The 228098-nt window shown below is 31.0% G+C and overlaps 28 protein-coding genes and 5 long non-coding RNA genes across 55 annotated transcripts in view; 16 read left to right on the top strand and 17 right to left on the bottom strand.

Annotated features, from left to right (window-relative positions):
• Window positions 1-9237, top strand: part of LOC111429184 (Thrombospondin) — a 10452-nt gene extending 1215 nt beyond the window's left edge. The window contains exons 3-11 of the mRNA XM_023065031.2: window positions 1-148; window positions 4755-5883; window positions 6547-6647; window positions 6743-6961; window positions 7223-7543; window positions 7595-7941; window positions 7995-8170; window positions 8222-8959; window positions 9018-9237. The exon at window positions 1-148 is cut by the window's left edge and continues 76 nt beyond it. Of these exons, the coding sequence (XP_022920799.2) occupies window positions 1-148; window positions 4755-5883; window positions 6547-6647; window positions 6743-6961; window positions 7223-7543; window positions 7595-7941; window positions 7995-8170; window positions 8222-8959; window positions 9018-9085 (3247 nt within the window). The 3' untranslated portion in view covers window positions 9086-9237. The remainder of the gene's footprint in view (window positions 149-4754; window positions 5884-6546; window positions 6648-6742; window positions 6962-7222; window positions 7544-7594; window positions 7942-7994; window positions 8171-8221; window positions 8960-9017) is intronic.
• Window positions 9238-11824: 2587 nt separating this feature from the next.
• Window positions 11825-22343, bottom strand: LOC111429192 (Excitatory amino acid transporter 1). Its single transcript, XM_023065040.2, has 9 exons — window positions 21960-22343; window positions 16707-17149; window positions 16259-16301; window positions 15495-15534; window positions 13529-13727; window positions 13240-13473; window positions 12988-13179; window positions 12793-12927; window positions 11825-12733 (listed from the first exon to the last, which is right to left on the bottom strand). Exons 2-9 carry the CDS (start codon window positions 17144-17146, stop codon window positions 12571-12573), a joined length of 1446 nt encoding a protein of 481 aa, XP_022920808.2. The 5' UTR covers window positions 17147-17149; window positions 21960-22343; the 3' UTR covers window positions 11825-12570.
• A 5700-nt stretch (window positions 22344-28043) lies between these two features.
• Window positions 28044-28703, top strand: LOC111429135 (uncharacterized). 2 transcript variants are annotated; one of them, XR_011641152.1, is made up of 2 exons: window positions 28044-28251; window positions 28345-28703. It is a non-coding gene; the product is annotated as an uncharacterized lncRNA (long non-coding RNA). The 2 variants fall into 2 exon arrangements; XR_002708158.2 differs by having other exon boundaries at window positions 28044-28284.
• A 291-nt stretch (window positions 28704-28994) lies between these two features.
• On the top strand, window positions 28995-31590 carry LOC111429208 (uncharacterized). Of its 2 annotated transcripts, XM_023065057.2 has the most exons (3): window positions 28995-29112; window positions 30330-31048; window positions 31111-31590. In XM_023065057.2, exons 2-3 carry the CDS (start codon window positions 30479-30481, stop codon window positions 31573-31575), a joined length of 1035 nt encoding a protein of 344 aa, XP_022920825.2. In that variant the 5' UTR covers window positions 28995-29112; window positions 30330-30478; the 3' UTR covers window positions 31576-31590. The 2 variants fall into 2 exon arrangements, with proteins under 2 accessions (XP_022920825.2, XP_022920823.2); XM_023065055.2 differs by lacking the exon at window positions 28995-29112 and having other exon boundaries at window positions 29141-31048.
• Window positions 31591-32372: 782 nt separating this feature from the next.
• Window positions 32373-37394, top strand: LOC111429137 (potassium/sodium hyperpolarization-activated cyclic nucleotide-gated channel 4-like). Its single transcript, XM_071197459.1, has one exon. It carries the CDS (start codon window positions 33649-33651, stop codon window positions 35374-35376), a length of 1728 nt encoding a protein of 575 aa, XP_071053560.1. The 5' UTR covers window positions 32373-33648; the 3' UTR covers window positions 35377-37394.
• On the bottom strand, window positions 35359-36667 carry LOC111429209 (uncharacterized). The gene is made up of 2 exons (XM_023065058.2): window positions 35888-36667; window positions 35359-35836 (listed from the first exon to the last, which is right to left on the bottom strand). Exons 1-2 carry the CDS (start codon window positions 36665-36667, stop codon window positions 35399-35401), a joined length of 1218 nt encoding a protein of 405 aa, XP_022920826.2. The 3' UTR covers window positions 35359-35398.
• A 2682-nt stretch (window positions 37395-40076) lies between the features above and the next one.
• LOC111429219 (uncharacterized) lies at window positions 40077-40803 on the bottom strand. Its single transcript, XM_023065071.2, has 2 exons — window positions 40258-40803; window positions 40077-40208 (listed from the first exon to the last, which is right to left on the bottom strand). Exons 1-2 carry the CDS (start codon window positions 40801-40803, stop codon window positions 40077-40079), a joined length of 678 nt encoding a protein of 225 aa, XP_022920839.2.
• Window positions 40804-41942: 1139 nt separating this feature from the next.
• Window positions 41943-43832, top strand: LOC111429218 (uncharacterized). Its single transcript, XM_023065070.2, has 2 exons — window positions 41943-43109; window positions 43164-43832. Exons 1-2 carry the CDS (start codon window positions 42315-42317, stop codon window positions 43593-43595), a joined length of 1227 nt encoding a protein of 408 aa, XP_022920838.2. The 5' UTR covers window positions 41943-42314; the 3' UTR covers window positions 43596-43832.
• A 599-nt stretch (window positions 43833-44431) lies between these two features.
• On the bottom strand, window positions 44432-47527 carry LOC111429216 (uncharacterized). 4 transcript variants are annotated; one of them, XM_023065066.2, is made up of 3 exons: window positions 46154-47527; window positions 45211-46094; window positions 44432-45157 (listed from the first exon to the last, which is right to left on the bottom strand). In XM_023065066.2, the coding sequence occupies exons 2-3, from the start codon at window positions 45994-45996 to the stop codon at window positions 44732-44734; spliced, it is 1212 nt and encodes a 403-aa protein (XP_022920834.2). In that variant the 5' UTR covers window positions 45997-46094; window positions 46154-47527; the 3' UTR covers window positions 44432-44731. The 4 variants fall into 4 exon arrangements, with proteins under 4 accessions (XP_022920834.2, XP_071053844.1, XP_071053845.1 ...); XM_071197743.1 differs by having other exon boundaries at window positions 46273-47527; XM_071197744.1 differs by having other exon boundaries at window positions 45211-46312; window positions 46372-47527.
• Window positions 47528-48791: 1264 nt separating this feature from the next.
• On the top strand, window positions 48792-53506 carry LOC111429220 (uncharacterized). Of its 2 annotated transcripts, XM_071197745.1 has the most exons (3): window positions 48792-49335; window positions 51425-52985; window positions 53041-53506. In XM_071197745.1, the coding sequence occupies exons 2-3, from the start codon at window positions 52203-52205 to the stop codon at window positions 53464-53466; spliced, it is 1209 nt and encodes a 402-aa protein (XP_071053846.1). In that variant the 5' UTR covers window positions 48792-49335; window positions 51425-52202; the 3' UTR covers window positions 53467-53506. The 2 variants fall into 2 exon arrangements, with proteins under 2 accessions (XP_071053846.1, XP_022920841.2); XM_023065073.2 differs by lacking the exon at window positions 48792-49335 and having other exon boundaries at window positions 51272-52985.
• A 1925-nt stretch (window positions 53507-55431) lies between these two features.
• Window positions 55432-58043, bottom strand: LOC111429212 (uncharacterized). Its single transcript, XM_023065062.2, has 2 exons — window positions 56657-58043; window positions 55432-56605 (listed from the first exon to the last, which is right to left on the bottom strand). The coding sequence occupies exons 1-2, from the start codon at window positions 57437-57439 to the stop codon at window positions 56177-56179; spliced, it is 1212 nt and encodes a 403-aa protein (XP_022920830.2). The 5' UTR covers window positions 57440-58043; the 3' UTR covers window positions 55432-56176.
• Window positions 58044-58136: 93 nt separating this feature from the next.
• On the bottom strand, window positions 58137-64292 carry LOC111429193 (uncharacterized). Its single transcript, XM_023065041.2, has 6 exons — window positions 63841-64292; window positions 62880-63682; window positions 62370-62831; window positions 61930-62087; window positions 58822-59653; window positions 58137-58768 (listed from the first exon to the last, which is right to left on the bottom strand). The coding sequence occupies exons 1-6, from the start codon at window positions 63986-63988 to the stop codon at window positions 58295-58297; spliced, it is 2877 nt and encodes a 958-aa protein (XP_022920809.2). The 5' UTR covers window positions 63989-64292; the 3' UTR covers window positions 58137-58294.
• Window positions 64293-64344: 52 nt separating this feature from the next.
• LOC111429194 (uncharacterized) lies at window positions 64345-65329 on the bottom strand. Its single transcript, XM_023065042.2, has 2 exons — window positions 65224-65329; window positions 64345-64919 (listed from the first exon to the last, which is right to left on the bottom strand). The coding sequence occupies exons 1-2, from the start codon at window positions 65236-65238 to the stop codon at window positions 64494-64496; spliced, it is 441 nt and encodes a 146-aa protein (XP_022920810.2). The 5' UTR covers window positions 65239-65329; the 3' UTR covers window positions 64345-64493.
• A 1003-nt stretch (window positions 65330-66332) lies between these two features.
• On the top strand, window positions 66333-80802 carry LOC111429145 (threonine--tRNA ligase). 3 transcript variants are annotated; one of them, XM_071197998.1, is made up of 8 exons: window positions 66333-66413; window positions 73616-73863; window positions 74461-74710; window positions 74760-75017; window positions 78882-79028; window positions 79083-79277; window positions 79337-79708; window positions 79760-80802. In XM_071197998.1, exons 1-8 carry the CDS (start codon window positions 66405-66407, stop codon window positions 80369-80371), a joined length of 2091 nt encoding a protein of 696 aa, XP_071054099.1. In that variant the 5' UTR covers window positions 66333-66404; the 3' UTR covers window positions 80372-80802. The 3 variants fall into 3 exon arrangements, with proteins under 3 accessions (XP_071054099.1, XP_022920740.2, XP_022920739.2); XM_023064972.2 differs by lacking the exon at window positions 66333-66413 and adding an exon at window positions 73208-73309; XM_023064971.2 differs by lacking the exon at window positions 66333-66413 and adding an exon at window positions 73213-73415.
• Window positions 70465-71343, bottom strand: LOC111429170 (uncharacterized). The gene is made up of 2 exons (XM_023065012.2): window positions 71200-71343; window positions 70465-71140 (listed from the first exon to the last, which is right to left on the bottom strand). The coding sequence occupies exons 1-2, from the start codon at window positions 71212-71214 to the stop codon at window positions 70535-70537; spliced, it is 621 nt and encodes a 206-aa protein (XP_022920780.1). The 5' UTR covers window positions 71215-71343; the 3' UTR covers window positions 70465-70534.
• On the bottom strand, window positions 71758-73020 carry LOC111429176 (uncharacterized). The gene is made up of 3 exons (XM_023065023.2): window positions 72459-73020; window positions 72232-72402; window positions 71758-72172 (listed from the first exon to the last, which is right to left on the bottom strand). The coding sequence occupies exons 1-3, from the start codon at window positions 72951-72953 to the stop codon at window positions 72053-72055; spliced, it is 786 nt and encodes a 261-aa protein (XP_022920791.1). The 5' UTR covers window positions 72954-73020; the 3' UTR covers window positions 71758-72052.
• LOC111429146 (cytosolic iron-sulfur assembly component galla-1) lies at window positions 80688-81751 on the bottom strand. 3 transcript variants are annotated; one of them, XM_023064974.2, is made up of 5 exons: window positions 81601-81751; window positions 81419-81499; window positions 81255-81334; window positions 81022-81205; window positions 80688-80969 (listed from the first exon to the last, which is right to left on the bottom strand). In XM_023064974.2, exons 1-5 carry the CDS (start codon window positions 81617-81619, stop codon window positions 80872-80874), a joined length of 462 nt encoding a protein of 153 aa, XP_022920742.1. In that variant the 5' UTR covers window positions 81620-81751; the 3' UTR covers window positions 80688-80871. The 3 variants fall into 3 exon arrangements, with proteins under 3 accessions (XP_022920742.1, XP_022920741.1, XP_071054100.1); XM_023064973.2 differs by lacking the exon at window positions 81601-81751 and having other exon boundaries at window positions 81419-81533; XM_071197999.1 differs by lacking the exon at window positions 81601-81751 and having other exon boundaries at window positions 81255-81347; window positions 81419-81494.
• LOC111429147 (purine phosphoribosyltransferase family protein Apf) lies at window positions 81306-82689 on the top strand. Of its 4 annotated transcripts, none has more exons than XM_071198000.1 (3): window positions 81306-81396; window positions 82177-82286; window positions 82342-82689. In XM_071198000.1, the coding sequence occupies exons 2-3, from the start codon at window positions 82178-82180 to the stop codon at window positions 82653-82655; spliced, it is 423 nt and encodes a 140-aa protein (XP_071054101.1). In that variant the 5' UTR covers window positions 81306-81396; window position 82177; the 3' UTR covers window positions 82656-82689. The 4 variants fall into 4 exon arrangements, with proteins under 4 accessions (XP_071054101.1, XP_022920743.1, XP_022920746.1 ...); XM_023064975.2 differs by lacking the exon at window positions 81306-81396 and adding an exon at window positions 81490-81581; XM_023064978.2 differs by lacking the exon at window positions 81306-81396 and adding an exon at window positions 81599-81699.
• A 266-nt stretch (window positions 82690-82955) lies between these two features.
• Window positions 82956-84380, top strand: LOC111429195 (charged multivesicular body protein shrub). Of its 2 annotated transcripts, XM_023065043.2 has the most exons (3): window positions 82956-83025; window positions 83083-83721; window positions 83944-84380. In XM_023065043.2, the coding sequence occupies exons 2-3, from the start codon at window positions 83115-83117 to the stop codon at window positions 83997-83999; spliced, it is 663 nt and encodes a 220-aa protein (XP_022920811.2). In that variant the 5' UTR covers window positions 82956-83025; window positions 83083-83114; the 3' UTR covers window positions 84000-84380. The 2 variants fall into 2 exon arrangements, with proteins under 2 accessions (XP_022920811.2, XP_071053492.1); XM_071197391.1 differs by having other exon boundaries at window positions 82963-83721.
• Window positions 84381-84787: 407 nt separating this feature from the next.
• On the top strand, window positions 84788-96752 carry LOC111429148 (protein fem-1 homolog B). 2 transcript variants are annotated; one of them, XM_023064980.2, is made up of 6 exons: window positions 84788-85243; window positions 85366-85549; window positions 85605-85816; window positions 91111-92141; window positions 95568-95791; window positions 95853-96752. In XM_023064980.2, exons 1-6 carry the CDS (start codon window positions 85124-85126, stop codon window positions 96011-96013), a joined length of 1932 nt encoding a protein of 643 aa, XP_022920748.1. In that variant the 5' UTR covers window positions 84788-85123; the 3' UTR covers window positions 96014-96752. The 2 variants fall into 2 exon arrangements, with proteins under 2 accessions (XP_022920748.1, XP_071053900.1); XM_071197799.1 differs by lacking the exon at window positions 95853-96752 and having other exon boundaries at window positions 91111-92137; window positions 95568-95695.
• A 5875-nt stretch (window positions 96753-102627) lies between these two features.
• On the top strand, window positions 102628-108967 carry LOC111429149 (uncharacterized). 2 transcript variants are annotated; one of them, XR_011641016.1, is made up of 4 exons: window positions 102628-102802; window positions 102857-102926; window positions 103009-108250; window positions 108304-108967. XR_011641016.1 is itself a non-coding variant. In XM_023064981.2 (3 exons), exons 1-3 carry the CDS (start codon window positions 102788-102790, stop codon window positions 104277-104279), a joined length of 1356 nt encoding a protein of 451 aa, XP_022920749.2. In that variant the 5' UTR covers window positions 102628-102787; the 3' UTR covers window positions 104280-108967. The 2 variants fall into 2 exon arrangements, 1 of the variants encoding a protein (XP_022920749.2); XM_023064981.2 differs by having other exon boundaries at window positions 103009-108967.
• A 951-nt stretch (window positions 108968-109918) lies between these two features.
• On the bottom strand, window positions 109919-110700 carry LOC139430622 (uncharacterized). The gene is made up of 3 exons (XR_011641014.1): window positions 110424-110700; window positions 110091-110234; window positions 109919-109973 (listed from the first exon to the last, which is right to left on the bottom strand). It is a non-coding gene; the product is annotated as an uncharacterized lncRNA (long non-coding RNA).
• Window positions 110701-112661: 1961 nt separating this feature from the next.
• LOC111429196 (uncharacterized) lies at window positions 112662-115042 on the top strand. Of its 2 annotated transcripts, XR_011641013.1 has the most exons (3): window positions 112662-113109; window positions 113161-114319; window positions 114384-115042. It is a non-coding gene; the product is annotated as an uncharacterized lncRNA (long non-coding RNA). The 2 variants fall into 2 exon arrangements; XR_011641012.1 differs by having other exon boundaries at window positions 112662-114319.
• A 1102-nt stretch (window positions 115043-116144) lies between these two features.
• Window positions 116145-116880, bottom strand: LOC139430639 (uncharacterized). The gene is made up of 2 exons (XR_011641030.1): window positions 116668-116880; window positions 116145-116603 (listed from the first exon to the last, which is right to left on the bottom strand). It is a non-coding gene; the product is annotated as an uncharacterized lncRNA (long non-coding RNA).
• Window positions 116881-117352: 472 nt separating this feature from the next.
• LOC111429183 (leucine-rich repeat-containing protein 49) lies at window positions 117353-123515 on the top strand. Its single transcript, XM_023065029.2, has 5 exons — window positions 117353-117648; window positions 117705-118207; window positions 120976-122683; window positions 122730-122960; window positions 123009-123515. Exons 1-5 carry the CDS (start codon window positions 117619-117621, stop codon window positions 123201-123203), a joined length of 2667 nt encoding a protein of 888 aa, XP_022920797.2. The 5' UTR covers window positions 117353-117618; the 3' UTR covers window positions 123204-123515.
• Window positions 123516-123761: 246 nt separating this feature from the next.
• LOC111429181 (Apoptosis antagonizing transcription factor) lies at window positions 123762-125305 on the top strand. The gene has a single exon (XM_023065027.2). The coding sequence runs from the start codon at window positions 123841-123843 to the stop codon at window positions 125269-125271; it is 1431 nt and encodes a 476-aa protein (XP_022920795.1). The 5' UTR covers window positions 123762-123840; the 3' UTR covers window positions 125272-125305.
• Window positions 125306-129302: 3997 nt separating this feature from the next.
• On the top strand, window positions 129303-194149 carry LOC111429182 (adipokinetic hormone/corazonin-related peptide receptor variant I-like). 3 transcript variants are annotated; one of them, XM_071197585.1, is made up of 8 exons: window positions 129303-129510; window positions 159107-159467; window positions 165402-165550; window positions 177242-177347; window positions 185829-186033; window positions 186256-186379; window positions 186968-187109; window positions 193468-194149. In XM_071197585.1, exons 2-8 carry the CDS (start codon window positions 159207-159209, stop codon window positions 193660-193662), a joined length of 1182 nt encoding a protein of 393 aa, XP_071053686.1. In that variant the 5' UTR covers window positions 129303-129510; window positions 159107-159206; the 3' UTR covers window positions 193663-194149. The 3 variants fall into 3 exon arrangements, with proteins under 3 accessions (XP_071053686.1, XP_022920796.1, XP_071053687.1); XM_071197586.1 differs by lacking the exon at window positions 129303-129510 and adding an exon at window positions 142485-142658; XM_023065028.2 differs by lacking the exon at window positions 193468-194149 and having other exon boundaries at window positions 186968-187477.
• LOC139430388 (uncharacterized) lies at window positions 138362-140535 on the bottom strand. 2 transcript variants are annotated; one of them, XR_011640870.1, is made up of 3 exons: window positions 140459-140535; window positions 139407-139541; window positions 138362-138503 (listed from the first exon to the last, which is right to left on the bottom strand). It is a non-coding gene; the product is annotated as an uncharacterized lncRNA (long non-coding RNA). The 2 variants fall into 2 exon arrangements; XR_011640871.1 differs by having other exon boundaries at window positions 139407-139718; window positions 140459-140529.
• LOC139430508 (general transcription factor II-I repeat domain-containing protein 2-like) lies at window positions 163383-165314 on the bottom strand. The gene is made up of 2 exons (XM_071197584.1): window positions 165137-165314; window positions 163383-165053 (listed from the first exon to the last, which is right to left on the bottom strand). Exon 2 carries the CDS (start codon window positions 165003-165005, stop codon window positions 163437-163439), a length of 1569 nt encoding a protein of 522 aa, XP_071053685.1. The 5' UTR covers window positions 165006-165053; window positions 165137-165314; the 3' UTR covers window positions 163383-163436.
• On the bottom strand, window positions 194146-200484 carry LOC111428703 (uncharacterized). Its single transcript, XM_023064352.2, has 2 exons — window positions 198804-200484; window positions 194146-194729 (listed from the first exon to the last, which is right to left on the bottom strand). The coding sequence occupies exons 1-2, from the start codon at window positions 199563-199565 to the stop codon at window positions 194283-194285; spliced, it is 1209 nt and encodes a 402-aa protein (XP_022920120.2). The 5' UTR covers window positions 199566-200484; the 3' UTR covers window positions 194146-194282.
• A 3088-nt stretch (window positions 200485-203572) lies between these two features.
• On the bottom strand, window positions 203573-214573 carry LOC111428667 (metastasis associated 1-like). 3 transcript variants are annotated; one of them, XM_023064306.2, is made up of 8 exons: window positions 214426-214573; window positions 213955-214116; window positions 209775-210687; window positions 205517-205641; window positions 204673-205452; window positions 204462-204491; window positions 204115-204370; window positions 203573-204055 (listed from the first exon to the last, which is right to left on the bottom strand). In XM_023064306.2, exons 1-8 carry the CDS (start codon window positions 214451-214453, stop codon window positions 203947-203949), a joined length of 2403 nt encoding a protein of 800 aa, XP_022920074.1. In that variant the 5' UTR covers window positions 214454-214573; the 3' UTR covers window positions 203573-203946. The 3 variants fall into 3 exon arrangements, with proteins under 3 accessions (XP_022920074.1, XP_022920075.1, XP_022920076.1); XM_023064307.2 differs by having other exon boundaries at window positions 209775-210684; XM_023064308.2 differs by lacking the exon at window positions 204462-204491.
• Window positions 214574-217938: 3365 nt separating this feature from the next.
• Window positions 217939-224025, top strand: LOC111428680 (wishful thinking). Its single transcript, XM_023064325.2, has 3 exons — window positions 217939-218845; window positions 221465-222262; window positions 222318-224025. The coding sequence occupies exons 1-3, from the start codon at window positions 218593-218595 to the stop codon at window positions 223703-223705; spliced, it is 2439 nt and encodes an 812-aa protein (XP_022920093.1). The 5' UTR covers window positions 217939-218592; the 3' UTR covers window positions 223706-224025.
• On the bottom strand, window positions 219855-227273 carry LOC111428678 (uncharacterized). The gene is made up of 7 exons (XM_071198075.1): window positions 227103-227273; window positions 226923-227046; window positions 226246-226561; window positions 226081-226189; window positions 225915-226034; window positions 225323-225859; window positions 219855-220919 (listed from the first exon to the last, which is right to left on the bottom strand). Exons 1-7 carry the CDS (start codon window positions 227162-227164, stop codon window positions 220892-220894), a joined length of 1296 nt encoding a protein of 431 aa, XP_071054176.1. The 5' UTR covers window positions 227165-227273; the 3' UTR covers window positions 219855-220891.
• Between the last annotated feature and the right edge of the window lie 825 nt (window positions 227274-228098).

The raw sequence follows: 228098 nt of genomic DNA, 5'->3' as shown, positions 1-228098 counted from the left end.
AATCCGTTCGATGATTCTTGCGGTGAACCAGAAGCAGCCAGGAGCGCAAGTGACCTTGTACATCAATTGCGTATCATACGGTATGGTTGCAACGCCGAAAACGATGCGAGAAATGTTTACCAAGATGGACAATCCCCACGTGCAACTGGTAAGTTTATTCTTGGAAGACATTCCGGAAGCGCGATAATTAACCAAATCGTCTTAATCAACTTATAACCGGCGAGTTATTACAATTGCCTCGATTAAAAATTTGAGTGGGATTCGTACTTGAAATTTTTTAATTTTTAATTTCGATTTTCCACTCCTACTCGACCGTATAAATGCATACATTAAAAGACACCTGTTAAATTAGTAACTTTTAAATTATAATTAATTGTAATTAAAGAATTTTTGGAAGCAAAAATGGGAGGAGTTGGAACACTTATTCAAATAGGATATTTTTAATTTTATAATTACTATACCGGGAATTTTAGATAACTCGCAATATATGAATGGTATGAAAGTAATATTGTTATGTATGGTACTAATCAATATTGTCTCTGACATTTCTCTGGATAATCTACAACATCTCTCATTAAATAGCCAAGTAGTTCCTGATATCTTTAATTATAGACAGTAACATTTCTCAATGTCGTCAACCCAACTCAATAAATATGACCACCACTGATAAAAAATTCTGCATAATAATATTGCTCAACATTATTTTCTTCTTTTTATTTAGCAACCCAATATCTTACAATATCGTCCCTGCACGTCTTCCAAATTGTTTTTATAATTCGCGACGGTAATTAAAGCTATAACAGTCAAATGGATGCTGTAATGAGTCTCCTTACAGCATCCGATGCTGTAATGAGATTTTAGTAACATTTTATGGAACCAGTTCAAGTTGTTGACATTGGGTCATTAATTTTTCTAGTTGTCAATGTGACAATTTTTATCTATGGATGTTTAAACAGCTTCTTAGCATCGAATACAAGGTCTACAATGATGAGGACATTGAACTCTGAGCAATTTCTCTTATTTTGGGAGGTGTACATGAAAGATTTTTTTCAGATGAATACATTTTGTGTTTTGACAGTTTCTAATTGTCAATTCAAATTTGTAGTTTCAAGTGTTACCAACTGCTACATATCTATTTCGCTACATTGTCAAAATTTATTTTATTTTTGTTAAAAAAAAAGGATAAAAACACGAATTACAAAAAATAGCATAAAAAACACGTTTCATAAAACGTAAAGCACTCATTCATTAAAATTAAATTGGAAACTTGAAGTTTTTTAATATACTATTACGCCATCCCTCATTATCACTATTTTTGTCTTCTTCATCATTTTCTTCAGCATCTGTCCATATCGTCCTTGATGTCTTTAATTATTATTTTCGACATTTATCAACATCGTCACAAATATTTCCCAATGTTGTCATTGATTTTCTCAAGAACTTCCAACATCTCTTAATACCATTCTTGTATCACTTAACAACGTTTCAAATATAATTGAATCTCATTTTAGTCCTTAACACTATCTTGATCTTCCTCAACATCTTCCCTATCATCATCATTGTTGATATTATTAAACATAGACTTTGCCAAAGTGTTTAATACATGTTTATTACCTACAATTAAACTGAAGTGATTGTCTTCGTCAATGACCCAGAAGAGACATGAACCCCTAATGGTAACACAATGCGCAATTCCTGGATACGAGGATATACAAGAGTAACTGACGTAATCAGGTTTGCTGCAAAGCAAAAATTGATGTTTGTTGGCTATTTAGCTAAGTTTCCACATGCACGGATTACTGGCGCCAGTACGAAGCCAGTTGTTTCCACATAAATGTTATAATTGTGTTATAACTTATTAATTTAATAATAAAAATGGCGTCTAGTGATGTACTTCGCGTTGGCATCAATGTGGTAGTCCAAATGTGCTCCTTGGAACTGCACACGTTATTAACAAAAAAAAGCGGAAGCATAATTGCTGAGTTACATCGTGGATTGCACGTAGAATTAACTTAGGTGCGTCTAGTACTTTAATTAAAGAATTATGCCATGAAGATCAGGAAGCATTTTTTAATCATTTAAGAATGACTGCAGAGAGTTTCATGTTTTTGTTGTGGCAAATATCCTCTAAAATACAAAAACAACATACGCATATGAGAGATGTCCTTCCAGCTCTCGTAAAATTGCAAGCAACTTTAACATTTTTGGCCTCTGGAGATTCTTTTACATCCTTGCAATATATGTATCGTTTGCCAAAAAGCACAATTTTTTGCTAGGTTTCGTCAAAATTAGGAACAGTTTTCTTCATAATTTCAACTATCCTTCTGACAGCTTCATTTCGTGCTTGTTGGTCCTTATATTGAGGAATTTTCTGATTCTACAAACAAGGATTTGTTTCTAAAAATAGTACTGTATCTTCTGATGTCTATTTTTTGGACGGTTTATTACTGGATTTGTTCATTTTAGTTGGACGAACACGTTTTCTTTATAAATACTGTTACTGGCGCCAAAAAGTAGAAGTAGCGTCAACTTTATTGGCGCTATGATTACTGGCACTAATTTTTTGGCGCCAGTGGTTTTTTGCTATTTCCAGATACAAATGAACTGGCGCCAGTAATCCGTGCTTAGCTTTTGGCACGTATGGAAACGGATAGATGGAGATATATCCAGAGATGGATATTAAGTGCAAAATAAAAAGAAGAAGAAAACTTTTGTTACCTCAATATCGTTTCTATTATCATCTAGCATCGTCTCGTTTTTCTCAACATCGTCTTGTATACAGTCTTTGACATCTCATAACATGACATCACGCAATATTACTCTGACCTCTTTCAACATCTTGCTGGAGGAAAACAATATTATGTATCAATATCATTGAAACATTAACTCTGTAACATTATCATTGACATCCTCGAATATCTATCTATGGTATCAAAATTATGACCAACATATTTCAACACTAGTCAGGCTTCAATTAACATTACCAACATCGTCTCTACATCTGCATCATGGCGTCCTTAATACAATTTTTAACATTATTGAGAAATATCATACTACCCCTTTCTCAACATTTTTTTCAACATCTATCTATGCAATTTTTGATATTACTAAATATCCTCCATGATATCTCTCGACATCGTCGATGTTATCCTCGAATACCTTCCTTGATCTTCCTCCACATCGCCTATACCATCAAATTAGTGTTATATCTAGAATTATATCTTCCCCAACATATTTTATATCTCTAAGCATCATCTCTGATATCTCTCAATATTATTTCAGATATTCTCCAACAGCATTATTTATGAAAGTCCTTTCTAATTAATTGATTTAAATTTCTATTTGTTTCATCAACATAAAGGATTAGAAATTGAACAGTTAACAGGTTTGTTTAAAACTTTCTTTCAGTTTTGGAATCATTGAATATAATTGTTATGAACACCATTTATTCCTTATTTTCACCATAATAGAAATTGAAAAAGCGTTAAATTTTATTTCAATAAAATTTATTTATATCATTCTGAACATAATAAATCAAAACAATCTATTCTTATAAGGAAAACGCATTTCCAGGTCAATTATTCGATATCCAAACGAGTACGCACAATATTACGACATAATATTGCATAAAATCTGCGCAGTTGTGAAACATGATACTTTAAATGAAATATGTTTAACCATCCAGATTATGAAAAAAATTGGACCAGATTTTTAACATTTTTTTGTGTCCATTTAAAAAAAAGTAATATGGAAATGTTTACTTGAATAATATAAAACGTTTTCGTATTTACCTTGGCTCTCGGACAGTGACAGAGATTACGGTAGTCTCGAAGCAGTTACATGTGTGTCGTATCCCTTTTATGGGAATGTCCGTAACGCAGTCACGTTGCTTCACTCTCATCGTTTGCTAAAAGAGATAATATCGAAAACATTGTCCAGATAAAATCTAAAACAGTTAAAAAACAGTTTCAAGTCAAAATAATCATTAAAATGTCTATTGTCATTCGTAGACTCAACCTGAAATTTCCACATAAAACTAGAAATAATATTACAATAAATCGATTTTTATTTGGTAAAAAAAGTACTCAAAAAGATTCGACGTGTGTAGTACAAGAAAAGAATTGGGTTTCTTATGGATTTGATAGAAAAAACATTCACGATGATCGAAGAGGTATGCATTCGACATTTTTCTTCGGCGTTAGTTTGTGTCTCGTTGGTGGAATTTTCTTTTACTCCTTTGCTCCGCATCCCACGAGAGATTGGGCGCATAGAGAAGCATTTTTGGAGTTAAAAAGACGAGAAGACAATCAATTACCCCTCGTTGATCCGAACTTAATTAATCCAGATAACATAATCCTCCCAACCGACGAAGAATTAGAAAACGTCGAGATTATTATATAAAATCTTACTAAAATAAAAAGAAAAAACTTTTATGATTTTAGTTTTGAAATTAAATATCTACACGCGAAGATGAAAATCTTAAAATAAAATTTATTTTCGTCTACGAGTGAAAAGTGGCCTAGTTATGATGACGTTTCGCTTCAAATTTGTTACACTTTAATTAGTTTAAAATAAAATGCCATGAAAATAATTACAAAAGCAAGTTGTACGTCAACATCTGTTAGTTGAGTTGTTAATCGTTAAATTATGTATATTTATTCTAATTGAAAAAGTACGCGGTATGCATAAATTATTACAGCAAAGTTGTTGTTTCAATTAAATTTTCATTAATTTCATTTTTTTTTGATTTATAGTTCAGAGAAAAAAAGCATCACCTCTCAATCGAAAAACACACAAACATCCATAAAATTTTCACTGAAAACCACTGCCCACCCAGCATAATCAACACCCACACAAAACGCAATCTCGACTCAATGTTTGATTTGGCACCCACCAAAAACGACTTAGAATTCGATCACAACGTTCAAGCTCAACAACCAATCGTTACTAGTTTTAGAGGCGACATCGATCTAGTCCATAACGAAGATAGTATTTTAAAAGCGTTAAATGAATTGATTATTTCCGTTAATCGAATGAATCATAACATGGAAACTCAAACTAAAACGATTCAACAGCTACAAGATTTCTTTAGGGAATGTGATATTTGTAGCGCCTCTAATATCGAAAGACCAAATTGTAGAACTCACCCGCCTAGATGTGCGCATGGTGTTGAGTGTGTAGACACTAATGATGGTCCAAGATGTGGGCAATGTCCTCATGGAACGATTGGAGATGGTTATACTTGCAAACCTGGGTATACATGTGCCCAAAGACCTTGTTATGAAGGAGTTCGTTGTCATGATACTGCTGAAGGTGCTAGATGTGGACAATGCCCTCCGGGATATACCGGCGATGGGTTCCATTGTCAAGAAGAAAATACTTGTTCGAGAAGAAATCCGTGTTTTAGTGGAGTTGAATGTTACGATACACCTTCAGGACCGAGATGTGGATCATGTCCTTCCGGTTATTCCGGAGACGGTATACATTGTTCAAGAGAAAATGCATGCGATCGAAATCCTTGTTATGCCGGTGTTGAATGTCACGAGACCCCATCTGGTGCTCGATGCGGTCCTTGCCCAAGAGGTTACACTGGAAATGGTTACATGTGTCATCCAGATGGAAGTTGTGCTTGGAATCCTTGTTTTGAAGGTGTGGAGTGTCGAGATACGGGTGCTGGAGCTGAATGCGGCCCATGTCCTCGAGGCTATATAGGAGATGGTCGTCAATGTCGACCTGGAAAGAAATGTTCTGATAGGCCCTGTTTTGAAGGGGTTAGGTGCCACGACACCGATCAAGGAGCTAGATGTGGACCTTGCCCACCCGGTTATGAAGGAAATGGGGAAACTTGTAGAAAGGTTTGCGACCTAGCCAGGTGTCAACAGGGTAAGTGCCGCTTAATATGTCAATAGAAGACACGCAAAAGCTTTTGCTGTGTTACACCCAAAAGAGGTTGCTTGGAAAATCTTATTTGTGTCTCTTTTAGTTTACTTGGGTTTCGTTTTTTATATGTTAGAATTAAGACTCTTCATTTTTCTTCAAAACAAAAAAAATGTATTTATAACAGCATATTGCACAGTGTAATTCTTTTGGTCTATTTTCACATGCACCTACTAATACAAAATGTGGGTCGAGTAGCAGGTCTGTGCTAAAATGCCATGTACAAAGCTAAATAGATAAATTAGTGGAATAGATTTTATTAGTGTAGAATCATTGAGTAAAGTAAATGGTGTTTTATGTTCCACAGTTACCAATAGAAGATGTTATTGGCAATGCAAATAAATCATTTTGGAGAATTTTTTTTAATCATTTTGATAGTGCTACTAAACTTTTTTTAAACTTCACACTGTGTACGCTCTTATTTTAGATTAATGTAAATATAGTTCTTTTCGCCACAGAAAACCTTGTTTTATTTCGAGTCCACCCAACAAAATAAAAAAAAACTTGAAGTGGGAAATAAATTATGGAGATGCATGACATTTTAGGACGGTGTTGCTACCGAATGTATGTGAAAATGGACGTAGATCTAGCGGGGATATCCTTTTATAGGTACCAGATGTGAACCGACAACGACACCTCCTTATTACAAATGTGTGGGATGTCCTCAAGGATTTATCGGAAACACGACTCATTGTAGAGATGTTGATGAAGTAAGTTGATATGTAACGGACGATATCGATCATCGTGATGAATATTCAATTTGTTTACATGATTAGAATTGTTTAAATTTTTTTTATATCTATAGTGTGACCTTTACGAACCTTGCGATCAAATGGTAGAATGTCATAATCTTAGTCCCGGTTACGAATGCGGTCCTTGCCCACCTGGTTACACGGGAAGTTCAGGATTTAGAGGATCCGGACCAGAAGATGCTAGAAGACATAGACAAAGATGTTACGATATAGATGAATGTGCTGATGGTTCTAGAAGATGTCCTCCAAACGCTGTTTGTAGAAATCTCGAAGTAAATATTTGCGTTAATTAAAAAATCATTATTATGCACTTGCACTGTCTTGCATAGTTTTTCAAGTTGACGTTTATGTGTCAAATTAAAGTCTGCTTAGTATAATACATTAACCAGTAGTACTCAAACTTGTAAACCCTTAACTTTATCGTATCACATCTTAAGAAGGTCAAAGAATGGGACATTGAGTTATAAGAATTTTTTATTCAGAAAGAGACAAATTTTTTCTACTCATACCTGATACACCCTGTATATTTATAGGGATCTTATGAATGCGTTGGAAGAGGTGATAATTTCTGCGCGGATGGAACTCAATGTAACGAAAACGCGGTTTGTTCTTACGTTGGATACAACCGCTACGTGTGTAAATGCAGAACTGGTTGGGCTGGAAATGGGCAATACTGCGGAAGAGATTCCGATTTAGACGGATGGCCTGATCACCAACTTCCATGCAATGACGAGCGATGCAAAAAAGATAATTGCCCCGACACTCCTAATTCAGGGCAAGAAAATGCTGATGGTGACGAATGGGGTGATGTTTGTGATGAGGACGCTGACAATGATAACATCATAAATGACCCTGTATTTATTTATTTTATATTATAAATCAAATAATAATATCACATTTTTTAGGATAATTGCCCTTTAGTCCCAAATCCAGATCAAAGTGACACAGATGTGGGTGGAGGTGATAATCAAGGAGACGCCTGCGATAATTGCCCCACAGTTCCAAATCCATTCCAAGAAGATATGGATAACGACGGCATCGGAGATGCTTGTGACGATGATATGGATGGAGATGGTGTTGAAAATTACAGAGATAATTGCCCAAAAAAGCACAATCCCGATCAAGGAGATCGTGATAATGATGGAGTTGGCGATCTTTGCGATAATTGTTTAATGAGACGAAATCCCGATCAAACTGATAGGGATGGAAATTTAGTTGGTGATGCTTGCGATACTGGAAGAGACACCGATTTGTAAATACTTCAAAAATAAAGCCATAACAAAAAAAATTATCAATAATTTTTAGTGATGGAATAATCGATCAAAGAGATAATTGTAAACACATCCCAAATAGTGACCAACAAGATATTGATGGGGATGGAATAGGAGATGCTTGCGATAACGACATCGATGATGATGGAGTACCAAACAACAAAGATAATTGTATCTTAATGCATAATCCAGATCAAAAGGATTCCGATAGTAATTTATTATATTTCGTTACGTACAAATTTAAAAAAAATATATTTTTAGATGACGGAAAAGGTGATGCATGCTCCGGAGACAACGATGGTGATGGTGTTCCAGATTTAATCGACACATGCCCAAACAACACCCACATCCACAGAACCGATTTCAGTACATATCAAACCGTAGTTCTCGACCCCGAAGGTGAAGCTCAAAAAGATCCTAATTGGATCATTTATAACCGAGGTGCCGAAATTGTTCAAACAATTAACAGCGATCCAGGATTAGCTGTTGGATACGATTCGATTGGCTCCGTTGATTTTGAAGGAACCTTTTTTGTTGACACCGAAATAGATGATGACTACGTTGGATTCATCTTTAGTTATCAAAGTTATAAAAGATTTTACGCGGTTATGTGGAAAAAGAATTCACAAACGTATTGGCACGCTTCGCCATTTAGGGCGGTCGCTGAGCCTGGAATTCAAATTAAATTGATCGATTCGAATACTGGACCCGGCGAAATGCTTCGAAATTCTTTGTGGCACTCTGGAAATACAACCGGTCAGGTTAATCTTCTTTGGAAGGATCCGAAAAATATCGGATGGAGTGCTAGAAAATCTTATAGATGGTTTTTGATGCATAGACCAAGAATTGGGTTGATTAGGCTTAGGATTTTCGAAGGTGATAGGATGGTTTCTGATTCCGGAAACATTTTTGATTCAACTTTAAGAGGTGGCCGATTGGGAGTTTTGTGTTTTTCGCAAGAAATGGTTATATGGTCAGATTTAGTGTATAAATGTAACGGTAAGTAATAATCATAAAATAATTAAAAGAATCGTTTTATAAACTTCATTTGTTTTAGATAACGTTCCAGCCAGCGTTTATAACGAATTACCTCACGATTTAAGAAAACACGTTCAATCGGAATGATAAATTTTTAATTAAAACAATCTATACTTAAATTAATAATTTCCTTTGTATTTGATAACATTTGATTTGTAAGTTTTTGTATGCGTTTTTTTAACGATTGGAGATAAATGTAAATAAACATTTTTATTAATTAAACAATTTTCTTATATTAATTAAGTTTTGTGGTAAACACATACAATAATTCCATTTCATTCCAGTCGCACAATTAATTTAATCCACACATTTTAATGCTTCTAACCAAAATGGGCAAGTTAAAAGAAAGAAACTGAAAATGGCAGAAAACGACTGAAGAGAGATTGGAAAGCCATGCAGTGGACTGGGCAGAAAGATGAAAGACTAAAAAGCGAATATTAAGACAAGAAATACACTAAGCGGAGAAGTGGTATGCTCGAAAAAGACTAATAATAGAAGAATGCAACTGAACAGAGACTGGGAATGTAAAAGCAAGAAATATACTACACAGAGAGGACGAATATTGGAAAGAGACTGGTAATAGAAAATAGGGACTCATTAGAGGCTGGAAGGAACGAAACAAAGTAGAGATGAAGGACACGAGAAAGTGGTTGTAAAAGCAAAAGTGATTAGGCAGAAAAGGGGAAGGTAGGAAAAGACTGAAAATGGAACCAAGCAACTAAATAAAAATTGGAAACGCAGGAAGGAGACCAGGCAAAAAGAAGGGAGACTAAAAAAAGGTGGATAAGTAAGCGGGAGGCTAGACAAAGAATAGGAAGCTGCTAATAAAAGATGGAGAGTTACCAGGGACTGGAAAAGCCGGAAGGAGACCGGGCAGAAATGAGGGAGGCTGAGAGGAACTATTAATACTAAGACTATCCTTGGTTAAGGAGACTCCGGAATATATCATCAGGGCAGAAATGAAGGTAGATAAGGTAAGATGAGAGTGAGGGCATGTTTGGAAGAGATTGCAGGAAAGAGTCGTTATGGGCAGCGAGAAAGGGGGGAATACTATAGGAAAGAAGGGTATTCAACGGATGAAGTGAACAGGAAGAAAAAGGAGAAGATTGAGATGTGGAAACAACTGGAGAGCAGGCACAGAGACCAGGTGCAATAAATACTGCTTGCAGAAGACTAAATGGTGTTAATAGAAGACTAGATACTGTTTGCAGAAGATTTGATACTACTGGCAGAAGATCAACTATTATTAATAGAGACGTATGTACCGTTTACAGAATATTAACTAGTGGAGAAGACTTGATGCTGTTAGTAGAAGGTTATTTACAGTAGAACTTAGAACTACTGCTTTTAGTAGATTTTATATTATTTGCAGAAGACTGGGTAGTGTTAATAGAAAATGGGGTGCTATTTACAGAACATTATATACAGTTGGCAGAAGATTTCAGGTAGCATCTCAATGCAGAAGACTAGATATTTTTAATACAACACTAGGTACTGGTTGGAGAAGACTAGGTATTGTTTGCAAAAGATGAGAAAGTGGTTGTAAAAGCAAAAGTGATTAGGCAGAAAAGGGGAAGGTAGGAAAAGACTGAAAATGGAACCAAGCAACCAAATAAAAATTGGAAACGCAGGAAGGAGACTAGGCAAAAAGAAGGGAGACTAAAAAAAGGTGGATAAGTAAGAGGGAGGCTAGACAAAGAATAGGAAGCTGCAAATAAAAGATGGAGAGTTACCAGGGACTGAAAAAGCCGGAAGGAGACCGGGCAGAAATGAGGGAGGCTGAGAGGAACTATTAATACTAAGACTATCCTTGGCTAAGGAGACTCCGGAATAAATCATCAGGGCAGAAATGAAGGTAGATAAGGTAAGATGAGAGTGAGGGCATGTTTGGAAGAGATTGCAGGAAAGAATCGTTATAGGCAGCGAGAAAGGGGGGAATACTATAGGAAAGAAGAGTATTCAACGGATGAAGTGAACAGGAAGAAAAAGGAGAAGATTGAGATGTGGAAACAACTGGAGAGCAGGCACAGAGATGTGGGAATGCAAGAGACTAATGGAAAGTAGGTACAACCCAAAATATGGCGAAATTGTAGCGGAGAGGCTACTAAAGTACCTAATGACGAAGGGTGAGGGGGGAAGAGGTTGGTATAAATTCAGCAATGAAGAAAGGACCAACTGATATTTAAATGGAGGATGAGGAGAGGGGGTGTAGACTATGTGGGGAGGGCTGTGAGTCTTTATACCATCTGCTAATGGAGTGTAGTGAGAGGGTAAAGGGAAGGAGATGAATGAGTGAGCTGGTGGCAGTGAGTGACGTAGGGATACAGGGAGAGGCTGGGGAAAGGAATAGGAATTATATAGGTTATTGTAGTTTTAAATTGTAACCTTCTGGGAAACAATAAATTATTATTAGTATTAATATTAAGACTAGGAAATGTCTGCAAATGTAGGAAAGTTAATAGGCAGAAAAGAGGAATATTAAAAAAAGTATTGGTAATAGAAAAACAACTTTTAATATAGACTGAAAAGGCAGGAAGAAGACTCGACTTGAGACACTTAAAAGAAAAGAATGATACTAGAAGACTGTGTAATTTGTGGCATTGAGTGATGTAGTTTTTCAATTATCCACTCCATAGTACCAAAAACGTCAGTAACAAGTAGTCAGAAAAACATAAAAGCTCAAGAAGCAACTTAAAGAACCTCTAGAGGCACAGATTGCATAATCTTATCTTTTGCTTTTCATTCCCATCATCCATTCCTTTTTCAAATCAACTTCATTAATATTTCTAGTTTTAAATGTAATTGTAATAAATTAAAAAACTCAAAAAATTTCATGCTTATTTATTAACCAGTTATATGTCCCACGCTTTACAAAAAAATATATTAGTAAATTTATAACAAATTTTTTTATAATGTTAATAATTAATTATTAATTTTCGTGTCCGATTTCAAACGTTGTACTAGATAATAGTAATAAAATCAATTATAATTAAACATTAACGGCAGTAATTTTCTTATAAAATACTTTCTTAATTAATTAATTAATTAAAAATATTTTAATTTATAACTTATTAAAAAAAGTAATTGGTCCCAAAAATCTTCTTTATCGCGATTTCATCAAGTTATAGCGTTATTAACTAAATCAAGTTAATCTTTAAAATAATAACATACATTTATTATTTAACATTACGAATATTTGAGTCGATACGATGGATTTATTTACATTGAGGCGACAACTAACGTTTCTACTAAGTTCACAATTGGAATTTCTACACATTCATGGAAAACAAGAAGTTTGATTAAATATTAAACGACGAGTATAATAAATTACTATCAACGTTTTATTATAATTTTTTTTTAATTTCTTATTATTTTCACTGGAACTTTGAATAATACAATCTTGAGTATTGAACGCACTCGTTTAAGTTGATATTAAATTGCTTTTAAAATTGCATTTAACGTGGATAATTACCCTGGCACATTATATTTGGCTGTCTGAACATTTTGAATTACACACGAATTCAGACTAGATTACAATTTTATTTTTGATACACTTGTTTCTTTGTAAAGAACTATACGTGTGAGTCTGCTTTTGCTATTTCAACCAATTCGTGAGGATCCGCGTTTAATCGATCTATATCGTCCATTTTAGACAATTCATTTTTGCTTAAAGAATCCACTATACAGCTTCCAAGACTGTCACCAATTACGTTTATTGTAGTACGGAAACGATCTCTAAAAATTTCAAACAAAAATTAATTTAAAATAAAGAATAATTTTAATAACACCCTTACAAAAGCCAATCTACAGCTAAGATGTAGGAAATATCGCTAGATGGGAGTCCAACAGTATCTAAAACCATCACCATTGTAACTAAACCAGCTTGTGGGATTCCAGCAGCTCCAATACTTGCAAATGTGGCAGTTATACTAAAAAAGATTTTTTCCAAAATTACATATTCATTTTTGTTCAAATTAAATTAAAGTTACCTCACAGCTATGAGTTGCCCAAATGAGTACGGAACCTTTCTAAATTGAGCGATAAATATAGCTGCAACAGCTTCGTATAAAGCCGTTCCATCCATGTTAATAGTTGACCCAACCGGAATCACAAATCTCGTTACTCTAGGATCAATACCCATATCGTCCAATGTTTGGATTGTTAATGGCATTGTTGCTGAACTAAAAAATTATATCGTCTCAAAAACATAAAATTTTCTTTTGCAAAATAAAATTAAATACCTCGATGCTGTTCCAAACGCGGTAACCAAAACCTGACTCAACCCGCCAAGAACTTTGAAAGGAAGTTTTCTTGTAACCAAAAAATAAAGGATTGATAACGTGATGAAGCAGTGGACCAATAAACCGATTAGAACGGTCATGAAGTAAAGTCCTAGTTTTTCTACTAAACCGGCAAAACTTTTTGTTTCGAGTACTTGAGCAGCCACCAAGAAGAAAACACCGACTGGCGAAAACCTAATAATTATTTTTTATTAATTAATAAATTTACCAACTAATACACTTTGTTTACCAAATAACCCATCTTGTAATCACCATCATAGCTTCACTAGTACTTTGGAAGAAATTTAGAAGTGTTTTCCCCTTTTCCTTCATCATTCCCAAAGCGACTCCAAGAATTATCGCGAATACCACTAAACCAAGAACATTCGTGGTGTTTTCGTAACGATTCGTTATTGTATAATCGGTTAAAGGAATTTCTTTTTCTGGATCTTAAAAATTAATATAATCAATTAATATTAATTTAAGTTTATAAAGATATCGTTTCGTTGCATTAGAATAACAATTTCAATTCATGAAATAAAGTATCACACATTATCTAATTATCGCCACCATAGTAGTACCCAAGTATTGTTTGCAGAAAATATTTACATAAGAAATACTATCTTACTACTATCTTGATTAGATACTGCGTGTAAAAGACTAGGTAGAATAAATACTGCTTGCAGAAGACTAAATGGTGTTAATAGAAGACTAGATACTGTTTGTAGAAGATTTGATACTACTGGCAGAAGATCCACTATTATTAATAGAGATGTATGTACCGTTTACAGAATATTAACTAGTGGCAGAAAACTTGATGCTGTTAGTAGAAGGTTATTTACAGTTTATAGAACATCAGATACTGCTTTTAGTAGATTTTATATTACTTGCAGAAGACTGGGTAGTGTTACAGAACATTATATACAGTTGGCAGAAGATTTCAGGTAGCATCTCAATGTGCAGAAGACTAAATATTTTTAATACAACACTAGGTACTGGTTGGAGAAGACTAGGTATTGTTTGCAAAAGATTATGTACTGCTTGCAGAAGACTAAAACATTGTTTGCAGGAGACTAGATACTTGAAAAGGATTAACAGAAGACTAGATGAGACTACTATCCGTGCCAAAAGTCAAGGCCCCTCACTTTAAAGATTGATATCTTCGCAACCGCTCGATAAAAATAATTGCGGTAAAGTGTGTTGTAATTATTGAACATTTCTACGTAAAATATATTAATTTGAAAATTTTCTGATTCTCGGTTTTCTTTTTATCGCGAGTTAAATGAAAAAAGTATCCGATTTTTTACGGTGCCGTCAACTTTGTCAACTTTACGATTTTTTTTCTCAAAAACTATCTAACGAAAAATGAATTGGTGGTAGCCTTGACTTTTGCCACCGATAGTAGTTTAGAACTAGACTGAGAAGCTATCTTAGGCAGAAATAAAAACAGCGTTATCGTCTTGGATCTCCGCATCGTGAAGTAGAATTTTCGGTAATGTTGTAATAGTTTGAAATCACATGGCAGAAGATTACATAGTTCTTCCAAAGCACGAAAATTTGCATGTAGAAAAATAGATACTGGTTGCAGAAGATTAACTACTGCTTGAAAAATCGGTCATCTATCAATCTATGGTTTAACGTTTAGCAATTGATGATGAACTTAATTTAATTCTGAATTCAAGAACGTCTCTTGAGACTCCAAATTGATACCATATTGTTCAAAAGCTAAATAGGTTTTACGAAAAATGTTGTTTTAATTAAGACAAGGTTGCTTGCGGCCGAGGAGCTACAACAAAACTAAATCTATGTAGAAAATAAAAAGTTTTTAAAGAAAATGCATATTTTAGTATGATTAAGTTGACGATGTGCTAGGTTAGTACCAAATTGATGCAAAATTGAAATTTTGAAGGAAAAATACTTGTTTTGGGTTAATTAAATCAAGGTCGATATCGACCGAGACGCTACATTATACTAACGCTGCTTATATTGATACTAATTTAGTAGTTTTAAAAGAAAATAATTACAGTTTTATTAAAGCCATGTCACTTGCGGTAGTTTTTACAGTTTTTTAGGATATTGTGTTTGAAATTTCTCTTCCAATCTTTATCCAGTAGAATACTCCTTACTTAGTTGTGCACATAAATTGACATAAATTTTGTTATTCTAATGCGACGATTCATAAACTGATGGTATTTTAATTATAAATATATTTTTACCTGAATCATCTTTTGGTGGGGCAACGAGAACTGTTTGATACTAAAATTTAACAAAAAGAAATGAATCAATGTATCATGAAACAAATTTACGTTAATATTGTATGATCATAAAACTCGTTCTTGGTACGATTACAAGTATAAATTACCATATTTATGAAGTGTTTAATGAAGTGTACTGCGTACACGTGCTGATTTAAAACTTGGTTAACCCGTTGTCGTAACCTTGCTATTTTAAAATATAAACAGTAATTACGTATTGATTTTTCTGTTTGTTAGTTTCAAAATATCGGAGGCTGAGTTGAACAAAATTCGAGGAATTATTGGAACCCCGTCGAATAATAATCCGCTTAAATAATACTTTGTACATTCAATTTGCATCGAATATTAGAAATAAATACATCGAAATGGATTGAATGGAAATGTACTGGATTTGTAAAAGAGGATTTATTTGTACGAGTAAAAAGTACTAATTATGAATTTATCAAGTTGTTGATTACTAAAGGATCGGATTAAACGTTGACTTAATGATGTTTGTCCTACTTTTTATAAGATCCCAAACCTTGACCTTTCCGAAAAGATTTCAGTAGGAATTACAAATTTCGTTTTGAAAATGGGCAATAAAATTTTTAAAATGATTTTAAATGCCCTACTTTTTATGAGATATTCTTTGACCTTAATACGTTATAATAAAATTAAGTAATTTTGAATAATATGGAAAGTTCCATATAATAAATTTTTTATTATACACGTTTTTGTTTTCTTACCTGAGCAAATGTGGCTTGAATTAAATTCGGTGGAAACAAATTTCTGCAACAAAACGAAAAAGAAAGATGTGAGTGAGATGTTGTGGTAGAATCAAAAAATAGAGATTACGAAGATGTATAATTGCTAATAATCACATTACACGAAGTTATTTTCCGTGCCAAATTGATCTCTACAACTCGGGCCGACGTCGCCGCAAGAGCCGTTCCGAAACCGGATACACCGTGACATGAGATCATTAGCATCAACATCGAAATTTCCTGCCCCAATAAGCTATGTCCTGCTAGCGGTTCCATCGCAGTACAACATTTGCCATTTCAACTCCGACATTGCAAGGTGTCCTGTTGTGAAAGGATCACCTTTTTCCGTACATTAAAATTTATTTTAATCGACTAATTTTTAATTTGATTTATTAAACTGAATTAAAATGACGAATTTTTTTAATCTTACCGTATTAAATCCATTAATGTATCTTGAGTTAAAACATTTCGCACAGATTGAACTTGAGACGTTTCATTCCCAAACTTTTCAGAAAGTCCAGCACCAGGTCGGATGGTAACCACCAAAATAATTCCAAGGGTTACAGCGAGGACTGTAGTTACAGCGTAATAACCAATTGATCGGAAAGCAATTTTCTTGGATAATGATAAATCCAAGGAACCCACAGCGCTAACCACCGAAGATACTAACAACGGGACAATTAACATTTTTAACATTCGCAAGAAAATTTTTCCTGGAAACTCTAGGTACATTATATGACGTTTTGACCAAGGGTCGGTTGAGCTTCTTAAAGAAATCCCGAGAATTACTCCTCCAAAAACACCAACTACCGTGAGGATCGTTAATAAATTATCCTTAAGGAAGGATTTTTTCTTTTGGAATATCTTCATTTTCTGGAAATTAAAAGAAAAAAATTATTTTATTATCAACAACCTCAATAAACATTCTAGTAAATCATAATTTTGCAATAACTGGTCAAGATCAACCAACAGCTGTGCGATAAAATTGATATAATTCATAAACAAAACATTTAAAGAAAAAAAAAGTTCATATTGATAATTTCTTATCACTCTATTTATTAATATTTTAATCGATTTAAAAGAAAACTAATATTTATTGACTCACACATTAATCCGAACGAATTTAATTTGCGATATTGTTATGTGTTACTTACGCCCTAATTAAAGGAAATACTGTGGATGTGGGGGACAGTGAATTATGCCTCCCGTCGACTCGTATTTGAACATGTGCAAAGGATGTTGTATTGTATTTGCACGGAGATTACTTTGTTAAAAAAATATTCTCAAAATATTATAAAACGAGCAATTAATATTTGCTCAAGTTTCATAAGACACCTTTTGTGATAAAAAAATTTAAAAAAAAATATTTTTTATTATACAATCGGAACGAGCCAAAAGTCGTTTCGAAATCGCAAAGGTTTCTTCTCGTTTTATATTTAGAATTGGGCAAAAGTGCCAACTCCGACCGCATACTATTTTTCCTCAAATATAAATCTACCATCATGATGAATTAGAGTCTGTTTTAAAATTTTACACATAACTTAAACAAAAAAATATTTTAAAGTAATTATTCGTTAATTATATAAAATGTATAGTTATGTCCGCTGCTTTGTCGTAGCATTCCTTAAGCTTTCCGTCTTGATGACAAATGAGATTAAATTTAGTTCTGGTGTTTAAGAATTTGGGACACGAACTTTAAAGTTGAGGAGTTTTTTTTAGGCGGAAGGTTAAATGAGGTAATAAAAATAATTTTTGAAATCTCGGAATTTAAACGTAAACTAAGAATAATCGTAAAAAAATGTTCGTATTGGATAACATGAAAATAAATAAATAATAAAATAGACTTCGCACATAATAGCTATCAACACACCAAGGTTATGATGTTTTGTCTGTATTCTTCGCCTATTTTTAATAAGTTTCGATTGTGTCAATATACAAAAGCTGTTGGTACACTAACACCACAACGACTACAAGTTGCAGGCAGATGAGACTCTACAATTGAGATTTGTAGTGTTGAAGTTGTTGGTTACTGAGACCCTGCAATTCAAATCATCTTCTTAGTGTACTCTCATCAGACCTACTATCTTCCTTATTGATCAATAATAAATGTTAATGTCCTGGATATATCATATCTTTGATAACCTTTGGAAATAGGTCCTTTGAAAATAGTTGCCAGTATACTAGAATCATGGTAGTTTTTCTTTTTTGGTGAATAAATTGGAGTCAATGTTGATGGTTACGGAGTTGCTGCAATTGAGATCTTCTATTCAGTATAGTCCAATCAGATCTGTGCTACTATCTCTCTAACCAAAGGTTTAAATCGAATTTAACTTTGCAGGCGGATAAGTGTCAAAAATAGAAACAAATTTATCGTGAAGTAATTTAATTGTAATCGTAAACCAGAAACATGTCCTTGTTATACACTTCACCAATTTCATGGATACGTGCCAATTTTGTGAATCCAAACATATAAAGTCGTTACATATGAAAGTTTTCTAAAAGCCATTACAACAAAATCAAAACAATTATACAAGATAAATCTTAAACGAAAATGTTTGTCCTACTATAACCATTTTGTGTAAATGCGAAACTGATATCTATTATAAAAACACAACAAACTTTTCAGGCGCCGGACATCCTAAATCAACTTAGTCATCAATCACTTAATCATCAAAAGTCTCTTCATTTATTTAGCACGTTGTAAGAGCTAGAAATCACAATATACTCATTTAACGCACTGTAACGTCTACGTCACTGCTTTAATTTATAATCTGAGTATATTTTTGAATTCATTGATGTATTTTGCACAAATAGTTATTCTTATTAAAATACTCTATCAGATTGGGAAATAATAATAATTTTCTGTTAAAGAAAGCGAGAAATTCTCGAATAACAACGTATTCATTTTGCACACTATAACATCTACGCCAATGACTCGATTTGAAATCTGGAAATATTTTTGATTTCCTTGATCTATTTTGTGAAAAAATGTACTGTTAGTAAAATGCTCTATCAGTTATCGTTTAAGACATAAAAAAAGATTTTGTGTTAGAAAAACCCAAAAAAATGTCGAAATCACAATATATTCATTTAAGGCACTGTAACTTCTACGTCACTGTCGTAATTTATAATCTGAGTATATTTTTGAATTCCTTGATGTATTTTGCACAAATAGTTATTCTTATTAAAATACTCTATCAGATTGGGAAATAATAATAATTTTCTGTTAAAGAAAGCGAGAAATTCTCGAATAACAACGTATTCATTTTGCACACTATAACATCTACGCCAATGAGCCGATTTAAAATCTGAAAGTATCGTTGAATTCCTTGATTTATTTAGTGTAAAGGTACTGGTAATAAAATGCTCTATCAGTAACCGGTTAAGACATAAAAAAAGATTTTGTGTTAGAAAAACACAAAAAAATGTCGAAATCACAATATATTCATTTAAGGCACTGTAACTTCTACGTCACTGTCGTAATTTATAATCTGAGTATATTTTTGAATTCCTTGATGTATTTTGCACAAATAGTTATTCTTATTAAAATACTCTATCAGATTGGGAAATAATAATAATTTTCTGTTAAAGAAAGCGAGAAATTCTCGAATAACAACGTATTCATTTTGCACACTATAACATCTACGCCAATGACTCGATTTGAAATCTGAAAGTATTTTTGATTTCCTTGATCTATTTTGTGAAAAAAAGTACTTTTAGTAAAATGCTCTATCAGTTATCGTTTAAGACATAAAAAAAGATTTTGTGTTAGAAAAACCCAAAAAAATGTCGAAATCACAATATATTCATTTAAGGCACTGTAACTTCTACGTCACTGTCGTAATTTATAATCTGAATATATTTTTGAATTCCTTGATGTATTTTGCACAAATAGTTATTCTTATTAAAATACGCTATCAGATAGGGAAATAATAATAATTTTCTGTTAAAGAAAGCAAGAAATACTCGAATAACAACGTATTCATTTTGCGTACTATAACATCTACGCCAATGAGTCGATTTAAAATCTGAAAGTATCTTTGAATTCCTTGATTTATTTAGTGTAAAGGTACTGGTAATAAAATGCTCTATCAGTAACCGGTTGACATAAAAAAAGATTTTGTGTTAGAAAAACACAAAAAATGTCGAAATTACAATACATTCATTTAAGGCACTGTAACTTCTACGTCACTGTCGTAATTTATAATCTGAGTATATTTTTGAATTCCTTGATGTATTTTGCACAAATAGTTATTCTTATTAAAATACTCTATCAGCAAGCGATTGGGAAATAATAATAATTTTCTGTTAAAGAAAACGAGAAATTCTTGAATAACAGCGTATTTATTTTGCACACTATAACATCTACGCCAATGACTCGATTTGAAATCTGAAAGTATTTTTGATTTCCTTGATCTATTTTGTGAAAAAAAGTACTCTTAGTAAAATGCTCTATCAGTAACTAGTTGGATTTAAAAAACTTTGTGTTTAGAAAACAAAAATAATCGTCGACATAACAATATACTCATTCCGCGCATTGTAACATTTACGCCATTGACCCAATTTACAATTTATTGATGTCTTTGTATTCATTGATATAAAACACTATTTAGTAAAAAAAAACAAAGATTTTTGAGAAATAAGAAGAATGTCTAAATTTGCATTCAAAAACTACAAGAATTGAAACATTGAAGTCTTGATTAAGGTTCGATTAAAATTTTTGAAATCTATTTTTAACTTAGTCTGATCTTAACTCAGAGTTTATTTTCGATTAACGTTAGATTAAGTGTTAATTAACATTCGATTTAGGTTTTCCTAGATAGATAACTTTATTATAATTTTAATGTTAAGATGTAAAGTTTATTACAGTAAATAAAATGAATTTGAGAATAATTCCTGTAAGATTAATTTAAAAGCTCAATCAAAAATAGCTCATTATCTCCTTAACAACAATTGATGTTACTTTACGTAGATTTTATTAACAACAGCTTTGTTCTACGACTGTCTCTCGAGATTTATAAACTGAAAAATTATACTTAAGTACTTAATCTAAATTAAAAAATCGTTTTTTATCAATATTTAAATAATCGAAAATTTAACCGTCATAAAATAATCCTAATCATTAAAAAAATCACCATAATTTAAGGGTCAAGGATACAAACCGAGAAAAACATCGATAATTTCCAAGAATACACGATTTTAATATAACAACAAATTGATTATGCTTTGTAATAAAAAGTGTAATTTTAAAGTTGTCAATTTTTCCATGGTACCCGTTGAGATTAGTAAATCTCACGCTAGTTTGTGCACACACGAATCGATTCAATTGCAAATAATGTAACGTCCTTGATACGCCTAAAGTATAGTACTATTACTCATTTGAAACGAGAGAGAGAGAGTAAAGATTGTTGTTATTTTTTTAAACACGGTTCATCTCGTTTAGTGTATTACGCTATGTTATAAAATTCATTAAATTGCCCTGGATTAAATCAAGGAAGTCGCGGATTTAAAATAGATTAATAGACTCGATTAGAAAAGTAGGTACTCTAAAAAGTGTTCCAAGAAACAAATTTGGTGGCGGCGCGACATACCAAAACTTTAAGCTCAATTCATCTCGTTTCAGGCGAATAAATTTCAGTGAAACTTCCTAAAATATTATGTTATCCTGTTACAATACACTCACCGTTCAACAGGTAGTTTTCGATTCCAAACGGTTTGAGCTTTATTATTATAAGTAAGTGAGCTTTCGTTTTCGGTTTTTTGCTTTTTCTTTATTAGGTATCCAGTAATTCAAAGTCGGGTTTAATTGGAATAGACACTAAAACGCGTGTTAAAATAAAAATAAGAGTATATCAGAGGCTCTGTGATACGAAGCACTGTCACCCGCGAACTGATAGACTGATTTTTCAATTGAAACGACAGTGTGGAGAGTATAGAGGGTCTCGACTCTGGTTTGTACCGTTCGCAGGGCCGTATTCAGGGACCAACCACGGCGACGGTTTCGTTTCGTGTTTCAATTCACGAATTTGGCTGGCCGCGCGAAACTCCGTGACAACACTGAAACGCACACGAGAACGAATCGCTGGTTTTATATATAGTTAGTTGTTCGCGGGAATGCACAACGAACCACATTGTTATCAATTAGTAGGGTACCACTCTTTTTTTTATATTATTGCTAATACCGGCTAACCGCCGGTTCAAACTTGAATTAAATTACTTTTGTTTATTAATAACTTGGACAAATACTAATTATAGTTTGTTTTTTTATGAAAAAAGTTGTATTAATGTTTTGTCTAAATACTAGTGATTATTAAACTAATTTAACAAACATTATGATTGAGAGATTGAAGAGTACATTTATTTCATGCAAATTCCAATAAATGATATATTGACTTGCTACTTAGTTGCCTATTACATTATTCATTAGTATTAGATTACTTCCGGGTGACTAATATAAATACGAATCTATTCAGCTTCAGGTACCGAGAGGCATACTTATAATTCTAGGTTGATTATGTCACCGGTTTTACACGGATACGTTCCATATGCGCTACAATCAACATCATTGAAAACAAACATTTAAAAATTAATTCTTAATAAAACATATTTAATAATTTTTGAAATTGATAATATCAACCTATATTGTGCTATTTTTTTAATATAATTTCAAGAACCCCTTATCCATAGTGTGTCGTTATCTATATCATGTCCTTATTAAGTTAACAAATTCCTTCTAGCATCTCGATTTTCCGAAATAAGGAGCTTACACGGAAAACTAATAACTATAAATTACTTATTTCTGTTAATTCTCGTAGTTACAATGTACAGGGTGTCCCAATTTCGATGTCCGCATAGGCTATCTCCGAAACTAAAAGAGATAGAAAAAAAGTAGCTTACTTGTCATGATCTCGTTTTTCGAGAAAATGCTAATGCCGAAAACTCCGAACAGCTATCGTCTTTTGTTTTCGCCCTATCGGCAAAAACTGAAAATTTTGCGAAAACGACATTCGCAAATATCTCACTTATTATCAAAGATGGAGTATTATAAATAAAACATTATATGGGCAACTTTTTACGAAGAATTCAGTGGCGTAGGTAGAATTTTTTTCCCATCTTTTATTTTCGAGATTTTAGACGTAACTTTATTTTTTTAAATGGAAACCATAGTTGGCTATGACTTAAAATAATTTGTTATTTTCTTCTGATAACAAATATATATAGTTTGTGGGGTATATTTCTTATAGTTATTGAATAATTAACAAAAATTCATTTTGTTCCATCTAAATCTAATGTATGTATTTAAAAGTTAACGTTGCTATGGTGATAACCATACATACTATGATGGAATATAATGTATCAATTTTTTTTGTTCTTTCTAAAACTATTGTATGTATTTAAAACTTAATGTTGTTATGGTGATAACCATACCATGAGGGAAAGCATTGTTTCCAATTATTGGCAAAGTTTGTAGCAAGGACAGTAGAATCTAACAGGACTACTACATCCATTGTATTTTTGTAGTCGACTACGGGTTGGTTGCCTGCACTCTACGTCACACTATTTGCCACGCCTGGTAGATAACTGTCTATGTTTTTAGAGGTTATATGATAGACATTAATACCTCTAAAAACATAAAACTTCAAAACTAATATGAATACGTCTAGGATATAACCTTTAAAAACACACAGCAAACGCATAGACCATAACAACAGCTGGGCGTGGAAAATGGTGTGACGTAGTTTGCGGGTAGGCTGTCACAACAATGGATGTAGCAGTCCTGTTAGATTTTATTGTCCTTGAGTTTGTAATAGTATTTAAAAATTCACTAACAACTCTGGCATTATGTGCTGGTGCTCCGTTATATTGAAAATATATCATTTGAGACATATTTAGTGGCAAATTGTCGACTAAAGGCTCAATGTGCTGCCTTAATATATTGAGGTATTTCCCTGAGTTTAAGTTTTTATGGTAGATACTATATGCCAAAACTCTATTATCTAAAAGGGCATACCATACATTGAACCCCAATCTTCTTTGAACACTCAGAGACTTCATCGGTCCAGATTACATTTTGAACAAACCGCAGATTATTTAATTTTTTTAAATATCATCTACAAAATTCTAATCTTCGATTGAGATCTCCGACACGTAAATAATGAGTTAGCCCCGCTTTGTATGGTTTATACTTATTTTTCTTTCATATTCGGGAGCAGCGTCTTTTGGGTCAGACGTCTTGTTGCAATTTCTCTTGCAGGTCATTTTGGTATGTTTTTGTATGTGGTTTGGGGAAGGACCAAATATCTATTAAATTTTCTGCTGACCGGCTGAAGGTTCGTACGTGCGGTTGTCTCCTTTCTGGATATCTTGTGAAATAAAATTCCGCGGCTAACGTCGCATTCTTATCTGATAACATATAGCATTCCATCATGTTACATTTTTCATAATTTTCGAAATTCATTGTAAAGTTTTATTCAGTTTTGTTATACTTTGACACTTAACACGCTGGTGCATAATGCCAGAGTTGATATCGAATTTTTAAATACAAACTTTGGCAATTATTTGATACATTATGTTCCATCATAGTATGTATGGTTATCACCATAGCAACATTAACTTTTAAATACATACATTAGTTTTAGACAGAACAAAATGAATTTTTGTTAATTATTCAATAACCATAAGAAATATACCCTACAAACTATATATATTTGTTATCAGAAGAAAATAACAAATTATTTTAAGTCATAGCCAACTATGGTTTCCATTTAAAAAAATAAAGTTACGTCTAAAATCTCGAAAATAAAAGATGGGAAAAAAATTCTACCTACGCCACTGAATTCTTCGTAAAAAGTAGCCCATATAATGTTTTATTTATAATACTCCATCTTTGATAATAAGTGAGATATTTGCGAATGTCGTTTTCGCAAAATTTTCAGTTTTTGCCGATAGGGCGTAAACAAAAGACGATAGACGATAGACGATAGACGTTCGGAGTTTTCGGCATTAACATTTTCTCGAAAAACGAGATCATGACATGTAAGCTACTTTTTTTCTATCTCTTTTAGTTTCGGAGATAGCCTATGCGGACATCGAAATTGGGACACCCTGTACACATATCAAGAAGAGGGATGAAGAGATTGAAACAGAAGAAATTCCTGTCGGTTTACATAGAAAGAGCGGGATTCTGAGACGGCAGCAATAAATTAGATGAATACCAAGCACTTGCAACCCTTTAGAAAGTTTCATCTGGTAGATACAATTTACAACCTCATGTTATAGATACAGGAATGTATAACCCAACCCAACCCAACCCAACCCAACCCAACATAACCTAATTCCTTACTATTTGAAATGTATAAAACTTTCTACGTACAGGGACAAGTGGGAAAGAATCCCCCCTCTACTCGTTCCTCTTCTTTGTTTTCCATGAAGCCATCGCCCCTGCCTTCAGGTTCGGCGTTCAAGCCTCAAAGTTCTTCCACCTAGTACCTGTTTTCTTCCTTTTCCTATTGTGCTCAGAAAGTCTACCAGTGTCTCCGGACAAGATGTTCTGCATTCTGCTTGTGGCCATGGTATCGCCTACTTTGATGGTTACCTCGTTAAACTTCCTTCTTTCCTTGAGAGTTATTAGGTTATTTCATCTTTACACTCCTTCTATTATAACTTATTTTATCGCCCTACTAACGCTAGATCATCAGTAATACTAAAAATCAGTAACCGACCTTACTTACAATTACTTCTAGTTTTCAATCCCACAGTATCTAGTGTCCTATCAGCAATATAAACTCTTCTGCAAAAGTCTAGTATTTTATAAGTAGGAATTAGTCTTTAATTAGCAGTTCCAGTCTTTTGGCCTCTGTGCCTAGTCCTCTATTAACAATTTCTGATCTTCTATTAGCCGTATCAAGTCTTTTGCCGGCAATATATAGTCTTCTGCCAGCAGTAGTTAGTCTCCTATTAGCCGAATGAAGTCTTCTATAAGGAGCATTTAGTCTTCCACAATGAGTATCTAACTTTGCGAAAGAAGTAAGCAGTCTTCTGTAAGCTGCATCTAGTCTTCGATTAGCAGTATTCAGTTCTTTGCTTTACGTGTCTAGTCTTGTGATTACAGTATCAACTCTGTAAGCAATATATAAGCAATATTTAGTCTTCTGTCTGCAGTATCTACCCTTTTATAAGCAGTATTTTGTACAACCAATACCTATTTTTTGAAGTTTTGAATATGTGTACACCATTTCAATGTTGAATCCAGATTTATTCCAAGGAACTTAATAGTTTTTACCTCACTATTCATGTTGAATAAACTCAAAATCTGTGTTTTGTTCTTATTTATGGTTAATCTTTTTGATAACATTCATTCCTCCGCGCCGTCAACAACAGTGTCGAGCTTCGCACTGACTCGATCGTGGAACCTTCCTCTTGCAACAAACATTGTATTATCCGCGTAGAGAAGCGTTGTGACATCGTCAACACAAAAAGGTAGATAGAATATTTATGTATAGAGCAAACAGTATAGGTCCCAGAATGAAACCCTGCAGTACTCCATATTTACAGGACGAGTAATGTTTAGTGTTCCAATAGCAGTGTCAAGTTTTCTGCCAGACTCTAATCTTTCATTAGTAACATCTAGGCTTTGGAAGGCAGTCCACTTTATGATTAGTCAATCAATGTAGTCCTTTATCACCGGTATTTAGTTGCATAGTGATACGATCTAGTCATCTATAAGAAGGATTTTGTACTACAAGTAGTATCTAATCCTCTGTAAGCACAGCAAATTGTTTTGCAACCAATGTCTAAACTTCTATCAGCATTACCTAGTCTTACGCCAGCACTCACATCTCTTCTACAAGCAATATCTAGTCTTCCTTTAACAGTATCTAATCTTCTGTCAGCATCTTGACTTTGTGTAGTTTTATAAATAGCAGTTAGGTAAAATTCTTTATTTAGTCCTGTTGAATTTGGCATTTATCTTTGTAATAAATCACTTTATTCTCGATTTCCGGATATTGTACTATTTACTTATTCGTTGTAAATATTTGCCGTTAAATTTTTAGTTGGCACGACAAGTTCTATTTACACAGCACGTTTTATTAAGCGCGATTTTTATTCGTTTAGATGATGCAACGTGGTATTTTTCCTTAAGTTTATTGTTAGTTTTTTTATCGCAAAGTTATTTTTTCTTTCCTGAACAACGTAATTTTTTTATACGTCGTTTTAATGTATTTATAATCGATTGAAATGAAAAGTAAAATGCATTATAATAAAGTTATGCATATCAAATTATTATTTGAAATTACCTTTTTTTTGTACGAACCTAGTAATCCAAGTTAATACAGGAAAAAGTTGGTTTAATCCGAGCTTGTATCCAGTTCGTTGGATTCGTCCTATATTAAAAGTGTTTTGTGATAAGTCTTGCAAGATTTGTCTTGGTAATAAGTCGTTATCGTTTTATTTTCGAGATGAGAAATATGCAAAAAAAATTTGGTTCATTCCAAACTTATTATACTAGAAATTAAAAAAGCGTGGAAAATTTTATTGATTACTTCCTTGTTGTTTTGTTCGCTTTTTTTCGCGTCGACGTAAACTCATTTCCCGACAATTTTCTGCATCCTTTTCCGACGTCAATTTCGTTATTTAGATCTTTTTTATTTTTATTATAACTACAAATTTTGAGTTAAATTGAATTTGACGTCATTTATTTTCTGCTTTACGCCACAAAATGTTGATAAAAATGCGTTGATAATTCCAGAAATAACCATTAACATATTCAAGTTCTTCTTATCAGTTAACAAAAATTTGTAGTAAACAGGATAAAATACGATGCACACGTGATTTTGATGTGCAAATACCGTTTCTAATGGATTTCGCTAAAACACATCGTTGGCAGTATTTCTTGCAATTACGATTTGTATTTTCGTGCTTTAAATATCTTCATCTATTTGCAAATGAGATATTAAGATGCACAGTGGGTCAAGGTAAAATTTTTACTTAATTATAAATTTCACATGGTAATTTTGTGGAAGCGCTGGTAAACAATCAGCTACAATTATATAAATTGCTTGTTACAGGATAGATATTTCACTTCATTTTCAGGACGTTTCTCGCGGTCAATTGGTTAAGCCGACGTGTTAATTAATAATGCTGCTCGCAGATACATTAATTAAGCGATTAACTTAAATGATATTTACTTGTTTGTTGCCTGAAACTTTAATGAGTGCATGCCTTTTAATAAAATTTCAAGAAATTTTACAAAATCTTTTATTCATTGAGTTTCCTGCCAAAATAATTGTGAGTTAAATTTCGTTTACCTTATTTGGTTTTCAAACAACTTGATGTAACATTAATTTACATAAATAATTATCCATTAAGACACGATATAAAAATATTTAAAAAAATAATAAAGATGTATCAAGGCCTTATCAATGAATACACATTTATTATTATCCATTTCAAATCCTGTTATTCAAATACATAATGTAAAAAAAATAGATAGGAATTAAGAAATACCAGAAATTAGTTGAAACTAGAATTTTCTAGTACAAATTTTGCTACAAATTTGGATTCACATTATTAAATCCACTTTATACAGTTTTCTATACTACAATAAAACTGTTTTATCCCCTCGCCAAGAGATGGCGTGATATAAAAAATAATAAATTTAGAAAACTTTTGAAATTGCAAATAACGATGTTGAACAGAATTTAGTTCATTTTACACAATAGACACGTATCGCAAAAAGAAAAATATATTAAACAGTTTATTTAAACACTTTTCTTAACTACTTATTAATTAGGATTATGAAGTTGGCACATTTGCATACATCTAAGAGGGATAAAGTAAGGTTATGTTTAAGTTTTCTTTTATATAAAAAAATTATATTATTAAATAACCATGAGATACATTTTAAAACATGATACTTTATCTATATTATGTGAAAATTTGGTTAAAACGTTTCGTATGGTAAGAAAAGTTACAGACGTTTATTCTTGTACACTATGCAAAATAAGTATTCGAACACCCACCGAAAAATTAGAAAATCACGAATTACACAAGAATTTTTAATGATATATTCCACATAGAAGAGTAAAAGCAAAAGTGGATGTCTTAGTTACCTATACAGTTCAACAACTGTGTGAGAAAGAGCATTTTATTAACAGTTGACAGCAAAAATAATTGAGCAATGTGCAGAAAATTTTTATTGTCAACAGGATAATGATTCAAAGCATATCACGCTAGATTCTAGACTTTGGATCGTGTACAACTGTTCAGAGCACCTCAAAACACCATCACAAAGCCCAAATCTTAATCCTATTGTCAATATTTGTTATACATACAAAACATATCGCGATTTGCAATACCAATATTGTGATATTGGTTGCATACTTGCATTGATGACCATACTTAATTAACACACTATATATAGTTTTTGCTATCAATTGTGATTAAAATGTTCTTTACCATTCAGTTATCAAACTGCAGAGGTAACCAACATATCTATTTTTGCTTTTACTCTTCTAAGTGAAATAAATCCAGAGGTGCCCATGCTATTCTTTAAGGTTTTATGCTCCTATATCTGTAATAGTCTGCCAGACACCTTAGGGTTTATGTTCCGTATGTATAAGAATAATATTCTTATACCATAGTTAAGACTTATGCGAGGTTGGCCCCCAATGAGACAGGAATTTACATGTATAGCATTTTGATTACAACAAGAGAACTTCTCAACCAATTTTGATAAATAGTATCTCATTCGAAAGCCTAATCCTTGGCCCATACGTTAGTGGAATGTCCGATTCGAAATCTCTAAAGTTCCGCAAAACGCCAAAACATTGCGAAAGTACACAACAATGATCTTTATTAAAAAAATATATTTTTAATGATTTAAAAAGAACCGATTAGATATTATAAACATGAACTTTAACTTTTTAACGGTTCACGGCTTAATTTAAGATTAATATAATCTGAAAACGAAATATTAAATATTTCAATTTTTCTTCTGGCAAAATGAACAACACTATCTATTTAAAAATCGAAAATTTATTGTATTTATTAGCTGTTGAAAAAGAAATTGATGACGCTCAAATAACTGTGAAATCTGACGTAAACGGTGGTGATGGATTTTTGGGAAACTATTACATCGCTGAAGTTAAAGGAAAAGATAAAAAATTGGATGTTTTCATAAAAACTATAAGAATAGCAGGAATGTATTTACAGAATATAATCAAATACGCGTATTTAAACGAATTTGTTTTTTACGATATAATATATCCTGAATTCGTAAAATATGAAGAGAAAAAAGGAGTCAAGGAAATATTTCGTTCGATACCTAAATGTTATAAAATACACAGAGACGACGGACAGGAAACAATTTTTTTGGAAAACTTAAAAATTCAAGGATTTAAACAACATAATCGAAAAGAACCTATGAACGATGAACATATTAAACTCGTTTTGGAAGAATTGGCTCATTTTCATTCTATTTCTTTCGCGACTAAAAATGAAAATGAAGAGAAATTTAAGGAATTAGTGAAAAATATTTGTTGTGTTAACACTACGTTAAATCTTAACGATTTTAGTGATACGATGGAGTATATATCAAATTATGCATTAGCCAGATTAGATCCAATTCGAGATAATAAATATTACGATATTTTTAAAGATTTCACTTTGAATGTATCGGACTTTTTAAAAAGTTTGGATGATTTAGTTACAAATAACATTGTTGTGACACATGGGGATCTTCATAATAACAATTTAATATTTAAATATCACGTAAGTAACAATATACTTAAATAATATTAATTTAATTCCTTTAATTTCCTTCAATTTATCAGAATGGTTCTCCAAAAGAAGTTCGTATTTTTGATTGGCAATTAATGAGATTAACAACACCGATTGTTGATGTATCGCTATTTTTTTATAGCAGTTGTAATGAAGATCAATTAAAACGGCTCGATAACTTCCTCCAAATTTATCACAACAAATTAACCGATTGCGTACAAAACTTAATAGGTACAAAAGAACCAATTTATTCGTATGAAACGTTTTTAAACGAATGGAAAATTTTTGCCCGATATGGACTCGTGGTGGGATTTTTGCTACAAAAAATTTTGCTTACCGACGCTGACGTAATCAATCAACAGAAGTTAGAAACTGAAAATAATATACCATCTATGAAAGATATAATGGCGAGTTTTGAATTACAAAACTCTAGAGAATGGGAAAGAAGAATTAAAGCGTTAATTTCTCATTTTATAGAATCTGATTTTCTAAAACCTATAAATTTTTGTAAAAAATAAAAAGAATAATTTAAATATTAAAATAGTTATTCGTATAGTCCGAAGCGAACTCTGGAGTGAGGTAACTTCTCCTTGAAGCTCGCACAGACTACATCATTCCTACTTTCTTAAACAGGGTATCACTTTAGCATTGAGAGGTACTGCACGACTGCTCAGGCCGAAATAAAATAATGTGATCATTGACTCTAAAAAAGTTGGCAAAAACATTGTAATCTGCACTGATAGTAGATAAGCTATGCTGGCGCTTAGTAAGCATCGAACTACAAACTTCATCATCGTTAGTGAAGTCCTATCGGTAAATACTTGAGAAGGCTAACTTTTAATACAGCATCAAAGTTGATCAACTCCATCTCAACGACTGCAGTAGGTGTCTTTGCAAAGAAAACTCTGCTCTATCCTGACCGAATGAGATCAACTCAGTTCTTGGGAAAATCAAAAGTGACTTGAGGCTCCTCACTCACTACCTGACCGGATGTTCTACATGAAGCTGGCGATTACATCCCTTTGTAAAGGGTGTGAAATGAAAGACGAGACAGTAAGTCATATTGTTTGTGACTGTCCCAACCTCGCGTACTTAAGGGAATCCATTCTTTGCGTACCATGGCCTCAAATTTCGGATATAAAGAACATACTGTGATAAAAATAACCATTTCATAGTTCATCGAGAAAAACATAACCATAAATTTTTGACAGAGAAATTTTTGTTGGTAGAAATTTTATCTAAAACCGTTTAGTTTGCTTCAAAAGGTATCAATTAAATTAGTTCAGCTCTTAAAGCACATTTTTCATCCACCCTTTGATGTTTTAACGTTATTTTGAAGAGGAAATCGTTGATTTAAAATTAAATTTTTCTAATTTTACTCATTGATGAAATTTGGCGTGTACTCCAATGTATATCTGAAAACAAGAAAAGACAACGATGAATACGAAGTTTTATTACGATTCATAAAGGAATAAGGGAGAAATCAACGAAAAAAGAATTTAATTTTGAAGGTTAGTTCCAAGAAAATCCGAGAGATGACGCTAGTTTCGACGCAAACATTTAAAATTTGAAAAAGGCGCGAGCCTAAGAACCAATCAGAAACAGGAGGGGTGCCGAGTATAAAAGGAAATTGCAAGTAAACAGGAGACAGTCGTCATCTGACCGGCAATACCTTCATGTCGGTTGACAGAAAAAAAAATAACCTCAAAATTATAAAATAATTGAATTATCCTCAAACCTTATCCGAGAACTCCTGAAACATCTTCGAAGTCATCCAAATCCGAAGGACAAGCAGTCCACTCATCCGTCAGAAGAATCCTGTAGACAATCCCGAATAATCCGAAAGAAAGACCTGAAACTACGAGGAATCCAGTAACCAATCCAGAAAAACTAGTTCGAACTCCGAAACCAAGAAACAATCCATTATCCTGTTACCACATTGAATTCCAATCCTTTTATTTCGCAGTGAGTCGGTTGATAATTTATTTTTTTTATTTAACATAACCTACAAAAGAAAAATCAACCAATTAAACTCAAAAGACAACTCACAAGAGTTACCTGTATAATTCATTATCAATACTTACTTGTGGGTAAAGATTTTTCAGTTTTTCTTGTATAACTTTCATTTTCTTTTAACACTATTTTTTCAACGAGTTTGATTTCAATTTAAAGCAAGTGGGACACATACTAAAACATTACAATACATACTCTTCTGTTTTATATTAACGTTCATTAAAATCTTGGGCTGATTTTCTGACCCCTGAATGAACTGTAAATTGTGGGGGTGTATAAAAGGCCCGCTGGGACCTAAGTGCTTTGAAGGAATTCACCTCCAACATTAATACAGTTATTCGTGTATTGATTTTTATTTGACCACTTGCGACTTTGAAAGAATCGAATAAAATGTAGTCATGTCAAAATGTTCACATGCCGGTAACTTAACCTATAAGTTTGTTTAAAGCATCTAATAAGCTTGTTTTAGTTACAAATTTAAATGCCCTAGTTTAAAAACAAGCAGTCAAATATATCATACATAAAAATTGAAATATTGTCATATTTAATTAGTCAAAATCAATTGACTTTTTTATATTATGTACCACATTAGACGTTATGCCGATCATACATGTAGACTTCCACCAAAAGGATCAGAAAGTTGCCTTGCCAAACAATCTCCATTAAGTGGTTACCTAGAACGGCTTCAAAGAATATCTAGAAAATTTATTCTTCTTGACAAACAACACCCGCTGGTGAAATATTATTGTAGAAGTGGAGCCGCCGTTATCCAAGAAAGAAAACGCCACGTTTTTAATTTCCCATGGTTCGTAATTCACCCGTTAAGCAAATTTAGTTTTTACGTCGACATTATTTCGGCTATCTTTTGGAGTTTCTGTTTCATAGCGGACCCATTTTTAGCAGCATTTTGGAGTGGTATAGATAGATTTGTGGTTTTAGACGTGATTACGTCCTTGGTAAATGCGGCTTTATTATTATTGTGTTTCACGCGATATATCATCGGATTTTTCGTCGTAAAAACGAAAGAGATCGTCTTGAATCCGAAGTCGATAGCCTACAGTTATTTGACGAAATATTTTTTCGTCGATTTTGTCGGATCGTTCACTTTTAGACCATTCTTAATAATCTTCAATCCGGAATGTGATGAGATCTATTACAATTTGATGTACGTGATACGACTCGTTAAATTGGCGAGGGTGTATTCGTGTTATAAAAGAAGTAAATTAATAAGTTTGTATTTTAATGTTAGCGAACGAGTACATATCGTTTCGTTTTTGGCGTTATTAACACTGCTTTTGTTGCATTGGTTGACGTGTTTTTTGTTTATTTATTCGAAGATTGCGTATTATTTGATGGGGTATATTATGGAATCGATTTTAAATCATTTTAAAATTTCGGATAATTATTCGTTAACACCTTGGTATCAGCGATATGTTCGGGGGGTGCATTTAATAAGTACTCAACTTTGCGGGTCAAGAGGAAATGTGGACGAAAGTTATCAGGCAAGTGAGCAACTTTATTTATCGTTTATTACGATTTTTGGGCAAATTTATTACATAGTTTGTTTCGTATTGATTTATTTAACTTTTAAATCGAGAGCAAGTACCGATACTTGTTACGAAGAATTTTTGCTGGGAGTTCATGAATTTATGAAATCGAAAAAATTACCTCCGCAATTAAAACAACGAGTTTGCGTCTATTACGAAAATCGATTCCAACGGAAATACTTTCGGGAGGCGAGTTTGATTTCGTTACTTTCCGAACATTTACAACACGAAGTTTGGTTACATTCCTGTCAAAGGTTAATCGACCAAGTTCAATTTTTTAAGGTTTTGCCTAAAACCGTGGTTGGAATTATTTTGGCTCACCTCAAGCAAGAAGTTTATTTGCCGCACGATGTTATTTTGAAAGCCGACGCTCCTTATGTTAACATGTATTTCATTTCTTGGGGCACCGTTGCTGTTTACACGAAAGAACAAAGCGAGGTTGATCATTTGGTGGATGGAATGCATTTTGGTATGCCCCCAATAAATAGATTGCGATTGAGCTCAGCAAATTACACATACGTAGCCGTTGAAGTAACCGAATGCTTCCGATGGGACAAAGAAGGATACAATAAATGCTTTATGATTTATAACGAAATCGCAGATATTTTGGATAAGATACACCTTAAAATTATCGCCGATTTCCAAGAGAAAGAAGATGCTCAAAAGAAACTCCGCACGCATAACATTCTTTCCGATTTACAACAAGGTAAAATCATTGAGACTGGGAAAAAAAGATCGAAATACTTTCCAGAAAAATAGTTTATTTCAAATGTAATCATTTTTAAATAAATTTGTTAACGATAAAATGCCTAAATATATCCTTCATTTTTCTATCGTAAACATCTTGATGTCTCGTTTTGTTATTAAATATATTCGCATCAATTTTATCACCTTCCAAAGATTTCGCTAAATCAGGTGCTTCATCCTTGTCATAAAGCATCGCTTTAACAAGCAAAAACGCCATCCCCAATCCGTATTTCGAGTACTTCCTCCAATGTTCCTTAAGAACCTCAAAAGGGTATAACTCATTTGGGTCACTCCCAAGATTTCTGCAATGCTCACTAAAGTATTTATGATAAATACCCATGTAATTCTCCCAATTTCCCAACATTTTCGAAGTTGCAGCGCTGTAGAAGAAGTAGCTTAAATCAAAAACCGGGTAATTAACCCTTATAATTTGCCAATCGATTAATTTAATCCCTAACGGCTTATTCGAACCCTAAAAAATTTTAATTAATTAATAACAAATTTAACTAATTTAATTTTATACCTTATACAAAAACATCATATTATTTGACCAACAATCGCCTTGCAAAAAAGTACAATATCTTCCTTGAAACTCCGGAATATTTCTTATAAAATCCACAACACTTTCTTGCAAACCATTCGAAGCTCTTAAAATATCTTTATCTTCCTTCGGATCTAAACTTTCAATAAACTGCGTAATACAGCTTCCGATAACTTTATCGAACCCACTCTCAACAATCGTATCGGCTAAAACGTCTTTAACCCCATCGGTTATCTTCAAAAATGTTTCAAAATCTTGATCTTTCAAGGCAAAACCGGTGGCGTGAAGTTTCCCAAACGCTTTCAAAGCTAAACATAAATGTTCCTCGTCTATCAATTCTTGTCGATTACGTAAATCGAATCCTTCAACTTTTAAGTTCTCTAAAACGATCGGTTTTAACCCGCGAGTTTCACCCGGATTAAAATATTTCGGTACGTTATTAAAAGGGGCTTTAACGTTTTTATAAAGTTGAAATTTTTCGAAGATCGGGTAAATTTGATCGTAAAATCGAGTCTCATTGTTAAATAATTTTATAATCACTTCTTTTTGTTGGATGGTGTCGATCGGAAAGTATTTTACGAACAAATCTAATTTTTTTTCATTCGATTTTAATTGGACGGCGCAAGTTTTTGAAGCGTAACCATCACCGGAAGCTGATCCTTCAGACACTTTCACATCGGTATTTTTATCAAACTTTAAATTTATTTTAATATTTTTAATCGCATCTTGAACACTATCATCTAAAGTTATTCCGTTAATCATCTTGTAAGATTATTTTCAAAACTGTAATGATTTGAGATGGTGACGAGGTTTTTAAAGGATGTCGTGTCCTTACTACGTGCATTTTGTCTATTATTTTAAAGAAAATAATTGCGGATGAATCTGCCAATTACCAAGCCCCTTCGTGTTATCTGTACTATTAAGTTTCCATTAAGTAATTATTATTTGATTCCTATATGTGATTTGTGATTACGAAATAAACAAAATTAGTTGTTAAATTTAATTCACTTCACGAATGTTGTAAAATAAACTTGTAATTATCATAACTATTTGAAATTGTACTAAGAACTAAAGTTAAACTCTTCGTAAATAATGTACAGTTGGTGCTATCTCGGAACATGGAATCAATGAAAGTTTCAACTATTAACCCATTGAGGATTTCACTCCTCCATTACGAAGATGACCTCGTTGATCTGGCGGGACTTCTACGAAGCACATAGAGTAAATTTCGAAATATCCAAGCTTCGGCTTCACACTGCCCGAAGACACTTGGGGAACATAGCCATCATCACGGAGAGGTACTCGATGTAGAGATCGTTCCATGCCTTCTGAAGAGCTTCAGACTGTCGAGGTTCTTGTGGGGAATCGAATCGAAAACGGAAAAGGTTAAGGTGGTCGCCGAACCACCTCTAGATATTTCAGATTCATGATTTTTTTGGCAATCGATGTTATGATTTAGAGCTTATAAATAAAAAATGGTAATCATTGAGTTCAATCTTTTTATGGATCTAGTCCTTATGCCCCATTACTAAGGTTTTATGTATAAGAAGTATTTCCCCATCGCTTTTAGTTTATGAGTTATGATTGAGTTAATTTTCGAAAATCAACAATTTTGATGTTTAATCGGTTTAGAGCTTATAAATAAAAAATGGTAATAATTGGGTTCAATCTTTTTATGGATCTAGTCCTTATGGTCTATTACTAAGGTTTTATGTACAAAAAGTATTTCTCCATCGCTTTTAATTTTTGAGATATGATTGAGTTGATTTTCGAAAATCAACAATTTTGATGTTTAAATGATTTAGAGCTTATAGATAAAAAATAGTAATAATTGGGTTCAATCTTGTTATGGATTTAGTCTTTATGGCCCATTACTAAGGTTTTATGTATAAAAAGTATTTCCTCAGCGCTTTTAATTTTTGAGTTATAATTGAGTTAATTTTCGAAAATCAACAATTTTGATGTTTAACCGATTTAGAGCTTATAAATAAAAAATAGTAATAATTGGGTTCAATCTTGTTATGGATTTAGTCTTTATGGCCCATTACTAAGGTTTTATGTATAAAAAGTATTTCCTCATCGCTTTTAGTTTTTGAGTTATAATTGAGTTAATTTTCGAAAATCAACAATTTTGATGTTTAATCGATTTAGAGCTTATAAATAAAAAATGGTAATAATTGGGTTCAATCTTTTTATGGATCTAGTATTTATGGTCCATTACTAAGGTTTTATGTATAAAAAGTATTTCTCCATCGCTTTTAGTTTTTGAGTTATAATTGAGTTAATTTTCGAAAATCAACAATTTTGATGTTTAATCGATTTAGAGCTTATAAATAAAAAATAGTAATAATTGGGTTCAATCTTGTTATGGATCTAGTCTTTATGGCCCATTACTACGGTTTTATGTATAAAAAATTTTTCTCCATCGCTTTTAGTTTTTGAGTTATGATTGAGTTAATTTTCGAAAATCAACAATTTTGATCTTTAATCGATTTAGAGCTTATAAATTAAAAATGGTAATAATTGGGTTCAATCTTGTTATGGATTTAGTCTTTATGGCCCATTACTAAGGTTTTATGTATAAAAAGTATTTCCCCATCGCTTTTAGTTTTTGAGTTATAATTGAGTTAATTTTCGAAAATCAACAATTTTCATGTTTAATCGATTTAGAGCTTATAAATAAAAAATGGTAATAATTGGGTTCAATTTTGTTATGGATTTAGTCTTTATCGCCCATTACTAAGGTTTTATGTATAATAAGTTTTTCTCCATCGCTTTTAGTTTTTGAGTTATGATTGAGTTAATTTTCGAAAATCAACAATTTTGATGTTTAATCGATTTAAAGCTTATAAATAAAAAATAGTAATAATTGGATTCAATCTTGTTATGGATCTAATCTTTATAGCCCATTACTAAGGTTTTATGTATAAAAAGTTTTTCTCCATCGCTTTTAGTTTTTGAGTTATATTTGAGTTAATTTTCGAAAATCAACAATGTTGATGTTTAGTCGATTTAAAGCTACTAAATAAAGAATGATTATAATTGGGTTCAATCTTCTTATAGATCTAGTCTTTATGGTCCATTACTAAGGTTTTATGTATAAAATATATTTCCCCATCGCTTTTAGTTTATGAGTTATGATTGAGTTAATTTTCGAAAATCAACAATTTTAATGTTTAATCGATTTAGAGCTTATAAATAAAAAATGGTAATAATTGGGTTCAATCTTGTTATGGATTTAGTCTTTATGGTCCATTACTAAGGTTTTATGTATAAAAAATATTTCCCCATCGCTTTTAGTTTACGAGTTATGATTGAGTTAATTTTCGAAAATCAACAATTTTGATGTTTAAATGATTTAGAGCTTATAATTAAAAAATAGTAATAATTGGGTTCAATCTTGTTATGGATTTAGTCTTTATGGTCCATTACTAAGGTTTTATGTATAAAAAGTATTTCTCCATCGCTTTTCGTTTTTGAGTTATAATTGAGTCAATTTTCGAAAATCAACAATGTTGATATTTAGTCGATTTAAAGCTACTAAATAAAGAACGGTTATAATTGAGTTCAATCTTTTTATAGATATAGTCTTTATAGTCCATTACTAAGGTTTTATGTATAAAAAGTATTTCTCCATCGTTTTTAGTTTTTCAGTTATGATTGAGTTAATTTTCGAAAATCAACAATTTTGACGTTTAATCGATTTAGAGCAGTAGTGTCCACTAATTTTTGATCAAAATCGACTTTTTATATAAATGTCTTACCAAGATCGACCGAAAGGTTTAAAATAACCTTCCTTTTTTTTTTGCTCTGAGGCTCAGATATTAGATATTTCAGATTCATGATTTTCTTGGCGATCAACTCAAAACTGCTTTGCGATCGACCACTGATCTATATCAACCCTCTATCCATAAAATGTTGAATCAATTCGTTTACTCTCCGATTGTCCTCATCTTGTTGTCGCAAAACTTGATTAAAACAATCTTCAACAGAATCGTTTCTATTAATATAATCAGGAACTTCGTTTTTATCGAATAATTGTGCTTTTATAATACAAAAAGCCATGCACAATCCATACAGACAAAATTTTTTGTGATGTTCCATGCAAATTTCTCGTGGATATACTTTTTCGGGGTCGCTTCCTAAATCCCTTAGCATGTTTGCTAATGTTTCATAATAAGTGTTGAGGTAATCGTCTTTGTTGTCTAAAAGTTCTCTTGTTGCTGATGTATAAGAGTAATGGTGATCCTAATCTTTGACATTGCCAATCAATTAATTTTACGTCGATTGCAACTCCTCCATCCTATAAAATAATAATGAAATTTTTGGTAAAATTAAATAAAAATACTTGCTTTGTAAATAAACATCATGTTACTAGACCAAGAATCGCCTTGCCCCAAAACGTCATATTCATCAACATTCTCTGTAATCTTTGATGCAGAATTAACTAATGTTTCCCCAAGGGTTTTACAACATTCTAACATTTCTTTATCATTATCCGGATCTAAAGTTTCTTTAAATTGTTTAACACAATTTTTAATCGATTCACTTAATCCATATTTAATAAAATTAATTGAAAAATAATCTATAATTCCATCTGTTAAATTTTTAAATGTTTCAGGTTCTTGATCTTTCATAGCAAGCGAAATCGCATGGTCTTTAGCAAATGCTTTAATCGGTAATCTCAAATGATCATCATCAATTGCTTTTTTTCTATCTCTTAACGTATATCCCAAACATCTCAAATTTTCCAAAATAATCGGCGGAACATCAAGCTGCTTTAAATTAACTTTAAAATGTTTTGGTGCGTTATCAAAAGGATCTAACACGTTCCTTTTTTGTTGGAAATTTTCAAAAGCGGGGTAAATTGCATCATAAAATCGGCACTCGGTGGTCATCCGGAGGTGTTGAATAGTTTTCGTTAGAAATTATAACATCAATTGCGTTTTTAACAGTATCCATTAATTTAGTGGTCATTTTGTCTTAAAAAGTTAATATTAATCTTTAAAATTTACTTATGTGTTTTTTTCTTGTTTTTGATTAGCTAAAAAAGAAAGAAATATTTTAGATATGCTTCTTGTTATAGTGAAGTAAAGTTGAGATTTAGGTTGGAAGACATCGATATAGATTGAACGATTGTATAATAATTATTAATAACTATAATTGTGCCAGAAACACAATAAAATGGTCTATGGCAATTTTGTATCGCGTATTGAACATAGCTGCCATAAACGCTTTTTCTGTGTTCAATTCAAAAAATCCTGGTTCAAATATGCTTTGAAGAGTTTTTCTGGAAAAACTTTCATTTAATTGGGTAACAGATTATTTGAAGAAGCGTGTAACAACTCAACAAGTGCCATATTTAACTCGAATGAGCATAAAAGAAATCTGCAAAATGGAACCTGAAACTGTTGCCGAAGAGCAAAACACAGAGTATGGCAGATGTTCCTTATGCAGTGCAAAAATAAATCGCAAAAAAAATATAAATGTACTGGATATAACAAAAATTTTGGGTTAAACATTAATTCGACGAATTGAGTTTATAATCACCATAACCATTATTGTTAGCACTATAATAGTCCTTTTATTGCAAGCTGGTTGAATCGACAAAAAAATTCAAGGATAAAAATATTCTTTATGATGTAATCGACAAAATTATTTCATCTTTAAGAACGAGAAAGATTTTAAATAGTTTTTAAGCATATTCTTAACTAATTAATTAGAGTAATCAATAATTAGAATTATTTAATTAATTGTTATTGATTAACTGTTACCTTTAATTTAATTTTCTCAGTTTTGTTCATTTATTACCAAATTTCTAACTGAAAAGAAATATTTTAGATGTATTTTTCTATCAATAACTATATAAAAACATAAAATCAATATAGTAATGTGTACAATGAACAATTTGATTAATTGTTTGTCTTTAATCTAACTTACTACATAAATATTTTTAAAAAACACAAAAATTTTAATCCTAAAACTACAACATATTTTTCCTCTTCTACTCACTATTTGATACTAAACTTTTTATCTAATAAATCCATCCCTTTTTTGTGTTCTAAAATGTATTTCTATCCTTTGGAGTAACGTTCTGATGACCTTGTATTGAAAATTTTATGAATCACGTTGTTGTAGCGTGTTAAATCTTTCCAGAAGAATACAAAGCAATTTTTTTAAAATGATTTATAAAAAATACAATATTACATAAGAATAAATACTATTTTTAAATACATCCAGACTATTCTAAACACTCTCAAACATTTTAATTTTCAAACGATAAAATTATACAGCTTATCTTAATCGAAATTATCAGATAACAACTATTAAAATAGAGTGTAACACTCCCAAATGATTCAAAACAATTTTATATTTTGATACCAAGTTTTTTTTATAATAATCTAAAAAAATGGCTATCTCAAAAGAAGAATTAGTACCAAATGTAAAACGTGCAATCGAAGAAATTATATCATCCGAAAAAATTATATCACCTCCAATGATTGAAATATCTCCTGGATGCGAGGTTGGTGATGGTTTTGCCTCAAAAACGCTTGCTGTTGATATTAAAGGTTTGGATAAAACGATAAATTTGTTTGTGAAATATTTTCCGGAAGACGACCAAAACCCTTTGATTAAAGTTTTTGCAATGGTTTTTAATACTGAGTTTAGATTTTACGATAAAATTTTTCCCGAAATGATTAAATTTCAACAAGAAAAAGGATTAACGGAACAAGAAATGTTCCAAAACGTTCCTAAACATCTAAAAACTTTAATTGAATATAATGGGATCCCACCGATTATTTTAGAGAATTTGAGACCCATCGGTTATAAATTAAGAAATTTTAAATCTTCAATCGATGAAGATCATTTAACGTTATCGTTGAAAGCTTACGCTCAATATCACGCTATATCTTTCGCGATGAAAGATCAAAGATCTGAGTTATTTAAGAAACTTTCAGTAGATATAAAAGATTTTCATGTTGCTGCTTTTAATGTTATGCGTTTAGCAGATTCTCTTGGTGGAATGATAGATTCATTTTTAAGCAATTTGGATCCAGTGTTAGATAAAAAATTACTTAACGAATGTCGTAATTTAAAAGAAGTTTTAATTCATAATGTTGCTAATCTGAATAAGCTTGTTGATGATTACGCTGTGATATGCCAAGGAGATTGTTGGTCTAATAATATGATGTATCTTTATGATGTAAGTAAATTTTTAAAAAATAATTAATCAAAAATAAAGAATTTTTAATTTAAGGAAACCACCGGAAAACCTATCGATGTAAAATTAGTAGATTGGCAAATTCAACGATATAACTCTCCGGTTTTGGATGTTTCTTATTTCTTTTACTCAGTGGCCACGATAGAAACGTTGAAAAATTTCGATAAATATTTTAATTTTTATTACAACACACTGGCTGAATTCTTGAAGCGATTAGGAAGTGATCCAAGAAAATTGTATCCAAAAGTGGTTTATTTGAATCATTGGAAAAAATTTTCCAAGTTTGGTTTGACCATGTGCTTTGTTGCCTTTATGGTTGAATACGCAAAGAAGGATAATTTACCCGATTTTATCGATGGAAAAGGCCAAGAAATGCCTGAATTTGCTGTTGAACTTGATGAAAAAGATATGTACCAAAAGAGATTGAAGTTGCTGGTTGAACATTTTGTTGAACGCGATTTTTTATAGTTTTAAATTAAAGTTGATATAAAAATTGTGATTATAATAAAAAATTAAATAAGTGCTTTTTCATGTTTATAAAGAAAGTTCGACATCGAGATATTATATAATTTAATCAAATTGTGTAAATTTATCTGATCATGTTTATGACCCAGTTTATTTTAGGGAATTTTTGTTTTTCTTAATTTTGTTAATTGGAAATCTTATATGATTTGGTGGATTATTTATTTATCTTTTGTAACTGGAAGAATTAGCGAAGCCGGAATTTTCCAGACATCTTTCATAAAGTATCTGATGATACTCAAATTACTTACATCTCAGAAATTATTTTACAAAAAACTTTATCCTAAATTATGATCTCTCACTAAACCTTTAGCGTCCATTGCTGAAGATTGGTTGCCCTCATTGCCTTTCACTTTTCTCTGTTTTGAGCTTGTATCCACTTTTTAGCCACTCTTTTCAAACCTTCACCTGCCTTCTTCTACCTATCGTCATTCATTGTGACTACATATCCGGCCCAATTCCAATTTAGTAGTTTTCTGCCTCAGATCCTGGTTTGTATCAAAGTATTTTAAAGTCAGTTCCATGCTGTCGTAAAGTCAAGATTGAACACTTTTCTTTTCTGACAAATTGCTTTCTATAAGCTGCCCATCCGAGTTTGACTTGTGTAACTCACAAGTCTGGTTGCCTCGGGATTTTCGTGTTCTAGGTACACGTATATATTAATCAATTCGATGCGTTTAGCCATTCATCGGAATCCTGCTTTTTTTTGGCTGTTAGATCTCAAGATTATTTACTAGCCTAGATGTTATGATTCCAATTTCAGCTTCTACTGCTTCTACGAGAACTTCATCCAGTCTGGGTGCTTTATTAGGTTGCATATTAAAAAATACTCCTTTAATTTCTTCAATTGCAATATTAGGTTGTTCTTGAATCTAAATAATCTTTATCTAGCAATATCTTAGTGTTCGGAACTAAACACCAAGTCACTTTCTATGTTCAGTATAAGAACAAATAAGTTCTGACCACGATGCTAACGACGATGTTGAAGTAATACGCCTTTGCACAAGATGAAATACGAGGTAATAGTGGGAACAAAATGACATTTTTACTTAAGTGAGAATTTATTTTAAATAAAATTATAATTACAAGAAATCACGTTCAAGAAAATGTTCCACAAGCATTTTCATTCTTTGTTGATAAATACTTCGACCTTCAAAGTCTTCAGTTGGATTAGAAACTTTCAAATCATCCCCATCCAATAAATTCGGTACATTATCTTTTTTGGCTAACATCAAAAAACCACCGAAAGCCATCGTCAAACCAAATTTAGCATACTTTTTCCAATGACTCAAATAAACCACCTTTGGATAAATTTTTCTTGGATCACTTCCTAAGCTTTTTAAGAAATCGGCTAAAGTGTTATAATAGAAGTTGAAGTATTTATCAAAATTTTTTATGATTTCCTCTGTGGCCACGTTATAAAAAAAATAAGAAACATCTAAAATTGGAGAATTAAATCTTTGGATTTGCCAATCAACTAATTTGATATTGACGGGTTTTCCATTATCCTTAAAAATATAAATTAAATTTTACCATTAATGTTTTGATTAAATAAACTTACATCATAAAGGAACATCATGTTGTTTGACCAACAATCTCCTTGGCATATTACAGCGTAATCATCAACAAATTTATGAACATTACAAGCGTGATCAATTAAAATTTTCCGTAAATTTCCACACGAATTAATTAATTTTTTATCTAAATCGGAATCCAAACCATTTAAAAACATATCTATGGCCATACCCATACTTTCACCTAGCATTGTCTCAAAAGCTGTTACAAAATTATCTTTCATATCGAATGTAAGTTGTTTAAATAAATCGGGTTTTTGATCTTTCAAAGCATAAGAAAGTGCATGATATTTAGCAAAAGTCTTCAAAGCTAGTACGAAATGTTCTTCGTCAATAGTAGTTTGAAAATCTCGCAAAGTGTAACCAGAAAGTCGTAGATTTTCCAATATAATAGGGGTATAACCATCAAATTTAATGTTAGTTTTAACATGTTTTGGGACATTATCAAAAATATTTTCTTTTAATCCCTTTTCTTCTTGAATTTTCTTCATTTCTGGATAAATTTCTTGATAGAAACGAAACTCAACGTCAAACGCTGCTTTAAGAGATTCGATGATATCATTTTTCACTTCTGGTAAATATTTTACGAACAAATTGATAGTTTTTTCCGTATCTTTAATTTCTATAGCTAACGTCTTTGATGCATAACCATCACCTATTTGAGATCCAGGCGAAATTTTTATCGTTGGTGGTGAAGCAAAGTTTTCATTTGCTATAATATCATCGATCGCACGTTTTACACATGGCACTAAATCTTCGGTTGTGTTACCCATTATAAAGTTTATATAGAACTTGTTCTTCTTAATATCGAAACGATTTAATTCGTTAACGTGTGTAGGGTTTGATTTAAATAGACCTTATCTGGTTGTTTCTAAAAACGATAAGAAGCTTTAAATTTTTTTAATTTCTTCATTTTCATGTAATAAGTACCTACTCATAGATAAAATTATTATTTATTTTACGTTATAGTATTGATTTTACAATGTATTAAAAGATATTGCTTAATAATTACTTTACCCAACAACTATTTAATACTAATTGTGACTCACTTCATCAGTTAAAAGCCATAATTGCTTTTTTCCCCAATTTCTGTAAAAATGCTTTCGTCAACATTTAGTATCTCGGTATTAAGTTCAAAAAGCACAAACTCTGTTAAGATTTTACTTCCAAAATGTATTACACTCCTCTTCTAGAAACGCCTCTTCTACGTTTCTTAGATATTGAAGAATTGTGTATGAATCTTCACACTTAGTTAGTGTCCTGCTTCTGGATTTTTTATCCAATCACATTTATAAATAATACCAAATCTTGTACTGCACTATCTTTTTTTTTTGCTTTGATACAAATGCTTCTTCCAATAAAGTAAAATTCTTACGATTAATTTTTTATAATTAATATAATTATAATTAATTGAATTGTGCATTATCATGAGTGCAGCGCACTTTATCTTCAAAGCAATAACTTGCTGGGACATTCTTCTGGTACATCCAAACTTTAAATGCACCAGCAACCAACTATTTAGAGCAGCTGAGACGACACCTAAAGAAGAAAATATTTGTTCCACTACGAATAATTCGTATATACGATATAGTAGAAAAGTTAATAAGTAATCAGTAAGGTTTATCATGATTATTACAAACAATACCAAATTATTGTAAACTCATTTTAAGTATAACTACATTGCAAAGCGAATATTATATAAAAAGGTCACAATACTTTTTCTTTATAACACTTCGTGTATACTAACGACTTAATTATGTTTAACCCGTTGATGCCCACAATTCATTAATTCCATTAATAGAATACCTCCGTTTTTCTCCCCTCCACGAATTATTGTGACTTTATGCCTTTAACGTGTAGAAAATGTTAGAAATTTCTTTCGTTAAAAAGTGGCTAGTAAAAGGTAAATGACATTTTCTATTTTTAAACTAATATTATCTATTATTTTACGTTGTGTTTATTGCCCTAACAAATTCTCAACACATTTCCATATATCATCTATATCAGTGGTGTCCATACCGTCGATCGCAAAGCAGTTTAGAGTCGATCGCCAAGAAAATCATGAATCTGAAATATCTAATACCTGAGCCTCAGAGCAAAAAAAAGGAAGGTTACTATAAACCCTTCGGTCGATCTTGCCAAGACATTTATTTAAAAAGTCGATTTTGATCAAAAATTAGTGGACACTACTGCTCTAAATCGATTAAACGTCAAAATTGTTGATTTTCGAAAATTAACTCAATCATAACTCAAAAACTAAAAGCGATGGAGAAATACTTTTTATACATAAAACCTTAGTAATGGACCATAAAGACGAGATCTATAAAAAGATTGAACCCAATTATAACCGTTCTTTATTTAGTAGCTTTAAATCGACTAAACATCAACATTGTTGATTTTCGAAAATTAACTCAATCATAACTCATAAACTAAAAGCGATGGGGAAATATTTTTTATACATAAAACCTTAGTAATGGACCATAAAGACTAGATCTATAAACAGATTGAACCCAATTATTACTATTTTTTTTTATAAGCTCTAAATCGATTAAACATCAAAATTGTTGATTTTCGAAAATTAACTCAATCATAACTCAAATACTAAAAGCGATGGAGAAAAACTTTTTATACATAAAACCTTAGTAATGGGCGATAAAGACTAGTTCCATAACATGATTGAACCCAATTATTACCATTTTTATTTATAAGCTATTTATGAACATTTAAATTGTTGATTTTCGAAAATTAACTCAATCATAACTCAAAAACTAAAAGCGATAGAGAGAACCTTTTTATACATAAAACCTTAGTAATGGGCGATAAAGACTAGATCCATAACAAGATTGAACCCAATTATTACCATTTTTATTTATAAGCTCTACACCGATTAAACATTAAAATTGTTAATTTTCGAAAATTAACTCAATCATAACTCATAAACTAAAAGCGATGGGGAAATATTTTTTATACATAAAACCTTAGTAATGGACCATAAAGACTAAATCCATGACAAGATTGAACCCAATTATTACCATTTTTTATTTATAAGCTCTAAATCGATTAAACATTAAAATTGTTGATTTTCGAAAATTAACTCAGTCATAACTCATAAACTAAAAGCGATGGGGAAATATTTTTTATACATAAAACCTTAGTAATGAACCATAAAGACTAGATCCATAAAAAGATTGAACCCACTTATTACCATTTTTTATTTATAAGCTCTAAATCGATTAAACATTAAAATTGTTGATTTTCGAAAATTAACTCAATCATAACTCATAAACTAAAAGCGATGGGGAAATATTTTTTATACATAAAACCTTAGTAATGGACCATAAAGACTAAATCCATAACAAGATTGGACCCACTTATTACCATTTTTTATTTATAAGCTCTAAATCGATTAAACATCAAAATTGTTGATTTTCGAAAATTAACTCAATTATAACTCAAAAACTAAAAGCGATGGGGAAATACTTTTTATACATAAAACCTTAGTAATGAATCATAAAGACTAGATCCATGAAAAGATTGAACCCACTTATTACCATTTTTTATTTATAAGCTCTAAATCGATTAAACATAAAAATTGTTGATTTTCGAAAATTAACTCAATTATAACTCAAAAACTAAAAGCGATGGGGAAATACTTTTTATACATAAAACCTTAATAATGGACCATAAAAACTAGATCCATAAAAAGATTGAACTCAATTATTACCATTTTTTATTTATAAGCTCTAAATCAGTGGTGATCATAATAACGTCGATTGCAAAAAAAATCATGAATCTGAAATATCTATATCTGGGCCTCAGAGCAAAAAAAAAAAGGAAGGATACTTTAAACCCTTCGGTCGATCTTGCCAAGACATTTATATAAAAAGTCGATCTTGATCCAAAATTAGTGGACAACACTGATCTATATTAGTAAATACGATAAGTACAAAAAAATACACTTTTTCTCAAAAGTTTCAATATTGGAACTATGGGCTAAACTAAATGGTCCTTAACGACTTTTTTAATAATTTCAGATCCCTCACAACTGCAGAACTCATTTAAATAATAGAAGACGAGGATGTTTGGGCCGCTGATATACAGCCTGATTCAGAGTAAGCGCCTGATTTTTTTTAGCCACACTATGGGTACTACTTTCAAAATATTTGGCAGTAATATGTTTTAGGACACTCTCTACACGATGGTGATATCATATTTTCAATTGGACGAATTATTTCAAAATGGCGACTGTCAACTTTTCTTTTTTAAATGGAATGCCAAAATTTTTTTTTTATTATTGAGATCTTAAAAGCATTCTTTTTACGACAGTATTTTGTTTTTCTTAAAAATTCATTTCTTTCCCCATCCAAAAGGAACCTAATATTTTAATCTATACTCTGTTTTTAAACCAGGAGGAGTATTTTAAATTAGTTAGGTAGTTGATAATTCGACAGTTTCGTGTCATTATTGTATATTTTGTGTTCTTAAACCCTTTTTTATTATATTTTGAAATAAATATACTCATAACTTCAATGTTAATTTGTATGTATAGTGTTGACGATAACAAACGAAAATAAATGCAATAATAAGTAAATAAATAAATAATAATTATTAATTTAAATTTACCGCCAAAATATCTAGTGATATTTTCTGGTGATTTTTTCCAGTGTAAATCTGACTTTCGCGTTTACTCCTCCTGGTTTAAAAACAGAGTATAGTTCTAGTGCAAGTGTTAGTTCTAGTTTTAATTGTTATTCAGCGCTAAGTTGTATATTTTTAAGTTTCGGGTTTAGCCCTGTGTCTTCAGACGCTGAATGTTAGGTAAGGTTAGTTTTGTTTACAAACATTAATTATACCATGAAGTATTCTTTGGCAATTTGTAATGGCAATTATAGCGTGAAGTTTTCTTTTGTAATGTCAATTATAGCGTGAAGGAATGTGAGGTAAGGTTAGTTTTGTTTACAAACATTAATTATACCATGAAGTTTTCTTTGGTAATTAGTAATGGCAATTATAGCGTGAAGTTTTCTTTTGTAATGTCAATTATAGCGTGAAGGAATGTTCGGTAAGGTTAGTTTTGTTTACAAACATTAATTATACCTTGAAGTTTTCTTTGGCAATTTGTAATGGCAATTATAGCGTGAAGTTTTCTTTTGTAATGTCAATTATAGCGTGAAGGAATGTGAAGTAAGGTTAGTTTTGTTTACAAACATTAATTATACCATGAAGTTTTCTTTGGCAATTAGTAATGGCAATTATAGCGTGAAGTTTTCTTTTGTAATGTCAATTATAGCGTGAAGGAATGTTAGGTAAGGTTAGTTTTGTTTACAAACATTAATTATACCTTGAAGTTTTCTTTGGCAATTATACTCTGTTTTTAAACCAGGAGGAGTATTTTAAATTTGTCACTAGATTGACCTTGCACGTGATTGGTTGAATGCGAGAAAGGTTCACACACAGGCAATTTTGAATTTGAAGGTTAGGTTATTGACAATTCGACAGTTTTGTGTCATTATTGTGTCCTTCTTTATTATATTTTGAAATAAATACACTCATAACTTCAATGTTAATTTGTATGTTTAGTACCAACGAAAATAAATACAATAATAAGTAAATAAATAAATAATAACAATTATTAATTTAAATTTACCGCCAAAATATCTAGTGATATTTTCTGGTGATATTTCCTAGTGTAAATCTGACTTTCGCGTTTACTCCTCCTGGTTTAAAAACAGAGTATAGTAGCGCATGAATGTTTTACATTCGATGTTATTTTTGTCAAAATAAATAAATAAGTAGATGTTTATTACAAAATAAAGTTTAATTGTTTCTTTTGTGTCTAGCGCTACTTGATATTTGGACAAAAATAACATCGAGTGTAAAACATTCATGCGCTACTAGATTAAAATGTGTGCTTTTTGATGGGGAAAGAAATGAATTTTTAAGAAAAACAAAATACTATCGTATAAAGAATGTTTTTAGGACCTCAATAATAAAAAAAAAAATTTGGCATTCCATTAAAAAAAAAAAGTTGACAGTCGCCAATTTGAAATAATTCTTCCAATTGAAAATGTGGCATCACCATCGTGTAGAGAATGACCCAAAACATATTACTGCCAAATATTTTGAAAGTAGTACCCATAGTGTGGCTAAAAAAAAATAAGGCGCTTACTCTGAATCAGGCTGTATTTATCACTCCTCCAGATGATGGTTCAGCACCATAAGTGCTGAAGATAGCGGCAATGAAGACTTCTGCAACGATATCAATAACTGGATGGTCGACAGCTTCAAGCGGAAGCTATGGCGAAAATTACAAATCTAGGACGGACTTTCACAACTGATGATAACGACACTGCAAACCTTTGTCAGAAATACAAAAGAACTTACCAAAAAAAAGAAACTGGCAAAAATCCGATCTTATTGCTGGGTTTCCGGATCCCTTCTGATCCGGTGGAATGCTTTGAGTTTTTTCTTGATGATAGTATTATATAATTTTAGGCAGAAATGACGACATTATATGCACAACAAAAGGGTGAACTTAAATTCCGACTTTCCAATGAAAAAATAAAGTGCTTTTTTGTCATAGGGCTATTATCGGTCTATTCTGTTGTTCCTAGACCGTCTAATCGTAATCTTACTGCTTACAATTGGTTTCATACCCACATACCTGGGATTAGGAAACATCTATAACCTTACCTAAAGTTCTTCACAGGTCATTGATCCTAAACAGTTAAATAAGTAATCTTGCAAATCATCGTTACAAAAATGAAAAACTTTTATTATGACGATTACAAGCAAGACAATTAAAAAAATAAATATCTATTGGTACAAATCTCTAAACAATACAAAAACTCTTATCGTTGTAGAAATAATCAGATAACGTCTATTAAAATGAAGCACTAAAACATTAATGAATTAGATCGTTTTCATATTGTGAAAAGCAAGTTTTGTTAAGATTTTGATTTCATCTAATTCGTTCATTATGAGTAATACAGTCGAAGATTTAGTGCCAAATGTAAAACGTGCTATCGATGATATTGTAACAACTGAGTTCGCTTCACCACCAACCATAAATATTTCGCCCGGATCTCAATTAGGTGATGGTTACGCTTCAAGAACCTTAGCTGTAGAAATGAAAGATACGGAAAAAACGATCAATTTGTTCATAAAATATTTACCAGAATTGAAAAATGATATGATCGAATCTCTTAAAGCAGCGTTTGACGTTGAGTTTCGCTTTTATCAAGAAATTTATCCTGAAATGAAAAAAATTCAAGAAGAGAAGGGATTAAAAGAAAATATTTTTGATAATGTCCCAAAACATGTTAAAACTAACGTTAAATTTGATGGTTATACCCCTATTATATTGGAAAATCTGCGACTTTCTGGTTACATTTTACGAGATTATCAAACTCCCATTGATGAAGAACACTTAGTGTTGGCTTTGAAGACTTTTGCTAAGTATCACGCATTATCTTATGCGTTAAAAGACAAAAAACCTGGTTTATTTCAAAAACTTACTTTTGATATGAAAGATTCTTTTGCAAAGATTTTTGAATCAATGCTAGCTGAAAGTTTTGGGCAGGCCATAGATATGTTTTTAAATGATTTGGATTCTGATTTGGATAAAAATTTAATTCATTCGTGTGGAAATTTACGGAAAATTTTAATTGATCACGCTTGTACTGTTGATAAATTTGTTGATGATTACGCTGTAATTTGCCAAGGAGATTGTTGGTCAAACAACATGATGTTTCTTTATGATGTAAGTTTATTTAATCAAAACATGACACAAAACAAAATTAATGTTTATTTTTAAGGATAATGGAAAACCCGTCAATATCAAATTACTTGATTGGCAAGTCCAACGATTTAATTCTCCGATTTTAGATGTTTCTTATTTCTTTTACAACGTAGCCACAAAGGATACAATAAAAGATTTTAATAAATACTTCAACCTTTATTACAATACTTTAGCGGATTTCTTAAAAAGATTGGGAAGTGACCCAAAAAAAGTTTTTCCTAAAGCGATTTATTTAAGTCATTGGAAAAAATACGCCAAATTTGGTTTGACGATGGCTTTCGGTGGCTTTTTGATGTTAGCCAATAAAGATAACATGCCAAATTTATTGGAAGGAGATGATTTAAAAATTTCTAATCCATCCGATGACTTTGAAGGCAGAAAAGATTATCAACAACTCATGAAAATGCTTGTGGAACATTTTCTTGAACGCGATTTCTTATAAAACGAATTTATTATAAAAAAATAAATCATTATAAAAATAGCATTACATAACAATTATTATTAACCACTTAAAATTTTTCTAATCATTAAATTACTAAAAAATGACTCATTATATCAGTTTTATCAGCAATCCATTTAATCAGATAAAAACTTTATTATAGAGTAATACACCTAAATCATTCAAAACTCTACAATATTACTATACTATTACACTTTTTTTCTTAATTCTAAATATCTGACATACTTATCATTAATTAAAGGGAACGTGATGAGTAGGGCACGGAACTTTTGTAACAAAACGATACGATTTCGTATACTCGTTCACAGCAGAAAATTTCTTACAAAAGTTGTTCTAAATTAAATTCTAAAACAATTTTCTCAATAAAAAATATATACAAATTTTTTTGACGTTATGTTCTTAATTATTGATCAAATCAAAAATTTTTATTAACAATATTTGTTTAGAATTACTTCAGGAACAGTGTTTGTTAATAAATTTTTTTGCTAACTTGAAATTTTAATTTCCCTCTGAATAGTATGCTATCAAAATTAATTATCTCAATAATTATTGTTTTTATCAAAAAATGTTTTAAATAAAATTTGTTTCAATTTCGATTTTGAATCAATTATCTTAATAAAAATTTTTTACATCTCTATTAATTAAGCATCTAAGTGTGATTATGGATAAAAATGGAAAAATTATTATTTTGAGGTTATCTCCTTAATTATTGATTAAATCAAAAAAAATTGTTGACAAAGTTTGTTTAGAATTGTTTCAGGAACAATTTTTGTTAACATAATTTTTTTCTAACTTGAAATTTTAATTTCCCACTGAACAGTATGCTACAAAAATTAATATTTTTGAGGTTATATACTTATTGTTGATTTAATCAAAAAATGTTGTTAACAAAATTTGTTTAGAATTACTTCAGGAACAGTGTTTGTTAATAAATTTTTTTGCTAACTTGAAATTTTAATTTCCCTCTGAATAGAATGCTATTAAAATTAATTATCTCAATAATTATTGTTTTTATCAAAAAATGTTTTAAATAAAATATGTTTCAATTTCGATTTTGAATCAATTATCTTAATAAAAAATTTTTACATGTCTATTAATTAAGAATCTAAGTGTGATTATGTATAAAAATGGAAAAATTATTATTTTCAGGTTATCTCCTTAATTATTGATCAAATCAAAAAAAATTGTTGACAAAGTTTGTTTAGAATTGTTTCAGGAACAATTTTTGTTAACATAATTTTTTTCTAATTTGAAATTTTAATTTCCCACTGAACAGTATGCTACAAAAATTAATATCTTTGAGGTTATATCCTTATTGTTGATTTAATCAAAAAATGTTGTTAACAAAATTTGTTTAGAATTACTTCAGGAACAGTGTTTGTTAATAAATTTTTTTGCTAACTTGAAATTTTAATTTCCCTCTGAATAGTATGCTATCAAAATTAATTATCTTAATAATTATTGTTTTTATCAAAAAATGTTTTAAATAAAATTTGTTTCAATTTCGATTTTGAATCAATTATCTTAATAAAAATTTTTTACATCTCTATTAATTAAGCATCTAAGTGTGATTATGTATAAAAATGGAAAAATTATTATTTTGAGGTTATCTCCTTAATTATTGATTAAATCAAAAAAAATTGTTGACAAAGTTTGTTTAGAATTGTTTCAGGAACAATTTTTGTTAACATAATTTTTTTCTAACTTGAAATTTTAATTTCCCACTGAACAGTATGCTACAAAAATTAATATTTTTGAGGTTATATACTTATCGTTGATTTAATCAAAAAATGTTGTTAACAAAATTTGTTTAGAATTACTTCAGGAACAGTGTTTGTTAATACAATTTTTTGCTAATTTAAAATTTTAATTTCCCTCTGAATAGTATGCTGTTCTTTTAATCAAGATTTTCTCAGCGGACGCCACTGAGAACGAGGGGGGGGGGGGGAAATCGTATCGTTTTGTTACAAAAGTTCCGTGCCCTGGTGATGAGCAATTTAACTAGCACGCAATATACAGCGTGTTCCATTTAAAAAACTTAAGAAAAAGCCATTTGAAAAACATCAAAAATAACTAAGCTGTATAAACCTCCTGTATAGAGTATGTAATATCTTTGAATACTATCATCTACCTACTGGCTTTGACTATTGTCTGACGTAGTTTCAAGGAAAAAATGTCGATTTTACATCGTTTTTAAAAAGATCCTATAATGGGCACATTTTGGAAGAACAGTTGAATATCTCAGGAACTATGAACGCTGTGAAATAGTAACATATACAGATGTATAAACAAATTTAGTTGTATTCATAATATGATCAAATATACAGGGTGTTCCATTTAAACAAATTTATGTACTCTTTGCTACGCCTAAATGGAACATCCTGTATAAGTGAAAATAATTTTACGTAATAAAAAGTGATGAGTCAAACAACTTTTGTATAAAATATTTTTTTATTTTTCAACTAACAATCTGAGTAACAATTAATCCCCTTTTAACTTATAAAACCGATTTCGGTAAATAAATCATCATCAGATGTATACGAGATTAATAAAATTATAATACTAAAATAATTAATATCACCTTTTTATTTAAAACATTAAAAATCTATACAAAATTTACATTGTAATTTCGTTACAAAATTTAATTCATATATTTACGTCAATCACACATTTTTATACATTTATTTTAAATTTATATTAAATTATTATCAATAAAATGTTGCATAATAACTTTAACTCTATCAATATAATCCTTGTGATTTTTATTAACATGAGTTAACGAATCGGTATCAAACTCTTGCTTCTCAAAAAAGTCAGGGACTTCATCCTTTTCAAACAACTGCAATTTAATCACACAAAATGATAAGGCAAGGCCGAAAGGTGCGAATTTTCTCCAATGATCTATAAAAACTTCACGAGGAAATAACTTTTTTGGATCACTTCCTAACTCAATAATCCTTTCGCATAGGGATTCGTAATAAAAATTTAAGTAAGTTTGAATCTTATCCAAAGTTTCTTTTGTGGATAATGTATAAAAAAAGTAACTAAAATCCAACAGCGGTGAATTATATCTTATACATTGCCAATCAATTAATTTAACATCGATTGGCTGATTTTGATCCTAAAATAAAAAAAAATTAATAAACAATAACATTTAATTTTTGTTACTTACGTTATAAAGGAACATTAAATTGTTTGATCGACAATCTCCTTGGGAAATTACAGCATATTCATCAACTTTTTCTCGGTTATTTTTAATAACACCACTTAAACGGTCTAAAAGATTGTTGCAACGTCCCAATATGATTTTATCCAAAACGGGATCCAAACTATCAATGAATTGATTAACAGAGCTTATTAACATTGTTTGTAACCCAACAGTTTCAAAACTGTCACTAAAAAAGTCTCCTAAATCTTCGGAAAGACGTTTAAAAGTTTCAAAGTCTTGATCTTTTAGGGCATAAGAAATTGCATGGTATCTAGCATAAGCTTTTATTGATATTCTCAAATGAGAATCATCAATAGGAGTTTTGACATCTCTTAAAACGTAATTTAAACATTTTAAATTTTCCATAATAATTAAAGGTGCGTCACCGTTATTAACCTTCGTTTTATAATACTCAGGAATATTATTAAATGGATCATTAATTTTTTTGTTTAATTGAAATTTAGTAAACTCTGGATATATTTCTTCGTAAAATCTACGTTCAGTTTGAAAAGCTTTTACAAAAATGGTTTTAAAGACTCCACTGATTTCTTCTGGCAAATATTTTACGAATAAACTTAATGTTTTATCATCATTACCTTTAATTGAAACTACGTAATTTTTCGATATAAATCCGTCTCCTACATCGGAACCTTTATTTACATCTAATTTTACAGGAGTTTTTATTTTCTCTTTAGCAATTAGTACATCTAAAGCCGTTTTTACACTATTTATCATTTGAACTTCCATTAATAACGTTTGATGATCACTTCTCTTTTGAATTGATCGATATCTTACAAGTGAATAAATACATGTTGTGTTCAAATGAATTTAAAAGAGGGGATAATTGCAGTGAAATTGTACTGATGAAGTTTTTTTATCTATTTTTCTATTCTTCCATAATTAAAAAGTTATTAGAAATATTTGATAACTTGTAGAAATGGATCATGTTTTTTTTACAACTTGATGCTAAAAATTAATTGTAGTTTTATAGAATTTACAGTAAATGATTTTAATACATTTTTGGTATCTAAAGTTGGCAAATATGAGCTATCTGGTAGATTCAATCGTTGATGAGGTCCACCCAGTATCGGATATGGACAAATTCGACATAGAAATCAGTTTTTGCTTTTTCTGACAAGTGGCAATAATTATTATTACTGCTGCCCTCCAAATATTATTGCTTTTAGGGTGGCCTGACTATCCGTGAAAATGTTTATCAATACATCTTTTTGTCCCTTTTCTACGTTCAAAACGAAGCAGAAGTTTATAGCAAGAACTTCTGCTTGAAAAATGGTTATGTCCAAACTGAGGAGCAATTTAATCGGATCCAACTCTCTTTGAAGCATCGGTATGGGCTCTTCTTTTAAGTTGAGGCTCGCCCATCATCCAATCATCCCTGCTTCTAAATATGACCTTATACGGCTTAGTGGCAATAATAGAAATGTTTTAAATATATTAATTTATTCATACATTATGTATTACATCAACCATAAAAGTATACATCAACAAATAGGTACAACAATATTACAAGAATACATTTGTTATTAAAAAAATAAATTTGTACTGTATAAAATCATAACATAAAATACCAAAACGGTGTTATTACAAAATTTGTTTAAAATACCCTTTTTCATAAGCATCAACAATTACACCCCTCACCCTACTAGTATAAGCTTCCATATTTACACCGGCCATAAGCCATTGCTTCTGCGTATCAACAAAAACACTCATATCTTTCACCTCTTCCATATTAACTTCGGGTTTTTCGATTGTATAATTGCGAGTGATAATAAGCAGTAAAGGTATCGCCATAAACATTCCAACTAAAGAATATTTTTTTAGTTGATCTTGCAAATCATCGAATGACAAAAGCTTTTCCGGATCACTACCCATCTCGTTTATCTGGCCACACAACGTGTAATAATAAAGTTTTATCATGTTATCAAAGTGTTCGTCTCTGAATTCTTTTGTGGTGCCGCTAAATAAGAAATATAATAAATCAATTGCTAGGGAACCACAACGAGATTGTTGCCAGTCCAAGACACATACGTTTGTTGGAATTTTCGAATCTGGTATCTAAAAAATAATTTATTTTAAGGGAACGTTTGTAAGTTATTTTTTTAATTTACTTCATATTGCCATAAAAGATTATTAATCCAACAGTCCCCATGTGAGATAACAGCCTTATCGTTTGTACTTTCAAAAAGCTCGACGATCACATCCACATAATTATCAACAAATTTTTTGTACGCAGCCAAAGCGTTCCCGTCCGTTTTAGGATCCAAAGCGCTAAAAGGCAATTGATATCCAATCGCTTGTATTTGACGTATACCTTCATTACTGATAACATCTTTTACGATATCGACAGTGTTTTCAGCCAGCTTTTTGAAAACATCCGGCTTTTGATCTCTCAAAGCAAAAGAAACAGCATGTAATTTAGCATAAGTTTTCATCGCCAATTTAACATGATTCAAATCTAAAGGTTCTTGGCGATTTTTCAATACATATCCTTTTAATTTTATATTTTCCATTACAATACTTTTATGGGTACCCTCCAAATATGATAAAACGAATTCGGGATATTCACGAAAAGGGTGTATAACGCCTTTTTCAGCTTGAAATTGACGAAAAGTTGGTAAAACGTCAGTGTAAATGTAAGATTCTCGTAAATAACTAACGCTTATATTGATTCCGGCGTCGGGCAAATCAAGATTTGGGCATGTTTTTACAACCCAATTAAATACTTTTGGTTGTTCTTTATCATCAAGAGTTGTTATTGTAAGTTTTCCGATGAAACCCATGAAATTGTCTCCGATATTACTTCCTGATTCAACATCCATTGTTATGTTTGTGTACCCTTTTTTTTCTAAGAAGGTGATGATGTGTGTTTTCACATTGTCCGAAAGTGTTAACATGCTTGGGTCAATCATTTTTATAAACGGTCTTATTTTTTTTTTATTGCTATAAGTTAAGATGTTTAAAGGGTGTGTAAATATTTATAATATGTTATATGTATTAATAAAATATATTAAGTTATTGTTTAATTCAAGCTGAAATCAACATTTATTAACAAAATTATTAAAAAAATGTAAAAGAAAATAAAAATTTAATTATTTAATATTACAGGCTGCTTTTTTCTATAATACCTGTAAAATTTGTTGTGAAGTTGGTAACAGTTGGTTTGAATCGACTTGTCAAAATTGACGTTTGAACTTTAAATATTTAAATAGACTTAAATAATTGAAATTTGATATCTAATTGTTTATTTTCTTTATTTTGTAGCTCATTTTTACAGTAATTTGTACTTCGTACTATTTATTGTTATTATTGCTGTCGGGCTGAGGGGAGCGACCCCTCTCGCCTCCTTAACCCTTTGTGTCCCGACGGTACTTTAAAGTACGGGTAATTTTAAACACTCATTTTAAACTGTAGTTATCTATTCGGCGCATTTAGAACTGTCTGTACTTTCTACTATACAAGAAATAATCTGTATAAAAAACGTCGCAATCCGCACTGTAGGATTTTTAGGTACACTTTAAACTTATTCATCCAGATGTGAGGTTAGAAGTTTAGTGAAAAGTGGTGCTGTTGAATTTTGTTGTTCAAGAAGGTATTTCTTTGATAAATGGTTATTAAGTGTGATTATTACAGATCATTTTAAAAAGAAAACATTGAGCTTAAATTTAAAATAAGTCTCATTCCTTAATTTCAATAAACATGGTTTCTAAGAATTTTTAAATTAGCATCTTTTTTGACTCTTTTAAATGTAAGTGTTGTTTCAACATTTTTTTTCTTAATATTTTTCCAATTCAACCCAACAATTATTATACATCATTTTAAAGAGAAAGCTTTGAGCTTTAATTTAGATTAAGCCTCATTCCTTAGTTTCAATAAATATGGCTTCCAGGAATTTTTAAATTAACATCTTTTTTGACACTTTTAGGTTATACAAAAATGTTAGTTTTAAGTCAATACTCTTTTTCTCAATATTTTTCTAATTCAACCCAACGATTATTATACACCGATTTAAACAGAAGGCTTTAAGCTTCAATTTAAAATACGTTTCATTTCTTAATTTCAATAAACAAGGCTTCCAGGAATTTTTAAATTAGGATTTTTTTTGACACTTTTAGGTTATACGAAAATGTAAGTTTTATTTCAACATTTTTTTTCTCAATATTTTTCCAATCCAACCCAACAATTATTATATATCATTTTAAAGAGAAAGATTAGAGCTTTAATTTAGAATAAGTCTCATTCCTTAATTTCAATAAATACGGCTTCCAGGAATTTTTAAATTAGCATCTTTTTTGACATTTTTAGGTTATACGAAAATGTAAGTTTTATTTTAACATTTTTTTTCTTAATATTTTTCCAATTCAACCCAACAATTATTATACATCATTTTAAAGAGAAAACTCTGAGCTTTAATTTAAAATAAGTTTCATTCCTTAACTTCAATAAATACAGCTTCCAGGAATTTTTAAAATAGCATCTTTTTTGATACTCTTAGGTTATACGAAAATGTAAGTTTTATTTCAACTTTCTTTTTCTCTATATTTTTCCAATCCAACCCAACAATTATTGTACATCATTTTAAAGAGAAAACTTTGAGCTTTAATTTAAAATAAGTTTCATTCCTTAACTTCAATAAATACAGCTTCCAGGAATTTTTAAAATAGCATCTTTTTTGATACTCTTAGGTTATACGAAAATGTTAGTTTTAACTCAATACTCTTTTTCTCAATATTTTTTTAATTCAACCCATCGATTGTTATACATCGATTTAAACAGAAAGCTTCAAGCTTCAATTTAAAATAAGTTTTATTTCTTAATTTCAATAAACACGGTTTCCAGGAATTTTTGAATTAGCATCTTTTTTGACACTTAGACTATGCGAAAATAGGGGGATTGCATATTTTGCTAAAATTTCATTCCAAAGGCCTTTACTGAGTGTATTTTAATAGCGTTTTAATTCTGTCTGATTCTGTCACAAAATTTCAAAATGTTTGACTTCTTGGGACACAAAGGGTTAAACCTGCCTCCTTTTGTATGTATCAATGAAGTGGTGTCAGACCCAGCAGTATGTATCAGTATGTACCAAATTGACTTTGACAGGTGTGACAGAAAAAAGCTATGTATGTATTTTGCTTAGCTATATGTAACACCACTTATTTTGATTGATTATAAAATGTTTAAATGAAAGCTCATTTGAATTTAAATTTAATTCAACTTACCTAATAATAAATATAAAATATAAAAATTTGGACACGGATATGTTAACAAAACGGTACACACCCGAATAACATACAGAAGCTTTGAGTGGGCTTAAAATAGATAAAATTAAGCAAATATTGAGTTTGATCTCGTATTTAGTGCTGACATCTATTAATAGTTATCTAAACTTCGAATTAATATTAAGATATCTATAAAATCTACAAAAAATCTATTTCTTAAGTTAATTAGAAATGATTAAGATACTTTAACTCCAGTGTATTTTCAATGTTTCAAAATTGTTGTAATAAATAGTATTGCAAATGCATTGTCAAAATGTTACTTTAATTTTAGGCAACCCAACTTACGCATATTTACTTTAATACACAAAAATCATACAAAACATAGCTTTATTATCAAAATTAATTAACATAATCTTAAACAAACCTTAAAACAATTATATAAATTTATTCAAAATTTTAAAATATCCTTTTTCATATGCATCGATAATAACTCCCCGTACTCTTTGTGCATAAACATCAGCATTTTTTCCAACTACAGCCCACTGTTGTTGTACTTCTTCAGGATTAACATCATCTGATCTCCATTCTGGAATATCACCGGAATCTCTGGTTATAACCCCGAGTAACGGTATTGCCATATTAATTCCAACCAAAGAATACTTCTCAAGTTCCTCTTGCAATTCATCGAAAGATAAAAGTTTTTGTGGATCACTTCCAAGTTCATTTAACTGACCACATAAAGTATAATAATAAAGTTTTATCATGTTATCGTAATGTTGGTCTCGGAATTCTTTTGTTGTAGCGGTAAAAAAGAAGTAAGATAAATCACAAGCTAGGGAACCATATCGGGATAATTGCCAATCTAATAAACATACTTTTGTTGGTATGTTTTGATTTGATAACTAAAAAAAAAATGAAAATTATTACGTTTAATTTAAAATTAAACTTACTTCATATTTCCATAACATATTGTTAACCCAACAATCTCCATGTCCGATAACTGCCCTCTCATTTGTATCTTGCAACAATTTAATAACAACATCTAAATAGTTATCAACAAATTTTTTATAAACATTTAAAATTTTTGCTTCTTTTACTGGATCTAAAACACCCAATGATAATTGTAATCCCAATTTTTGCATTTCTTTAGCGAGCCCGTTCACAATGGAATGTTGTACAATATCCGGGGTATTTTCAACAAATCTTTTAAAAACATCCGGTTTTTGATCTTTCAGTGCAAAAGATAACGCGTGTAATTTACCATAAGCTTTCATCACCAATTTTACATGATTTAAATCTAACGGTTCTTGTCTCGGACGCATAACATAACCATCATTTTTGATATTTTCCATTACAATTGTTTCATGACAATTCTCTAAATATGATAAAACAAATTTGGGGTGATCACAAAACGGGTTTAAAACTTGTTTTTCAAGTTGAAATTGATCGAAAATCCGAAATACTTCGCTGTAGATGTAAGATTCGCGACGATAACATTTTTCAATGTTTAAAGCAGTCCGATAATGTTCTATACTTGGTGCTGTTTTAACGATCCAATTAAAAGTTTTATTTTGATCGGATTGATCTACAGCTGTTATTGTTAATTTACCAATAAAACCCATGAAATTATCGCCCAAATTACTTCCAGGTTCTAATTCTAGTTTAATATCCTTGTAATCTTTTTCAATTAAAAAATTTATAAGGAAATTTTTTGCGTCTTCATGGAACATTTCAATTTGCGGTTCCGTTGTGGCTAAAATTATGTTAATAGGGTGAATAAACTAGCAGAGATTCTTAAATGTTTGAATTTCCATATGTATTGAATTTTTTTATGCAACCACATTTATTTCCAGTTTGCTTATGCAGTTTGAATGAATTTGAATGAATGAATGAATACAAACCTGCTCTTACCTTGAACGATTGTGTTTACATCAATGTCTTGTGTTTGCTCAATGGATTCTTTGTCTTCTTCTTTTATAGAACTGGGTGGACCATCTACAATTTCAGTTTCATTTTCGTGTACAGAATCGTTATTAATGTCATCGCTTTCGTTTTCCATGTTAAAAGTTTTGATTTTAGGTGTTACTTTAAAATGGTTTAAAACATACTTTAAGATATAGTTTATAGTTCATTAAAAAAAATTATTGCTACTTGGTAAAGTTATCTTATCGTATGTTATCAGTATGGGTTATTGTATTTATCAATAAATACAAGTAGCTTTTTTTATTGACATAAGAAAAATAGTAAAAACTGATACCAAACTTGCTTTCTCTTAATTTCAACAGCATAATTGATTATCATTAATCATTCTTATCTTTACAGTTTTCCGAAATCTTCGCAGATCCTCAAAAGATGCTCAATTTTAATTAAAGGATTAATGTTTGAATGTTGAGTTTGAAAAGAAAATTATATATATTTATATTAATTAATTTATTTCTAAGAAGTAAATAGCGATTTGATTAACAAATACATTTTGGTCCGTTTTAAAAGAAAAACATTTATTTAATATCCAAGTCTTTTAAAATTGAATGTGATTTATTTTTGAAATCGAATTAATATTTGTTTCAATAATAATAATTATGCCTCCAACCCCACGGATGATACGACCTTCCATAAAATCCAAAACCGCCACCAAATCCTCCGTAGCCATAGCCTCTCCAACCTCCACCATAACCATAATATGGCCTATAACCACCAAAATACGGTCTGTATCCACCCCAACCTCCGTAACCAAACCCAAAAGTATTGGCAGTATCTAAATCTGATTTTTCTTCATCACTTGGATTGGTAGTTACATCCGAAGGTAATAAATCTTTATTATTGTCGTTTTTGGAAATTTCATCAGAAGTTAAAATTGTAGGATTATCTTCAGGTTCATTTTCAATAGATGGGCTGGTAATTACATCATTTTTTTCTGTTTCTGATGATTGAGGACCCGAAGAATCTAAAGGTAAAGCGATTGTTGCTGCTGCTAAGGTGAAGAATAAAATCTGAAATAAAATATTTATTCAATTTATTTCAAAATCTTTCCTAAAACTAACAGTACTTTTATCTTTAATCTACTCGATTTCATCAATGAAATTTTTATCGATGATTATAAGATTATGAACCGTTAGGTAGTTGCTCAAGATGTAATTTAAATTTAAATATCTTAAAAAAAACTTTAAAAATCGGAAAATAAGAGATGTTTTTCATGTAAGTTTAAAAACATTTATTAACACCCATCAATTTGTTTGTGTTAGTATTGGAAGTTAGTCGTCGATGGTAAATAAGTGGAAAAAGACTGGTACTTACATATTTGATTATCATCTTGTAGTTTCTGTATCACTACTTGTTCTGGATCGTCTTCGCGAGGATTTATCTTCTTTATATAGTGGTGGGACGGTTTCACGGGTGATGACCCTGCTGGGTTCTTTCATGGTGGTCAAGGACAGAGTGCATTATACAGACGGATTTGAGGATTCCCGTAAAAAATAAAATAATATGATTCAGCAACTACAAAGAGACAACATTTATTTAAGAGAAATATAGCAAGTTTTTTATTTACCAACGAAAAAAAAATTAGTGAAGTTTTATTTTCTTTTAAATTAAAAGATTTTTTTGTCCGCTTTCGTATTTTTTACTTTATTTACACATTAAACAATTCTGGAAATAACATTTACGTCTTGCCATCGAACTAATTGAAAAGAAAACTAACAAAAAATTTATGTATGAGTCAACTTGTTGTTAAAAATATTCTTATTTTCTTTATGATTCATATCATATTTTGTGTTAATTTTAAATCGAAAAGTTTGAATCGATAAAAAATATGGTTTTTTTAATAAAAATATGATACATGATAAGTTGAATTTATTGATTAAGGTTTGCTGTAAGGTTCGATATAGAGTTGTTTTTATCAATTACCAAAACTTTATTTTATAACCAAACAGAAATTTCTTGAGCTAACATATAAATTGTAACCCAACCCAAAATTTTCTTGAACAAATACGATAATCCACCATATAGAACATTTCGTCAATAATCTATTTCTTGGATTACTTTTTCATTCCTTTATCTTTTACTTCCAATACTGCCGATTAAGAGGTACTTCCCAGTAAACAAGAAACATCTGTGAAACATTTCAATTTTAACGTACAGTGAATTAAATGAAACATCTTAGAACTACGTTTCATATACGTGACAGATACGATTTTTACGAAAGGTATCTAAAGATATGTATCAAATACATTTCAGTAGAAATATTTATGAAATATCATTAAAATATGTAGCAGAAACATTTCATTTGAAACATTTCGCTACAAATGTGTCTGAAACATGTCTGAAATATCTTCATCAGCGCCTGTGAACGTATGCGCATGTGCCAAGCCGCGGTGACGCGTTAGCGTCTTGTCACATCTTGTTCAATCTTGTTCTAGTGTTCTGTTCTCAGGGTTCTCAGTTCGAATCAATTCGAATCGTTCGAATATTGGTTTAGAATGGCGCAGGTAAGTTTTGTATAAGTTTTTTTATATATCACCACTAGATTTAGTTAATGAAAATACGGCTGGTGAACACTATTTAAAGAAAGAAGTTTACGTTTTCATATATTTTAGTGGCAGTTAGGAAGAGCTTCCATTTAACTGATAAAGAATATGAACTGGTAGTAAGCAAATGGTTACGACAAGCGAATTTACGTTATAATAGGCGAAATAAGGAAACCGCAGATGAGACACGATAATAATAAAGAATATTGTTATTTTCTTTTAGTATTCTTTCTTTCGTCTACTCGTCGCAATACTGAAAACGTAGTGCAAGAATCGCAGCTCAAATATGAAACAAATTTAAAAATTTTGTGATGCCATTTCTCCATATACAGGTGGACCATTTAATGTGAGACAAGCGATTATCTCGAAAACGGTTTATTTTACATAAAAATGAACCAAATGAAAGTTCTGTGCGAAGGGGGAAACCATATGACGATAACATTTTTTGATCTTGACCTTATTTTCAAGGTTATATGAAAGTCACGACCAATTTTTTAAATGACACCCTATATATTTTATTGTAGAATCTGAATCTGTAAATTAAAAAAATGTACTGTTGGGTTTTGTCAGTACAAAGGCAAAACATCTTTTGAAAAAAATTGAAACTTCTTCAGAAACAATTAACTAACGTTTATAATCTAGCAAGAACAAATAAAATTTATGAATTTTTAACATTTTCCAACCTTTCGATACATTGTCTTTAGTTCTTAATTCTTAGAATACTATTTAAGAATGCTCAACAACTTTGGCTCAACACCTTTGGAAAGAGGTCTAAAAGGTTCCGACATTTCTCCGCCTTTGTCAATTTGATAATACATTAACGCATAAAAAACAAGAGTTCGTGGAACTGCTTATGTCGGCATTTTCAGAATATCGCTTTCAGAGACTTAATTGATTGAATTGTTTTAAAATGTAACAGGTAACACTAAATTTGCATAAAAACTACTTGACAACAAATTCTGAATTCTCTCCATCGTTTTACATTAAGGCAAAGTGTGGCAGAAAAATTCGAAGTGATTTTTATTTATGGAGGAAGTGGCAGAAATGTTGCTGATAGTATAGCTTTGTATCAAGAACGTTTTCCTGATCGAAATACGCCTTCGAGAAGTACCTTTTACAGAGTTGTGAACGATTTTACTAACACTGGAAATGTGGTATCAAGAAAAAGAACTCGGCGAGCAACTGTAACTACGGAAGAAAAGAAAATTGCGGTGTTAGCTAGCGTTGAGGTAAATCCTCAAGTTAGCACTCGACGACTTACAATTGACACCGGAATATCGAAGACCAGCATTTTAAGAATATTAGAGCGCAACAAGTATCACCCATACCACATTTCATTGCATCAACAGCTTTATGGAGCTGATTTTGAAAATCGATTAATATTTTGTCAATGGGCACAAGAACGAATGCGGATGGACGTCAATTTCTTAGGTAAACAAAGGACAAGACAACAGACATAACATGCATTATTGGAGCGTTGAAAATCAGAGATGGTTGCGTGAAGTAGAACATCAACGACCTGGGTCGGTTAATGTTTGGTGTGGTATAATTGGTGATAAATTGATCGGTCTATACTTTATTGATGGTATGCTGAATTGGGAGAACTACCGAAATTTTTTAGATGACGTCTTACCAACGTGACTTGTAGATTTGAGCAGGGAAGAAAGACAAAATATGTGGCTGCAAAATGTTGGGTGTCCAGCACATTTTTTCCAACAACTTTCATTTGGTTCATTTTTATGTAAAATGAACCGTTTTCGAGATAATCGCTTGTCTCACTAAATGGACCAGCCTGTATGTATATTTTATGTAGTTTTGTACTTTTATGTAAGTTATCCAAATTTTAGTAAAATTTCTTAATCTTGAACAATCATAAAAAAATTTTCGTCTCAAATTAAAGACTATGTTTCAATTAAAACACATAATAATATGACTACAAGTAAAGAATACCTATTTATTTAAAAAAAATCTTATTGCTATAAGTGAGACCACATGCTGTAATATTAGTTTTATCAATAAAAAAGTGTCAGTATTAGAAAATAAGAAAAACAAAAAAAAAACAATTCCACAATTGTAGTACATCTTTTGTGGTACATTACTTGTTTTATTGTATTATCTGACATACAAATTGTCATGTAACTGTTTTTGGTAAGTTATTTTGTAATACTGATTGTTTTTCATAGTTAAACATCACAAATATATGTGTTTTAATTGAAACAATCTCGTCTGAGAAGAAAAATTTCTTTAGGTTATTCAAACATAAACAGAGATAAAAAAATCAAAAATACCACAAACATGGCTTAAATTTAACTTTATATTTAAATGACCTACATAAATTATTATTAGAATGTTTATGTTTAATTTGTTTACAAATAAGAATTTTATTTTAGTTACCAGTTTAATATATTTTGTATAAATATATACTAACTATATTTAATGCATACCTACTCTTATACTTACTTTATTTGTCCTAATCAATGAGAAAACAGAATCGTAGAAATTATTGATGGATAATTTTGAAATTTGGTACAGTAGGCGTAAGTAACAAGTATAGTACTTCTATTATTAGTTTTTCTACCTTAAGGTATGATTTTGTTGCAGCATCCACTGTCTGCGCCCCGGGTGGTATGGTCAGAAATGCTTCCTCAGCATATGCATATCTTCTGAGGAAGCATGTATGAGCATGTTGTCTGAAATGCAGCTGCTAAACGCCAACAAAATTATGTCTTTAGGTTTTCTGAAACGTCAACGAAACCTTTCAGAAATTACATTTAAATGTTTATGATACATACTAGTACTGTAATGTAAACGTAAACAGAAATAATTCAAAACCGTTAATGAAACATTTTAGTAATGTACCGTAATTGTCAACTGTATGTTGCAGAAACATTTCAATAGAAATGTTTCAATGAAACATAAAAAGGGCCCGACATTAGCAGTTTCAGACACGTTTCAACTATGTTTCAGAAATATGTCGAAGAAACATTTCATGTTTCAATAATATGTATCAGCAATGTTTCTGAAACACAAATTTGTTTACTGGGTTTCTTCCAAGTTCTCATGAGGCATTGTGCGTCCGCCATTATTTAGTCTTTTTAGTCTTTTAGTCTTTGTATTCTGCCACTTAAGAGCCTTTTTGACATTCTATGCTTGCTCATTCATGCCATATGACTAACCCATAGCAGTTTTTGCAGCTTGACGAATTCTGAGATGGAAGCTTCCAATACTGCCGATTAAGAGTTACTCTCTTCCTAGTTCTGATATAGTTCTGATATAATCTTGCCTAGTATTCTGCTGCTTAAGACTCGTTTTGGCATTCTATTCTTGCTCATTCGTGCCATATGACTAGCCCATTGCAGTTTTTGCAGCTTGACGAATTCTGAGATAGAAGCTTCCAATACTGCCGATTAAGAGTTATTCTCTTCCAAGTTCTGATATAGTTCTGATATTCTCTTGCCTTGTATTCTGCTGCTTAACACTCGTTTTGGCATTCTATTCTTGCTCATTCATGCCATATGACTAGCCCATTGCAGTTTTTGCAGCTTGACTAATTCTGAGATAGAAGCTTCCAATACTGCCGATTAAGAGGTACTCTCTTCCAAGTTCTGCCGCTCATGAGTCACTTTGATCACTTTGTCTTTCCATCGTTTTCGCCTCCCTCACGGTCTCTTGTCTTGTATTCTGCTACTTAAGACCCTTTTTTGGCAGTCTATTCTTCCTCATTCATCCCATATAACTAGCCCATTGCAGATTTTGCAACTTAACGAATTCTGATATAGAGGCTTCCTTGAATAGATTTTTCTTTAATGAACCAAAGATTTTCCTCAGTATTTTTCTTTCAAATAGTTATTCACAGTGTAGGTCTAATTATTTATTATTATTATGGTTCTTATTTTATTTTGTATTTCTGGTTCCTCCGATCCTTTTGTATTGAGTTTAACTATCAGGTACGTAAATTGCTTCAAAATATTAATAATTTATCATATTTATGAAAAATGTTATTAACAAACGATTATATTTTAACTCAACTTCATTTATTAAAAAACTTTATACAAAATTATAACTTTAATTACAACTTATTACTATCCCCGAAAGAAATCCTTCATTTTCTTCCATCCCTTGCTCTCCCTCAACTTCCTAATCTTCTCTTTGCCCCACTCAACCGATTTCTTAAAAGCCTTCTTTATTTTCTCTCGGTTTTTAATGCCATAATTTATAGCCTCCCGAACGCAAGAATCCTCAAAAAATGATTGAATACCTTCCACAGATCTCTTTTGTATCACCCCGTCGTTCTTCTCCGCTTCCATAAGTTCGTATTTAACTGACATTTCATCGACAATCACCTTAACATCCAAAACGTTATTATCAAACAACTTTTCAACATCGGTTATTAAATTTAGCAATTGCGAATCGGGGAAAAAAATTTTAACGGTACATTTAATTAAAATCCTAGCCCATTCGGGCAACTCTCTTTTCGCTCTTGATTTAACGATATTCAATGAAAAAATATCGTCGGTGTCATCTTCGTTAAGAAATTTATCTAAATCGGTATCACTTAAAGTTGCTGCATACGACAAAAGATCGATGAATAAATTGTTATCTTCGTAATTTTCGAGCGAATTGTCACTTTCTGGTGAGTAATTTGAGGATGAGTTTGCTGTCGATGTAAGAAATATTAAAAGAAAAACCTGGGTGAATGAAAAAATTAATTAAAATCAAATATTAAACAAAAAAATCTTGTACTTACGTATATAAGCCCCATTTTAATTACTCTTCTTGATGTTAATTACCGAATTGAGTTAAACGAACTGATTAAATCGTTATTGAACGATTCCAATTTATAGCGGCGCTGAATTTTAGATTTTTTGTTGTGGTTTCTGAATCATTTTGAAGTCTGATTCAGGCGGAAATTTGTTTCGCATGTCTCTTTTCTGCTTTCCGGTATCACAATAAAAGATAAAAGGAAAAAAAAACGGGCTTTTTGTAATTTATCTTGATATTCTTTATTACTAAGAGATATTTGGAAATTCCATTTTCAAGAAAATAAAAAAAAATCATTAAATTGATCATTTCCGGAAAATTCTTTTTGTTGTAACAGACAAAGAGATTAAAAGGTCAGCATTTTTTTTCATTGTTTTGTAATAATATTAATTTGATATTTTTAATTATATATGTGTATGCAATTGTGGTTAAAAAAACAACCACATTATTAAATATTTTCAATTGATTAGTAATAAAATGCATATTTTGTCATAGTTTGGACATAAATAGAATTAATGAAGTAAACAACATTGAACTTCTAAAGTAGGTACAAAATTTTTTTATTAATTTACATTAGAAAAAATTGCATAAGTACATCTATAATTCAGAAAAAAACACTACATTTACTAGGAACTCTGAACAAATTAAAAAAAAAATACTACTAAAATCACATTAATATCTTTTCAATAATAATTATTGTTATAACTAGATAAATATTAAGATGCATTCAGTTCTTGATTGCTTTTATATCATCTATGTAAAGATATTATTTTATAATTGAGATCAAAAAAGTAATAAATTTCTTGCAAATCGATGAATTCATAAACAAACATGAACAATCACACAGAGGAATGATGTTTACTTTTAATATAAATTGCAAGGGCTATAATGCCTAAACAACAAAACGTCATGAATGCATACTTTGTTACTGTAGTGACTGAATGATGTAAAACAGCACCCTAAAAAAATCATTATTACAAAATGTTTAAAGTCAGAATACAAAATTATTTATTTTTACCCATCCACCTTGTTCCTCGATCCATAAGGAAAGCCTATTTCCTATGTAAGAAGTAATCCATTGATTAATTCTATGAAAATATTCCAATAATTTCTCACTAAACGCCCGTATTGTTAAATCAGTGCAAAAGAAAAATAAAACAAGAACCCGTTCGTATGTTACACCTCCTTCCTAAAACACAAAAAACAAACTAACATAATCCAAAAGAATAATTTTTTTAATCCAACCTGAAATAACCCATCTAATAAATCTTGAAAACTTTGAAAATTTAAACTCTCCAAATCAACATTTTGTGCCTGATCATGAACCCAAAGCCTTTGTGGAGATGCCCGAAACCGATCAGCCAACTCAATAAGAGCATTCATATGTTCTGGATAACGACCATGAATTACATACTCAGGTACAGAGAAGCCGCTAAGCAAAGCTTCCCTACGTAAATGATATTTATACAATCTATGGCTTTCATCGATAATGTCGTGACTTGCTGAGAACATAATTTCATCGTCGCATATTTCATTGTACATTCCCGTATCATCATAACAATTTTCCATCCTTCTATTTTCCATTATTATATTTTCAAGAACGTTGCTAACCTCAAAATCGCTACGTTTTTCGCTGCTACCGCTTAAACTACTCGTTGAAGAGTAATCATCGAGTACATTATCGAATAACGATCGATTCATATTTAATTTGTTGTTATTGTGGGGGTTTAAAATATTCATTTTTTGATTAAAACGAATTTGAAATATGGGTAATATTTTAACCTATAAAAATCAAATAACTTTTTTTGTTTTGACAGATTATGTCAATATGGATAACGTAAAAATAATAGAATCAAAATTAATTTATTGAATAATCTTAATTTAATTATTAAGATACAAACTTTATTTTAATACGTTTTATAAAATCTTTTTAGAATCATCAGAAGATATTTTTGAAACTTTTACGATCATTTGATCTAATAATTTTTATATCCAATGTCAATTTGTTTCTGTCAACTGTCAGTTATAGTGTGAGTGAAATGGGCGACAACGTGGTTCAAGCGGTAGAAAATATGGACTTGAATAAAGAGGAAAAGGCATGAACACAACATATTCTTAAATCTTATTTTTGCTAAGATGTTAAAAGTTTTAATTTCGCATAGAACTTTTCTTCCGCTGTATCGCCAAACATTCGCCACTTTGGTTTGTAAATTCCGAACACGCGTAACGTGTTATTATTTCAATTTTTGCCATGTTTCGTCAGCAATTTTTACCTTATAGGTGATGTAATTACGCGGTATTTTTACGTAAAAGAAAATCAATAGTTCCCCTTCTCTCAAACTAAAAGTTTCTGTCAGCAATTTTTATTATAAAAAGATTTTAGTATAATCTTATGTTCACAGGCACCCAAAATGAAAGAAAAAGGTAAAGATAAAAAGGGCGGAGGTGATAAAAGCAGTGTTACGGAGTTGAAACCATGGCCTTCGTATATTCAGGAAAGATTAGTTATTTGGGATAAACTCAAGAATCAATATGATGAGGAATTAGCTAAGAAAGATAAAAATCCTATTAAGGTTACTTTACCTGATGGTAAAGTTGTCGAGGCGATGTCTTGGAGTACAACGGCTTATGATGTTGCAAAAGGAATAAGGTTAGTTTTTATTTTAAAATGGATTAAATTAAAATTTTTTAATTTACTTAATTTGAGAGGACAACGTTGTTTTTCTTTATCTAATCTCGAATTTTGTTGGGTTAAATTTTGTAATTTTAAAAAGAGGTTAAGTTATGAAAGTGATGGTCAAAAGATGGCGCTAAAGATGTTTAAAAATTTTAAAATGTTTAAATAAAATTTAAAAACTATTCGAAAGTAATTTAATGTATTGTGTATACAAAGAATATAAACGATCTTTTTGTATAATCATTCAAAAATAAAAATTGTATGAAAGTAGCATAATTAAAAATAATTTTTAACTTAAGTGAAGTATTGGTTAAAAGATGGCGCTAATATTGGATTTCAAAAATAATAAAAGTATTACACAAAAACTCAAAAGGAAATAATACAAAAACAAACAAAGAAATAATTGCATTTAAGTCTTAGTTTATTTAATATTCGTCTAAAGAGGGTTTTGTAATAAAAAATAAATATATTTATTTGGCCGCAGCGCCATCTTTTGCCAGTTTAATTACCCTAATTATAACCCTCTTTTGAAGAGTTTTTATTAATTCTTATACATGATATTTCTTATAGCCAAGGTTTAGCAGATAACACAGTTATAGCAAAAGTAAACGGAGTTGTATGGGATTTGGATCGTCCTCTTGAAAGTGATTGCAAATTAGAATTATTAAAATTTGATGATCCGGAAGCACAAGCTGTATTTTGGCACTCCTCAGCTCATATTTTAGGCGAAGCTGCAGAAAGAATTTATGGTGGTTGTTTGTGTTATGGTCCCCCAATTGAATCAGGGTATTATTACGATATGTACATGAACGAAAAAGGGGTAAAGCATTCATCTTTGAAATAAACGTTTTTAAAAAGTATTTTTTTAGATATCCGCATCGGATTTTCCCGTTATTGAAAAATTAATGAAAGATATTGTTAAAGAAAAACAACCATTTGAACGTCTCGAAATGAAAAAAGAAGATTTGTTGAAGATGTTTGATTATAATCCGTTTAAATTAAGGATTTTGAATGAAAAAGTTAACACTCCAACAACTACTGTTTATCGGTGTGGACCTCTCATTGATTTGTGTAGAGGTCCTCATGTTCGGCATACCGGCAAAATTAAGGCTTTGAAAGTTATTAAGGTAAAATATCAAGTGAAAGATTTTATTTTTTAATTTTGGATATGTGAAATGTGGAATTTACATTTTTTCAATCTTACTGTTAATCCCTCATCTTTTAACACACTGAGGAATATAATCTAAGCTTTTCTATACCTTCATTGATGGTATTACTTGGTATTAAGATGTCATCCATATATGCTAAAGCAATGTCAAGTCCAATTTTCTTTATAACAACATTGCATAATTAGCAAAAAATTGTATTAACAAACACTGTTCCTGAAGTAATTCAAAACAAATTTTGTTAACAACATTTTTTGATTAAATCAACAATAAGGATATAACCTCAAAAATATTAATTTATGTAGCATACTGTTCAGTGGGAAATTAAAATTTCAAATTAGAAAAGAATTATGTTAACAAAAATTGTTCCTGAAACAATTCTAAACAAACTTTGTCAACAATTTTTTTTGATTTAATCAGTAATTAAGGAGATAACCTCAAAATAATTTTTTCATTTTTGTACATAATCACACTTCGTTGCTTAATTAATAGAAATGTAAAAATTTGTTATTAAGATAATTGATTCAAAATCGAAATTGAAACAAATTTTATTTAAAACATTTTTTGATAAAAACAATAATTATTGAGATAATTAATTTTGATAGCATACTATTCAGAGGGAAATTAAAATTTCAAGTTAGCAAAAAAATGTATTAACAAACACTGTTCCTGAAGTAATTCTAAACAAATTTTGTTAACAAAATTTTTTGATTAAATCAACAATAAGGATATAACCTCAAAAATATTAATTTTTATAGCATACTGTTCAGTGGGAAATTAAAATTTCAAGTCAGAAAAATTGTGTTAACAAAAACTGTTCCTGAAACAATTCTAAACAAACTTTGTCAACAATTTTTTTTGATTTAATCAATAATTAAGGAGATAACCTCAAAATAATAATTTTTCCATTTTTATACATAATCACACTTAGATGCTTAATTAATAGAGATGTAAAATTTTTTTATTAAGATAATTGATTCAAAATCGAAATTGAAACAAATTTTATTTAAAACATTTTTTGATAAAAACAATAATTATGGAGATAATTAATTTTGATAGCGTACTATTCAGAGGGAAATTAAAATTTCAAGTTAGCAAAAAATTGCATTAACAAATACTGTTCCTGAAGTAATTCTAAACAAATTTTGTTAACAACATTTTTTGATTAAATCAACAATAAAGGTATAACCTCAAAAATATTAATTTTTGTAGCATACTGTTCAGTGGGAAATTAAAATTTCAAGTTAGAAAAAAATTATGTTAACAAAACTTGTTCCTGAAACAATTCTAAACAAATTTTGTCAATAATTTTTTTTGATTTAATCAATAATTAAGGAGATAACCTCAAAATAATAATTTTTCCATTTTTATACATAATCACACTTAGATGCTTAATTAATAGAGATGTAAACATTTTTTATTAAGATAATTGATTCAAAATCGAAATTGAAACAAATTTTATTTAAAACATTTTTTGATAAAAACTATAATTATTGAGATAATTAATTTTGATAGCATACTATTCAGAGGGAAATTAAAATTTCAAGTTAGCAAAAAATTGTATTAACAAACACTGTTCCTGAAGTAATTCTAAACAAATTTTGTTAACAAAATTTTTTGATTAAATCAACAATAAGGATATAACCTCAAAAATATTAATTTTTGTAGCATACTATTCAGGGGGAAATTAAAATTTCAAATTAGAAAAAAATTATGTTAACAAAAATTGTTCCTGAAACAATTCTAAACAAACTTTGTCAACAATTTTTTTTGATTTAATCAATAATTAAGGAGATAACCTCAAAATAATAATTTTTCCATTTTTATACATAATTATACTTAGATACTTAATTAATAGAGATGTAAAAATTTTTTATTAAGATAATTGATTCAAAATCGAAATTGAAACAAATTTTATTTAAAACATTTTTTGATAAAAACAATAATTATTGAGATAATTAATTTTGATAGCATACTATTCAGAGGGAAATTAAAATTTCAAGTTAACAAAAAATTGTATTAACAAACACTGTTCCTGAAGTAATTCTAAACAAATTTTGTTAACAAAATTTTTTGATTAAATCAACAATAAGGATATAACCTCAAAAATATTAATGTTTGTAGCATACTGTTCAGTGGGAAATTAAAATTTCAAGTTAGAAAAATTGTGTTAACAAAAACTGTTCCTGAAACAATTCTAAACAAATTTTGTCAACAATTTTTTTTGATTTAATCAATAATTACGGAGATAACCTCAAAATAATAATTTTTCCATTTTTATACATAATCACACTTAGATGCTTAATTAATAGAGATGTAAAATTTTTTTATTAAGATAATTGATTCAAAATCGAAATTGAAACAAATTTTATTTAAAACATTTTTTGATAAAAACTATAATTATCGAGATATATAATTAATTTTGATAGCATACTATTCAGAGGGAAATAAAAATTTCAAGTTAGCAAAAAATTTTATTAACAAACACTGTTCCTGAAGTAATTCTAAACAAATATTGTTAATAAATATTTTTGATTTGATCAATAATTAAGAACATAACGCCAAAAAAATTTTTATATATTTATTTTTTATTGTAGAATTTAATTTAGAACAACTTTTGTATGAAATTTTCTGCTGAGAACGAGTGGAGGGGGAAAATCGTATCGTTTTGTTACAAAAGTTCCGTGCCCTACTTATCACAACAATTAATTCTACATCTAATGTTATTCCATCTACCAATAAATTCGATATAACTGTTCCAATCGGTACACAACGTCCTCCGCCAAATCCTGTGAATTAAAACCTACAACCTACAAAAAATTGTAAATCAATTCCAAGTCTTTCGCTTTATGTTCACAAATCGTTCTACCATCACTTCTCAAATCAACGAAACCAATCAATTTTCGTCCATTAATCTCTACAATCTTATGATACTCGCCCACAAGGTCTAATTGTTTTCCAATTCGATTCTTCCCGATTTACAATTTATTGGAAATGTCCATCTTGATTATATTTAAAACATTTTCTCTGTTTAGGTTTTGTACATTTTGTAGCAACTCTGTTCTTCACAAGTATAACATTTGATTTTGCTTATATCTTTTGGTTCGGAATTGTCTTGGTTTGGAACGTTTTTTCAATTATTTCTGGAGAATAATGTTTTACCCAAATCTTTATCATATAACCCTCATTATACTCACAAGTATTTAATAATAGCTCTTTCACTGACTTCCCCTTTATTACCTATTGCTTTCATGTTGAATACGTAATTTTCATATGATTCATTAAATCTCTGTGACTAATCGCCGTTTTAAAAGTCTTCCAATCATGAATTTCACTCTGTGCTCCATCATACCTTAATTTTGCTGCCCCCTCAAGCTTGGAAATAGCATTAAACAACAGATTATCCTCATCCCATCCAAAAATGTTAGCAGTTATTTCCGATTTCGTCACCCATTGTGGTGCTGTTAATGAGTTAACAACATCGGGGTTAAATTTAGGGAGGAAATTCACATTACCTCTATTATCCATTTGTCTTGTACCGTATCTGTTTTTGTTTCTCTCTTTTTCTAATAAAACCCTCTCTCGTTTTATTAGATCCTTCTCTCTTCCTAATAAATCTCGTTCCCATTTTATATATATTATTGTCAAACTCACCACTTTGGTCTATTGTTTTCAATTCATTCAACATACTACGATTATCAGCTCAATCTTTCCTTCATAACTCACTTTTCTGCGCCCTCTTCTCGTCCACAATCCATTTACTGTAAACCTGCAATTCTAGTTACATATTACACATCTTCACAAAGTTTGATGATTATTTTTTAGAACTCTTCAACTTATTGGGAAGGTAAAGCTGATGCGGAAACTCTTCAAAGAATTTACGGAATTAGTTTTCCCGATTCAAAACAATTAAAAGAGTGGGAAAAGATTCAAGAGGAAGCTGCAAAAAGAGATCATCGGAAAATCGGAAGGGTAAATACTATCAAGGTGTCCTCAAACGTTTTTAATACATAATCTTTTACTTAGGAACAAGAATTATTCTTTTTCCATGAGTTATCACCCGGTTCGTGTTTTTTCCAACCCCGCGGTGCTCACATTTACAACACTTTAATTAATTTTATCAAGAAAGAATACAAAAAGCGAGGATTTCAAGAAGTTGTTTCACCTAACATCTACAACGTTAAACTTTGGCAAACTTCAGGGCATTGGGCTCATTACTCAGTAAGTCGAAAATCCCCCCTCGCATAACTTTGAATTATTTTTTAACTAATTTTTTTAAGGATAACATGTTTTCTTTTGACATTGAAAAAGAAAAATTTGCTTTAAAACCAATGAATTGTCCAGGTCATTGTTTGATTTTTGACAATCGTAATCGTTCATGGCGCGAACTTCCTTTACGTTTGGCCGATTTCGGTGTTTTACATCGTAACGAATTATCCGGAGCCCTCACTGGATTAACGAGAGTTAGGCGATTCCAACAAGATGACGCGCATATATTTTGCGCGATTGAGCAAATTAAAGACGAGATTAAAGGAGCCCTAGACTTTTTACAACATGTTTACGGGATATTCGGATTTACGTTTAATCTCGTGTTATCAACGCGACCCGAAAAGTTTTTGGGCGAAGTCGAAGTTTGGAATGAAGCTGAAAAGGTTAAAAATTTTATGTCTTAGAATTTATCAAATTTAATCTTGTTCTTTTAGGCGCTTAGTGAATCTTTAGATGATTTCAAACAACCTTGGAAACTTAACCCTGAAGATGGCGCTTTTTATGGTCCGAAAATTGATATTACAATAATGGACGCTTTACGCAGACAGCATCAATGCGCTACTATTCAATTAGATTTTCAATTACCAATTAGGTTCAATTTAAATTATGTTAGCGAATCTGGAGAGAAGAAACGTCCTGTTATGATCCATCGGGCCATTTTAGGTTCAGTTGAACGAATGATAGCGATTTTAACCGAATCTTACGCTGGGAAATGGCCGTTTTGGTTGTCTCCTCGTCAAGCTATGGTTATTCCGATCGCTCCCGCTTTTGATGATTACGCACAAGAAGTCCGAAAGAAAATTTACGACGCTGGATTTATGTGTGAAGTTGACACCGACGCTGGTGACACCATGAATAAGAAAGTGCGCAACGCTCAATTGGCGCAGTTTAATTTTATTTTGGTCGTTGGTGAAAAGGAACGTAGCAGTAATACTGTTAATGTCCGTACAAGAGATAACGTAGTCCATGGTGAAATTTCTGTTGATGGATTGATTGAGAAATTTAACACGTTGCGTGACAATTACAGTCGAAACGAAGATTTTTAAAGATGGAGATGAGAACATGTAATTTTTCCTTGGCATTTATTACCGAGTAGATGTATTTATTACGTGGCTGTTTAACTTATTTTGCAACACTTTTTTTTGTAATTATTCATTTTTCTTTAAATATATTGTGTCAATTCATTGTCGTACTCGACGTCATCATTGCAAGTATGCAACCAAGTACACAAATCGCGTATTGCATGTGATATTGGTTGCATACTTGCAATGATGATGTGGGGGTATGATAATTAATAACACACTGTAGTTGTAACAAATAGTACCTTTCCCAAATTAAAATTTGGAAGAATAAAAAATTAAGTTCACTAAAAATAAGCCTTTTTATTATCAAAAAGTTCGAATTTCATTGCTTAACCTTATTGATATCAAACCATAACCTCACCTACAAAACGTCAATGTCATTTAAATTTAACAAAGAAATCTTTTAAAAGTCGAAACAAAAATAACATTAATATTAAATAACAAGATTTATTTGCATAAAATAATTAATCCTCTTCCTTAATACAACTTTCCACCATTTCTCGTAAATTAGGATTTTCCATTGCAGCCGCTATCCTCTCCTTATCATTTATTTGCTTATTAACTAAAAAAGAAAGTTATAACATTTCTAATCGACTCAAAATAAAAATTGTTACTTTCATGTTCCGTAGCATGAGCTCCTTCTTTAATATAAATATCTAATTTGATCTGATAAGGAATTGATCGCTCTAATTTAACACGAATGCAAAGTCCGATTAATGTAGCTAATGAGCAGTGGGGAACGGTCGGGTTAAATTCAACTCTAACCACGTTAACATTTGTTGGTGTGTTCTCTAAAATCTAAAAACGTAATTAATTTATATCGGTATATCGTTTAAGATTAACTTACAAATACACCATCTTCATAAACCACATTGAGCTCTTCTAAAGTGTTTGGTTTTTCTGGATCTTTTATGGTTCTAATAAAATCTACGGATAATTTCTTTTCATTTAGAATTACGAACGGGATTACAATTTAATGATTTTTTTAGGTTAGGAAATTGTTTTTATTACCATAAATGGTGAATTTTAATTCATCGTTGCTTTTGATTTCGATCGATTTCTGCCGGGATTTTCCGTCTGCTTTGTCTTGATCTGTAAATTTTTTACGAAAAAACGATAAAAACATTGTTATTAGTATTATCGATGAGTATTTTTTTTTGTATTTAATGTTCAGGTGAGTCTGGTTATCTAACCTTCTTGTATTGTGCTCATTATATCTGGCTCGGGTGATGTTTGTTGAAATACTTGTGCGATTTCGAAAAAACGTATTAAGATTAAATAAACAGTTCGATGTAATTCTGTTTACAAATGATTAGATTTTGTGCTTTGCCATAGATTTTTTTTGACCCTTTCACTTTCATATTGAGATCTAATTTTAAATTATTAATAAATTTAAATATATTTAAACCCAAATTTCAAATATTTTATTAAATAATATTATTGCTTTGCTTATTAACGCTATTGGTGGGTATTTTTGATGCTATTTTTATTCAATTCAACAATTTATTTTGTGGTTATGTTAAGCTGTCACTTTAAATTAATAATCATTAAAATAATTGCTTTTAACTTTTTTATTTAATTATAAATTATGCAATTATAATTATTATTCTATTAATGAAAAGTTTCATAGTCGTGGTATAATTTAAAATCGATTAATCATTAAAAAAAGCAACGTTGAGGTTATATTCCAACTGTCATTCATTAAACAATCTTACTAATTCCATGTTTTATCGTAGATACTTTAATTAAGTGCTAAATTTACGTTCTAGAATGCCAAAGTTAGCAGCTGGTTTTGTAATATTCCGAAGAGTATCATCTTCAATTGAATACCTATTATTGCAGACATCTTATGGTGAACATCATTGGACACCTCCGAAAGGTGAGAGCATATAATCACCACCTTTAAATACAATTTAGTTATTAAATTTGTTTAGGTCATTTAGATCCTGGCGAAACTGATATTATTGCCGCTTATCGTGAAACTGAAGAGGAGGCCGGTTTTAAAAAGACCGATTTGAAGGTGTTTGAGGATTCCAAAAAATGTTTGAATTATGAAGTGAAAGGTCGTCCAAAAACCGTAACTTATTGGTTAGCTGAATTGATCGATTTGTCTTCCAATTTTAAGTTGAGCCATGAGCATCAAGATGGAAAATGGCTTGAGTTGGAGGAAGCATGTCGATATGCAAATTATTCAGATATGCAAGGTTTATTGAAATATTATGATGAATTTATTAAAGCTAAGTTGTAAATTTGTTCAATAATAAAGAATTTATTAAATTTTATTAATTAATTATTTAATTCGACTGACATCTTTTGGTTATTAATGTGAATCATTTAGCGGGGATATGAACCAATTCTAAAATTTAGTTCGGTTACACATAATTTTAAAATATCATTATAAATTGTATAAAATATCGTTTTATCTTCTTAATTTCAAAATTAAACCGTTTTAAGTTAAAACATAAAGCTAAATTAAAAAATTGGGTCATTTAAATAGAACATTTATTACGACATCTATTGTAATAAAACGTAACTAATAATGAGTCATCCAAATTATGTGCAACTGACAATTCGCTGTTTATCTGTCAAAATTTCTCCCTTGGCTGTTTTTCAATAACGTATTACGTTTTATTTCAATCACTTTTAATTTAAGTATTAATTTCATAAAACCTTAGATAGTGTACCGTACAAAAAAGTAATATACAAAATGAGTTTCTTCAAAGATTTGTTTGGTAATAAGAAAAAGGAGCCAACCACTGGGGAGGCCATCCAAAAACTCCGTGAAACTGAAGATATGTTAATGAAAAAACAAGATTTTCTCGAAAAGAAAATCGAAATGGAGGTAACTTTAGCAAAAAAGAATGTGTCGAAAAATAAGCGAGCCGCAATACAAGCACTGAAAAGAAAGAAGCGCTACGAGAAACAATTACAACAAATCGATGGAACTTTAAGTACAATTGAAATGCAACGGGAGGCTTTAGAAGGGGCTAATACTAACACGGCGGTTCTTACAACTATGAGGCAAGCAGCCGATGCTCTTAAACTTGCGAATAATCACTTGGATGTGGATAAAGTGCATGATATGATGGATGATATTGCCGAACAACAAGATGTTGCTAAAGAAATCTCTGAAGCTATTAGTAATCCGGTTGCTTTTGGACAGGATGTTGATGAAGATGAATTAGAAAAGGAATTGGAGGAATTAGAACAAGAAGCTTTGGAAGATGAATTACTTAGAGTTGGTCCATCAGCTACGGATGAATTACCAGCTGTTCCACAAGATGAAGTTGCAGTTAAACCCAAACCAGCTCCAAGTAAATATTTTTTATGTTAATTAATTTGATTCAAAGATAAAAAATTTTCTGACAGATGAAACATAACCTAAAACTATATTTGTCATTTTAGATGTTTAAGATATTTTTAATTTGATGAGTCATATGAAAAGATTAGTCATATTTATTTAGATTGCTCTATGCATTCCAATATAAGATAATTTTTTCATGATAAATTTTATTTATTAATTTTTTTTTTTATAGGAAAAGTTGAAGAGGATAAGGATGATTTGGAAGCACTCCAAGCTTGGGCAAATTAAATTCAGTTTCCGAATAGACACACTTACCTTGTTATATATAGAGAGATTTAACTTATATGATTAAAAGAATCATAATATTCGGGCAATGGCGTTCATCGCATCAGCGTAAGTTAATTTAGGTGCATCGCATATTGTAAAAAATTAAAAACTTATAACAAACAACAATGAAATTACTATTATAAAAATTTAATTTTCTTTTCTAAATATGTTATCACACGCAAGTCTATGCTTAAAACTGAAGAAGGATATGGAAAATAATCATTTCAATTGATGAATAGGTTATGTTAAATATTTAAGACATACTTAGAAATTTTATTATTTCGTAATTTGTATATTGCTATTAATGAATAAAAATAAAGAAAATTATTAATTTTTATAATATTTTATTTTGTATTTAATAAATTTTTGATGTTTGGAATAAGAAGGTTTTGACCTTGAGGTTGGTATGAATTTTTTTGGGCCAACAATCTATCGATTTAATTTATTTTCTTTGTTAATATTAAGTAATATGCCCTTAAATTAGCTATTATTAATAATTTTCATTGATAATAAGATCTCAAAAACGATATTTTAATGATTAAAGAAATGAAAAGTCAGAGTTATTTTATTAAGGTTGGTATTAAATGACAAGAAAATGTGACAATTTAATTTTTAAAAAGTTAATTCTTGAACTATTGTGTATCTAAATCACTTTTAAGATACATTATAATTCTATAATTTAATTAATTATTATAAATTTTATAAATGAAACACAAAGACGCCCAAATTAATTTTTTTAAAAGTGAGGTTATGTCAACTGTTAAAACGTCAATTTTTACATCATCAAATTGTGAAAAAATACGATTTAAAACATTAATTCTTAATAAGTACCAATTTAATTGTTTTTTTAAATGATTCAAATAGATATAATATTTAAATCGTGCGCCAACAACAAGTTATTGTATGACAGACGCGATCCCGATTTATTTTTTATTCAACATATCACACGTTGTGTTCACGAATGAACTACGTCAGGATAAATCGGGAATAAAACGAGCGTGTGTGTGTAAATTCGTTCGTCCGTTCGTTTCCTTCGAGTCAGTGGTTCAAAATAGAATTTTAGGGTACGATGTGCCATTGAAAAAATGAACGAAGAATCATTGAAAAACCGCGTTTATTACGCCGCCAAAGATGGAATGCCCATAGCGCTTTATCAATTATTAAGCGATAAAACCAAAGAGGAAGTTAATAAATTATTAAATGAGGTAAGATTCGGGAATATTTTAGAACATATTTCGTGAAAAACAAAATACCTTTGTTTCAAAACAGAACAATGGACACTGTTTCTTTTGTTTTAACTTAATACAATAAATTTTTTCTTTTAAAGACTGTATTCGAAGAAGATGGACAACAATGTACACCATTAATTGTGGCTTCGAGATGTGGGCACGAAAAAGTGGTGAAAATTTTATTATCAAATTTTCAACCCGATTTAGAAATAGAAGGTATTGTAAAGTTTGATGGTTATGTTATCGAGGGTGCAAGTGCCTTATGGTGTGCAGCAGGAGGAGGTAAAAATAGCTATATATTAAATTTAATTAAATAATAATTTTTAATCATTTTAAGGTCATTTAAATGTTGTAAAATTGCTAGTTAAAGCAGGTGCTGATGTTAACCATCCAACGAGAACTAATTCAACTCCATTGAGAGCTGCTTGTTTCGATGGCTGGCTTGATATTGTTAAATACCTTACTGATCATTATGCAAATATTAATATTGCGAATAAGTATAATAATACTTGCTTGATGATTGCAGCTTATAAGGGGCACTTAGATATTGTAAGTAAATTTGTTTATTATATATTTTTGTTTTGATGGAAATGTGAAAAATTATTCATTGAGAGAATATAATTTAAAAATCTTTTAAAATGAATACAAAAATATGAGAAAAATGTTGGGTTATTGATTGATTTCATTGATTGACATCCGGTTGGGGTTTGGAGTTTGAATTCTTCATTCATATCATGCTCCAGCTTGGTCACCACTGATTTAGAGCTTATAAATAAAAAATGGTAATAATTGAGTCCAATCTTTTTATGGATCTAGTCTTTATGGTCCATTACTAAGGTTTTATGTATAAAAAGTTTTTCTCCATCGCTTTTAGTTTTTGTGTTATGATTGAGTTCATTTTCGAAAATCAACAATTTTGATGTTTAATCAATTTAGAGTTTATAAATAAAAAATGGTAATAATTGGGTTCAATCTTTTTATGGATCTAGTCTTTATGGTCCATTACTAAGGTTTTATGTATAAAAAGTATTTCCCCATCGCCTTTAGTTTTTGAGTTATAATTGAGTTAATTTTCGAAAATCAACAATTTTTATGTTTAATCGGTTTAGAGCTTATAAATAAAAAATGGTAATAATTGGGTTCAATCTTTTTATGGATCTAGTCTTTATGGTCCATTACTAAGGTTTTATGTATAAAAAATATTTCCCCATGGCTTTTAGTTTATGAGTTATGATTGAGTTAATTTTCGAAAATCAATTTTGATGTTTAATCGATTTAGAGCTTATAAATAAAAAATAGTAATAATTGGGTTCAATCTTTTTATGGATCCAGTCTTTATGGTCCATTACTAAGGTTTTATGTATAAAAAATATTTCCCCATGGCTTTTAATTTATGAGCTATAATTGAGTTAATTTTCGAAAATTCAATTTTCATGTTTAATCGGTTTAGAGCTTATAAATAAAAAATGGTAATAATTGGGTTCAATCTTTTTATGGATTTAGTCTTTATGGCCTATTACTAAGGTTTTATGTACAAAAAGTTTTTCTCCATCGCTTTTAGTTTTTGTGTTATGATTGAGTTAATTTTCGAAAATCAACAATTTTGATGTTTAATCGGTTTAGAGCTTATAAATAAAAAATGGTAATAATTGGGTTCAATCTTTTTATGGATCTAGTCTTTATGGTCCATTACTAAGGTTTTATGTATAAAAAGTATTTCCCCATCGCCTTTAGTTTTTGAGTTATAATTGAGTTAATTTTCGAAAATCAACAATTTTTATGTTTAATCGGTTTAGAGCTTATAAATAAAAAATGGTAATAATTGGGTTCAATCTTTTTATGGATCTAGTCTTTATGGTCCATTACTAAGGTTTTATGTATAAAAAATATTTCCCCATGGCTTTTAGTTTATGAGTTATGATTGAGTTAATTTTTGAAAATCAACAATTTTCATGTTTAATCGGTTAGAGCTTATAAATAAAAAATGGTAATAATTGGGTTCAATCTTTTTATGGATCTAGTCTTTATGGTCCATTACTAACGTTTTATGTATAAAAAATATTTCCCCATCGCTTTTAGTTTTTGAGTTATGATTGAGTTAATTTTCGAAAATCAACAATTTTGATGTTTAATCGATTTAGAGCTTATAAATAAAAAATGGTAATAATTGGGTTCAATCTTTTTATGGATCTAGTCTTCATGGTCCATTACTAAGGTTTTATGTATAAAAAATATTTCCCCATCGCTTTTAGTTTATGGGTTATGATTGAGTTAATTTTCGAAAATCAATTTTGATGTTTAATCGATTTAGAGCTTATAAATAAAAAATAGTAATAATTGGGTTCAATCTTTTTATGGATCCAGTCTTTATGGTCCATTACTAAGGTTTTATGTATAAAAAATATTTCCCCATGGCTTTTAGTTTATGAGCTATAATTGAGTTAATTTTCGAAAATTCAATTTTCATGTTTAATCGGTTTAGAGCTTATAAATAAAAAATGGTAATAGTTGGGTTCAATTTTTTTATGGATTTAGTCTTTATGGCCTATTACTAAGGTTTTATGTACAAAAAGTTTTTCTCCATCGCTTTTAGTTTTTGTGTTATGATTGAGTTAATTTTCGAAAATCAACAATTTTGATGTTTAATCGGTTTAGAGCTTATAAATAAAAAATGGTAATAATTGGGTTCAATCTTTTTATGGATCTAGTCTTTATGGTCCATTACTAACGTTTTATGTATAATAGTATATTAAAAAACAAGTTTCGTAAGACACGTTTGAAATGCACGAATTCAAGTTGAAAAACGAGTGGCGAAGCCACGAGTTTTTTAATGAATGAGTGCTTTAAGTCTTATGAAACGTGTTTTTTATACTATTTTTTGTAATTCGCGTTTTTATCCTTTTTTTTTCTAAAAATTAAATAAATTTTGACAATGTAGCGAAATAGGTATATAGCAGTTGGTAACACCGTAACACTTGAAAATAGAAATTTGAATTGACAATTAGAAACTGTCAAAACACAAAATGTATTCACCTAACAAAAATGTTTCATGTACACCTCCCAAAATAAGAGAAATTGCTCAGAGTTCAATGTCCTCATCATTGTGGACCTTGTATTCGATGCTAAGAACGTGTTTAAACATCCATAGACAAAGATTGTGACATTGACATCTAGAAAAATTAATGACCCAATATCACCAACTTGAACTGGTTCCATAAAATGTTACTAAAATCTCATTACAGCATCGGATGCTGTAACGAGTCTCATTACAGCACCCGTTTGAGTGCTGTTATAGCTTTCATTACCGTCGCGAATTACAAAAAAAATATTTCTCCATCGCTTTTAGTTTATGAGTTATGATTGAGTTAATTTTCGAAAATCAACAATTTTAATGTCTAATCGATTTAGAGCTTATAAATAAAAAATAGCAATAATTGGGTTTAATCTGTTTATGGATCTAGTCTTTATCGCCCATTACTAAGGTTTTATGTATAAAAAATATTTCCCCATCGCTTTTAGTTTATGAGTTATGATTGAGTTAATTTTCGAAAATCAACAATTTTGACGTTTAATCGATTTAGAGCAGTAGTGTCCACTAATTTTTGATCAAAAGCTCAGATATTAGATATTTCAGATTCATGACTTTTTATGTAAATGTCTTGCCAAGATCGACCGAATGGTTTAAAGTAACCTTCCTTTTTTTGCTTTGAGGCTCAGATATTAGATATTTCAGATTCATGATTTTCTTGGCGATCGACATGTTGTATACTTTCTTCTTCCTTCAGGTCCTGTTCTTGAAACTTTCTTTCTAACTTTTCACAATAATTCTAAAAACAACAAACAAGTAGAAAGGAGTTTTCTTCTGCAGACCAGGTTTTGGTACCACAAAATAGGTACCATTTTGTGTAATTACAGCTGCACATCTTCTTTGCATACACGACAGAAGCTCTATGTACATATCTCTCGCGATATTCTACCATTCTTGCTTGGATAACATCCTTAATTCTTATAATTTATAACGTCTTTGGTTTTAGCGTCATAAACTCTTCTTTTAATAATTGCTCATAAGTTCTCTATTGGATTTAAATCTAGGCTCTGTGCAGGCCAATCCAGCACTGGTATTGCTTGATTCTGAAACCACTGCTTCATCAATATTCACCTATGGCAGGAGGGCGCATTATCTTGTTGGAAAACCATTTTCGAATAAATTCATAACGCCAAATTTTCCAAATAGGCATTCAGCTTTCCTTTTATTTGAACAATAAGTCCAACACCACGCTCGCTAAAACAACTTTATGTTACATACCAGTACACTTCCGCCGCCGAATTTCACTGTCTGTCTAGTATATTTTGGATGTAACTCTTTATTTGGAGAACGTCGCACATAACATCCACCATCAGGTCCGTATAGATTGAATTTAGATTCGTCGCTCCAAATTACGCAATTCCAGAAAGAGGGAAGAGATTTTTACGGTTACCAAGCGAAACCTTCGGTTTTTTAAACTTTGGCATCCCCAGAGATTGTTTTCCAGAAGTCGTTGTTTAACAGTCCTACTTAGAATGTTGACATCATATTCCTACTGCATTGTGTCCTGCTCTTATCTGTGAAGAAGTAGCGAAAGGATCTTTAAGCGCCTCTCCAACAATTAGGGAGTCATCTCTTTTTGAGGTTTTTCTGCGTCTTTAGATCGGGCAATTTTATTTATTTTTTCTCTTTTTCAAATATCTTCCATATTAGACGTCTTTCTCCCTCCGTAGAACTTTTTTTGCGTCCTATCTCAATGATGTTTAAACAATTTTCGTTGTTTAAATTGACTTAACTGACGTTTATACTGCTTTTAAATCAAATTCAACTGTCAAATATGAACAGACATTGCCAACGTCAGGGTGTGTTAATTAAAATGCCAACTTAAAGTAAACATATTTATAAAAAAAAACTTATAACAATTTTAGCAGTGATAAAATCTTACTACAACGACGCCATTACAAACGATACAGTATAAGCAGTGTATATGTTTCTTAAATTAACAATTTTCATTGATAATAAGATCTTAAAAAGAATATTTTAATGATTAAAGAAATGAAAAGTCAGTTAGGGATTTATTTTATTAAGGTTGGTATTAAATGACAAGAAAATGTGACAATTTAAATTTTAAAAAGTTGAAATTTAATAATTATTTTTGAACTATTATCTATCTAAATCACTTTTAAGATATGTTATAATTCTATAATATAATTAATTATTATTAATTTTGTAAATGAAACACGAAGACGCCCAAATTTATTTTTTTAAAAGTGAGGTTATGTTAACTGCTAAAACGTCAATTTTTACATCATCAAATTATGAAAAAATACGATTTATTATAACAATTTAAAACATTAATTCTTAATAAGTACTAATTTATTCCTTGTTTTAAATGATTCAAATAGATATAATATTTAAATCGTCCGACAAAAACAAGTCTTACTCTAACTTAAATTGATATTTCTGGATCTAAGTATTGCTCTATATGCAGTACTCAATATTATAGGATCATCACCTCCTTACAGGCCTTAACTATTGTATTGTATTAACTTATTCTTTCCAACTATATAGTTAGGTTATCTTTCCAATAACAACTTGACATTTAAATAATTTGGTTGGTCACAATGAAAATGAGATTAAAAAACCCTAAATTTGACATATTCTTAAAAATTTAAAATGTCAAAAATAATTTTGGTGTAAATATATTGAGAAAAACTCGTTTTAAAAGATTTTAAATTTCCTATAATTGAGATTAAATCAAAAAAAAAGTCTTTTAATTTATTAATCATTTCGAAAACTTTAAATATACATATTCTAGGTTAGTTTTTTATTAGAAAACGGTGCAGATCCGAACGAAAAAGCAAATTGCGGTGCAACAGCGCTACATTTTGCTTCGGAATGCGGCCACATAGTCATAGTAATGGAGTTACTATATTATGGGGCACAATTTTTTGCAAACAACGTCGGAATGACCCCCATAAAACTCGCCGCGGAAAGAACGCGTAAACGCATCGTTGAATTTTTCGTTGAACAGCCACAAATATCGAAAGAAGAAAAAATCGAAGCGTTAGAACTTTTAGGAGCTTCGTATGCTAACGACAAAGACAATTACAGCATCGAAAAAGCTTACGAATATTTACATAGAACGATGGAAATGAGATACAGCGATCCGGATAATATAATTAAAAAAAAATTAATGAAACCGATTCCCGCGTATGAAAATTGGGTTGAATGCCAAACTTTAAACGAATTAGAATCAATTCGAAGAAATGCTAACTCAATTCACATGGAGGCTTTAACGATACGCGAAAGAATTTTAGGTAAAAGTAACCCGGAAGTGCCACATCCTGTGATATTTAGAGGTGCCGTTTTTGCTGATAACGCTCGATTTGATCGTTGCATCCAACTCTGGTTGCACGCTTTAAATTTACGCCAAATGAATCAAATCGCCGTCGTTAAAGATCTCCTACGATTCGCACAAGTTTTCTCGCAAATGTTACATTTAGGCGTTGAGGTAACCTACGGGAACGTCATAGAAGTTTTAGCGGCGGCTATCGTCGAATTAGAACGGAATAAAGCGAAATTAACGAAACAACAAGAAGAATCGAAAGAAACTCCGGAAAGTATTTTAGAAGAAATCGAAAGTAACATGATAACCACGCTGTATATATTAACAATTTTAACTAAATTAATTAAAAAATGTAATGATGCTCAAAAATTTAACATGAATCGAATGGTTTTTATGTTAAATCAATTAAACGTTACATTGAGGGATGGACAAACATTTTTACATTTAGCGTGTAACGCTGAAACTCCAGTTGATGATTTTCATACAAACGATGTTTGCAAGTAATTTAATTATTAATTAAATAAATTTTTGGTTTGATTACAGTTTACGAAAATATGCCACTTTTTGCAATTTACAATTATTCATGCGATTATGGCAACAATTTTACAACTACTCTGTTAGCTGATAACAACTAAATGCACCATTTGAAAGCTTGATATTTTCTTTATCTAAAACCGTTTTTTTTTTTTAATTTATACAGGTTGGTCAGAAATGTGCGTCAAATTTTCTTATCTCGAAAAGTCGAAAAATTAATTTTTTTAAATGGCAACCTCACTTTTCTTCCTCACCAGCGTGTTATATGCTGAAAAATAAGGAGACTTTGTAATTACATCCCATCATATAGACTCAGCTCGTCGTGACAGACCGTGTTATAGGGTGGTTCAAATTCGATGTCCGAATAGGCATGATCTCGTTTTTCGAGAAACTGCTAATGCCGAAAACATCAAAGCGCTATCGTCTTTTGTTTTTCCCCTAGAGGCCAAAACAGAAAATATTGTAAAACCAAGAAGTGCAATTATCTTGGTTATTATTATAGGTGACTAACTAAGACATTATATGGACACTTTTTTACAGAGAATTTCATGACAAAGACAAAAAAAAAATTTTCCAAAAATTGAAACAACCGCTGATTACTCGCTTATTAAATTCGTTATTTTTTTCTGATTACAAAAATATAGGGTTTAACAGGTCTGTTTCTTATTGTTTTAGAATAAAGCTAGAAATAAACTTTTTTTTAGTGTCGTTAAAGAAATTAAATTTACAGTTTCCTGTAAATTATAACTAAAAATTAAAAAAAACATTTCTGATATTTGAATCAAATACATTTGTTGAACTATTTAATTTATATTTTTTTTATACAAAAGTTGGAATAGATTGCATCATTTCACATTTTTTATTAATATTTATAGTATATTATTATATGAGCATATAATGAGGGCTATATGAATAATAGCTCGTTATATGCGAGTAGAATACTATACTTTGTCCACGACTATTGAAATTGATTCCAAAATTTATTTTTTAAATAAACTTTTGAATAAAGTTTAAACGTCAATGTGACACTAATTCAATGTTACTAACTGTAACCAACTTCACAACAATTTGTCAAAATTAAATGTCAATTCTATAAAACGTCGTTTTCTTTACGAAAATTAATTAATTTATGCTTAAATTATACGAAAAAGGAATTTGTTTAGGTTTATTATCAAATATTTAGAAACTCCTAAAAAATTGAATTAAATTGACGTTTTTTGAAATTTTAACGTTTCAAATAGTTATTATTAGTCTGTCAAGTTGGTTACCCGTTAATAATGATTATTATTCACCGCTATTATTCACTCCGTGAAAAATGACTACCTTTTTGTTTTAGAAAACTCACTCATAAGGTATATATTATAAGGTAGTCATGGACAAATATTATTAATTATTATTAAATGACTTAATAAATTATTGATAGATGGCGGTCATATATATTTTTTTATAAAGTCCCTAGATTTACAAAGTACCGCGGTTCATGAAGCCTGTTTTCAAACCAAAATGGCGGTTTGACAACTTGTCACTGCATCTCACCACTTATTTACAAAAATATTGCCGTCTTGTTGCCTTTGGAGTTGCAAAAATAGCAGTAAGAAGGGCTTTCGACTCTTAACAGTACCACGAGAAAAAAGAATGGAGTTTTAGCGTAATATTATCAATAGAACGACATAGTTTTAAATTTCCCGCTTGACTTTCGAGCCAAAATGTCGTCAAACCGCGGTACTTTGTAAATCTAGGGATAATATAAATAATAATAACATAATATAAACAATAATTTTCTGAAGTGTCAAATTAAAAATCCTGTTTTTTTAAAGATGGATTACGAAAAGTTTAACATGTTAGAATGTTACATATTAGAAAATAAAGTAAATTTTACATAAATTTGTAGTAGAATAGTTTTTAGTTATGGTAATTTACAGGAAACTGTAAATTTAATTTCTTTGACGACACTAAAAAAAAGTTTATTTTTAGCTTTATTCTAAAACAATAAGAAATAGACCTATCTAACCCCATATTTTTGTAATCAGAAAAAAATAACGAATTTAATAAGCGAATAATCAATCGGTGGTTGTTTCCATTAAAAAAACAAAAATTGTCATATCTCAAAATGTAAAACCGAAAAATTTTTTTTGACTACGTCATTAAATTCTCTGTTAAAAAGCGTCCATATAATGTCTTAGTTATAATACTCCACCTATAATAATAACCAAGATAATTGCACTTGCTGGTTTTACGATATTTTCAATTTTGGCCTCTAGGGGAAAAATAAAAGACGATAGCACTTGGAGACTTTTGACATTAGCAGTTTCATGAAAAACGAGATCATGACATGTAAGCTACTTTTCTTCTAACTCTTATAGTTTCCGAGATAGCCTATTCGGACATCGAATTTGAACCACCCCTGTACAGTCACAAATGGGACTTAACTAGAAACAGAAAAATCTATAACGTTAGTAGTTTTTGGCCAAAAACGTACTTGTGCAAGCCACGCGCTTATACACCACTAGAAAGAGCAGAAAATTTTCGATAAGATACATATCGTTCTAGAGTTTTCTCCTGGTCATATAAAAAAGTTATCGAGCCGAGTAAGGTTTAAAAATGGCTAAAACGTGTTAATTTTGTAGTTTTTGACCAAAAAAGGTATTGTGGAAGCGCGTTATCGCCGCGTATTATACACCACTAGAAAGAGCAGAAAATTTTCGATAAGATAAATCTGGTTCTAAAGTTCTGTCCTGGTCATATAAGAAAGTTATCGAGCCGAATATGGTTTAATAGTGGCTAATATTTTTGTAGTTTTTGACCAAAAACTGATCGCTGCGTGTTATACACCACTAGAAATAGCAGAAAATTTTCGATAATATAGATATGGTTCTAGAGTTTTCCCCCTATCAAATAAAAAAGTTGTTTAGAGGAAGAGCAATTAAGCGTTTCTGCGTGTACGGATGTATATTAAGGATGATTTAAGCATGACGCAGATAGATATTGACCGACAAAAACCCGGATTAAGATAGTTGAAGGAGCGCTCTTTCTGACTGTGATAACAGTTTTTTAAAATTCGGTTTGATAACAATTGCACAAGGGCTTGAAGTTTGGTAATTTTGAGCTATTTTAAGTACAGAGCGGTGTTCGTCATTCTTTTATTGATCTTAATATCAACTTATCGGCAGACAACAAAGTTTTAGATAGAGATCTTTCTCTTTCAAATGGTACATTTAGTTTTTCGCTATCTCTAATAATAAGGAAGATATCACCTAAGAAAGTAGAGGCTTTTTTATAAATAGTGACTGAAAGTTGTGGTTATAATAATCGTAAACTGTTTAATTTAACCAAATTTTTTTATAAAAATAGTCCTCAATAATAATAAATTAAAATCTTACAAATATTATTAGATTTCCTTGTGCGGAAACAACAAGATTATTAATACAATGTGGTGCTAATGTAAACGCAATGGATAACTTTCGTAACACTCCGTTACACGTTATTGTACATTATCATAAACCCATATCGGATTTTACAACATTACATGCTATTATTATGGATTTAACGGAAGCTGGGGCTCACGTGGATTGTGTTAATAATAGAGGAGAAACTCCACTTGATTCTTCAGTAACAGGTAATTACTTTAAAACTTAATTAATTACAATTAAAGTATACATAATATTTTTCTCTTAAAGGTGTTGCCGAAATAATACTTAAAACTCAAGCTAAATTGAGTTTAAAATGTATAGCAGCGATGGCTATAAAAAATTATAATATATTATACAGAGGACAAGTTCCATTGGCTTTAGAGTCGTTTATTGAGATGCATGGTGCAGGGTTAATGAAAAGACCTTAGTTAAATTGTTATTTATAGATAAGAAATATACGTAAATAATGCAAAGAAATGTTTAAATAATTAAAAGTATGTTGTTTTAAAAAAAACTACCTGTTGAATGTTCCAATTTGTAAGTAAGTTTACAGTTTTGGGTTGTGCATAGATTTAAAGAAAGCTATTAATTTATTATTGAAAAATTAAAAAGATATTGGGAAATTCTTGAAATTATTTAAATTAAGGAATTTAACAACGGCACTGTGATATGAGATAAGAAAAGTTTAAAGAAACTGTATATTTCACAAATTGTATAATATTATATGTACATATTACGAGGAAATTTAATGAAGAAAATGCTTCCGGAGATAATATTATTTAATACAATTGTTTCAACGCTTACAATTTAAATTCGGTTGTAAATAAATTAGATTTTTTTATTATATACTAGATCAAATTAGATCAATTTACTAAAGTGATAACTCGATTGCTTACAACAATGTTTTGGAACAAATCTTTTTTATAATTAATTTATTTTATCGAAGCAAATTTCATTTTTTTTTTCTTTTGTATTCTATGAATATCATTTTTATGATGTATTTGAATCATCTTAATTAATTTAATTTTTGTTCTTACCTTTGCTATCTCAACTTATTAAATGTAAAGAAAAATGATCTGATATTTATTTTCTATTAAGAACGGGAATCGAGTAAATTATATTTTTTTGTTCTGTACTTTTGTATTTTAATAAAATGTGTGAATAAAACTACCTGTTTTAATATTTCTTCTCCAAGATCCTTATGCCTGATGGCGTCGGATTTTTCATTCCTCTATCCACTTCTTCCAGTTCTTGGCTAATTCCTTTATATCTGCTAGAGTTTTTATTCTCTTCTTCCTAACTTCTACTATTCTTTCCTCCCACTTCATCCCTTCTTTTTCTTATCCTTATTCTTTGCTTCAATAACATTTTTTACTATTGTATTATGTTCCATTCTAATTATGTGGGCGTACCACTTTAGTTGCTTTCCACTTCCACCCTTATTTCCTCATTCCTTCCTCACCTTCCACTTCGTCTTCCTCACATTTTCCATAAAAATTTAATTTTCATTGCTGTGATCTTTCCTTCTTGTTTATTTTGGAGTGTTCATCATTCACTGGCACATGTTAATATTGAGACTGCCACCGAGTTGTACCCTTTCAATTTTATTTATCTCCTTCTTCCCAAAAATTGTTCTGTTTAGAGTATGTTTTTGATTTTATCTGGTTCGCGCTGGTTAACACGAATTCTTTTAGTTTTTGATTTATTCGATGTTTATTAATTATTTATCTTAGACGATGAATACGGCGTGATGCCAGCGAAACGAATTTTTTGCTACTAACTCATTTTTTTTTATTTGTTTGTATCGACGAACACTAAATTTTCAAAGCATACTAACATTAAAAAATTGAACAAAAATATGAAATAGGCAACCCAAGTTGCAGGTAACAATAATTCTAATTAATCTAAACAGTATGATATACGTTTATTTTCCTTATTCTTGCATTTTCTTAGAACTTCAGATGGAATCCACAAAATATACATTATACTTGCACATTTTATGTTTTCTGGATTATCTTAATTAATAATTTTTAACGATTTTACTTATAATGTTACACAACATTACGTAATCATCAGCTTCAACACTATGTTCGTTTGGGCAATTACGTCAATGACTACACCTATGTATATCAGGGGAAGGACTTCATATCAAAAGATAGCTGGGCAAACACTTAAATAATCCTAAATCCTATCTTTTAATATTAAATTATTTTGAACGAATGTTCTATTTATATGTAGGTACAGGATGGGCAAATTTGGGTGTTATTATAGGCTATCTCAGAAACTATAAGAGATACGAAAAATGTAGGTGCCATGTCCCGGTCTCTTTTTTCGAGACTAATTCAATCCCGCAAACACCAAACCTCTATCTTCTTTTATTTTTAAGTTATAGCCAAAAAGTCAAATTTTCGTGATTTCAAAAAATGCTCATATTTCATTTATTTTTCAAATTAGAGGAATGGGGTTGATACGTTCTTAAGACACTTTTTTAAGTAGAACATACTGCCGTTGAAAAATTTTAAAAATATTTGATGATTTTTGAGATACAACACAAAGTTGTATTTTTTTAAGTACAAACTATACTTGATTATGATGTTAATGAAAAGAGAATATTTTTAGCTCTCCAATGATGTATCGCATGTATGATGTATTTGCGGAAAATAAACGTTAATTTTCAATTCAATACCTAATTACTATATGGTTTTGCACGAATATAACAGAAAGTTGGTCTTGTACCATTATGCAGGATAAAGTTGGTTTTGTACCAACGAATAAAAACTTTGAATAGTTGATTTAAATTTTTCATGTCCGTTAGCACCCTAATACATAAGCATTGCTTAAAGGCTAAGTAATGCTTAAGTAGTGAATTTGCGTTGCATCGTCAAGTAACCCGTTCTCAAAATCAATAAGACGTTCTCAAATATAAGTATTTGAAATCCAGTGCTTAAGTTGTTCTCAAGCGCATACGTCAAATAGACATAACCGCACATAACCTATACGTTAAAAAAGTAATAAAATAAAATAATGGATCTGCAAATTTTCGACGACGATTTAGATGTTTTGGAAATAATTGATTTTGGTTTTCCAAAATTAATATACACAAGATCCAATTATTTCCACGAAATGGACGAATATAATTTTTTTAAAAGATTTCGTCTAACAAAACAAAGTTGTTTGTATGTTCTACGACAAATACAAGAAATTATAGAATTTCCGTCTAATAAGTAAGTAGTATACATTATTTTAGATTATACTTTTATAGGCTGAATTTAGATTATTTTAATACTACTTGTTTTGATGATACGAACAGTAGAAATGTTATTTACATGGTATATGTCAAATGTTAACTGACATTAACTTGACAACACGAAAAACCCTAAAAAATTACTAAAATTTATAAAAATAACTAAATTTTATGGCGTTGTTGCCAAATAACCGATACTTAAACGTTACTTAGTTGAGCATTGTATATGTTGTGTCGGTGCAATAGACATAAAATTTAAGTTCTTCTTAACTATAAGAACTGCTTAACTAAGTTATGCTCAACTATGTAAACGGTGCAACCGGGCATCGTTACTATTGTAACTAAGTGGCATTTAACGTTTTCCTCGCTTACTATAATTAAAATTTTGAATATTAATCTTTAATATTTTAGAATTAAAAAATAACGCTTATTTTCCCCAAATACACCATGCGTGCAATACATCATTGGAAAGCTAAAAATATGCTCTTTTCAGTAACACCATAATCTATTATAGTCTGTATTTTAAAAAATACAACTTTGTGTTGTTTTGAGATACAACTCAAATATTTTTAAAATTTTTCAACGGCAGTATATTCTACTTAAAAAAGTGTCTTAAGAACGTATCAACCCCATTTCTCTAATTTCAAAAATAAACGAAATATCAGCATTTTTTGAAATCATGAAAATTTGACTTTGTGGCTATAATTTAAAAACAAAAGAAGATAGAGATTTGGTGTTTGCGGGATTGGGTCTAAAATCAGTACAACACTTAGGAGACTTAACTTTTGGCAATGGAGTGACTATAGAAATCTTCCAACAGTCAGGGAAAACGGCTTCCAAGAGACATGTATTAATGATACACTTATATGTATATCTTGAGGGGGAAGATACAGTACAAAAAGGTAAAGGCATAAAAATGTCTTGTTAAAAACGAAATCAGTTTCGATGATTACTTAGTATGTCTGCGAGAGGACAAAGAAATGCACGTCGTCCAAAAATTGTTTCAATCGCGAAGCTACCAAGTATCAACTATTGCGTAAACCAAAACTGCACTTAGTTCTCGCGACGACAAAAGATATATTATTCTGGGGAAAGTTGATATTCTACACTAGGGACATTGGTGCATCTCATCATGGTGTTAACAGGTGCAGATCAAATTAAACTTTCGTTATTAGACAATACAGGGTCATCCACGACGACCGTCCATTAAAACTTTACAGAGTTCTGGCCAAAATACAAATTTGAAAATTCAGATTTAAGTATTATCAATTGCGTTCTCTTCGACTAAAATATTTTCAAATATCTAACACTTCCGGTTATACCGGAAATCGCCACCTACTTTATTTTTTTTAAATGGAACACCCTGTATATTTTTACATATTTGGATTTGTCTGTTTTCAAGGTTTATGAATGACTTTACTTTTTGCAATTTGATTCGGCCGTTCTCTAGTTATTCGAATTTTTCTAGAAAAATCTGCTCCAGCAGACATTTGTTCAAAAACTCAGTGAACACTCGATTTTTGGGATATCAATTTAGGATTCAGAACATGCTTAAGCAACATGATGGAGTATGTTTTGGTGCCGAGTATGGCTGTCTAGAATGTTTGGTCACTTTACTATGGAACGTTACCTCGAAACTTGGAAGTACCATAACTTCATTTCTTTAAATGGTACCCCCCATATTTTATTGCTTAGTCGTCTTCGGTGTCTCATTTTACATCTTTTATATCCCATATGTTCTATACCTAACATATTTAGTTTGGGAAATAATTAGGGTTTATTGAAAAATGTACACAAATATCGATATTTAACCTAGTGTGTCATGACTACCTAGTGCGACCTAGTGAATAACCGAATGAAGTGGAGGTTTGAAAATTTGCAGACTTGTGATGTTTGATGCCAGCTTTTTAACTAAAGTATTATCAGGTTCCGGGTACTTGTGGTTACACCGGAAGAGGTGACAATTTTCATATTTTAAATGGAACACCCTGAGTTTTATAACATTTTTCAATCAAAAATGTCAACTACAACGTTACTTTTTATAATGTATAAATCATCTACTTTGACCGCCGGAAAAAAAATTTTGTTTTGGGAATGTTGTTGTGACTGTTCTCAAGAAATGCCACGTTTCGAATTTAGTAATGAGGATTATTGGAATTTGATAATAATTTATGGAGAGTGCAACCAAGTAATTGGGCGTACGTGTCGGCTGCAACATACAGGGGCCTAAAATTGAACAAAAATTTCAAAAATGTAATGAAATACAGGGTGTTCCATTTGAAATATGAAAATTGTCACCTCTTCCAGTGTAACCGCAAGCACCCGGAACCTGAAAATATTTTAGTAAAAAGCTGGCATCAAACACAGAAGTCTGCAAATTTTCAAAAGGCCAGTTCATTGCCATTATTCATGGCACACTAGGTTAAATATCGATATGATATGTGTGCATTTTTCAAAAAACCCTAATTATCTCCCAAACTATAAATGTTAGGTATAGGACATATGGGATATAACAGATGTAAAATGACACACCGAAGGCGACTAAGTAATAAAATATGGGGGGTGCCATTTAAAAAAATGAAGTTATGGTATTTCCAAATTTCGAAAAGTTAACGTGCCATAGTGAAGTGACCAAACGATCTAGACAGCCGTACTCGGCACCAAAACATACTCCATCATGTTGCTTAAGCATGTTCTGAATCCTAAATTGATATCCCAAAAATCGAGTGTTCTCTGATTTTTTTAACAAATGTCTGCTGGAGCAGATTTTTCTAGAAAAATTCGAATAACTCGAGAACGGCCGAATCAAATTGCAAAAAGTAAAGTTATTCATAAACCTTGAAAACAGACAAATCCAAATATGTAAAAATATATAGTGTTCCATTTAAAAAAATAAAGTAGGTGGCGACTTCCGGTATAACCGGAAGTGTTAGATATTTGAAAATATTTTAGTCGAAGAGAACGCAATTGATAATACTTAAATCTGAATCTTCAAATTTTTGTATTGGCCACAACCCTGTAAAGTTCTAATGGACGGTCGTCGTGGATGACCCTGTATAATTGCCCAAGAATTGATAAGGCAACATTATTTTGGAGCCTGTCTACCAACATCTTTAATGTTTTGCGATGAAGCAAGAAAATTGGGGTATCAGCCGGAAACATTGTTTGGTTATATGAGACATAAGGACCTACACGAAAACCTAACGAAACCTACTTCACCTATGAAGAATTTGATGTTAGTCCTATCGATGAAGCAAACACAATTATCCGCCGATTATTTTAAAGAAGCTCCAGAAAATCTGTTGCGGATACGTAAATCGATAAAGCGTAGGGTAAATAATTTGTTTGGTTTTAGCCTCAAGTCTCTCAAGACGGCTAGAACGCACATAGCTATACCACTTCGAAAGTTTTCTGCAGACTTGAGTAAAAATCTCGTATTCGTAGTTTCTTCCGTTGGTGTGTAAATTTGAATTATATTCACCTTTCCGTTTAGGTCAATTCTCAATTCCAGAATTCTTGAATTTACTCTTATATTTAGTTCCTTTGTTATAATTATTTCTACTCCCTCCTTGCTCCATGTATTTTCTTCGACTCCTGAGAAGTATAGACTAATTGTTTGATAATAACTTTAACTAACATTAAAATAAAGTATAATTAAGGAATTAAATTAATTGCAAAATTATTTCAATAACAAAGTTGTTTATTTGAACTTACTTTCAACAATGATATCACAAAAAAAAAGATAAAAACAGTCATTATTACTGGTTCTCTGTTCAAACATTAAATATCATTAACTGCCTTTCTTGCTACATCACAAATTACAATGACCTTCGGTCTGTTTCAGTGAAAATGAGTCGGGAGATGAATATAAAAGTTTAGTTTTAGTTTGGTGGGCAAAAGAATAACGCTAAATCAACAAATTATTACTAAAATTGATTTAAAACTTTAATAATAAATAATGGAGAAAAATAATGTAATTATTCAAATTGTTAAATTGATAAAAATTAATTTTTTTAGTTCCTTTTAGATAACATTGAATGAAAGTTTAAGCAGCGATGATAAGTGTGTCAAGGAAAAAGGAGATTCTTGTAGTCCAAGTAAGTTCACTTGAAATAAAAATGATAAAAGAAACCACTCAAATTGAACTCTATAATTGGTTGCATAACTTATTTTTTAAAGATGATAATAACGAAGAATATCTCATCACAAAAGAGGGTGAACTCCTCCCAAAAATACAAATTAAACTCGAAGAAGTAATAAAATCGAAAGGAATAACAAATTTTACGATTGATGTATCAGCTGGGAGTTCTGTAGGAGATAATTTTTTAGGATTTATAGGCAAATTAGTAATTAAAGGAATCGATAAAAATAATAAACCAATCACTTTTAATTGGATAGTAAAAACAGCACCAACACAAGATATTTTCAGAAAAGTGCTTAAAATCGAAATTTTATATACACGAGAAATCTATGTCTACACGAAAATTTTTCCAATTTTTGAACGCTTTCAAAAAGAAAAATCACTTCTTTCGCCATTTAAACATTATCCAAAGATAATTTTTTCTTACCTCGAACCATATTGTGAATCATTTGCAATGGAGGATATGAAATCGATCGGATATATTATGAGAAATCGCAAACAAACGTTAGATTATAATCATGTTAAATTCGTGTTAAAAACGTACGCTAAATTTCATGCAGTTTCTTATGCGCTAAAAGATCAGAAAATTGAAGTTTTTAATGAATTAAGAGAAAACACTAAAGATTCAATGGTTGAAGCTTACGCCAAAGAACTCGCAGCGGAAAATATTAATAACTCAATGCAGCAAGCTTTAGAAACATTAAATAAAGAAAGTGACATCGAAGTTTATGAAAAGTTTAAGAAATTAAGTGAAAATTTTACTGAAGTTTATTACGATCTCATTTCAAAACCAACGGAGTACGGTGTTATCGGACATGGAGATAGTTGGATCAACAATATGTTGTGGTTATATGATAATGAAAATAACATTAAAGATGTTTGTATTTTAGATTATCAATTGTGTAGATATGGATCACCAGCATGTGATTTATCTTATTTCATATTCGCTACTACGGAAAAAGAATTAAGAGATAAATATTATAACGATATGATAATGTTTTATTATTATCATTTATGCCAGCAAATAATTGAAATGGGAAGTAATCCCGAAAAGTGTTTACCACTTTCACAATTAAATGAAGAGATTAAGCGATTTTCAATCGTTGGAATGCATTATAGTATAATGGTTTTGGGATTTATTACAAAAGATTCCAATGAAATTCCGAATTTAAGAGACGGCAATAAAAAATTGGAAGATTTAGGAGTCGAGTGGAAAAATAAAGGAAAAAATCACGGGGAATATTGTCGAAGAGTTAGAGATTGTTTACTTGATTGTTATGAAAAGGGATATTTTGAATATTATGTGTAAATTAAATTAATTTGATTTATTTTTAATTATCGCCTTAGTAATAATTATAATTAAATGAAAAGATTACAATGAACGATTATGCAACAAAGGGTATAATATTGTAAACAAAATTTGTTGTATAGAAAAACAATATAAAAAAAAAGTGAGATAAGCCGTTGGTCGAATACTAGTATTGTCGCCAAAAAGTAGACGTTCGATCAACTTTACTGGTGTCAATGGATTGTTGTTATTTCCACATGTAACTAAACTGGTTCCAGTAATCCATGCATGTGGAAACTTAACACTAGAAACTTTTGGCTTAAGCCCTGCGTCTCTCAAAATGGCTAAACCCAAATGTTTCTAGTTAAAGATCTAGTGTTACTATCTGGTGCTAACTAGCACTACCTAGCATTACCACTAAAACTAGAACTAAAAACATTTGGGTTTAGCCGTGCGTCTCTAAAGACGGCTAAACCCAAATGTTTTTAGTTCTAGTATTAGTTCTACTTTTAGTTCAATAAAAATATAACAACAAAGCGCTGAATAATAAGTAAAACTAGAACTAACACTAGACCTAGAACTTGAAAGTTTCGGGTTTAGCCGTGCGTCCTCAGACGCACGGCTAAGTCTAGTGTTAGTTCTACTTTTAGTTCAACAAAGCAAGTAAGTCAAGTACCAGTGGAGAAGGCTTATTCGAATTACCTAGCATTTCCAAGTTACACTATCTTTAAAAGTCTTTAACACAACTTTGTTGTAGTATACAATAAGCTCATAATATTACAGCTTCTCATAAATACATATTAGGTGAAGTTATAGATGTTTTGAGAAATTAACCCAAGGTCGTGTGCAGCCGAGTCTCAATGATTATTAATATTATTTTTAATATTATTTGAAGCTGGTCATCATATTGCGGTACCTCAACTGTATCAAATAAAGTTGTAGATCTTTTGACTAATAATCCCATATAAAATACATTCATAGCGGTGTTTAGACATGTGGCTAAACCCGAATGATTCTAGTTCTAGGTCTAATGTTAGTTCTATTTCAGTAAAAATAGACAACAATTTAACTCTTAGTAACAATTAAAACTTTAATGAAAAATAATTTTGTAGTTCTAGGTCTAGTGTTAGTTCTAGTTTTAGTGCGAACTAGAAAAATTCGGGTTTAGCCGTGCGTCTGAAGATAGTGCAATAAAAATATACAACATAGTGATATCTAGCAACATCATGTTTGGACTCATTTTAATGGTTCTTTTTTAATAAAGAATACATCATAAAAGAACACCATGAAGTTGTCCATTTGTCTATTATATGATAACTAACTTCAGATTTAAAATGTCAACCTCAATTTTGACATATTTGTAATCTTCATTAAAAATCCTTTAAAATGAGTACAAACACGACATATTTATCTTCAATATTAATGAAATTATGGTCAACTTCCGGTTAAGTATGTCAACGTCAATTGTGACATATTTGTAATCGTCGTGGCAAATCTTTTAAAATGAGTACAAACATGCAACTTCCGGTTTGAAATGTTAATGTCATTTTGATAAATTCTTAATTTTTATACAATTTGTCACAAAAACAAAAATACAATAAAAAAATTAAAAATTAAGGTTGGTATTAATATTTAATAATGAATTTACTATCTTTGTTATTGTTGCTAACTTCGGGTTTGACGTTTTTTTATTCAAACTTTTTTGTTTTTTGAGATAAGTGCGTCATGTTTGGACTCATTTTAAAGGTTTTTTAATAAAGAATACATCATAAAAGAACACCATGAAGTTGTCCATTTGTCTATTATATGATAACTAATTTCAGATTTAAAATGTCAACCTCAATGGGGTCATACACGATTTTTTTTTTATTATATTTTCTGAAAGTTTGTATAAAAATATAGTTACCGTTATTTTTTTTTTGAATATTTTCGAACAAAATCATTGTTAAAAAAATTGTTGAAAATTTATATACCCATTTGCGCTTTTAAAATTCCCGCGTTGATGACGTACGTATCCACCTTTGCGTCTCCTGCTCCCCGCTCAAATGCGAGAAAGCGATGAACATCATTTAGGTTGTATTGAAAAGAGATAGAGTGTTTGTAGGTTATGTTTATTATGTTTTGTTCATGGATGTAATAGAGACACTCTATTACATCCATGGTTTTGTTTTGACACTGTCACACCGCAAGCGCTATCTAACGGACAAATTAACTTGTTTTAGGCAGTGCGGTTCCTACGTCACAGAAAAGCCGCGAAATTATTTCGTTTGAATATTTGCTATTTTTCACTTCAAATTACGCAAAATATAAAATTGATCAAAATATTTCTTTTACTTTGTGTTCATGCATATACTTGCATATATCGTTTGACGTAAAAATTTTCTCTAAATTTAATAAGTGTGTATGACCCCATTGTCTTTCGGCTTAAGCCGTGCATCTCTCAAAATGGCTAAACCCAAATGTTATTAGTTAAAGATCTATAGTAGACGCCACGAGAGCTGGCAGTAAATCATCATTTTCCGCTCTTACAAATGCCATACGTAGTTCACAAACCGCTAGAGAGTATTGTGTGTTAGAAAGAGATAGCATTAGTTTAATATGTCTGCTGTACAATTCAAATGACCACGTCGAAAAAGTACGTCTGTTCTTCTAAGGGATGTAACTCTATAATTATAACCTCAAATCGAAACGTCTTGTGAGCGTTGTCACGAATCTGTCAGTGTTTTCACAAGCCGAAAATGTTTTCTTTGAAAGGAAAATCATTAAATAATATTTTTGACAATCTTTGACATATAACCTCCATTACTAACATAACCTACATTTAAATGTATGTGGTGAAATAATCTAAGTCGTACGTCCATATCTTGATTCATAACATTTTAAGCGATCTGTCACTGCCAGCTCTCGTGGTTTCTACTATAGTATTACTTCTAGGTATAGCACAATAAAAATATTCAACCTAGCACTATCTGGTGCTAACTAGCACTACTTAGCATTACCACTAGAACTAAAAACATTTGTGTTTAGCCGTGCGTCTCTAAAGACGGCTAAACCAAAATGTTTCTAGTTCTAGTATTAGTTCTACTTTTAGTTCAATAAAAATATACAACAACAAATCGCTGAATAATAAGTAAAACTAGAACTAACACTAGACCTAGAACTTGAAACATTCAGGTTTAGCCGTGCGTCTACAGACGCACGGCTAAACCCGAAACTTTCAAGTTCTAGGTCTAGTGTTAGTTCTAGTTTTAGTTCAACAAGACCAGTAAGTCAAGTACGAGTGGAGAAGGCTTCGTCGAATTACCTAGCATTTCAAGTTACACTATCTTTAAAATGTCTTTAACACAACTTTGTAGTATACAATAAGCTCGTAATATTACAGCTTCTCATAAATAAGGTGAAGTTATAGATGTTTTAGAAATTAAAGCGAGGTCGTGTGCAGCCGAGTCTCAATGATTATTAATATTATACCAATTTGAAGCTGGTCATCATATTGCGGTGCCTCAACTTTAACAAATAAAGTTGTAGATCTTATGACTAATTAAGTCATAATCCCATATAAAATACTTTTGTTGGGCACTGTATACGAACTGAGAAGGGAACTGTTACATATGAAGTATAACAGAAAAATGAGCGCATTTGACCTTTTCTATCCAAGATAGATTTGCCAAGCTGTACATAAAAATTAACACTAATATTATAACAAATTTACTCGTTTCGGAAATTATAAAATAAAAGAAATGATGTTTTTGCAAATCAACCGTAGATTAAGTTTTTTTTCTAAATAACTTTCAATAGGGTCATCTATTCCACTCCAAAATCATTCACTTTAACTCTAATATTTACATAAATATTTAGCATCGATAGAGAACGAATACTAATTAAGCCTTAACCGAGTATATAAAGTGCGCAAAAAATAAATTTACTCATTAATAGACAAACGTTTCATACTAAAATAGTGTTGTGGTGAATAAAATAGAAATTAAAAAATGGTAATCTAAAGTATATAAACATTAATTTTTAATAAATAGAACATATTTTCTAGAATTTTCTCTGCGTAATAATAACAATATACGTAAACATCTTATTTACATTAGTTTTAACAAATCCTTGTTTAAATCTACGAAAGGATAAAAACGACGGTTTAAAAATATTCACATCATCATCTGGAATTCGGTCCGAAGGTGATATTTCTTTACTTGCGAGACGAAAAAGATCGATTAACAACGGTGGTTTTGTAAAACTCGACGATAACCAATTATACTCTGATGACAACGATTTAATTTCAAGTTTAAAGAGGAAAGTTTATCTACCCGTTTACTATTTTAGAACAAAAAGGTTCGCTTTAAAATCTAGAACAACTCGCTCTGCCGTTATTGAATGTCCATGGCAAGAAGGATCTTCGTCAACAAGTACAGATTTTTATCCAAAAAAACCGTCCGATAAGCAATCCGTTGATATTTTAATTGGAGATAACAGCGAAAACAAAAAAATTGATGAAGAAAATACAACTCAAGATTATTATAATTTAAGAGAAGTCGATAAAGAAGATGAGATAAAAAAGGAAAATCTATAATGTTTTTCTTATTTTATGTTTTATTTATTTATGTGAATGATTTTTTTTTAATTGTGTCGTTTATTAAAAAAATTAAGTTAATTTTATTTTTTTAACTTGTTAAATTAACCAAAATAAAAAAAATTAAATAGAAGCCTGTAAAATTTGATTCATTTTTTTGACAATCATGAACTTTCCGAAACTTCCATAAATCAGATAACAGAGCAAAGGGAGATGGCAATTAGGATGGGGAAAAGAGGACACAGAAAGGGTTTTCTGTACATATACAGTATGCAAAATCCGTATTCGAATACCCACCGAAATATTAGAAAATCACGAATTACTCAAGAAGGGTTGTACAAATTTCAAATATTTTTGATGATTTATTTCACTTAAAAGAGTAAAAGCAAAAGAAGATATGTTGGTTATCTCTGCAGTTCGACAACTGAACGATAAAGGACATTTTAATCGCTGTAGATATCAAAAAGCATATTCGAACGTATGTATACGATGTTAGGTAGATGGTAATCTTCATTAAAAATCCTTTAAAATGAGTACAAACACGACATATTTATAAAAATTGCAAAAATGAGACCAAACATGATTCCATTAGTCGAGATATAAGCAACTTCCGGTTTGAACTGTCATTTTGACAAATTCTTAATTTTTATAAAAAGTCTTAAAATTTATCACAAAAACAAAAATACAATAAAAAAAATTAAAAATTAAGGTTGGTATTAATATTTAATAATTAAATTGCTATCTTCATTGTTGCTAACTTCGGGTTTAACGTTTTTTATTCTAACTTTTTTGTTTTTTGAGATAAGTGTGTCATCTTTGGACTCGTTTTAAAGGTTTTTTAATGAAGATGACAAATATGTCAAAATTGACGTTGACATTTTCATTAATATTAAAGTTTAGCGCTACCTACTACTGCCACTAGAACTAACACTAGACCGAAACCTAGAAACGTTCGGATTTACTCCCCCGTGTCTCAAGACGGCTAAACCGAATGATTCTAATTCTAGGTCTTGTGTTAGTTCTAGTGATAGTGCTAGTGTAAAACTAGAACTACCACTAGACCTAGAACTAGAAATATTCGGGTTTAGCCGTGCGTCTTTAGACTTTTCTAAGTTCTTGTCTAAGACGCCCGGCTAAACCTAAAACTTTCTAGTTCTAGGTATAGTGTTAGTTCTAGTTTTAACTGTTATTTAACCCTAAATTCTTATACATTTTAATTGATCTAAAAAAAAATTTTTTTGATTTAGTCCACTTACCTTGCTTATAATTTCATCCATTTACCCATTTTGAATTAAATACAACCTTTAAATCCAATTAATTATGTGTTTTTCATTAAAAAACTTAAACTCAACGTCAATTTGGATCTTAATCACCATGGTAACCGAGTCAAGTTGGATAACCTCAAAGTAATAAAATTTTATTCCGATTTTTTTATCAATTCTAACCTAATTTGTATTAATTTTAAAACATTTCGAATTCATTACTATTATCTCGCATTCATAATAAATTCGTTAATTATAATTAATTTAAATCGATTCTAATTAAGAGTAATAAATTAAAAATTTTTTTTTTTGATTTAATCCACTTACCTTGTTTATAATTCCCTAGATAAACCAATTTTGAGTTAAATACGGCCTTTTAAACCAATTAAATAAGACTTTTTTCTTAAAAAAACTTAAATTCAATTTTAATTTTAACAAGCATCTGCAATATTTGGATCTTAATCACCATGGTAACCGAGTCAAGTTGGATAACCTAAAAATAATAAAATTTTAACCGTTAATATTTCGCTTTATATTTTAATATTTTTTTAATTTTATTTTATATCTTTTTTTTTATATTTTTATATATTGCTTCTTAAGTGAAATACACTGTATAAATCAGTATAAATAAAAACATAGAAATGTCAATTCTTCCAATGACGTCACAGCAAGGCTTTTGCGGGGGGATACGTTCATAAAAACAGTGTTCATATGGAGTTGGATAACCTTATAGAGTATGTTTACTCAACGGACCTTGAGTAAGATCAAGTAAGATGGTTATAAGATGTAACGAACTCTAAATAAAGAGTTGTATAATAGAACTAGTGTTTAATTAGCTAACATAAGACACAGTCTGTTCAACGCTATTTTTAACTCAATTACGTTTCTAATATCGTAATATTTCAATTTCTTCTTGAATGTTGACAATAGGATTAAGATCTGGGCTCTGTGATGGTGTTTTATCCAAAATCTAGAACTAGTCTGGTTTTTCTATTTTGATAATTATAGTGTTAATTTGAATTTTAATACTCTTAAAACATAGATGTGAGGTTAGTAACGTTTACTTTTTGACAGTTAAAAATCTACATAACCTCAGTTATACTAATCGTAGTTTTTGAAATATAAACTAACTTTTTTTATAAAAATCTTTAAACTGCTTTAAAAAAGAATTTGACAAGAAATTTATTAATTCTTTTTAAATTTAAATCTATTAACTCTGTATACAAAGCTGTAAAATTGGTTGCATAATTATGTTTCATTTCTAACAATATTTTCAGTGTTTTCTAAATTTCCAGCATCATCGCCAAATAGCTCAATCCTTTCGCAATCACTTCGAAATCCGGAAAATTGTGAGCTTTCTTCCGGAACTTGAAGAGAATTGTCTTTTATAAATAACAATTTATTTTCCTTGTTCATTCTTTTATTGAGTTTCCTATATACCACGCAACATGATATAAAAAGTCCTGGAAGTGATATTATCACTATCGCACAATACACGAGAGCGCAATAATACCCTGCTGTACGAATCTTCTCGTTTATCAAAATTAAATATCCGCTGGCACCCACAAAACCAAACAGGATAATTATACATGGAAAATAGGGTATTAACAAATATTTCTTTTTATTTACCACGCCGCAAATATAAGAAATCACTAATAAACAGTTTATTGCGAATAAGGAAAGGGCGCAATTAAAATACCATTGGATTTCGATAAGAGTTCCGATAAATGGGACTGGAATTGTTTGTATACAAAAAGCGATGTTACATTTCGTTTCGAATTTTAATTGATTACTTATAGTTGATTTTGGAGGGTGTTTCTTGTAAAGGTTTTTTGATTTTCTTGATTTTTTCATTTATTCTTAGTTTCATTTCAAAATATGTCAGTTTTAAGACAGATATATGTAACCATGTGCGTAAAAGTAAATAGAAAAATCGTTTACCTTATTTGGTCGAACATAACATTAGATAATGGTTATTTGTCACCTTGTTTATCGAATTATGTGCGAAAATGTACAGAAATAATTTTGAAGTTGCTTATTTTCCGTTAACCTTCATATGTACTAGATCAATAAGAATGATTAATACAATGTTTTCTTTTCTATCGTAGGAATTTGAACAGGTAAAATAGAAAACCCGGAAAAATAGGATAAATCACATGAGTCAGTGTTAATTTCTGAGAAGAAAACGTTAAAATCAACACAAATTTAAATGTTTTTGGTGATTCACATCAACATTTTGTTTTAATTTAATATCGGTATTTTTAGTAAAAGACTGAATAAGATATTTTTAGAACTTCATTGTAAATAATCCCTTTTACTACAGACGCACGTTTATTCCTTTGTTGGCACTGTTAATTCGCGCCTTTTCTATTTTTATTTTACTTATATATTTACATTAATTATATTTATAGTTTTATAAGCTTCGATTTAATCTAACTTTTTATTTGAAAGAAAAATGTAGTAAATAACAAATTTTCAAAAATACAATCCTCAAATTTAATACAAAATCTATAAATTATCACCTTTTTGAATGTTATTTGTGAGAGGAAAAATTGTTGAAAGGAGTTTAGGAAGTTTTGGTTTTATCTTTGTTTTCTCTATTAGATTCTATTATCGAATGTAAATGGAACAATGAAAATATTTGTAAAGGTAAATCATCTCCTTAAATTTCCTACACACGTGGTTATTAATTTTAATAACAATATGGGTATAATGAATTGTATGAAGAGTTCAATACGTAAAGTAAATACAAAAAATATATAATCTCTTATACGCCTTATAGCAACAATTAAAAAATAAGATGGTATATACCCCAAACCCAAGTCGTTATCGATATTTAGCGGCTATTTATAACAAGGCAGAAGTTACGAAACCATTTTGATAAAGTGAGACTTCTCGAAGTTATGAGTCACGCAGAGTACCTATACAAACCGACATAACACACTGACTTTCATAATGGATGGAACAATAACAGACTTGAAAAAAGTTGGAAAGAATCTTTTTTTGATATCAGGTTACATAAGAGATATAATATGGCACAACAAGTATAATAAGACAATTACAGAAAATGGTACCACAAAAAAAATCCTCAGAATAGCGGAGATGACGACGCTGAGACCATGAATAGAACACACCTTCTGGAAGAAGTCATATTCGACATAAAAGAAAGACGCCATAAAAGAAGTGAGGACATCAGAGAGACATGCGATATTGAAGACATTGTGAGAGGAGCCCGCAAAAAACGACAGGAATGGAAACGATCTTGCCAACTACTGCTTCTACTTCTTCAAGTATTGAAGTGATTGAATGCAGTGATTTGACAACTTTGCCAGATAAGTCTATATAGTGTATAATAAGTCCTCCATAGTAATTAATCCCATAAATATGAACCTTGCCACGTTACAGTCGTCGGCTATTTAAAAGCTTGTTCTCAGAAAATTCTCAAAATCGAGATTTTTCCATCTCTAGAAAGATCAAAGTCAAGATTGGCCAACAAAAGCCTCCCGGATAACTTCCTATACACTTATACGATATAAAAAATACATAATATATAATAATAACAAATGCGATATAGAAATTTATTGCTCTCTTTGCTCTCAAATATCATTAAAAAGTCGTTTTGTGGAAGTAGAAATAACTAAAACATCGTATAATTTTCTATCTCCGCAACATTTATATTTAGACATAAAGCGCACTATATAATTAAGATCAACCTCTAGTTAACAATATTGTCACATTGTCGCTATTGACGCACAAGATCAACATTAAACAAATTAAGAAATTTCACTTAAAATACAAAAAAAATTACATAGTTTCATGTCTCATACGAATTAACACATTTATAAATATCTCTAACTTTTTAAACTTTAAAATTTTCGTCGAATTTTTACGAATTTTCCTGATTTATATTAAATTAATAATCTAAATAATTTTTTTTTTATTTCGACTCGTCGTAAATCTCGTGTCCATTTATGGATATATTTATACCGTTTTGAAAAGCAAAAAATGTACGCGCTTCTCGAACATTGTTTATACGTGTGATTAACACATCTCGTGAGCGTCAAACCAGAATTAGTGGGTTCTTCTGATTGGCGTAAGTGTTCGCGCAGGTATATAAAAGCTTAAACGTGTAAAATCCTAACATATTCAAATTTACTTCCAAACGATTCACACTGAAGATTCACTTTATTTTTTTTCCGATTCATTTTTAATAATAATTTAAGGTAAGTTAATATTTAATAATTTTATGTTAAGATTTTTTTTCATAATTTTTTTAATTCTTTCCAGATGATTCCCATCACGTCGATATTAATTGGATTAACTTTTATATCATCTGTCTTATCTGGAATAATTAGACAAGATGATTTCCCATTATTAGCAAATGAGAGGATCAGTAAACGTTCGATTCCGGAAATGACGCGAGAAAAAAGATATATCCTTCAGGAACAATTCAGAACTCCTATTTCAGAAGACTTGGATGTAGCTGCTAATACAGTTTTGGGATATCGATTGAGAAGAACAAGATCGGTTGATATCGTACCTTTGTTAAGAGATAACGAGAACGTTTCCGATTTAGACTTGGCGGAAAATGTGGTTTTCTTTCCATTATTTCGCACGAAAAAAATCTTCAAACGAAGATCTCCCAGAAATGTTCAAGAAAATTACAAGAACGACATCGAAATTAAAAAGTTCGTTAATGACGAATTAAAAAGTGAAGAAACTGAGAAAGTTATAGAAGATGGGTCAAAAATGAAAATACAATAGTCTCGTTTAACGAATGTTAAAAAAATTTTCGTCAAAGATGATGGCTGTTGATATTTAATTTTTTTGATCTTGTAAACGTTTCTTGTCTCATTGTTTATTATTATAAGATTTTTTTATGATTAATTTATATTTTATTTATTTGTTAAAAAAGTATTTAAATAAACCAAAGGTTTCTTTTTAAATTGAATTTAATTACCTAAAAATTAAACCGTGTTCATGTCAATAGTAGAATGTCATGTCATATGTCAAAAATTTAATCAAATGTCACAATGTCCAAAAGTGAAATCATGCTTAAGTTAGTGAGATTAAAAGGAATTAATCATTTTTGTTCAATACAGAGTCGACTAAGATTGGAAATTAATAGTTTTCTCGTATATGAGTACACTTTGTGTTTTTCATTCAGTACTTGTCAAATTGGTGTGAAGTTGGTAATAATTGGTTAGATTAGAGGGGAATTTGGTTATATCATGTTTGAAATCAATGTCACACTGACGTTTCAACTTAAATTAATACACAAAAACTAAAAATAGTAACACAGACAAGAGGAAGCCGATTCACGCATGCATTGTAGTAGACAAACATGGAGCTGATTGAGTAATTTATATACTTAGGGACGGAATTAAGCTCGGATGGTGGAAAATAAAGAAATTCTTAGATCAAAAAAATTATATGTAAACTAAACCTGATTGTTTCTAGGTCTAGTATTAATTCTAGTTTTAATTGTTATTCAGCGTTCCTTTCTAGTTTTAGGTCTAGTGTTAGTTCTAGTTTTGGACTAGCACTAGAACTAACACAAGACCTAGAACTAGAATCATTCGAGTTTAGCCATCTTAAGAGACGTGCCGCTAAACCCGAATGTTTTTAGTTTTCGGTCTAGTGTTAGTTCTAGTATTGCACTAGCACTATCACTAGAACTAACACAAGACCTAGATCTAGAATCATTCTGGTTTAGCCGCACGTCTCTCAAGACGGCTAAACCCGAATGTTTCTAGTTCTTGGTCTAGTGTTAGTTCTAGTATTGTACTAGCAGTATCACTAGAACTAACACAAGACCTATAACTAGAATCATTCAGGTTTAGCCGTCTTGAGGGACGTGCGGCTAGACCCGAATGTTTTTAGTTCTAGGTCTAGTGTTAGTTCTAGTTTTAATTGTTGTTCAGCGCTAGACCTAGAATCATTCGGGTTTTGCCGTCTTGAGAGACGTGCGGTTAAATTCGAATGTTTAATAAAATGATAAAAATATCTAGAAACAGCAAGAATTCTCAACGATAGAATGCCAAGATCATGATTCATCGATTATTCATTTTATTAACTCTGCAAGACTACCAGATTTAGTTTTCATCTGGTTAAACTATATAATTTTCATAAAGGTTTAAATTTTGCATTTCTAAAAAATAGTTTTCTTTTTATTTTTAAGCGATAATTAATACATACAATATAAAATTGTTATCTAGCATAACCAAAACAATTATAATAAGAATAAACGGGCCTACTAATTCTTCTCCTTTTATATTTATGACCCTTCGCACTAAAGTAAGGAATATAAACAACAGTTTCCGCAGTATCCATACTTTCATCAAAATCGGATAGGGATCTTTTCGTCCTAATTAACTCGTTATCCTTATAATTATTAGTAAAAATATCCTTTGTTGTTCCAATAATTGACTTAGACGAACTCAAATAAATAAAATTAATGATGATTAATGTGTAAAGAATTAAAGCTGTTTTTGTTGATGACATTTTCTAAATGAATAAATAAAAAAAAAATTAAGAATGGAAATTAATTAAATTATTATTAAAAACTTACGGTGCGTTTTAAATATAATATTTATGAAGGAGTATGAAGGATTTAAAAATTAATGTCTTAAAAATAAAATTTTTCTTGAATTTATACATCAACCGGGTAATAATAATTGAAGGAGGGGTGAGATGTTTAACGAGAAAATGATGTGTTAACAATTTAGTTACGTCTTTGGCAAAATTTCTTTTGTCGAAAGAAAATAATCGTTTCTAAAGAACAAAACGTGCGTATTTCGGTTGACATCATTTGTGAAAGTTCAACTTGAAGGTGCACTGTTATAATAAATTAATCACTATGTAAATATACAAACGAAAAGAATAAAGAATTGGAATTTTACTTGACATTTTTTTTTGTCATCGTAAATGAATCGATACAAATATAAATATTTATTGCAAAATATTGTTTAAGATTAAAAAAATATTTTAGATGGAACAACCATTAATTATCACTTTGATTTGTTAATTTTTTTTTGTGGTAACCGCGCCATGCTGTCTACTAATTTATAAAATATTGTAAAATAAAACCCGAATGTTTCTAGTTCTAGTTATCTTCCTTTTTATATTCGAAGTATAGCTTTGCGGGTTATTATTAATTTAGTGAAAGATTTTAAAGAATTATTTAAAAAATAATATTGATGTTAAATTACAGGAAACTGTATTCATTTCCAACGTCATATTTATAGGTTAAGTTATCTAATTGAAAATTTATTTACTGTCAAATTTTCGTTCTTGGCACTAACATCGTGAAATAAAATGCTAAAAAAACAGTTTATTGCATAATTCGAGTGTACAGTCACGCAACACTTCATATTAATTCTAAAAATAATTATTTAAACTCATTTTTAATACTTAATAAATAAAATCATGAATAAAATCTTACATTCACGTTAAACTTCAAATTTTATTCATAAATGGAATTATTATCTTTAATTCAAATGAGTGTTTTCGACTTATTTAAATGCCAACGAGTAGTAGTGCAGCTACACTTGTAAGTTTATCTAAACCGTAACAATTTTATTTCAAAAATTAAATGATTTGTTTTAGGATAAAAGAAAATTACACATTAATCAAAATAAATCTTCTGCAAGAATCTCAGACAAAACTAGAGCAATCACAGCACAACACAATAAAGAAAAAGATTTCTTAACGATAGGACCAGCTTTACCATTAACAAATACATTGAAATCATCTTCATCTAAAAATAAAAATGTTAATATTCATAAAGTTGAATCTATTGAAAACGTATCGTTACAAGTCCAACAAAGAGGAAGCACTTTTAAGGTATCGAGGGATCAGAAAGAAAAGGAAAAACACCCGGATAGAGTTTGTTTGGACAGAAGGGGATTAACGGTTATTCCTATATTAGAAAATGAGCCTAAATTAAGATTATTTTCGCTACAGCACAATTTAATCAACACTTTAGAAGGCTTTAAAGAGCAAATGTTTCAGTTTTTAGTGTTTTTAGATATTTATGATAATCAACTGGAGAAAATTGGGTTTTTGGAAAATTTGGAAAATCTTAGGGTTCTACTTTTAGGAAAAAATAGGTTAAAAAACGTATTTTTCAAAGTAATTGTATAATTAGAAGCACATATAAACACGAAAAGTTGAAGCCAGCCACCCAAGTATTCCTGAGCAATCTAATCTTTTTTACTGAACCCTAATAAAAGCACAACTCCTCCTAATAGGATCTATATACCTCCAAATAAATTGCGCAACAATCGCTGTATTACGAAAATTGTGTGGTGTATGGTGTTGGTTGATGCTTTGCGCAACTGGTTGCAGAAATTCAAAATTGTTTGAAATTAGTTGCGCAACTAATTGCATTGTATATGGGGTTTGTGCGTCACATTGTGCAATAACGACAGTTTCTGTTCACATGTGTTAGCAGAAGGTGGTGTATAATATTGCTTCTCTCAATATTGTGTCTTGTTTTTGTACCAGGAATTTTATACAGGGTCGCTGATATGTATGGAAACGGTCAGTTATCTCCTAAAGTAAGATAGCTGGCGAAAAATGTTGAAATACAAAAGATTTAATGTTTTTTAACCCTAGGATACTTAACCAATAAAATAACTATAGTAACTATAATCTCGTCGGGCCGTTTATGCATCCTAGGGTTAAAATCTATTACAATAAATAATATGAAAGATCAAAGAACAAATTATACTCTGTGATGACTTTTTTTTTTTTAATCTTTATTTCTCTAAACTAAATCGATTTAGTTTTGTGTTTTCGTTATTGTTCCCGTAAAATCAAATTCAGTCGAATATAATGTTTTTATACTTTGATTTATATACAAATTTGTGTTTAAATGTAACTTAAAAATGTACTACTTGACGTTCTAATTCTACTGAGGAAGGGTTTGTGCCCAAAACTAGTTTAGAAAAATAAACATTTAAAAAAAAAAGTCATCACCAGAGTATAATTTGTTCTTTGATCTTTCATATTATAATCAAAAAGGGTGAAATGGATAAAAACCTAATCTTATTACAATAAAGACAAACTAAGTATACAGGGGCAGTCAAAAAGTTATGACGAATTACGTTTTCTTTAATAACACCCTGTATATTATTCCATATTTCAGTTTATGTCAAAATTCTAAACAAAATTCGTGTTACATGAATCATAGACCTTCACTTAACCGTTTTCCAAATATCGAGCTTTTAAAAATTTACGAATTTATCTAATTAGTGACGTAATTTAAACTATTTTTGACATATGTTATGTCACTACGTTGCTATGGAGATGAAAAACTTCAAAGGTACTTTGATGAATTATGAACATAATCGATAAAACTACTTTTGTGTATGTAATTTATAAGAGTGATTTTCAAAGTTGAATATCTTGAAAATGGTTAAGTTTAGATTTACGATATGTTACATGAATTTTGTTTAGAATTTCGAGATGAACCCAAATATGGAATAATATATAGGATGTTCTATTAAAGAACACACAACTTGGTTTCGTCATAACTTTTTGGCTGACCCTGTATACTTAATTTGTCTTTATTGTAATACCGTATTTTCTCGTATCTTATCCGCACCTCGATTTTAAAATTACAATGATGGTAAAAAAAGTTAGTTTGTGAATGTAATCCACATCCGATTATAATCCGCCTTTGATTTTAGAGCATATAAAATTAGGTGCGAATTAGATTCGAGAAAATACGGTACTTTTGTATCTTGAGATTTTTTGCTAGCTATCTTACTTTAGGAGATAACCGACCGTTTCCATGCATACCAGCGACCTGTATAACTCGCAATATATGAATACAGTAATCATAGCTACGAACCTACTGTGCACTTGCACTGTTCCACATAAAATGCAACATAGCTTAATAGTATACGCTAGGGTAGCTTTGCAAAGAAAAAGTTTTGCTTGGAAAAGGTGAATATTTCCAGTTCTAGTGTTAGTACTGTTACGTTCAACAAAAATATACCACAATCTAACGCTGAATAACAATTAAAACTGGAACTAACAGTAAACCTAGATCTATTCTCTAATTCCACTTAAGTTTTGCACTATCACTAGAGCTAACACAAGACCTAGAACTAGAATCATTCGGATTTAACCGTCTTGAAGACGTGCGAAGTGGGTCTGAAGACGCACGGCTAAACCCGAAACTTTCTAGGTCTAGTGTTAGTTCTAGTTTTAATTCAATAAAAATATACAACACAGTGATATAAAGTGCGTTTCAAAAGTAACGGATAAATTCGATAAAATCATCACAAACCAATTATGAAAAAATCGCTGAAACGGGTCTAAAGATTTAAATTTTTTGCAATTTTTTGGGGTATATTTTAAATTTTTTCCGCCATTTTTAAACGAGTTATGACGTGATGGAAGTTTTTTTTAAATGGAATACCCCATTTTTTATATCGGAATTTGAAAGAGGATTTTTTTCTGAATTATGTACAATAAATATTAATATCAGTTACATAAGAAAATTTTCGAGAAAAATTAATTTAAAGTTTCATTATTTCCCATTCATTTGATATAGAAAATGGCAGTAGCAGTGCGTAACCATGGCAACCAACTGTTTTGATTTGACATTTCCAAGTGTCAAAATTCGATTTGAAACAGTTTATTGTGCGTTAATGAGATTATTTTGAGTAATATTGTGAAGTTTCTTGTGTTAATTGTTGTTATTCATTGTTATTTGTTGCTATTCGCCAATACCAAAACAAACACTCTTGAACGTTGGCTTCAATCTCGCATACAGGCGGAGATAGGCAATGCTGCTTCTAGTTAAACAATTTCTTTGGTATTTCTCAATAAAAATTTTAGTAAACATTTTTTTTTCAAATTTTAGGATTACAAAAATAGAAGGTCTCGAAAATTTATTAAAAATTGAAGTTTTAGATCTCCACGGTAATCAAATCCAAACTGTAACAAACTTATCAACATTATCGGAATTAAAAGTATTAAATTTGGCCGGAAACCAAATTAAAATAATCAACCAATATGATTTGCAAGGTTTAAATTCTTTGCAAGAATTAAATTTGCGACGAAACAAAATTAAAAAATTACTCGGATTTGGATCCACACCAAACTTAATAAAACTTTATTTAAGTAACAACAACGTTACCAACGTTGAAGATATGACAAGTATAATAAAATCAACGAATATAAAAGAAATTTCTATCGACAACAACCCGGTTTTTCTAAACGGAGATTGCGCATCATTTTTAATATCTTTTTTGCCACTTTTAACCAGCTTGAATTCCATGCAAATTACAGAACAAGTTCGGAAAGCTGCAATGATATGGAGGCGTAAAAAGGAATCTTCAAGTGAATCATTCTTGGACTTGTCTTGCAATGCATCACTAAATGGACGTAGAGAAGAAGTTATTTCGAATGCTCGTACAAATTGGGAATTGTTAAGATCGCAAACGAAATGTTTAACGAATTGTTCCGTATCAATTGTTAAAAAATTACAACCGGATGCTGATTTTATTCTAACCAGTTTATCAAAACCGGAAAATCGGAATGTTTTAAAAATTAAATCGAAAGTTGCAACGAAAGTTCCCGCATTAAAAGAAAAAAAGGTGGTGTTAAGAAGTGGTTCTCAAGATACTGATAATTCCCAAAATACTTCGTCGTCAAATACTTCGAATAGCGGTGAATTTTTTCGGTTACCTCCAATTTTAGTTCCTATTATTAACAAAATGGAACAAAAAAATCAAAACGTAATAAAACCATCAAATAGTTTATCTAGTATTGGTCCAAATATCGATAGTAGTGTTAGTTCATTAAATAGTACTCATTCTGACAGCGATTCTGATAGTAATTTAAGTGATTCTAAAAGTATTGAAGAATCAATTAAAAACGATTGTAACGAAAATCCAATCAAACAACCAGAACCCACCCCCAACATAAAAGAAATTAATCTCCCAAAATCATCATCAAACACAGATTCATCAAGTAACATCTCCACAAACACGGCAATATCAAACGTAACGATTCCAAGTAATTCAGATTTAAATCCATCTTCAAAAAGTAGTTCAAAAAGTGTTTCAAGAAGTATAAAAAGTGCTACTAATTCACGTTTAGTTCACAATTCTAAAACGAATGTAAGGGCAGCTACGGCAAAACCAAAAAAGTCATCTCCCGTTAATGCTGCGTCAAAAGAACGAGAACAAGGTGGTGATTATTTGATTGAAATTTGTGGTCGATATTTAAATGTTTACGGACAAGCTGCGTTAAGATTTATTGATAAACCGTGGAGTCCAAGTAAAGCTAATGACGTTACGACAATTAATTTTAATTACGCTAATTTTAACGGGATAACGCCGATTTTGAGTAAAATAAAAATGAGATTTCCAAACGCGGAAAATTTTAATTTTCAAGAAACCAACATTCAATTTATTGGGCAATTAAATGCTTTAGCTGAAATTCAAGGTTTGGTTACTTTAAATATTGGGGAAGAAGGTAATCCGGTTGTTAAAAAACCATCTTGGAGAAGTTACGCGATTTATAGGTTATCTCATTGGGGTTTAAAAATTATTAATGGAGAGAAGGTATTTTGAAATTTTTTTTTTGTTTGGGTTGATGTTTTTTTTTTAGATTGAAGATGAAGAAATAAAATTAGCTAATGAAGAATACAAAAGTTTAAGTGATTTGGTTTTATGGTCTTTACCAGAGCCTTTATTACAGCCCCTTTTAACAAGACTTCACATCGATTTATCCCAAACTAAAGAACAAAGTGCTAAAAAATGGTTGCTTGGAGTTGATCCTGCACTTCGAAGTGTTGTAAGTAAAGAAGCGTTACAATGGAAAAAAGGAAATGTACCACAAGTAAGTTATTTCATCTTGAAATATTTGATTTATAAATATATATTTTAGGAATGTTTGTTATCTCGACAAAAAGCGAAAATATATTGCAGTTCCATAATTGACTTGACTTGTAATGCTATTAAAAAGCTTCGACTTCTCGATCAACAATGGCCAGCTATTTTACAAGAAATGGTTCAAAATACTTTATTGGATTACTCCCAATTAGATATGTATATGAAAAAGAAATTGAAAGAATTAGGATAAATTTTTATAAAAATGAGGTTAAAAAATATTAAGTAATTGGTAGCGCCATCTTTTAGCGAAAAACAAAATTCTATAAAGGGCGCTATTTAAATTTATTACCTTTGCAATTATTACCTTTAATTACCATTTTTTAAGATGTAATTCCTAAAATATCTATTTCATATTTATTTTTTATGATGTAGTAATTCTTTTTCACTGCCATGTAAAAGTAAAGATTACGCACAGTATTACCTAAATACTAAGTACAAATTACTCTTATTATCAATTCCTACCTATTATTACTTCTTTAATAAACTTAATAAATCCAAGGAATTCTCTTTCTATGTTATTAATGATGAAAAATGCTTACCTTTATCAAAAAATTGATTTGGATTTGAAATAAGACCATGACGGCAACTGTAAAACAAAAAAAACCGGGTATTATTTTTTTATTATTTTCAACATTTCTAATATTATTTTTATATTTATGAATAAATTTAAGTAATATCTTAATAGAAATATACTTTAACAATTTCTTAATAAAAAGAATTTTAAAATAATTTAAACATTTTAACATGTCATACTTCACACGTGTTATAAATTGACACAAAGTTTTTTGAGGTTATATTTTCCACGATTTATTTAAAAATCAACGATAATGAATAAAAGCCAATCTTTAGCCGATAGAATATCGACTCTGTTAAGTACTACACCAGCGTCTTTTGACCCGGAAGATGAAATTAACGAAGAAACCGCGAAAGTCACAGAGGGGGCTCTTGAAGATGATGATGATACAGAGGATGTTATTTTAAGTCGCTTTCGTAAGAAAAACGTTGAAATTCTTGAAGATGTAGATGCAAAATATTCCGGGAAGAAAGGAAATCGTAAGAACTTTAAAGAATCTGATGAAGAATTTGATACAGAAAGTGAAATCGGACATGATTCAGGAAGTGGTGATGATGATGTTGATGAAGAAGAAGATAGTGGTGAAAATGATGAAAATGAAGAAGATTATAATAGTGATGATGGTGAGGATGATAAAGATGAAAGTGAGGATGAAGAAGGAATAAGTATTGATGGTGATGATCATAATTTTAAACATATTAAAGAAGAAAATGTTTCGGGGCAATTAAAAAAGGGTTTGTGCATAAGAACTCAATTAAATATTTGGGAAAATTTATTAGAAATGAGAATACAAATGCAAAAATGTCTTGTAGCTTCAAATAAAATGCCACAAAAAGAAACTTATAATCAAATTCTTGAACATACAGATTTTAAGAAAAAAGTAAATGAAACTAAAAACTCATTAAGTAATACTTTAAATAAATTATTAGAGTTACAAAGTTTAGTTTGGAAAAAATATCCTGATACGAAAAATTTATTGAAACCTGCAAAAAGTGCATCAAAATCAGAGGAAAGTGATGAAGAAATTCCAAGTGATTCTGATGTTGAATCAGACACTAATGAAAGTGAAGATGAAATTAAACCCCCTAAAAAACGAGTTAAACTATTAGATTATGAAAAAATTCTTGATGAAAGACATAAAAATTATCAAGATTATCGTAACTCAACAATTCAAAAATGGAATGATAAAACCATAATTGGATCAAAATCGGATTTACAACACTCAGTTTTAAATCAAATTAATCATATTTTAACAGACAGATCAAGATTAATTAAGCGAACTCAAACCAAACGATCTAATTATGAAATAATAGGAGAAAAAGATTCAGAACAAACTGAAAATGAAAAATCTGATGAAGAAAAACAGCAAGAATTGAATCCAGAAATTTTTGATGATGATGATTTTTACCATCAACTTTTAAGGGAACTTATTGAAGTGAAATCAGCTGATTTAACTGATCCCGTACAATTAGGACGACAATGGATTCAATTGCAAAATTTAAGGAGTAAAATGAAACGAAAGATCGATACGAGAGCTACAAAAGGGAGGAAAATAAGATATACAGTTCATTCGAAATTAGTTAATTTTATGGCTCCTATTGATGAAGGAAGTTATACGGAAGAAGCTAAAGTTGAATTATTTAGTTCTATTTGTGGTAAAAATGAAATTGTACATAAAAGTTAAGGTGTTTATGAGAATAAATTAATTCACGAAATGATTTCTATTTTTAATTAAAAAAATTATGTTAATCTTGCTAAAATATCGCGTCAATCGTATTGAAAGGTTAAAAATGTTTTAGTAAATAAAAGTTTAATTGGCAAATTACGTTTGATGTTTAATAAATGTTTGGTTACATTAATAGAAATCGGCTTAAATTAATAGAAAAGTATCTTGGGGAGGGTTTACTTTACCGAGTAAATGTTACTTGAACTAATTTGCATCGCAAATTGCATTTGGTATTGTTAACAGTCCGCAGTAATTCACAATTAGTTCGAACCCACAGTTAAATTTGGATGTTGGTTGATTTTGAAATTGGCTTAAATTCATCTATATCCAGTATGTAATTGTAAATATTACGTTACAATAAAAACCATTAATTCAAATTTAAATCTCCCCAAACATAATTTTTAAAGCTACATAAATTAATTAAATTTTCCTCAAAATTAACAAAATAAATCACTTTTTGACATTTTGAACTGTCAATTTAATCTCTATGAACATCGCGCATAATTCAATTAATTTATTTCATAGATTTACCTTAAAGAATAGTTAAAAAAATGATTTTATTATTTATCTATTTAAAATTTAACTTGATTCCATTTTAAAAATGTTATAAAACGAATTTAATAGTTATTTTATTAAATTTAAATTGACAACAAAAATTAATTTTGACATTTTTAAACGTCAATTATTTTTTATTATACAGGGTGTAACAAAAATATGCAATATAGCTGGTATATACGTCACTTGTAATTTAAATGAAAAATGTTTTAAATAAAAGTTTCCTGGTTACTTTTTTAGGCAATTTTGAGGTTGTCAAGCACAATGAATTTGGTGTCGTCATCTGCGGCTGTTTTAGGCCGTTCACTTTTCTAACGCTTCCGGTGTTAAAGAATTTCTTTAAGATATTGTACCTACCGAGTCCAAAATTGTAAAATTTCTGTACCTTGGTAAATATTATTAAAGAGTACACAAAGTTCACTTTGAGTACGTTTTCTATCGCCGCGCAGTAGCCGTACATCATAAAAACTTCATTTCGTTGTTGTTCGCTTAATTACGCCATAATATGCAGTTGTAACTAACAATTTTTTGACGTTTAATGGTGTCATTTCAGTTTCTACTTTGATTTTAATTTGCTGATTAAATATTTTTAGAAAATTGAATTTTTCTGTAAATATTTTTTCTTATAAAACCTGATGATGTGATATATCTATTGCAGACAAATGGTTATTTCAGGTAGATAGCTTTTTCCTACTCAAATACTGTCTGCCTAGGCAAACAGTAGTTCGTTACAGTTTTCTCATTAAATGTCTAGGCAAATACTATTGGAGAAGACAAATAGTATGTGTCTAAGCTTGTTTTAGGCAAATACAATTTTTTCAATACAATGCAATATAGAGTAGATACCTGTTCACAATAAAATAAAGTAGTTTCTGTCGTTATCCAAATACTTTTCTTAAATTAAAGTCACTAATGAGTGTCAAACGAGTCAAATTATTTGCGTATCATTTTCAAAAAATGCATAACACAGTTTTATATACTTTTATTAAGTTTAATAAAAATACAAATAAACGATTTATTTCTTGAAGACTTAAATACAAAAATGTACTTGTTTTGACAATTGTTGCTGGAATGGCATCTACATTGCACATCATCTTATTTTTTAAACAAGTACATCTTTTTGTACTACACTGAAATTTCGAAGGCTGGCACTGGCATTTTGTCGTCCCTTGTCCAGAAAACAGGGACTGTGATGTGCAGATCTCTTTTAAAGAAATAAAGCATTCCTGGGGTTGGGTTGGGTTGATTTAAAGAGCTATTTGCCTAAAAATATTTTAGCCATATGGTATTTGTCTAGGAAAGTAGAATTTAGACTGAAATAAATGGAATAAAACTGTTTGCCTAGGCAGATAGTATCTGACTTGGAAAAAGCTATTTAACTGAAAGAACCATTTGCCTGCGATATATCCATCGAATAGAATGAAATATTACCTATCAAAATACGCAAAAAAAATCTATGTACATAGGTATCCCAAGGATAGTAGCATCTAACAGGAGTGCTACATCTATTGTTGTTCTGTAGTCCACTATGGGTTGGTTGTCCGCACTCTACGTCACATTAATTGCCACGCCCAGTTAACTGTCATTGCGTTTTATGCGTTGGTATGTTTTTAGAGGTTATATGATAGACGTCTAAAAAAATAAAACGTGCCGAATGGTGTGACGTAGTGTGCCGGCACGTTGTTACAACAATGGATGCAGCAGTCCTGCTTGATTCTGACCTTGTATGTATTCCATTTAGAGATAACAATGTTGGTTACCATAGCAACGAAACTAAGAACAACACAAACAAACAAACATAGCCAGAATATGCGCCATAATTAACCAGGAAACTTTGTCGTGTACCGGGAATTTCATTTAACTTCCACTATAGTGTAGTAACCATAGTTACGAAATTACTATGCACTTGCTCTGTCCCACATAAAATACAACATAGCTTAATAGTACAGACACGTCTCTCAAGACGGCTAAACCCGAATGATTCTAGTTCTAGGTCTTGTGTTAGTTCTAGTGACAGTGCTAGTGTAAAACTAGAACTAACACTAGACCTAGAATTAGAAACATTCTTCAGTCTTCACACGCACGGCTAAACCCGATATTTTCTAGTTCTAGATCTAGTGTTAGTTCTAGTTTTATTTCAATAAAAATATGTAACCTGAAAATATGTAAAAAATGTCTTATAGGATAATTATTATTCTCAGGAAGGATTGTGGGCAATAAAATCGCAATTAATTGATTCACCAATATTTCGCATCTATTTTCGACTGTTACTTGTCAACGGTTAACCGTTAATCTCACTCACTCAGAGTTAACCCACGTGGTAAGTCATGCCACTTAACTCAAATTTTACACGTGGTTTCCTTGACAATGTTTAAAGTTTTCGCTAATTTAGTGCAATTGTAAGTAATTTGTAGCTTTATTTACTTTGTATTTCTTAGTACGAACTCACCCTGAGGAAGCGTCGAAAATAGATGCGAAATATTGGTGAATCAATTAATTGCGATTTTATTGCCCACAGTCCTTCCTGAGAATAATAATTATCCTTCAAAAGTGCTAACGGGATTGAGGAAAAAATCTCCTGCTTATATCTTATGTTAACTAGCGTTACATACCACTGATCTAGAACTAATATTAGACCTAGAACTAGAAACATTCAGACATGTTGCATTTTATGTGGAACAAACTAAGTAGGTACGCCCTGGTTTTTATGGAAATATATTTTTGTATATTGCATTTTAAGTGAAATTCACTGTATACTAGCTATATTCCATATTTACCTGTATAATTAGAAAATCTATATTCGATTTACTATGTATAAGAAATATATATTGGAAAAACAAAATTGGCGACAATTTATCAATTTAATCAATTCTAAGATTACTTTTTGAATAAAACAGCTTACGAGGCTACAATTACAACTGTATAAATTTGGTCAGTTCTGTACATAAATTAACGTGTCTAAATCGTAGTTAATCTGAGGATTGCCCTAATATTTATTCGCTTTCAGCTAAATCCGCAGATTTCGGTGGGTTATATGAACGTAATTTAACATAATTTACACGAATTCAAATCTACAACCACCTCCCCATAATTAATTAATCCGCTTTTTTGCTTCATCATCATTAAGTGATATCTGTACTCGTATAAAAAAGTCACTAATTTATTATGATAAAAGTTGTTGGCTAATTCCAAAACGTTTTTACGATTTTTGATAAAAAAGATAATTTTTTTTCTGTTTTTTATTTATAGTTACCGCCTTCGAGTTCAATTTGGATTTTTAGAGATTATTTGTGTACGATTGCGTGAAAGAGTTCGAGTTCGGTTTGTTTATTTTTTTAAATTTTATTTTCAAAATTAAAACGAAAAAAATATGTAGACTGTGATTAGAGAGAAGGGGTTGACCTATAAGGTCAATCGTCTGATACCTAAACGACAGTTTACTTGTGGTTATTTGAATCTTACGATCACTTTTCGCTACTTTAAACATTTAAAGTGCTAAAGTGTTAATTGAATTATTAAAAAACGTGTAAATGCATTAGAGCATTAATTTCTTAATCGTGGTGATTAATTTATTACATAGGATTTTATTATTTTATCGGTTAATCCAAGGATTTTACTTTATTAACATCAAACTTTTACAACGTAAGTGATTTTCTTTATTACTTTTTACTTAATACGTGATATGTATCATTATTTATTTTGATACATCGCGTATTCCTAAGAGATTGTTGCTTCAAGTTTATTTTATAGAAGCTTTTCTCCGGGGATAATATATCACTTGAAAAAATAGTCAGGTTATAAAAACCATTATTCATCAAGGGAAAAGTTTTAGTTGACTTTCACCGATTAAAGTCGTAAATTATAACGGCACAGAATAAAGGGGATTTTACTGAAATTTTAGTGCGGAGCAACATTTATTTAGCAACATTGGTGGCATCATCTTGAACATTATCTCGCGAATCTTCAGATTAAATTCGGGAATTGACTTTTTTAAAATATGACCCAACTTGAGAGTCACCCATTAAACATTGCATATTGTAATCCAAGATCAATACCCAATAAATAATCGTCGTCTGTTCCTGTATTTAATACCACATCACGTTACGCCCATTGACTCAAATTTGCATAATAAATTACCATTTCGTAAAATTTATTGCTTATCAATATTCAATAACACACAAATATAACATGGAAAATAAAAATTTTTAATTAATGTAAATAAATTTATGGTATTTATTTATTTTGTTTAGATACAAAGTGATGATATATAACAGATTTTGTTTCGTAACCCAACCTCAACAATTTTAGAAAATAATTTTAATAAAAAAGTTTTATTTAAGAATTTAATCTCACATTTTCGAAATTCTGTTGATGGTGTTAAAATAACTGACAGTGATACGGGTTTTATTGGAAATCTGCTCATTTATAAGAGACAATATCGATTTGTTACTGAACATTTAGTTTTCATTTGAAAAATAAATTGAATTGCTACAAATAGAACTTTTTTGCAGAGTTTGTTAAATTAGAACAACACTCGAGCTATGCAGGAAATTTAAATGTGATAAATTTTGTTTAAAAATACCGAATAGTAACAATCTTAATTATTGCACTCTTTAAATAATAAAACTAGAATGTACACCAGGGGAAAATTTCAATTTGACAAAAGGAATCAATTTCAATTTGGCGTCACATGTGCATGAGAATCACGAGATGCACCTTTTGTACGTTCCAATGTAAGCGAGCTTTTGCGAATTGCCCCTTTACACTTTACACGTTCTGATTCACAATGGGACAATAAATCCTCACGTTTATGGACCAAGAACGAAAAGTTCAAGCTCCTGGGTAGTTTTTTAACAGTTTCACAATACTTTTCACAGCCAAAAGTGTTCTATGTCAAAAAAATAAAATAAAACTGATAAGATCTACTAACAAAAATACGTTAGTAAATAATTATAACGACCACGTGCTGATATAATTGAAACTTAAAACTGATGATATAATTGAGTGGAAGTCTACAAAAAAGAAAATTAATCGCATGTAAAGACCTCTTCTGGGATTTGCGGGAGATAACTCCTTACAAAAAAAAATTAGATAACCCTAGGAGACGGAAATTTTTTAAAGCTGAGTAATTATGCGTTGGTGTAAATAATCCGTTTCGTGTTTTGACAAAACCGATCGTTCGCCGAGAATAAAATACAAGATACATGTACTGGAGATTAAGAGAGAGTCGGTCGATCGAGCTACAGTCCGATAAACAGAATTAATGAGCGATAAAGGTCGAGACCCCATGTGTCCCGATTTAATGCAACAGATTGACTCAATATATTAACTATTTTATTGAAAATTAAACACATAAAAATAAATAAATTGAAAAGTGTACTAAGGCTCACTTTTACCACTTCTTGATAAATTTATCCGATAGATAAATCCAGCTCTTAGGTCCATTACTACCATCTTTTAGTTAAATTTATCTTATGGACAAATCCATCTACTAGCCAATCAGAGTGCGTAAAACCGTGGTAATAATCCCTTAGATAGCTTAACCAGAAGATGGTAGTAACGAGCCTTAGCCAATGAGAGCGCTTAAAACCGCCGTAACCATGGCAACTATCCTCTAGATAGTTTATCAGGAGGATGGTAAAAGTGGGCCTAAATTAGTTAGAAAAAGTTATATATTTGCGTGAGTTACGCTCAATTTTTTGTCTATGATAAATCGTTTCTTTCCTATTTCGGGTACGCACATTTTTTACTGCATGTAAGATAAGATACAAGAGATATTATCAGTCAGAGATTAGGTAAATTACCATTATAGTAGAATAGAATAATTTTCGTTCATTGAACTAAAGCTAGAATTATTACTAGGAGTAACACTAGACCTAGAACCAATGTCACCATATGGATTGATTTTGTCATTGTGGTATTACAATATTTAAAACATCTTCAAATCTTAGAACTACAAAGGCTTTCACTGACGGTGTTAATTAAATTAACACTAGACTTAGAACTAGAAACGTTCGGATTTAGCCGCACGTCTCTCAAGACGGCTAAACCCGAATGTTTCTAGTTCTAGTGCTACTGTTAGTTCAAATTTTAGCTGTTATTCAGCACCAGGTTGTTGTATATTTTTATTGAACTAAAACTAGAACTAACACAAGACCAAAAACTAGAATCATTCGGGTTTAGCCGTCTTGAAAGACGTGCGGCTAAATCCGAATGTTTCTAGTTCTTCGGCTAGTGTTAGTTCTAGTATTGCACTAACACTATCACTAGAACTAATACAAGAACTAGAATCATTCGTGTTTAGCCGTCTGGAGAGACATGCGGCTAAATCCCAATGTTTCTAGTTCTTCGTCTAGTGTTAGCTCTAGTATTGCACTAGTACTATCACTAGAACTAATACAAGAACTAGAATTATTCGGGTTTAGCCGTCTGGAGAGACGTGCGGCTAAACCCGAATGCTTCTAGTTCTAAGTCTAGTGTTAACTGTTACTACAACTAACATTAGACCTAGAACTAGAAACATTCGGGTTTAGCCGTCTTGAGAGACGTATTCGTATGAGAGATTTTTTTTGATTTTTGGAGAAATTCTGATTTATTAAATATTTTATTATATGGAACGATGGTAAAATTGTTTTTTGGAAAAGCGTTTGATCTAAAATTAAATAATAGTGGTATTTAAATAATAACAACGAGCAGATATTTAGTATTCTTGATAAATTAATGATGAACAAAGCAAAAGATTTATATGCGTTAAAAAAATATACAGCTAAAGATCAAGTTTCTGTTTTATTTTTTCTTAATTTATGAGTTGAGTTGGTAATAAAAGTAGGGTTATATATATTTCAGTAAAATCATCTTCATTAATCCATTTTAGTACTGGATTCTGAAACAACCCATTAACAAAGTTTATATAACACGATTTTAACTACCCGTTATATGTATGTGTCTATGGTATTAAACACTAATCGCATAAAAACTTTTCCAAAATACTAATAGAATTCCCATTTCACTTTGCTTTTTCGGTTTTTTCGATCAATAGTATTTTTTCTTTGGTGAATAATATTATTCGTTTATCAAGAAAAAGAATAACGAAGCCGGGTATAGTATTTCAACGCGGAGAAAGCAGATGCCGCCGGTAACAAAAACCGGGAAAATAACGTCATTGTGTCACATCTATTATTATAGTATATTGTTGCCAACGGATTTGTCGGAGTATTGGACGAAGGAAAATAAAATAACGAGTTATCGTTATCGTGCCCTTGAAATTAAAGGGCTTCACGTGCGTAACATTCCGTATATCGATAGATCGGAAAGAAAGATTATCGCTTCATCCGTACGATGACCGATGTGTGTATTATTTACTATCGTATATTCAATAAAAAGAATCATCTTAGGTGTCGTGGAAATTTTTAAAAAAATTCGAAGTACTAAATATATTATACAGGGTGTGTCAAATATCTGGAATATTGCCAATAACTTCGCCATTTGTGGTTTCAAAGAAAAATGTTTTAGATATAAAATTCTTTATTAATTGTGACAACCAAAGTTGTTATTTTAAATGGGATGCATATGTTTTTTTTTACATATTTTGATAGAAGGTAACTCCCTCTACGCGATAAACATATCAAATCATATGGTTGTATAAGAAAAAAATCTCGAAAAAATGCGTTCTCTGAAAATGTTAAATCAGCAAATTACAATCAAAGTAGGCGCCGAAATAACGCCGTTGACAGCTTTAAATGTCAAAAAATTGACAGTTTAAACAAATATGGCGCAATTAATCGATCGACCCATACATTATTAATTTTTCAAAATTGTTGAAACTGTTATTCTTTTGACATTTAAAGCTGTCAACGGCGTTATTTCGGCGATTACTTTGATTGTAACTTGCTGATTTAATATTTTCAGAAAACGCATTTTTTTCTTATACAACCGTATGATTTGATATGTTCATCGCATAGAGGGATTTGTCCTATATCAAAGTATGCTAAAAAAACATATGCATCTCATTTAAAATAACAATTTTGGTTGCCATAGCAACGAAACAAAAAACAATACAAACAAGCAAATATCGCTAAAAAATGCGCCACGATTAATGAAGAAACTTGTATTTGAAACATTTTTCTTTAAAACCACAAATGGCGAAGTTATTGGCTATATTCCAGACATTTGACACACCCTGTATATTATGTATGTTGAATATACAGGGTGATTTATAACATACGGAGCAGACTAAAAGGGTACTAGGAGTATAGATATTTTCTTAATAATGTTTTGACCACAACTTAATAATCACAAAGATATAGAACGTTAAAGTTGAATTAATGGCTGAGCATTTCTTACCATATACGGTATTACGCTACGTTTAAATTCAAACTACGAATATTTCGGGGTTACTTAAACAATGCATAATTAACAAAAATAATAAAATCTTTATAATATAGCAGTTACGGCTATTTAAAAATTTGTTAAAACGCTCAAACCGTGGTGTTTGTTTATTGAGAACCTCTGATACCATGTTTTTATTGCTGCCAATCCAGTTGATTTGGTTACTTAACAACGGATAAGTATTTTAATTATTCTTTAATGAATTTCAGCGGTTCTCAAAAAAGGACGTTAAATTATTTAAAAAATTAACATGCGATATCTATGTAACTATTAAGTTTTTAACAAAACATTATTAAAAAAATCTCTTCAGTTTTACCTCTAGTACCTACCCTTTTAGTTTGCACCGTATGTTATAAATCACCCTGTATAGTTTCTTACAAAATTGACTATACAGTTAAGCAAAAGTGATTAATTTTAGGTTGGTATTATATTTTAATACGCTTTTGGCCCTCCATTGGCGTCAATTATCGCCTGCATTCGAAGTGGCATGAACTACACTAATTTTTTGGTGTAGTTTGGCGAAATTCTATCCCAAATTTTACAAATTTCATTTTTCAATTCGCTTTTATTTCGGCACTTGCTACTTTTTAACTGAAACTTAACTTCTCCCCATAGATGTTCAATAAGATTTATATCCGGAGACTGTGGTGGTATTTTTAGTTGTTTTGATGTATTGTATAACAAAAATTCCTTCACAAGGTATGATGTATGTTTAGGATCATTATCTTGTTGGAACCAGAACACAGTCGGAATCCCCACAGCATTACTGAACCACCCCCATGTTTAACTGTACCCACCAAATTCTTGTTTTTGAGCTCACAATTTGGTTTCCTTCAAACTATTTGCCTTCCATCTGAACCACAAAAATTAATTTTAGTCTCATCAGTGAACATTACACTTTCCCAAAAGCTTTGAGGCTTATTTAGATGAGTTTTCGTAAAGTCCAAGCGCTTTCTTCTATTTATTGTAGATATAAATATTTTTCTCTGCGCAATCATTGCATCAAAATAAGTTAATAATTATTTGAAATATTCACAATTATCTTCCATACTAAATTTTGTGAGCAACTGTATAACGATAACAAAAATAGGTTTCTACAACTATAATAATACAGCTCTGGTCTCTGTTGTTTAGATTACGACAATCATTGTTTATCGAACGCGCGAACCGCCCTCCTCCAGAGATTAATCTTATCGAATTACTGTTGTTTGTTTTTGAAAAAATATTTTTAAGCTGACAGAGTTCATAATAATTAATTAGCGCTTATTTAAATAAATTATCAGATTTGTCATCAAATTGTAAGTGTTTTGCATCGTTTATCAACATAAAAATTTATAATTTAATAACATTTTCACAAAGATTTTATTGAAGTCTCTTTGTTTAATAATAAATTTTCGGCTAAAATTTGAGTTCTCCCGAAGCTTTTTGGGTTAACGTTTAACTTCATGATCAAAGCTAAGAATGTAATGGATGTTTTATGGATTACGTTTTATCTCACTGAAGTTTCTTCGCTAGATATGAAGTTTCGGTTATAATTTGATGTTTTTTTAAATTAGTTAGGTTTTCATGAAGTTGCTTGAGATAATATAATTTTTTGGATCAAAAGTATTTTTTTTATAAAAACCAAGCAACTTTTATGGTTAATTCAATTTCTATTTGTTGTATTATTCTTAGATAGATTCACGGCAAGCGATACATTCCAAAACCAATATTTTAAACTTCTTTATTCGCGAGTGACGTTTCCACTATTATTTATCATCATAAATGTCATTCGATCTTGCAGAACTACAGCGAAATATTACCCGTCGTGCAGATAAATGTTTCGTATTATTTTGAACAAAAACCAAATACAAAAAAGAAAAGAAAAGCTAACGGTTTTAAACCGGAAATTCGTAAAGTCAAATAGTTAAAATAAAATGATTCAAAAAAGTTTCCTAAACTTTTTAAATTTTGTTTAAGTACTGTTAACGAAGCTGCAGGGTGCAAAGCTATGCTGGTAGAAATGGCGAACTTTTCCGACAACTTTTCCTACGATTTATTAAAACTGTTCTTTTTTAATATTTTCGGGGAAAATGAAATTTATTCTAAGGAAATTTTCGTTTTAAAATTATTACCCTGCTAAATCTCTACACATATGGTTAGTTAAAATTTGAAATACAAACCGCCTTCGTGACAAATGTTCAACGATGGTAATTTTCCTTAGGATATAAATCTAAAGGAAAAGCAATCGTTCGATATCCTATTTGGGCCTGAAAATTATACGATTAATCTTTGCAAGATGTATGAGAATGGGTAAAAATAACTTTTAGACATTCCGAGAGAAGCATAAGACTATTTCTGTGGGTTCAATTCAATTTCTTAAAGAAGAAGAACACGACGTGTCACAATCTAGGGATCGACCTTCATAATAAAGTCCAGGGAATGGCCGAAAGCGACCATTGGGAGATATCGATTCGAAAGGGATATTTGGAATTAGGGTCGTTTCGAAGGGAAACCATAGAAACGAATATTGAGATTTAAAATTTCCATTTTATTTCATTATTTTTAATTGACCATTATTTCGTTCGATTTATTTTTGACGTCGTTCACGTTATAAGTTACGTCGGAAATAAAATATGATTTTCTCGTAATATAAATGATTTTGAGGAGTAGGTAAAACCATTTGGTGTCAGAACTCTCAGACCGAGAACGATCTCAAAGGAGCAAATTGGCTTGGAAAATGGAAACATTCCGCTCACGTTCGCAGTTATGACAAATGCACGTCATTTTTCGAGCTTTACAATTGAAACGTGATGGTGTTCCTTTTCTAAACGAAAACCATTCACTTAGAAAATAAAAGTTACACTGTTACTTTTTCTCCTCTTTGTCAAACTACACTTCGTTTATAATATAATAAAAGATTTCTTCAGTTAACGGAGTAACAATGGATTTCTAGCGTAATGTATACATATGTTAGGTATACATATACAAGAATCCTGTTAATTAGTAACTACGCTTCTCTGACGTTCAAATAGAGAAGGACATAGAGGATAGAGGTTTACATTTCCGGGTGTTATACGTTATTCACTACTCAACACCGTTATAGTTCAGAATGCGGGAATGGAAATTTTGTGGAAATTAGCGTAAACGGAAATCAACGTCAATTATAAACCAATCTCGGTTGTATTACAAGTTTAACCAATGTTGACACAAATAATTCTAATAATAAGATTTCTCGTTTAACGTTAACCCCAAAATACACGACAAACTCTCAAGGAAATTTCTTCAAGTTAAGGTTAAACTTAGATTTCATTTCGTAAGCGTTTCTCATGAACCGTAATGTTACGGCCCCTCTTTATTAAGATTAAAGAGTTGAAGTAGAAATGAGTTCATGTAAATCCAAACTTTTTTGTCTCGTAGACCACTTATCATGCTTTTTGGTTTTGTATAACTAGCGCTACCCATCACTGTCACTAGAACTAACACAAGACCTAGAACTAGAATCATTCGGATTTAGCCGTCTTAAGAGACGTGCGGCTAAATCCGAATGTTTCTAGATCTAGATCTAGTGTTAGTTCCAGTTTTAATTGTTATCCAGCGTTAGATTGTGGTATATTTTTATTGAACTAAAACTAGAACTAACACTAGATCTAGAATTAGAAACATTCGGGTTTAGCCGTGCGTCTCTTAAGACAGCAAAACCTGAATGATTCTAGTTCTAGGTCTAGTGTTAGTTGTAGTTTTACACTAGCACTATCACTAAAACTAAAACAAGACCTAGAATTAGAATCATTTGTGTTTAGCCGTCTTGAGAGACGCACGGCTAAACCCGAATGTTTCTAGTTCTACGTCTTGTGTTAGTTCTAGTGATAGTGCTAGTGCAAAACTTAAGTGAAATTCACTGTATAGTATTACTCTAAAGCCCTAGTACTACTGTTAGTTCAAAGATTAGTTGTTATTGAACGCTAGATTGTTGTATATTTTTATTGAACAAAAACTAAATCTAGTGTAAGTTCTAGTTTTTGTTGTAAACTAGAAATGTTCGAAATTATTATTAATTTATCATTTCTTTATCAACAAAAATATCCAATTACAAAAATAAAAGAATCTATATTTGTTAATCACCGTTTCATTTTTATTACTCTGAACTTGGAACTAAATTTAGATCTCTAAAACGATTAATCGTGTTTATTTTAGAACGTTTGATTCGGATTTATCCCATCGAATATATGTCATGGATATGGTGTTGAGTTCTCTTTCTCATTGCCCTGGGGAAAATGAAATTTTCTCATATTATATTGGTAACGTGATCATAACAAGATGATGCAATAAATCGTAAATAAATTGAAATTTGAATAAATCAAATTGTAATCTCGACTTTTCGACTGTAAATTAATGCGATTAATGTTGTTATGTTGTAAAAGGTTTTAATTAATATGGGTTAATGATAAGTGGAGATTAGAAATTAAAAAAACGTCGATAAAAAATGGTTTAAAAAGCGGAATTTGAATGATTCATGATTCTATGTAAATTCTTTGTATGAAGATAATGTTTATAAACTTTTTTAAATATTTTGAAATTAAATAATTTATGAGTTTACGAAGAATCAACAAAAAAATTTCTGTTTTGATTTATTTAAATATTTACTGTAAGAGCTTTGAAATATGTTTTTCTTTAAGTTAATTAAATCATAAATCAACTAACACTTCATCCATTAGTAAAAAACTTTCGCAAATTAAATTAAAAGAGAATTTTTAAACTATTTTCTTCAAAGTTGAATTTAAAAAAAAATAGGTTATGGTTTTAATGTTTATTTATAGTAATGTTGCGAGAATCTGTGCCAAAAGAGATTAATTTAAGTAGTTTTGTTATTCTTAAACATTTTTTTAAATTAAAACAAATTTAACAATTTTTGAAAGTAAATTGTCAAAGTACGATTTAATATGGGTTATTACCACTAGATGGAGCGATTATTTGTTTAAATTTAAAAAATAAATATTGTAACGCAATTAATCACGTTAAAAATAGGGAAAAAAATCATAACAAAAATCATCAATCTTCATTCTAAAAATACCTCCGCGTTTAGAATGTGTTTTCAATTAAAAATTTTAAATGTCAAATTTTATAAATTAGATTAACGATTATGAAATTAATAAAATAAAACGATTTACCTCGTCTTTGTTTCCATAAATCACTACAATTTTCAAAATATTCCAATTATTATTAATTAACGAAATAAATTAATTAGGTTATGTTTCCGAAAACTTCACCGATTAATTTGGGGAGGAAAAATCTCTTGGTGGAACCTAAAATCAATTTAAATAGTTAGTTTGCGTTTTTAATAACGTGCCTTGATAGGTTTTTAAGTTCAATTACACTTTTTTTGTGAAATTTAACAATTTTATTAATGAATACAACTGGTGGTCGTTAAATGTCAAAAATATCTTTTAATTCGGTCGGTTACCACTAGATGGGGCGATCATCTGTTGAAAAACGAGGGAAATTTAATAAAAAAAATTAAATAAAACCCATCAATTTTGAATCTAATACAATAAATCCCTTATTTGCAAAAATTTCCAATAAATTGAAATTAACAGAGTAAAAGAAATAGACTCAAAAATTTTACTAATTAAATTGAGGCAGAAAAATCTCTTCGTGGAATTTAAATATGGACTTTACGAGATCAATAACGTACCTTGAAGTTTTTTTGGCTTAATTACACTTTTTTTCTTGTAAAATAACAATCTTAAGAATGAATTTAAGCGGTGGTTCTTAAACGTCAAAAATGGCATTTAATACGGGCGTTTACTACTAGATGGGGTGAGCATCTGTTAAAATATTTTTAAAATTTAAAGAATAATCATCGTTAAAACCGAAATTTTCTAAAAAAATCAGTCTAATTACCCATCGATCTTGATTCTATAAATAAATCGTTGTGTAGAATGCGAGTTTTCGATTAAAATTTTACGATAATAACATTTACGAATTCGAGAAAGTTCATTATTAATAATCAAATTATTTAAAATTAATGAAATGAATCGGCATACTCTGAGTTTGTTTTAATAAACTACCCGTATTTACAAAAATACCGAATTTGAAATTGACAGGATAAAAGAATTAGGTTATGTTTTTAAAAATTTTACCAATTAATTTGAGGGAGAAAAATTTCTTCGTGGGACTTAAAATCAATATAAATGGATACTTTACGAGTTCAATAACGTACCTTAAAATGTTTTTGGTTCAATTACGCCTTTTTTTTGTAAAATTTAACAATTTTAGAAATGAATGTAAACGATGGTTCTTAAACGTCAAAAATACCGTTTAATACGGGTGGTTACCACTAGATGGGGTGAGCATCTGTTGAAATATTTTTAAAGTTTAAAGAATAAATATCTTAAAAACCGAAATTTACAAAAAAAAAGAATCTAATAATTAAAATTAATGAAATGAATCGGCTCACTGTCAGTTTGTATTAATTAAACCACTATTTATAAAAATACCTAATTTGAAATTGACAGGATAAAAGAATTAGGTTATGTTCACAGATGTATTGTACCCCGGTAGAAAATGCTCTTAACGAACATTAATGCCTTTCTTGGTGAAAATTCGTTCAGATCCTTTGGGGAGATAAACTGCGACCCAAAAATCGAGAATCTGGCACGACAGCAGGGCAGTGGCATAAAACATGCTCAACCATCTTCTCGTCCTCCACAACAAAGTCAGCATTCAACTTAAGTTGAAGGTTGAAGTGTATTTTCAATCGGTACACATTAGAACTTGAATGCTGCTACGAGCAAATCCTAAAATATTCCTGGATTTGACAGTGGCGATGTTAATAAACAACTTAGAGTATTTCATTCCAGGAGAAGTGGTCAACAGTGGACGAAGTCTGTCTTCAGCCCACAGTCCAATCCTATGTTTGGCCCTCTCGTGCTAGCTCATCTGCCACTTCATTGCCAGCAACCCCAGAGTGACCTGGGACCCAGATCAGAGAAACTCTGTTATTATAACTCAGTGTGTTTAAAGTTCTTTTAAAGTCATTAACCAGAACCGACACAGTTTTCATGGCCTGCAGCGCTTGGAGAGCGGTTGACTGTCCGAGAAAAATCGTACTGTCATATTTTTGTCTCAAGATGAATTTTAGTTATTTTTTAGAAGGACCAATAATGTGGGGTAATTCAAGAATTTTATAATCGGTGGTTGCTAAATGTTAAAAAACGATTAATATGGGCGAAGATATCTGTTTAAGTCACCTCGCTTATGTTTATTACATTTCTTAAAATAAAAATAGAGGAAATAAATTTACAAGGAAATTTATTACACTTGATCCTTTTTATTCTTTTTTATTTTTGTTTCTGTCGTTTCATTTTGAAAGTTATGTTTCAACTTCTTCTTAAATATTATTGTTGTCACTCACGACCTGATAACAACTCAAATCTTTTTTTATGATTTTCTACTATTTTGTAGCAACATCTTAAGATGTTATAAGTTTTTTCGAAACCGGTAACGATCTGATCTTTAAAATAAAGCAATTTGAGCTTCTAAAAATTTGAAAGCAATAATAATTTTATAGATAATCTCTACAAAACATAAAAAAGAATATTTTTTTAACTTTAATCTCTGTGTTTTTAGTTTTTAGCAAAAATTTTTTTTAGCGATTTAAATCGCCGTTTTCATCTAGAAACTCGAACACCAGGAATTAATCGATTACCAACGTTCTTCAAAAGCTTTTAATATTACCAGGTTTTAAAGGATTTAAAAGCCGGTTGCTTCAAAATCTGTCGCTTTACTTCCGGGGGTATATTTCCTTTTGCACCCGTGGAAAGGTGTAATTAAAAATTCTTTTAAATCCCCAAAATAAAAAATTAATTCAATTTTAAGTAAGTTAATTTCTTTTTTTTTTAGCTCAAAAAATACTACTAATAAAATACGTTAATAAAATAGACAAACAAAAAGATTACAAATAATAGCACGTTTTCGTCCACTTTCAATTAACACAATGAAGGTGTGTTGTTGTTTGAACCATCGCTGATAATATTATGTCATCTGAAAATGATAAATGTTAGCAAGGAAATCAAAAATAATCGGTTGGTGATTTTTTTGGTTGAAATTTTCTGGTTTTGGCGCAAGCGCATTTTATGGACGCTCAACGTTTTCAACAAGTTTCTCACTTGAAAGCCGTCGCGACGCCCGGTACATTCTATTAAACGATATCCGTGTTCGTGTTGAGTGAGAAAACTTACAGTATATTTTAAAAAAATATTTTATTTTCCTAAAAACTATATTTAAAATTTTTTGATAATCAAATAATTTTGACTTGAAACTTTTGAACTTGTATTTTCATAACAGTGTTAATTTTTAGTTATTTTTTTTATTTATTCGAGTGAGATATTCGAGAAATTTTTTTTTAAACACGATTAAAAGTAAGTAAAAACATTTTTTGATAAAACTAAATAATTTGAATAAGAAATAATTTTTGTTATCGCAATGTGTTAACTTTATGTTGTTCATATTTGTTATAACGCAATAATTGTATAAGTTCCCAATTGGTTTCAATTGATTCACAAGAATACAGTCAAGGTTTCATTGCGAGGTAATCTTTTCTTATTGCACTATCCAATCAAAAAAAGGTTTTCAATATCAGTTCAATAAGATTGTTTAATATCAAATTCACACAGATCTAATAATCAATAATGTTTATTTAATTTTAAGAAAGTGTTGTAGAAAATATTAAAAAATATTTTTAGATATTATTCACAAAAATAATTTTAAAAAGCGAGTAAAATAATAGCAGTCAAAAAAAACAAACTTTTATATGAAAACGAAAAAATAATTTCAACTAATTTTAGCTTGTAGCCACCCTCAGAAGTATACATCAAAGAACATAAATGAAAAATAATCTCTTCCCCACTACAGATTTCATCAAAAAATGACGATCGTGTAGTATGGAACATTCTTTATAGCTTGACTGCTGTGTAGACTAAATTAATGTTGTTCCACTCAATTTATCGAAATGGAGGAATCGGTTCTAAGGCTTTACAACGAAGAAGTAATTTAATGTTTGCCTTCAGCTTGTATTATAAAACTTTCAAGATTTTCAGCGGTACACCGCGGACTTCTTGGATGAGATGAAAAGTTTGTTATCTAACCTCGATGATTAAACAAAGGCTTATTACAAGCGTAGTTGTCTTTTCATAGTATTTATGAGAAGGTCGTATTTAAAGTGAAAATGCTGAATAGATTTATCGGTTAGCTCCTCACTCATATAATAAGAAACGGTTGATCAGCATCTCTTCCATCCTCTCCATCAATAGTATGCTTAATTATCTGCCGAGTAATTTTATAATTACGATCTCATTTACTGCAGTGTAGAAATTCGACTCATTGATGATGTCAAGGATCTTATGCGTGATCGAAATAGAACTAAGATACGATTTGAGCGTACTTGGGTTGACATTGATTGGGAAGAATATCGCATATTAACACGTTATGAAAAATTTTAAAATTACTTGGTGTCGTTGATTCGTCTCCCGTGGTAATTATTGGAGATGCAACATATGTAGTGTTTAAAAAATCACCTTAACCAAATCTAAAAAGCCATCGAGGCATTTAATACGAGGCGTGTCCGTAAAATAAGTACGTTATAATTATTATTATTAAACTATTTTTCTACTTAGTTGCCGGAAAACCAACTTTTCTATACCCTCTTCATGAAAAGATGCGGCCAGTGACGACAAAGATATCCTAAATTTTTGTTTTTTCCACTCCATCAACTTTTGTTGGGTGGATTCTAGAATGACATGAAAACCCCAATTTCATCACCGGTTACAATTTTGTTTAAGAATTCATCTCCTTCATCATTGTATCGAGTAAGAAATGTCCAAGTCGCTTCGATTTGTGAACACTAGTGAGTATTTTTGGAGCTCAACGGGAACATAACTTCCGATAATTTAATCGTTTTGTGACAATCTCATGCAATATAGTGGATCAAAACGGTAACTTTTCATTCATTATAATTGATAGGAACGAGGTGCCAAGGCTTTTTAATATTTTAAGAAAATTGCTTATGTTATTTTTCATCCTTAAAAAGCAACGTGTAGTAGATGATAAGCAGTGATCAAGATAATCAGAGTCTTCTTCTTCTGTAGTTTTACACCCCAACTCGGACCTTGACCTCTCGTAATCTTTATCTATAATCTCGCCAGTCCATCGATGCTCACCTCCAACCTAAGTTTTCCCAGTATTTCAGTGCCTTTCCCACTGGTCTCCTTCCTTGCATTCATTACCTACTTTCATTACTGCCATTTTAATGTTTTGCCATTGTTCTTATACTGGTTGTGTATCTGGTTCAAGTTTTGTCAGCTTTCCAGTAATTTCCAGTGTTTCTATTTTCAATTTATTGCTCCCCTTCATGTCTTTACGTCCAATCTATTGCTTGTTACTCTTCTGTCTATCAGAACACCATCTATTTGATTGACTGTACTTCCATCAAGTGAGACCCACGTAGATCAAATTTTGCAAATTTTATCAGAAATACTCCATTTTTATTGGTCTCCTTATGTTGAGTGTCTACCCATGGCGTTCTGTTCTTTACCAATCTTGTAATGTACCTAATATCATTTTCTGGTACCTCTTTCATTTCAATGTCTTGCTCCTCTATAGGGCATTGATTATGGTTAAATTAAAGAATTTTGGCTATTATCATCACTTCTTTTATTTACGCACTGATTTAGGCTTCGCACCTAGTCATGAACAGTGTGTGTATGGAGTAGTGCGTGAGGGAAGTTAGTCTCACTACAAGAGATTATAGCAATGAACTTGGCTTTTACATGTACTTCCACCTCCTATTTCCTCATACTTTAGCAAACCCCGAGCTATTTGGTCGGCATAATCCCGCGCAATACTCGACTCTAACAAGTTTATCACATAATTATACTAAGTTATACCACGTGAATGTGTTTCAACGTACACCTACGTGACCTTATGTAAGTTTGGTTGGCTGTTACTTGGGATTTCAGTTCAATAAGGATTTTTTATGAATTAATACCGTATATTATACCATGAAATTTTTAGATAAAGATTTGATTTATTAACTTCTCACTTTTATTTGTAATAAAAAGAAATCGTAACCTTCACTTAAGTACATAGTTTCATTTAATTACAACTTTGTACTGCGATCGTAATTTTTATACTAATAATATCACCACTTTATTACCTATAAAATTAATAACTGATATCAACAATAAATGTTCACTTTAAGATCATCAAATCATTTTTTTAATTAAAAATTTAATCAATTCTATTCAGTTAGTTTCCACTCAACTTTGAATGTTTTATAAAAATGGTCCTTTTTCTTTTCTATTTTATGGTAACGTCTATGATGGAAGTTCTGAATTTATGCAAACGCGTGACGTGGGTGACTATCTCAGAACCGCATATATTTCCACCAGATTTACCACCAGAAAGAGATAGATTCGGAGACATTTGAATGGTGTAATTTAAATCTTTCACGTCGACTTGGTCCAAATCCGACGTATAAAGTTAGTTATATCAATTTTAAACAGTTAATCCATAAGTTTTGAGAAGTAAAGTTAAACGTGTTCTTAAATTCAAGTTCATGTTGTGATTTTATTTCTTGGAATTAAATTAAACATAACGCGAAGTCTCGATGTATTGATCAGAACATGAATAATGTATTCAGTGAAGACCACTTCTCAATTTCAATAAAGTTATTATTCATCCGAACATTCTCGATGGATAGTTTCGCAGAGTATTTTCTGGGAAAAATGTATCAAAAAAAAAATAAAATTTGACGTTGATACAGGCTTTTAAAGAGATTAATCACCTTCTCTTGGTTGTGGTGGTTGAGGCAAGATGGAAAACTAAACTATTTTCTCCGGTTTACCGAAGTTTCGCTATCAAATTAAATTCCAACCACCCCACTACAATCTTCTATGTTAAAAATTAAAATTTTCGTCTCCAATTATAAAAGACGTTAAAATGAATTATATTTTTAACATAATTCAAGTTATTATAGAATGTTAAGATTTATTATGCCTAAGTTAATATTGGGGTTTAATATTAGATGTTATTGTTAGGTTAATATTCAAAATGTCCTTAAACAATGCGGATCGATTATCAGGATGTTGCAGGAATTTCAAAACTATGTTTCAGGCTAAATTCAATTTGGGGTGCTTTTGTAATTTTTAATAAAACGAATATATTATTTTAAATTTATCAAGGAAATTTCAAATTATGTACTTATTGAACTTGAAATTAACCGATTTCAATGCGGGTCAATAAACCACAAACACTAAAATTCCCACCTACACAATTAATTTTACCCTATACCGTTATCTTTTACCATTTGAAATAAAGGAACTTTTTTCGATTTGTTCTTTTCAATCGAAATTGAAACGGACAGATGGAGACAGCTAGCTGTTTTTAATGTTCTATGTTCTGTATACAGGACAACTAACGCCGTAATGTCTGGTGACGTTTAATCTATTTTTATTTTACTTTTTTGTTTATTTGATACCATGCACTAGCTGCCAATGTGATACAAAAATATTTTTATGACTACGTTTTTATGAGAACAATAAAAAAATCGTTGTTTTTTTATTATGCGATTATTACAAACTGATCGTAAAAGAAATTTATTCATAAAATCATTATTTATTTTCTTAGTGTAAATGTTTTTTTTATCTACTTAGCTTATAATGTTGCTATAGCCAGATATTTCTCCAAATAAGTTCTTGCCACTACCAAGAAATAAGCGTAACACTTTTGCATTCTTTATTCTCTTTATCGAGGTTATTCTCTTTCCTGCAACAACTGGATAATCGATATAAATATAGTTTAAATTCATATTTTATAGTTTTAAATATATATTTTTGCTCAACTCTGTACATTTTATTTTTGAAATAACTTCAACCGTTCAAATGAACTAAATGACATTTAGCCTAATATTAAAAAGTTAAAAATGAATTTGTTTTCATTGAATTAATTAACTTGAACGTGATTAAAAGCACCATACAAAAGTAACTATCATCAACAGAAAGAGATATCGATGAAAATCTATTCCGATCATCGAAACAAACCGCTCTAAAACATCAATTAGTACGCCACTGATAGTGCTTAGTTAGCAATTGAGAATTTATTGAAGTCATTTGTAACTTTTACGATCTCTTTCGTTCTTTTCATTCCATCCTAGTAAAGCTAAAGCTATAAACATTTACAAAAAAACATTTTATATCATACTAATAACTTTAAATTATTTTTCTTGAAATGTCATTAAATGACAATTTTGTTGAAATGTGTCTTAATGCACTTTAAATTGATAAGAATAACTTTATAAAGAATCAAATTTAATTAATTTAGTGATATTGTTTAATATTCTATGAGCACTTCCAAAATAATACTGGTTGATTTACATCTTAGTTTAAGGTTGTCAAAACTTTAAAGGCTGAATGCAAATTTCCCGGTGTGGTTGGGAATACAGGTTTACGGGGAACATACATCTAAAAGAGCTTTTCATAAGAACTTTGAGTTGGTGTATCACGTACTTCACTCTATAAATAGTTTTAAGCCGTGAATTAATAATGTTAGTTTGCATACTAAATTTATAAACTTAAAAATTTACGAAAACTTTTATTTATTTGAGATTAAAATAGCGACTTAGCATCATTTTGACTTCTTCAATAAATATCAAACGTAATTAAAGTCGAATCACGGCGCATTAATTGGTGTCAAATGAACGGAAAGCAATTACTTTCCGATTGAATTCCGTGACGAAATCGAACATCGCCGGATTTGCGAAGAGCTTCGCGGCGAATAACTTTTTAAAAATACTCTTTTAAGAAGTTATAAAAACTTCTTTTCATACCTCCTACATTGTGCACACGCAAATCTTATCAAATTAGTACAAAGTATCTTTCGTTTAACATCCACTACTTTCGCGTAATTTATGGAGATTTACAATGTAAAGGTTCTTGTCGTCAAAATGTCGTGTATAATCTATGTTTAGTGTTTCCTTTGAGAATATCATTTTGAGATATTATTATGGGATTCATTGTGGGTTAAAAAAAACTTACATCAAAACAAATAATATCATCTGAGTGTTTAGTTTTGAGTTTAATGAATTTCACAAAGATGAAAATTATTACTCAGAAGGGTTGCAAAGGGTACGAAAGAGACTTAAAGGATTTAGAAGCTAGATAAACACAGAACGTTATTCCCGAGGGTCGGATATAATGGAAGATTTTTACAGTCGGTTCATTTGCATTTCTCACTCCATTACGAAAACAGTTCGTCTCGCAACGAGAGTTTTCAGGTTATAAAGGGAGTTTTAGTCGTTTAATTTAAAAGGGTTAATGAATATAACCTCTTCCATATTAAGAGTTATGCATTTTCATTTAGCAAATAAATATACTTACGTTTCATTGAGGAAACAAAATGGGCAACGAAATTTCTGAGAAGTTCAAAATTAAAGAAAGAATGAGACAAGAAATCTCGAACGAAGAAGATGTCAGTTACAAATTTCTGGGGTTCAGAAAATTATACGAAATACTAATATCCCTGTCGATCTGTTAATTTTAAAGTCGTTGTTAGAGGTGGACTGCCAACTTTCCTTCATCTTTTTGGTGGTCTTCCTGGTGGATAAGTTCCTGCTGGTTTTTCCTCCATTGCTATACAAGGTACCTCATGCTCGGCCATTTTTTTCTCATAGCCGTACCACCCTCTTCTTCGTTATTTACCCATACCTAGATATTTGAAGTCCTCCTCAATCAGTTTGTACCTGACTGGTTCCTTGGAAAATGTTATGGCTTTTGTTATATTTATAGATATTGTCATATTGTGCTGTCGAGTCAACTGCTAGAACTTAAAGAATTGACTCTGCAGGTCATTTTCAGTCTCTGCATCATCGGCGTGACACGACATACTGATCCTTTTGTTGCTCATTTGATATCCCAAATCCAATTACGCTACCATTCATTGAAGATTTGCACAGCGTAAAGATTGAAGATCAATGGTGATAGAATCTAAGAGTACAATCGCTGTTTGTTTCAGCTTTTGTAATATCTTATTATGTTAAACTTTATCGCAAGCTTTCTCAAAGTTAATTGCGACATCTTTGTACTAATACCTATGTGTAGAAGAGCGCTTCGCGAGTTCCCAAATTCATTTCTGAATCTAGATTGAGTATCTTGGACTTTGCTATAGAGCCTTTTTGTAAATTTTTCGTTTTGATGCTATCTTCACCTATTATTTTTAGTGTTTCTGCGTATCTAATCCTGTCGCCTTACTGTTTTGAAATAATGAACTTGACTTCTTCGTGTCTCATTAAAGGACCACTTTTAACACCCGCTATTTGCAATGGTTTTCTTTCAATGTGATATAATTCAGCCATATATTCTTGCCAGGCTGCTTCTCAATCTCTAGAATCCTGATGCAATTTTTATCTTTCAGACTGTTGGGTGGCCGACACACATACGGGAATCAGTGTTGTTAAATACCCGGGTATTTATTTTCAAGGGAAAATTCCCTGCATATATACCCGGAGGTATTTACCCAAGATGGGTATTTAGAGGTATTTATAAAATTTGATTTAAATTGAGTTGATGGCAGTTTTACAAGTACTTCAAGAATGCAGAGTCCATTATCGATACACCAAACTTATTTATTACATTTACAAAAATGCTACAATGACGGTAAAATTGCATGAAAGTACTGACCGAATACTCATTGGGCGTGGGGTAAGACAAGGCAATATAATGTTGAACCCAAATTGTTCATCACAGTCCTGGAGAGTGCATTTAAACAACTGGATTGGACCCAAAAAGGTATAAACATTGATGGCAATACCTAAGTAATTTGCGCTACGCAGACGATATAGTTCTTATTTCGGATAGTCTTGGAGAGATGAAACTGATGCTGAAGTATGCAACTGAGTCGGGCTAAATATCAATAAAATTTAGGACAAATCTTGTTCCAAGCTCTAACATCAATATTGGTGATAATGAATACTTCTATCTTGAATACTTTCGATGGTATGTCATTAATCCCTGATGCCTTTCCATGTTTTGACGCAGTGATTGTGTTTTGAACCTCACTAATTGATATAGGTTCCATGACACTATCCTTTCTTTGATGTGACGGACTGCTGTCTATTTCCAAATCAGTTTCTATGCTTAACAGGTTTTGGAAATAATTTTTCCAAATGTCATTCATTTCACTATCACATATTATTTTTCCTGTTCCATCTCAGCATAGAGCTACGTGCGATTTGTGCCTTTGTCTTAACTGTCTAACAAATTTATACACATTCCTGGTGTTATTAGCTTTAAGTGTACATATATTTCGGAAAAGTTTATATTTTCACTACCGACCATTCTCCTTTACGTAATACTCTTCGAAAATATTTAACGATTTATTTAATGCTTGAAAAACAACTTTGAATGTCCTGAATTGAGTATCAGTCTAATATTAATGACTAAATTCAGTATCTGTGCTTCATTAATTCTTGTTTGATTCTTTTCTAGTCATATTGCACTTCCATCAAATCCAAGATTCCAAGAGATTGTTGACTTCCAATTGAAAATTAAGTAGTTTGTTTAAGATCTTATTATTCTTCTTCTTTTATTCAGGTTGTAACCTGTTTTTTACGCATCATTCATGGTGTTTCATTAGAGCTGGAAATCCAACTTCCTGGTCTCCCGGGATCTCTTAGCTAATCTTTGGTCTCTTGCTGTCTTAATCAGCTAGGTTTCTTCCATTCTTTGGAAGTACTCATTAAATTTTTTTATTTTTCCCCTAATCTCATGAGATCTCCGAGTCCACACAATTCTTTTATAATTTTGTTCCTTACTCTATCTCTTCTTGTCTTTTCCACTATTGTTCTTAAAATACTCATCTGTGTTGGTTCGCATCGCAGCCATATATCTTGGCCATGAGGTTCGCGTATGGAGAGATAATAATCAAACAAGCGAACTAAACAGAAGGATGATACTCGCATGGGCAGCCTACAGAAAACTTAGAGACATCTTCATGAGCGATACTCCTGTATATTTGAAAAGAAAGGTTTTCAATCAATGGGTGCTTCCTTTGGTTATGACATACGGTTCCGCAACTTTAACATTAACGGTGGCCATTACCAGGAGGCTCAAAGTAACGCAAAGAAAGATGGAGAGGTTGATGCTGGGTGTAACCCTGAGGGACCACATACGAAATGAAGACCTACGAAGAACTGGCGTAAATGATGCGGTCAACATTGTGGCAAAGCTCAAGTGGAACTGGGCGGATCATCGTCGCAAGAATGAAGAATGAGCAGTGGTTATCTGATAATAATACGTCTTCGATCGTTGACAATTCCTCTTCTTCAACGCTCATTTCATCATGTTCCTCTACATTTTTGTCCAAATCTGTTATATTTTTACTTGTATCACTTTTATATGTACTGTTTGGGTATTTACCCTGAGCCGGGGTAAGTACCCAGATAAATACCCATTTTATAAATACCTACCCGCCGGGTATTTACCCAGCGCCCATCACTGACGGGAATAAATAGGATATATTTTGATGCTGATGATCTATTACCTCAACTGTAGATTTAGTAATTTAAAAGTGAAAATATACACGTTAGTAGTTAACTTTTGTTAAAGGTCATACGACCCGTTTGGAATGAAGTTTATTGGGACGAAGGAAAATTTCATAATGGCACGAACCATTTCAGTTTAGCGGAATTTAATAATTTCTGGATTGCAAAGTTGTGCTATTTCTAGTCAGAACGTACAAAGAAAGTTCTTTATGCCTTACGGCTGAAAATCTGAAAACCCGGTTCCTTTTAAAGAGTGGGTCGCTCGTCGCCCCTCTTTGCTAAAGAGGTCGGTCAACTTGACAGTTTAATACGTATTTAATAAGTTGCCCTCACAGTACTTAGTAGGTCGAGTGCGAATTAAAAACCATTTCCTACGCTGGAGATCGTTAAAATCGCACGCGCTGTTGATTTTATAATATTAATTTATTTTATCGTTTCGGTTTATTATTAAAAAGAAAATAAAAAGATAACGAGAAAGAACATAATCGTAAATTATTCCTTTAAAATGTTGTGTTTTAAGGCGGAGGATGTATACTTGTGGGTACCAAAATATTTACTTGCGATTTGTTTATGTATAGCGACGAGTGACCAATGATTATCGCTTAAAGAGTTTTTTGTAACAACAAGGCCAGAATAACCTTAAAATAACTCTTGGTTTAGTAATAGGTTCATTGGCTACTAGGACATTGATTCCTTTTGTATCAACAAACATTTTTTTGCAAAATTTTCTAAATTCAAATTGAAACAGATTCGATTATTAAATTACCTTTAAACAACATAGAGATGCTTTGTTATAATAATCTTTTGAATTCCCTTTACAAAGTACGTGATATTCCAGCTGTTATGATTTTACAATCGAAAATTCACAAACAAACATTTCTATCTCGTTCTAACTCGTTTTGTTGCATTTTCCATGATAGCATCTACCAGGAATTTCATATAACTCGCAATAATGAATGCTGTAACCATAGTTACGAAACAACTATGCACTTGTACTGTACCACATAAAATTAAACAAAGCTTAATAGTACAGGCATTGGGTAGTTTTGCAAAGAAAAAGTTTTGCTTGGAAAATGTGACGTCCTTATGATAACTCTAAGTTTTCGTCTTAAGAGAAGCACGGCTAAACCCGAAACTTTCTAGCTCTAGGTCTAGTGTTAGTTCTAGTTTTAATTGTTATTCAGCGCTAGATTTAGGGTAAAACTAGAACTAACACTATACCTAGCCGCACGTCTCTAAAGACGGCTAAACCCGAATGATTCTAGTTCTAGGTGTAGTGTTAGTTCTACATAGTAACAGTGCTAGTTTAAAACTAGAACTAACACTATACCTAGAACTAGAATCATTTGGGTTTAGCCGCACGTCTAAGACGGCTAAACCCGAATGATTCTAGTTCTAGGTATAGTGTTAGTTCTAGAGAGTAACAGTGCTAGTGTCAAACTAGAACTAACACTAGACCTAGAACTAGAAACATTCGGGATTAGCAGCATAGTAACAGTGCTAGTGTAAAACTAGAACTAACACTATACCTAGCACTAGAATCATTCGGGTTTTGCCGTCTTTAGAGACGTGCGGCTAAACCTAAATGATTCTAGTTCTACGTGTAGTGTTAGTTCTACATAGTAACAGTGCTAGTTTAAAACTAGAACTAACACTATACCTAGAACTAGAATCATTTGGGTTTAGCCGCACGTCTCTAAAGACGGCTAAACCCAAATGATTCTAGTTCTAGGTATAGTGTTAGTTCTAGAAAGTAACAGTGCTAGTGTAAAACTAGAACTAACACTAGACCTAGAACTAGAAACATTCGGGATTAGCTACATAGTAACAGTGTCAGTGTAAAACTAGAACTAACACTATACTTAGTACTAGAATCATTCGGGTTTAGCCGTCTTTAGAGACGTGCGGCTAAACCCAAATGATTCTAATTCTAGGTATAGTGTTAGTTCTAGAGAGTAACAGTGCTAGTGTAAAACTAGAACTAACACTAGACCTAGAACTAGAAACATTCGGGATTAGCTGCATAGTAACAGTGCTAGTGTAAAACTAGAACTAACACTATACCTAGCACTAGAATCATTCGGGTTTTGCCGACTTTAGAGACGTGCGGCTAAACCTAAATGATTCTAGTTCTAGGTGTAGTGTTAGTTCTACATAGTAACAGTGCTAGTTTAAAACTAGAACTAACATTATACCTAGAACTAGAATCATTCGGGTTTAGCCGTCTTTAGAGACGCGCGGCTAAACCCAAATGATTCTAGTTCTAGGTATAGTGTTAGTTCTAGTTTTAAACTAGCACTGTTACTTTCTACGCTAACTAGAAACATTCGGGATTAGCTGCATAGTAACAGTGTTAGTGTAAAACTAGAACTAACACTATTCCTAGTACTAGAATCATTCGGGTTTAGCCGTCTTTAGAGACGTGCGGCTAAACCCAAATGATTCTAGTTCTAGGTATAGTGTTAGTTCTAGAGAGTAACAGTGCTAGTGTAAAACTAGAACTAATACTAGACCTAGAACTAGAAACATTCGGGATTAGCTGCATAGTAACAGTGCTAGTGTAAAACTAGAACTAACACTATACCTAGCACTAGAATCATTCGGGTTTTGCCGTCTTTAGAGACGTGCGGCTAAACCTAAATGATTCTAGTTCTACGTGTAGTGTTAGTTCTACATAGTAACAATGCTAGTTTAAAACTAGAATTAACACTATACCTAGAACTAGAATCATTCGGGTTTACCGTCTTTAGAGACGTGCGGCTAAACCTAAATGATTCTAGTTCTAGGTGTAGTGTTAGTTCTACATAGTAACAGTGCTAGTTTAAAACTAGAACTAACACTATACACGGTAAAAAATGGATGTAAAAATACATTATACTACATTAAACTACAAGATTGACTTATGAAATAATACATGAATTAACAACGTAATTTTCGAAATCCAGTTAATACCAAGTAAAATTACAGGAAATTAGTAAATTTGGAAAATATTACATTTTTTTAATACGAATTACACAAAGCTATGTAAACTACAGGAAAAACCTGTAAATAAATGGAAAATCAAGTAAAACAATGTAAATGTATTTAATTGTAATGTATCTGTAATACAATTGTAATATAACTATAATGTAACAACAATCATTATCTTGTTATAACTTCAAATAATAATCTAATTAAGAAATTTAAGATTGAAATAGAGTAACCATAAGTAGATAACTAAGAAAACATCCGTTAAATGTCATTTAAATATCAAAAACAAACAATTGATCACCAAAAGACGAAAACAATTAAGAACGAACTTTGGTAATTCTCGTTACTTAATGATTATTCTAATCGTTTCGACTTAATATAAAAGATCACGAAATTTGTAAAACCGCATTATTAACAGTATCAAACTACAACCGAAAAGATCACCATACTCTGTACTAACCCCTTCGCCTGGAGAAAATAAAGATAGTCAAGTAAGAAAATTGTGTTTATCTTCCTACTACGACGTTCAACCGGACGACATCTTGAAACTCAGCCGTACATTACATAATAAATTGGGAAATCATGTAATATTGTTAAAAATTACTATTACTAACATGTAAAATACCGGTTGGCCCCACCACCACTTTCTGCGTTCAGTCGGCCGAATAATGTTGCAACTACGCACAACGCGTTGACAACATTGTGCCGAGTACAGTCTAATAACGTATCAATCGTCGAACGTTATACGCGCTCTCTTATAATAATAATAATAATAATAATAAACCACTTTAATCTGTCCATTTAGAGTTTCGTTGTTGGGTGCCCTTTAGTACGTATACCGGTTGTACACAAAGTTTTTCTGTTCCAAGTTTGCCGTCTGTTAAAATTGTAAAAGTTTACACTTTTTCCACTATTCTTTTAATGCTTTTGTACTGTAAAACATTATAACAATGGTGGAAAAACTATTGGCTTTCATAATTTGGACATAAAACGAATTTGGATATCTAGAACTTCCATAATGACATTCGTATTTTTACATTTATTTAAGCTTAAAACTATGTAAATGTACAGGGCTGAATAATGAATTATTACATAGCAGACGAACTACAATATTCATAGCACAAGTAATTTTACATATAAATATAGTCATTTTTACGTGTTAATACGTGTACATTACCTGGGTTAAGAAGTAAAATTATATCAATCACAAACGAAAAGTACAAACATAGAAATGGAAAATGCGCTTGTTTAGATATGTATTTATTTTGCTATTACATACGTGTAACTTTTTACATGAATATCCATGGCAATAAATTACCAGTACTGGACCATGTAATTATTTCTTACTGTGTACCTAGAACTAGAATCATTTGGGTTTAGCCGCACGTCTCTAAAGACGACTAAACCCAAATGATTCTAGTTCTAGGTATAGTGTTAGTTCTAGAGAGTAACAGTGCTAGTGTAAAACTAGAACTAACACTAGACCTAGAACTAGAAACATTCGGGATTAGCTACATAGTAACAGTGCCAGTGTAAAACTAGAACTAACACTATACCTAGTACTAGAATCATTCGGGTTTAGCCGTCTTTAGAGACGTGCGGCTAAACCTAAATGATTCTAGTTCTAGGTGTAGTGTTAGTTCTAGAGAGTAACAGTGCTAGTGTAAAACTAGAACTAACACTAGACCTAGAACTAGAAACATTCGGGATTAGCTGCATAGTAACAGTGCTAGTGTAAAACTAGAACTAACACTATACCTAGCACTAGAATCATTCGGGTTTTGCCGTCTTTAGAGACGTGCGGCTAAACCTAAATGATTCTAGTTCTAGGTGTAGTGTTAGTTCTAGATAGTAACAGTGCTAGTTTAAAACTAGAACTAACACTATACCTAGAACTAGAATCATTCGGGTTTACCGTCTTTAGAGACGTGCGGCTAAACCTAAATGATTCTAGTTCTAGGTGTAGTGTTAGTTCTACATAGTAACAGTGCTAGTTTAAAACTAGAACTAACACTATACCTAGAATTAGAATCATTTGGGTTTAGCCGCACATCTCTAAGACGGCGGAAGTTTAAAACTAGAACTAACACTATACCTAGAACTAGAATCATTCGGGTTTAGCCGTCTTTAGAGATGTGCGGCTAAACCCAAATGATTCTAGTTCTAGGTATAGTGTTAGTTCTAGTTTTAAACTAGCACTGTTACTTTCTACGCTAACTAGAAACATTCGGGATTAGCTGCATAGTAGCAGTGCTAGTGTAAAACTAGAATTAACACTATACCTAGTACTAGAATCATTCGGGTTTAGCCGTCTTTAGAGACGTGCGGCTAAACCCAAATGATTCTAGTTCTAGGTATAGTGTTAGTTCTAGAGAGTAACAGTGCTAGTGTAAAACTAGAACTAACACTAGACCTAGAACTAGAAACATTCGGGATTAGCTACATAGTAACAGTGCCAGTGTAAAACTAGAACTAACACTATACCTAGTACTAGAATCATTCGGGTTTAGCCGTCTTTAGAGACGTGCGGCTAAACCTAAATGATTCTAGTTCTAGGTGTAGTGTTAGTTCTAGAGAGTAACAGTGCTAGTGTAAAACTAGAACTAACACTAGACCTAGAACTAGAAACATTCGGGATTAGCTGCATAGTAACAGTGCTAGTGTAAAACTAGAACTAACACTATACCTAGCACTAGAATCATTCGGGTTTTGCCGTCTTTAGAGACGTGCGGCTAAACCTAAATGATTCTAGTTCTAGGTGTAGTGTTAGTTCTAGATAGTAACAGTGCTAGTTTAAAACTAGAACTAACACTATACCTAGAACTAGAATCATTCGGGTTTACCGTCTTTAGAGACGTGCGGCTAAACCTAAATGATTCTAGTTCTAGGTGTAGTGTTAGTTCTACATAGTAACAGTGCTAGTTTAAAACTAGAACTAACACTATACCTAGAATTAGAATCATTTGGGTTTAGCCGCACATCTCTAAGACGGCGGAAGTTTAAAACTAGAACTAACACTATACCTAGAACTAGAATCATTCGGGTTTAGCCGTCTTTAGAGATGTGCGGCTAAACCCAAATGATTCTAGTTCTAGGTATAGTGTTAGTTCTAGTTTTAAACTAGCACTGTTACTTTCTACGCTAACTAGAAACATTCGGGATTAGCTGCATAGTAGCAGTGCTAGTGTAAAACTAGAATTAACACTATACCTAGTACTAGAATCATTCGGGTTTAGCCGTCTTTAGAGACGTGCGGCTAAACCCAAATGATTCTAGTTCTAGGTATAGTGTTAGTTCTAGAGAGTAACAGTGCTAGTGTAAAACTAGAACTAACACTAGACCTAGAACTAGAAACATTCGGGATTAGCTACATAGTAACAGTGCCAGTGTAAAACTAGAACTAACACTATACCTAGTACTAGAATCATTCGGGTTTAGCCGTCTTTAGAGACGTGCGGCTAAACCCAAATGATTCTAGTTCTAGGTATAGTGTTAGCTCAAGTTTTAAACTAGCACTGTTACTTTCTACGCTAACTAGAAACATTCGGGATTAGCTGCATAGTAGCAGTGCTAGTGTAAAACTAGAATTAACACTATACCTAGTACTAGAATCATTCGGGTTTAGCCGTCTTTAGAGACGTGCGGCTAAACCCAAATGATTCTAGTTCTAGGTATAGTGTTAGTTCTAGTTTTAAACTAGCACTGTTACTTTCTACGCTAACTAGAAACATTCGGGATTAGCTGCATAGTAGCAGTGCTAGTGTAAAACTAGAATTAACACTATACCTAGTACTAGAATCATTCGGATTTAGCCGTCTTTAGAGACGTGCGGCTAAACCTAAATGATTCTAGTTCTAGGTATAGTGTTAGTTCTAGTTTTAATTGTTAGGTACGCCCTGATTTCTATGTAAATATATTTTTGTTTATTGCATCTAAATGAAATTCACTAAAGAATGTAATTAAAATAACCCGGATGAATGATTATATTCACTGGTCAAATATTTTATTCAAACCACAGTGAAATATCAGTTTACGTTACAAATCGATTTTTTTGATAAAATGTCCCATTTAAATAATTTAATAATAAAAACTGGAAATAAAATGTTTAGCCGGTACACACTCTGTTTGAGTTCGAGTGTATGTATAAATTTTTGATGGAAATTTAAAGCTTGGCATGTAGATAAATTAGGATAAAACGAGCTGTTCCCAGTGCAGAGCGATTTTCCAAAATTTCCTTTTACAAGAAACAAATTCAATTATTGACTTAAAATTGGTTATTTTATTAATTGTATCTTTATTTTTCAGAGATGTTGGATTGAAAAAATGATTACGTGGCGAGTTTTCATAATTTATAGTTAAAAAAGAAAAATCAAAACTCACATTGTAGACAAATCTACAATAAAAAATGCGTGTTGGTGAGAATGAAAAGATCACCGATCATCGAAACCTTCTTTATTGGTCAGATACCAACAATGACACCAACGAATTACCTCTCGATATGCAATTCAACGATGGTCACGTACTGTCGATTATAGTCTACAGCATCTTAATGGTTTTCTCGGCCGTCGGAAATATTACCATCTTGGTATTAATCGTTAGAAGACGAAGACAATCTCCATCGAGAATTACAACTACACTGATGCATCTTGCCATTGCAGATTTATTGGTACGTATAAAATTTTTTGTTCTACAATAGAACTAAAATAACATCTTCCTAAAACAAACGTTAAATTTTCTAAGCAAAAGAAAATTCGGTTATGTACGAATGCGTTTCCTCCACTTCACTTCCTATTAGAGATTGGATTGTGAGAGGAATTTAATTTTCCCGAGGAAGCGTTAACAAAAGTATAGGATTAATTGGCGCTGGTATAATGGGATTATCTCCTATTGTGGGGATTTTACGTAAAGAACGGAACATAATTTTCTTGAATACTATTCAATTTCAACGTATTTGTCAAACTCGTGCGATGAAATTCATCCCACACGATTTCTGGTACAAATTTACATCCCCATTACCAAAAGCTTCCGTACATGAACTCGTGTCGTTTCCCGAGCTGTTCTCGTTATTTCCGGTTCTAGAATGCGGAGAATCCAGACCACTTTACTATTGTCTACGTATCACGGAAGATAATAAAAATAAATAAATATATCATTAAAAATATAAGAGGTTTTTGTTGATGTATAACTAAATATGTATACGAAAAGTGGTTTATAATGGATTATGGAAAAAAATGTTTTGTTGGTGTAGGTGTTTGTGCTACTTAAGAGGATGAAAAAAAGTCCAGGGTAAATTAAATGGTGGAATTAAGAACGTTCGATATCAAATTGAATACAATTGAACACAATTGTATTCTTAAAGACGATATTATATGCAGATCTTTCAGATTCGGTTCAGCTCATAAATTTCTTGGGTTTCTCTGGTTACTTTCTAATGGCAGTGATTACTCCTGGATAGTATTTTTGTCGAAACCATTTTACGACATTCAAAGTTCTTTCCAGTTTGCCTCACATGGTATTTTATCACACTTGCATGAGTCTGCTCTTGCCTCCTTTAACAATGGAAATTTATATATGTTACTATGTTACTCCTGAACAAAGGCAAAACAGACAGAACCCATAGGACTATACAGGGTGTTCCGGTGACTCGGGGCATAAAATTAACCTCATATAGTAGAGCAAAAATGATGACGATTCGTGAAAAAAAATTATTATAAAAGTCTTCAAATGGCCAAGATATGTACCATTAAAGTTCAGAAATTTTAACACATTTTTCTAAATATTTTCAATACCATTTATGGTAGAGCGTTGAAATTTGGTAGAGGGTAAACAAATATCAAGCAAAATCATTGAACCAATTTTTTCGGGCTGCGGCAACCATGCTATACAGGCTGTCCCTAAAATTTGTTTGCTCAGAACTTTTTTGTTCACTGGTAACCCTACATTTATTTTTATACTTTTTAATAGAAAATTTATTTTAGAAACTTTTATCACTCTTTGAAAATTTTGATAACATTGACCGTTTTCGAGTTATACGCGAAAATATTAAGCTTCGATTTCAATGGTAACACTAAAAACAAAGTCTTCGAAAAAGTCAAGGTTGGTCATGGCAATTAAAAAAACAACTTGCTTAGTAACGTAAGATCAGCCCGAACACCCGAACTAAAAGAAGATATTCTAGACTACGTAGAAGAAAATACTACAGCTAGTACTTTAGATATGGCGAGGCATTTTTTAACTTCAAAACAACTGTCTGGCGTGTTCTTCACGAGCAACAGCTTTATCCATTTCATTGTTACAAAGTTCAGGAAGTTCGACTGGATGATTACCCACTGCGACTGCAATATGTAATATGCAGTCTGCATATGCAGACTGGCAATTGGCCAGTCTGCGCATTTGGCATATTGCCAAATAATGCAGCATAAAATCCAAATTGATGATCAGTTTTTAGAAAAAGTACTTTTTACAGATGAATCCACTTTTTCTAAAGATAGAATCTTCAATTTGAGAAATTTACATAGTTGGGCGGACGAAAATCCAAGATTTATGAAAACTTGGAAATCACAATGGAGATTTTCTCATAACGTTTGGGCTGGCATTGTGGGCGATGTAATTATTGGACCCGTTTTCTTGCCATCAAGGCTGGATGGACATACATACAGGCGACATTTAGAAGAATTAGATGATTTTTTAGATGACGTTCCTTTAAACACAAGGCAAGCAATGTGGTATATGCATGATGGTGCTCCTGCGCATAGCACACAGGCTGTCCAAGAATTTCTGAGGGAACGTTTTCCGGGACGGTGGATTGGACGAGGAGTAGGTGCACCCATAAGTTGGCCTCCCGATCGCCGGATCTTACACCTGTAGATTTTTATTTATGGGAACGCGTTAAACCACTAGTTTACTGCGTTGAAATAACTTCAGTTGATCAACTGAGGTTGCAAATTGTTGATTCATTTGATCAATTTCGAACTGAGATCAATGTTCTCCGCAGAGTGCGCTTTAATTTAAGACGGCGATATCAGGCAGTGTTTTTGAACATCTGCTTTAGTATTTTTTTCTTCTTTTTTATTTATTACTATTTGTTTATAATTTTATTGTTCTTGTTAAAATTTTTGTTATGTTCTTGTTTGTTGTTACCATGAAAATTAAATTTATCGTTTTGGAGATTACATTCTTTTAGTCAAACACTGGATTTAACTAAATCTACGCTTAGAAATTTATGCAATTAATGGTTATTAGCTCAGTTCGTTTTTCAATTGTCATCGCCAACTCGGATCTTGCGGAATATGTTTCTTTTTTTTGTTTGTTAGGATTGAAATCAAAGCTTAACATTTTCGCGTATAACTCGAAAACCGTCAATATTATAAAAATTTTCAAAGAGTGATAAAAGTTTCTAAAATAAATTTTCTATTAAGGAGTACAAAAATAAATGTAGGGTTACGAGCGAACAAAAAAGTTCTGAGCAAACAAATTTTAGGGACAGCCTGTATAGCATGGTTGCCGCAGCCCGATCAAAGTCAAAATTGATTCAATGATTCTACTTGATATTTGTTTACCCTGTACCAAATTTTAACGCTCTACCATAAATGGTATTGAAAATATTTAGAAAAATGTCTTAAAATTTCTGAACTTTGATGGCCCATATTTTAGCCATTTGAAGACTTTTATAATAATTTTTTTTTCACGAATCGTCATCATTTTTGCTCTAGTATATGAGGTTAATTTTATGCCCCGAGTCACCGGAACACCCTGTATACCAACTATTGTCTTCTCCCTATAAAACTAACACAGCCGTTTTCGTCGCTCGCGGTCATCGCAGACATCAAAACGTTGAGAAACTAGGTTTGGATTTCTACTCAAATTTGTAAAATTCTGATTGGTCCAGGTTTAGAAGAGAGAATTTTCTTGCTATCTCAAGTCTTACTAATAACAATTCTAGCATTTTTCTTCTAAATTACAGTTCAACTAGAGTAATCTCAAAATTTGCTATCTGCCCAATGTAACTCCAAATATTTTCTACAGTTTAGAATTTGGCCTATGCGAGTCCAGAATTTTTCCTGAAACTTGAACATTGATCTATGTTGCTTATTGACCAGTTGAGTGTCCTTCGACGTATAACCATTCTTCCTTACGCACAATCGTCAAATTTTCTCTGTCGCAAAATCTTTTGATTCTTTGGAAAAGGGTGCGAATATCTTCTGTTGTGGGTGGTTTTTTCCGGTACACTCCGAAACTTCCAGTGTTGATTGGTTGTGAGATGATGTGGAGTTGTACCATGAAGGTTTTAGATGAATTCCCAGCACGATGCTGTAGAGCAAAAAGAATGACACTGAGAAATGTCAGAAAGGCTGGTGCTAAATGATGTCAAAAAAATATAAAAAGCTTAGACGTTCTTTTTATATTTTTTTGAATGTAAAAGCTATGTTGAAAAGCGGCAAGCATGGGTTAAGGCAAGGGTCGGCAAGTAGTTTTCAGTGGGGTCCGGATTCGGTGTAAAATTTTTTATGGAGGTCCAGAAAAAATCTAATAATTAAAAGGTACTGTTTTTTATTTTGTTTTCAAATCGAGTTAGTTTCCAAAAGAAGGGTAAACAAAGTAAAACAAGTAATTCTCAGTTAATATTGTAATATATTCAATGTGAGAAATTACAACGACGGTCTTGGGCCAGTTTTTTAAAGTTCGGTGTACGAGGGGTACAGGAAATGCAAAGTATGTCTTCGAGGTGGTCGTGCGTCAACCTTGACCGATATGTGTTCTTCGAAAAATTCATTTTCGAGAACGACGATTCGCATATATATGTCGAACCAAACATAGTGGCCAGATTGATAGCTACTTTCTTACAATTTTCATATTTTTCTGAAACATGTTTACCCCAAAATTCTTCAGTGGATACAGTTTTATAGATTTGCAAAGAAATATCTTCTTGCAAGTCGATTATCTCCACTTGAAGTGAAGACTTTGAAACGCTGAACAACTTAGCAGCCACATCAGTCCATTCTGCCGATGCATCAACTTGATAAGGAAATTTTAGGAATTGAGACAGCTTTTCAATTTCTGCAAAGTCTTGAAATCTTGTAGCAAATTCGTCCCGTAGATCGGACAGAAATCTTACAAACACTGCAACGTCTTCTTCAGAGTTCTCTTTTTTATACTCAAGAATTGTTGGGAAATGAATAAATTCGTGCCTTGCAATATCTTTTTCAAAAATATCTAGCTTACGACGAAAAGCAGACACGCTTTGTATCAGATCACATATTAATTTCCCATTCCCTTGTAACTCTATGTTGACGCATTTAAATATTTCAGAATATCCTTCAGAAAAGCCACAGTTAGCATATTGCGCTGGTTTGTTATGAACTCTAAGTGCTTCTTTGCTCCCTGCGTATCCAAGGTTTGCAAGAAGGTCCTTTATTAGCCAGAAACGTTCAACAACTTGACCTTTAGTTAACCAACGAACATTGTTGTGTTGTAATAAGTCAGAATACACTGCATCACATTCTGAAAGAAACTTCTTGAACTTTCGGTGTTGAAGAGAAGAATGAGATCTCATAAAATTAATTAACTGCACCAAGCTGTCCATTACTTCTTTCAGTGTAGCACTGAGTTTTCCACAAAGGGCAGTCTGATGAATTATACACTGATACGATATTAGACTTGGATTCTTATCCCTGATTTTCTTTACTACACCTTTTTCTTTGCCAATCATCGCTGGGGCACCGTCAGTTGACAGCGACACTATTTTATCATAACGAATGTTGGAATTATTAATGAATTTGTCAATAGCTTTGAATAAATCTTCTCCTCGAGTGTTACCTTTCAAAGGCAATATTGCGAGCAATTCTTCTCTGAATATCTTATTTTCAACGTCGAAAAATCTCACGAAAATAGATATTTGTTCATCATCAACAACATCACATGATTCGTCAAGTGCAATGGCGTAGCATGGTGCCTTTTCCAAGAGTTCAAGCAGAGAGCTTTTAATATCAGTAGCTAAAATTTCCATTCTTCTTGTATTACTTCTTGCCGACATTGGAATACTTTGAATTGCAGCGACTACATCCTTTCTTTCTCCAAAAAGTGCCGAGGCTACTTCCAACATACATTCTTTCATTATTTCTGAATCTGAAAATGGTTTTTGGTGTTTACTAAGTGTCCAACACACACGTAACGCTGCTTCTGCCGATTTTTCTTGCTCACTCATGCAGCGAACAAGCAATTTCGTGCTTTTTTCGTAGGACGTGAGATATTCCTGTAATTTAAATTTTATCGTGATAAGTTTACAAAGCAGTTATACATATCACATTTATACATTATTTAATAGAATTATATTACCTGTAGTTTTTCTTTACGAGCCTCACTGCCAAGAGGAAAGTTTTTGTGGAACTGCTGATGGGTTGTTTCATAGTGTCGCTTTAAATTGCAACTTTTAATAACAGCGACAGTTTTATTACATATTAAGCAAACTGGAACCGCTTGAGGCCTCTCAGGCAGCGTAAAACAATATTGTTCAGTCCATTCAGTCAAAAATCTGCCTTAACCGTTAAGGCATATTTGATACAATATTTTGCACAAATTTTTATTTTCTTTTCTTTTACAGGTAACATTTATAATGATGCCTTTAGAAATCGCTTGGTCATATACCGTACAATGGGAAGCTGGGGACCTCATGTGCAGAATAATGATGTTTTTTAGAATGTTTGGTTTGTGTCTATCCAGCTTCATATTGGTTTGCATAAGTTTAGATCGGTAAGTAATTAAAAATTTCTTCAATTTTCTTACTTTAAATTAATCTAGCTACTTTAATCATTACATACAAAATTGTAAAAACCTTGTAATAATTTTTTTTTAACATATTAATAATAAAATACTCACGTGCCAAATATCTCGCGCAAAATGATAACCTCTCGTTAAGCTATCTTAAGCGCCGGAATATCGAATTACCAAATATAAAGAAAGTCAATATTTATGTATAACAGATTAGTCACTATATTGATACATCCCTTTATATAATTAATATGATATAACGTGATTGACAAGACGTACTTGTATCTATCGATAATGAGAAACGTGTTGTTTGATCTGGAATTAAGACAATTAATGGTGAGTTAGAATTAAATTAATACACTTGTACTGACATTTCGTATACAGGATTAAATTCAACAATAATAACAATTCAATTAAATTTTAGAAGTACAAAGCAATTCACTATACCTCTCGTATATAATTGTTACGCAACGGTTGTACATCAACAATCAAAGCAATAGTTATAATTGCTGAATACGTGGTGGTCACGCAGCATACATTTGCTCAATTTGCATGTGATGAACGAGTTATGTATTACACCGTGCATAAACACAGAAGCTTTCGTATTGTATTACATATTTTACTTTAATCTCGAATTAGTATCCAAATTCCCTAAATCGAATACCTAATCAACGCTGATTATAACGTATTATGGGAACTAGATGTAATTTAATAATTCTTGCATGGCGTTCTCAATATTATTAGCACAGCAATGTGCAGGGAATGGACTGATTTCTCCTAACAGTTCGTGATTGGCTTTAACTGCTTTAAATTAAGTTTCACGAGAACTAAGATCTAAAGAGGTTCCGACCACGTTCGGAAGTATTTCTAAGTTCATTAGTGCTTGTGGTAACTTTGAATCAAATCGAAATATTAGCTCTACTTTATTTCTTTTCGTTTTCAATATGCATACATTATCCGTGTGTGATGATTTATATGTTAAAATAGAACTGTGAAAAGGAAACCGTGAAATTGTTTTGCAAACGAACCAAATTAATTTAACTTCCTCTTATTTCTTTACAAGCTTTTGATGTAAATTTATTCTACCGAGCCTGCAGTCTGCTCGGTACAAATATTTATTTGAATTTAGCAGTCAAACAATTTCGACCGCAATACTATAGTATTGTGTTACTCGAGTTCAAGTTCCCTTTATATTTCAACCCTAAAAACAGCGTTGAACGTTAATTTATAAATTATATAGTGATATAATTAATTAAACACTGTGTAAATTCGAGGAGGGAACAAAAAAATTTCGGTGGTTGGATTTTTTCAATTACACTGCACATAAAGCTTCATAATTTATTATTATAGTAAAATATTATTAGTTTGTTATAGTTTTAGTTCAATAAAAATCTACAACAATCTAGCAACTAAATAACAAGTAAAACTAGAACTAACACTAGACCTAGAACTAGAATCATTTGGGTTTAGCCACACGTCTCTCAAGACGGCTAAACCCGAATGATTCTAGTTCTAGGTATAGTGTTAGTTCTAGTTTTACACTTGCACTGTCACTAGAAGTAACATAAGACCTAGAACTAGAAACATTCGGGTTTAGCCGTGCGTCTCATAAGACGGCTAAAGCCGAATGATTCTTATTCTTGATCTAGGGTTAGTTCTAGATTTAGTTCAATGAAAAATATACAACAATCTAGCACTAAATAACAAGTAAAACTAGTTCTATATTGTTCCAAAGTGGAAAATAGAAAAATTAAACACTCGACGAGAAAAACTAAAAAAACAGATTTTTCGGCTAGCCCCCCATTTTTGGAAATATCAGATTTTCTTTGTTGTTCTGGGTTCTAGTTATTGTTCTAGAAAATGAAAATTATGGGATACAGCATTACGAAGTTATAACTAATAATAGGTTTGGCTGCCAAAATGTCTAGTTGATTGGTGTGACCATAGTTTTTTTATTTTCAATTCCATATTACAAATATATACTTATTACATCTAACGCAATCTGGAACAGCCATTATTTTCACAAGTACAACTCTATAAAGGACACTTTACTCTTTGAAAATTGAAATTTTTGGAGGTTTTTAGTCAGTAATTTTTGCGTCAACGGTTTTAAATTACACAATAACAATTAAAAAACATATAATGATCTAAAATAACTTAAACTTTACTGATTCAAATTGTTCTAGGTGTGTTTTACGTTTAAACTAGGGAAAGGAAGTTTTTTCTGGTTACACGGACATTAATTTTGCAAACTTCCTAAAAACACAGCAAAATGCAAACCTAAAAAGAAAAGTAATAAATCAACAAATGAATAATCCAACTATTCGATCAGCAAACAAAAATACACTATTTTTATTATTATATTATGTATTAAAAACTAAATATCTCTGTGTCCCACCCACACTGAGATATATTTATACAGGGTGTTTCGGTGACTCGGGGAACAAATTTAACCACATATACTAGAGTGAAAATGATGATGATTCATGTAAAAAAAATTAGTAAAAGTCTTCAAATTTCAAAGATACAGGCCATCAAAAATTTAACACATTTTTCCAAATATCTTAAACACTATTTACAGTAAAGCGCTGAAATTTGGTACAGTATAAATCAATGTGATGTAAAATCGTTAGGCGATTTATGAGTTGGATCTTACCGCGGGAACAATACTATACAGGCTGTTCCTAAAGTTTGTTTGCTCAGAACTTTTTTATTCTATCATAACCCTACATTCATTTTTACAGTTTCTAATAGTAAATTTAGTTTAGAAACTTTTATTACTCTTAGATAATATTGATCTCTTATAAACCAGAAAAACAGCCTGCGACGTGAATGGCAAATGACGAGAAACCCTGCAACCAAGTCAATTGTAAATCGATTAACAAGACAAATAAGAAAGGAACTTGATGCGTATCGCATAAAATCTTTTCAACAATATTTAAACAACATACAACCCAATAGTCACGAAATATGGAAAGCAACAAGAAGAATCACGAGAAATTCTAATGAAATATCAACTTTAAATATTGATAATGGACACTTAGTAACTGTTCAACAGAAAAGTACTGGTTTTGCAGAATATCTGGAGAAAATATTCAGACCCCACTTCTTCAGCACCCCAAATTTCACAACTTCTGTGATATCATATAACGAAAACCATAATCCGGTATTGAACAGTAACTTCCAAAAAGTCACAATAAATGAAATTCGACAGATTATTAAAAATCTGAAAACTAAGCTGATCAACTAACTAACCTGATCAAATTCCTAACTTGACCATAAAAAATCTACCGGAAAAAGTAGTGCAATTTTTGAAGAGATTACTCAATGCCTGTCTGGAACAAGGTTATTTTCCAAACTGTTGGAAACACGCCCATGTACTTATGTTTCTAAAGCCAGGGAAGCCCAAGAGCAACATCACCAGCTACCGACCGATTAGTCTATTATCTACATTGTCCAAAATCTTAGAAAAAGTAATTAATTACCGCCTATGTGAAGCATTAAACGAAATGAATGTGATTCCACACTTCCAATTTGGTTTTACAAACCAGTTCTCGACCAGTCATCAATTACAACGATTATCGAACATAATTGAAAACGGATTTGAAATGAAGCAATACTCGACCGCCTTATTTCTCGATATTGCCCAAGCTTTCGACCGTGTATGGATCAACGGATTAATTTATAAAATATTACACCTGGATCTTGACAGCAATATCAAGCAAATACTAATATCCTTCCTTAAAAACCGATCCTTCTCTGTTAAAATTCATGAATCCCTCTCCGAAACAAAAAATATACTCGCTGGTGTACCTCAAGGCAGCGTCCTCTCTCCCACCCTGTTCAACATCTACATGAGTGATATGCCACAACCAAATGTTCACATGCTGGCATATGCGGACAATACAGCCTTAATAGCGCAAAGCTTTGAACTCGAGGATGCGACTAAAAATCTGCAAATAGCTATAAACACCCTAGTTAAATGGTTCAAGTCTTGGAATATAGCAATAAATACATCCAAATGCATCGCTAAAATTTTTACACTCAAACGAATTAAAAGCTCACCGGAATTAACAATTAACGGAGAAACTATTAGATGGAACGTCTCGGACGAACCGGTTAAATATCTTGGCATATTCCTTGACGCAAGATTAACTTGGAAATACCATATACTCCAAAAAGTTAATCAAGGTTACGGAAAGTTGAAACAACTGTATCCCTTGATAAACAGGAGAACAAGACTTAAATGCGAAAACACTATTCTAATTTATAAAACACTCATTCGACCACTCATTACCTATGCCTGCGTTGTCTGGGGAAACTCGGCTAAAACAAATCTTAATAAGGTTCAGGTTTTATAAAACAAAATACTACGCATAGCAGTAGACTCCGAGTGGTATATCTCTAATGATCAACTACACAACGAATTAAAAATTGGAAACATGAACGCATACAATACACAGAAGTACTACAGCCATACAACCTCAGCAAAAAGAACATCCACTGTCGTCTTAAAAGGAAACTACCACAAGACATCTACTTGATTTAAAATACGTTAAATGTTACCATCCAATTTGACTTATGTTTATTATTTTGTAAGTGACGAGGTCCTTTTAGTTATGTAATGTGACATTTATTTAGTATAAGAAAAAGCCTTGTATAGTAATGTTAATTTACTGGTCTGGCAATAAAAGTACTTAAAAAAAAAAGATAATATTGATAAAAATCACCGGTTTTGTGTTAAATGCAAAAATGTTGGGTTCCGATTTCAATAATAGTACTAAAAAAAAATAAATCTAGGTTTTTGAACATTTCCTTTAGTATTTTTTATTACTTGTCTTGTTATTTTATGTATGTTTTTATTATTCCTGTTAGTGTTGTGGTTTTTTTGTTTATTTTTTGTTGATTTTTAATTTATTGTTTTCGAATTCTTTTATTAAACCATCTAAAACAAATTAAAAATGTGATTTAGCAAAATCTACACTTGGACATGTTGCATACATAATAGTTATGACAGCTCAGTTCGATTTTCACTTGTCATTGCCAATTCAGATTATTTATTTATTTCTTTTTTTTAATGTTATTGAATTCGGAGCCTAACATTTTTGCATTTAATACGAAAACGGTAGTTTTTATCAATATTCTCTAAGAGTGATAAAAGATTCTAAACTAAATTTACTATCAGAAACTGCAAAAATAAATGTAGGGTTATGATAGAATAAAAAAGTTCTGAGCAAACAAAGTTTAGGAACAGCCTGTATAGCACTGTTCCCGTGTACCGATCCAACTCAACAATTGCCTAATGATTTTACGTGATATTAGTTTACACTGTACCAAATTTCAACGCTTTACCATAAATAGCGTTTAAGATATTTAGAAAAATGTGTTAAAATTTCATAACTTTGATGGCCTGTATCTTTGAAATTTGAAGACTTTTACTAATTTTTTTTTTACATGCTTCGTCATCATTTTCACTCTAGTATACTAGGTTACATTTGTTCCCCGAGTCACCGAAACACCCTGTACAGGGTGGTTCAAATTCGATGTCCGAATAGACTAACTCGGAAACTATAAGATTTAGAAAAAAAGTAGCTTACATGTCATGATCTCGTTTTTCGAGAAACTGCTAATGCCGAAAACCTCATAGCGCTATCGTCTTTTGTTTTTCCCCTAGAGGCCAAAATTGAAAATATCGTAAAACCAATAAGTGCAATTATCTTGGTTATTATTATAGGTGGAGTATTATAACTACGACATTATATGGAAATTTTTTTACAGAGAATTTGATGACATAGTCGAAACAAATTTTTCGGTTTTAGATTTTGAGATATCATGAGAATTTTCGTTTTTTTAAATGGAAACAACCACTGATTATTCGCTTATTAAATTCGTTATTTTTTTCTGATTACAAAAATATAGGGTTCGACAGGTCTATTTCTTATTGTTTTAGAATAAAGCTAAAAATAAACTTTTTTTATAAAATTTCCATCTAGTGTCGTCGACGAAATTAAATTTACAGTTTCCTGTAAGTTACGGGGCGGTAGGTAAAATCTAAGAAGTTAACAACTAAATAAGAAAATAACTTCTGGTATTTAAAAACAAAACATTTTTTAATGTGTAACATTCTAACATGTCAAACTTTTCAAAATTTTCGCAATTCATCTTAAAACAGGATTTTTAAAGTGACACTTCAGAAAATTTTTGAATACAAACAAATGTTGCTATGTTTATTTGAATTCAAAAAAAAACATGAGCGCCATCTATCGATAATTTATTAAGTCATTTAAAAATAATATTAAATCGTAATAAACAATGTGAAATAATGCAATCTATTCCAACTTTTGTGTAAAACATATATAAATTAAACAGTTCAACAAATATATGTGTTTCAAATATCAGAAATATGTTTTTTTTTAATTTTTAGTTATAGAACCGTAATTTACAGGAAACTGTAAATTTAATTTCTTTGACGACACTAAAAGAAAAGTTTATTTTTAGTTTTATTCTAAAACAATAAGAAATAGACCTGTCAAACCCTATGTTTTTGTAATCAAAAAAAAATAACGAATTTATTAAGCAAATAATCAGTGGTTGTTTCCATTAAAAAAAACGAAAATTGTGATAATGTTACAAAATCTAAAACCGACAAAACTTTTTTGACTACGTCATCAAATTCTCTGTAAAAAAGTGTCCATATAATGTCTTAGTTATAATACTCCACCTATAATAATAACCAAGATAATTACATTTGCGGGTTTTACGATATTTTCAATTTTGGCCTCTAGCGGAAAAACAAAAGGCGGTAGCGCTATGAGGTTTTCGGCATTAGCAGTTTCTCGAAAAACGAGATCATGACATGTCAGTTACTTTTCTTCTAACTCTTATAGTTTTCGAGTTAGCCTATTCGGACATCGAATTTGAACCACCCTGTACATACTATATTTGTTCCCATATATTAATAAAATAAAATATTGAAATTCGGATGAAGAATTATACAGGGGTTTCCCAAAAGTAACGGATAAATTCGTTAAAACAACTAATGGAAAATTCGCTGAGAACTTACATTTTTTACAATTTTTTGGTATAGATTTCAAAATTTTTCCGCCATTTTTAAACAAATTATGACGTCATCGCTATTTTTTTCAAATAGCAATTCCCCATTTTAATTATGGGGATTGCTATTTGGATCCCCCTCTATTTGGATTGCTAGAGGATTTTTTTCTGAATTTGATACCGCCAAAATTAATATTAGCTATATAACAAAATGTTCGAGAAATATTGCAGGTAGAAAAATAGCAGTAGCCATACGTAACCATGGCAACCAGTTGTTTCAAATACTTTATTAAGACAATGATTAATTTTTGATATCTCAAACTGTTGGTTGCCATGGTTAGCTACTGCTATTTTGCTTTTATCTCAATTGAATAGGACGTGTTCAATAGGATTCAGGTCAGGATATAACGCCGACCATTCCATGACCTGAATGTGGCGGTATGTGGCTATGCATTGTCCTGCATTAGGATGAAATTTTGACCCCATATGAAGCAGGCGCCACATGGTCCTCCAAGATGTTTTCGATGTAATTCATGGCATTTAGTCTACCAGGAACAACAACAAGATCAGTTCTGTTGTCTATATTGATTCCAGCCCAAACCATAACAGATCCCTGACCAAATCTATCCACTTCCTGTATAGTAGCGTTCACCAGGACGTCTATATACACTTTCTAACAGTTTGATCAGAAATTTCTATTCCATGTGCTCGTCTTAGGTCGTTTAGGAGGTCTCGTGCTATGGCAGTACGCGTACATAGACAGGAAAGAATAAGAAATCGGCCTTGATTTTGAGTAGTTTTTCGATTTCAACCTTGTCCAGCTCTTCTAACATGTTGGCTAATCTCCTGAAACCGATTCCATAAACACTGAATAATAGAAGGAGAAACTCGAAGATCCCTGCTAACATGTCAAACAGAGAGACTCACTAAGAGCCTCATAACGCTTCTAATCAACGAAAATTGACAACTGAATTCATTTGTCATCTTTAGTAGACTTTCATTAACGAATTCAAAGCATACTTGACATTTTTCCACTTTATTTTGCGTTATTAATTTACATTTTTATGTGTAACTTAGAAGTAACTAAGAGTTGTAACATTGTTTTTGCAATTTTCTTTAGTTAAATATATGCCGTTGAAGTAAATCAAATTTGATTTGTCTAGAACTATTATTTAAAAAGTTTCCGATTTCGAAAAGTGTTCCCCTAATTTTTTTGAGCAGGGTATATAGATATATAATAAATATATGTATAGTATATATAAATATATCTCTGTGTGGGTGGGACATAGAGATATTTAGTTTTTAATACATAATGTATAATACAAATAGTGTATTTTTGTTTGCTGATGGAATAGTTGGATTATTCATTTGTTGATTTATTATTTTTCTTGTCAGGTCTGCATTTCGCTGTTTTTTTAAGAAGATATTATTAAAAACATTTTTTCTACTTTTAACGTAAAACACATCTAGGACAACTTGAATCAGCAAAGTTTGAGTAATTTTAGATTATTCTATGTGTATTAATTCTTATTGTGTATTTTAAAACCGCTGACGCAAGAATTACTGGCTGAAACTTCCAAAAACTTTAATTTTCAAAGAGTAAAGTGTCCTTTATAGAGTTGTTCTACTGAAAATAATAACTGTTCCAGATTGCTTTAGGTATAATAAGTATATATTTATAATATGGAATTGAAAATAGAAAAACTGTGGTCACAGCAATCAACTAGACATTTTGGAAGCCAAACCTATTTTTAGTTATAACTTTGTAATGATGTATCCCATAATTTTGATTTTCTAGAACAATAACTAGAACAACTAGAACAACCCAGAACAACTAAGAAAATCTGATTTTTCCAGAAATGGGGGGCAAGTCAAAAAAACCGTTTTTTAGGTTTTTCTCGCCGAGTTTTTACAACTTTGCGATTTTTTTTCTCGAAAAGTATCGCACGAAAAAATTTGAATTTTGAACAGGTGGTAGCCTGATGTGTTCTTAATGAGTGGCATATTTTATTTTTTCGATATTCCATACAGCTTCGCGGAAAATCGAAGTTTAGTAAGACGCCGTTATGTCGAAAACGGCTGGGCGGATTTCCTCGCGGATTTTACCAAAATATGTCAAATAATGTCGGATGTCGGATTCCGTTATCAGTTTTTCAAAATTAGAGCTCCCTAATTTTTTAAGAGCTTATTTCTGTTTCTCTTTCATTTGTAATTCCATTAAATCGCTCTTAAAAAATTAGGGAGCATTAATTTTGAAAAACTGATAACGGAATCCGATAACCGACATTATTTGACATATTTTGCTAAAAACCGCGTTGAAATCCGCCAGGTCGTTTTCGAAATAACCGCGATTTTCCGCGAAACTATATGAAATATCGCAAAAATAAAATATGCCCCACATTAAGAACAACTAGAACAACCCAGAACAACTAAGGTTTTTCTCGCCGAGTTTTTATTTTTTCTATTTGCCGATTTGGAACAATGTAGAACAACTCTAGAACAATCTAGAACAACAATGAAAAATTTTAAAAATCAAAAAACCTGAATGTTTCTAGTTCTAGCTTTAGTTTTTAGTTCTACTCTTAGTTCAATAAAAATATACATCAATCTCTCGCTGAATAACAATTAAAACTTTAATTACCGTCATTACATACCTCGTATAGACAACTCGGGGAATACCCCGAGTTTTTCTATAAACATGGGATAGAACAACTTGAGAAATAACCCAAGTTGGATTCTATCTATGAGCGCTAATATTCATATTTAAATATACTGATGTATTGATCCTACCGATGGCGGTGTGCACTCCAACCCTGAAGAGATTGTCAACATACACGCTGACTACCTAGAAGGTGTATTCACCTTTACCGAGGATGTTTCGTTTTGTTCCCACAACAAAAGCATTATAGATAATCGGTACGAATCCGCATTTTTGACACCGTTCGAGACACCCGAAGATGCTCTCATGTTGGAAGACGAATATTTTACTCTTCTTGGACAGGGAAAAGATACCGCTCCCGGCTATGATAACATCACAAGGAAACTGCTTAGAAGTCTAGATCTTAACATCCATGGCTTTATCAGAAAAATAATCAACTTTTGCCTTACGACTCAGCATTTCCCGCGCGACTAGAAGACGTCAACTATTACTTGTATTCCCAAGAAGGATTCCTCTCTATCTGATCCAGCCAACTATCGCCCCATCTCACTGCTCCCCGTAATTGGAAAACTCTTCGAGACGCACTTGAAGAACAAGCTCCTGGCTGCGGTATCAAAGAAAATTCCGCCTTACCAATTTGGCTTCCAATCCGGCAAATCAACGTCCCGGCCACTAACTATTCTGGTTTCCAACTTCCAGGCGGCACGTTTTGTAAAACTGAAATCTGCAGCAGTGTTTCTGGACGTCCGAAAAGCCTTTGACTCCGTGTGGCACAAAGGATTGCTATTTAAACTGGATAAGCTAAAAACGCCATACTACCTTCTAACCCTGATAAACCAATTCCTGTCGAATCGCTCCTCCATCGTGAAGTTGAAAAATCACTTCTCCCACAGCTTCTCCGCTCAGCAAGGCCTTCCTCAGGGTTCGCCTATCTCTCCCGCTCTATACAATCTATTCTGCCACGATCTTTACAACGACAACCCAGACGCCTTTAACCTCACTGCATACGCACTTCTTTACGCCGACGACACAGCATTAGTCTCGCACAGTAGGGATATCACTTCCTCGGTCCGTAAGTTGCAGACGCTCATAAACGAAACGGAAAATTGGTACCGAAAATGGCGCATCTTACTCAATCCCACAAAAACACAATTTTTTGTCCCATTCCTCTCACCCCGCGCTCCCTCTCCCACAATTACAATCCAATCAACGGCAATCTCCGTCTCACCAACCTGCAAGTATCTTGGCATAATACTTGACAGAACGCTTAAGTTTTCCACTCATGCAACCAAGGTGAAGATGAAAGTAAAGACACGCGCCAAACACTTTAAATCGTAGTGGGTACAGAATAAAATTTGTTTTTCTTCTTCTTCTGATGTTTTAAATAGATAATATTAATACTATGACTTACAAATATTTTGTCCGTTATATCCAAAGACCGTTCTAACTCTAACGCTATAGAATGAGGTTCGTTATATAAAGATCCGTACTATCGAGGTTTAATTGTAGTAATATTTTGACTTTTCCGTTAATAATTTTTCGTTTTTTTTTTGAGTAATTTAATCATTGTGTTTGTATAGGTTTCTAAAACGAACATAAAAATAAAACAATGGAAAAATTTAATTAAATTGTCAGGTGCAGTTATTCAATTTTTGCGTTACACCCGTTATAAATTTCGTAGAAATGTTAACAATAAAATCTACACCCAAGAAACACTTTTATGTATAATTTATATATGTACAAAGCTTTTAAAAAAAAGTACTTGCCATTTATTAGCTTTACTCTTTAAGGGGTAAATTCTTTTTATGAATCTTAGTTGGAAAATTACTCATTTCCGACATGAAATTTAATCAGAAAAGAAAACGAAGTCTTTGACTTGAAAGTTTTGACGTTAATTACTTGTTGAATAAAAATATTAAAAAACATTAAGTTAAAAAGGATCTTCTTTTATGCATTTTCAGATATTACGCAGTTTTAAAACCTCTTCACTTAACTGGAATAGATCGTCGTGGACGTTACATGTTAATTGGAGCTTGGCTAGGTGCGGCAATTTGTAGTATGCCCCAGGTAAGAAATAACCCCGCATCTTCTATATTTATCTATTATAATACAAGTCTCGAAACAAATAACCTTTCAAACAACAAGCGATAAAACTTTCGCTTAATATAAATGAACTTACTTAATCGTCCAGACTCTCTAAAATTTATTGCGGACCATTTCTCTGTAACAAATCTTAAATTTAACTTTCTCATCCCGAAATTTACGTGTTTTAGTTTTCAACATTATTGTTTTATTCGTTTTGCTTTTGGTGTAATTTTCTATATTTATTAAAACGTTAAATTCGCGCTTAGAATATATATTAACCTTATCTGTAGTTGTAAATTTTCGAGTTTCGCATCTGTGTTCAATTTAAAGTTTTCCACACAGCGAGAATGTAAATTACAGATGAAACAACAATTTTCTATCTCTCTTCAGCATCTTGTATGTTAATTAATTAAGTTGTTACAAAAACTTTACTTTAAAGTTATGGTAATTAAAGAACGAACGTTATTAGTATGTAAATTATTTTGGAATAAATGTTTAAAATAAATATCGGATTAATGTTTGTGTGAAATGGGATTATTATTTAGACGAAACCGACGTTGGCTGAGTAAGATAAATTGTAAGGTATTAACAAAACTGGACCCACGTCACCAAACTTGTCCGAAAAGTTTTAACAAGTTTAGTAGTCTCGTAACAAATTAGGGACATTTTTGGAACGAAAAGTATTTGAGTTTGATGGAGACTATTTTAACCATCTTTATACTTAATAGAAGAAAAAATAATACTCCCATAATATGATTTGAAATCAATCTTCTCGGTATGTGTTAAATATTATGCAATAATTCAAAAATAAAAAATTTCTAAATGAATTTTTATTGGAAAATTAGCTGAAAACTGTTTCAAGTTGAAGATTAAATACTGTTTGCAAAAGATACTGCTTCTAAATGACTACTTAGTACTTACAAATAACTAAATATGGAGGATAGAAGACCAGATACTGCTGGTAGATTATTAGATACTGATAATACAAGACTCTTCTGCTGGCAGAAGATTACATACTGCTTATAGAAGATTACATATTTCTGCTAAAAGACTAAATACTGCTGGTAGGAGACTAATTACTAGGTACAGAAAACCTTATAGTGCTTACAGCAGACCAGTTACTGTGGCGGAAAACGAGACACTGTAAATAGAAGATTACATAGAAGACTTTACACTGCTGGCATAACAATGGCATCATAACCATCTGTGAGTCTTAGCCTGTTAAAATACTGTTGGCATAATAAAACGGGTAGGAAACCCGATACTGAAATTTCCCAAAGTGTTAATAGCAGTGTCTTCTTTCCAATGAACCAACACGTTTTGAAAAATAACTCTTAGTTTTTGAGAAAACAATATTTGAAGTTTTGATAAAATTTTCCATATTGCAATTTTCATCGATAATTTTCAAAATTCGCAATAAAATTAATTTCTTGAATGATCCTTGTGGAAATATCACCAATTATTAATTAAAGTATCCTCTTTTTAATGCAACAAGCCGTTTTGAAAAATCGCTTTTAGTTCTTGAGAAAGAAATTTTTGAAATAATCGACAATTTTTTCGAATTTTACAATTTTCGCCGATTAAGTTTTAAAAATTCATATAAAATCCATTTCTTGGAATATGAGTTTGAAAATTTCCCAAATTGTTAATAAGAGTGTCCTCTTTCCAATGGACCAACCTATTTTGAAAATTAACTTTTAATTTTTGAAGAAACAATATTTGAAGTTTTGATAAAATTTTCGATGTTGCAATTTTCATCGATAATTTTCAAAATTCGTTATAAAATTAATTTCTTGAAGGATCCATGTGGAAATATCATCAATTATTAATTAAAGTATCCTCTTTTTAATGCAACAAGCCGTTTTGAAAAATCGCTTTTAGTTCTTGAGAAAGAAATTTTTGAAATGATTGACAATTTTTTCGAATTTTGCAATTTTCGCCAATTAAATTTTAAAAATTCGTATAAAATCCATTTCTTAGAATATGAGTTTGAAAATTTCCCAAAGTGTTAACAAGAGTGTCCTCTTTCCAATGAGCCAACCCGTTTTGAAAAATAACTTTTAGTTTTTGAGATAATAATTTTGAAGTTTTGATAAAACTTTCAATCATGCAATTTTCATCGATAATTTTCAAAATTCGTTATAAAATTAATTTCTTGAAGGATCTTTGTGGAAATATCATCAATTATTAATTAAAGTATCCTCTTTTTAATGCAAAAAGCCGTTTTGAAAAATCACTCTCAGTTCTTGAGAAATAAATTTTTGAAATAATCGATAATTTTTTCAAATTTTGCAATTTTCGCCAATTAAATTTTAAAAATTCGTGTAAAATCGATTTCTTGGAATATGAGTTTGAAAATTTCCCAAAGTGTTAATAAGAGTGTCCTCTTTCCAATGAACCAACCCGTTTTGAAAAATAACTTTTAGTTTTTGAGATAATAATTTTGAAGTTTTGATAAAATTTTCGATCTTGCAATTTTCATCTATAACTTGTAAAATTCGCTATAAAATTAATATCTTGAATGATCCTTGTGGAAATATCACCAATTATTAATTAAAGTATCCTCTTTTTAATGCAACAAGCCGTTTTGAAAAATCGCTATTAGTTCTTGAGAAATAAATTTTTGAAATGATTGACAATTTTTACAATTTTTGCAATTTTCGCCGATTAAGTTTTAAAAATTCGTATAAAATCCATTTCTTGGAATATGAGTTTGAAAATTTCCCAAAGTGTTAATAAGAGTGTCCTCTTTCCAATGAACCAACACGTTTTGAAAAATAACTTTTAGTTTTTGAGATAATAATTTTGAAGTTTTGATAAAATTTTCGATCTTGCAATTTTCATCTATAACTTGTAAAATTCGCTATAAAATTAATTTCTTGAAGGATCCTTGTGGAAATATCACCAATTATTAATTAAAGTATCCTCTTTTTAATACAACAAGCCGTTTTGAAAAATCGCTTTTAGTTCTTGAGAAATAAATTTTTGAAATGATTGATAATTTTTTCAAATTTTGCAATCTTCGCCAATTAAGTTTTAAAAATTCGTATAAAATCCATTTCTCGGAATATGAGTTTGAAAATTTCCCAAAGTGTTAATAAGAGTGTCCTCTTTCCAATGAACCAACACGTTTTGAAAAATAACTTTTAGTTTTTGAGATAATAATTTTGAAGTTTTGATAAAACTTTCAATCATGCAATTTTCATCGATAATTTTCAAAATTCGTTATAAAATTAATTTCTTGAAGGATCTTTGTGGAAATATCATCAATTATTAATTAAAGTATCCTCTTTTTAATGCAAAAAGCCGTTTTGAAAAATCACTCTCAGTTCTTGAGAAATAAATTTTTGAAATAATCGATAATTTTTTCGAATTTTGCAACTTTCGCCGATTAAGTTTTAAAAATTCGTATAAAATCCATTTCTTGGAATATGAGTTTGAAAATTTCCCAAAGTGTTAATAAGAGTGTCCTCTTTCCAATGAACCCAACCCGTTTTGAAAAATACCTTTTAGTTTTTGAAATAATAATATTTGAAGTTTTGATAAAATTTTCGATCTTGCAATTTTCATCTATAACTTGTAAAATTCGCTATAAAATTAATTTCTTGAAGGATCCTTGTGGAAATATCACCAATTATTAATTAAAGTATCCTCTTTTTAATGCAATAAGCCGTTTTGAAAAATCGCTTTTAGTTCTTGAGAAATAAATTTTTTAAATAATCGACAATTTTTTCGAATTTTACAATTTTCGCCGATTAAGTTTTAAAAATTCGTATAAAATCCATTTCTTGGAATATGAGTTTGAAAATTTCCCAAAGTGTTAATAAGAGTGTCCTCTTTCCAATAAACCAATACGTTTTGAAAAATAACTTTTAGTTTTTGTGAAAACAATATTTGATGTTTTGATACAATTTTCGATGTTGCAATTTTCATCGATAATTTTCAAAATTCGTTATAAAATTAATTTCTTGAAGGATCCTTGTGGAAATATCATCAATTATTAATTAAAGTATCCTCTTTTTAATGCAAAAAGCCGTTTTGAAAAATCACTCTCAGTTCTTGAGAAATAAATTTTTGAAATAATCGATAATTTTTTCGAATTTTGCAATTTTCGCCGATTAAGTTTTAAAAATTCGTATAAAATCCATTTCTTGGAATATGAGTTTGAAAATTTCCCAAAGTGTTAATAAGAGTGTCCTCTTTCCAATGAACCAACCCGTTTTGAAAAATAACTTTTAGTTTTTGAGATAATAATTTTGAAGTTTTGATAAAATTTTCGATCTTGCAATTTTCATCGATAACTTTCAAAATTCGCTATAAAATTAATTTTTTGAAGGATCCTTGTGGAAATATCACCTATTATTAATTAAAGTATCCTCTTTTTAATGCAATAAGCCGTTTTGAAAAATTACTTTTAGTTCTTGAGAAATAAATTTTTGAAGTAATCGACAATTTTCTCGAATTTTGCAATTTTCGCCGATTCAGTTTTAAAAATTCGTATAAAATCCAATTCTTGGAATATGAGTTTGAAAATTTCCCAAAGTGTTAATAAGAGTGTTCTCTTTCCAATAAACCAACACGTTTTGAAAAATAACTTTTAGTTTTTGAGAAAACAATATTTGAAGTTTTGATAAAATTTTCAATCTTGCAATTTTCATCGATAATTTTCAAAATTCGCAATAAAATTAATTTGTTGAAGGATTCTAGTGGAAATATCACCAATTATTAATTAAAGTATCCTCTTTTTAATGCAACAAGCCGTTTTGAAAAATCGCTTTTAGTTCTTGAGAAATAAATTTTTGAAATGATTGACAATTTTTTCAATTTTTGCAATTTTCGCCGATTAAGTTTTAAAAATTCGTATAAAATCCATTTCTTGGAATACGAGTTTGAAAATTTCCCAAAGTGTTAATAAGAGTGTCCTCTTTCCAATAAACTAATACGTTTTGAAAAATAACTTTTAGTTTTTGAGAAAACAATATTTGAAGTTTTGATACAATTTTCGATGTTGCAATGTTCATCGATAATTTTCAAAATTCGCTATAAAATTAATTTTTTGAAGGATCCTTGTGGAAATATCACCAATTATTAATTAAAGTATCCTCTTTTTAATGCAACAAGCCGTTTTGAAAAATCGCTTTTAGTTCTTGAGAAATAAATTTTTGAAATAATCGACAATTTTTTCAAATTTTACAATTTTCGCCGATTAAGTTTTAAAAATTCGTATAAAATCCATTTCTTGGAATATGAGTTTGAAAATTTCCCAAAGTGTTAATAAGAGTGTCCTCTTTCCAATGAACCAACCCGTTTTGAAAAATAACTTTTAGTTTTTGAGATAATAATTTTGAAGTTTTGATAAAATTTTCGATCTTGCAATTTTCATCGATAACTTTCAAAATTCGCTATAAAATTAATTTTTTGAAGGATCCTTGTGGAAATATCACCTATTATTAATTAAAGTATCCTCTTTTTAATGCAATAAGCCGTTTTGAAAAATTACTTTTAGTTCTTGAGAAATAAATTTTTGAAGTAATCGACAATTTTCTCGAATTTTGCAATTTTCGCCGATTCAGTTTTAAAAATTCGTATAAAATCCAATTCTTGGAATATGAGTTTGAAAATTTCCCAAAGTGTTAATAAGAGTGTCCTCTTTCCAATAAACCAACACGTTTTGAAAAATAACTTTTAGTTTTTGAGAAAACAATATTTGAAGTTTTGATAAAATTTTCAATCTTGCAATTTTCATCGATAATTTTCAAAATTCGCAATAAAATTAATTTGTTGAAGGATTCTAGTGGAAATATCACCAATTATTAATTAAAGTATCCTCTTTTTAATGCAACAAGCCGTTTTGAAAAATCGCTTTTAGTTCTTGAGAAATAAATTTTTGAAATGATTGACAATTTTTTCAATTTTTGCAATTTTCGCCGATTAAGTTTTAAAAATTCGTATAAAATCCATTTCTTGGAATACGAGTTTGAAAATTTCCCAAAGTGTTAATAAGAGTGTCCTCTTTCCAATAAACTAATACGTTTTGAAAAATAACTTTTAGTTTTTGAGAAAACAATATTTGAAGTTTTGATACAATTTTCGATGTTGCAATGTTCATCGATAATTTTCAAAATTCGCTATAAAATTAATTTTTTGAAGGATCCTTGTGGAAATATCACCAATTATTAATTAAAGTATTCTCTTTTTAATGCAACAAGCCGTTTTGAAAAATCGCTTTTAGTTCTTGAGAAATAAATTTTTGAAATAATCGACAATTTTTTCAAATTTTACAATTTTCGCCGATTAAGTTTTAAAAATTCGTATAAAATCCATTTCTTGGAATATGAGTTTGAAAATTTCCCAAAGTGTTAATAAGAGTGTCCTCTTACCAATAAACCAACCCGTTTTGAAAAATACCTTTTAGTTTTTGAAATAATAATATTTGAAGTTTTGATAAAATTTTCAATCTTGCAATTTTCATCGATAAGTTTCAAAATTTGCTATAAAATTAATTTCTTGAAGGATCCTTGTGGAAATATCACCAATTATTAATTAAAGTATCTTCTTTTTAATGCAAAAAGCCGTTTTGAAAAATCACTCTCAGTTCTTGAGAAATAAATTTTTGAAATAATCGATAATTTTTTCGAATTTTGCAATTTTCGCCGATTAAGTTTTAAAAATTCGTATAAAATCCATTTCTTGGAATATGAGTTTGAAAATTTCCCAAAGTGTTAATAAGAATGTCCTCTTTCCAATAAACCAACACGTTTTAAAAAATAACTTTTAGTTTTTGAGATAATAATATTTGAAGTTTTGATAAAATTTTCGATCTTACAATTTTCATCGATAACTTTCAAAATTCGCTATAAAATTAATTTTTTGAAGTATCCTTGTGGAAATATCACCAATTATTAATTAAAGTATCCTCTTTTTAATGCAACAAGCCGTTTTGAAAAATCACTTTTAGTTCTTGAGAAAAAGTTTTTGAAATGATTGACAATTTTTTCGAATTTTGCAATTTTCGCCGATTAAATTTTAAAAATTCGTATAAAATCCATTTCTTGGAATATGAGTTTGAAAATTTCCCAAAGTATTAATAAGAGTGTCCTCTTTCCAATAAACCAATACGTTTTGAAAAATAACTTTTAGTTTTTGAGAAAACAATATTTGAAGTTTTGATAAAATTTTCAATCTTGCAATTTTCATCGATAACTTTCAAAATTCGCTATAAAATTAATTTTTTGAAGGATCCTTGTGGAAATATCACCAATTATTAATTAAAGTATCCTCTTTTTAATGCAACAAGCTGTTTTGAAAAATCACTCTCAGTTCTTGAGAAATAAATTTTTGAAATAATCGATAATTTTTTCGAATTTTGCAACTTTCGCCGATTAAATTTTAAAAATTCGTATAAAATCCATTTCTTGGAATATGAGTTTGAAAATTTCCCAAAGTGTTAATAAGAGTGTCCTCTTTCCAATCAACCAACCCGTTTTGCAAAATAACTTTTAGTTTTTGAGATAATAATTTTGAAGTTTTGATAAAATTTTCGATCTTGCAATTTTCATCTATAACTTGTAAAATTCGCTATAAAATTAATTTCTTGAAGGATCCTTGTGGAAATATCACCAATTATTAATTAAAGTATCCTCTTTTTAATGCAATAAGCTGTTTTGAAAAATCGCTTTTAGTTCTTGAGAAATAAATTTTTGAAATGATTGTCAATTCTTTTAAAATTTTGCAATTTTCGCCGATTAAGTTTTAAAAATTCGTATAAAATCCATTTCTCGGAATATGAGTTTGAAAATTTCCCAAAGTGTTAATAAGAGTGTCCTCTTTCCAATGAACCAACCCGTTTTGAAAAATAACTTTTAGTTTTTGAGATAATAATATTTGAAGTTTTGATAAAATTTTCAATCTTGCAATTTTCACCATATACTGATGGCAGACTATTGCTTGTAATAGAAGACTGCCTACTACTGTGGGCAGAAGATTACATACTGCTAGCACAATACTACATGACGACACTACATATGTAGCCTAATCATCCTCAAGTACTGCAATGGCACCCTCAGTCCGATCATTTTTTCGAAGCACTCATATATTTACTCCTAAGTTTATCCATAAACCATAAAGTTGAGAGATTGTCCGCAATATCCAATTTTTTTCCAAAATATAAAAAAATCAAATAAATTAATACATGAAGTTAGTAAAGAATAAGCATCAATATGTAAAAGGTACAAATAAATAGGAAAATTCTCGTTTCTACTAAACTTCTGATGGACGAGTAATAAAAGTAACAGTTTCAACCGGTGGGAACAATAAAAGTGGTAAACATAAAATGCGATACCCTAAAAACCGTGTAGGTATTGTATTTTAAAAGTTACCACTTTTAAAACGAGCAATAAAAAATAAAATCAGGTTTTTATTCTACATCGATAAATAATTTATATTTTCTTCGTTCTGTTATAGGCTCTTGTTTTTGAAGTGCGAACTCACCCTAACATCACAAATTACGTTCAATGTATTACCTACAATACCCTACAAACGCATACACTTCAAGTAGTTTACGCAGCTTTTGGTACAATCGTTACCTACATTATTCCACTCATTGTGATAATATATTCTTATGTTGCTATTTTGATTGAAATCTTTAAAAGAACAAATACGGATGGGGGTAAGTAATTGAATTAATTTTTTTTTATAATTTATTCTCAATCCAAATCACCTAAAACAATTAAACCATTTGATCAAACTAACTTGTATTTGCGGTAAAACTTTATTTCAGATACGTGTATTGAAATAGATTTCCTTGCCACATTTTAGAAACTATGAAACCGTTTAAATGTACGTTTCACCACGAAACTAACTAGTTTTAATTGTTTGTTTATTTTTACAGATAGAATACGACGATCGAGTTTGGGATTTTTGGGGAGGGCAAAAATCAGAACACTTAAAATGACTATTATTATAGTTTTGGTGTTTTTTATATGTTGGACACCTTACAACGCAATTCTAGTTTTGTAAGTATTCGTTTTATTGAAATAAATTTATTAATATATTTATATGTTGTTTTTAAAAACAATTTTAAATATTATCGATTTTATTCTCGGAATGAACAGCACGTATTTGGAAATTAAAACTTTCCAGCATTTCTTTTTTTTTTTAAACTTGGAAAGCTTTCCAATACATCTTACTTTGAAGTCGAAACATATCGCCTGGAGTGGTTGTAAAATAAATCAGTATTGAGCTTTTCGGTCGGGGCTAAAATAAACTTAAACCAAAAAAAAATATATATATATACAGAGAATTTAAAACCAAATTGACAATTTCGCTTCATATTGAAAAGTGTAGATGTTTTGATGGATTTAAATTTGAAATTGATAATAAATATTTATTTTCCATTTAATTGGTGAAGTAATTGATGGATTATCGGCTATTTCTGCATCTCCCAATTATACTGTTGTTTAATGAGGGGCATTTCTGTAATCAACTCAAACTGTTTCCTATTAAATTTACACCAAGGAAGACAATTCCTCTAAGCCATAATAATCCAGTTGAAATTGCTCAAATGATTTATATACTAAATTTTAATTTTCTTATTATTACAGTTTCTGGTATGATCGTGATCAGGCGACAAAATTAGATCCGAAAATTCAGCGCGGCTTATTCCTGTTTGCATGTACGAATTCTTGTATGAACCCGATAGTTTACGGGGTGTTTAACATCAGGGCGAAAAGGGCGAACACACAGGTGAGGATGCGATTACAGACGTTAGATTCGAAACAGACCGTCGTCGTCCAAACGCCCACAGTTGAAACATTGGTACCGGGTTTGGAAATATCATTAAGACCCCTAGAATAACAACGTCACTGTCAATATCGCAAGAACAACATTGTTATGATGGCTGATGATTTGCAGATCTGTGGTTACAAGTAGGATAGTATTTTTTTGTAAAGAAAAATGTTAGCTGCTACATTCCGATGTGTTATCTTTATTTTCTTTGTGGCTTTGCTTTTTTTTTAATTGCAACCGAATTGTTTGTTGTTAATTATTAATTAATTAAATTTATTGAGACGAAAATTCTTCGTTAATTAATAATTAAAAGACTGCAGATTTTCTTTCTTCTTCTTTTTTATTTCACCTTTACCTTCTTTTACTAACACTTTTATGCTTTTAATTAAAAAAAAACTAACATCAATACTTTTATTTTTATTTGCATTGTGTAAATAATACTTATATTAACGCAAATTATATTATATTAAATCGATATTGATAACAATTAACCATAAAAAATAAAAAGAAAGCCTCAATTAGACTTGGGGAGATAACTATTTCATAAATTATAGAGGTGATTCATAACTCGTGTGCAATATTTTAGATTCTGATGCATCCCATTTAAAATAACAATGTTGGTTGCCATAGCAACGAAACAAAAAGCAATACAAACAAGTAAATGTCGCCAAAAAATGCACCACGATTAATAAAGAAACTTGTATTTCAAACATTTTTCTGTAAAATCACAAATGACGAAGTTATTGGCTATATTCTAAACGTTTGATACACTCTGTATATTTTACCAAAGCTAAAGCTATAATTGGTCTGAAAGTACAGAATGTTTCTTGTATGTATTTTATTTCAATTAATTTGTATATAAATATAAAACTAAAATTTAAATTTTATGTTTTGATAAAGAAATTAAACAAAATTCCCTGTTAATCTTGCCAACTGTTACCAACTTTTCAATAATTTAACAGATATAAAAAACAGAGTGGTAATTATCGTCTTTGGCATTTAATAATATTGGTAGATATCAGTGGTGGAACGGATATCCGGCCGGATACTGGATAGTTGCCAAATATTCGGCTTTGGCCGGATATTAAAAATCTATTACTTAGTACTCCACCATTCACAGGAATTAGTATCTCTTTTAGGTTTTGGACACTGCAGATAATAATCAAGTTCAACCCCAATAAGACTTTTTTTTATTGAATACAACTTTATTTATATCAGGCTTGTCTTTGGCAACCTCATAGTAATAATCCCAATACGATATATAAAATCTCTTGTTGGCTCTTTGCTTGTAAATCATCATCATATTCATAACTAACAGAACTGTTGCTGTTATCACTTTCTATTATTAATTAAAGTATCCTCTTTTTGATGCAAAAAGCCGTTTTGAAAAATCGGAATTGAATGATCCACAATTTTTTCGAATTTTGCAATTTTCGCCGATTAAGTTTTAAAAATTCGTATAAAATCCATTTCTTGGAATATGAGCTTGAAAATGTCCCAAAGTGTTAATAAAAGTGTCTTCTTTCCAATGAACGAACCCGTTTTGAAAAATAGCTTTTATTTTTTGAGAATACAATATTTCAAGATTTGATAAATTTTCGATGTTGCAATTTTCATTGATAACTTTCAAAATTCGCTATAAAATTAATTTCTTGAAGGATCCTTGTGGAAATATCACCAATTATTAATTAAAGTATCCTCTTTTTAATGCAAAAAACCGTTTTGAAAAATCGTATTTAGTTTTTGAGAAATAACTTTTTGAAACGATCGACAATTTTATCGAATTTTTCAATTTTCACCGATTAAGTTTTAAAAATTCGTATAAAATCCATTTCTTGGAAAATGAGTTTGAAAATTTCCCAAAGTGTTAATAAGAGTGTCCTCTTTCCAATGAACCAACCTATTTTGAAAAATAACTTTTAATTTTTGAGAAAACAATATTTGAAGTTTTGATCAAATTTTTGATGTTGCAATTTTCATCGATTACTTTAAAAATTCGCTATAAAATTAATTTCTTGAAGAATCCTTGTGGAAATATCACGAATTATTAATTAAAGTATCCTCTTTTTAATGCAACAAGCCGTTTTAAAAAATAACTTTTAGTTCTTGAGAAATAAATTTTTGAAATAATCGACAATTTTTTCGAATTTTACAATTTTCACCGATTAAATTTTAAAAATTCGTATAAAATCCATTTTTTGGAATATGAGTTTGAAAATTTCCCAAAGTGTTAATAAGAGTGTCCTCTTTCCAATGAACCAACCCGTTTTGAAAAATATATTTTAGTTTTTGAGATAATAATATTTGAAGTTTTGGTAAAATTTTCGATATTGCAATTTTCATCCATAACTTTCAAAATTCGCTATAAAATTAATTTCTTGAAGGATCCTTGTGGAAATATCACCAATTATTAATTGAATTATCCTCTTTTTAATACAACAAGCCGTTTTGAAAAATCGTTTTTAGTTTTTGAGAAATAAATTTTTGAAATGATCGACAATTTTTTCGAATTTTGAAATTTTCGCCGATTAAGTTTTAAAAATTCGTATAAAATGCATTTCTTGGAAAATGAGTTTGAAAATTTCCCAAAGTGTTAATAAAAGTGTCCTCTTTCCAATGAACCGACCTATTTTGAAAAATAACTTTTAATTTTTGAGAAAACAATATTTGAAGTTTTGATAAAATTTTCGATGTTGCAATTTTCATCGATAACTGTCAATTTCGCTATAAAATTAATTTCTTGAAGAATCCTTGTGGAAATATTACCAATAATTAATTCAAGTATCCACTTTTTAATGTAACAAACCGTTTTGAAAAATCGCTTTTAGTTTTTGAGAAATAAATTTTTGAAACGATCGACAATTTTTTCGAATTTTGCAATTTTCGCCGATTAAGTTTTAAAAATTCGTATAAAATGCATTTCTTGGAAAATGAGTTTGAAAATTTCCCAAAGTGTTAATAAAAGTGTCCTCTTTCCAATGAACCAACCCGTTTTGAAAAATAACTGTTAGTTTTTGAGAAAACAATATTTAAAGTTTTGATAAAATTTTCGATGTTGCAATTTTCATCGACAATTTCCAAAATTCGCTATAAAATTAATTTCTTGAAGGATCCTTGTGGAAATATCACCAATTATTAATTAAAGTATCCACTTTTTAATGCAACAAACCGTTTTGAAAAATCGCTTTTAGTTTTTGAGAAATAAATTTTTGAAACGATCGACAATTTTTTCGAATTTTTCAATTTTCGCCGATTAAGTTTTAAAAATTCGTATAAAATCCATTTCTTGGAAAATGAGTTTGAAAATTTCCCAAAGTGTTAATAAAAGTGTCCTCTTTCCAATGAACCAACCTATTTTGAAAAATAACTTTTAATTTTTGAGAAAACAATATTTGAAGTTTTGATAAAATTTTCGATGTTCAATTTTCATCGATAATTTTCAAAATTCGCTATAAAATTAATTTCTTGAAGTATCCTTGTGGAAATATCACCAATTATTAATTAAAGTATCCACTTTTTAATGCAACAAGCCGTTTTAAAAAATCACTTTTAGTTCTTGAAAAATAAATTTTTGAAATAATCGACAATTTTTTCGAATTTTGCAATTTACACCGATTAAATTTTAAAAATTCGTATAAAATCCATTTCTTGGAATATGAGTTTGAAAATTTCCCAAAGTGTTAATAAGAGTGTCCTCTTTCCTATGAACGAACACGTTTTGAAAAATATCTTTTAGTTTTTGAGATAATAATATTTGAAGTTTTGGTAAAATTTTCGATATTGCAATTTTCATCCATAACTTTCAAAATTCGCTATAAAATTAATTTCTTGAAGGATCCTTGTGGAAATATCACCAATAATTAATTAAAGTATCCACTTTTTAATGCAACAAACTGTTTTGAAAAATCGCTTTTAGTTTTTGAGAAATAAATTTTTGAAACGATCGACAATTTTTTCGAATTTTTCAATTTTCGCCGATTAAGTTTTAAAAATTCGTATAAAATCCATTTCTTGGAAAATGAGTTTGAAAATTTCCCAAAGTGTTAATAAAAGTGTCCTCTTTCCAATCAACCAACCCGTTTTGAAAAATAACTGTTAGTTTTTGAGAAAACAATATTTGAAGTTATGATAAAATTTTCGATGTTGCAATTTTCATCGACAATTTCCAAAATTCGCTATAAAATTAATTTCTTGAAGGATCCTTGTGGAAATATCACCAATAATTAATTAAAGTATCCACTTTTTAATGCAACAAACTGTTTTGAAAAATCGCTTTTAGATTTTGAGAAATAAATTTTTGAAACGATCGACAATTTTTTCGAATTTTTCAATTTTCGCCGATTAAGTTTTAAAAATTAGTATAAAATCCATTTCTTGGAAAATGAGTTTGAAAATTTCCCAAAGTGTTAATAAAAGTGTCCTCTTTCCAATGGACTAACCTATTTTGAAAAATACCTTTTAATTTTTGAGAAAACAATATTTGAAGTTTTGATAAAATTTTCGATGTTGCAATTTTCATCGATAACTGTCAAAATTCGCTATAAAATTAATTTCTTGAAGGATCCTTGTGGAAATATCACCAATTATTAATTAAAGTATCCTCTTTTTAATGGAAAAAACCGTTTTGAAAAATCGTATTTAGTTTTTGAGAAATAAAATTTTGAAATGATAGACAATTTTTTCGAATTTTGAAATTTTCGTCGATTAAGTTTTAAAAATTCGTATAAAATGCATTTCTTGGAATATGAGTTTGAAAATTTCCCAAAGTGTTAATAAGAGTGTTCCCTTTCCAATAAACCAACACGTTTTGAAAAATAACTGTTAGTTTTTGAGAAAATAATATTTGAAGTTTTGATACAATTTTCGATGTTGCAAGTTTCATCGATAACAGTTAAAATTCACTATAAAATTAATTTCTTGAAGGATCCTTGTGGAAATATCACCAATAATTAATTAAAGTATCCACTTTTTAATGCAACAAACTGTTTTGAAAAATCGCTTTTAGTTTTTGAGAAATAAATTTTTGAAACGATCGACAATTTTTTCGAATTTTTCAATTTTCACCGATTAAGTTTTAAAAATTCGTATAAAATCCATTTCTTGGAAAATGAGTTTGAAAATTTCCCAAAGTGTTAATAAAAGTGTCCTCTTTCCAATGAACCAACCTATTTTGAAAAATAACTTTTAATTTTTGAGAAAACAATATTTGAAGTTTTGATAAAATTTTCGATGTTGCAATTTTCATCGATAACTTTCAAAATTCGCTATAAAATTCATTTCTTAAAGGATCCTTGTGGAAATATCACCAATAATTAATCAAAGTATCCACTTTTTAATGCAACAAACTGTTTTGAAAAATCGCTTTTAGTTTTTGAGAAATAAATTTTTGAAACGATCGACAATTTTTTCGAATTTTTCAATTTTCGCCAATTAAGTTTTAAAAATTCGTATAAAATGTATTTCTTGGAAAATGAGTTTGAAAATTTCCCAAAGTGTTAATAAAAGTGTCCTCTTTCCAATGAACCAACCTATTTTGAAAAATAACTTTTAATTTTTGAGAAAACAATATTTGAAGTTTTGAAAAAATTTTCGTCGATAATTTTCAAAATTCGCTATAAAATTAATTTCTTGAAGGATCCTTGTGGAAATATCACCAATAATTAATTAAAGTATCCATTTTTTAATGCAACAAACTGTTTTGAAAAATCAATCACTATCCGTTCCATCACAATGTATATTCTTAAACATACTCTCAACATTATGAGTGAAATTTCCTGTAAATCATTTTTTTGGTTCTATATCAGTATCGGAATTTGAATCGTCATTAATTCTTATTTTTACCTGCTGCATTTTAAACGTTAACACAACTCTAATTGTTATGCTGATTTCGTTTTGATGTTGCTTCTTCGTTTCAACGACATTCGAATCCCTTCATTTCATATTTAAATTGCAATCAAGAAGTATTTTTTTTCCTTTTTGTCGCTTAGTCGCGCGACGTGGTAGGTATAAAGGATTGAATATATAAACAGTTCTTTTCACCTATTTACACACGCGCACACATTCAAATTGAATTTAAATCGAATGTTGCTTTTTTGAATATTTTATTTTTGAATAAAAATCTTATGCTGAGTTATTAAATTGGAACACTTAAACATAATCAAGTGAACACTAAATTTATTAATGAACTTTGGTGAAGTAATTATTAACGGTGGGGATACTCTAAAATATGTCCTTTGATATATTAGAGTATATACCACACAGAGTTTAAGTATTTTCTTTATATATTAAATGACGTTATATTTTTTAATCTTTTTAGACACTTTGTACAAATGTTTCTCAACGTCAAAGCAGTTCGAGAAATAATAAAGAAGACGAATTGACGTATGTCGTATCGTGGAAAGCGAAAGAACGTTCGGTAATATACCGAAGAGATGTTTGTTTAAGCTGTGGTGAATCTTTCGAAGTCCAATCTGCCGACACGAATGGAACGTGTTCCTTAAAGTCTCAATGACTGAGGCTGTGTACGTGTCTTACTATGAGGCACAAGCAACAACGAACCGAAAGAACCTCGGATACATTCCTTTAAATCCAATTAGACAAATTTTTTTTGAAATAACAAGTTATTTCTTAATTTTTCCTACGTCGTTGACCAAAATGTTCAAAATAATTTATTTTAGCAGCGAGTATTTTTTATACACAATTTATTGATATAAATTAATAATGTAACTGTATTAATTTAAAATTTGTTAGTAATAACTAAGCGTTAGAGATTTGTAGTAATTTTATTAGTTAAGTATAAATATTACTTAATTCCTCGTCTCAAACTTCTGTGAGATTAGAAAAGAATTGAAATTTATGACATATAAATGTTCCACATAATAAATATATCAATATGAGTATTTTTATATTGAGCGAATATCAACTTCTTTTTATTCAATGTAAATAGTTTTGAGAATTGATGTAATAATGGTTATAAATAAAATTAAAATTGATGTCACCATTACTGGTTTTATTCTAATTTATGATTAATCCATACTACCAAATAACATTAATGAGAAAAAACATTTTTCCGTATTAACACAAATCATATTCTATTTTCCCTAAAAATTCAAAATTAATTTATTTAGTTACTTAAATAATTTTAAAATTATAAGCGTGTATGGCTAAATCAACAACTCTAGAAATATAAACATCCTCGTTTTTCGAATCGAAATCGAAACTCTTCATAATACTATTTCCCTCTTTGTTAATATCAGACAAATCGGGAACTTCATCGGCATCGCTCAACATTAATTTAATAACCATACAGGAAAACAAAAATCCGTATTTTGCGTATTTTTCGTATTGAGATTTCAATTCGTGAAAACTCAAATGGTTTATGCTGGCGCAACCCAATTTTGTTAGTTGAGCCATTAAACTGTTGTGGTAAATCCTTAACCAATCGTCCAGATTATTAAAAACCGATTTATCAGAACAAGCGTAAAGGAAATAAGAGATGTCTTCGGCGGGAGAACCAACTTTTTGAAGTTGCCAATCGATCAAACGCATTGATGTTGGTATAAATGGATTATTAACATCCTGAAAATTAAGATATGTAATTAGAAATTTTTTCAAAATTTAAAAATAATTTTTTTAAAGATAATTCGTTAATTGCACACAGTCCTGGCTCTCAAATCACTCAATGAACAGATAATTAAATCAAAAAAGGCTGGCTTTTAACATCAACAAAGTATTTAAATGGCAGATCACAAACTCACCTAGAACTAGAATCATTCGGGTTTAGCCGTATTGAGAGACGTGCGGCTAAACTCGAATGTTTCTAGTTCTAGGTCGTGTTAATTTACTTTTATTTCAGTAAAAATAGACAACAATTTAGAGCTTAATAACAATTAAAACTAGAACTACCACTGTCTCTTAAGACGGAAACTCAGAGTTATCATAATGACGTCATCTTTTCCAAGCAAGTTTCATAACTAAACTACTAAGTAGTAAAGCCGGTTTTCAAATTCTTGCCTTACTTTCTGAAAAGTTTCTCGTGGAATGTTTCGGCACTCGTTGATAATTTGTTGACGCAAGTCATTTAAATCTATGGGTTTAGTCTTATAAACTATTGACTTTAAATAACCCCAAAGGAACAACTCAAGACTTGTGAGGTCCGGTGATCGTGGAGGCCATTCGATTGTTCCTTGTCTACCAATCCAGTGATTTGGAAATCTCTGGTTAAGCCAGTTACGAACATTCGCAGCATAATGCGGTGGAACACTATCCTTCCTGCTGGAAGAACAATTGATGTACGTCGAGTACTTGATTACCTTCTTCATCAAGCTGGTTTTCCTCTTCTTGATGAAGTGTTCTCCAACATATTCAAGTGCAGGGTGGTTCAAATTCGATGTCCGAATAGGCTATCTCGGAAACTATAAGAGTTAGAAAAAAAGTAGCTTACATATTCGTTATCGTCTTTTGTTTTTCCCCTAGAGGCTAACATTAAAAATATCGTAAAACCAGCAAGTGCAATTATCTTGGTTATTATTATAGGTAGAGTATTATAACTAAGACATTATACGGACACTTTTTTACAGAAAATTTGATGACGTAGCAAAAAAAATTTTTCGGTTCTAGATTTTGAGATATTATAACAATTTTCGTTTTTTTAAATGGAAACAACCGCTGATTATTCGCTTATTAAATTCGTTATTTTTTTTCTGACTACATAAATATGGGGTTAGGTCTATTTCTCATTGTTTTAGAATAAAGCTAAAACTAACTTTTTTTTAGTGTCGTCAAAGGAATTTAATTTACAGTTTCCTGTAAATTACGGTACTATAACTAAATTCTACTAAAAATGTATATAAAATTTACTTTATTTTCTAATATGTAACATTCTAATATGTAACATTCTAACATGTTAAACTTTTCGTAATTTTCGTAATCCATCTTAAAAAACAGGATTTTTAATTTGACACTTCAGAAAATTTTTAAATACAAACAAATATAGTTCGTTTTTTTCTATAATACTTGTCAATGTAAATTATTTAGGGTTTCTGTTGGTATTATCTAGGACCCTTATAAAATTTATGTTGTTTTCATGATTTTTAGTAACATTGTCAGTAACTAATTAGTTGAGGTTAAAATACTAATAAATTTTTAGATAAATACGATTTTGACGAAGTACATATTTGTTATAAAAACGTGCTACAAAGTAATTAAATAGAATAAAATACCTTTTCTAGGTAAGTAAATGGCAAATAAACACCCCACAACACTTTTTATGCACCTTTTCTTTTTGAATAACGAAAGCTCAAACGTCAATGTGACATATTTACTTCAAAACATGATAAAACAAAACTCCCTGTTAATTTTGCCAACTTTACAACAATTTGACAGGTATTATAGAAAAAAAATGAACTATAATATATGTTTATTTGAATTAAAAAATATAAATATAAAGTCCCTAGATTATCAAAGTACCGCGGTTTGCCGCCATTTTGGCTCGAAAGTCAAGCGGGAAATTTAAAATTACGTCGTTCTGTTGATAAAATTACGCCAAATTTCCTTTCTTCTTTTTTCTCCTGGTACACCGAAAAGTCGAAAGCCCATCTTAGTGCTATTTTTGCAACTCTAAAGGCAACAAGACGGCATTATCTTTGTAAATAAGTAGTAACATGCACTGACCAAGGTTCGTAAAGCGTATTGTACCATATGGTACAATACGCTTTACAAACCTTGGCACTGACAAGCTGTCAAACCGCCATTTTGGCTCGAATATTTCGAATACACAGGCTTCACGAACCGCAAGGTTTATATATAAAAGGTTGTCTAGGTTCGTACGCAACCGTACTGCGCATTACGTCACATGTGGAAAATAATACCGCCAAGCAATTCAAATTAAACAAATGCATGGAGCACCACATGGCCATGAGGTTGCGCGCGCAATCCGTGATCGCTTACGTCTCGAAACACTCCTGCTCTTGCCCCTCGCCCACAAACTAAAATCAAAGTATTGCGGCATAGGAACTTAAACAACCTTTAATATATAAACCTTGCACAAACCGCGGTACTTTGACAATCTAGGGACTTTATATAAATATATATATGAGCGCCATCTATCAATAATTTATTAAGTCATTTAATAATAATATCAAATATGTATTAATAAAGAAATGTGAAATAATGCAATCCATTCCAACTTTTGTGTAAAACAAATATAAATTAAATAGTTCAACAAATGTATTTGTTTCAAATATCAGAAATATGTTTTTTTAATTTTTAATTATAATTTACAGAAAACTGTAAATTTAATTTCTTTGACGACACTAATAAAAAGTTTATTTTTAGCTTTATTCTAATAAGACAATAAGAAATAAACCTGTCAAACCCTATATTTTTGTAATAAAAAAAAAATAATGAATTTAATAAGCGAATAATCAGTGGTTGTTTCTATTTAAGAAAACGAAAATTGTCATAATATCTCAAAATGTAAAACCGAAAAATTTTTTTTGACTGTCATCAAATTCTCTGTAAAAAAATGTCCATATAATTTCTTAATTATAATACACCACCTATAATAATAACCAAGATAATTGCACTTGTTGGTTTTACGATATTTTCAATTTTGGCCTCTAGGGGAAAAACAAAAGACGATAGCGCTTTGAGGTTTTCGGCATTAGCAGTTTCTCGAAAAACGCACATCATCAAAAACAAAAAATCAAAAACGGGACATCATGACATGTAAGCTACTTTTTTTCTAACTCTTATAGTTTCCGAGTTAGCCTATTCGGACATCGAATTTGAACCACCCTGTACACGTCACCATTTAGCGTTTCATTAATGAATATGGGTCCAACTATTAAATTACCTAGTATTCCTGCCCAAACATTAATCTTTTGAGGTCTCTGGGTATATTCCTCTTGTCATATGGGGATTTTCGTAGCTCCAATATGGTACATTATGCTCATCATTGAAGCAAATGTTTTTTACTAAATTTGGATTCGCAATGATCATTTCGGTCATAGTTTTTGCAATTTTTTCTTGCAATATTTGCAGCTTGTAAGGGCGAAATTTATGCAGCTTTGTCATTTTGCGTACTTACTAATATAAAGTAATAATACGACGTACTAATAAGAAAGTCCGGTGGATGCTGCAACCTGACGCAAAAAGTTGGTAGGCTTCATGGTAAAATTTCCAATTATTTCCATCTCTGCCAGTTCATCTATTACCTTATTAGTATGCTTTTTCTTGTTCTCTACCAATCCAGTTACATCAAATTTTTGCAAAAGTTGCTCCATATGCTTATTTGGATGTCTTTGATTAAAAACCCTTGCTGTTGCACAAGCACATTGCTCGGCACCATAAATTTAGACCATTTTTACGGAAACCAATATAAGTTAAGTTGACTAAACGGAAACAACTAATGTGGCAGTTTGTTAGACAAAACGTCAAAGGCTTGTTTTCTTTTGTTTCCATGCCTAACTGATGAAAATTAGGTTTCGAAAGCGCATTCCGTTTCCCCCTTTAAATATAAGTGGACCTTTTCTCGAAAATTTTCAATTTCCTTTCGGTTTCAGAAATATCTTAGGCAGATCGTTTTCAAAAAATCACCCCGTATACTATAAAATTTAATAAAAAATTTTCCAAAAAAAAACTTATACTTACATCATATTTGAACATCATATTATTAGTCCAACAATCACCATGGGTAATAACAGAATACTTATTCCCAACTCCCATGCTCATTTCTTCAAAAAACTCCATGTAATTTCCACGAAATTTAGTCAATGCATTTACAACGTTTCCATTAAATTTTATTTTAGGACAATCAATAATTCTATCTAAAATACGATCAAAAACGGATTTAAAATCAGCGTTTCTCAAAAAAGTCAAAAAATTATCCGTCATTGGCGCAACGATTTCGTTAAAAACTTTTGGATGGTACTCTTTTAACGCATAACTCAAAGCGTGAAGATGCGAAAATTCTTCTAAAGCAAGTTTAATGTGTTGTTTCGACATTGTTCTTCGTCGTTCGCAAACTGAAAATCCAGCTTCTTTTAAATTTTCCATCACGATACCTTCGCCGTTATTCTTTAAACTATACCCGTAACATTTTGCTATATTAATAAATGGTTTTACATCGCCACGATCTAATTGGAATTTTCTTAATAGCGGATAAATTTTGGTGTAAAAATTTATTTCTGTTATATAACAATTTCTTAGTGGTGCGTGTTTTCTTATTTCTTCCCCAATAGGTGCTGTTTTTACGATTACTTTTAAAATTTTGTTAGTACCCCTTAAAACAACAGGGGTAACAACACCTAAATAACCTTCACCTTTATCGTTCTTTTCCAAAATATCGATCTCGGGATCTTGAATTGATTCTTTGTATATAACTAATTCTAAAAGATGACGAAGTTCTTCCATTTTTTTTATAACACTTTTTTTGAAACAACTTAACGAATAAATATTTCAACACTATATGAACATGACATCAATCCAACTTTTATATAAATCGACTTCTGCTTTACGTAAGATATAATAACTAAGAAAACCAAAAAAAAATAATTTAGACGAAACAGATAATTATACAGAAGTTTGCGAAAACCACAATTACGTCGATACACATGCAATGGTTTCCGAGACAAGACAATGAGCAAAAACCGGAATATCTAATCTAAAATGGTATTTAACAGATTACACGTGGATGTCAATATATACATACACGATAGAAGAACTCCTAATCAATAGTACATTAATTATTATAGTGATGACCTATAATCTTTTATGTGTTTAGCTCTTTTATTCTTTCATTATGGTTATTATCTTAAATAAAGACTATGTTATGTCTAATCGGTCATTAACACATCCGAAATGTAAATACATAGGGAAAAACAATTAGCCAATTTTTTTTTATTACTTGTTGGTAATTAAATAATAAATTGTTAAAATCGGTAATAATTTAATACGATATTTTTAATCATATCGATATTCTCAAAGGTTTTAGGTGCTAGAATGATGAGGGGATAAGCGCTTGGTTACAAATTCAAACATAGAGCAAACAAAATCTATAGTTTGTAGGTTGCCAGGAGCGATAGCTTTACATCAAAGGACGGGGTAACTCAATTCTCAGAGATATGAACGTTTTAGGTTCAATCTTGTTCCCCTATCTACATTAAAATAACGTTTAACGTTTCGGATGTAAATAAAACATTCGGATTTAGCCGCACGTCTCTCAATACGGCTAAACCCGAATGATTCTCGTTCTAGGTCTAATCGTTAGTTTTAGTGACAGTGCAAGTGTAAAACCAGAACTAACACTATACCTAGAACTAGAATCATTCGGGTTTAGCCGTCTTTAGAGATTCGCCGCTAAACCAAAATGATTGTAGTTCTATGTATAGTCTAGACCTAGGACTAGAAACATTTGGGTTTAGCAGTGCGTCTTCAGACGCTAAATCCGAAACTTTCTAGTTCTAGGTCTAGTGTTAGTTCTAGTTTTAATTATTATTAAGCGCTAAATTGTTGTCTATTTTTACTGAAATAAAAGTAGAACTAACTTTAGATCTAGAACTAGAAACATTTGGACTTAGTCGTACGTCTCTTAAGACGGCTAAACCCAAATGATTCTAGTTCTACTATACAGGGTGTTTCAAGTTTTTGTAGCAGGACTTTAACAATCGATAATCTTTTAAAATTGGCACAAAAACTTCATATAAACATAGGTCTACAAACGCTTTGTTTTGGAGATACATGTGTTCAAATTAAAGTTTTAAAGTGAGTTTTATTTAATATTACACGTGTATTTTAACCGATTCTGTTCAAATTTGGTATACGGAGGTTTTTTTGGTATGAGAAAGACGATTATGGAGTCCGTTTTACTATACTAGGCGCTCTGTAACGTATTCTTTACAGATTAAAATAACAATAACTTTTCTGACAGTATACTTTTTGGCTTTTTGAATAAAAATTTTTATTCTCGGTACTTTTTCATTAAAATGCGCTAAAGTTGATCGTTTTCAAGATAATCCGCTTTTTATTATACGATATAGACCAATTTTTTTAGAGAGATAAATCAAGATTTTTTAAATAATGTAATGTGGAACGATGAATCATGTTTCACAAAACATGGGATTGTAAACTTTCACAATTTACATGTTTTGGTATCCCTACGCAATTCGGCCGCGAAACTTCCAACATGAATTTAGTGTCAACGTCTGGGTAGGTATTTATAATAATCATCTTTTCGGGCCATACTTGTTGCCACCACAACTAACCGCTGCGGCATTCTTGTAATTTTTGGTAGCTGAACATGCCAATATGTGGGATAACATTAATTTAGGTTTAAGAAGAAAGGCCTGGTTTCAACTTGATGATTGTGCAGCTTTTCATGGTAGGGTGGTAAGAAATTGGCTAGACTACCATTTTCCTGCAAGATGGATTGGTCGTGATGGATATCGCATGTCCCCACGATCTGCAGATCTTAATGGTTTAGACTTTTTTGTGTGGAGATATTTGAAAGGAAAATTGTATGAGACACCTGTTCCCACAAGGGATGCACTTTTAATAGGATTAAGAATGCTTGTAATGACATAAGGCCGTTCTTAAATACCATTATTCGATAAGTTATTCGTCGGAAAAAATTTAATTTGAACATCCTGTATCTTCAAAACAAAGCGTTTGTCGACCTATGTCTAGATCTAAAACTATAAACATTTGGGTCTAGCCATACGTCTCTCAAGACGGTTAAACCCGAAACTTTCTAGTTCTAGTGTTAGTTCAATAAAAATACCACCTATCAGCATTTTATATGGGACAAAGTAGGTACGCTCTGATTTTTATGGAAATTATGGAAATATATTTTTGTATATTGCATCTTAAGTGAAATTCATTGTATATTGTTAGCTCTAAAAAGTTTGATTGTACATGTTTAGTTAATTTCGTAGATTACCAACTATTATTATAATAGTTGTATAAACACTAACGACATAAAAATTATGTCATTAGTATTTATTATGATTAATATCTCATTACTTTTTATCATTAAACATAGGTTCGTTCTATTATTTATCTCAGAAAATATCACCCAATAATAACCCTTTTGATTACAATCAGTAAACCTCCTTGTAAAATTAAAGTCTCTGGTAGAAACGTTTATGGAAAAAATGATAACATCATTCCTATTTATACCCATGTACTTGGTTTAAAATTTCAAATTAACGTTTCTATTGAACTTATCTAAACAACCTTTTATATCTAAGATAGTTTTTCTAAACTTATTATGAAAGGTTATAATGGGGTTACAATTAATCGTTTTAAAATTGATCTCTTCTGTTCTTATCTTTTGGCGACTTTTCAACTTTGATTTATTTCTTTCGAATTTTGTTCATCAAGTCTTGCTCCATATTTTATGGCCAATTCATTCCATATTTCGTTAAAATTACAATCGTAATAATCAGGAATATAAAGGAAAGGATTTATTAGGTTAATAATTATTGAAAATCTAAGCATTGTTGCAACAAGCGAATCAAACCAATGATACTTATTGAATGATACAATCCAGCTTTTATTTACTTCTTGCGACTTTTGTTCATCAAGTCTTGCTCCGTATTTTATGGCCAAATCATTCCATATTTCGTTAAAATTACAATCGTAATAATCAGGACTATAAAGGAAAGGATTTATTAGGTTAATAATTATTGAAAATCTAAGCATTGTTGCAACAAGCGAATCAAACCAATGATACTTATTGAATGATACAATCCAGTTTTTATTTATTTCTTGCGAATTTTGTTCATCAAGTCTCGCTCCATATTTTATGGCCAATTCATTCCATATTTCGTTAAAATTACAATCGTAATAATCAGGACTATAAAGGAAAGGATTTATTAGGTTAATAATTATTGAAAATCTAAGCATTGTTGCAACAAGCAAATCAAACCAATGATACTTATTCAATGATACAATCCAGCTTTTATTTATTTCTTGCGAATTTTGTTCATCAAGTCTCGCTCCATATTTTATGGCCAATTCATTCCATATTTCGTTAAAATTACAATCGTAATAATCAGGACTATAAAGGAAAGGATTTATTAGGTTAATAATTATTGAAAATCTAAGCATTGTTGCAACAAGCGAATCAAACTAATGATACTTATTGAATGATGCAATCAAATCTGGCGATTCACTTATTGAAACAAAGCTATAATATAAAAAAAATCAATTTCCAAGTGCTTTATTTATATTGATGAAAAAAATGAACTTACCCTAAATTCCTATAATTATACTTAATAGTATGGGATAACTAAGAGATGAATTACATAATGAAAAGTTCTATCTACAATTTATTCAAAGGTTTTCTTCCGATGTACCTTTAGACTAGTCGTCCAGTTTATCATCAACTTTTTGCTTTTTAATTGACGTTTACATCTTCAACGTCATTGTTAGTCGTCTTCTCTTCTTTTATTTATCTCCCATTTATTTAATTCTTTTTACGTAATGTGTGGATGTGTTTTTTATTTACAAGTTCTCGCACCGCTCCTGTATGCAATATCACCGCTTCCTATGTACAGTTTTTAAAATTTAATAAAAGAAACAGCGCCCGAACGCGCGCGTACCTCCCTCGGGAGCCCCACCATCGGCCACAATGCACACACAAGTGATAATCACATATTCAATAAATAATAGCTAGGTATAAAATAACATCATAACAAAACGACATCTTAACTGGATTCATACTTTTTCTTCGTTTTATATCCGTTTCGATTCTTCTTTTAATTAATTTCGGCGTTAAATTATTGTTAATTGATCAGTCCAGGACCACCACCTGTACTTCATCTCCTTTTGTCTTTAGAGATCTCCATGGTTTTCGAGCTGCCCTTCTTAATTCTACCAAAGAAATTTGTCTGCGATGTTTCCTGAAATTAAATTAATTTTTTAATCATTTATATTTTTCAAATTGATCAAATATACATACTTGCTACTATCTGTCGCTCTAAAATAAACATCATCCGGGGCATCCATCCAACTTATCACCTGTTTACGTCCGGAACCCATCCGCGTCATATGGGAGAGTTTCGGTTTTCCATTTATTTGTGCGATGTGTCTTGGAATTTGTTGTGATGGGATTAAAGGAACTGGAACGGATGAGCCATATTGCTCTGTTGAGGATCTGTTCACCACCATCATATCCTTTGCTAACTTCTTAGGTGGTGGACACGTTATTACAGCACCTTTGTACAAAAAGAAACGGTGTAAAGTAGCCACTTTTAAAAAGTTCTCTTAATGCGGAATTAAGTGTTAGAAAATTTTTTGAAAACTCACCATCATCCCAATCCATGTCAGAGTAGAAGCCAGCATTAACAAAATATAAGAATAATATTTTTGATACAAAACAAATTAAATAAAGCTATTTTATGACAAGTAATTCTTTTATGTAAGTTGTTAAATTTGTAATCATATTTTTGATATTTAAGATAGAATCAAATACTTTTTTCTACTTTAAAATGAATGTAAAAAGAAAATAAATACTTACTGTCAATCCCATTACATTCATCATACGCTCTCTTCTTAAAAGATGGGGACATATTTAAAGGAATCTTCTCCGCTTCTGGATTATTAGGTATTCTCTCATAAACCAGGCTCCCATCCGGTGCTTTTGGCGGTTTAGGAAAAGCTATGTGTTCCGGTTTTGGCATGTTCTCCCTATCAGTAAGAATAAGCCATTGTGGAACAACGCTCCCCGGATTTCCCAATCGTGTAGCAATATTCGTCACGCTGCCACGATTTTTCTTATGATAAATCAATAACTGCTTCAACTCATGTTGTCCTTTCCCGACCATCAACAACGTACACTCTTGTTTAACCGCTTGGATGTTGATAGCGAAAAAGGGAGCTCTAGCCGCGTGTCTTGGTCGCATAATGTGTTTACACAACCGCCTCGATATCCTCGTCAGAGGTGTCGTGGACAGATAAAACGCCGTTCTCGTCTTCATAACCGGTCGACCCGGAGATCCGGATCTGACGATCATTCCGTGGGCGCTCGCGTAGTGTCTGGCGAGATGAGCTTTTAATTTAAATTCTTTCCCACAACCGCTTATGTGACATCTATGGGGGCGATGGGATAGGGCGGAAGTGCGATCATCTTCACCGTCGCTACCACTCTTCTTTTTAGCGCAAAGATCAAATTCGTTGTCACCGATTCGAGTTGGCGTTTTAAGGCCGCCGTAACGCTTCCAGTATTGCCAACAGGCTTGACAGAGGCGACATTGCATATGAGATGGTCCCCAAGCATACCACTGACTTGACACGGAAACTGTATAGGAAAATTAATTGTATTGTGACTACTAAATTAAAAAAAAAAATTCGTTATGACTTACCATTGCATGATTCACAGGGTTTACCATTTCCGGAAACTGTTGGATCGCCACCACCACCTGTACCATTACTGCCGCCATTCATTACGGATTTGTTGTTGTTTAAAACTGGCGTACCTGGTTTATTACTGAAAATGATAATTTGAATTAGATTAACTCTTAAATATTTGAGTGAGAAGAAATGTTGACTCATATTTTGATTTTAAAGTTAGCCAGTGTTTAGCTGTAAATTAACAAATTCTTAATTGTGTTAAATATTTCAATCTTAAAATTATAAAATAAAATAAAACCGAGACTCTTAAAACGCGATTATGTACAAAGCAATGTACATTTTGTACACGAATTGCTATTCAGTGAGGTTTGAGGTTCCAGCAAATAACATAAAACCGATATAAGCAAAGTGTTTCCGTTGATTTGATATCGTTAACTTGCTAATTGTTTTTTAAAAGTAACCATGTACTGAGTCATGTCCGAATTGTTGTCGAATCTGTTTTCATAGTTTTATGTAAATACATTCTTAAAGTTGAGAGATTATGTTGTCCAATTGTAACAACAGGTTACCTTCGTTTATAAAGAAGAAAATGTTTTTGACTTTGTTAGCTACTCATTCTTGAGGTAGACATAATATTTACGTGATAAATGAGATGTAGTATAGTTTACATTATCTAGGAATCTTGTGTAATTTTCCACCATGTATTGAAACCACCCATCTTTTATAAACGAATATTTTTATGATACTCTAATTAAATAGTCATTATAATATGGTAATAGCATAAACGGAGTAACAACCTAATCGAAGTAATAAACATTTAGAAGAAAAGTTTAAACGATTTGATCAACACTAAAACAAAATAATAAACACTAAAAATTAAATGAGAACTGGCAAACAGAAAAGATTAAATTAAATTACTGTATTAAATCTGTATTGCAACATAAACTAGTCCAAATATTTACATTAAAAAAAAGATAGCCTTTTTAGATCAGAAAATAGGATTGAAAGTGGAATCTAAAAATAACTATGTATTGAATTGAGAAACCCTTCTAAAATTTCGGATATATTAGAGCAGCGATTTCCAATTAGATTTAACTATGGACCCCCTAAAATCGTTTGTGTTCGCCAGGGACCCCTAAACTAAATAAACAAATTAAACCCCTGGACAAATTAATAAACCGTTCATTTTATGCACAAAGGATATATTTTGTTTTATAGTTTAACTATTATCACAAGGTACAAAAATAAATAAATTTAGAGCGATCGGTGAACTCGCATTTCTTTTACAAGTTTCTCAAAGTTTGGTTGTATATTTTTCGACAGTGTAACGCGTTTAATCTGTTTCTTGATTTACTTTTTACTTGAAGTAACGACGAAAAATATTGTTCACAAAGATATGTGGTTGGAAAGAATATTGAAATTTGCAAAACTTTGTTTCCTAAATTTGGCGATTCATTGAAAACGTATGCCCAGAAATCAGACAGATTTTTTTCTTTGAAAGCCATTTGAAGCTCTCCATTGGTAACTAAGTCAATAAAATCTTCTTTCTTAACCTCCATATCCATATAACCTTTGTTAATAAACGAATTTCGAATCGATACCTTAATTCTGTCAGGAAGTGGAAAATATTCTCTGCAGGTGCTTCTTAGATTTGCCAAATAACACATGATTAGTTGTACTTCCTCATTTGGAAGTGTATCTTCAGGCATGTTTAAAAATGTCGACAAGTTTTGAAATGATTCCACATTTCCGCTTTTGAGTTGATTCTCCCATAATTTCAGTTTCAAAATAGTTGGAAACAATTTACATTTTCACCTTGTAATATTACATTCAAATCATTGAGATGAGTAAAGATGTCGGATAAGTACGCCAGTTTGATAAGAAATGTAGAATTATTTAAATTTTCTGGAGATAATTTAGCGATGAGATTGGAAACATTATTCTTCCATTAAAAATACATTGACTTCTTTATGTAATTCCCAAAGTCGGCCCAGTGCAACCAAGGTGATACACGAATTCTTTGTATTAATTGATCTTTTATGTTTTCTGCCATATTTTGAATTCTTCTTTGCACTGTATTGTTTGACAACGGAAGTTGTGTAATTCCTTTGGCAGCTTTATCGCTAATTATTGCAGACACCATAATTTTTGCTGCTGGTAATATGAGATCTTCTCTCTGAGGTGTACCTTTTTGAGCTATTAATTGACATACCTTAAAGGAGGCCATTATGGCTGAATTGTTTGAAGCTGATATGGCAATGTGGGACACGCGTCTTTGAATGTTCTTTAATTGTTGTTCTTTCTTTTTAAAAAAATCCGTGTTTTTTTGCTAAAACTCTGAGTGCTTTGTTTCAAACTGGTGTCCTAACTTAGCTGGTTTCATACAATCATTTGCTAGAACCTGGCTGTAAATAACACACTGCTTTTGCAGGACAGAAATTTTGGAAAACCATAGGACACCATAGGAACCTCTTGACAGGAAGTTTTAAAAAGGAAGTTACAAACAAAACTAGATCTAAAAAAAGTATTCTTTCATTTCGAGTTAAAACTGATTTTTCTACATGGAATTTGAGTAACGTTATCTGTTGTTTCATTACCCTGTATAATAAAAAAGTAAAAATGTATTCGCCTTTGTAACATCTACTCACCAAATATTGCTTGAAAAAATGTTAATATTGAGTTTGGTTACTTAATTTCTTCTTTAAACGATTTTTGCGAACCTTCACTAAGAACACGAACACTTATAGATGTAAAAGAAGATGTAAAGAGTTAAAAAACAAAATAGGAAACTTAAAAAATCCCCCAAATGAGTAATATTACCAACCTCCATACCAAAAATGTCCTAGAAAACGTTACATATTTCTTTTGAGAGTAATATACAGGGTAATTCAAATTCGACCCCCACCGTTGGAATCACAGAAACCATAAGAGATACAGAAATGGTTAAATGGGGGCAAAGTTGCGTATCTTAGAGCTCATCATTTTCAACTAAGTTTTTGTAGTATTTTCAACTATCTTTTTCGATTTTTGCCTATAACTTCTTTATTTTTCGTCTTTTCGTGAATCTGAAAAACATTCTTAAGGCAACTTTTTATGAAAAATGTCATGACACAACTAGAAATTTTCCCCGACGTTTCGTTTTCGTCTATCATCAGGTTTATTTTATCTTATGAACGCCATATTTGATTTTCACACCAAAAAATAGGATAATTAATTATGATTTCAATGATATGTCTATTATACAATGTATTTCATTTAAAAAAACATTGAAAAAAAAAACCAGATGATAGTTGTGTCATGACATTTTTCATAAAAAGTTGCCTTAAGAATGTTTTTTTTCAGATTCACGAAAAATAAATAACTTATAGGCAAAAAACGAAAGTCATTTTATTGTTTTTCGGCCATATTTTAAAAACTAAAACGGCTACATCCAAAAACTTAGTTGAAAAATGATGAGCTCTATGATACGCAACTTTGCCCCCATTTAATCACGTATGGTTTCTGAGATCCCAATGGTGGGGGTCGAATTTGAATTACCCTGTATAATTAATCTTTAATATAATCTATGTATGCAATTAGTTAATTTCGTGTACTTTAAATTTATACTTTTTTGTAATTTATTTGCCTACATTATTTTTCACAACTGCGCCGTGGACCCCCAGTATTGTAGCAGTGAACCCCTAGGGGACCAGACACCCCTTATTGGGAATCGCTGTATTAGAGTAATAGAAGAATGTTAAATTTTTTAAGAGAAATGAGAAACAATTTTTGACACATATGGTTTTCATTAAGCTAAAAATTATTAGTCTTATATTCACTATTATTTTTATTGTACAAACTACGTCGTTTGACACAAGAACAGCCTCATTAAAAAAAATACAGGCCATGCACAAAAGCCGCATCAAACTGTATCAAATATACTGCTTGGGAGTATATTTGTTTCTGTTGAGTTGCTAGGTCAGCTGAATTTTGCAGGAATGACAAATTGATGTCCCTGGGTTTTCGGCGACACTATCGTTTACGGCAGCGATTATCGTTCTTCGAATCTTTAGCACATTTGGTGCACTTCTACGACCGAGAACTCCGCGAAACATATGAGCGGTTTCAATGACTTTTCACAATGATAACGCGTTGTTCCTTTGTTATATGATTATTAATATATTAGTTATAGCTATTAGTTCAACTCTCATTATAATTGGTCTAATTGTAAATAAAATTCGAAGATTGGAAATGAAATAAAAATAATTTTATATAAATCTAAATACTTACTAATTAGGTATGTAGACTTGTTTCAATTTTGATTCAGCTTCAACAGCTTTGACACGCTTCTGTTGCACATACCGATCCGTAGTCTTCCACATATAATAATACTCGATAACATTTTTAAGGGTTTTCCACGGCAAAAAGTCCTGTCGTATATCATTGAAGTCTTTCCCATATTTATCTAGAGCCTCCTCGAAAAGGTTAGCCTCGGAAGCGCTCCACTCCTCCATCTCGTCACGACATAGTACCGGTCCGCTGGACGGCACCAGGGAGCAAAGGGCCCGGGCCAAATCGTAGCCGTGAGCATGTAACGCGTCCATCGCGTGAAAAAGGGTAACGTCCCGACTCGCCGCCGCGGCCGACATGTGCAGCGACGGCTGTTTAACGCTCGAACTGCAGTCGAGGGCGCGCGCGAACGTCCCCACGGAGCGCGAAACGACAAGAAACTGGTCGATCTGACGATCGGTGAGGTCGTGTTCAGGCGTCCAAACAAGACTCTCAAGTTCGGCAAGTTCGCGACCGTCCGTTTCGCCCTCTTTTAATATCGACGTGATGTCGCACTGGTAACGGCTGCCGACTCGGATCTCACCCTTGTCCGCCAGCAGGGTCTTTTGGGTTGGATCGTAGACGAGACAGTAAAAGAAGCTGTCGTCCTTGCTCAAGTAGGAGCCGAGCGATTCCGTTTCGTTGAAGAGCGTCACCGAACACTTACCGCGGATGTGAGTCGCAGGCAGGTTTTCGACCTGGCGCGATAGAAACAGTTCGCGATGCTTCATCTGGTGTCGTTGCTTCGAGGACATTCCGTAGTCGGGAGCGCGGCAAGCTGTCGTCGTTATCGTTGTAGCGACGACCTGGCCACCGGACGAATCGCTACCGGGACTTCCAACGTTCGTTTCTTCCGATGCTCCTCCATAAACTACTAGAAACACATAATCATTTACTTTTTTTGATACAAGTACAAATTCCATCAATAACAAATTATTATAACCAGTAATACAACTTTTAATTGTTTTAATAGACACTTTTTCTCGTTTTATTATTTCAGAAAAAAATTTTATAAATTCAAATTGAATCTACATTGCTATTCAAAGAAAAATCGATAGAAAAACCGTTATCGGTAAGCCGATAAGATATTAACTTTTTTTTTTTTAATTTTGGCAAAGAATTTGAACTCGCTATGCACGTGAGATAAGAATAAAAACCGCTGCTTCTTTATGATTAATAAATTAATAGAAACGGCAACACAGCTAAATATGCGCTAATCGATATGAGTACATTTTGAATTACAAATGGTTCTTAAAACGATTTTTTTACTTTCCTGCTATCTATACATGTTTGTATTCTTTTGGTTCTAGATAATAACTCAAATTATAAATCAAATTAAAACTCTAATATATTGAGTCATAAAATCTGATGCAATCTATAACATAATAAAAAAATATGACATAACATGTTGAACATAAACTCAACTATCTTGATACTTTTGTAATGTTGTGTATGTTGTATATCATATATTATTATCAAAGAGTATCTGCGACTAATCCTCTTCGTAATTTCCTCTTGGCTTTAGTAATGCAACGCACTTTGCAAATATTAAAAATTGCCAATTACTTCAAACTTTGGCACACAGAGATTCCCAACTTGACATTCATTATGAATGAAGAGCGGCTTAAATTCTTCAATCTTGTGTGAATTACATCTAAATCCGAAAGATTTCCAATAAAAATGGGAATACTTGAAAAGTCAAATTTGTAAATCTAAATCAAATTTTACAGAGTTAAGATAACAAATCATGGAGGATTGCAATAGACGTATCGATTAAAGTACTGCTAAATTAACAATGGAGAATATTTAGAAGTACTCTGGAAGTACCAAGTGGAAAGCTTCAATGTATAATGCGTTTTCAGTTGATTTAATGTTGCATAACACATTTAATCCCATTATAATATAGATCATAATGGTTACCTTATGGTTAAATCCTTTTTGTTGTAATCTCGCTTCCCCCACATTTATTACATGTGAAAGTGTTTTATACTTGATTTATTTTAAAAAACAGGCCGTTAGTGCAGTACAACTTCTTAGCAGATGTAGTGGTCGGAAATTTTGAAAACTTTACAGATTTTCGCAAATTCAACACTTAAGGCCAACAAAACACCAGGACAAAAAAATAAATAATCAACTGTACATATTATACACATCTACGCAGTAATGTTTGATCAACCCATAATCTTACGTACAAATGTTCACCAGAGTGATGGCAATATATCTTTAGCATTAAGGAGACCTAAGGATCTCAAGGCAAAGCCAAAAAGTTGTTAGTAGATCACCATCATACTTTATAGATGTACAAGTTGTGAATAATATCCTTATACATCTTTAGAAACTTCCCAACAAAGATTTGCTATTTTATTGCAATGCCTCCGTTTTGATAATATAGAAAATAGAGCCAAGAAAATTTTTTTTAAATTCTTACTGTATATAAAATATTGGATCAATATTGATGATTTCCAATACATTCTAAACAAACCTAATAAGCACAGATTAAAACTGTATGTTTTAGTAGACGAGAAAATCTTTAAACAAAATCAAAAAGACTATGGGGTGATATACCCTACTATATCACTTGTCAATAACGCAGACGTTCCTTGATTTAAAGTCCAACATTGAGGAGGTAGGACTATTAATAAATCAGAAAAAAAACCGAATATATGAAGATGTCAAGAAGGGGAACGGATGTCGGGGAGGAATTTGGAGACGGGAAAAGTAGATTTAGGACGACGGATGAGTTTACATACTTGGGATCACTAGTTAGGGAGAGTAATTCTGTAAGTAATGAAATAAGCACTAGAATAGGAAAGGGTAATAAAGCTTATTTCGCAAAGAAGAAACTGATGTGTTCGAATATACTAAGTCACAGCTCTAAAATGAGAATATATAAGAGTTTAATAAGATCAGTGGTAACAAAGAAGTGGAAGATCTAAAAAATTTAGAAAGAAGAATACTGAGAAGGATGTTTGTACAAGAATTAGATGAAACATGGAGACCTCGAATGAATTTTGAATTCAATGCCCTGGTTGATGATAAGATTTGTTAAATCTCAGCGAATTAGATGGCTGGGACACATAAAAATAATGGACGACGATAGAAGAGCAAAAATCCTAACAAAATGGAAACCAACAGAGAAAAGACCTCGTAAAAGATGGTTGGACGACGCGAAGGATGACTTGAGAGCAATGGGACTCTCTACCAGTCTCTCACTCCCATTGCCCAGTGGCTAGGAGTAAACGGGAATGGCGTAGAATTGTTGAGGGGGCTAAAACCCACCAAGGGTTGTAGAACCAAAAGAAGAAGAAGACTATGTATATCACTTGTGATTTTAATTCACCAGAGTGACGTATCAAATCAAATATCAATGGCAGTTGCAATTTTCTAAGTCAACTTTAAAATGTATTTAGTATGTCCAAGTTATTTTCCAATTTCTCAGAAATCTGTCAAAAAAATCTTAATTAGTTATCTTGTTTTAAAAAGTCTTTATCTTATTATCATTTTATAATCATGGATGAAGATGGACTTTGAATCAAAATATGTAGTAACGGATTTAACAAAATATAACATAATTTTCCTCGCCGTTATCTCCAGATTTTTATTTAATAGATTCTTCGGTTATCATTAAAAAAATGATTGTTAAAAATAGCATATTTTGTTGAATCACATCATATTATGTACACGTTAATTTTGAAACATCCTGTATAACCAAAAAGTTATCACTATACATGATATGATAGTAACCGATTAACGAGTCACATTAAGTATTAACAACAAAAAATTGCCAATAATTAAAATATTGCTACGGAAACTGAATAAAAACCTGATTAAAGTCTCGCAAATAATTATTCGAAAAGTACAGTCAACTCGAAAGAAGAACACGCGTTTCCAAGTTGTCATGGCAACCGGTCAGATAAAGTACAGCTTCATCAAGATTTCGCGAAACACAGGCCGATCAGCGGCAAAGTATAACGAACGTTCGTCCGTATTATATCGATCGTCCAATTAAAGAATTTGCGCACATTTCCCGAATATTCACCAAATTTTTTTGTTGTTGTTCGGTTTTGTGTTTTTAATTTAAAAAGGAAACTTATCAAATAATTTTCGGAAACGGTTTATTCTAGTTAATTTTCGTACTTACGTTGATGTTTATCCGCTAATTGGACCAACGACGACGGCAAATCTCTCCGCCTATAAAAACACATCACCTTCGCCTCGACGTTTCCGGTAGCGGTTTTGTTCAGCTCCTCTATCCGACGAATTTGGTACGGAGCCGTCGATGTTGACTCGAAGTAGACGTAATCTACAAACGGTTATGTATTTTGACATAATAGAAACCTACGTTGGTTTCGTTGCCGCCGCCGAATACAGTTATTATTCTGCTTGGTACAACTACTATTCGGCGCGCTTACTTTCAAATATACACGCCAAAATCAAAACATTACAATTTCCCACCGGTCATTGTTGTAATTTTTTTTTAAATCCTCTCAAATTCGGTTAGACCGAACGCAAAGGTTGTAAGATAGACGGTGGCACACACGCAGCATATAGTATCTATCCCAACCGCAAAATTATACATGCTGGATTTTATTTGGTGGCTTAAACTACTCACCTCCGACTCTGTACATGTTAGCTGTCATCTTGGATATTCGATCCGATAATCATCAGAGTTCCTTTAGAAAACACATAGCTTTTTTTACGACACTCGAACGATCATAGTTTTGTCACACAACACACCACCAAGCCAATCGCCGCCATTTTCTTGATCCTGTTGGCGTCTCACTTCGGATTGGCTGAAAACGAATAAACTACACAAACATCCGACAGCGCCGCATTATTTTAATACGGCTAAAATTAAAACTATTTATTTATTCTCCCTACTTTACAATAGATGACACTATATCAAAAAAAATGTAAAAAAAAATATTTTTTTTTAAATAATAAAAAATTATAATAAAACAAAAATTAATAATTAATTTTACTTTTAAAACAAATTTTACATAAAGTCAAAGTCAATAATTATACAAAGAGGAACAAAAGTTTAGAAACGTATAATTTACTCCAGGCTATATTACTCATTTAAATTCAGATTTATACAGCTGTTTCTAAATTGATGCGAAAGATTTCAAGGACTGATTTTTTATCATAAGGAGGTCTTTCATGTACCTTTTTGTTCAAACTCGCTTCCCCACTAAGTTACAGCACTCTAAAGTTAGAGGAAAAAATTGTTTTTATTTAATAAATCCACTATGGAGGAATTCAGAAGAATGAAATTTGGCAGATAAAATGACACTTTTTGACGATTTTTATAAGCCGAAAATGTACAAGGGGCTGAAAAAGTCAACCCCTATAATAATAAATTTCTCTATTTTTGACTTAAATACAGGGATTCAATACGCAACTCTTTTGTCTCTTGACATTTTCTCCTAAAATTGTTAGTTTGATCACAAAAAAATAAAATAATACACAGGTTCAAGTGAATTAATTCAGAGATTGGTTATAATTAGTCAAAAAAATGAAGTTATGTCAAATTCATCTCAGCATTATTTTATTTTTTGTGATGAAACTAATAATTTAGTTGCCAAATGTCAAGACATAATAATATTGCAGATTTTTTCCCTTAACTTTAGAGGGCTATAACTTGGAGGAGCAGCAGTCTTAAACAAAAAATTATATGAAAGACACCCCTTAATTTTCGCTGAAAAATCACCCCTTGAAATCTTTCGCATCAATTTAGAAACAGCCTGTATATTAATCATAATGTGTAGCCAGAGTCGCATAAAATTTGGGATATGCTCATTGTGGATACGGATTGGAGTCATATTGTATATCATTTCATTGTTAGAATCTATCCATCAATACGAGTTCAACCACATGTAGTCCTTGAGAATAGATCTAATCAAAAAGAAACTGACTTAAACTTTTCCTATTGGTATTCTGGGAAATAGGTAACAATTTCCGTTCTGCTTGATTCTAGCTTATTTACAACAGTAGATGGTACTGACCGGCCTAACTCAAATCTAGTTCACGAACAATCTTCTGGGGTTTGTTGATGTCTTCAAGTGTGGATTATTTTCCATGTAGATTACCAATACTGCAAATGCAGTGTAAGATGTAATCCATCTTCAATCATCACTGTAAAGAAGAATGGATGATTTGAAAGGTTTTTGCATTGTATACTGATACCAGACAACCTGTTTTAACTCTGAGTATGGCTAAATTAATTTCCGCCGAATTAATAATGAACTGGTATTTGTGCCTTGAAGAGGCAACAGAAGCATGAAAATTGCATTACATAAATTATATATCGGGTAGGCGGACCAACCAACCTTGCACCGCATCCTCAAAGACGTATTGTCCAGCGATAGATAACATTATCAAATTTCGCCGTGCAGTCCTATGCTCTTAATGAACATTAATGCCTTGCTCAGTGAAAAGTTATTCAGATCCTTTGGGTAGATAAACTGCGACCCAAAAATCGAGAATCTGATACGATTAACAGCAGGGCAGTGGCATAAAACATGCTCAACCGTCTCCTTGTCCTCCACGCATATTCGGCATTCAACATCGTCGGCTAGGACCAACAAGCTAATGCTGCAAGTCCTAAAATATTCCCGGGTTTGACAGTGGCGATATTGATAAACAACTTACACAGTAGGCGAAGTCTCTTTTTAGCCCCTAGTCCAATCCTATGCTTATCCATCGCAAATGATATACCTACCAACTGTTGGATCTGGCCCCACAACGCTTTACCGCTGCCCTGTCGTGCTAGCTCATCTGCCGCATCATTGCCAGCAAATTCTAATAACATTCTTTTACAGTCATTAACCAGAGCCGACACCGCTTTCACGACCTGCAACGCCTGGAGAGCAGCTTGACTGTTATGTTCTTCACATTTCTCTCAAGAAGAATTTTAGCTCCCATGTCAATAGCAAATACTTCCGCCTGGATACAGTACAGTACGTCTCCAGGCTGTAAGCTTGCTTAATGCGAGGTGTCTGGCAGTATACTCCTGCCCCGACCCCTTCTGGTGTTCTTGATCCATCTGTGAACATGCAAATATTTATCAAACAAAACTTATCAAACAAAATTTACCAAGCAAAATTTACCAAACGAGACATACCAAACAAAATAGAACATCAGCAATTAGTACAATTATTACAAGACATTATTCAGAAAGGGTTAAAAATCTCATTGTTGCAACGATGAGATTTACAATGGGCTTTTTCTGACCAACTTCTCTCTTTCTGGTTTCGGTGTCTGAACCTTTCCACTGAAATCCACCCTAGGAACTCATACTCTAATTCATGATCGACTCAATCCTCTTCTCGAACTCTTCTTTGTTTCTTTCATCAACTGGGTCTCTCCCAATTGATCCAGGACTGACTCTCCAGATTTTCTCATCAAACTTCCATAATTAAAACCTTCTCTCTGAATTCTCTCTCAGACTTCAAGACTGACTTCCAAGAAACTGGTCCAAGGAACTCTCTTGTTCTACTTCCCGTCTGAGATTTTAAACCCTCCCGCACCGATCACGTCAAATCTGACGGCATTGATAGCACAATATCAATGCTTCTAGTGTCTTCCGCAGCCCATTAGTAAGACATGTCGGAGCAGTTTTGAGCATATTGCTTAAATCTATATGGTAGTTCTGGCCACTTTCTCTATATGCAAATACAAATGAGATAGGCCAAGCAGAACATCCTTTGCTAGAGTTAGCGTTATGTTTATCATATCAGAGATTGCTAATCCAGTTACTCGTTGAATTCGTGAAAATTTATTGATAACTGAAGTCTGTCGAGCTTTCCTATATCAGGCTGCCGCTCCGTATGTGATCATAAGACTAACCACAGTCATATAGAGCAAAGAATCATGTAACATTTCAATGAAATAAAGAAAATTCAATTTGAATTCAAAATTTAAAAAGGCTTGGTCTTAGTATCGATTATAGAAAATATAAATTAAAGCATCAACTGCGCATAATAATCAATAGTTTGATATCATTTTAGTTACAAAAATCATAATAATTCGAATCACTCTGTATATTTCTCATCTCATTTATTTTTTTTTTTTTGCTTCAATCAATTAAAGTCGTTTTTTTTAATACATCCATATAAACCATTTATGAAAACCACTTGAAATAATTTTTTTGAAACTAAATGCTTGTATTCAAGTTTGAAGTAATATGTGCCATGTGTGTGGTGGTATGGTGAAGGTTGGTTTTTGTAACGTCACGTGACAGCTGTTTGGGGCGCTGATTGACCGTCGCAGTTCGTGACAGTCCGATGGCACAAAACATACTCTACTAAAGAAGTGAATACATATTTAGTTGTGTTATTTAAAACGGGATATTAAAAAGATTAATAAACGGCAAATTTTCTAAATACGATTTTTAAATAAACGTTAAGTTGTTATCGTAAATACTTGAAAAATTAACCTTTCGTGATAATATTTGTAATGAATGACGAAAAGTTAAGAGAGTAAATAGTACTCTCGAGTTGACACTCGAAGATTATAAATAAACAGCGTTCGTTGGATTTGCGGAAAACTTATCGTTTAGATAAGTTTTGTTGTTTAGTTTTCGATATATATTAATTCAGACAACCCTATGTTTGGTGTGCTGAAAGATAAATGGACACCAACTGAAGGTACTGTTTAGGACCATTGTTTTATAAATCAATAGTGGGGTCACGTTTTTATTTCTACTTTTCTTTTACGGGTTTTATACCTTTTCAAAACATGGTATATAATACGAAATAACTAAATATATTTTTTCAAAATGAAAGAATTAATCCTGTTGGTGCTGCTGTGCTTATGGACTATCGGAGATTGTTTTGAGTCAAATATGAATCCTCCGCTAAGGGTTTGTGTACAACATACTGGATCTGTGTCTAGAGTTGTTGATGATGAAGATAATTTAAATAACACTAATTTAAATAATAACATAGATGTATGTCCCAGAGAATCTAATCATTGTTATACTCTTTGGACGGAAGATGCTGTTAATGGTACTCAAATTATTATGGGTCAAGGTAAATGAAATATTTACAAATTATTTAATTTTGATGTTTTGTTTTATACAGGCGTTTAAGAAGTATATAATCAATCTTCCAGGTTAGGTCTTTTTAATTGACACAAATTTAACATGGAATTTTCTCTCTTCATGTTCTTAAAGTTAATTCCTAAGTCTTATCCTCATTAATATAGAATTCACACAACCTCAACTCTTAGAAAATAGATAAATTCATTTTATTATGGCGTAGATTTGAGTTACCTTTAGTTTTAAAACATCAAACTGTACTACAATATGCAGTATCTAGTATCTATCTATATAAGCAATATCAGTATCAACCCAACTAGCAGTTTCTTATTTTATTAAAGTTGTAAAAACGTTTCTGTTATAAATTTTATATAACACATTCAGTCTCAGTAATGTAATAAAAATGTTTATAAAACAACTATAGCACTAAACACAATTTATGTAATATATTAGTCTTCTTCAATTATTATATATTATAGCTGTGTTTTGATCTACTATAAAATAGTTATATAAACAAATCTTTATATAATAATTTTATAAATGTTGTACAAGTGTGTTACAAAATACGTTATAAACTATCATAGAATATTTATAAAATAATTAAATAACTGTTTTGTGATAAAGTAATATGATCACTATTCCAAAATAATGCAAAAATGTGTGATACTCTGTATCCTTTCAGTGAGATAAAACGTCTAAACCACGAACAGCTCTATGAACTTCAGAAGGCATTTTGCAGTTCAGCAAGGAAATTTGAAACACAAATAATTTCCCTTGCAGACCATTTATTTCTATAGTTGCCAAAACTACCATCTCTCCAAGGCAATAAACACTCCTTCATTATGCCTAAATTAATTAAATGAAGAGAAGCACTAATTGGAAAGTCTTCAATCATATCTATATCTAGTGGGGTTAATGGTAGCATCTGTTCTTTTCTTGCATCCTGATATTGGAAAATAGACTGTATGAGATTTTTTGAAAAACCCCTTTGTTTCGGGCGAACAAAATTTGCGACAGTAACAACATTTTATTATCAAAAAGTACATGTAAAGTTGCTCAATCTACAATAAATGTTCAAAATGCCTTCTTCCATCCTGAATACAAGCATTCAATCTTCTCGTCATTTACTGCCTCTTTCAAACACACCAGGGTCGTTCCTAATTGAGTTATACCCAGCAATTATCCGATTTCGCAAATCTTCTAAATTGTTCATTGGAGTAGCGTAAACTAATGACTTCAGAAATCCCCAGAAAAAATAAACCAGGGGGTTTGATTCTGGGGATCGAGCAGGCCATGCGTGTGGTCCACCTCGACCAATTCAGCAATTTCAAGAATCATCATAAGACACAATATTCTTAGAATAGGCTAAGGAATAACCCCTTGAATTTTTGCCGCATGTTTACCTAACACCCTGTATAAGAATAATCACCTATTGTGGTACATTTAAGGCATCCTTGTTTGCTATCAAAGTTTGCATCACCTGCACAAAAATATATTTTAACATAAAAAAGTAAATTGTTAAGTCTTACCTTTCACAAAAGCTCTAGCAGGTGAATCGCATGTAAAGCATCTTAATTTCCCTGTAACTTTCTTATTATCGATTATTAAACTTTTTGATATTTCCTTTGCTTCTTCTGCAAAAAGTTGTAAATAAGCCTACAAATCAGCGGTTTGTTTTCCTTTGCCACAATAAACACCAATGATCATTGGTCGCACTTCAGGCAATTCATGAATATTGAACAATATCGGCCAAAATACACTTCTACTACTTTTGTATATAGGAAATCCATCCATATTAATATTAACAGAAATATAAGCTGTAGAGTCTGACATTTGAGAAACAATTTGCTTTAATGCACATTTAAACCATTAAATGCTCATTCCCTACTTTTATCATCGTAATTTTGATAAGTTTTTAACAAAGTCCTGGGATCTTGAGGAAGTACAATTGGAAATTTCTGATTTATAATTTGCAAAAGGTCTCTTAGTGCTTCCTTAGATTCTAGTTCAACTAACCTACTACTTTCGGTTACCTTGACTATTTGATCTTCAGTTTTGTTAATAGACTATAAAAAAAAATTAAATTAAATTAAAATTATTATTTTATAATAATTATTTGAAACGTTAAAATTTCAAAAAACGTCAATTTAATTTAATTTTTTAGCAGTTTCTAAAGGTTTGACATTAAAAAAACCTAAACAAATTCCTTTTTTCGTATGATTTAGCATAAATTAATTAATTTTCGTAAAAAAAATGACGTTTTATAAAATTGACATTTAATTTTGACAAATTGTTGTGAAGTTAGTAACATTGAGGTTGTCACATTGACGTTTAAACTTTATTCAAAAATTTATTTAAAAAGTTAGAAATAATTCTAGAATAGCAGTCTGTCTTAAAAATCATTAAATTGTGGAATCAATTTCAATAGTCGTGGACAAAGTATAGTATTCTACTCATATATTATATAATGAGCTATTATTAACTCGCTACGCTCGTGACATAAACTTAACCTTAGTGAATAATAGCCCTCATTATATGCTCATATAATAATATACTATAATTTAAGTTTTTATTATCAGTTTCGTTTATTAATATGAAATTGTTATTTAAGGTTGCTGGAAAGTTGCGAGTAAACCCCACGATTGTCAACACAATAAATGCGTTTCCGACAACCGAAATTCTCAAGCATCTCCGCTCCCCATGACGAAATTCTGTTGCTGTTCCGGCGACATGTGCAACGAAAATTTCACTGCACTTCCAATTAACACTCAAAACATCATCGAGAACCCCCCACCGGAACAAGCGATTGATCAAACCTTAAAACCCATAATTTGGATATCATCCGGAATATTCTCGATGCTTTCTATGTTAATCGTTGCTTCGATCTACTTATGCTGGAGTGCCAAAAGAACTCAAAAAGCCGACGTGGAACTTGGCCAACATTCGCCGCCTTCTTCCCCAGAATATTGTTTGGATAAATTGGTTTTAGTGAAAAATATAGGGCAAGGTCGTTATGGAAGTGTTTGGCGAGGGGTCACTGAAGACCACGAAGTCGCCGTGAAAGTATTTCCGGCTCACCATCGTAATTATTTCGTGAATGAACGGGAAATGTACAAAGAGGCTATGAGCCATGTGGCGTTGTTGAAGTGTTTGGGAGGAGGAGAACGTATCACTCCATGTGGATCTACTGACTACCTCTTAATTTTAAGCTTAGAAAAAGAGTGCCTACAAGAATATCTTAAACGTAATACTCTCGACTTAAACACTTTATGCAAAATGAGTCTTTCAGTAGCTAAAGGACTTGCACATTTACATTCAGATCTTTATAAATCGTGTATTGTACATAGAGATCTTAATTCAAGAAATATTTTAGTTAAATATGATTTATCTTGTTGTATTTGTGATTTAGGTAGGTTGAAGATTTTTTTTTAAAATTAAATTTACCAAATAAATTAATTTTTTAGGTTTGGCTGTTATTCCGCGCAAAACTGAAAATAAATCATTAAGCGAGGCTGGAACTTTACGTTATATGGCACCGGAAGTGCTTGAAGGAGCGGTTAATTTAAGAGATTGTGAAAGCGCTTTAAAACAAATCGACGTTTACGCTTTGGGTTTAGTGTTATGGGAGTTGGGGATAAGATGTACTGACATGCAATTAACTGAGCCCCCTCCATATAATCCTCCGTTCCATAAAGAAGCCGGCGATAATCCATCTCTTGAACAAATGCAAGCGTTGGTTAGTAGAAGAAAAGCTCGACCATTGTGGCCAACGTCATGGAAAGATACTGCGTCAGCTAGATTGTTGTGTGAAACCGCTGAAGATTGTTGGGATCAAGATGCGGAAGCTCGTTTAACTTCGCTTTGTGTTGTGGAAAGATTTTTAGAGTTACCAGCGTTAAAAGGAAGGGTGTTACACCCGATGAGACCTCCAGTTAGTCCTACCCCATTAATAAACAATAACCATCTTCATGAACACAGTATGAATTTATCTGTAGGAACTGTAGAAACGCTTCTTTCTCCCTCCGAAGAAAATTTTAAAAATTCTAATCAATTAGTGGTTTGTTCCTCTCCAATTCAACCCTACCAAGGAAGAAATCCTTGCATGGAAAGGAACTTATTAACAAGTTCAATAGATAGTTTACTTATTGATAAGTCGTCAAAACATTGTACCAGTTCCGAATCTCAGAATTTAATTGCAAACGATTATTTAAATTACCAAGTAAATCATCGAGCGGCACCGATTTCTTACGTTCAAAACGCCGTTTATAGTACATCCGAGGAAAAAGTAAATGTTCCGCAAAGAAAAAAACTAAAATGGTCCAATATAAGAAATTTATTTATGAATAGAGGCGAGAAAAATCATTTTACAATTCGTAAGGACACTCAAGTAAAGGTGGTCCCTTCAAAATTAACAAATAGTTTTGGCCAAAATGGCGTTACAACTTCCTTATTAAAACGAACGGACACAAAGCGGCCTTCTACTTTACCACTACAACACAACACCGATACGAAATGTAATCAATCGGGAATTCGACAAGTTTTAAAATGCCGCAAAAATAGTTTAACGAAGCAACGTTCGTTAGAACAATTCGCGGAAGTTTTTACGTCCACGTCGGATCTGTCAAGACTAAAAGATCCTGCTCAAAGAATTAAAACTCCAGGAGATGTACCACCTTCCGTTCGTCGGACGAGAGGAAAAGCAGCTAAAGATTCCGCACGATTTTCTTTGTACGACGACCGAATGATGAGTCAAGGGCAATGGGGAAGCGCACCAAATTTGGAACCAGAAGAACAAGCTAAACCATTACAAATCAGTGATATATACGATAGAGATAGCGTGAGTAGTTTTTAAAGAAATTATAAAGATGTACTTAAAACAAGAAAGTTTGTAGTTAAGATTTATGGCTTAGATTGTGTAAGTGATGGCGTTTACCAAAGATTATTTGTTTTTTTTTCTATTTTATTTTTTATTTATTTGCCTTAAGTTGAACAAATTGAACAAGATGTATTGTTAAACCAAAAAGATGTTAATGTAGGATTTGTTTTGATTATTAGTAATTTGTAAATATTTTAATTATTTATACAATTCATAATATTATATAAATATTGTATGTATAAACAATAATGGCAATTAATAAATAAAATTGTTTGCAAATATATGTATTCAAATAAGATGGCTTTTTATTTTGAATACAAAAAAAATTAAATGTAGGTTTATAGGATAGCTTAATATACAGTGAATTTCACTTCAGATGCAATATACAAAAATATATTTCCATAGAAAATAGGGTAGGTAAGTAGGTACTTACTTTGTCCCATATAAAATGCAACATTTCAATATAATTTGACATTTTATAAAACTAGAACTAACACTAGACCTAGAGTGGTTGGTAGGTGGCTAGTTAACATAAAATATCACTATGTTGCATACATATGTTTATTGCACTAAAACTAGAACTAACACTAGACCTACAACTAGAAAGTTTCGGGTTTAGCCGTCTTGAGAGACGTGCGGCTAAACCCGAATATTTCTAGTTGTAGGTCTAGTGTTAGTCCTAGTTTTGCACTATTACTAGAACTAACACAAGACCCAGAATTAGAATCATTCGGCTTTAGCCGTCTTGAGAGACGTGCGGCTAAATCCAAATGTTTCCAGTTCTAGATCTAGTGTTAGTTCTAGTTTTGCACTATCACTAGAACTAACACAAGAGTTAGAACTAGAATCATTCGGGTTTAGCCGTCTTAAGAGACGTGCGGCTAAATCCGAATATTTCTTGTCCTACGTCTATTGTTAGTTCTAGTTTTGCACTATCATTAGAACTAACACCAGACCTAGAACTAGAATCATTCGGGTTTGGCCGTCTTGAGAGACGTGCGGCTTAATCCGAATGTTTCTAATTCTAGTGTTAGTTCTAGTTTTACACTTGCACTGTCACTAGAACTAATACTATACCTAGAACTAGAATCATTCGGGTTTAGCCGTCTTTACAGACGTGCGGCTAAACCCAAATGATTCTAGTTTCATTCTAGAATCTTTCATTCTAGTTCACATAATAACAGTGCTAGTGCAAAACTAGAACCTACACAAGACCTAGAACTAGAATCATTCGGATTTACTCGTATTGAGAGACATGCCACAAAATCCGAATGTTTCTAGTTCTAGGTCTAGTGTTAGTTCTAGTTTTAATTGTTATTCAGCATGAGATTGTAGTATATTTTTATTGAATGAAAAGTAGAACTAACAACAGACCTAGAACCAAAAACATTCAGGTTTAGCCATGCTTCTCTTAAGACGGAAACTCAGAGTTATCATAAGAACGTCACCTTTGCAAAACTACCCAATGCCTATGCTATTAAGCTATGTTCCATTTTATGTGGGACAGTGCAAGTACAATAAATGCAATAAATTTAAAAAAATTTCTTTATTAAACTCAACATTAATTAAATACATTTTTAAACAATTACTTACATTACATAATTTTCATATTTTTTATATTCATCAGAAGTAATACTGGCGCGACTTTCCTTTAAAGCCTCTAACACATCAGCTTCTGTTGTTTCAGGTAATTGAATACTGTTTGGTGGCAACTCATCGATTTTACACGTCTTTATATCTTCCCAAACCCCATCATAATTATTATTAGGCGTGTATGGAACATACATTTCGTCTTTTAATTTAATCCAAACGTGTATATGTTGCAATCGTTCAATCGACTTAACCAGTGCGTGACCAATAAATCTTTCAATGTCCGAACCGGAATATCCTTCGGTTTGGTGCACTATAGTTTCCAATAAATGTTCAAATTTTTCCAACGGCGTGCTACGCGTAAATAATTTAAAAATTTCGTATCGTTCGCAGGGATTTGGTAATGGAACAAATAAGTGTCGTTGAAAACGTCTTTTAAACGCAACGTCTAATTGCCAAGGACAATTTGTTGCGCATATTAAGTAGACATGTGGTATTTCGGTGAAGGTGGAAAGTTGACATAAAAATTCTGTTTTCACTCTGAATCCAAAAAAATAAGTCATAAAATAATAAAAAAATAACAAAAAATTAGTACCTCCTAGAATGATCTGCTTCATTTTCCTTTCTACTTCGACACAAAGAATCAATTTCATCTATAAATAAAATTGTAGGCTCCCCACTAGTTTTGATTTGATTAAAAGTTTTTGCTATAAACCTAAAAAACATCGTAAATATATTTTTTTAATTTTTATTTATCATACTTTTCTGATTCTCCAACATAAGGTGACAGAATATCACTGCTGGAAATTGATATTAATTTAGCACCAGCTTCCGCAGCGGTTGCTAAGACCAATTTAGTTTTTCCAGTACCTTAAAATTTATTTTTGTAAGTTACCAATTAAATTAAATAAAAAATGAATAATTACCAGGTGGACCGAAAAGTAATATACAATTTAGCTTCAATCCTTTAAAAAGTTGTGGCTGCTTAAACGGTAATATAACATTACTGGTTAAAGCCGATTTAATTTCTTGTAAACCCGCGATATTTTGAAATCCTTGTCCCAATGTGTTAATCTCACAATTTTTCAGATTAACTTGGTTTTTATTATCAACAGAAGGAGACGTTGAAGGAATCTGCGTGGAATTTTGGGCGTTTGAGGCGGCGGATTTCTTGTTAATTAAATCCTTTAATTGTATTGTGTTTTGTTTGAGTTCTTGCAGAACTTTGTTAAAAATTGAGACCTATTAAAAATTAGACATGTAATATATTAAACGTTCATTTTTGTTTAAAGTGCAAGTTGTTAAAATGTGTTCAAGGTAAGTAATCGAATTTAAATGTTGATACACATCTTGATTTTTTTGAGATAGTCATGTTTACACTGTTATAATAAAGGTAGTTGTAAATACAAAACTGCAATACTTCAAAGTCTCAAAAAGTAAATATCTATTTTATACAGCTTACACATTGCGATCTTGCAGTAGTTACAATTGTTCTTAGTCTTTTTATCGTCGAGGATATTGCTGCCACATTTTCTTCCTTTTTTGTTCAATATTTATTTGTTGTACTCATAAACAAATAAATTTAAAAAAACTATTTACTTACATGAATTCCTGGGAGAAATACTTGCTTGCTTATCAAATCATTAATCTTCTTCGTACAATTTTTGATCTCAACATCAGCTTGTTCTAGGTAACCATTTTCAATTAAAGTTTGAATTTGAACACAGCTAAATAAAAATAACCTTTTATATAAAAATATTTAAACTAACCTAATTAACCAAACCTTGTACAAATATTATTATAATAATCTGTTAAATAAGCCATTGGCGAAGAATTTTCTTCCATCGTCGATAAAACACACCAAAGATTTAAATTTAACAAAAATGGATGTAATGGCGATGGTAACTAACGTCATCTATGTGTACAAACAAAAACTATTAAGCTGTCAGAATTTACATTATTATCGACTCAGCAAAGAGAGAAGTCTGTCAAGTTCTCTTGGGCGCATTTCAAAATCGAATATGTCTGCCGTTTTTTTGACGTGTAGGCTGCGAAGTGCAGCATTTTGATTTGGTCGCGATCCGCGTCACACCCTCTTCAGCTGCTCACGAAATTCCACATGTAATACACCTTAAATTTGACGCCGATAATTTCATCTTCGAGGTTACAACACGCCCTATTAAAGGTGAGTAAAAGATTCCGACTAAATAACCCAATTTTTTTGTACCCTAAAAAAAGGTTAACCGAACGTGTGCACCTTCAAAAAAATTGTACATACAAATATTGTACGTTGTATGCTTGCATTTCACGCTATATAATTAATCGTATCTTTGCATGATGATTTTATCAACATGTCATTTATTAAAAACGGGAGAAGTCGATTTTTTCTTCGGGTGCTCCAGGAATACTTAACCTCAATCTTTTTTTTAGTATTTAAGAATTTCTTGCGTTTACGCTTAAATTAATTTTTACGGCTCAATAATGTTTTTTTTTCGAGGTCAGGTTCGAAGGTGAAAAAAATATATTGTCATCATCTTCTAGAATAACTTTCTGGGGCGATTTTAAGAAAAGATTTGTTTCATAAAGATTTCATCCTATTTAACATAAATACACACATGAATATTTAACAATTTTCTTTAACAGAAATGAATCTTTCAAAATGTCATTGTGGAAATAGGAACAAATTCGTGAAAAACCGGCATCCATTGTGTGAAAGGAGCAAGTCACGCCATTCAATCCTGTTTGAAAACCGCTATATAGAGACACGTGCTTTTATGGA

The sequence above is a fragment of the Onthophagus taurus genome, chromosome 7, assembly GCF_036711975.1.
Source record: "Onthophagus taurus isolate NC chromosome 7, IU_Otau_3.0, whole genome shotgun sequence".
In the NCBI taxonomy this organism is placed as follows: domain Eukaryota; kingdom Metazoa; phylum Arthropoda; class Insecta; order Coleoptera; family Scarabaeidae; genus Onthophagus; species Onthophagus taurus.
This window is presented reverse-complemented; position numbering and strand designations above follow the sequence as displayed.

Bases quoted from the DNA above. Each gene is read 5' to 3' on its own strand.
- LOC111429192 (XM_023065040.2), bottom strand. From the start codon at position 17,146: ATGAAGATATTCCAAAAGAAAAAATCCTTCCTTAAGGATAATTTATTA. The intron at 15,535-16,258 runs GTAAGAAAACAA...GTTAAATTTTAG, and splicing joins TTCAAGCCACATTTGCTCAG to TATCAAACAGTTCTCGTTGC. The intron at 12,734-12,792 runs GTAAGGGTGTTA...TGAAATTTTTAG, and splicing joins TTAGCTGTAGATTGGCTTTT to AGATCGTTTCCGTACTACAA.
- LOC111429208 (XM_023065055.2), top strand. From the start codon at position 30,281: ATGAACAACACTATCTATTTAAAAATCGAAAATTTATTGTATTTATTA. The intron at 31,049-31,110 runs GTAAGTAACAAT...TCAATTTATCAG, and splicing joins ATTTAATATTTAAATATCAC to AATGGTTCTCCAAAAGAAGT.
- LOC111429137 (XM_071197459.1), top strand. From the start codon at position 33,649: ATGTACCACATTAGACGTTATGCCGATCATACATGTAGACTTCCACCA.
- LOC111429209 (XM_023065058.2), bottom strand. From the start codon at position 36,667: ATGATTAACGGAATAACTTTAGATGATAGTGTTCAAGATGCGATTAAA. The intron at 35,837-35,887 runs GTATAAAATTAA...AAAATTTTTTAG, and splicing joins ATATGATGTTTTTGTATAAG to GGTTCGAATAAGCCGTTAGG.
- LOC111429219 (XM_023065071.2), bottom strand. From the start codon at position 40,803: ATGACCACCGAGTGCCGATTTTATGATGCAATTTACCCCGCTTTTGAA. The intron at 40,209-40,257 runs GCAAGTATTTTT...ATTATTTTATAG, and splicing joins ACATGATGTTTATTTACAAA to GATGGAGGAGTTGCAATCGA.
- LOC111429218 (XM_023065070.2), top strand. From the start codon at position 42,315: ATGGCTATCTCAAAAGAAGAATTAGTACCAAATGTAAAACGTGCAATC. The intron at 43,110-43,163 runs GTAAGTAAATTT...TTTTAATTTAAG, and splicing joins ATATGATGTATCTTTATGAT to GAAACCACCGGAAAACCTAT.
- LOC111429216 (XM_071197742.1), bottom strand. From the start codon at position 45,996: ATGGGTAACACAACCGAAGATTTAGTGCCATGTGTAAAACGTGCGATC. The intron at 45,158-45,210 runs GTAAGTTTATTT...TATATTTTTAAG, and splicing joins ACATGATGTTCCTTTATGAT to GATAATGGAAAACCCGTCAA.
- LOC111429220 (XM_071197745.1), top strand. From the start codon at position 52,203: ATGAGTAATACAGTCGAAGATTTAGTGCCAAATGTAAAACGTGCTATC. The intron at 52,986-53,040 runs GTAAGTTTATTT...TTTATTTTTAAG, and splicing joins ACATGATGTTTCTTTATGAT to GATAATGGAAAACCCGTCAA.
- LOC111429212 (XM_023065062.2), bottom strand. From the start codon at position 57,439: ATGGAAGTTCAAATGATAAATAGTGTAAAAACGGCTTTAGATGTACTA. The intron at 56,606-56,656 runs GTAAGTAACAAA...TTTTTATTTTAG, and splicing joins ATTTAATGTTCCTTTATAAC to GATCAAAATCAGCCAATCGA.
- LOC111429193 (XM_023065041.2), bottom strand. From the start codon at position 63,988: ATGGAAAACGAAAGCGATGACATTAATAACGATTCTGTACACGAAAAT. The intron at 62,832-62,879 runs GTAAGTTTAATT...TTTTTTTTTTAG, and splicing joins ATATGTTATGGAAATATGAA to TTATCAAATCAAAACATACC. The intron at 59,654-61,929 runs GTAAGTTGAATT...CTTAACTTATAG, and splicing joins TATTTTATATTTATTATTAG to CAATAAAAAAAAAATAAGAC.
- LOC111429176 (XM_023065023.2), bottom strand. From the start codon at position 72,953: ATGAATATTTTAAACCCCCACAATAACAACAAATTAAATATGAATCGA. The intron at 72,403-72,458 runs GTTGGATTAAAA...TTTGTGTTTTAG, and splicing joins TATTAGATGGGTTATTTCAG to GAAGGAGGTGTAACATACGA. The intron at 72,173-72,231 runs GTAAAAATAAAT...TGATTTTTTTAG, and splicing joins TCGAGGAACAAGGTGGATGG to GGTGCTGTTTTACATCATTC.
- LOC111429145 (XM_023064971.2), top strand. From the start codon at position 73,350: ATGTTAAAAGTTTTAATTTCGCATAGAACTTTTCTTCCGCTGTATCGC. The intron at 73,864-74,460 runs GTTAGTTTTTAT...TATTTCTTATAG, and splicing joins GATGTTGCAAAAGGAATAAG to CCAAGGTTTAGCAGATAACA. The intron at 74,711-74,759 runs GTAAAGCATTCA...GTATTTTTTTAG, and splicing joins TGTACATGAACGAAAAAGGG to ATATCCGCATCGGATTTTCC.
- LOC111429146 (XM_023064973.2), bottom strand. From the start codon at position 81,533: ATGTTTTTATCGTTTTTTCGTAAAAAATTTACAGATCAAGACAAAGCA. The intron at 81,335-81,418 runs GTAATAAAAACA...AATTATCCGTAG, and splicing joins ATTAAAATTCACCATTTATG to ATTTTATTAGAACCATAAAA. The intron at 81,206-81,254 runs GTAAGTTAATCT...TTACGTTTTTAG, and splicing joins TTTATGAAGATGGTGTATTT to ATTTTAGAGAACACACCAAC.
- LOC111429147 (XM_023064975.2), top strand. The intron at 82,287-82,341 runs GTGAGAGCATAT...AAATTTGTTTAG, and splicing joins TCATTGGACACCTCCGAAAG to GTCATTTAGATCCTGGCGAA.
- LOC111429195 (XM_023065043.2), top strand. From the start codon at position 83,115: ATGAGTTTCTTCAAAGATTTGTTTGGTAATAAGAAAAAGGAGCCAACC. The intron at 83,722-83,943 runs GTAAATATTTTT...TTTTTTTTATAG, and splicing joins TAAACCCAAACCAGCTCCAA to GAAAAGTTGAAGAGGATAAG.
- LOC111429148 (XM_023064980.2), top strand. From the start codon at position 85,124: ATGAACGAAGAATCATTGAAAAACCGCGTTTATTACGCCGCCAAAGAT. The intron at 85,817-91,110 runs GTAAGTAAATTT...TACATATTCTAG, and splicing joins ATAAGGGGCACTTAGATATT to GTTAGTTTTTTATTAGAAAA. The intron at 95,792-95,852 runs GTAATTACTTTA...TTTCTCTTAAAG, and splicing joins ACTTGATTCTTCAGTAACAG to GTGTTGCCGAAATAATACTT.
- LOC111429149 (XM_023064981.2), top strand. The intron at 102,927-103,008 runs GTAAGTTCACTT...TATTTTTTAAAG, and splicing joins AGGAGATTCTTGTAGTCCAA to ATGATAATAACGAAGAATAT.
- LOC111429183 (XM_023065029.2), top strand. From the start codon at position 117,619: ATGCCAACGAGTAGTAGTGCAGCTACACTT. The intron at 122,684-122,729 runs GTATTTTGAAAT...TTTTTTTTTTAG, and splicing joins AAATTATTAATGGAGAGAAG to ATTGAAGATGAAGAAATAAA. The intron at 122,961-123,008 runs GTAAGTTATTTC...TATATATTTTAG, and splicing joins AAAAAGGAAATGTACCACAA to GAATGTTTGTTATCTCGACA.
- LOC111429181 (XM_023065027.2), top strand. From the start codon at position 123,841: ATGAATAAAAGCCAATCTTTAGCCGATAGAATATCGACTCTGTTAAGT.
- LOC111429182 (XM_071197585.1), top strand. From the start codon at position 159,207: ATGCGTGTTGGTGAGAATGAAAAGATCACCGATCATCGAAACCTTCTT. The intron at 177,348-185,828 runs GTAAGAAATAAC...GTTCTGTTATAG, and splicing joins CAATTTGTAGTATGCCCCAG to GCTCTTGTTTTTGAAGTGCG. The intron at 187,110-193,467 runs GTGAGGATGCGA...TAATCTTTTTAG, and splicing joins CGAAAAGGGCGAACACACAG to ACACTTTGTACAAATGTTTC.
- LOC139430508 (XM_071197584.1), bottom strand. From the start codon at position 165,005: ATGAGTGAGCAAGAAAAATCGGCAGAAGCAGCGTTACGTGTGTGTTGG.
- LOC111428703 (XM_023064352.2), bottom strand. From the start codon at position 199,565: ATGGAAGAACTTCGTCATCTTTTAGAATTAGTTATATACAAAGAATCA. The intron at 194,730-198,803 runs GTAAGTATAAGT...CTTAATTTTCAG, and splicing joins ATATGATGTTCAAATATGAT to GATGTTAATAATCCATTTAT.
- LOC111428667 (XM_023064306.2), bottom strand. From the start codon at position 214,453: ATGACAGCTAACATGTACAGAGTCGGAG. The intron at 204,492-204,672 runs GTAAGTATTTAT...TTGTTAATGCTG, and splicing joins TGAATGTAATGGGATTGACA to GCTTCTACTCTGACATGGAT. The intron at 204,056-204,114 runs GTATGTATATTT...ATTTAATTTCAG, and splicing joins AGAGCGACAGATAGTAGCAA to GAAACATCGCAGACAAATTT.
- LOC111428680 (XM_023064325.2), top strand. From the start codon at position 218,593: ATGAAAGAATTAATCCTGTTGGTGCTGCTGTGCTTATGGACTATCGGA. The intron at 218,846-221,464 runs GTAAATGAAATA...TTGTTATTTAAG, and splicing joins TCAAATTATTATGGGTCAAG to GTTGCTGGAAAGTTGCGAGT. The intron at 222,263-222,317 runs GTAGGTTGAAGA...TTAATTTTTTAG, and splicing joins TTGTTGTATTTGTGATTTAG to GTTTGGCTGTTATTCCGCGC.
- LOC111428678 (XM_071198075.1), bottom strand. From the start codon at position 227,164: ATGGAAGAAAATTCTTCGCCAATGGCTTATTTAACAGATTATTATAAT. The intron at 226,562-226,922 runs GTAAGTAAATAG...AATTTTTAATAG, and splicing joins TATTTCTCCCAGGAATTCAT to GTCTCAATTTTTAACAAAGT. The intron at 226,035-226,080 runs GTATGATAAATA...GATGTTTTTTAG, and splicing joins TATGTTGGAGAATCAGAAAA to GTTTATAGCAAAAACTTTTA.